This window comes from Staurois parvus, unplaced genomic scaffold, assembly GCF_062004578.1.
Source record: "Staurois parvus isolate SC_StPar_1 unplaced genomic scaffold, SC_StPar_1.0 ptg000682l, whole genome shotgun sequence".
In the NCBI taxonomy this organism is placed as follows: Eukaryota; Metazoa; Chordata; class Amphibia; order Anura; family Ranidae; genus Staurois; species Staurois parvus.
The window spans coordinates 12,912,326-13,200,683 of NW_028318478.1; positions in this window are offsets into that span (position 1 = coordinate 12,912,326).

Genomic DNA, 288,358 nt, shown 5'->3' on the forward strand with positions numbered 1-288,358 from the left:
TCAGGGACAGACACAGAATTGTTACTCAGGGACAGACACAGAATTGTTACTGAGGGACACAGAATTGTTACTGAGGGACACAGAATTGTTACAGAGGGACACAGAATTGTTACTCAGGGACACAGAATTGTTACTGAGGGACACAGAATTGTTACTGAGGGACACAGAATTGTTACTGAGGGACACAGAATTGTTACTCAGGGACAGACACAGAATTGTTACTGAGGGACACAGAATTGTTACTGAGGGACACAGAATTGTTACTCAGGGACAGACACAGAATTGTTACTCAGGGACAGACACAGAATTGTTACTCAGGGACAGACACAGAATTGTTACTGAGGGACACAGAATTGTTACTCAGGGACACAGAATTGTTACTGAGGGACACAGAATTGTTACTGAGGGACACAGAATTGTTACTCAGTGACAGACACAGAATTGTTACTGAGGGACACAGAATTGGTACTGAGGGACACAGAATTGTTACTGAGGGACACAGAATTGTTACTCAGGGACACAGAATTGTTACTCAGGGACAGACACAGAATTGTTACTCAGGGACAGACACAGAATTGTTACTGAGGGACACAGAATTGTTACTGAGGGACACAGAATTGTTACAGAGGGACACAGAATTGTTACTCAGGGACACAGAATTGTTACTGAGGGACACAGAATTGTTACTGAGGGACACAGAATTGTTACTGAGGGACACAGAATTGTTACTCAGGGACAGACACAGAATTGTTACAGAGGGACACAGAATTGTTACTGAGGGACACAGAATTGTTACTGAGGGACACAGAATTGTTACTCAGGGACAGACACAGAATTGTTACTGAGGGACACAGAATTGTTACTGAGGGACACAGAATTGCTACTCAGGGACACAGAATTGTTACAGAGGGACACAGAATTGTTACTGAGGGACACAGAATTGTTACTCAGGGACAGACACAGAATTGTTACTGAGGGACACAGAATTGTTACTGAGGGACACAGAATTGTTACTCAGGGACAGACACAGAATTGTTACTCAGGGACAGACACAGAATTGTTACTGAGGGACACAGAATTGTTACTCAGGGACACAGAATTGTTACTCAGGGACAGACACAGAATTGTTACTGAGGGACACAGAATTGTTACTGAGGGACACAGAATTGTTACTCAGGGACACAGAATTGTTACTCAGGGACACAGAATTGTTACTCAGGGACAGACACAGAATTGTTACTCGGGGACACAGAATTGTTACTCAGGGACACAGAATTGTTACTCAGGGACAGACACAGAATTGTTACTCAGGGACAGACACAGAATTGTTACTGAGGGACACAGAATTGTTACTGAGGGACACAGAATTGTTACTCAGGGACACAGAATTGTTACTCAGGGACAGACACAGAATTGTTACTGAGGGACACAGAATTGTTACTGAGGGACACAGAATTGTTACTGAGGGACACAGAATTGTTACTCAGGGACACAGAATTGTTACTCAGGGACAGACACAGAATTGTTACTCAGGGACACAGAATTGTTACTCAGGGACACAGAATTGTTACTAAGGGACACAGAATTGTTACTCAGGGACACAGAATTGTTACTCAGGGACACAGAATTGTTACTGAGGGACAGACACAGAATTGTTACTCAGGGACACAGAATTGTTACTGAGGGACACATAATTGTTACTCAGGGACACAGAATTGTTACTCAGGGACACAGAATTGTTACTCAGGGACAGACACAGAATTGTTACTGAGGGACACAGAATTGTTACTGAGGGACACAGAATTGTTACTCAGGGACAGACACAGAATTGTTACTCAGGGACACAGAATTGTTACTCAGGGACACAGAATTGTTACTCAGGGACACAGAATTGTTACTCAGGGACAGACACAGAATTGTTACTGAGGGACACAGAATTGTTACTGAGGGACACAGAATTGTTACTGAGGGACACAGAATTGTTACTCAGGGACACAGAATTGTTACTCAGGCACAGACACAGAATTGTTACTGAGGGACACAGAATTGTTACTGAGGGACACAGAATTGCTACTCAGGGACACAGAATTGTTACAGAGGGACACAGAATTGTTACTGAGGGACACAGAATTGTTACTCAGGGACAGACACAGAATTGTTACTGAGGGACACAGAATTGTTACTGAGGGACACAGAATTGTTACTCAGGGACAGACACAGAATTGTTACTCAGGGACAGACACAGAATTGTTACTGAGGGACACAGAATTGTTACTCAGGGACACAGAATTGTTACTCAGGGACAGACACAGAATTGTTACTGAGGGACACAGAATTGTTACTGAGGGACACAGAATTGTTACTCAGGGACACAGAATTGTTACTCAGGGACACAGAATTGTTACTCAGGGACAGACACAGAATTGTTACTCGGGGACACAGAATTGTTACTCAGGGACACAGAATTGTTACTCAGGGACAGACACAGAATTGTTACTCAGGGACAGACACAGAATTGTTACTGAGGGACACAGAATTGTTACTGAGGGACACAGAATTGTTACTCAGGGACACAGAATTGTTACTCAGGGACAGACACAGAATTGTTACTGAGGGACACAGAATTGTTACTGAGGGACACAGAATTGTTACTGAGGGACACAGAATTGTTACTCAGGGACACAGAATTGTTACTCAGGGACAGACACAGAATTGTTACTCAGGGACACAGAATTGTTACTCAGGGACACAGAATTGTTACTAAGGGACACAGAATTGTTACTCAGGGACACAGAATTGTTACTCAGGGACACAGAATTGTTACTGAGGGACAGACACAGAATTGTTACTCAGGGACACAGAATTGTTACTGAGGGACACATAATTGTTACTCAGGGACACAGAATTGTTACTCAGGGACACAGAATTGTTACTCAGGGACAGACACAGAATTGTTACTGAGGGACACAGAATTGTTACTGAGGGACACAGAATTGTTACTCAGGGACAGACACAGAATTGTTACTCAGGGACACAGAATTGTTACTCAGGGACACAGAATTGTTACTCAGGGACACAGAATTGTTACTCAGGGACAGACACAGAATTGTTACTGAGGGACACAGAATTGTTACTGAGGGACACAGAATTGTTACTGAGGGACACAGAATTGTTACTCAGGGACACAGAATTGTTACTCAGGCACAGACACAGAATTGTTACTGAGGGACACAGAATTGTTACTCAGGGACACAGAATTGTTACTCAGGGACACAGAATTGTTACTCAGGGACAGACACAGAATTGTTACTGAGGGAAAGACACAGAATTTTTACTGAGGGACACAGAATTGTTACTCAGGGACACAGAATTGTTACTCAGGGACACAGAATTGTTACTGAGGGACAGACACAGAATTGTTACTGAGGGACACAGAATTGTTACTGAGGGACACAGAATTGTTACTCAGGGACACAGAATTGTTACTCAGGGACACAGAATTGTTACTCAGGGACAGACACAGAATTGTTACTGAGGGACACAGAATTGTTACTGAGGGACACAGAATTATTACTCAGGGACACAGAATTGTTACTGAGGGACACAGAATTGTTACTCAGGGACACAGAATTGTTACTCAGGGACACAGAATTGTTACTCAGGGACAGACACAGAATTGTTACTGAGGGACACAGAATTGTTACTGAGGGACACAGAATTGTTACTCAGGGACAGACACAGAATTGTTACTGAGGGACACAGAATTGTTACTGAGGGACACAGAATTGTTACTGAGGGACACAGAATTGTTACTCAGGGACACAGAATTGTTACACAGGGACAGACACAGAATTGTTACTGAGGGACAAACACAGAATTGTTACTGAGGGACACAGAATTGTTACTCAGGGACACAGAATTGTTACTCAGGGACACAGAATTGTTACTCAGGGACAGACACAGAATTGTTACTGAGGGACACAGAATTGTTACTGATGGACACAGAATTGTCACTCAGGGACACAGAATTGTTACTCAGGGACACAGAATTGTAACTGAGGGAAACAGAATTATTACTGAGGGACACAGAATTGTTACTGAGGGACACAGAATTGTTACTGAGGGACACAGAATTGTTACTCAGGGACACAGAATTGTTAATCAGGGACACAGAATTGTTACTGAGGGACACAGAATTGTTACTCAGGGACACAGAATTGTTACTCAGGGACAGACACAGAATTGTTACTTAGGGACACAGAATTGTTACTCAGGGACACAGAATTGTTACTCAGGGACAGACACAGAATTGTTACTGAGGGACACAGAATTGTTACTCAGGGACACAGAATTGTTACTCTGGGACACAGAATTGTTACTCAGGGACAGACACAGAATTGTTACTCAGGGACACAGAATTGTTACTCAGGGACACAGAATTGTTACTGAGGGACACAGAATCGTTACTGAGGGACACAGAATTGTTACTCAGGGACACAGAATTGTTACTCAGGGACACAGAATTGTTACTGAGGGACACAGAATCGTTACTAAGGGACACAGAATTGTTACTCAGGGACACAGAATTGTTACTCAGGGACACAGAATCGTTGAATTAAAGAGTATGTCAGACAACACGCAGAGGAGTGGCAGAGGAGGCAATGTTTCAGGAGCGAGCAGACGTGGCAGCAGAGGAAGGGGTCAAGGCAGCACTAGTCGCAGCCAGAGGCCAGTGCTCCCGGTGACAGACACAGAATTGTTACTCAGGGACACAGAATTGTTACTCAGGGACACAGAATTGTTACTCAGGGACAGACACAGAATTGTTACTCAGGGACACAGAATTGTTACTCAGGGACACAGAATTGTTACTCAGGGACAGACACAGAATTGTTACTCAGGGACACAGAATTGTTACTCAGGGACACAGAATTGTTACTCAGGGACACAGAATTGTTACTCTGGGACACAGAATTGTTACTCAGGGACAGACACAGAATTGTTACTCAGGGACACAGAATTGTTACTCAGGGACACAGAATTGTTACTCAGGGACACAGAATTGTTACTCAGGGACAGACACAGAATTGTTACTCAGGGACACAGAATTGTTACTCAGGGACACAGAATTGTTACTCAGGGACACAGAATTGTTACTCTGGGACACAGAATTGTTACTCAGGGACAGACACAGAATTGTTACTCAGGGACACAGAATTGTTACTCAGGGACACAGAATTGTTACTGAGGGACACAGAATCGTTTCTGAGGGACACAGAATTGTTACTCAGGGACACAGAATTGTTACTGAGGGACACAGAATCGTTTCTGAGGGACACAGAATTGTTACTCAGGGACACAGAATATTTACTCAGGGACACAGAATCGTTGAATTAAAGAGTATGTCAGACAACACGCAGAGGAGTGGCAGAGGAGGCAATGTTTCAGGAGCGAGCAGACGTGGCAGCAGAGGAAGGGGTCGAGGCAGCACTAGTCGCAGCCAGAGGCCAGTGCTCCCGGTGTCATCCAGCGGTCGTGTCTCCACCGACAACCCTGCCGTCATCGATTGGTTGGCTCGGTCATCTTCCTCTTCCCAGGTCACCGCTGACACCTACAGCCAATGGTCGGTGGGTACGTCAGACACAACCGTTAGTTTGCATGGCCCGGGAGCAAGCCCACTGAAATCACGTGTCCTCTACCTGCCCCTGTCCTTTGGTGTTCCCTCACCAAGCGAAGTATCGCATGCTGTGGGCTCAGCCCCACTGTACAGTGAGGAAGAGCTAACAGAGGGCGGTCAGGAACGGGGGGAGACATCCGCCTCTTCAGCAGCCAGGCGAAGAAGTACTGGCGAGGAGAGTGGCTCGGTAGCCGGTCTAGAGACAGGTCTGTCTCCTGACCCACACGCAGCCGAGGGGGCTAGTAGTGACGCGGAGACCCTAATTGATGATGATGAGGCTGATCGCACTTGGCAGCCTCGTCATCATCAGGCTATTGCTTCCGCATCATCAGGAGAAGAGGGTGGCAGCTTGGCAGCGAGCAAAACAGTCGGTGGGTTGCCCAGGAGGCAGCAGGGTCGCAGCAGTGTCAGTGGAGGCAAACGGCCACGGAGTAGAGCACCAGCTCCACTGCAGCCTACCACCACGGCCAGTAGTGGTGCCGGTGTGCACGGAGGAAGTAGCAGTCAGCCAGTGAGGAGTAGCGGGGGCAAAGTTTCCTACTCGGCGGTGTGGCAATTTTTCGTCAAGCCGCCCGAGGAAGTCAACGTAGCCGTATGTTGACTATGTGGCCAGAAAGTCAAGCGTGGCCAGGGGGCCCATGTTGGGACTACAGCGTTGCGTCAGCATATGCAGCGTCGCCATTCGGTGGCCTGGGAAAACCGTGATAAAGATATGGCGGTTCTGCCTGCCCCAGCCCCCGCTCCATCACCCGCTCCGTTACTTGCTCCGTCACCCGACGTCAATCGCCCTCTATCAGCCAGTCAAGGCTCCAACACCTCTGCTGAGGGGAGTTGTCGCTCGTTGGCATCTTCCGCTCGTTCAGATGCTCCTTCTCCTGCTACTCCTCTTCACGGATTCCGTCAGCAGTCTTTCTTGGAATCCGTTTCCAAGAGACAACAGTTTGCGAGCACGCACCCGACGGTGCAAAAGCTGAACGTCCTCCTGTCCAAGTTGCTAGTGCTGCAGTCCCTCCCTTTCCAAGTGGTGGACTCAGCACCTTTCTGAGAAATGATGGCTTGTGCCGAGCCGCGGTGGAGAGTGCCAAGCCGTCATTTCTTCGCCAAAAAGGCAGTGCCAGCCCTGCATTCACATCTAGAACAGATGGTGGGCCAGTCTTTGAGCATGTCGGTCTCTGCCAAAGTGCACGGCAGCGCCGAAGTGTGGAGCTGTAACTACGGTCAGGGACAGTACATGTCATTTACGGCCCACTGGGTGAACGTGGTGCCGGCACAGCCGCACCAGCAACTTGGACAGGTCACACCGCTTTTGCCTCCACGTTTGCACGTCCTTGGTCCACAAAAGATGTCCGCCTCTACCACCTGGTATGCCTTGGCGAACGTAGTCACACAGGGGAGGAACTTCTGAGTGTAATGAACAGAGAAATCGACAGATGGCTGTCTCCGCGCAAACTGAAAATCGGAACCATGTTGACCGACAACGGAAAGAACATGGTGTCTGCTCTGCGTCAAGTAAGGTTGTGCCATGCGCCATGCATGGCTCACGTGTTTAATCTGGTTGTCAAGCGGTTCCTAAAATCCACCATCCCACTGCAAGACATCCTTAAAATGTCACGTAAACTTTGCATGCATTTCAGCCATTCCTACACCGCAAAGCACACCCTCCTTGAGCTGCAGCGGCAGAACGGAATTGCACAGCATCGCCTGATCTGCGACGTTGCAACAAGGTGGAATTCAACCCTACACATGTTAGACCGCCTTTACGAACAGCGAAAGGCCATCACCGATTTCCTGATGTTACAAGCGGATAAAGGTACTCCCCTGTGTAACTTCGATGTCAGCCATTGGCAGCTCATGCGTGACACCTGCCGCTTGCTCAGGCCCTTTGAGGAGGCCACGCTATTCGTGAGTCGGCAGGACTATGGGATGAACGACGTCATTCCTCTGTTGCACGTCCTGGAACAAATGCTGTTAACAATGGCTGGTCAGGGTGCGGTAGACGTGGCGCACAGATCTCAACGCCACATGACCCCTGTGGGGGCAGGACAGGAAGAAGAGGAGGAGGTAGAGGAGGACATTGGTGCTCAGGAATTATTGAGTGAAATGGGTGGTTTTTCCACTCAGCGGACAGGAGTGGAGGAGCAGGAGCATCTGGTAGAGGAGGAGGAGGAGGAGACAGAGGACCCAGACGCACCGTGGCAGTATGCTGTGGAGATGGAGGCAGGGAGTCCCTCGCATTCCTTGGCACAAATGGCCCATAGCATGCTCGGTTGCTTGCGTAGCGACAGCCGAATAATAACCATCAGACAGAGGGATGACTTTTGGCTGTCCACCTTGTTGGACCCTCGCTACCGTTCAAAAATGGTGGCCTTTTTCACACCTGCTGAGAGGGAGGCCAAAATAACGTACTATAAAAACCACCTATGTAGTCAGTTGGTCTCTGCCTTTCTGCGCCAATGTCCATCCTCAGACACTGTGGGCCCTGTGCACTCGCGTTCCGCTGCCATGGCAGCAGGGGAGGGGTGGGGTGGTAGGAGCAGTGGCAGCTCCATCAGCAGCGGCTGCCTCAGTCTGCAGTCGATGATGAGTAGCTTTCTTCACCAGCGCAGTGAGGAAACTACTAACCAGCAGCAGCAGCAGCATCAGGTGGACCTGGAGCAGGAGCTCAAACAACAGGCTTGGGCCTACTTGGACAGCACCCTGCCAACCGAGGTAGACAATCCCCTTGACTACTGGGCAACGAAACTTGACCTTTGGCCCCAACTAGCTGAATTTGCCCTTGAAAGGCTGTCATGCCCGGCCAGTAGCGTGGCATCGGAGCCCGTTTTTAGTGCGGCAGGAGGTATTGTAACTCCGCGGAGGACACGACTGTCCACCCAAAGTGTGGAGAGACTCACGTTTGTGAAAATGAATCAGGCGTGGATTAGTCTGGATTTCAAACCACCAGTTCCTGACACAACTGACTAAATCCGCCATGAATCATGCCCCAAACATGTGCCACTTTCAGGTCTCCTCACACTGCTGGTGTGTTGAATTTTTTGACATAGGGTGCTGGCAGATTACGGGCCTCCCATAGCTGCTGCCAGGCCCCTAATCTGCCATGGGCCCCTATATACCGCCTCCTCATGCTGCTGCAAGGTCCAGAGTCTGTCATGCGTCCCTGTACGGCCTCCCATTGCTGCTGTCTCCATCGCCACACTCTGCCATGTGCCACTTTCAGGTCTCCTCACACACTGCTGGTGTGTTGAATTTTTTGACATAGGGTGCTGGCAGATTACGGGCCTCCCATAGCTGCTGCCAGGCCCCTAATCTGCCATGGGCCCCTATATACCGCCTCCTCATGCTGCTGCCAGGTCCAGAGTCTGTCATGGGTCCCTGTACGGCCTCCCATTGCTGCTGTCTCCATCGCCACACTCTGCCATGTGCCACTTTCAGGTCTCCTCACACACTGCTGGTGTGTTGAATTTTTTGACATAGGGTGCTGGCAGATTACGGGCCTCCTATAGCTGCTGCCAGGCCCCTAATCTGCCATAGGCCCCTATATACCGCCTCCTCATGCTGCTGCCAGGTCCAGAGTCTCTCATGGGTCCCTGTACGGCCTCCCATTGCTGCTGTCTCCATCGCCACACTCTGCCATGTGCCACTTTCAGGTCTCCTCACACACTGCTGGTGTGTTGAATTTTTTGACATAGGGTGCTGGCAGATTACGGGCCTCCCATAGCTGCTGCCAGGCCCCTAATCTGCCATGGGCCCCTATATACCGCCTCCTCATGCTGCTGCCAAGTCCAGAGTCTGTCATGGGTCCCTGTACGGCCTCCCATTGCTGCTGTCTCCATCGCCACACTCTGCCATGTGCCACTTTCAGGTCTCCTCACACTGCTGGTGTGTTGAATTTTTTGACATAGGGTGCTGGCAGATTACGGGCCTCTTATAGCTGCTGCCAGGCCCCTAATCTGCCATAGGCCCCTGTACCGCCTCTTCATGCTGCTGCCAGGTCCAGAGTGTGTCATGGGTCCCTGTACGGCCTCCCATTGCTGCTGCCAGGAGGCAGCAGGGTCGCAGCAGTGTCAGTGGAGGCAAACGGCCACGGATTAGAGCACCAGCTCCACTGCAGCCTACCACCACGGCCAGTAGTGGTGCCGGTGTGCACGGAGGAAGTAGCAGTCAGCCAGTGAGGAGTAGCGGGGGCAAAGTTTCCTACTCGGCGGTGTGGCAATTTTTCGTCAAGCCGCCCGAGGAAGTAAACGTAGCCGTATGTCGACTATGTGGCCAGAAAGTCAAGCGTGGCCAGGGGGCCCATGTTGGGACTACAGCGTTGCGTCAGCATATGCAGCGTCGCCATTCGGTGGCCTGGGAAAACCGTGATAAAGATACGGCGGTTCTGCCTGCCCCAGCCCAGGGTTCCATTTTGTCATAGGGTGCTGGCAGATTACGGGCATCCCATTGCTGCTGCCAGGCCTTAATCTGCCATGGGCCCCTGTACCGCCTCCTCATGCTGCTGCAAGGTCCAGAGTCTGTCATGGGTCCCTGTACGGCCTCCCATTGCTGCTGTCTCCATTGCCACACTCTGCCATGTGCCACTTTCAGGTCTCCTCACACACTGCTGGTGTGTTGAATTTTTTGACATAGGGTGCTGGCAGATTACGGGCCTCCCATAGCTGCTGCCAGGCCCCTAATCTGCCATGGGCCCCTATATACCGCCTCCTCATGCTGCTGCCAAGTCCAGAGTCTGTCATGGGTCCCTGTACGGCCTCCCATTGCTGCTGTCTCCATCGCCACACTCTGCCATGTGCCACTTTCAGGTCTCCTCACACTGCTGGTGTGTTGAATTTTTTGACATAGGGTGCTGGCAGATTACGGGCCTCCTATAGCTGCTGCCAGGCCCCTAATCTGCCATAGGCCCCTATATACCGCCTCCTCATGCTGCTGCCAGGTCCAGAGTCTTTCATGGGTCCCTGTACGGCCTCCCATTGCTGCTGTCTCCATCGCCACACTCTGCCATGTGCCACTTTCAGGTCTCCTCACACACTGCTGGTGTGTTGAATTTTTTGACATAGGGTGCTGGCAGATTACGGGCCTCTCATAGCTGCTGCCAGGCCCCTAATCTGCCATGGGCCCCTATATCCCGCCTCCTCATGCTGCTGCCAAGTCCAGAGTCTGTCATGGGTCCCTGTACGGCCTCCCATTGCTGCTGTCTCCATCGCCACACTCTGCCATGTGCCACTTTCAGGTCTCCTCACACTGCTGGTGTGTTGAATTTTTTGACATAGGGTGCTGGCAGATTACGGGCCTCCTATAGCTGCTGCCAGGCCCCTAATCTGCCATAGGCCCCTATATACCGCCTCCTCATGCTGCTGCCAGGTCCAGAGTCTCTCATGGGTCCCTGTACGGCCTCCCATTGCTGCTGTCTCCATCGCCACACTCTGCCATGTGCCACTTTCAGGTCTCCTCACACACTGCTGGTGTGTTGAATTTTTTGACATAGGGTGCTGGCAGATTACGGGCCTCCCATAGCTGCTGCCAGGCCCCTAATCTGCCATGGGCCCCTATATACCGCCTCCTCATGCTGCTGCCAAGTCCAGAGTCTGTCATGGGTCCCTGTACGGCCTCCCATTGCTGCTGTCTCCATCGCCACACTCTGCCATGTGCCACTTTCAGGTCTCCTCACACTGCTGGTGTGTTGACTTTTTTGACATAGGGTGCTGGCAGATTACGGGCCTCCTATAGCTGCTGCCAGGCCCCTAATCTGCCATAGGCCCCTATATACCGCCTCCTCATGCTGCTGCCAGGTCCAGAGTCTCTCATGGGTCCCTGTACGGCCTCCCATTGCTGCTGTCTCCATCGCCACACTCTGCCATGTGCCACTTTCAGGTCTCCTCACACACTGCTGGTGTGTTGAATTTTTTGACATAGGGTGCTGGCAGATTACGGGCCTCCCATTGCTGCTGCCAGGCTCGTAATCTGCCATGGGCCCCCGTACCGCCTCCTCATGTTGCTGCCAGGTCCAGAGTTTCTCATGGGTCCCTGTACGGCCTCCCATTGCTGCTGTCTCCATCGCCACACTCTGCCATGTGCCACTTTCAGGTCTCCTCACACACTGCTGGTGTGTTCCATTTTTTGTCATAGGGTGCTGGCAGATTACGGGCCTCCCATTGCTGCTGCCAGGCCTGTAATCTGCCATGGGCCCCCGTACCGCCTGGTCACGCTGCTGCTGGGTCCACAGTGTGACATGGGTCCCTGTACCGCCTCCCATTGCTCCCACTCTGCCATGTGCCACTTTCAGGTCTCCTCACACTCCTGCTGGTTTCCATTTTGTCATAGGTTGCTGGCAGATTACAGGCCTCCCATAGGTGCTGCCAGGCCCCAAATCTGCCATGGGCCCCCGTACCGCCTCGTCACGCTGCTGCTGGGTCCACAGTGTGACATGGGTCCCTGTACCGCCTCCCATTGCTCCCACTCTGCCATGTGCCACTTTGAGGTCTCCTCACACTCCTGCTGGTTTCCATTTTGTCATAGGTTGCTGTATGGCCTCCCATTGCTGCTGCCTCCACCGCCACACTGTGGCTCCACACTCTGGTTTTGGCCCCGTGACTGCCCAAATGAGTGAAGTGTGCGGTGATTCTAAGATCGACGGCACTCATCTGCATGTCATACTGACTGACAGTATTATTTCTCTTCCCCAGCAGACTCCAAGGGCATTTAAATTAAAGGTACAGTGTTCTGCACTAATATTAAGTCTCTCTGAAGCCTAGAAACACCCTTTTTTAAGTTAAATTCACAGCGAATATATTCGACTCGAATCGAATATTGTCCACGAATTCGCCGAATCAGTCGAATCGAATTTTTGAATACTTCGCTCATCTCTAATAATAAAGTACAAATGATTTTACTACTATGTGTTTGAAATTTCTTTGCCTCTAAAGTCCATTTGCAGCTTCTCCCTCGTTTCCTTCCCTTCAATTTCTTAGACAAAGTTGTCACCTATATTATATATTGTTCATACATGGGTATATGTGGAATAACACCCCAAAACACATTTTGCTACTTCTCCTGAGTATGGGGATACAACATGATTTTGGCAGATTAGCCACATACAGGCCCCCAAAATCCAATGATCACCTTCAGGCTTTCAAGGGGCATATTTCCTCATGTCACTTCTCACTACCTATCACATAAATATCATTTTACACACAGTTTCAGAGGCCCTAAAATGCCAGGAAAGTACAACCCCTTGTGCTTTGACCCCTTTTTGGAAAATAGACACGCCAAGGAATTTGATAAGAGGCATGGTTAGTATTTTGCAGATATCATTTTTTGTCACAAGGTTTTGAAAAAGAAAAAGTAAATTTTCATTTTCTTTCTTCATTTTCCAAAAACTTGTGGCAACAAATGAAATCTGAAAAATACTAACCATGCCCCTTAGGGAATGCCTTGGAGTGTCTACTTTCCAAAAAACGGTCATTTGGGGCGTGGGGGGGGGGGGTGCTTCTGCTATCCTGGCATTTCAGGGCCAACATTAGAAGCTTATGCCACACATCACCCACTCTTCTAACCACTTGAAGGCCAAGCCTTTTCTGACACTTTTTGTTTAACCACTTGCCGCCCAGCCACCGCATATAAACAGCGGCAGGGCGGCACTCGAAGGCAAAAGCACGTTTTAAAACAGCTGCCTTCAAAACGTGCCCGCCCTACCTGTCCCACGGGTGTCAGCAGCGGGTGTCAGCCGCTGGGTCACGGTCGGTTTTTACTGGCCGTTTTCCCGCGATTGACAGTGATCGCTGACACAGAGCAGGGCTGCATTGTTTACACACAGCCCTGTTCTGTGTCAGTTCTCTGACAGCTTGTGAGAAGCTGCAGAGTTTCTCTCCCTCGATCAGCTCCCCCCTCCCTCCCCCCGTCCAGTACACACCCCCGCCCCCTAGTAAAACACTCCCCTTACACAGCAAATTCTAAAAATGTTAACCCCTTCCTCCCCAGTGACATTAGTACAGTTTCAGTGTTTTTTTTTCACTGATCACTGTATTGGTGTCACTGGGGATGTCAGTGACCCCAAGTCAGTTCCCCCCCAGTGTCAAAATGTCCATCGCAGTCCAGCAGTCCTGCCATAAGTCGCCGTCATATGTCGCTGATTGCCGCCATATGTTGCTGATCGGCGCCATTATTAGTATAAATAAAAATTTAAAATTCCATTATCTTTCCTGCCATTTGTAAACGCTATAACTTTCACGTAAACCAATTAATTTATTGAGATTTTTTTTAGCAAAGACATGTCGCAGAATGCATTTTGGCAGAAATTTATGACTAAATTTGATTTTTGCATTTTTTTTTACTGGACATGTTTTATAGCAAAAAGTCCAAAATATTGTTTTTTTTTCCTCAAAATTGTCAGCCTTTTTTTTTATAGCGCAAAAAATAAAAACCGCACAGGCGATCAAATACCACCGAAAGAAAGCTCAATTTGTGGGGAAAAAAAGGATGTAAATTTCATTTATGTACCGTATTGCATGACCGCACAATTGTCCGTTAAACTAGCGCAGTGCTGTATAGCAGAAAAATGGCGTAAATTGCAGTATTTATACCATAGTTTGTAGACGCTATAACTTCCACACAAAGCAATCAATATACACTTATTGGGATTTTTTTTACCAAAAACATGGAGCAGAATACATTTTGGCTTAAATTTATAACCAACTTTGAGTTTACTATATATTTTTTATAGCTGAAAGTAAAAAATATTGTTTTTCTTCAAAATTTTTGGCCTTTTTTTGTTTATAGCTTGAAAAATAAAAAGCGCACAGGTGATCAAATTACACTGAAAGAAAGCTCTTTTTGTGTGAAAAAGAGGACGTAAATTTTGTTTGGGTGCAGCACTGCATGACCGCGCAATTATCAGTTGAATTAGTGCAGCGCCGAGTAGCAAAAAGAGGCCTGGTCATTAAGGGGGTTAAATCCTCAGGAGCTCAAGTGGTTAAGTGTAAAAAAAAATTTTTTGCTAGAAAATTACTTTGACCCTCCAAACATTATAAATTATTTAAAGTAGAGGCCCTACAGAATAAAACAGAGGGTGTTGCAATTGTTTATGTCACACAGTATTTGTGCAGTGATTTTTCAAATGCAAATTTTTTGGAACAAATATATTTGTTTGCATTTTAATGCACAAAAACACAATATATTGCCCAATTGTTTCATAAAATGTAAAAGATGATGTTATGTCGAGTAAGTAGAAACCAAACATAACATGCTTTAAAATTGCGCACACCCGTATAACAGCGTCAAACTACGTAAATTTTTAATATCCATAGGTGACGCTTTAAAAGCCTTTAGAGGTTACTACTTTAGATTTATACAGGTCTTGTACTAGAATTACTGCCCATGATCTAGCGTTCGTGTTGATACCTCACATGCATGATGCAATCTCTGCTGACTTACCGACATGGGACTGACGCTTGTGTTTGTTTGATTGTGAGCATGGGAATGGTGATTTTGTAAAAAAAAAAATTATTTAGCTTTTATTGTTATCGCAGGGAATGTAAATATCCCCTGTGATAGCAATAAGCAGTAACAGGTACTCTTTTCTGAGAAATCTTCGGTTTATTAGACACTAGATCTCTCCTCTGCCCTTAAAGCATCTGATTACACCAAGATCAGATGATTTCCCAGTTTAAAAATGTTACTTTTTATATCCTGTGAAACTGCTCATTGCTTCCAGTTTCTTAAACTATAGAGATGATTGGAGCCATTACTGTTTCCAATCAGTTCTATGGTCACCTGGCAGAACCATTATATTTATTCTCGGGTTCCCCGGTGGGGTGGGAGAGCCTGAAAAAACCATGGAAGGTGGTGGTGAGGGGGCATTCCTTCCTGCTGCTTGTAAAAGCAATCCAGCGTCTAATTAGCTGCTAGGATTGCTTTTACATAAAAGCTGACTTCCAGCTGAAAAAAATTATACTAGAACTATGCCTGCCGCTGCAGGTATCATTCTGGTACGACCAATAAAATCCAGCAACGTACCAGTATGTTGCTGGTCCTTGTTGGGCATACTGTATATGTAATGTTCTTTTTTTTTTTTTGAGAGTGTTATCACTGAAATGCATGAAGTGCATTATCGTCTCATATCTATGCCTGGCCATGGCAGCAGAGAACATGGGCATATGATGAATCGGGTCTGTGGACCAATATGACTGCAATGCATTCTTTTTTGCACTGCCCATGTTGAGGGTTCAGCCCAAAAAAATTTTAATTTTGGAAATCGTGATAGGTTTCCATACAAATTGTCTGGCAAGAGCTGAATTTGGGTGGGCAACGATATATTGTTGTGTGTATAAATTGCTTTGGCCCACAATCAATTGCTACAAATCTTCCATGAGAAACAGCAGAGGGGCTAAACGCTAGTGCTGGCAAAGAACAGGGCTGATTCTGCTAACACTGCATTTTTGGGGACACTATACAAAGGAGACACTTGTATAGTTCTGTTTGTGATCAATATATTGATCCATACAAACGCTATGCTAGTAATGGTGGTGATCAGCGACCTATAGCATGACTGCAATAGTATGTGGGCAGTCTAACACTAGCTGACCCTGGCTACGAAGGGCGCTAACTGACCCTGACACTATCTGATATCGCTAGTGACAATAATGCAGTGATCAGTGAAAAATGATATATACTGACACTGTACTAACTGTACTGGCTGGGTGACAGGGTTGATGAAAGGGTTAATAGGGGTGATCAAAATGATTAAATGTGCTAATCTAACGTGTGTGTGTGTAAAATGTAGTCCTTTTACTCACAGTGTGGTGTTCTCTCTTCTCTTCCTGAAACGACCGGGGGGCAGCGGGAGGTGCGCACACGCACTCACACCCAGAAATAGAAAGCGACAAAAGGGTATATCGCTTTGCTCAGAGACGCTGCTTGCCCGCACATGGCCGGTGGGTGGTCGGCAAGTAGTTAAATTGATTAAAAAAATGTTAATAATGAAAAAAAAAGTCTCTATTTAATTTTTACATTGATTTATATTATCTAAATATAAATTACATTTGTTTATATTAACATTATTTTGTATTTATGTAACTATTTAAAGAAAAAATATTTTCATCAGAGTAGTTCAATGTTACCATAGTATCATTGAACTACTCTGGGGGGGGGAAGTGATAGGGGATTTTTTTCTCTTTTACACTTTACATTGCAGGTGCAATAAAGATCATTACACCTGTATGCAATGCTTGCTTTGAACTGTCATGAATGGGTTCAATTCATGACAGTTCAAAATACTAGTGATCTGTGATTAGCTACAGCTAATCCCATGTTATAGCATGCTGTGATTGGCCCATGTGCTATGTGACAGCTGTGGGACAATCACAGCTCACTAGAAAGGGAAGCAAAGCTGTTATGAAAGCTGATACTGATTACACTGTTCAACAGGTAAGAAGTTTTGGGCATAAAATTAGCTAATCTTACATAATTTTGGGGTGCTGAAAACGAAAATGACCCTAAAAAATGTTGATTGGCTCTAGTTTCCATGATATATTCACCCATCTAATGATGTAAGCCATTCAAAATTATGATGCAACTTCAGCTGCATATTGCGCAATTGATACTGGTGACCAATAGAAAATTGCATGTATACTGAGATGATGCAATATTAGCCTTTAATTGCATCACTTCACTGCATAAAAGCTGCAGTATCTGTAGCTGATTGTAGTTCGACAGCGTCTTTACATTTCGTTTTATGCTTATATAGGCTACTCAGTAATGCCTCGAACTTGTGTGAATAAAGCAGATAATTTCTGCTATATCTGCGGTGAAATAACTTTTATCTCACAAAAAAGGAGGATAACAGGAATGATTAAGAAAGCCTACAACTTGTATTTTGGCTGCAAGATAGGAGATCAGGACAAGAGCTGGGCACCACATATATGCTGCAATTCTTGTGGGACGGCACTGGAGCAATGGTTGAATGGAAAAAAGGCATCTATGCCTTTTGCTGTGCCAATGATTTGGAGAGAGCCAACAGATCATGTTAGTAATTGTTACTTTTGTATGATGCCTCCAATTGTAAAAGGGCTAAATAAGAAGAAAAAGTTATCTGTGCACTATCCAAATATTCCATCGGCAATACGTCCAGTTCCTCATGGAGAGGGGCTACCAATTCCTAAAGCACCAGAATCCTTCGTGGTTGAGTCAAGTGAGGAAGAACCTGAAGCGTGTAGTCACGTGCAGTTGTAAGAGATAGCCCTTTCCTCGAATACAAGAGAAAAGCCAAGAGAAGCAAAACCGACACAAACTGAAGACAAAACTAGTGAGAATCCTAAGTATTAAAATGATTCAACTTAGCTTATGGCTATAATTTTTCTTGGTAATCCTATGCAATATATTATGCCATTTAGGCTTTGTTATGTAGTCAATATCACTTGCTTTATATTTGTGGAAAGACATCTATCTATATAATTATTGTGCATTATGTAGTCATTACGCCTATAGTAGAAAACTTTCCGTTTACAGAAAAACTAGAGCCAATTGACAAATTTCATTGTTATATTTGAACTCAGAATGTGAAATTCATTAAGAAATGGATCCTTTTGTTTCCAAAACTGGAAAAAAATAAAAATTTGTTGAACAGTGTTATCTGACAGAAATGCAGGGGTGGAAATATTTTTGGCCATGATTGTACCTTAGGTGATCTCACACTGCATATACACAACTATGAAGCTATAGAAAGAACAGTATCAGGAAGTGCACTCATAATTTTTCAAAAGGAATTCAAGGCTGTGTTTGGCAACATTTAATGTTTCTACATGTTACCTATAGACAGCAAATCTTTATTTCTTGAGTATAGGTCTACTTTAAGGAGAAGTGGGGCCAAATCCCTGTTGGACCTACTTCTCCTGTAGGCTAAAGCCCTCTGTTGGCTGATATCAGTGAGCCAGTCCAGGCTCTTGAGAGATCCTTTTTAAAATTGGGATCCACCTAGATTCCTGACTGACAGTTGGCTCAGCTTCTCAGCGCACCACTGAGAGCCTGAGCCAGCCGCTACAACCAGAGCCAGAGCAGAGAACAGGTGGCTGACAGTACTGGCTCTCTGTTCACTGAAGACCAAGAACTGATCGATTAGTGGTCTTTCATTGCTTGGTTCCCAGTCTTAGAGACAGTGGGAGACAGATGTAGCATTGGACTGATGCTGCATACACCTAGGTGAGTATATAAGGTTATTTTTTTTTATTCCTGCACTTTTAAAGTGATTGAATCCAGTAAATCTAGCCCTCTTTGCAACAATCTGTAATACTTAGTGGTACAACCCCTATTTAAATAAATTACTTTTATTATGCTAAGAAAAATTTTATCATACTCTTCCTCCCTGCCATCTAATGCCTATCTATCATCCTATGATCAGTTAATAGGATTTCATACATAACAGATAATTGTATCTTCTTAGTGGATAAAAAGGCACATTATGGGATCTCTGACATTTGGCGCCCCCATAATATCATGCAGTAATTACCCGGAACCAAAAGGTATGCGTTTGTGAATATTTCTACTGATAGAATATGAAATTGAAAATATTTTGTTCTCATTAGGTTTACATTTAGCAGTCAGCATGACAGTCAGCTATGCTCTGGTGCCTTAGAGTGGTAAGACTTCTTGTAAGTGGTAAAGAAACCTTTTTAGGGAACTGTAATTCACCCTCTCCAGTCATCATTTCAGTTCACAGTATTTTTTTTCTTGTAGCTGAAACTGACTTAATATGAATTGAACAGGTAAATATTTTGGATACATGCTTTTTCTGCATAGAGCATAACACTTATTCAGCTAATACCTTGAATGCAAATGTGACTTGCTGGGAGTTAAACTGAGCCAGTATAACATGCCTGAGCTGTAAATGTTGATAATGTAGTATATTTTGAAGCATTTCTCAGCTCCTAAAACTATCTAAGTGTCCTTTTAATATTTGGCAAACCAGCTGATTTTAGCTGGGTCGGAATATACTTTTACCAAGTCAAGCCAAATGCATTCCATCTAGCAGTTGCAGTATTTCTAATCTACAGGTGAAACTCGAAAAATTAGAATATCGTGCAAAAGTTCATTTATTTCAGTAATGCAACTTAAAAGGTGAAACTAATATATGAGATAGACTCATTACATGCAAAGCAAGATAGTTCAAGCCGTGATTTGTCATAATTGTGATGATTATGGCTTACAGCTCATGAAAGCCCCAAATTCACAATCTCAGAAAATTAGAATATCACATGCAATCAATAAAACAAGGATTGTACATAGAACAATATCGGACCTCTGAAAAGTATAACAATGTATATGTACTCAGTATTTTGTTTGGGCCCCTTTTGCAGCAATTACTGCCTCAGTGCGGCGTGGCATGGAAGCTATCAGCCTGTGGCACTGCTGAGGTGTTATGGAAGACCAGGATGCTTCAATAGCGGCCTTCAGCTTGTCTGCATTGTTCGGTCTCATGTCTCTAATCTTTCTCTTGGCAATGCCCCATAGATTCTCTATGAGGTTCAGGTCAGGCGAGTTTGCTGGCCAATCAAGCACAATAATCCCACGGTCATTGAACCAGGTTTTGGTGCTTTTGGCAGTGTGGGCAGGTGCCAAGCCCTGCTGAAAAATTAAGTCAGCATCCCCATAAAGCTCATCTGCAGAAGGAAGCATGAAGTGCTCCAAAATCTCCTGGTAGACAGCTGCATTGACCCTGGACTTAATGAAGCACAGTGGACCAACACCAGCAGATGACATGGCTACCCAAATCAACACAGACTGTGGAAACTTCACACTGGACTTCAAGCATCTTGCAGTGTGTGCCTCTCCATTCTTCCTCCATACTCTGGGTCCTTGGTTTCTAAATGAGATGCAAAAGTTGCTCTAATCAGAAAAGAGGACTTTGGACCACTGAGCAACAGACCAGGTCTGTTTTTCTTTAGCTCAAGTAAGACACTTCTGACGTTGTTTGTTGTTCAGGAGCGGCTTCACAAGAGGAATATGACATTTGAAGCCCATGTCCAGGATTCGTCTATGTGTGGTGGCTCTTGATGCACTGACTCCAGCCTCAGTCCACTCCTTGTGAAAGTTTCCAACACTTTTGAATGGCCTTTTCCTGACAGTCCTCTCCAGGCTGCGGTCATCCCTGCTGCTTGTGCACCTTTTTCTTCCACACTTTTCCCTTCCACATAACTTTCTATTAATGTGCTTTGATATAGCACTTTGGGAACATCCAACTTCTTTTGCAATTACCTTTTGAGGCTTTCCCTCCTTATGGAGGGTGTCAATGATGGTTTTCTGCACAACTGTCAGGTCAGCAGTCTTTCCCATGATTGTGATTCCTACTGAACCAGAGTGAGAGACCATTTAAAGGCTCAGGAACCCTTTGCAGGTGTTATGGCTTAATTAGCTGATTAGAGTGGGACACTTTGAGCTGAGAATATTGCACCTTTTTGCAATATTCTAATTTTCTGAGATTGTGGATTTGGGGGTTTCATGAGCTGTAAGCCATAATCATCACAATTATGACAAATCACGGCTTGAACTATCTTGCTTTGCATGTAATGAGTCTATCTCATATATTAGTTTCACCTTTTAAGTTGCATTACTGAAATGAATTAACTTTTGCACAATATTCTAATTTTTTGAGTTTCACCTGTATCTTTACCAGCCTTAGAAAACAATGTTTACACATGTAATGAACATTACACAATTTTTAAAACTTTTTTATCCAGAACTCTACCATAACTCACCATTTTGAAAGAAACAGCAGACATAGTTTTCTAATTTATTTAATACAGGCATTTATAAAGCACCAGCAATTCACATAATGCTTCACATACATTCATATCAGTCCCTGCCAGCTTAGAGCTTACAATCGAAGGTTCCTATCTTGCATGCATACTAGGGCCAATTAAACTACTGGCATGTCTTTGGAGTGTGGAAGGAAGCTGCAAGCACAGGTAGAATATGCAAACTCCATGCATTTAGTGTCCTGGCCAGGATTCAAACTGAAGACAACAGTGCTGCAAGGCAGAGATGCTAACAACTAAGCAACTGTGTTGCGTTATTGAGTTATTAAAAATGTTCTGCTTTAACTTTTCATTAACTTTTTGATTAGCTTCTGTTTTTTCTGGTATGATGTATTATCCCTGCACTTTAACATACATTTATATTTTACTGAAAAAATTAAAGTGGTATTAAACCCAAAACCAAAAATGTAATATATTGCAGCATACCAGTCATTATATGTGGTGGCTGCATTAAGTTTCTTTTTTTAATTATTTTTTTTCCCTGTTTTCTTCTTGTGATTTGGCCAGTAAAATACTGTACGTCCATTATTAGTGTCCCCACTCTGGATGAGGGAGCACAGGCGAACATTTGGACAGCAGCATTGTCAGTCTGGAGGGAAGTTTTAAATGTACTAGCAGATTTATATATGCTAACAGATTGAAGCTAAATGCCAGCTAACACTCTACCATCAGTTACAGCACACAGTTTTTTTCCTTTTTCCATAAATAAATAAAAATCGATCATTGTAAACAGCCCTGCTAGTGAGGAATGGTTAGTCCCATCCCTGTAAACTGATAAATCTGGAAGAAAGCTTGTCCTTTTGAAAACAACGGACTTACTGATTGGATCACTAGATGAATAGAAGAAAGAAAGCCTTAAAAAGAAAACTAATGCAGATATTACATCTAAGAATTAGTAAGCTGCAAAATAGTAAATTTTGGGAATAATAACACGTTAAATTACATCTAAATCCTAATTCAATAGCATGCACTTTGTAAAAACATGTAACATAAATAATTCCCATGTTTTCAATACTGCTTTACCAACTTTTATCAGTTTTTGCCAATTTTTATTTGCAGCTCAATGCTGCTGATCATCTGGATTTTTTTAAGCCATATTTTGTTGACATGTACCTGCCTCAGTGTCACCTGCACATCATTTCTCTGTGCCAGCTTCTTAATCCTAATAGTGACAATGGTGAACAATGTCTGCCTGATGCATGTCCGCACAACGGTGTAGTCTATACTGAGATGCCATCCCAGGAGCAATTCAGGAGACAGTAGTCACTTTATAACTGTAAGTTGTGAACAAAAACCTTCAAGACAGGATCACCAAGTAGAAAATAATCTTCTTAAATCTGCAGCTTTCATTAAAATAAATTAAAGCTGCAAATTTAAGAGAAAGATTGCAAACAAATGTTGAAATTACATTACCATGTTATAGCTTATATTAGATGTTAGTAACTGGGTTTAGATCTTATTTAACTGCAAGGAAAACAAATACAATATTTTTCAGTCATTTTGTATTCGAAAATGATCATGTTTAGTTCTTTTAGTACAAAATTGGCCATGACAGCTGGCAATTTATTCTTTTCTAAATATAACCAAACAATTACATTGCTTTGGATATACAGTTCTTTAACACTTCTTAATTCTTTGTTAAATACTTACAAAGTGGTAGATGGCAATGTGCAGCAAATCTCCAAGCAGATGAAGAATAATTATGATGTTATGTTCTGCAGCAAGGATATTTTATCAAGATTTTATTTTGTGTAGGTGATAGATTACTTATTCAAATATTGAAATGTGCAAGAATAAGATCTCGATTTAAGCCATAATATATCAGTTTTCAATTGTTCTGTTGGAGCCTGATTGTTTCTGAGTATTCTGGACTACAACCTACCCATGCCACTAATAGAAGATTTTCTTGGCTTTTTCATTATGGAATGCCTTAGTGACCTTCTACAAAGAATCATTATCCTAGTTTCTCTCACAGGCTCTGCTCAGCCAAAAATCATACTGCACACACTCTTGGGTATAGAGGATTGCTTTCAATTTACCCCTCTATGTGACATTGTGGGATACTCTCTTTCTCATACTCCTTCTTCCCATGTTCTTCCATAGTACCTTCCATTTTTCTAGGTGGGTTTTTTCCCTTATCCCTTATGGATGTACCCATCCCCCTGCTACTAAGTTCATCATCACAATCAGTTTCTTGTGTCTGAGAACTTTCTTGGTTGGTTAATTGCTTTGGTCTTCACTGAAGGTTACAAAAATGTTCTTCCTCAGAACAATTGTGAGCACTCCTCTTGCAATTGGCTGAATGACTGACTCCCTACATTTTACAGTGCTAGGCATGTATTTTGTGTCAACACTGTGTTTCTTTTTCTACCTTCACTTGTTGCTATCAGATCATAACATCCATTGTCCCATGCATACAAACATAGAGGTGATGAACTTAAGTGTTTCTTCTTCTACCACACAAGGAAATATTCTTCTATTATTAGTCCTGTACCTTTTGTAAGATCTGCAGACAGGGCTCTATTTTTCCTGACTACAGGGTTTTCCTCAGTTGCATAGTGTACAGTGAGTACAAACCAAATGTAATTGTGTATGTACAGAAATGTTGAGAGACCTGATCCTCTATCTTATCCTGAAAGTTAATTGCCCCAGGTACCAGCACATGGATTCTTCTAACGGTTCCTACTGGAAATAAATCTATTTGCCTATTGTAATGCCTTGCTTTATGATTTCTTGAATAATGTATTTACTCCACAGTCAGGCTGTCTAGTCTGTGGTACATCCCTGACCCACTTCTTTACATGAGCTAAAAGGTCTCCTTCTCACCTTTCTGTTTGGAATTCCTACTACCTTTTAATTCCAATTTTGTTTCTCTCCTATTCTACATATGCATTCTTATTCAGAGAATTGTTATATTTATCTCTGTCTCTCGCTCTCTCCCTCTCTCTCTCTCTTTCCCTTCTGTCATGTTCACCCTGTATAATATGGACATTCTTCTCCTAGAACCATTCTTCTCCTAGTCAAGAATGTTCTGCTTAATGCTTTTGCTGTTTACTCATTTATTTATTTTTTTTAATTTGGATATACTCTGTCTATTCATCCTCCCTCTTCCTTAAAGTGGTTGTAAAGGCATAAGGTTTTTACTTTAATGCATTTTTGGCATTAAGGCAGAAAAACCTTTCATGATCAGCTCCCCTAAATACTTACCTGAGTCCTACCTTGAACCTCCGCTGTGCCCAAGAGTAGCAGCACTGTAATCTCTCTGTCTACTCACAGGACTCAGAGGCCGCAGCGGGAGCCATTGGCTCCTGCTGCTGTCAATCAAATCCTGTGGGGAGGGAACAGGGGGAAGGGCCAAGACAGTTCCACAAAACCTTCAGTTTTGCTGGTTTGGTGGTTAATCTCTGTGTTTGGACAGTTAGGACCCATTATCCCATCAAGAAGAAAATATCCTAATTGTTCTAATCCATTTTTAGTAACAATAAGTTGATCCTCTTTTTTCCTTGTTCATGGCAATTTACATATTTTAACTCGTCCCATTTTTCATCAAACCTTCTTTGGGCATAAACAGATTCAGATCTTCATGTACTCAATTCCAAATCAACTGGATTGTTATGTGACTGGCCATACATTATTCAATTTTCTTGCTCAACTGCCATTAGATTTACCTTTGATTATATAGTGCAAGGGCCTGACTGACTGCATACAAATTGAAGGTGTTTAGGTCTGACCTGTTATGGTTTTGGTAAATCCAAAGGAAAAGTGTACAAAAAAATTTAATAATGTATGGCTAACTCTACTCACCCAATTAATGAGATCTTGTGGCCAGAATACGTACTTCTACAAAAGGTTTTCCATAAGATTATACACGCATTCAAAATATTTATTGCAGGTTATTTATTGTGAAAACCTTCCTTGTGTAGACATCAAAAAGCCAACCATCTTCGATGTGATATTAGCAGCCTCAGCAAGCTCAGAGTCGGTACTTAAGATTCTATACTTTTCCCCTTCATTTCTCCACTGTATGCTACATAAATGGATATGTAGGAAGGTGAAGGGACGAGCAGAAGATTTGGGCCAGCACAGAGAATAATTACACATTCCCTTTAGGATAGAGGGCTAAAGTGTGCAAGGAGGGAAGGGTCAGTGCTAGTGAATATACTCTTGCATAACTCTTACCTTTCCCTTAACCCTTAAAGCCAAATTCCAATTTAATAAAAAAAATAATATAGTTAATTATAAAGTGATTTTTACCAGTGTAAGATGGAACAACTTTACGTACCTGAATTTGACTTGGTATTGGCTTTTTTGTAATTCTTTCTATTGAAGAGTTTAGACAGTAAAGAAATGGCAGGTCTCCAACTTTGTTGTCTGATGTAAATATCAGTCTTCAGGAAAAAGAAATAGAAATCCCATAACAGGTAAAACAGTTACCATAGATGTATTTTAGCAGCATATTTAGCCAGTGAGGCTACAGTTATCTTTGTTAGATGGAAAACCCCTTTTGGTTTGAAGTCTGATTTTCTAGGGCCTGAATTTCCATGACATCATGGCTAAACTCCACCAAATGCTCTTTTCCTTAGTATAAGAGTGGTCTCCACCAACAAGGCTTTTGAACAGTGGATGCCGATGAGTGACATACCTGCTGAATTTAGAAGCATTGTCAGCCCTCCATATTTACATAGATAAACAAGAGCTTTGCGGTCAGTTAATTACATAGAAAAATGTTAAAAAAGGCATTTACATTGCAATTTATTGTGGAGCGATGGGGAGGCAGCCTTTAAAGCTAGTTTATAGTTTAGCCTTTCTCTACTTTAACCCCTTAAAATCTAAACTTAATTGTAAAACTTAACCTTAATTAATATGAAATTAAAAAAATATTGGCGCAGCTATCATGTCTATGGGTACTTTACAAATATAATTTATTACCTCTAACTTTTCTTATGTGTTGATATCACAAGCACATGTCTATGTACACTGTGCTCTCTTTGCATTCAACTAGTGTTCTGCAATGTAACAGTAGAAAAAGTGAAAGCAAGGAAGACATGTGCCCTACATACAGTACATGTGTATTTAAACTTCTATTGGCTGCATGCACAAGCAAGGCTGATTATATATTTCCATAATCATATGCTTTTACATAAACTGTTGTATTAGATGTAGTGTGTATTCAATGTAATAAAATGGTTTTGCAAAGAGTAATTCTTTGAATGCATTTAAGAGGCTAGCACTCATGGGCCTATAATTAGCTTTGGTATTTCTCAGAGTTACTAGGACAGATTATATTTGCCATAGTTATATTTATAGAGGGCTTTGTAGTACAAGAAAAAATAACATCATGGTCATAAGCGCAGTATAATACTTAGGAAAAACTCACCACAATTATGAAGCATAAGTAATCAAAAGGATATTTTTTTAGAATGTTTGCAAAACTGACGGATTCTCAATAAATTAAATTAAAGCCAGCAGGTTAGGAGAACATTTTCTTCTTGATAGCATTCATGTAATATATGTAGGGCAGTATTAAACAGAAGATTAGCTTATAATAATGTACATTATATGCATATTTTTCAGCTTTCCCTTGTTACAACAATCACAGTTTTGTGCCTTTTATTTAATATGTTGCTAATATTAGACTAAAAAAAAAATATGAAATAGTGAAGATAAGTTTTAGTTTTCAGGATCTATATATTAGGTATTATTAGCAACAGTCAATGACACTGGTTCTTTGATAGAACATAGCCATGATCAATTGTAGAATGTTACAGATGGCATAACTGAAAATTATCCATTTAGATACTTGAATGGTATTTCTAAATTTCAAGTTCCATACACACCTTCTACTTGTACATAATCACACAAAAATGTCTGATTATCATAGCAGAGGGTAGTGGCCAGTACTGCTACAGTATGATCAAGGCTTCACAATGACATCTGTGGGCTCGTGCCTAGGGCAGCAGGATTACAAAATCAGCACCAGGCCTTAAAATCTACAAATTACAAACACTATTTCGTTTTGTTTGCCACTGTCCATCTTTAGGTATTGTTAGCACAATCTGCCTATTATAGTGCATTCTAGTTGCAGTTCTTAATTAAATAGTCGAATGAAGGGAGAGCGATTGCACAAAAGGAAAAATCACTAAAGTATACATAGGGCAACATAATATATGCATACTGCCCTAAGTGTTATCACATGTGGGTAACAGAGAAGATAAATTAAATATTGCTTGTACCCATCTCTGTAACCTCATTCACTGCGGCTCACCGTGCAAGCTTGGAATCCCCATTATTAAGCTTCGTGGACATATTGTGAAATGAGTTGGGGATGCGGTCTGGTTTGAGCCCAGGCTCAGGCTGTTTTTGCAGAGATGTGCAACTTCCAGGACTTCTCCCTTTTCCAATAGATGTGCAGATTAAGGCTGCTGATTAATAAGGAAATACTTATACAAATCAATCATTCAGAGAGAGTATATGCAATAATTTGATCTGTGTATTTCATTTTACACTGCATTGGTTATAACTCTTAGAACAAATAGTAAATCACAGAACTTTGGTATAACTAGTTTTAAATCACAACCCCACTTGTTCTTTTAATCTTTGTCATTTGTTTAGTGTACAATATTTTTTCAGAATTCTCTAGCTTATATTTATTTTTGATGGATCTGCAGTGGTGCAGCTAATTGAAGAAAACCATAGGCTTTGTGTTTCAATAATTAAAGGCTTGATTGGTTTGGCAAAATGTTATTCTGCCTTTTCTGCTAGATTGACTTTACTACTTTCCATCTGTTCTGTACCTTGCTAGTGACTGCCATGTAGCACTGAGCTTAGAGACAGAAGTTTATCTTCTAAATACACCGCCACACTCTGAAGTACAATCTACACTACCTATAAAGATTACATCTAGCATAAAAAAACTAAATTTCTTATAAAAAAATGCATTTGTAAAACAATTATCTCATGTTTACCAACTATTCCAGATGTGCTTAGGCGTCCCTCATTTTGTAAAATTTTCCAGCCAAAACTATTTCCCAAAATATTCATATGCAAATCTTGCTGCTCATTTACTATTCATTATAGGCATTTATTCACATGGTTATGAATGCTGGAGGAGGAGGACAGTAGGGGTGAAGCTGAGTAGTTGTCTGGCCTTTGAGAGGAAGCAATGAAAGAGCTGGTGAGAGAAAAAGAGATGAGATGCTGCTCATCCATATTGCTCACCCACATTATCCATACTGTGCATGCACACAGACTTCCAAGCACTTATGGTCCTCTGCGGGGGGAAGGAGCAAAGAGGCTATCCATTTTAGGATGGGGGTGAAGGTTATGTCTATCACTCCATGAAAAGGAGTACAATATAACTGTCAACTGCACTCTGTAAACAATGCTGTATTCTACATAGTCCTGACCCCTGAACAGCTTTTGCTATTTTATATATTATATTCATGAATTGTGTACTGTATTCAATTTGTTCTACAATATACTCCTAACCTGTGCACTGTATACCCCATTTTGTAAATTTTACTCCTGAACCCTGTTCTGTATACACTATGTTGTATATTATACTGCACTGTATACCTTATGTTGTATGTTATACTACTAACCCTTGCACTATATGTGTTATACTATATTTCTACACCTGCCCCCTGCACTGCATTAACAAACAAATTCAGAGGTCCCCCAATAAATCCATACCAAACCCTTAATCCAAGCATGAGTGTCTCCGAAATTCCATGCAAGACTTATCAGACCAAGCACCCTGGAAAGGGTGATGAGTGTGTGCCCCGTCTCTTCAGAACCATACCAGGCCACATGTCCTCAACATGGGGAGCTACCTTGCCAGGGAGCACTGCCCTGGCAAAGCATCTTGTCATCACGCAGATGTTGATGAGGATAAGGGCCTCTTCTCCACCACCCTATCCTGGTGGTTGTGGTGGTCCTATCTGAATGTGAAAGCACTCTTTAACAATAAGGAGACTCCCTGATACCTCCCTTTATGTGAATGAGTAAGGGGTACAAAAATGTCACAAAAAATGTAAACAGTAAATAAACACAGACCACTTTTTGACAAGTCATTTGCTAAAAAAAAGCCCCCCCCCCCCCCAAAAAAAGACCTACTATGTAAATCTATTATCAGTTACATCACATTGATCCCGCTGCTGACCTGCCAAAAGAGAAAACCCACTTACTGAAGGGTATGATCCATTCCTGTCACTCACTCATTGCTGATGATGTCTCCCGATCCATGACAAAAAAAAGAAAAAAAAAACAACAAAGAAGCGGGGTCTCCTGGGTGAAGTCATTGACCAAATATGAATATGACTATAATTTGTCAGTGACATCATGGGGATTCCCATTAATTTCAGTGGCTCCCCAGCTAACAGCTGAATGAGGGCTTTCTAACAACCAGCCTGAGGGGAAGCTTTCACATTTAGCAGTGCTAGTAATACTGCTGCTATTATCCATTCCCACTGTCACTTGAGGTTCAACTCAAATGGACACCAATTTTGTTTTGCCATTTTCCAAACTTCAAAGCAAGCAAAATTCAGTAAATCATCAGCTTATTTCTAATTAACATAACAACTGGTTATCCTATCATGCAAGCCATTCTTCAGGCACTTTCTGTTATATTGTGGCACATTCTGTTCTTGTCTCGATCTCTCTCCTGCTTTTTCACCCTTTCATTTTAGCCTTAAAGTAATATTAAAGGCAATTTTTTTAAAAATAACAATCATGCCATAATTACCTTCTCTGTACAGTGGTTTTGCACAGTGAAATCCCAATCCTCCTCTTCTGCGGTCATCCGCCAGCACTCCTGGCCACTCCCTCCTGCCTAGTGCCTCCAGAACAAGCAGTTTGCTCTGGGGGCACCCAAACAGGGTCGCTCCCAAGCCAAGTGAATGGACACACAGAGCAGCGGCTTGGCCCCACCCCCTTTCTCTCCTCACTGGCTCACTGGCTGTGATTGACAGCAGCAGGATCCAATGGCTCTCACTGCTGTATCAGCCAATGAGGAGGGAGAGCCAAGGCTCTTGTGTACATCACTGGATCGCGATGGGGCTCAGAGAAGTATAAGGGGGGCTAGGGGAGCTGCGGCACACAGAAAGTTTTTTACCTTCATGCATAGAATACATGAAGGTAAAAACCTTGAACCTTTACAACCACTTTAAGAGGAGACTATCACCGGCTATCCAAATGCTTATTGCAAAAGCATGGCCTTGTCACCTTCGGAAGCCCACCCTGATCAGTATCATGCATGTGCTGCTGGAGGTCATACATGGAGAACAAAAATGGTTGTAAAGAAGCTGCAAGAAATCAGCAATGCTGAGGTACAAAAAAAAAGATGGAAAAAAGTGAAAATCGTCATTTTAAAAAATAAAAAACTTCCAGTTATTTATGATGCATAGCACTTTAACAAACTATCAGGTTTATTTATGTTTATTTATATTTATATATTGTATTTACATTATCATTATTTCAGGATATTTGCTAAAACTATAGAGTTTACTTATATCAGCAATGCTAGTGAAGAACTAGTTAAATCCGCACTCACCAATAACTAGGCCATCAACAGATTCTAGCCAATATATACTAGAGACATTTGTATACCCTGCCTAATCAAAGGGCTGTGTATGTAATAAAGTCAGAAGAAGCATTTCAAGTGTGAGGTCCCACCATGAGTTGATGTTGGTCTCCACATGAGCATGATTGTCTATATTGTTGCTTTTTTTTCAGAAATTTTTGTAGAAAGCGCACACTTAGGAAAAGGGAACACTAAATCTGACATCCTATAAACAACACATCAGATTTTTCTACACAGTTTAAAGCTCAATCAATATCCTAAATGACAGGGCATAAAAAAGTGGCAATCCTTTTATAGTAAAGTATAAAACATAATCTATTTTCACTGCTATGTAGTTGTATCCAAGCTATTGTGTTTCCCAGGTTTTGAGATATACAGTAGTATATTATTGCTTTCTCTCCGTACAATGCTCAGAGCTATCAGTACTCTGGTTTATGTCATTCGTTCACTTGCAGCTCTTATCATGAGCTCCAGATCCCCATTGGAATCCTGTTCTCCTCAGTGTATTGTCCGCAAAAAGCATTTTCTGTAATTTAAAATCCATCAGGAAATGTGTCTGTTCTTTAAACAGATGAAATAGCCCCGTATAAGTCCACCAAAAAGACAGGATAAAAGAACACTTTATCACAATACATGCAGACATGCAGTTATATGGAGATACATAACAATTTTCATTGAATATGATAAAATAGAGCCTTTAGCATCATAAATAGCTGCTTAGAACTTTAGAACTTGTTAAGGAGAAAATTACTATTCATGTTTATACTCCTATTCACCTGCTAATGGAGCTTCAGAAGAAATGCCTTTTTTTGTTCATTGTGTGGTCTGGCATATCTTATACGTGTCATGTTATTAGACACCAGCTTCACATTCTCTTTGCTTACTCATATAATCAACGTCAGATTCTCAGTTTCCAATAAATCTCCCAGGATTGTCAATTACTAGTTTAGTACTGTAGTAAAAGCCCATCTTTAGGCTCAGTGTGAGAGTGATATTCTTCTCATAAATTCTGATTGCAGTAATTTTCAGCAGGCACATAGCGCAATAAGCAGTGGCAGAGTGTCTTGTGGGTGGGGGGAGGGAAGGGGTGATAAAAAAAAGTTGTGCACATCAGCACTTTTTAAAGTAAGTCAGTTTTAGCTTTTCAAGGCTTTGTAGCATGTCTAGTACAGCTAAACCCAGTGGCCAAAATCTCATATAAACTTTAAAAAAGGCATCCACCTATCTAACCATGTTACACCATTATAGTACACCTCCAAAATGGTGAATTTGGTCATATTTTCCCCCTAAAATACACACAAATAGGCACATAGCACTTTCAGAATTCTTCCTCTTGCTCAAAAATATGTCTAGGGTGTTCCTTTATTGGGGAATGATGAACTTGGATAGGGATGGGGAGCATGGGATCAACCATTACTGTAGAACTCTTGAGGACTGCTAAGCTTCTGGCTGCTCTGTATAAAATTGCAGGCTGTATTATACAACCTCTGGCTGCACTGTACCCTCTTAGCTGTATTGAACAAATCCTGGCTTTCTTGCACAACTCCTGGCTGTATTGGGCCCAACATTTAAGCAGTATTGCATGCTCCTGGCTGTTTTGCACAACTCTTGGCTGCACTGCACCTGCAGGGGGAAGGTGTGTGGTGTGGAGTGGGAGGGTTTAGGCCACCCCATAATCACTTTTCCTCTGTATAGCAGGACCAGTTACTCAGTCCGAGAATGGTTGGAGTTCCACCGACTCCCTTCTGGATCTGCTCATTCTCTGGATACAGCTATTTTTGGTAGGCCCCCCAGCTAAGCCTCAGTGTCTTAAAATGCTCCTCTGGCTTCCTCTCTTTCTCTTGCTCTGCCCCAGGATCAGAGCCCCTGCACAGGGGTCCCCTTCTACAGGACTGGACCCAGGAACTCTGCACCTGCTGTTCAAGCCCCAGACTACTTAGGGGCTCTCCCTCCACCTTCTGGGCACACCTCCCCTTCGATTGGCTGGAGCCCCATAAATAATCAGGCTGCCTGTTCTGCTCCCAGCCTGTGAAACACTGAGCAGCTCTAAGCAATCAACCCTTGCTCCACTGTTTATAGAAGAGTCAAACCCAAACTAAGTTTACGTAGAAGCCTACTCTGAACTAGTAGGGTGCTACAACCTTATTTAGGGTGAAACGTGACAGTCTTCAGCCCCCCATCCCCAAAGTGACCCCACCTTACATTATTACATTACATTATTATTATTCTTTCCATTCTGTCATCGTTGTTCTTAATGGACCTTCTGGAAGTTTCTCCAGTTATCTACAGCTATTAAAAGTTTCAGGCCAGATTTGGAATGTTCTTCAGTGGGCCAAACAGCACATATACCCAGTTCATTATTTATGCTGATATTCTATCTGTCCTGCAGACAGTAGTAACTACTTGTCTGTGTTCCAGATTACTCAGGACTCTGCTATTCAGGTCAGGTCAGTATGTCTGAGGATTCTTTATCGCGTTATCGATCCAACGCTGAGGTACTTTTTCAAGACAGAATTGGATTTGTCTTTACTTTTCCATCCCCTGCTTCTCCCTGGCTATTGATGCAGTTCTAATTCAGGAGCACTGTTGCATCCTATTTGGTGCCTAATTGAATGTTTTTTAGTATCATCTGGCCTAAAATCTGAAGTTTATCATGCAACTTGGTCTTCACTGGAACTGATTCATCATTTGGAATATCTGGGTTCTGTCCCAGAGACAGATTAGGCCAAAGTATTTCTTCCACAGGAGAAACTTCAAAATTTCCAGTATCTGGCTCATACTTTTCAATCTAGGATTTGATTGATCTCCCACTTTTGCATTAGAATACTTTATGATGGTAGCCTCCTTCAAGACAATTCAATTTGTCAGTTTCGCTCCAGGCCTTGATAACACTATGTTCTGTCATTTTGGGAAAAGTCAGTAAGAAAATTGTCCCTGGTATAGTGGCTCAGGAACCTAGCTGTTGAATTGGGTAATTCTATTATTGCCATCATTTGGAAGATCCTGACAATGGATCCCAGCCTGTCTTCTGGGAAGGAGTCTTGGTGATGTAGGGGACTTGGGCATTAGAGGAATTCTATGTCTGGATCAACATCCTGCAACTGCAGGTGATTTGGCTGTCTATGCATTGTTTTGCCATCTTGTTAGAAGGTCATCTGATTTGGAAAATACCATGGCAGTTGCATACATCAGCCATTAGGGATTAATCAGAAGCCTTGCCACAACAAGACATGCAATTTGGATCCTATCCTATTCAGAACTTCATGACCCCAATTTTTGCCCAGAAGTCCAAATGTGGACAATTGCAGGTGGACTTCCTCAGCCAGCAGCACTTGGACCCAGAGGAGTGGTTCCTACACCTAGAGGTGTTCAAGGACTTGTGTCAAGGGACTCTAATTGTGGACCTCCTGACCTCCAGGTTCAACAACAAACTGATCAGGTTTGTCTTCAGGTTCAGGAATCCTCCCTCGGAAGCTCTGCTCTAGTGAAACTGTGGGAACAGTGTGCCCTTATCTATGCTTTTCCTCCCATGAAACGTCTTCCTTATCTGTTTCTCAGGATCAGGATTGGGGGTATTCTTGTGCTCCTCACTGCTTTAGGCCGATGTATTACAAAGACCTAGTGACACTCCTGGAATAAGCTCCATGGACTTTGTTAGATCCTCAGGATCTTCAAGAACCAAAAACCATCCTACTTCATGGTCACTGGCTTTATCTGACTTGTACATCAGGGGTATGTCTGAATTTGTATCTCCAATGAAGTCTGCCTTCAGACATGGAAGACATACTTTACTTGCTGTGAGTTTTGGGCTTTTCACCCTAGGAGTTTCCTCAAGAATTGAATCCTCTCTTTTGTGCAGCTGGTTATAGACCTGTGTTTGGCTCTCAGCACTCTCAATGTATTCTGCCTGGTCTATTTGTTTCAGGTATGACAATTTACTTCTTAAATTGTACCTTTTAGCAGAGTGTTTCCAATGTGGTTTCTCTGTCTGTTCCTCTATGACTCTTAATCTAGTTCTCTAGTGCTTCAAATACCACTGTGTAAACTCTGTGTACTCTCTACTCTTCCCCACAAGGTTGTGTTCCTTGTAACCATCACCTCTCTGACGTGAGTTTCAGAACTGGTTTCTTGGTCTATCATCTCTAGGTGAATCAAGCAGATCATTATCCAAACTTATGGTCTTAGGTATTAGGTTTCACCTTTTCTTGTAAAAATGAATTCTGCTAAATCTGCTTCTTTCTCTTTTGCATCATATGACATTTTCCAGTTTGCAGGCTACCATGTAGTCTTTTCTTTTTTATCTCTATGTTATACCAGGGAGATATTAAGGTCTCATCTGATTCCAGTGTTAGGTTTTATTTTTTTTTTATAACCTATTAGCCTTTGTATCTATGACCATCCCTCCCTTGAATTGCTTTCGGGCATTCTGACAGTCTAAGAGTTCATATGTCTCCTAATGAATGAGAAAGATAAGTAAATTTTTTTACTTACCATAAAATCCTTTTATTTGAGTCCATTTAGGGACATGTGTACAATCCAAATGCACATGTTCCTGCATTACAAATGGCTGTGTGTATATAGTCACATGCCAGATGAATAGGGTCTGCAAGACTCCGAAACGTTGCCTTGCTGTAACTATGTGATCGTTCATTAAAACTTTTGGACTCATATTGGTGATCCTTGGTGTGCTGGTGACATTCTACCTTGCTCATTTAGGGACACAGGTGCCTCCTCTGTGTGTTTATTTTCATGCTCATGAAACTGAGGCATGATGGTTGCGGGTGGGGTTATTGGCTGTACTGGCTATTGGGTTTTTGTAGGCAGTGTCCATTTCCCTTGTAGGAAGCAGTATAATCGACAGTCTAAGAATTAACCTATCCATCAATAGACCTCAGAAAAAGGATATTATGGTGAGTACAACAATTATATATTCTTAGTCATAAAGTACAGGGCACAGGATCTTTAGTTTTTAACAATGGATTGTAAACAACTATCTTTAGGTGACTGAAAAATGACAAAATAGAAAGCTGCAGGGACAGCACTGTAAGAGTGAAATCTTATTTATGTGGAGGTTTTTGCTTTCAAAGATTCTTATATCAAGATAACTAGCTATCTGCATAATAGCCACATCAGCTTTTTTCTGCAGCATCTGGATTGGCAGATTCCTTGGTTGAGCCTTGGGGTACTGTACCCAGGGATGGACTGACCATTTGGAAATTTGGGCACTGCCCAAGGGCCCGGGGTCAGTAGGGGGCCCCATGAGATGCCCCTGGTACATTTTCCATAGGCTTTTTTGAGTTTGGGCAAGGACACAGGGGCCCCATGATCCCCTATTGCCCGGGGGCCCCATGAGTTGTCAGTCCGCCCTTGACTGTACCTGTACCCCTTCTGCAGAAGATACAGATGAAGTTGCTACTGTAGCTCAGACTTAGCACATGGTTCCGTGATGAGGGTTGGTAGCCTTTCTACACAGAGCCTCAGTACTTTTTTCAGACAGCTGCCCTCAGTCTGACTCCCTACCTCCTTGGGCACTCCATTGGTCTTTCAGCTGCACAACCATTCTCCTAGTTATCTAGGGAAGAACTTTCTGCCACAATGTCTGATTTCATGGGCAGAAGCTTAGTCCTTTTAAAGGTTAACAGAGATCACAAGTGAGCCCCTACAGTCTCCCCATCCAAGGTTTCTGACTTTGTGTTTGCTACAGACATGTTGATATACTGTAGCAGAAGGTGAATGAAGAAGATCCCTCTCTCCTTCTGATGAATAAGATAAAGCCATGCAACTTGTGGTTGCTTTCCTGGCAGTCTTCCATCTCTTTCTATCTGGGTTTAGTGCCTGGCCCAAGACCTTAGCTCCATATTAATGGATCTGTTCATCACCAACTAGAGCTTTTACCTATAGCCTTATGCTATTGCATAAAAATCATGGTAGATACTTTGCTATCTCCAGGATGAGTCTACTCTCCATCTATATGCAGAATATTCTTTTAATAAAATGCTGGTTAGAGAAACTGGCATTCAAGAAGTGCCTTGAAAGCCTGTCCTTTAAGGGAAAACATCTGTGTGTTCCCTCCTTGGACAAATATATCAAGGAGATCACAGATGGTAAGAGTACTGTTTTCCCCCAGAAAAAAGGCTTGTGAGTCCTTTTCTAGATCTTCCACTCTTAAGGCTAGGAACAGCTCCTTTTGATCCTAAGTCTTTAACAAACTTTCATTGGAATATGTAGTCCTCTATGTCAGCCATGTCTGGCTGCAAGCCCTCTTTCCAGTGACGGGGTGCCCCCCACTTGTCAGAGTAGGGATATTTTAGGGGGTATGTTAGTCCTTTTGGCCTTCTGGTCCCAGGAAATCTCAGATATTTGGGTCCAGAGTATCATTTCCTGGGGCTACAAACTTGAGTTTGAGAGGGGACCAGGGGCGGACTGACAATTTATGGGGCCCCCAGGCAATAGGGGATCATGGGGCCCCTGTGTCCTTGCCCAAACTCAAAAAAGCCTATGAAGAAGGTATCAGGGGCATCTCATGGGGCCCCCTACTGACCCCGGGCCCTCAGGCAGTGCCCAAGTTTCCAAATGGTCAGTCCACCCCTGCAGGGGACCTTCTTGCTTCTAATCAGCAGCTTCCCCCACAGGGTGTGATTGTTAGTGGACTAGTGGACAGTAAAGATTCTGCATTGGTTTGGTTGGACCCTCAACCTTTGGAAGTTGTCACTAAAATTGACCCACTACTTTAAGTACCTGGGGGTTGACATTAGATATGACCATGTCCAGTATCTTCCTGCACTGAGACAAGCTTCTGTCCCTCTGTTTTCACATTTAAGGTTTGGTAAGCTGCAATATATGCAACTTTTATTTTTGTGTGTGTTAATACCACTTCTAAGCATTTCTGCAGGATGTTGCACGTGTCTCCTGGTACATTCCCCTGTGACTCCATAAGACCTTAACCTAGTTCTTTTGGCTCTTCAAAGACCCCTTTGAACCCATTAGGCTTCTTTTCTTATCTAACCTTACTCTCAAGGTGATCTTACTCTTTGCTATTGCCTATGCACAGAATCCTGTAAAGAACCTTTCCTAGTGTTACACAAGGACATGGTTGTACTGAGGCCTAAAGTTTCTGTTCTTCCTAGGGTAGTTTCCTCCCTCCACCAAAACCTGGACATTGTCTTTCTCACCTTAGAGTTGTGCTCAAAAATTTGCATACCCTGGCAGAAATCGCCAAACAACTATGTTATAATAAATGGCTTCATATGATCGCTATCCTTAAATAAAAGACAGTTTTTTGGCATGAATAGTCATATTTTCAATATCAATGCCAAAATTTCACGATTTTCTGCCAGGGTATGCAAACTTTTGAGCACAACTGTATATCCTGCTCCAACATATCCCAAGGAAATATTTCTCCACTGTCATGATGTGGTATGCACTTTGAGAGTCTACCTCTTGGTTACAGCTTCTTTCAGGTAATTAGATTCCTTCTTTGGTCTTCCTGAGGATTGCCACAGGGTGATCCCTTTTTTCTTACTGCAACATTGCTAACTAGATGAGACTAGCCTATGGTCTAAATGATATGGTTTCTCCTGTCCTTGATAAGGTGCACTCCACTGGATTTCTAAATGCTCCATGGGCTTTTCATCATCAGACTTGCAAGGCTGCCACTTAGTCTTCTGTTTTGTTAAGTTTTGCCAGGTGGATGTTCAGACCGTTGACTTAAATGGTGTTCGGATTTAGCATCCAAACTTTTAATCTGTTCAGCCGAACCTCACCAAACTGAAACCAGGTGTGTTTAGCTCATCCCTATCAAAGGCTAAAGATCCTGTATCCTGTAAACAACTAAAAAAATTAGAATTTTTGACTTACCAGTAAAATCTGTTTTTGGAGTATAGTACAGGACACAAGCCCCTCCCCTCTATTCTTTTTTAACTTCCTACAAAAATGAGGCTAGTAGCTGGGTGTGGGAGGGTTTATACTGTATAAGGGATGTCCCTGCAGTTTTATTATTTTTTCAGTGTCCAATGACCTGAAGGTAACTGCATATAACCATGGTTAGGGATTAAAGAGCCAGTGTCCTGTATTGTACTAGAAGAAACACGTTTCACTAGTAAGTCAAGAATACTATCTTTTCAAGTGTAAGCATTCTAGCAAGATTAGTACAGGAGCACTCCATATGCTCCTAAAACAGGCAACAAAAAATCCTTGCTTATATGATTTTCCAGTATCTGTGGCTCTAAGTCTGCCATGGGAAAATAATTGGACTAGAGTAACAGTGTTCATCCAGAAGCAAACATTGCTGCCCATCCTATAACCACCTTGATATACCACAGGACAAGGATAATGTCCCAACCCGAAATATGGTGAAGGAAGCTTTGCTAACTGAAAGTTGAGATGGTCTGCAGTTACTGAGACATCAATGAATTCAATCTATTATAAAATAGTTTAAAACAGAAAGTTTTGGACTTTTGGCTCATAAAATGCGATGCCCAATATTATTTAACCTGGAAGACTGAGTGCATCGTGAAAGAACAAGGTGCCATGTTCTGCTCTGTAATGGGACATCACTACAATACCTTGCACTCATTCACAATAATGAAGAGAGTGGCAATGATATCATCATTTCAGCTCCGCTCTCTACATCATTAAGGGTGCCCATCATCAGAAAATAGGCAAAAAGGAGGACCCTGCACATCACATGACCAGCCTAAAGACATCTGGAAATGTAAGTACAACAAAAAACATAAAATGCAGGCTGGGGGAGGGAAACCTCTGGATGGGAAACTGGGGGGCAGGAGAGGGGCCTGTTATGCTCTTGAATATGCAAATGTATTGACAAATATTTGTGAAAAAAACCTTTTTAAATATTATTTAATGTGTACATGTTTCACCTATAATTTTAATCTATATACTTTATTTTAAATTACACACAACAGAGGCAGCATGTTCATGGATTTCTTTTATTATTTTTATTATTATTATGCTTTGTGTGATCATATTTTTAGCAGTTTTCAATTTTCTCTCAATCCCAGTAAGATTACTGGTCAATGTTCATAGAAATCTGCTCAGAAAGAAACTGGAAAACATGACCTTAGCTTTATAAATCACAATCACTAGGATTAAGCTGAAATGCAACAGACTTTGGTGTTCTTCTTAAGTACTTTATGATGGCATTCATTTGTACATCCTGGTATAACTGAAAACTTTGATTGCTGCAATACTTTGTAAAACAGTTTTATCAATACAGTGACAAAGTTAAAAAGTCTATAAAGCATAAAATATAGTAAACATACAGTATATTTGTAATTGATGCTCTCTTTTCACTTTTTGGTATTTTTTTTTTCTAAAAAAGCACTGGCTGGCAGCCCCTTTAAATTAAATAGCATCGTCTTTACAGCCATGTTTCCTCCTTGGTGGTAGATAGGCCATCATGATAGAATGAGCTAAGAAACTGGAGGAGCCTGAGGAAAGAAGCAGACCTTCAGGGACCTGGAGAGAGGGAAGGCAGTGTTGTGGTGAGGAGCCAAAGGACCTACAGGGGCATAATATACAGGAGTAGCTTTTTTTTTTTCACATTAATGTTTATTGAAACCAAAACCATAAACAGAAGCAAAGCATACATACAGAGTCATTTTATATATTTAAGAAATTACAATCTGCATAGATCATGTCATAATGTTAACGTCCAGTTATAATATAAACCAAATGATATACATCATAAAACCAAATGTTTCACAGTGTCTATCATGTATGTTCAGAGTTGTAGTATTCTAAGTTATGTTTGTAGCATCAGAACATCATATCCCTGTAAATTGTTTATACAGCCTAGTTACTGAAATATCACCTCTCACCATTAAGATACCTATTTATACAATCTGGTGGGAATAGCAAAATCTGCAAGTTGCATCAAGACTAGTAATCATAAACCATAGAGAAAATATCAGAATAAAAGGTCCACTATTTAAATTCAGGTACCCAAACCTGTAAGTCTGGTATAAGTGTCAGGAAGAGTAAACAAGAACCATTCTTTCCAAAAAATTTTAAAACATCTGGCATCATCAGAAGCCATGGCTACAGTTTCCTCCACCTCATACATCAAATCCATTCTATGGATCCACTTTCTAATGGTGGGAAATGAGGTGGACTTCCAGTGAATGGGAATCAACGATTTGGCCATATTGAGTAAATGCATATTCAGTCTTTTGTATTTGTTTAAAGAGGCCGAGCAAATATGCAATAAACAACAAGTAGCTGAAAGTTCCAAGGATGTGCCTGTAATCTGTTTTGCTTTAGACAGTGTTATTAAATGAAAGCCTATTCTAGGCTTCTTGTGGGACCATAAGAACTGAATTTGAAGTGATTGAAGGCGTTTGAAAAAGCTGTGTGGTATTTTTATCAGTAAGGCATGCATAACATAAAGAACCCTAGGTAGAATGGACATTTTCAAAATGGCCACCCTACCAAACCAAGAAAAAAACTTGGTATTCCAGCGTTTAAGATCTTGTTCAATGGAGGTGAGCAGTGGGACAAAGTTGTCAGCAAAAAATGAGGTAGCATTAGGTGTAAGTCCAATTCCTAAGTACTTTAAGGCTTTGTGTACCAATGTGTTTTGCCTCAAAACAAAGTGTTTTTAACACTACTACAATCGCTCACTAATACACGGATTAGGCTTAATAAATATTAAAGCAAAACATGATTTATTGAATAAGTTCTGTTAGTTAAATAACATAAGAATTGTCAGAATTGCAATTTATATTTAGATCATATTATAGCAAGAATAAAGCATCAATACATCTCCAGATATTGTAGCACCACCCATTGCCCAACGATCGGGGGACTTCAGCAACCAGCAAAGGGGAATCCGGGAAATCACTGCAAGGTACTTCTGCCGCGTCTTCAATAAGTCCCAAATTCCCCTAGAATCCCCCGTCTTTTATATACACAATTTGCAGTGTCCTTGTTTACTGCCATGTGCAGTAGACTATTTATGTAACTATTGTGACTATTAACCTTGACTTGTTCTACTATATATCTTATAACTATATATCCTTGACTGATTGCAACTGCACATCTGGTAACTATGAATCATAGATCTAGCCTTGATACATTTTAACAATGTCCTTGTCTTATTATTCTAAACTCTAGTTACCCCTCCACTGATATATCCTACTAAAATTATGGCAATTGAGTGTCAATCATCCTTCACACATACATTCTATACACCCATGTCACATATGTATCACACCATGTAAAGGGGTAGTTCTGTTGTGTCTTAGCGACTGTCTCAGGTAACAGGGTTAAGTTCAAGGCTTCTGATTTGTTGAAATTAATTTTCATATTAATAAGAAACCCAAATGTGGTGAATTCCTGAATTAAATTAAGGATTGAGATATGCGGTTGGGTGATAAAGAAAAGTAAGTTATCCGCGTATGTAGCTATTTTAAACTCCTTACCAATGACATAGAATCCTGTAACAGAAGGGCTTAAGTTAATCGTTCTGATAAAGGGTTCCAACGTTAAAATGAATAATAATGGTGAGAAAGGGCAGCCTTGTCTGGTACCATTCGATATGTGTATGGTATGAGAAAGAATTTTGATCCATAAGAGCATATTAGGCTGCAGAGCTACATGTTCACATGTCACCCACATGAACTCCCAGGCCACCCGGTCAAAAGCTTTCTCAGCATCTGTGGAGAACAGAAGTCCCTCTAGTCTATAATGTTTAGCTAGGTGAATTAGATTTATGGCTTTGACCACATTCTCTCTGGTCTCCCTACCAGGCATGAAACCAGACTGTTTGGGGCCTACGATGAGGTTAAGAAGAGGCCTAAGTCTGTTAGCAAGAATCTTTGCAAAAGTTTAAGATCTAATTTTAACAAAGAGATAGGTCTATAATTTGCGCAATCCAAAGTGTCTTTTCTGGGCTTAGGGAGAACAGTTACGTGAGCAATAAGAAAAGAAGTAGGAGCGGGTTGGTTTTGCGTCAAGGAGTTTAAGACTAACAAAAATGGTGTTTTGAGTATTTCAACGTATGTCTTATAATAAATAGCCATGTATCTGTCCGAACCAGGACTTTTCCCAGGTTTTAGATCTCTAATGGCCTGCAATAGTTCCTCTTCTCTAATTGGTCTCTCGAGGTCATCAGTATCTATCTTCCTCAAGGATGGTAACCCACTATTCTCCAAGTATTCTCCCATAGCATGCACTCTATCTCCCGTTATTCCTGGGGGTTTGTGCTGCTTAGGTAGATTGTATAATTTAGAATAATATGCATGGAATTGTGAGGCAATCTTATCAAACTCATTCTAGTTTACCTTCTTTATTCTTAATGGAGAAAATATTGGATGTTGTAGTGGCATCTTTCAAAGCCCTAGCCAGGAATTTACCGCCTTTGTCCCCCTGTTCGTAATGAATAATTTTTTTGAAAAAAAGAATTATTTTCGCTTTGAGGTCCAGCAAACGTCATAAAGCATTGCGTGCTTCCAGAAGTTCACTATTGACTCTACAAGCCTTAGATTGTTTACTTGTCTGTTCTAGAGTGGAGATAGTTTGGGAGAGTGTCTTGAGTTTAAACTCATGTTCTTTTTTACGTTTAGAGCCAATTTTTATAAGTTCCCTCCATATAGTGCATTTATATGCTTCCCATGTGATTAATGGGGACGTTTCACTCATTGGGTTGAGTTTGAAAAACAGTTTAATTTGTTCAGCTAAATGTTGGCTGATAACATTGTCAGTAAACAGGGAAGAGTTGAATCTCCAATTAAAATGTTTAGGCTTAGGTGAGGGTATGTCCAGCGTCATGGCTATGGGGGTCCAAAAGTGATTGAATACCGACAGCGACGTGTTTGAGAAAAGTCAAGTCTCTCTGGGAAACAAATAAATAATCAATTCTTGAATATATATTATGCGGTATTGAATGGAAAGTGTAATCTTTGCCCTCCGGAAACAAAGTTATCCAAGTGTCTACTAAAAGCAGAGATGGTAAAAGGGTTTTGATCCTCTTAAGAATCTTATACATTACACAAGATTTTCCATTAGATGTGTCCACCAGTGGGTTCAGTGGGATATTAAAATTGCCCTCAAATACTAGGCACCCCGAAGCAAAACCTTTCAATTCCTGAATTACATTATTACAAAAGGTAATATGAGCTGTATTTGGAAAGTATACATTTGCCAAAGTCAAAGTCTGGCCACCGCAATCACCTTTCAAAAATATGTACCGTCCATCAGGGTCAATTAATTGTTGTTGCAAGGTAAAGTGGGCCTCCTTGCTCACTATTACGGACACACCTTTAGATTTTGTGATTGGGCTAGGAGAGTGGTAGGCCAAAGAAAATATTTTGTCAGTCATACGTGGAATTTTAGAGTTTGTAAAATGGGTCTCCTGCAGAAATACAAATAGCAGGTGAGGCTTTTTAAGTTGCCTCAGTAAGGATACTATTTTTTCAGGGATATTTAAACCTTGTACATTATGTGAGATCACTGTTGGTCTTGAGCCGAGCTGCTGATAGGCCATTTTTTATAGCAAAAGGAGAGGCCTCTCCTAAGCTAAAATATATGCAATTAATGTAGGGATGTTCTGTACTAGTCGTTGTAACTAGTGAAGTTAACTATATAATGTTTGTTATATATAAAGGAACTTGTTATATAGATAACAAGAAACAGGTATAATACCTTCCGATATCTATGTATCTAAAAGGTCCAAAATTTTATTATGAAACCTAATAGAATATTTGTGGAGATGAAGGAGTCAAAACCACTTGTGGGGAGTCGTGGAAGGAACGTTTGGAAATATGTAACAAGTACAGCTATAAGTGATTTAGGACTGAGAGAGAGGGGATCTGAGCTTTAACAAAAACCTGTTTCTAATGCTGTACATTCACTCATGATACCTCATGGTTAATTAATGTGTCAATATTTCAAACCAATTGACCATATCAAAAGGTATCTTATTGTATACCATCCCCCTTAGCAGTGCCATTGCACCGGTCGGCAAAGCAAGTCCCTAGCACCCAAATCAATTGGGTTCAAGCCCATTTAATGAGATAATATTACTTTAGGTCTAAAGCATCCGAGAGCCAAGTGGCAGTTATGATGATCAATCGAAGGGCACTGTATATAGGAGGCAGGCAAAACAACAATGGATTGTCAAAGTTAAGGGGGAACCACCTCCCCTTACTCGGCAGCAACTGTCCCCCTCATCCCTCAAAAAAAGAGAGGAGAGGGAAGCTCAGGAAAAGTAAAAATAAAAACAAGTATAGCAACCATAAGTGTTCCTTAAAGTCCGTGAAACAGTCCACCTAAGAATAACCTAGATGGCATCATTCAGGCAAGTGGCAAAGGGGTTCTTTAGCCCCTAACCCGGGGGTTGAACCTCCAGTAGTGTCAAAGATATAACAGACATCTACATCCAACTGTACAGTGGATCATATGGGAGCTTTTCATCTATGGGTTCTGCCACAGGATAATGGTGTATCCAGCCGAGCTGTTGTGTGACGCCCATCTTTACTCTTTTTGGAGATGTGTATATCTGGAGTATTAAGCGGTGATTTTTGAGAGTTGCAGACTTGTGATAGATTTCTAAATTCTTGATACCATTCCAGAAGATTAGGTTGCTGTTATTGCAGCCCATCAACGAAATCTGAAAGGTCATCAGGAGTGCGTAACAAAAGGTGTTTGCTTTTAAAGGTCACGCTGAGAGCAAAGGGAAATCATCCACCCTTCTCACAAATTTTCTCAAGTAATGGCCTCAGCGCTCTCCTATTTTTGAGAGTAATAGGCAATAAGTCCTGATACAGGGAAATAGAATCACCATTAAAAGTTATCATTCGTTTTGTCTTGCTTTCTGCAGGATTTCCTCTTCTAGTGAGAAACTGAGGAGGCAGCAAATTATGTCTCTGGGAGATGTCAAGTCTGGGCCTTTAGCCCTTAGTGCCCTATGGGCTCTCACAAACTCACTTTCTGTATCTGCAGGTTTTTCAACAATACTATTAAATACTTTTTGAAGTGCAGAGGGTATTTGATCCGATAGGACTGTTTCAGATATTCCCCTCACTGTGATAATATTTTGTTTGCATCTGTTGTCAAGATCTTCTAAATGTCTGTTCATTTCAATAAGGTGTTTAGCGTGAGAATCAGTAATGAGGTCTAATCTCTGGATGGCATTTTCCATGGTAGTCATTTGTTCAGTAAGCACTAAGATGTCTGCTTTCAGGCCAGTGATAGCAGCCGACAATGTGTTCTTAATGTCGGCCGCAATAGCTGTCATGTCAGCATAGGTCAGTGGGTGTTCTGTCAAGGTTGCTGCTCTCACCCCATCCTCCCAGGCTGGCTGCGAGTCATCGCTGTGATCCTTGTCTTGTCGTGCCGGCTTCATCTTGCCTGCTGCCATGCTGCTCCTGGCCGAGGACTGTGAGCGGAAAATCTCCATGATGTCTCTAACTGGAGCAGGGTTCGCAGAGGCTGATCGGCGTGAGCGTTGCTACGGGGTGTGCTGAGTAAGTTTCCCCATGCTTTGGCAAATAGGGAATCAGAGTGAGCTGGAAGAAGCCAGCGAGATCCGGGAGCTCCTCAATGTGCGGCCATCTTCCTTGGGCTCCAAGCCACTGCCCCAGGAGTAGTTTCTATTGTATCCATCCTTATCCAATATGCAAAGACAGTTATCAGGTTAGTGACTGCTGATGGAAAGTCATCCAAGGGTCACCTGAGTGATTATCTTTCTGAACCTGTTTGTTCTTGCTAAATCCTGTTTCCTCTCATTGAAACTCTTTTTATTGAAGACTTCTCATTAGATGTTAAAAAGGCTTGTCAAATCCCCCAGGGTGCAGAGTGCACATAACCCTTGTTCTCAATATAATCTGTGCAAGGGTTGACAAGCTGTGTGGTTGGACCCCTCCGAATGAGGGTTTCTGAGCACCACTTCCCACCATACTAGAGCAAGGGGGTGTACTTCTGAGTAACAGTGCACAGAGGAGGAGGGGGCTGCAGAGACACAGAGCATACACAGCCCACACAGACCCACCTCCTCTGTACATATGCTGGACTCTTTGCTGTTTAGCCCTGTGCCTACTCTGCTCCCTTTGTACTGTGAAAAGACAGAGCCCACAGTCTCTTACATCTCTCCGCTAGTTTAGAGATTACAAGAGTAGTAGCTGACAGCTTATGTTATGAAAAAACAAAACACATAAGCTGACAACACACGACAGAAACTATTCCATTATTGTCCAAGTGAGAATAGTGTTATTACTGCTGGATTGTGCTGCTGTCAGCTTGTGTTTCATCAATGACAACCCAAGCCACCACTACTACTACTGTAGCAATCTCCAAACTAGCTGGGGGCTGTGGAAGATTGCGGGTGCAGTCTTTTTACATTGCACAGGGAGCATATGAGGAACAAGTCTGAATTGCAAGGGGGTGGCTGCAGAAGAGAGAGGGGGTTGTGACTTCATTGCTGCCTGTACCTCCCCCCATAGAAACACCCATAATTTGAGCTTTTGCTTGGAATAGAATTGCAGAAAATAATGACAGAAATAAAAAATACAATCTGTTTATAAACCACAGCACAAATTTTACTGGGAGGAGTGCTATGTGTGCTGGGTCCCCTGAGGGATCTACCAAGCCTTTAAAATTCTGACTAATTAAATCCCCTAGGGGACCCAGAGCACATGGCATTTATTTAAATGCAATACCCTCATTTTGAAGGTGAGTGCTCCAGTGCCAGGTTAAAGGTTGATAACTTGTTGACTTGTTCCTTTGCCACAGAGCTTATTTCTATTTTAATAAAATCTTTTTATTGCCACTGGTGCGTTGATGAGTTGGGAACACAGGGGCTTTTTTGTGGGCCCCATGCTATGTACATTATGGCACAAATTCACTTCAACAATGACTGGTTGCAGAGGAGAGTAAAAAAGGATCCCATGAAATTTTTAAATTATTAAATTATTAATTTTAAATATATTAATAGTAAAAAAAGAAGGTCTGAAAATAATGGCCCCCTAAGATATGCTGGTTACAAATGACAAAGAAAAGGCAACTGTAATTAACACATTCTTCCCCTCAGTTTTTACAAAGGAAAAGGAGGGATATAGTAAACAGGACTGCATCATTCGTAACACACCACAGAATGTGGCTAACAGAAGACAATGTTTGAAAAAGACTAAAAAATCTAAAAAAAAATAAATCACCAGGACTGGATAGCTTACAGCCAAGAGTCCTCAAAGAACTCAGGTTATAGCCAGACTGCTATACCTAATTTTTATGGACAGCATACTGAACTAGTACCAACTGATTGGTGAAGGGCCAATGTGATATCACTATTCAAAAAAGGACAGAAACGTATACCGTATTTTTCGCTCCATAAGACGCACTTTTTTCCCCAGAAAATATGGGGGAAAATGTCTGTGCGTCTTATGGAGCGAATACTGACAGTCCTCCACCTGTCACCGCCGCCGTGTTAGGACCAGCGGCTGTCCCCTCCCACTGCAGCCTGTCCCCTCCCACTGCAGCCTGTCACCGATGCTTTCCCTGCCTTATCCCTTCTCTCTCTGGATACTGACAGTCCTCCATCTGTCACCGCCGCCGTGTTAGGGCCAGCGGCTGTCCCCTCCCACTGCAGCCTGTCACTGATGTTCTCCCTACCTTATCCCGTCTCTCAGCGGGCTGTCCCCGCAGCTCTTCATAGTAGGCAGTCCCCCGCCAAACCCAGCTCTGCCGGTCCGCCCTGCAGGTGTGGCCTGTCCTCAGAGCTCCTCCCCGCTCCTGGCATGTCTGTGTACTGCTCTCTGTGCTCTGCAGTCCGGTCTGCAGGTGTGGCCTGTCCTTACAGCTCCTCCCCTTTCCTGGCATGTGTCCAGAGTGCGATCCCTGCTCTGCAGTCCGGTCCTGTCTGCTGGTGTGGCCTGTCCTCGGAGCTCAGTGCGCCCCCTGCTTTCTGTAAGTTAAAAATGACATGCTGGGAGTTGTAGTCCTTTTCCTTGATGTATGGTGTCAGATCATTTGATATTCTGGGTGGAGGGGCCCTGTGTCTATGGTCATCTCCTATAGTACGTCTGCAGTCTCTGGTCATCTCCTGTAGTATGTCCGCAGTCTCTGGACTATGTCTGCAGTCTCTGGACTATGTCTGCAGTCTCTGGTCATCTCCTGTGCTGTGTTCGCAGTCTCTGGTCATCTTCTGTACTGTGTCTGCAGTCTCTGGTCATCCCCTGTGCTGTGTCCGCAGTCTCTGGTCATCTCCTGTACTATGTCTGCAGTCTCTGGTCATCTCCTGTACTGTGTCCACAGTCTCTGGTCATCTCCTGTACTGTGTCCGCAGTCTCTGGTCATTTCCTGTACTGTGTCCGCAGTCTCTGGTCATTTCCTGTAATGTGTCTGCAGTCTATTGGTTCAGAATATTTTTTTTCTTGTTTTCCGCCTCTAAAACCTAGGTGCGTCTTATGGTCAGGTGAGTCTTATGGAGCGAAAAATACGGTACCTGGGAACTACAGACCAGTCAGTCTAACATCAATAGTATGTAAACTAATTGAGGAGCTGACAAGGGACTATATCCAAGAATTTGCTGCAGTAAACTGTACCATTAGTAGTAATCAGCAGGGCTTTAGGAAAGGTCGTTCTTGGCAAACCAATCTGTTAAAATTCTATGAGGAAGTGAGAAGCCATCTAGATAAAGGAAGGGCAGTGGATGTGGTTTTTACAAAAGCTTTTGATACAGTTCCACATAAATGTTTAATTTACATACTAAGATCTATAGGCATGGACCACAGGGTTTGCTCATGGATAGAAAACTGGTTACAGGGATGAGTCCAATGGGTGGTGATAAATAGTGAGTACTTAAACTGGACTGAAGTGGTAAGTGGGGTACCACAAGGCTCTGTCCTGGGGCCAATTCTGTTTAATGTTTTCATAAATTATATAAAGGTTGGTATAAAGAACTCAATCTCAGTATTTGCTGATGATACAAAGCTAGGTAGGGCAATAATTTCATAACAAGATATAGAAACTTTACAAGAAGACCTCATTAAAATAATGGGGTAGGCACAAGGGCGGACTGACAACTCATGGGGCCCCCGGGCAATAGGGGATCAAGGGGCCCCTGTGTCCTTGCCCAAACTCAAAAAAGTCTATGAAAAAGGTACCAGGGGCATCTCATGAGTCCCCCTACTGACCCCGGGCCCTTGGGCAGTGCCTGAGTTTCCAAATGGTCAGTCCGCCCCTGGGTGGGCAAATATATGGCAAATTAAGTCTAAAGATGAAACATGTAAAGTAATGCACTTGGGGGCTAAAAATATGAATTCAAATTACTCGCTAGAAGGAAAACCTCTGAGGGAATCAAGGATGGAAAAAGATCTGGGGGTCCTAGTAGATGACAGGCTCAGCAATGGCATACAATGCCAAGCTGCAGCAAGCAAAGAAAACAAAATATTAGCATGCATTAAAAAGGAAATTTACTCAAGAGATAAAACTATATTCCTGCCACTTTACAAAACTCTGGTTCGGCCACATCTGGAGTATGCTGTCCAGTGGTCACCAATCCTCAGGAGGGAGGTGCTGGAACTGGAGAGAGTACAGAAAAGGGCAACAAATTTAATCAGGGGTACTGTTGGACCTCAGTTATGAGGAACGATTACAAACACTAAGCTTTTTCCCCCTGGAGAAGAGACACTTGAGAGGGGATATGATAGCGAAATACAAGTATCGTAGTGGTGATTCTAGTATAGGGAATAAACTATTCAGTCTCAGGGAGTGTACATGGGGTCACTCAATGAGATTGTAAGAAAAGATTTTTATCTTAAATTGCATAGGGGTTTTTCACTGTCAGGGAGATAAGGATGTGGAACTCACTTCCACAATTGACGGTGTCAGCAGGAAGCATTGATAGTTTCAAAAAACCTCCCAGACAGGTATCTTGATGAACACAATATACAGGGATACAGGCAATTTTTGTTTGTACATGAACACACACAGACACACAGACACACACACCCACACACACAGGTTGAACTGGATGGACTGGTGTCTTTATTCAACCTTACCTACTATGTAACTATGACACCAATTTCATTGTTGATTGGCAAAAGAAAGTACAGAATTTGGATGAAGGAAATAAATTAAACTTATCTTCCCTGGTATAAAAAAAAATACAGTGTATATATACAGTATATATATATATATATATATATATATATATATATATATATATATATATATGTGTGTATATTCATTTGGATGTGTTATCCTTCCCCTCCTCCTTTTTATTATAGAAAGTAAATAGTTTAAATAATCCATAAAATTCTTTGTCTACTTTGATCTTCCAAGTTTAGTCTTTGAAAAATCTCAATTGTACACTCTGGCTTTCAGTCTCAAGATTAATGAATCAAATTAGGAATTTTCAGAGTAACTAAGGGATTCTGGCAGATTACTTCATTAATTCATATTACAGTGTTTTCCTAACTAATTAATCTGTTAAATATGCCTGAATGTTAAAGTTTTTTTCTGCACAGAAGTAATTTGCTTGTTAAATGTTTTTACATTTTCTGTTACATTCTTTTTATTATTTATAGAGATGAGCGAATCGAACTTGGCGAAGTGGAAATCGTTTCGAATATTAGGAAAAATTCGATTCGCACCGAATCTGAAAATTAGCAAACTTCGGATGCACGAATCGAATTTTTCCCGATCGGCCGATTTTCATCCCTTCTACAGCCGGCAAAAAGTGTCCCTGCAGAGAGCTCCGCTATTTCTGACAGTTCTCTGACAGTTCCTTCACATTTACAGCGGTTGAAACATTGTATCTATTTGTTTCCATTTAGGATACAGATGTTTTTATTCGGAAACAAATAGATACAATGTTTCAACCGCTGTAAATGTGAAGGAACTGTCAGAGAACTGTCAGAAATAGCGGAGCTCTCTGCAGATACACTTTTTGCTGTACTGGAATTCTTCTTATTTTCATCCTACTTCTTCTTCTTCTTCTTCTTCTTCATCCTCATCCTCTTCTTCTTCTTCTTCTTCTTCATCCTCATCCTCTTCTTCTTCTTCTTCTTCTTCATCCTCATCCTCTTCTTCTTCTTCTTCTTCTTCTTCATCCTCATCCTCTTCCTCTTCTTCTTCTTCTTCTTCATCCTCATCCTCTTCTTCATCTTCATTCTCTTCTTCTTCTTCATCCTCATCTTCTTCTTCTTCATCCTCATCTTCTTCTTCTTCTTCTTCTTCTTCATCCTCATCTTCTTCTTCTTCATCCTCATCTTCTTCTTCTTCTTCTTCATCCTCATCTTCTTCTTCTTCATCCTCATCCTCTTCTTCTTCTTCTTCCTCATCTTCTTCTTCTTCTTCTTCATCCTCATCCTCTTCTTCTTCTTCTTCCTCATCTTCTTCTTCTTCCTCTTCTTCTTCTTCTTCCTCTTCTTCTTCTTCTTCTTCTTCTTCTTCTTCTTCTTCTTCATCTTCTTCTTCATCTTCTTCTTCTTCATCTTCTTCTTCATCTTCTTCTTCTTCATCTTCTTCTTCTTCCTCTTCATCTTCTTCTTCATCATCTTCTTCTTCTTCATCTTCATCTTCTTCTTCTTCTTCATCCTCATCTTCTTCTTCATCCTCATCTTCTTCTTCTTCTTCATCCTCATCCTCTTCTTCTTCTTCTTCCTCATCCTCTTCTTCTTCTTCTTCTTCTTCTTCTTCTTCTTCTTCTTCCTCATCCTCATCTTCTTCTTCATCTTCTTCTTCTTCTTCATCTTCTTCTTCATCTTCTTCTTCTTCTTCATCTTCTTCTTCTTCATCTTCTTCTTCTTCATCTTCTTCTTCATCATCTTCTTCTTCATCATCTTCTTCATCATCATCTTCTTCATCACCTTCTTCTTCATCTTCTTCTTCTTCTTCATCCTCATCTTCTTCTTCTTCTTCTTCTTCTTCATCCTCATCCTCTTCTTCTTCTTCCTCATCCTCTTCTTCTTCTTCATCTTCTTCATCTTCTTCTTCTTCATCTTCTTCTTCTTCATCATCTTCTTCGTCATCATCTTCTTCTTCATCATCTTCTTCATCATCATCTTCTTCATCATCTTCTTCTTCATCTTCTTCTACTTCATCTTCTTCTTCTTCTTCATCTTCTTCTTCATCTTCTTCATCTTCTTCTTCTTCTTCTTCATCTTCTTCTTCTTCTTCATCTTCTTCTTCTTCTTCATCTTCTTCTTCATCTTCTTCTTCTTCTTCATCTTCTTCTTCATCTTCTTCTTCATCTTCTTCATCTTCTTCTTCTTCTTCATCTTCTTCTTCTTCTTCATCTTCTTCTTCTTCATCTTCTTCTTCATCTTCTTCTTCTTCTTCATCTTCTTCTTCATCTTCTTCTTCATCTTCTTCGTTGTGCCCCGTGACTGCCCAAATGAGTGAAGTGTGCGGTGATTCAAAGATCGACGGCACTCATCTGCATGTCATACTGACTGACAGTATTATTTCTCTTCCCCAGCAGACTCCAAGGGCATTTAAATTCACGGTACAGTGTTCTGCACTAATATAAAGGCTCTCTGAAGCCTAGAAACCCTTTTAATAAGTTAAATTCGCAGCGAATAAATTCGCATCGAATCGAATTTATTCCGCAAATTCGCCGAATCAGCCGAATCGAATTTTTGAATAATTCGCTCATCTCTAATTATTTATTAAAACACACACACATAAACACTTGGGTTTTTCAAAAGAGAAAACACAGCATTAGCTGGTTGCCTTTAGACTTCTTCTCTGCTATTGAAACTTTGTTTATGTGCCCTATATACACAACAGGAGGGTGGGGAAGAGAGGAACAGGAGAGGGGTGAGTCAACAGCTCTGATTCTGATTTATTTGCATGCTTGAGCTATTGATCTCTGTACAGAGTTTTACCTGCTGACTAAAGATAACAGTGCAATATAATCCAATGGTTGCCACTGCACACATATCAGAGATACAAAATAGGTCCGGGTGCAAAGCAAAGTCTGCAGTACATATAGACCAAAAGAGAGAGCGGCACTCATGGGTTTTAAGAGGTGAACAAACAGTGAATATTTTTTTTTTTTTCGAAAAGGCACAAGCCTTGTCTTCCTCAGGATCAAATACCAGTACAATATAAATTTACCTTAAAATATTTTCTTATCTTTTATTTTTTGAAAAAATAAATAATGAAATCTGAATCATTATGTACAAGTTGTCTTTTATTTCCCACATGTTCATATTTTCTTTAAAGTGAAACTCCACCCAAAAGAGAAAGTTCTGCTTGTCTGCTTCCCCCCTCCCCCCCTCCACTGCCACATTGTTGTACTTTTGGGGGGGGGGGAACTGGTCTTGACAGGCACCCGCTCCCACTTCTAGGTACAGTATATGTAGCTGCTGACTTTTAATTTTTGGGGGGGAGCTCGGAGCCCCAGCTTTAATATGCTCTTGTACAAATTTGTTGCTATGTATAAATCGGTGTCACAATAACTTTTGTTTTCTTTTAAACCATACACAATTTTGAAATGGTATATTATAAGGCACTTCTTAGATAGTTAGCTGTTTGATTTATACATTGATAGAGACATAAATAATAATATAAAATATCAGTTTCTGCTTTGGGATAGAGCTCATTTCCATTCACTTGTAATACAGAGCAAAGCAGGCATGCTATACACATATCAAAGCACCAATACTGATGAAAAATGTCTTGCTCGTCTGTGGCTATTATAGGTCTCTAATATAATTATCTTGTTACACAAAGTGAAAACAAATATAAATATGTTTGTCAGTGCACAATGGAAGCTGCTTTACATCATGTATGGCTGTCATATCCAAAAGTTAATGTGCTCTGGGAAGAACTTTATTCCCTAATCAAGTCTGTAGCATGAATTATAATGGATTCAAACAACTAAAAACAGGGAAAATATATATGTATCCAACTTAGGATTGCTGTTTTGGTTTGTACAGAACATCCTGCTTCTATAAAGGCTTAAAGGTTATCTACCATTCTCCAATTTATTAGATGAAAACATAAAATCACCAAAAATCAACTTAATGAGAAATAGACTTGTCTGATCGCAGGCCAATCGTAGTACATTTCTACATCTTTGAAAAACCTGCCTCTACTTTAGTTTTCCCTTTTGAATTAATGGACCTGATTATGTCTACATGGCACGACAAATGTATTGGCATTAATTATGACTTTTCTGTATTTCTAGACCCCTTTGATTTAAAAATGTTTTCATTTAGATGTATGACTTTATGCCTACTGTAAGCAAAACTTGATTAAAAAAAATAACATTCTAATCAGTGTTGCTTCCTCATCTGTGTAAAGAGACAGTTTTCTTTCTTATCCTTAGAGGGACAGGAATTTTTTTAATTCTTAGACTGTTAGTATTGTACTTCTTTTCTACAGAATAAATGGACACTGGCCACAAAAAAAAGCCATTGGCCAGTACAAGGAAACACCACACATAACCATCATGTCTCAGGTTTTTGCTAGTATCCTCAGGGGAGTGGACATGTTTTCGTCAGCTCTGCTATTCTCTGTTCTTTTGGAAGATTTTTCTGGAAGGTTTTTCTACTAATCGAAAACTGCTGATAGATTCATGCCAAATATATGAAATATTAGAAGTGTTTCCAGTCGGCCAACAATGCTGGTAGATTCATGTCAAATATATTGAAATCCTGGGAGTCTCTCCAGTTACCTAAAAAGAAATGGTAGATTCATGCCAGATATTTTAAATCCAGTTACCACAGGACTCTGCTTTTCAGGTCAGGTCAGGTCAGTATTGTTTTCTGAGTATGGGGACCAGAGATGCAACAGTTTATCTGACCCCTTTTCAGAAAGGCTGCATATTTACAGCTGGGTATTGTGTGTTTTGCTCCCTGTTACTACAGAAATTTTAGCCATGTCCCTTTGCTTTTATACTAAGTTGGTAAAAACCTCATTTCATTGCTCTTTGAGAGAGTTAATGGCCATTTTCTACTGTACTATGCCTTAGTGAAAGGCTGTAACATACTGTTTGTTTTTGTGCTCTGGTACACTGTAACAGATATTGATGAGACACCGCTGCGCTGATAGATATTTTTGTGCACTGGTACAATGTGACAGATGTTGATGGGACACTGGTACACTGACAGATGTTTTTGTGTACTGGTACACTGTGATAGATTTTGATGGCCCACTGGGGACACTGATGGATGTTGATGGTCCACTAGGGACCCTGACAGATGCTGATGGTCCACTAGGGACACTAACAGATGTTGATGGTCCACTAGGGACACTGACAGATGTTGATGTTGCAGTGTAACATTATTGCAGTGGCCGGGTGGGAAGCTGTTAAAGGGTAGAATGTAAAGATCAATGCAGCAAAAAAATAGATTAATAGCATATTGGGCTACATGCACAGGAAAATCAGATGACATATAAATCAGCATGGTGATAATAAATCATATCATTATTATACACATAACACACCAAGTAAGAGGAGAAACAATTAAGAAAATATTAATAAATAATAAATAAACCACATTCAACCTAATGGGTTATATTATGTAAACACAAGTCAAAGTACATCATATATCTAAGTCACCCTACATAGGGCGGGCTGTGTGTGACCAGAAACAAAGAGCATAATATTTATATGTGTACTAATAAAATACAATGAAGTATAAGCCTAGTGGGCATCAGGTTAAACTCATGCACATAGGGCAATATAACTAAAGAGCATGCCAGTTGGGATAAAACACCAGTGCATAGCAGTATACTTATCACACTGATTATATAGCAGCCATCCCTACTATGAACTATAGATGGTAAGGTATATGGGTTGTCACTGCTTACAGTACCTCCCAAAGAAGAAGTGAGTAATGAAGCTTTTGAACAAGATCAAAATGAAAAATTTAAACCAGAAACCAAGTACTGCATATTATTTGCATGAACAGATGTGCAGAAGGATATAATGACATATATAGTTCTTAAATAAAAGTATTAAAGTGATTCTAAAGGTTGTTTTTTTATGTTTTCAATAAAAACATCTCGTACTTCCCTGCTCTGTGCAATGGTTTTGCTCAAAACAGCCCTAATCCTCTTCTTCTCATGTCCCTTGCCAGCTGATTCAGGCTCCTCCCCCTTGACCAGTGCCACAATAGCAACCAGCACGCTATGGGGGCACTTGTGCGTGCTCGCTCCTGAGCCCCTGTCTATGCATCCATAAGACACATAGGGGTTCATTTACTAAAGGCAAATAGACACTGCAATTTGCAAAGTGCAGTTGCACTCTGCAAGTGCAGTTGCTCCAGAGCTTAGTAAATGAGGTAAATCTTCACTGTGCAAAGAATACCCAATCATATGCAAGGAAAAGAAAAAAAAACTGCATTTTGCTTGCACATGATTGGATGATGCAAGTCAGCAAAGCTTTTGCTCATTTACTAAGCTCTGGAGCAACTGCTCTTGCAGAGTGCAACTGCACTTTGCAAAGTGCACCATTTATTTGCCTTTATTAAATCAACCCCACAGAGTTGCGGCTCAGTCTGCTCCCCACTCCCCCCTCCTTGCTTCACTTGCTGTGGTTGACAACAGTGGGAGCCAATGACTCCAACTGCTGTGTCTGAGGCAATGAGGAGAGAAAAACCCGGGATGGCTGAGGCTCCCATGAACATCGCTAGATCGAGAGGGGGCTCAGGTGAGTATAAGGGAGGATCTGTGGGTCAGCAGAGTGTCAAGAGAAAAAATCCAGTATTTTTCCTGTTTACATAATTGTTGGAAACATTCAGCTGGTAAAAAATGAACTGGTATGGCTTTGATGACCCATACCTTGAGAACCAATGAAGATTTGTTATGATACTCAGAAAAGTGTAGTTTTATATGAGGTTCTGATAGTTTGACCTACATAGAGCAATCTACATGGGCACCAGAGGCAATACACTACTTACATAGATGAACAACTGAAGAAGGCACTGATGAAATAGTCCTCCCATTGTCCAGAAAAGACTTAACAAAGGGATCAAGGTAAGTTGTCTAATTGTTCTTGTTTTGGTACTGGGTTTGATCTTACTAGACGCTATTTTGCTCTTGACACTGGGTGCTTTCCTATAAGCAAATTTGGGTACCTGACAACTTATATGTTGTGATTGTGTGTACTGAGGATAGACCAGTGCTTCCTGAACACATTCTGCATCCTATGTTAATGAGCATGATATTGCATGATAAAACTGGGTGTAGTCATTGTTGGTTAGGGGTTTGGTTTTAATTTCATCAGTCAAGTAGAGGGAGTAGGCCTCATCAATTATATTAGGAAGGGTACCCCTTGTCCTTGGTTTTAAAAAGACGAGTTCAGACTTAGACATATGAATGATATTTTAGATTTTTAGAACCATTGATCACATGACCCATTCTATTCCTAATTGACATTAGAGGAGAGTAAATGTCATAGTTTGGTGACAGACTGAATATGGCACTACCAAAAGGGCATGATATGGTGAAAAAGAATGCCATACATAAATCTGATTTTAATAAGTATCGCTGTGCAGCAAAGCAGTAAAACCCTAACCTATAGCAAGCTAACACACCCTGTAGAAACACACACACAGATAAGATTAATGCAATGTATATAAAATATTCAGTGCTTCTACAAAAAACCTTCTGTTATATACCTGTACCAAGTACAAAATTTTTTTTATATATATGTACAGTACTGTGCAAATGTTATAGGCAGGAATGAAGAAATGCTGTAAAGTAAGAATGCTTTCAAAAATATATATTTTTACAGTTTATTTTTATCAATTTACAAAATGCAAAGTGAGCGAATTGATGAAAAATCTAAATCAAATCAATATTTGGTATGATTATCCTTTGGCTTCAAACCAGCATCAATTTTTCTGGGTACTCACAGTGCTTGTGCACACAGATAACTTTTCATCATGCCATACCACCAGGGAGGCGTGTGTTTGTCCCCAAATATATTCTGCAACAGGACAACGACCCCAAACAATCAGTCAATGTCAATAAGAACTACTGTATCTTCAGTGTAAAGAAGAACAATGAGTCCTGGAAATAAAGGTTTGGCCACCACAAAGCCCTGATTTCAACATCATGGAGTTTGTCTCAGATTGCATGAAGAGAATAAAGGATTGGGGCAGCCAATATCCACCTCTGTGGTTAGTTCTCTGAGATGTTTGGAACAACCTACTGTACCGGCTGAGTTCCTTCAAAAACTGTGTGCAAGTCTACCTAGAAGAATTGATGTTGTTTTGAAGGGTGGTCACACCAAATATCGATTTTATTTGGATTTATCTTCTGTTCATTTCCTTTCTATTTTGTTAAGGGGTACAAAATAAACTTCTAACACTTCTATTTCTGAAAGCATTCCTAATTTACATAATTTTTTCACAACTGCCTATAATTTTTACATGGTACTGTATATATTGTTTTTCTCCTATAATTACTGTGCAAAACTGTTAATGACATTTTTGGGTCAATATATCAAATAAACCCTGTGCAAATAATATAATAATAATAAAACTACTTATAATAATAATAATAAAGTCCAGTGAAACTTGTGTTAGTTTGTGAATGAAGTGAAAAAAATGGTACACTAATATTCTTATAAACTTCCTCTGTGACTGGCGAACACCTCCTCTAAATAATTAAATAAACAATACATAACATTGGTTTTGGGTTTGAGTTTTTCCTACTTATTCATCTTTTTTTCTTTAAAACTAAAAAGTAAGACAAAGGTAATATTCTAGTAATACAGTTTTAGTGTTGGAAATTGAAGGAAGGATATCCTTTAAAGCTATACTAAAGGTTAATTTTTTTATTTGTAAAATAACAAACATGTTATACTTACCTGCTGTGGGCATTCATTTTGCATTGAGCAGCCTGGATCCTCCTCTTCTCAGGTCCCCCACAGGCTCTCCTGGCTCGTCCTTTCTGTCGGGTGCCCCCACAGCAAACAGCTTGCTCTGCGGGCACTCGCTTCTCTGTGTGTCCATTCACACACGGAGCCGTGGCTTGGCCCAACCCCATCTCTTTCCTCATTGGCTGACTGGCTGTGATTGATAGGAGCAGGAGCCAATGGCTCCCACATGCTGTCTCAAATAATGAGTAGGCAGAGACCAGGGACAGCCAAGGCTGTTGTACATATCACTGGATCGCCATGGGGCTCAGGTAAATATGAGGGGGCTGGAGGCACTGCTGCACATAGAAGGCTTTTTACCTTCATGAATGCATGAAGGTAAAACACTTTGAGCCTTTACAACCGCTTTAACATGCTGTATTTGCTAACTGCCATTGTTCTATCATTGTTCATGAAAAAGTTCTATCCCGCATGAGAGGGATGCAGACACATTAATAAGGCATTAATAGGTATGGTTTGAATAGCTCAAACAAAAATGTTCACGCTGTTGCCTGCATGCTATCTCCTATCACTTATCTTTTATTAGATGTGGAAATGACCTTTATTTATAACAGAAAATGAAAGAACCATTGTGACAATAGTTTTAAAAGATCTACAGCAGCCTTTCTCTATGAAATATGCATCAGTTTGGTAATTTACAGTATATCATGCTGGGGTTTGAATAGTCTTTATTCTCATATAATCTTTATATCCGAATTTGACAAGTGCAGAATCCTAAATATCTTTCAAAGAGAAGAGATCATCAGAAAGTAGTTTATGTAACCCACTTTAGACTCTTCAATGCAGTGCCACCATTGGGCCTGATAGCTTTCCACATAGAAGTCAGAAAATGTAAGGAACCATGACTGTTGGCAATTCATCATAATTTACAAATGGTTATTTGGTTAAAATGATATCATTCCTCCTGGAATAACAAACACATAGCTGCCTTTTGAGTTACACATGTCACCCCTTTTTTGACTCTAACATATTATTTAAACCAAATCAAAGTTTTAAAGGGAAACTGTGACCTATAAGAAGACTTGGAGCACTGTTCAAAGCATAAAGAGAACCAAACTCAGGGACAGGGGTGCCAGCATAGCCATGCATTCATCCAGCAGTGATATATTCTTGTGTGATAAGACAGCCACACTCCCATTCCAACCAGGATGTAAGTATAAATGTGAAACTTCCTCAGACAGTTCTCCTTTACAGGCCATGCCCCCATGATGTGTTTCACTAGGGAAATATTTGTTTTGCTAAGGGCATTGTTTTGTGATCTTTTGCTTTTTTAATGAGTATTGTTTTGGGAACATTTGGAATGGAGAGCATATAAAAAGTTTGAAACAGCAGAATGGATCACCACCAAAATGGAAGCCAGAACTATTTGTACAATGAGTGGTGGTCTCATACCCATGCCTCTTTCATCATACACTGCTTAATTGCTGCCAGGAAGACAATTGCAGCAGCATGGCAACAAAAAGACCTGCCCGATCCCTACACAACTTGAACTCACAAACCCAATTCGAATTTATATTTGCCATCAAATATGGCAAATTTTACACTTGGTACGATACAGTCAGGTAAGTACCGTTCTCCTGGAAATCGCCAAACCCAGACACGTCATCTGGATTGCCAGACAGAGAAGCATGATTCGTCACTCCAGAGAGTCCAGTGGCAGCACATCCCTACATCTGATGCCTTGCATTGCACTTGGTGACATAAGGCTTGGATGCAGCTGCTCAACCATGGAAACCCATCCTATGAAGCTCTCTATGTACTGTTGTGTTAATCTGAAGGCCACAAGTAGTTTGGAGGTCTTTAGCTTTTGACTCTGCACAGTGCGCTTCAGCATGCGCTGACCCCGCTCTGTCATTTTATGAGGCCTACCACTTCGTGGCTGAGTTGCTGTTGTTCCCAGTTGCTTCCACTTTGTTATAATACCACTAAAAGTTGACCGTGGAATATTTTATATCCAGGAAATTTTATGGATGGACTAAATGCACAGGTGGCAACCTATCACGGTACCATGCTTGAATTCACTGAGCTCCTGAGAGCGACCCATTGTTTCACAAATGTTGGTAGAAGCAGTCTGCATGCCTAGGTGCTTGATTTTATACACCTGTGGTCATGGAGATGATTGGAACACCTGAAGCCAATGATTTGGAGGGGTGTGCAAATACATTTGGCAATATAGTGTATGTCTCACTGCAAAACAGTATACTATATTGCATTTGTAAGGAAACCTCACTCAACAAAAAAGAAAGTTTAAAAAAGAAAAAGGAACTTTTTTTTTAAAGAGGTAGTAAACTGCAGCTTGAGAGAAAAAAATTAAAAAATCCCCTGGAAGGTAATGTCATAATGTGCTAGTATGCATCGCATACTGGCACATTATGGAGGACTTACCTTAAAACGAAGCCCTCAAGTGGTGCTCTGTTCCCTCTGCAGAGACTTCTGTCTTCACCCGGTCTTCTTTCCAGGTTTGTGAGCTTCAAACGCCTGACTGGTTGAGCTGTGATGACATCACTCCCATGTGGGAGTCTCGGCACGGCAAAGTGCTCTGAAGGAACTGCACAGGTTTCTCATTCCTTCAGAGAGCATGTGTAGGCTGTCAAAAAGAGTGAAAATTATAATTTTAAGAGTGTTAATTTTACCTACAGGTAAGCTTTATTGTAAGCTTATCTGTAGGTAAAAGATACAAAAGCGGGTTTACTTCCACTTTAAAAAAAATAATCCTTAATTGGAAAGCAAGTTACACAAACAGTAAACTGGACAGGAAGCTGCATGACAATAATTTGATTAAATATATATTTACATATATTTTTGTGTATTGGTAGTGGTGTTTCATTGAAGACAAGCACAGATGGTTACATTTCCATTGCCATGGAGCCCTGTTATTCTGGGAGGGCATCATATGACGCCCTCCCAGAATTGTGCCTGATGTGCACCCCACAGGCCACACTCAGTGGCACAATCTGTCCACCTGACACAGCCGATGACAGATCACTGTACCGGCCCACTGCAGATCCAATCACAGCAGATCACATGACAATTGTACACAATGAAATGCCCTAAAATGCCCTGTGATTGGTCACAGTAATCACATGGTACAGATAGGGCCAATCACAGCTCATCTGTACCATGTGATTGGATGTGGCCAATCACAACAGTAAACACTGAATGAATAGTTTTCATTCAGAATAAAATGGTTGCTCATAACTGTAAAAATCCCAGTTATAAGCAATCATAGTGTGTGAAAAAAAAACCTGGATCACCTTCCCAGAGAAGTACAGTGTAACTATGGCAACACTGTATTGCTCTGGTCACTGTATGTAAAAAAAAATGGACAAAAAAAGAAAAAAATGTAATGAAAAAAATTATTTTTTTTATATATGCTGTCACCAGTCAGTGTCCCTGATCACCGCCACAATTAAAAATTGTGAAAAAATGTCTTCATTTTTCAAAAAATTGTGACAAAAAATTACAACTTCAAAATGTAAGCGGAAGTGGCCATGAGCTTATAGCAGAGGAGGAAGGCAAGTCCATATGGTGTACGGACCTGGCCAGGTAGAAGCAGTGCTGTAGGTACATACGCGTATGGATCTGGAAGTGAAAGGATTAACTGATAACTCTAAGGATAGCTTTAAATAAAAAAACATTTCTAAATTGTTGACTCCCTTGCCTTACTGTGTAGACCACAAATACAGACTTGGCCATTTTCATACTGTTGGGGTCTGAACAGGGCTCATTAGTTTTTATATAGCAAGCATTCAACCTTCTCTCAGACAACTCATAAATGTGCCTGCCTGGCCCAAGAGAATAACAGACATCAAAGCCCGACTGAACATTTAGTTTAAATCAGGTAAATGTATTCTAGATGCTTCAAAAGAGTAGAAAATTCTATCTTCTGCCAAAATGCTGCAGAGAAGGATCTTTGCGCGCCGTGTAGAGACAGTAGTCACTCTGCAGAGGTCTGAAATGTTTCTTCTGACTCAGAACTAGAGCTCTCCAATTAGCAGGAAGCATGAGATTTACTGATTGATCACTATGATGACAGCCACAGTTGCTACTTACATGTACACATACTGAATACTGTTTGTACACTATTTGACTGTTCCTTATACTGGCAATGCACAATTTTCAAGCATTTGCAATCACTGTTATCCACAGGTAACCGGACCCACTGTGTAAGAGTGGAAAGCAGCAGCATAAATAGCCGTCCGCAACAAACATGGCATCCACTGGGAAGAAGCAAAGGGGGCATGTACTAACGTTTCAGAGGCCCTGGCTCCTTTTTCAAGCTGTAGCCAGTCTTTAAAAATGATGAAGCAAATTCTTTGGCTTGTGGGAATTCCAATACCTGGGCAAGCCCCACACCTGTCCAAACAGTTTAGGAGTCTCCCTTGAACTGGCGTAAAAGTAATTTGGCAGTGGTGACATTAGCTACTGAGAGTGGAAAACAAGCTCTTGGTGCAGTGAAAGAGCCAATGGCTGTGCAAAAACATAAACTGAATCCTGTTGCCCATAGCAACACTATTGAATTTAGGCCAGCTGACCACTTTCAAAAGATGTTGCCTACAAATGATGCTAAAGACTTTGGAGCTGTCTCTTGAGGGTTGCTTGGCCTAAAAAACCCTGGTCAGAAATACTACATCCCCTTCGTCTGGTGAACTTTAGATGATAAGTTTAAAGATTAAATTGTTCTACACGTAAAGATCCAGCGTGGCTGGGCACACCAACAAACCTCAGTTAAGGAAAATCTGGGTCCACTAGCAACAGATGGACATGTGTCTCAAGGAAATGAAAACTCTAGAAAAGGAGCAGCTTAGTGGTCCCAGAAAGATGGGGGTGTATCTCAGCACACAGGTAGGTACCATACTGCTAATGTGGCCATGATGTTGTGACTTGCCCAGGGGCGGACTGACAACTCATGGGGCCCCCGGGCAATAGGGGATCATGGGGCCCCTGTGCCCTTGCCCAAACTCAAAAAAGCCTATGAAAAAGGTACCAGGGGCATCTCATGGGGCCCCCTACTAACCCCCGGCCCTCAGACAGTGCCCGAATTTCCAAATGGTCAGTCTGCCCCTGGACTTGCCCTTTGTTTTGGAATACCACAGGATTTCAAGCTGCTGGTTTTTAACTATCTGCAAGCTCAGTCTTGCATACAAAAGTGTATGCAAATCACCTGACAGTAATGTCAACGTTCCAGTTAAGCCTGCAGTGGGTGACAAGTAACATGTTGCATCTGTTGTTGCTCCGTCATCACTTCCAACCCCAGTGCTTCTAAATAAAGAAGGAAAAACCTCTAGCAGAGAGTGATCATTAGAGAGACTGGCAATGAAACTGTATGCTTTGAAGTGGCAGTGCATCCTTTTGGGGGCCAGCTGTGTATTAGGAGAAAGGCTTCTCTCTCCTCTATGCAGTTCTCTCTATAGAGGGGAGACAAGGGTTAAAAGGGAATCTAACAAAGGTTTAATGAGGTAAAATATGCTGTTTATACACCTGAATTATTTTGCAAAGTGCTGATCCAAATGTCCTGGACAAAGGTATCCCTAGAAACCTCTGAGGGGCCCGGATTGCCAAAGCTAGAAGTTTCTCAGGACAACTTTGGTGCTGCACTTGCTGGCAAGAGTTTTCCCTCAAAGACTGAAGAAAATATATATGTGTTAAATTAAGTGCTACAGGCTTACAATGATAAAATGATGTGGTACACCAAACTGACATTGTGCCCAGAGACATTGTATGCGGCTCCCTGCTTCTGAGTCAAAGGGCATTGTAGTGGATACGGCACATAGCAATGTGCTGGAAGAGCACCAGGCTATTGTGTTCGTTATAAACAAGATTACCTCCGAGGAGGTCCTTTTAATAAACATATCCTTTAAAAAGTAAGTTGGGTACACATGTATCAAAAATCGGCTTGTTCAGCAGGGACTGGACAAATCCCAATCTGTATGTAGCCCTCCTGCTTTGACAGAAGCCGATCGTTAGACCAGTTTTTTTTCAAACAGTCCTGCTGGAAAACCTCCTTCATTCAGCGTATTCTGAAGTGAAAGAGTCCCCACTGTCAGAATATAGTAGCACAGTCGGGGGGAAAGTCTTCCACCTACCTTTCTTGTGTGGATGAAGGAATATATATGTTTGTTTTTTATGCATCCCACCAAATAAAATGGGAAAAAATACTATCTGTGTGTGCGCAGCTTTAGGCAAGGCCACCACGAAGCACTGTTAGATGGTACTAAGGAAAGCCAGTATAGCATGTGGCAAGGAACAAAAAATTCAACTTGCTGGCTACAAAGTGAACTAAATTACCTTTTGCATTGTTGCATGCTTACATGATTAAATTTGTTTTTTTTTGTGAATGTTATAAAGACACCATTTGGAAAATCAGTAAGGCGCAGATCTGAAAGAACCTGTGTCCATTGCTTGCTGGGCTTGTAGGGCTCTGTAAAATACTTTATCAGTGGTACACTGAGCTCTACAAAGACTAGAAAAATGCTATGTTAATGAGAAGTGGGATTGCATACTAGCAAATTCCCGCCATCCCAGCCCATATGAGATAAGTGTTCTCGTGCTTTAAGCCTTAATGTGTTCTTTTTTTTATTTCATTTTAAAACTAAGAAGACAGAATTACACCACACGGTACAAGATCTTCCCTAACACAGAATTCATGAAAGTTCTATGTACTACACTGTCCTTAATGAGTTAGTCAAGTTAAATGAATTTCTTTCCTTTCTAGCTCTTTGTCTACAGGGAGGAAAGCTAAAAGAACAGACCTTTCCTATGACTCATTAAATTATACTGCTGTGGCTGTGATTCCAATTCAAGCAGAACGGTCAAGTCAAATTACAGAACAGCCGTGACATGCTGACTCTCTGGAATAGATTCATTAGAGATGTTTGTCATTTGCACACATTCAATACAAATCTACACATAAAAGGATTTTATTCTGCACTCACTATAGTATTAATAGCATATAGCAATAATGCAACCACTAATTGACAGAAGTAAGATTTCAAATGCATCAAATTGAAAACCTCTAAGCAACTGTAAAATGTAACACATATAACCAGATTGGTTAGGCTATGGGTTAATGATTCGCATGTAGTTCTTCAAGACCAGACTTAGCATTCTGTTCCCAGAACTTGTATTATTTTAGCCTAAGTTCTAAGCCTTATTAGGAGCTGTAAATCTGAACAAATGTTGCTTTCCCACTGATGTATGAATGAATGAATGAATGAATTAAAGAATATAGAATTCTTCTTGGTGTTTAAGTTAACAATCACAGAACTGTAATGGTGCCTGAAGTTATGGAGGAGGCTTTTGGCAGGGGAGGTGGATTCTACATGGGTCAATGTAGCAACCTTATATATTGGTATGACATACGTTGTGACATTAAAGAAGGTACACTGTGCAATGTCTGTGTAGTCTTTGAGGTTTCATTGGCATACTGCATTGTATCACTTATAAAGCAAAGGGTAGTGTGCAAAATGCAATAACCTGTATTATTTGTTCTCTTGCACTGTTTGATTTTTAAAAACATTACTTTCTTCTAGTAAGATAGATACAACATATGAAATACTGTATATAATTTGAATAAAGAAACATAGAGTGCCGCATTTCCTTTAAATGCCCCAAATCACATGTGAATGCAAACAAATATAATGAAATATAGTGAACAATCCTAATTGCAAAGTCTCTTAATAGTGTTGCTTCTTCAGCTTCAAACTCCATAGCTCTATATCTTCTTAAAACTTAATCCACCACCACAAACACCAGATGTGCACTCACCTGGAGTTTTTGACCTCACATAAAGTTAGGTCAAAAAATGCATGTGTCCCTTGAAGTGGACATATAATAGCAGGTATTGGTTAGGCCCCCCAGTTGGTCCAGGGAGAGAAGAGAGAACACGGCACTGAGTAAAAGCACTACATTTTACACGCACACATTAAATTAGCTCATTTAACTCTTTGAGCACCCCTATTAACCCTTTGATCGCCCCGTCACCCAGCCAGTGCCATTAGTACAGTGTCAGTATATAGAATTTTCACTGATCACTGTATTCCTGCCACTAACGACATCAGATAGCGTCAGGGTCAGTATGCGTCCCTCCTAGCCAGAGTCAGCTAGCGTTAGATTGCCCGCACACTATCGCTGTAGGTCGTTGATCATCCCCATTACTAGTATAGTGTTTGTACAGATCAAAATATTGATCATAAAGAGAACTATACTAGTGCCTGCTTTGTATAGTGTCCCCATAAATGCAGCGTTGGCAGGATCAGCCCTGTTCGCTGCCAGCACTAGCCTTTAGCCACTCTGCTGTTTTTCATGGAAGATTTGTACCATTTGATTGTGGGCCAAAGCCATTTATACACACAATACATCACCACCCACCCAAATTCAGCTCTTGCCAGGAAACTCTCATGGAAACCTAGCACGGTTTATGGTTTCTGAAACTTTTTTGTGCCTAACCCTCAACATGGACATTGAAAAAAAGAATGAATTGCGGTCATATTAGTCCACAGACCTGATTCTTCATATGTCCATGTTCTCTGATGTTACATATATGCCCAACATGGACCAGCAATGTACTGGTACTTTGAGTGGTTATACCGGGATGATGCCTGCAGTTACAGGCATCATCCTGGTATCGTTTTTTTCAGCTGGTGGTTGGCTTTCATGTAAAAGAAATCTTAGTGGCCAATTAGCTGCTGAATTGTTTTTACAAGCAGTGGGAAGGGACATCCCCCTCTTTCTGCCTTCCACAGTGTTCTTGAGCTCTCCTGCCCCACAGGGGAATCCAAGAATGTAGCAGGCATTTCCTCTGGCTGACTATAGAGCTGATCAGAGACCAGAATGGCTCCAATCATCTCCATGGTCCAAGAGACCGGAAGCTATGAGCATTTCATAATTTCAGTTTCATCAGACTTTAACAGCTCCATATGTAAATTGGGAAAGCATCTGATCACACGGATCTTGGTGACATGATGTAAGGGCAGATTAGATATCTAGAGTCTAATAGACCCCAGATTGCTCAAAAAAGAATACCTGTCAATGCCTATTGTTGTCACAGAGGATATTTACATTCCCTGTGATAGCAATAAAAGTGATAAAAAAAATGAAAGGAAAAGTGTAAAAATAATAGACAAAAATCAAAATAACTAAAAAGGAAAAATAAGCACTCTCTCCCCCCCGCACTGTGTGCATCTGCATGCGCAAGCGTTGACCACATGTCAGTATGTAAACAGAGGTTTCATCGTGTATGTGAGGTATCACCGCGAATGTCAGATCAAGGGCAGTAATTCTAGCACTAGACCTCCTGTGTAAATATAAATTGGTGACCTGTAAAGGCTTTTAAATCATTGCCTATCGATATTAAAAATGTATGCACTTTGTCACCACTGCACGGCACAGGCATGCACAATTTTAACGCATGTCATGTTTGGTATCTATTTACTTGGCTTAACATCATCTTTTATATTTTATCAAACAATTGGGCAATGTATTGTGTTTTTGCGCATTAAAATTCTAAAAAGTGTATTTTTCCCAAAAGATTTGCGTTTGAAAAATTGCTGCACAAATACTGTGTGATGTAAAAAATTTCAATACCCACCGTTTTATTCTCTAGGGCCTCTGATTTAAAAAAATATATAATGTTTGGAGGTTCAAAGTAATTTTTTAGCAAAACAATGTTTTCATGTGAACAAAAAGTGTTAGAAAAGGCTTGGTCTTCAAGAGTGGTGATGTGTGGCATAAGCTTCTAATGTTGGCCCTGAAATGCCAGGATAGTAGAAGCAATCCCTCCAAATGACCCCCTTTTGGAATGTAGACACTCCACAGTATTTTCTAAGAGGCATGGTGAGTATTTTGCAAATCTCATTTGTTGCCACATGTTTCTAGAAAACAAAGAAAGAAAACAAAAATTTATTTTTTCTTTTCTTTTTTCTTTTTCAAAACTTTGTGACATTCCTTGGAGTGTCTACTTTCCAAAAAGAGGTCACTGTATGTTTATTTATTTAGATTATGAAAATGTTATGAGTATGTGTAAGTGTAAACTGCTTTTTGGTTTGTAGCTATTTAGTTATACTCACTGAATAAGTCAATATAGTATGTTATAATATTTTTTGGCTGCTCGTGAGTATCAATTGGTTATAACTGTATATAATTTGACTTTTGATGTAAACAATACTCTTTATCTCAACCCTACCCACTATTACTTTTACATTCACTTGTAACCACATACCAACTCAACTTTTACACTTTGTTCTAGCAACTTTACCCAAATCCTGCTCTACTACTGCCACTATTGCTTAAATACAATGGGGTGAAGCTTTGCTGAACTTCGTCACCCGACCATGTGCAAGAAAAAAAGTGCTATTTTGCTATGTAGGTGCCTATGTTTTCTTGTATATTCATTATGGTGTTCTACAGCCTACGGTCTGGCCTTTGGGCATTATGTGTGAGATATTCCTATTTAAGCAGGCATGTAAGGGAAACAATATGGTGATAGATGGGCTGATAACTATGAATATTAAGTAGTTTTAAACAGGTACTGTGACATTACAAAAAAGATTAAAGCCTGCATTTGGCCAAAAATGACCACTGATATTAGTGAGGTGTGACTTCCTCAACTACCAGAAACCTCATTTCAGTTGGTCTGCAGACTTCATAAACCATAACAGAAATATCAGAGGGAGCTGTATGGATCATTACCCAAAACTGGTGAATATATATGCTTTTAGATCAAAAACAGTTCTCCAAACATATCTTAACTGTATGCTCATACATGCATACCATTTACAAGCACATAGATATACATGAGACTATATTGAATAAACTGTCACCTTATGACCTTTTCCAATTTCCTGTCTATTGATTAAACCCTGCAATCTATTGCATAATTGCTGAAGGCACCAAGTCTTGAATAAAATTGTCCTTTTGGATATAGTGCTTTTAAGCCTCTGATGTGAATAAGCCTTGTATGCTTATGACTAGAGATGAGCGAATTATTCAAAAATTTGATTCGGCTGATTCGGCGAATTCGCGGAATAAATTTGATTCGAGTCGAATATATTCGCTGCGAATTTAACTTATAAAAAGGGTGTTTCTAGGCTTCAGAGAGCCTTTATATTAGTGCAGAACACTGTACCTTTAATTTAAATGCCCTTGGAGTCTGCTGGGGAAGAGAAATAATACTGTCAGTCAGTATGACATGCAGATGAGTGCCGTCGATCTTAGAATCACCGCACACTTCACTCATTTGGGCAGTCACGGGGCCAAAACCAAAGTGTGGAGCCACAGTGTGGCGGTGGAGGCAGCAGCAATGGGAGGCCATACAGCACCCTATGACAAAATGGAACCCACCAGCAGTGTGAGGAGACCTGAAAGTGGCACATGGCAGAGTGTGGCGATGGAGACAGCAGCAATGGGAGGCCGTACAGGGACCCATAACACACTCTGGACCTGGCAGCAGCATGAGGAGGCGGTACAGGGGCCCATGACAGATTACGGGCCTGGCAGCAGCATGAGGAGTCGGTACGGGGGCCCTTGGCAGATTACGGGCCTGGCAGCAGCAATGGGAGGCCATACAGCACCCTATGACAAAATGGAACCCACCAGCAGTGTGAGGAGACCTGAAAGTGGCACATGGCAGAGTGTGGCGATAGAGACAGCAGCAATGGGAGGCCGTACAGGGACCCATGACACACTCTGGACCTGGCAGCAGCATGAGGAGGCGGTACAGGGGCCCATGACAGATTACGGGCCTGGCAGCAGCATGAGGAGTCGGTACGGGGGCCCATGGCAGATTACGGGCCTGGCAGCAGCAATGGGAGGCCGTACAGGGACCCATGACACACTCTGGACCTGGCAGCAGCATGAGGAGGCGGTACAGGGGCCCATGACAGATTACGGGCCTGGCAGCAGCAATGGGAGGCCCGTAATCTGCCAGCACCCTATGACAAAACGGAACCCACCAGCAGTGTGAGGAGACCTGAAAGTGGCACATGGCAGAGTGTGGCGATGGAGACAGTAGCAATGGGAGGCCGTACAGGGACCCATGACACACTCTGGACCTGGCAGCAGCATGAGGAGGCGGTAAAGGGGCCCATGACAGATTACGGGCCTGGCAGCAGCATGAGGAGTCGGTACGGGGTCCCATGGCAGATTACGGGCCTGGCAGCAGCAATGGGAGGCCATACAGCACCCTATGACAAAATGGAACCCACCAGCAGTGTGAGGAGACCTGAAAGTGGCACATGGCAGAGTGTGGCGATGGAGACAGCAGCAATGGGAGGCCGTACAGGGACCCATGACACACTCTGGACCTGGCAGCAGCATGAGGAGGCGGTACAGGGGCCCATGACAGATTACGGGCCTGGCAGCAGCATGAGGAGTCGGTACGGGGGCCCATGGCAGATTACGGGCCTGGCAGCAGCAATGGGAGGCCGTACAGGGACCCATGACACACTCTGGACCTGGCAGCAGCATGAGGAGGCGGTACAGGGGCCCATGACAGATTACGGGCCTGGCAGCAGCATGAGGAGTCGGTACAGGGGCCCATGGCAGATTACGGGCCTGGCAGCAGCAATGGGAGGCTCGTAATCTGCCAGCACCCTATGACAAAATGGAACCCACCAGCAGTGTGAGGAGACCTGAAAGTGGCACATGGCAGAGTGTGGCGATGGAGACAGCAGCAATGGGAGGCCGTACAGGGACCCATGACACACTCTGGACCTGGCAGCAGCATGAGGAGGCGGTACAGGGGCCCATGACAGATTACGGGCCTGGCAGCAGCATGAGGAGTCGGTACGGGGGCCCATGGCAGATTACGGGCCTGGCAGCAGCAATGGGAGGCCGTACAGGAACCCATGACACACTCTGGACCTGGCAGCAGCATGAGGAGGCGGTACAGGGGCCCATGACAGATTACGGGCCTGGCAGAAGCATGAGGAGTCGGTACGGGGGCCCATGGCAGATTACGGGCCTGGCAGCAGCAATGGGAGGCCCGTAATCTGCTAGCACCCTATGACAAAATGGAACCCACCAGCAGTGTGAGGAGACCTGAAAGTGGCACATGGCAGAGTGTGGCGATGGAGACAGCAGCAATGGGAGGCCGTACAGGGACCCATGACACACTCTGGACCTGGCAGCAGCATGAGGAGGCGGTACAGGGGCCCATGACAGATTACGGGCCTGGCAGCAGCATGAGGAGTCGGTACGGGGGCCCATGGCAGATTACGGGCCTGGGAGCAGCAATGGGAGGCCATACAGCACCCTATGACAAAATGGAACCCACCAGCAGTGTGAGGAGACCTGAACGTGGCACATGGCAGAGTGTGGCGATGGAGACAGCAGCAATGGGAGGCCGTACAGGGACCCATGACACACTCTGGACCTGGCAGCAGCATGAGGAGGCGGTACAGGGGCCCATGACAGATTACGGGCCTGGCAGCAGCATGAGGAGTCGGTACGGGGGCCCATGGCAGATTACGGGCCTGGCAGCAGCAATGGGAGGCCGTACAGGGACCCATGACACACTCTGGACCTGGCAGCAGCATGAGGAGGCGGTACAGGGGCCCATGACAGATTACGGGCCTGGCAGCAGCATGAGGAGTCGGTACGGGGTCCCATGGCAGATTACGGGCCTGGCAGCAGCAATGGGAGGCCCGTAATCTGCCAGCACCCTATGACAAAATGGAACCCACCAGCAGTGTGAGGAGACCTGAAAGTGGCACATGGCAGAGTGTGGCGATGGAGACAGCAGCAATGGGAGGCCATACAGGGACCCATGACACACTCTGGACCTGGCAGCAGCATGAGGAGGCGGTACAGGGGCCCATGACAGATTACGGGCCTGGCAGATGCATGAGGAGTCGGTACGGGGGCCCATGGCAGATTACGGGCCTGGCAGCAGCAATGGGAGGCCCGTAATCTGCCAGCACCCTATGACAAAATGGAACCCACCAGCAGTGTGAGGAGACCTGAAAGTGGCACATGGCAGAGTGTGGCGATGGAGACAGCAGCAATGGAAGGCCGTACAGGGACCCATGACACACTCTGGACCTGGCAGCAGCAAGAGGAGGTGGTACAGGGGCCCATGACAGATTACGGGCCTGGCAGCAGCATGAGGAGTCGGTACGGGGGCCCATGGCAGATTACGGGCCTGGCAGCAGCAATGGGAGGCCATACAGCACCCTATGACAAAATGGAACCCACCAGCAGTGTGAGGAGACCTGAAAGTGGCACATGGCAGAGTGTGGCGATGGAGACAGCAGCAATGGTAGGCCGTACAGGGACCCATGACACACTCTGGACCTGGCAGCAGCATGAGGAGGCGGTACAGGGGCCCATGACAGATTACGGGCCTGGCAGCAGCATGAGGAGTCGGTACGGGGGCCCATGGCAGATTACGGGCCTGGCAGCAGCAATGGGAGGCCCGTAATCTGCCAGCACCCTATGACAAAATGGAACCCACCAGCAGTGTGAGGAGACCTGAAAGTGGCACATGGTAGAGTGTGGCAATGGAGACAGCAGCAATGGGAGGCCGTACAGGGACCCATGACACACTCTGGACCTGGCAGCAGCATGAGAAGGCGGTACAGGGGCCCATGACAGATTACGGGCCTGGCAGCAGCATGAGGAGTCGGTACGAGGGCCCATGGCAGATTACGGGCCTGGCAGCAGCAATGGGAGGCCATACAGCACCCTATGACAAAATGGAACCCACCAGCAGTGTGAGGAGACCTGAAAGTGGCACATGGCAGAGTGTGGCGATGGAGACAGCAGCAATGGGAGGCCGTACAGGGACCCATGACACACTCTGGACCTGGCAGCAGCATGAGGAGGCGGTACAGGGGCCCATGACAGATTACGGGCCTGGCAGCAGCATGAGGAGTCGGTACGGGGGCCGATGGCAGATTACGGGCCTGGCAGCAGCAATGGGAGGCCCGTAATCTGCCAGCACCCTATGACAAAATGGAACCCACCAGCAGTGTGAGGAGACCTGAAAGTGGCACATGGCAGAGTGTGGCGATGGAGACAGCAGCAATGGGAGGCCGTACAGGGACCCATGACACACTCTGGACCTGGCAGCAGCATGAGGAGGCGGTACAGGGGCCCATGACAGATTACGGGCCTGGCAGCAGCATGAGGAGTCGGTACGGGGGCCCATGGCAGATTACGGGCCTGGCAGCAGCAATGGGAGGCCATACAGCACCCTATGACAAAATGGAACCCACCAGCAGTGTGAGGAGACCTGAAAGTGGCACATGGCAGAGTGTGGCGATGGAGACAGCAGCAATGGGAGGCCGTACAGGGACCCATGACACACTCTGGACCTGGCAGCAGCATGAGGAGGCGGTACAGGGGCCCATGACAGATTACGGGCCTGGCAGCAGCATGAGGAGTCGGTACGGGGGCCCATGGCAGATTACGGGCCTGGCAGCAGCAATGGGAGGCCGTACAGGGACCCATGACACACTCTGGACCTGGCAGCAGCATGAGGAGGCGGTACAGGGGCCCATGACAGATTACGGGCCTGGCAGCAGCATGAGGAGTCGGTACGGGGGCCCATGGCAGATTACGGGCCTGACAGCAGCAATGGGAGGCCCGTAATCTGCCAGCACCCTATGACAAAATGGAACCCACCAGCAGTGTGAGGAGACCTGAAAGTGGCACATGGCAGAGTGTGGCGATGGAGACAGCAGCAATGGGAGGCCGTACAGGGACCCATGACACACTCTGGACCTGGCAGCAGCATGAGGAGGCGGTACAGGGGCCCATGACAGATTACGGGCCTGGCAGCAGCATGAGGAGTCGGTACGGGGGCCCATGGCAGATTATGGGCCTGGCAGCAGCAATGGGAGGCCATACAGCACCCTATGACAAAATGGAACCCACCAGCAGTGTGAGGAGACCTGAAAGTGGCACATGGCAGAGTGTGGCGATGGAGACAGCAGCAATGGGAGGCCGTACAGGGACCCATGACACACTCTGGACCTGGCAGCAGCATGAGGAGGCGGTACAGGGGCCCATGACAGATTACGGGCCTGGCAGCAGCATGAGGAGTCGGTACGGGGGCCCATGGCAGATTACGGGCCTGGCAGCAGCAATGGGAGGCCATACAGCACCCTATGAAAAAATGGAACCCACCAGCAGTGTGAGGAGACCTGAAAGTGGCACATGGCAGAGTGTGGCGATGGAGACAGCAGCAATGGGAGGCCGTACAGGGACCCATGACACACTCTGGACCTGGCAGCAGCATGAGGAGGCGGTACAGGGGCCCATGACAGATTACGGGCCTGGCAGCAGCATGAGGAGTCGGTACGGGGGCCCATGGCAGATTACGGGCCTGGCAGCAGCAATGGGAGGCCGTACAGGGACCCATGACACACTCTGGACCTGGCAGCAGCATGAGGAGGCGGTACAGGGGCCCATGACAGATTACGGGCCTGGCAGCAGCATGAGGAGTCGGTACGGGGGCCCATGGCAGATTACGGGCCTGGCAGCAGCGATGGGAGGCCCGTAATCTGCCAGCACCCTATGACAAAATGGAACCCACCAGCAGTGTGAGGAGACCTGAAAGTGGCACATGGCAGAGTGTGGCGATGGAGACAGCAGCAATGGGAGGCCGTACAGGGACCCATGACACACTCTGGACCTGGCAGCAGCATGAGGAGGTGGTACAGGGGCCCATGACAGATTACGGGCCTGGCAGCAGCATGAGGAGTCGGTACGGGGGCCCATGGCAGATTACGGGCCTGGCAGCAGCAATGGGAGGCCGTACAGGGACCCATGACACACTCTGGACCTGGCAGCAGCATGAGGAGGCGGTACAGGGGCCCATGACAGATTACGGGCCTGGCAGCAGCATGAGGAGTCGGTACGGGGGCCCATGGCAGATTACGGGCCTGGCAGCAGCAATGGGAGGCCATACAGCACCCTATGACAAAATGGAACCCACCAGCAGTGTGAGGAGACCTGAAAGTGGCACATGGCAGAGTGTGGCGATGGAGACAGCAGCAATGGGAGGCCGTACAGGGACCCATGACACACTCTGGATCTGGCAGCAGCATGAGGAGGCGGTACAGGGGCCCATGACAGATTACGGGCCTGGCAGAAGCATGAGGAGTCGGTACGGGGGCCCATGGCAGATTACGGGCCTGGCAGCAGCAATGGGAGGCCGTACAGGGACCCATGACACACTCTGGACCTGGCAGCAGCATGAGGAGGCGGTACAGGGGCCCATGACAGATTACGGGCCTGGCAGCAGCATGAGGAGTCGGTACGGGGGCCCATGGCAGATTACGGGCCTGGCAGCAGCAATGGGAGGCCCGTAATCTGCCAGCACCCTATGAAAAAATGGAACCCACCAGCAGTGTGAGGAGACCTGAAAGTGGCACATGGCAGAGTGTGGCGATGGAGACAGCAGCAATGGGAGGCCGTACAGGGACCCATGACACACTCTGGACCTGGCAGCAGCATGAGAAGGCGGTACAGGGGCCCATGACAGATTACGGGCCTGGCAGCAGCATGAGGAGTCGGTACGGGGGCCCATGGCAGATTACGGGCCTGGCAGCAGCAATGGGAGGCCATACAGCACCCTATGACAAAATGGAACCCACCAGCAGTGTGAGGAGACCTGAAAGTGGCACATGGCAGAGTGTGGCGATGGAGACAGCAGCAATGGGAGGCCGTACAGGGACCCATGACACACTCTGGACCTGGCAGCAGCATGAGGAGGCGGTACAGGGGCCCATGACAGATTACGGGCCTGGCAGCAGCATGAGGAGTCGGTACGGGGGCCCATGGCAGATTACGGGCCTGGCAGCAGCAATGGGAGGCCGTACAGGGACCCATGACACACTCTGGACCTGGCAGCAGCATGAGGAGGCGGTACAGGGGCCCATGACAGATTACGGGCCTGGCAGCAGCATGAGGAGTCGGTACGGGGGCCCATGGCAGATTACGGGCCTGGCAGCAGCAATGGGAGGCCCGTAATCTGCCAGCACCCTATGACAAAATGGAACCCACCAGCAGTGTGAGGAGACCTGAAAGTGGCACATGGCAGAGTGTGGCGATGGAGACAGCAGCAATGGGAGGCCGTACAGGGACCCATGACACACTCTGGACCTGGCAGCAGCATGAGGAGGCGGTACAGGGGCCCATGACAGATTACGGGCCTGGCAGCAGCATGAGGAGTCGGTACGGGGGCCCATGGCAGATTATGGGCCTGGCAGCAGCAATGGGAGGCCATACAGCACCCTATGACAAAATGGAACCCACCAGCAGTGTGAGGAGACCTGAAAGTGGCACATGGCAGAGTGTGGCGATGGAGACAGCAGCAATGGGAGGCCGTACAGGGACCCATGACACACTCTGGACCTGGCAGCAGCATGAGGAGGCGGTACAGGGGCCCATGACAGATTACGGGCCTTGAAGCAGCATGAGGAGTCGGTACGGGGGCCCATGGCAGATTACGGGCCTGGCAGCAGCAATGGGAGGCCGTACAGGGACCCATGATACACTCTGGACCTGGCAGCAGCATGAGGAGGCGGTACAGGGGCCCATGACAGATTACGGGCCTGGCAGCAGCATGAGGAGTCGGTACAGGGGCCCATGGCAGATTACGGGCCTGGCAGCAGCAATGGGAGGCCCGTAATCTGCCAGCACCCTATGACAAAATGGAACCCACCAGCAGTGTGAGGAGACCTGAAAGTGGCACATGGCAGAGTGTGGCGATGGAGACAGCAACAATGGGAGGCCATACAGGGACCCATGACACACTCTGGACCTGGCAGCAGCATGAGGAGGTGGTACAGGGGCCCATGACAGATTACGGGCCTGGCAGCAGCATGAGGAGTCGGTACGGGGGCCCATGGCAGATTACGGGCCTGGCAGCAGCAATGGGAGGCCGTACAGGGACCCATGACACACTCTGGACCTGGCAGCAGCATGAGGAGGCGGTACAGGGGCCCATGACAGATTACGGGCCTGGCAGCAGCATGAGGAGTCGGTACGGGGGCCCATGGCAGATTACGGGCCTGGCAGCAGCAATGGGAGGCCCGTAATCTGCCAGCACCCTATGACAAAATGGAACCCACCAGCAGTGTGAGGAGACCTGAAAGTGGCACATGGCAGAGTGTGGCGATGGAGACAGCAGCAATGGGAGGCCGTACAGGGACCCATGACACACTCTGGACCTGGCAGCAGCATGAGGAGGCGGTACAGGGGCCCATGACAGATTACGGGCCTGGCAGCAGCATGAGGAGTCGGTACGGGGGCCCATGGCAGATTACGGGCCTGGCAGCAGCAATGGGAGGCCCGTAATCTGCCAGCACCCTATGACATAATGGAACCCACCAGCAGTGTGAGGAGACCTGAAAGTGGCACATGGTAGAGTGTGGCGATGGAGACAGCAGCAATGGGAGGACGTACAGGGACCCATGACACACTCTGGACCTGGCAGCAGCAGCAAGAGGAGGCGGTACAGGGGCCCATGGCAGAGTGGCGAAACGTAAGCAGCTTAAATTGAAGGCCATACAGAGGCCTATGTTAAAAATAATAACATGTTTGGGGCATGATTCATGGCGGATTTAGTCAGTTGTGTCAGGAACTGGTGGTTTGAAATCCAGACTAATCCATTTTCACAAACGTGAGTCTCTCCACACTTTGGATGGACAGTCGTGTCCTCCGCAGGGGGTACAATACCTCCTGCCGCACTAAACACGCGCTCCGATGCCACGCTACTGGCCGGGCATGACAGCCTTTCAAGGGCAAATTCAGCTAGTTGGGGCCAAAGGTCAAGTTTCGTTGCCCAGTAGTAAAGGGGATTGTCTACCTCGTTTGGCAGGGTGCTGTCCAAGTAGGCCCAAGCCTTTTGTTTGAGCTCCTGCTCCAGGTCCACCTGATGCTGCTGCTGCTGCGGCTGGTTAGTAGTTTCCTCACTGCGCTGGTGAAGAAAGCTACTCATCATCGACTGCAGACTGAGGCAGCCGCTGCTGGTGGAGCTGCCACTGCTCCTACCACCCCACCCCTCCCCTGCTGCCATGGCAGCGGAACGCGAGTGCACAGGGCCCACAGTGTCTGAGGATGGACGTTGGCGCAGAAAGGCAGAGACCAACTAACTACATAGGTGGTTTTTATAGTACGTTATTTTGGCCTCCCTCTCAGCAGGTGTGAAAAAGGCCACCATTTTTGAACGGTAGCGAGGGTCCAACAAGGTGGACAGCCAAAAGTCATCCCTCTGTCTGATGGTTATTATTCGGCTGTCGCTACGCAAGCAAGCGAGCATGCTATGGGCCATTTGTGCCAAGGAATGCGAGGGACTCCCTGCCTCCATCTCCACAGCATACTGCCACGGTGCGTCTGGGTCCTCTGTCTCCTCCTCCTCCTCTACCAGATGCTCCTGCTCCTCCACTCCTGTCCGCTGAGTGGAAAAACCACCCATTTCACTCAATAATTCCTGAGCACCAATGTCCTCCTCTACCTCCTCCTCTTCTTCCTGTCCTGCCCCCACAGGGGTCATGTGGCGTTGAGATCTGTGCACCACGTCTACCGCACCCTGACCAGCCATTGTTAACAGCATTTGTTCCAGGACGTGCAACAGAGGAATGACGTCGTTCATCCCATAGTCCTGCCGACTCACGAATAGCGTGGCCTCCTCAAAGGGCCTGAGCAAGCGGCAGGTGTCACGCATGAGCTGCCAATGGCTGACATCTAAGTTACACAGGGGAGTACCTTTATCCGCTTGTAACATCAGGAAATCGGTGATGGCCTTTCGCTGTTCGTAAAGGCGGTCTAACATATGTAGGGTTGAATTCCACCTTGTTGCAACGTCGCAGATCAGGCAATGCTGTGGAATTCCGTTCTGCCGCTGCAGCTCAAGGAGGGTGTGCTTTGCGGTGTAGGAATGGCTGAAATGCATGCAAAGTTTACGTGACATTTTAAGGATGTCTTGCAGTGGGATGCTGGATTTTAGGAACCGCTTGACAACCAGATTGAACACGTGAGCCATGCATGGCGCATGGCACATGGCACAACCTTCCTTGACGCAGAGCAGACACCATGTTCTTTCCGTTGTCGGTCAACATGGTTCCGATTTTCAGTTTGCGCGGAGACAGCCATCTGTCGATTTCTCTGTTCATTACACTCAGAAGTTCCTCCCCTGTGTGACTACGTTCGCCAAGGCATACCAGGTGCAGCACAGCGTGACACCGTTGCGCCCTGCACATGTGATATGCCGGTCGGGTAATGGGACTTGGCACGGGGGTGGCGGCTGAGGACACGGCGGAAGAAGAGGTGGTAGAGGCGGACATCTTTGCTGGACCAAGGACGTGCAAACGTGGAGGCAAAAGCGGCGTGACCTGTCCAAGTTGCTGGTGCGGCTGTGCCGGCACCACGTTCACCCAGTGGGCCGTAAATGACATGTACTGTCCCTGACCGTAGTTACAGCTCCACACGTCGGCGCTGCCGTGCACTTTGGCAGAGACCGACATGCTCAAAGACTGGCCCACCATCTCTTCTGCATGTGAATGCAGGGCTGGCACTGCCTTTTTGGCGAAGAAATGCCGGCTTGGCACTCTCCACCGCGGCTCGGCACAAGCCATCATTTCTCGGAAAGGTGCTGAGTCCACCACTTGGAAAGGGAGGGACTGCAGCACCAGCAACTTGGACAGGAGGACGTTCAGCTTCTGCACCGTCGGGTGCGTGCTCGCAAACTGTTGTCTCTTGGAAACGGATTCCAAGAAAGACTGCTGACGGAATCCATGAAGAGGAGTAGCAGGAGAAGGAGCATCTGAACGAGCGGAAGATGCCAACGAGCGACAACTCCCCTCAGCAGAGGTGTTGGAGCCTTGACTGGCTGATAGAGGGCGATTGACGTCGGGTGACGGAGCAAGTAACGGAGCGGGTGATGGAGCGGGGGCTGGAGCAGGCAGAACCGCCGTATCTTTATCACGGTTTTCCCAGGCCACCGAATGGCGATGCTGCATATGCTGCCGCAACGCTGTAGTCCCAACATGGGCCCCCTGGCCACGCTTGACTTTCTGGCCACATAGTCGACATACGGCTACGTTTACTTCCTCGGGCGGCTTGACGAAAAATTGCCACACCGCCGAGTAGGAAACTTTGCCCCCGCTACGCCTCACTGGCTGACTGCTACTTCCTCCGTGCACACCGGCACCACTACTGGCCGTGGTGGTAGGCTGCAGTGGAGCTGGTGCTCTACTCCGTGGCCGTTTGGCTCCACTGACACTGCTGCGACCCTGCTGCCTCCTGGGCAACCCACCGACTGTTTTGCTCGCTGCCAAGCTGGCACCCTCTTCTCCTGATGATGCGGAAGCAATAGCCTGATGACGACGAGGCTGCCAAGTGCGATCAGCCTCATCATCATCAATTAGGGTCTCCGCCTCACTACTAGCCCCCTCGGCTGCGTGTGGGTCAGGAGACAGACCTGTGTCTAGACCGGCTACCGAGCCACTCTCCTCGCCAGTACTTCTTTGCCTGGCTGCTGAAGAGGCGGATGTCTCCCCCCGTTCCTTACCGCCCTCTGTTAGCTCTTCCTCACTGTACAGTGGGGCTGAGCCCACAGCATGCGATACTTCGCTTGGTGAGGGAACACCAAAGGACAGGGGCAGGTAGAGGACACGTGATTTCAGTGGGCTTGCTCCCGGGCCATGCCAACTAACGGTTGTGTCTGACGTACCCACCGACCGTTGGCTGTAGGTGTCAGAGGTGACCTGGGAAGAGGAAGACGACCGAGCCAACCAATCGATGACGGCAGGGTTGTCGGTGGAGACACGACCGCTGGATGACACCGGGAGCACTGGCCTCTGGCTGCGACTAGTGCTGCCTCGACCCCTTCCTCTGCTGCCACGTCTGCTCGCTCCTGAAACATTGCCTCCTCTGCCACTCCTCTGCGTGTTGTCTGACATACTCTTTAATTCAACAATTCTGTGTCCCTGAGTAACGATTCTGTGTCCCTGAGTAACGATTCTGTGTCCCTGAGTAACGATTCTGTGTCCCTCAGTAACGATTCTGTGTCCCTGAGTAACAATTCTGTGTCCCTGAGTAACAATTCTGTGTCCCTCAGTAACGATTCTGTGTCCCTGAGTAACAATTCTGTGTCCCTGAGTAACAATTATGTGTCCCTGAGTAACAATTATGTGTCCCTGAGTAACAATTCTGTGTCCCTGAGTAACGATTCTGTGTCCCTCAGTAACGATTCTGTGTCCCTCAATAACAATTCTGTGTCCCTGAGTAACAATTCTGTGTCCCTGAGTAACAATTCTGTGTCCCTGAGTAACGATTCTGTGTCCCTGAGTAACGATTCTGTGTCCCTCAGTAACGATTCCGTGTCCCTCAGTAACGATTCCGTGTCCCTGAGTAACAATTCTGTGTCCCTGAGTAACAATTCTGTGTCCCTGAGTAACAATTCTGTGTCTGTCCCTGAGTAACAATTCTGTGTCCCTGAGTAACAATTCTGTGTCCCTGAATAACGATTCTGTGTCCCTGAGTAACGATTCTGTGTCCCTCAGTAACAATTCTGTGTCCCTGAGTAACAATTCTGTGTCCCTGAGTAACAATTCTGTGTCCCTGAGTAACAATTCTGTGTCCCTCAGTAACGATTCTGTGTCCCTCAGTAACAATTCTGTGTCCCTGAGAAACAATTCTGTGTCCCTGAGTAACAATTCTGTGTCTGTCCCTGAGTAACAATTCTGTGTCCCTGAGTAACAATTCTGTGTCCCTGAGTAACAATTCTGAGTCCCTGAGTAACGATTCTGTGTCCCTCAGTAACGATTCTGTGTCCCTGAGTAACAATTCTGTGTCCCTGAGTAACAATTCTGTGTCTGTCCCTGAGTAACAACTCTGTGTCCCTGAGTAACAATTCTGTGTCACTGAGTAACAATTCTGTGTCCCTCAGTAATGATTCTGTGTCCCTGAGTAACAATTCTGTGTCCCTGAGTAACAATTCTGTGTCTGTCCCTGAGTAACAATTCTGTGTCCCTGAGTAACAATTCTGTGTCCTTGAGTAACGATTCTGTGTCCCTCAGTAACAATTCTGTGTCCCTGAGTAACAATTCTGTGTCCCTGAGTAACAATTCTGTGTCTGTCCCTGAGTAACAATTCTGTGTCCCTGAGTAACAATTCTGTGTCCCTGAGTAACAATTCTGTGTCCCTGAGTAACGATTCTGTGTCCCTCAGTAATGATTCTGTGTCCCTGAGTAACAATTCTGTGTCCCTGAGTAACGATTCTGTGTCCCTGAGTAACAATTTTGTGTCCCTGAGTAACAATTCTGTGTCCCTGAGTAACGATTCTGTGTCCCTGAGTAACGATTCTGTGTCCATCAGTAACAATTCTGTGTCCCTGAGTAACGATTCTGTGTCCCTGAGTAACGATTCTGTGTCCCTGAGTAACAATTCTGTGTCCCTGAGTAACGATTCTGTTTCCCTCAGTAACAATTCTGTGTCCCTCAGTAACAATTCTGTGTCCCTGAGTAATGATTCTGTGTCCCTGAGTAACGATTCTGTGTCCCTGAGTAACGATTCTGTGTCCCTCAGTAACAATTCTGTGTCCCTGAGTAACAATTCTGTGTCCCTGAGTAACAATTCTGTGTCTGTCCCTGAGTAACAATTCTGTGTCCCTGAGTAAAAATTCTGTGTCCCTGAGTAACAATTCTGTGTCCCTCAGTAACAATTCTGTGTCCCTGAGTAACAATTCTGTGTTCCTGAGTAACAATTCTGTGTCTGTCCCTGAGTAACAATTCTGTGTCCCTGAGTAACAATTCTGTGTCCCTCAGTAACGATTCTGTGTCCCTCAGTAACAATTCTGTGTCCCTGAGTAACAATTCTGTGTCCCTGAGTAACAATTCTGTGTCTGTCCCTGAGTAACAATTCTGTGTCCCTGAGTAACAATTCTGTGTCCCTAAGTAACGATTCTGTGTCCCTAAGTAACGATTCTGTGGCCCTAAAGTCTCTCTGGCCCTAACTCTGTCCCTAATACAGACAGGTCTGTCTCTCTTGAATGATCGGAGGCTAATGGAGAATTGTAAGATGGCCGCAATTTATAGCTCCACCATTACACAGTGCTGGCTGGCTGGCTGCTGATTGGCTAATGCGATCACATGTCATGAATGAATGCATTATGGGTCCGCGCGCCTTGTCTGCGCGCCTTCCCAGAGATCCCCGCTCCGTCGCCACACATGTCGCCGCCATTTTTGGGAAAATTCGATTCGTGCATCCGAAGTTTGCTAATTTTCGGATTCGGCGCGAATCAAATTTTTCCTGATCTTCGAAACGAATTCCACTTCGCCATGTTCGATTCGCTCATCTCTACTTATGACACGTCAACACATTTGGGAAGATTTACTAAAACTGAATTGCACAAAATCTGGTGCAGCTCTGCACAGAAACCAATCAATTTCAAGGATTTATTATCAAAACTTACCTGAATAAACTGAAATTAGAAGTTGATTGGCTACCAGGCACAGCTGCACCAGATTTTGCACTCTCCAATTTTAGTAAATCAACCTCCATGTTTTCCTAATTTATGCGTTTAGTGAAGTTAAAGTGCTTCTAAAGTCAAAACGTTTTATACCTTAATGCATTCTTTATAATAAGGTCAAAAATGCTCCAAATGTGAGATGCGATCTGGATCTACATTTGCATTAGCGTTTTCTCTGGCATTTTGTGGTTATATATCTTGGTTATAGTTTAAGATTTTTTTCTTTTCTCTCCCTCTCTGCCCTCTGAGTTACATATATAATGTAATATTTTCATTTTTTAAATGTATTGATATGTATGAACTTGTTAGTTCAGTGTTTGCTTATTATGGTGGCTAAGACATGATATGGGCTGTCGATCTCTATTTGCTTAATCGCCAATTAATGGGTGGAGCTTGTCCTACCCACCATATATATATATGCATTCTCATGTTCCATGTCACTGTATAGGTTATGACTAAGGCTTGTTAAGCTGAAACGCATCAACCTTTGTACCTGTGATATTTTTACTGTGGTCAATTTAATAAAATGACGATTTTAGAGCAGTGGGGGTAGTATGGATTGATTTCATTCATTTCTGTAACAGATAAGCTACTGTGGATCAGACACCTGCCCAGCTCTTGGAATGAACATCAGATGGGTAGTAGCAGCTTTTTAGATAAAAATGCCCCAATAGCTGTCCTAGTCCCCCTGCCCCTAAAAACTTTCCTGGCTCACCAATCCAGCACTGTCTCCAGTTGCAGCACCACTGCTCCACTTCCTAGTTTCAAAAGAGACACAAGCAGGAGTGGAAACCAGGGATGGACTGACCATTTGGAAACTTGGGCACTGCCCGAAGGCCCGGGGTCAGTAGGGGGCCCCATGAGATGCCCCTGGTACCTTTTTCATAGGCTTTTTTGAGTTTGGGCAAGGACACAGGGGCCCCATGATCCCCTATTGCCTGGGGGCCCCATGAGTTGTCAGTCCGCCCCTGGTTGGAACCTTAGGCTTCTGCTGCTGTCAGTCAAATACCTGTGAGGAGGGAGGCGGGGCTGGGCTTACTGGTGATATCTATAGCTTCACACAGCCCAGAACAGAAGCGCACTCACACGGGTGCCCTCTTAACACCTGCAGGAAGGAGGAATGGGCAGCGCTGGTGGGGGACTCCAGAAAAAGAGGTAAGTGACCGTTCTGTGAAATATCATTGCACAGAGCAGGTAAGCAGGACATCTTTTTTATTTTAAAGCAAACAAAAATCCTTTGCTATCACTTTAAGTATCCATGTTCAAGCCAATACAGTATATCATTTAAGGCTGCTTTTTCCAGCTCAGTAATTTTAACTTGCAAGCAGCAGAGACTGCTAATGGAGGAATTTCCTTCCACCTGTTCCCTTTCAGGAGCGAGACAGCCTGTAATGAACACCTTCCAGGAAACCAGAATCATACACAAGGACACGAATGCATATATAGATTAGACATCTATACAGTATAGTGGTAATAATTATAAAACAAACTGAAATACTCTGTTCTACATGTTCTTATCTCTGTATCACATAGTGTATAGCAAAATGCCACTTATTTTTTTGTGGCAGAAAAAAAAAATTCCTGTCCTCAGACACAGTTGGCAGTCTCGACTTTATAAAAATGCACCACTCCTGGAAAAGTGGAACTTCTTCCTTTGTTCTGCTCTATTATTTTTAAGTATCCTTGGTTATTCATTAATGCAGAAGTTCGAAAGTTATCTTTAGGAAGACCACTGTTCATCAATGCTCATCCATGGAGTGTCTCCTGGGCAGCGGGCAGTCATCTTGGCTTGGTCTGGGTCAATCCTGAAAGGACAGTGATTGGCTGCTGGAACAAAGCAAGGATCGGCAAGCTGCTTAGAAGGAGAGAGGAAGATGAAATTAGAAAAAGAGATGGAACCCTGCCATAGCTGGGCCTCAGAAAGACAAAGGACCTAGCCTCAAAAATGGGAACTTTCATCCAAGGTATGATTTGGATGCCTGATGAGATAAGACTGTACTACAGAGCACTCCCACCACTTGTAAGAAAAGAAAGGTGGGACTGTAGCAGAGCATGTCTTAAGACCCAGAAGAGGGTAACCTGAGTGTGGTAAGAGACAAACATTGCAGAAAGTTGTTCTCTTATCTGTTGGGAATTGTTGTGCTCTCTTCAAGGGCCTCAACATTTTTTTTTCTTTTTCATCATTCACCAGCCAGTGGGATAAAACATGGACTTATACTGCAAGTTAGGACTGTCTTTATACAGTATACTGTTGCTAGGTAAAAGGTAAAATTCAGTTCTGTTAATTACTGATAGTCGGAATGTTGCAGGTGTTTAACCACATCTTTCAGAGTAACGTTATTGTCTTATTGGTTATTTGTATAATTACACTTGCTAATCCTCTGCTCAATTAGGCTAAGCTTGGCCTAATCATTTGTTTGAAATATATTAAGCTGTGTTGGTAAGTGCTGGTTGAGCGAGGTGTGTAATTTTTCAGGTGAGCAGAGAAATCACAAGATAATTCAATTGCTCCTCCAGGGGTAGCACTATACAATCTACTAAAAAAGACTTACATGATACGCAGCTTGTCTGTACAATAATTCTTCCTCTTGTCTAATTTTTAATTCACGTTAACACCTGCCTCATCTCTCTCTCTTCAAACGCAGTAGACTAAAAATGGTTTACATAATGTGCAGTATGTCTGTGCTATTTTTCTGTCTTTTGCCCTGGGCATAATTCACAAAAATATTTATTTCACATTAACCTGCCTTGTCTCTTACTCTTGATAAGTGGCCTTCAGCATGTCTTTATAATTTTCTGGTTCCTGCCACTGATATAATAAATTGGGGCTGATTTGCAAAAACAGAAGAGTGCAAAATCTGGTGCAGCTGTGAATGCCAATCAGCTTCTAACTTTGACTCATTAAATTAAGCATTGACAAAACTGGAAGCTGATTGATTTCTTTGCAGAGCTGCACAAGATTTTGCACTCTCCCATTGTTGTAAATCAGCCCCATTGTCATTTTTATTTCAGTGTTTTTTAAGCTTACATTTAAGCTTTCCTGTCTTTCTCTTACTTTGCTGCCCAACTAAGCTGTTTACATACTCTACTGCCATCATGCTTTATGTAGGGCTATTGTTTCTGAAATATGGCTTTGTCATTTCTATTTCTTCATAACAACTTTCTCGTCTCAGGAATGTGGGGTTTTTGGTTATAAGTGTTTCCGTGAACTCTGTGTTGACATTATATTAAACTCTGTAGACACAGTGTGGCACTGCAGTAAAAGAAGGCTTTTAAGCTATGCCATGAAAATTGTTCTGCCATTGCTTAGCAAATCATACAAAGTTGAGGGATTTATATTTACCTTACTATGATCTATACTGTCTACTACTTCAACAGCTCAATTCCAGTCTATTCCAGCTAGGTAAAAAAATGTCTCATAGCTAAACTACTTTAAAAATATATTTTTTTAGAAGTTAAAGTGGTTGTAAAGGCCAAACGTGTTTTTACCCTAATGCATTTTCTGCATAAAGGTTAAACAGGTTTCATGTTCAGCCCCCCCAGCCCCTCAAAATATTTACCTGGGCCCATTCTTGATCAAGCACTCTGCCAGAGAGCAGCAGTACTGCTCTCTCTCTCTCTCTCTCTCTCTCTCTCTCTCCCTCTCCTCACAAGACTAAGTAAGAGCAGTGGGAACCATTGGCTCCTGTTGCTGGTAATCAAATCCTGTGATGAGGGAGTGGGGGTGGGCTTAGCCATACCGCGTGTGTCAATAGATGAACACAGCCCAGCAGATGGAATACACACGTGTGCCACCATAGTAAGTAGCTTTGTATGGTGGCACATGGAAGGGAGGACGAGCTGAGAGCATTAGCAGGGGAACCACAGTTTCAAGGCCACTTTGTGCAAAACCATTTCACAGAGCAGTTAAGCATAACATATTTTTTGTTATTTAAAAAAAAAACCTTTACAATCACTTTCAAATAAAACAGATGGAGTGCTGCCACTTCTTTAAATTACATTTTTTTTTTATTCTAATAAAATGAAAGGATAAGTTCACTTTTGGGAACATGTTACATATTCCACCCATTTGTAGGGTGAAACATGTAACATGTTCCCAATGCTGCAGCCGCTGACTGATCCCCGCCCCCTCTTCCTGTGACAGAAGTATGGGGAGAAGTTACCCGTACTAGCTGTCCCTTTTTAAAAACAGCACAGCTCCGTCATTCATTCACAGTGTTCTGTGAATTAATGAACTGCAATTCCCAACAGCCTTAGCAGTGTGGTGTGCCTTAGTAGTTCATCGAATCTTCCTGTCAGTATATCTTGGTGTTGGTCCTGTCAAGAAGCCGCTCGTTGGAAGGTTTCTGGCTGGAGTGAATGGTGGCGGTTTGAAGTAAGGGGAAAGGGAAAGATATCAGTGGCACGGAATGTCAAAATCCTTGGTGATAATCCACAGCGAGAAGTACTCTTTACTGAGTGATCTGGGGTTAAAGGAAACGTTCACCTTAAAAGAAAATATATAATACCTGGTGGCATATTTGAGCTACTTAAGGTGGATCTCACTTTGATGCTGAACTTACCTGATGCCGGGTGTAAGTGAAACCTGTAAGCAGTTCCTACTACCAAAGAGGGTCCACTGAGAGGTCCGGAGTACATTCCCTGGGTATACCAAGTGCCGTCGGAGTGCCACATCCCCACCGGGTTCCATTTGACCACCAGTGCCCCATATACTACATGCGTAAAAATATTTTTTATCTGGTGAGTGCAAGCACACCCCTTTTTTGCCTATCATGGAAGTCGCGAGCACCTTATTATGTAATGGAAGTTGAATGGGAATGATTGATATCTTCCTATTTGGGAATACTGACGCACCTTTCTGAAAACCTTAATGGACTTTTTTATTTTTATTTATGCAGTATATTTATGCGATGTAATGTGTTTACATAATACCATTGTCACTTTATAATATTTACTGTCTTAATTAAGACATCACTTTTTGTATCACTTACTAGCGCATAATTTTGCGCATTTATCACTTCTTCACTTTAATAATATTTGAGCGCTGCATTTTATGATTATATAACTGTCAGTATATCTGCTTGCCCAAATATCCCATACGGACAAGCAGATATACTGACAGGTCTGCAGGAGACCTGTATGTCATCAGAGATCTGCTGATTCCTAGTGCAATGCTTTACAGGATCCTGCAACCAAAAATAATAATTGCACATTTTTTGTATCTTCAAAAAAATGTGCATTTATTATTTTTGGTCAAAAAGTGAACTTATAATTTTAAAAAAATATTATACAATTTATATGATGACAGCATAGTATTGCAGACTCTGTCCGGAGAATAGTACTGTTCTGTACAACTAGATATGGCTCAAAGGCAACTTCCAAGCATATAATTGGAATATGTAGAGTTTTTCCCATTTCACCCTCAATTTTACATAAAATTCAGGGCCTTCTTCCCACTGAACAGTACTGTTTAAAGATTGTTTTTGCATTGGTACATGTCCCACCTGCAGTGTACAGCCCCCTTATGCCCTTTTACAATCCCTTTGCTATTAGATTTAAAAATGGCTTGAATTGATTTTCAATTTTCACCTCTATTGACTTCTATGGAGTTCTCAATTTGCTTTTTCTGATGAGTTTGCTCAAGCAGATGTCGAACTAGTGTCATATGATGAACCTCCATATGTGTTCTACACAAACCAGATTTATGCGATATATTGTTTGCCACGCAGTATATGTTTTCCAATCCAATTAATTCTGAGAAAGATGAAAGAAATATGGTAGCCACACCTATACAATTGCCTTTATACAGTTGCAAGAAAAAGTATGTGAACCCCTTGGGATTACGTGGAGTTTTGCATGAATTGGGCATAAAATGTGCTCTGAACGTCATCTAAGTCACAACAATAGAAGAACACAGTCTGCTGAACATAATACTACACAAACATTAGATGTTGCCATGGTTTAATTGCATATAACATGTAAACATTCACAGTGCAGGGGGGAAAAAGTATGTGCGGCCCTAGCTTAATGACTTCTCCCAGAGCTAATTGGAGCCAGGAGTGAGCCAACCTTGACTCTAATCAGTGTGATGATATTGGATGTGTTGCTGACAGCTGTCCTGCCCTTAAAAAACACACACCTGTTTTGGGTTTACTGGTTTCAAGAAGCACTGTCTGATGTGAACCATGCCTCGCAGAAAAGAGCTCTTAGAAGACCTACGATCAAGAATTGTTGACTTGCATGAAGCTGGAAAGGGTTACAAAAGTATCTCCAAAAGCGTTGATGTTCATGTGTCCACAGTAAGACAGACTGTCTACAAATGGAGAAAGTTTAGCACTGTTGCTACTCTCCCTAGGCGTGGTCGTCCTGTAAAAATGACTGCAAGAGCACAGCGCAGAATGCTGCATGAGGTAAAGAAGAATCCCAGAGTGTCAGCTAAAGACCTGCAGAAATCTCTGGCACATGCTAACATTTTTGTTGACACATCTACAATAAGGAAAACATTAAACAAGAATGGAGTACATGGGAGGACACCACGGAGGAAGCCATTGCTGTCCAAAAAGAATATTGCAGCACGTTTGAAGTTTGCAAAAGAGCACCTGGATGTTCCACAGCACTACTGGCAAAATATACTGTGGACAGATGAAACCAAGATTGAGTTGTTTGGGAAGAACACACAACACTATGTGTGGAGAAAAAAAGGCACAGCACACCAACATCAAAACCTCATCCCCACTGTAAAACATGGCGGAGGGAGCATCATGGTTTGGGGCTGCTTTGCTGCCTCAGGGCCTGGACAGATTGTTGTCATTGATGGGAAAATGAATTCCAGAGTTTATCAAGACATTTTGCAGGAAAACGTACGACCATCTGTCCACCAACTGAAGCTCCGCAGAGGATGGGTGATGCAAAAGGACAATGACCCAAAGCATACAAGTAATTCAACAAAACAATGGCTGCAACAGCACAGAATACGCCTTCTGGAGTGGCCCAGTCAGAGTCCTGAGCTCAACCCGATTGAAATGCTGTGGCATGACCTTAAGAGAGCGATTCACACCAGACATCCCAAGAATATTGCTACACTGAAACAGTTTTGTGAAGAGGAGTGGTCCAAAATTACTCCAGATCGTTGTGCAGGTGTTCTGCAACTACAGGAAATGTTTGGTTGAGGTTATTGCTGCCAAAGGAGGGTCAACCAGTTATTAAGTCCAAAGGTTCACATACTTTTTCCTCCCTGCACTGTGAATGTTTACATGTTATGTGCAATTAAACCATGTCAACATCTAATGTTTGTGTAGTATTATGTTCAGCAGACTGTGTTCTTCTATTGTTGTGACTTAGATGAAGTTCAGAGCACATTTTATGCCCAATTCATGCAAAACTCCACGTAATCCCAAGGGGTTCACATACTTTTTCTTGCAACTGTACACTTCATACATTAGGACATGACATATATGCATTCTAGCAGTCATGCACAATATGTATATCTTCTTATTTATTGTCCAGTACATAGCCAATGGTAATTTACAAATGGATGAAGCCAGAAAATATTGAATGTCACCACTAACATTAATCTAAAAACATGGTGAAAAATAAAAATTGTCCCCTGCATTCTATCCGCACTGGTGAATTATTACATTAGAAATGTATTGACTGAAATTTCGAACATGGATAAGTATTAGATATAATCTGGCATTTTCCATATTGTATACAATCTGATTACATGCAATCTTAGTGCAATAGAACATTAGTGCAATATATGAGTTCAGTTCACTTTGCACCATGTTTAGCTCAGAAGGCTTTGTATTTGCGTGCAACAACCCAGAAGAGAGCTGTATGTAATGGGTTCACTCAGTTTTGTTGTTTCTGACTTAAATGTACATGGTAGATATGTGTGATATATTTTGTTACGAATCAAAATGTGAACAAAATTTTTGTTATTCAGAGAATCGGATGTATCCAAATCTTTGAATCACAATAGTAATGAACTTCAACATATCTGAAATAAATAATAATGAAAACAAATTAATTTGTAATCGATTGCGAACTCAGTAAGTTCATTAATATGTGTCATACTCTATATTGTTATGATTGGCCAAACATAATGACATGAATGAATCCAAATCTTCCAAAATAACGTCCCACAATACGAATCAGTTTGGAACAACTAATATATGAAACAAATCCAAATATATGAAATGAATTCCGAAAATGAATCATTCTAACATAATGTATTAGACGAAACAAAATGAATGACTGTATCTGAAAAGAAACAATATTTTTCATTGTGCACATATCTTGTACATGGCCCCAGCTTCATTATATGTGGGGCTTTATTCAGTTGAGCAGTTACTTACCTCTGTGTAGTGTGAAGTGTAGGGGCAACATATTGTAATGGGAATAAAGAATAAGGATCTGAAATATAGGCATCAGCTCACTTTCTCTCATTTTTGTTATATTTTAATACGTTTGTTTATTATTGTGTTAAGTTTGTTCTGTAGTAGTCTCTCAAACAGGTTGGCTGCTTTTTCTTTTTCACATTGAAGCTTTACTCATTCTTTTAGCAGGTACTGAGGTGAGGGAGTCTGTTTGGGAACTGCTATTATGTTGAGTCACACCTTAAAAAAATATCTAGAGAGCTTGGAAGACATAAATTACCTTTTGTAACAAACCTAATTTTGAAAGAAGGCAATGTTGTGACTTTTTAAGCAGTATTTTTACCTCTTTTGTTATATTATGACCATGTTAGTTTTTGGATTCTCATTTCTATCTCATCTGAAATGTTTACATATTTGTTAAGTAGTTTGTCTTTAGCTGTACATGAGTATGCATATATTTGAGTATGTGATTGCCTATAATTGCATTTTAATATCCCCACTGTGCACATATTTTATCCTAAAGCATAGCAAATAAGATATTTTTTTACAAATGTGATAAGGTTACCAGAAAAAAGTAACTTTATTCTTTATACTCTAGTGCTTGACCAGCTCAGTAATGTAGCTTCCTTTATCATCTATTAAATATTCCAATTTATGGGCAAATGCATTGCACTTGTTTCACTATAGTACTGGCTCACTAGGCTTTCACTAGACTGCCTGATCATACACTGTTCATATTTTGGCTGGTTCCTAATGAACCAGATGGGTGGATTTGTCAGCTGCCTCTCACCCGACCTCCCACGGTTGAAAAATCAAAGACGTCTGGCTGGAGATTGTCACCCAAATAGTACCTGCATCTAATCAGATGCAGCCACTGTTCAGATATTTTGACAACTGGCAGGGCTAGCTGTAAAAATACAGTAGAAGTACTAGTAGTAGTAGACTCTTTACGTCTGGAGGAAAAGAAATGTAATCTCCAAACACAGAAAGGTTTCTTCACAGTGAGATCTGTGAAAATGTGGAATAGACTCCCTCAAGAGTTGGTTCTAGCTAGCTCCGTGGACTGCTTTAAAAAAGTCGTGGATTCTTTCTTAAATACACAGAATATAACTGGATACTAACATTAATAGGTAAAGTTGATCCAGAGAATATCCGATTGCCTCTCAGGGGATCAGGAAGGAATGTTTTTCCCTGCAGGAGCAAATTGGATCATGCTTTGCTGGCGTTTTTTTGCCTTCCTCTGGATCTGTGGGTATAGGATTATAACTTTTTTTTTTTAATGGTTCAACTGGATGGACTTTTGTCTTTTTTCAGCCAGACTAACTATGTAACCGCTGTGGGAGGTTCATCACTCTGAGCGGTGTAGTGTGGATGGAGGAATCTAATTGTCCACCTACAACCTTTCAAACTACAGGCTGAAATTTAAATCTAGGTGCTCAGCTTTAGGCCCACATTTATCCATTATGTTTAATTCACTTGAGCAAAGCAATGAATGATCCACAATCCAGGGCTGTCCATCCAGTACATTGGTTTATAATGCACGGGATTTAAAATAGATAATATGTGTAAAAAGTAAAGATACGTATATATTATGAACAAACGTCCTTTGCCTTTCTGGAATGAAATAGCTGCTTGTAGTTATTTATGCACAAAAGAAATTGAAGCATCACTACAGGAAGGACACCAATCCATAATTTTAGCGCACAGATAAAGTTTTCACTGATTCAGCATGAATTATGGTTTCTGACTTCTGCTGAGCAAAACTTGGACAGTTATCAAACAGCGCAGCTAATAAGGGGTTGGCATTCGTTTGACAGTGACCATTTCTCCAACAATAAACTTGATCATTTCTAATTTAAAAGTACAGATGAACTAACAGAATAGATATTTATGTTAATATTTGCAGCATGCACCAAGTTCAATGACATAACTTTCTATGGGAAATTGATTAAGATGATTAAAATACTGAATTTATTTTTGGGCATACCTCAAATTAACAATTAAAACATACAGTTAGGTACATATATACAGTATTTGGACACAGGAACAATTTTAGTTTATTTCAGGTATTTACCAAAACATATTCAAGTTATAGTTATATAATGGATATGGGCTGAAAGTGCACACTCAGGTTTAATTTGAGGGTATGTACATACATATTGGAGGAAGGGTTTAGGAATTACAGCTCTTAAGAGTAGCCATCCTCCCTTTTTCAAGGGACCAAAAGTAATTAGAAAATTGAATCAAAAGCTGTTTCATAGCCAGGTGTGGGCTACTCCTTCGTTGTTTCTTCATCAATGAAGCAGATAAAAGGTCTGGAGTTGATTTTAAGTGTGGTATTTGCATTTGGCATCTATTGCTGTGAATTGCAGGGGTCCTGCTGTATACTTGGCTGTGGGGTCTCTATACAGAAATCGCTTTATACAAAAGAAAGATCATTTTTATGAAAGAAAGATCGTTTTGCTTCAATAAAATGTGGTTTAATATCTGCTAAAATTAGAGTGGTCTGGAAAAATTATTTTAAGATTGGAAATCATTATGGTATCACACTATGTTTTTTTTTTCTTCCTGATTTTCTCTGGGGGATTCGGTGAGAGGAGCAACCAGAGGAGGTTCCATATCCTAGAGGAGGCAATATTTGGAGGTCATATACAAAGTAAAGGGGGTCCAGGAGCCCTTAATATCCCTGAAAGGCGTCTGACTCACCATTATCTGGTGAGTGCGGTTAATGTTGGTTTTGCACTGGTGGATGGTGGAGGTATCACTGGCACGGAAGAATCCAATGAAAATATAATATAATTAATTTTTTCACGGGACTGGTTTTTTTTTTGGGATTTTGTCACTGGGCTTATTATTTTTTAAACTTTAAATTATATATTTTTTTTATATTTTAATTTATATTTTTGTGTCACAGTGTATTTTTAATTTAGTAATTATTATTTATGGGTTGGGTGATGCAATTTATTGTTTTGTGGGTTTTGCGCTGGTATAAGTTGATATAAATCTATTGCTGTGAACCTGTAGTCCATCCAGAAAGTATTTACAGCACTTAACTTTTGCCACATTTTGTTATGTTACAGCCTTATTCCAAAATGGATTACATTTTTTTTTCCTCAACATTCTACAAACAATACCCCATAATGACAACATGAAAGAAGTTTGTTTTGAAATCTTGAAATCTTTGCAGTTTATTAAAAATAAAAATTTGAAAAAAAAAACAAATGTACATAAGTATTCACAGCCTTTGCTCAATACTTTGTTGAAGCACCTTTAGCACAAATTACAGCCTCAAGTCATTTTGAGTATGATGCTACAAGTTTGGCACACCTATTTTTGGACAATTTCTATCATTATTTTTTGTAGTACCGCTCAAGCTCCATCAGGTTGGATGGGGAGCATCAGTGCACAGCCATTTTCAGATCTCTCCAGAGATGTTCAATCGGGTTCAAGTCTGGGCTCTAGCTGGGACATTCACAGACTTGACCTGTAGCCACTCCTTTGTTATGTAGGTTGTGTGCTTAGGGTCGTTGTCCTGTTGAAATGTCAACCATTGCCCCAGTCTAAGGTCCAGAGCGCACCGGAACAGGTTTTCATCAAGGATGTCTCTTTACATTTCTGCATTCATCTTTCCTTCGATCGTGACTAGTCTCCCAGTTCCTGCCGCTGAAAAACATCCCCACAGCATGATGCTGCCACCCCCATTCTACACTGTAGGAATGGTATTGGCTAGGTGATGAACAGTGCCTGGTTTCTGAAGGAATTAGCCTTTCAGCATTACCATACCGCCATTTTGTCTCTTGACCTGAGATCTGCCATTTTAAGATAAGAATCCATTTTGAGATTTATGTCAGTACTTAAAGATGAATTTGTGTTTTAAGACTGTTTCTTACTTTCGATAAGAGTCTGAGGTTCCTCTTTTCCCTTTGAGATGTAACTTCCTTTTTTCCTCTACCTAGCATAAGACTGAAAGTCTGCGGTGGGCTTTTTTCCTGTTGCAAGAGTATTAATAAACTATAGCCAGCGCTAAAAGGGAAGTTGTCTACTTTCTATATTAATGCTTGACGCATATAATAATAATTAACATAAATGCTAAATGATTGGGCATTACTGACGTATATAATATTCTGATTGGTCAATGCATACCTGTCAATTGATTGGTTCTTATATTTCCATGTATTGTTTTAAGTTTCATATATAAGTTTGAACACGGAAGAATAAATTCAGTTCCTTCTGAGATACCACCTTGTGTCTGTGTGCAATTTCCTGTATCTCAAAGGGGACTCCAGGCCTGCGGACAGACATTGATCAGGGCCAGGGGACTGATGGGAGTCGGTAGCTACAGGAAGGAACGAGAGGAGCCAATTCCTTTCAATTGGGGGCTCGTGTCCGGGATGAGATAATCATCCTTTTCGGTAGGTAAGATTTTTTGTCATTCTGTCAATTAGTCTGTCTTGCCGGAAGGGCTCTGATTAAAATCTCATGCCCTTAGGTAGCACCGGGCTTCGCGTCTTAAGACGCCAGTGGCCAGGCGCAAAGTGCTGTGGGGAGCACAAGGTCTTTTGGAAAAGACCAGGAGCAGTTTTGGGAACTGCACAGTCTCTTATGAGAAGGGGCTGAAAAGAGTTTCTCTGAGAAGAAACCAGGAAAAGTCCGGGGCTGATCAATTCTGTCCTGCAACTCTTTGCTTTTCTTCCTATCGCATAGAAGTATAAGATAATTTGTTTGTGTGACACAAGTGCCCAGTTGGTAAGTGTATGGGCCAGAGGTCACTGAAGGTATTGTCAACTTCCGTTGTAAGACGCACCACCCCTTTAGCTAGGCCTTATTGGCTGATGACCTAGAGAAGGTGATAGCATGGTGACACGGAGTTGGGTGCCTATGTAAATGTCTTGTTCAAATTGTGTTGTAGGCTTATTGTTAGAAAAGTGGGAGTTAGTCAGAGTCAGGATATTATTAGAAGTATTGTATATCCAGGTTATAATCTCCACTTTTGGTCAACCACTAGAGAAAGACCCAATAAATATCTTAAGTCCAGACATTTTTATAAAGTAAATTGTCATTTGGAAGTTGACCCCTGTTTTTTGGGACAGCCTATAGGACAGATTTGTAACACAGACCTTTGTAAGTGTAAAAATGGGAAGTGGTCAAAGTAAGGATAAACTCCCTCCCCCAAATGTTGGTGAGACATGTAAAGATTATGTAGCCCGTATCTGTGGGACAGATTACTATCTAGTTAACCCCTGGGTGGATAAATTAGCAGACTGGAGTGAATTCATGGGAAGTGTTGACCCGTTCCCCCGTGATGGGAGTAATGATATTTTTCATATGGATATGATTAGAGGTCTCTGTCTGGGGGATAAACAGGCTTTCCCATGGTATAAGGGAGATCCTGTGTGGGATCAGAAATACATGACCAAAGGTGGACAAAATTGGTTAGAATTTGCCCCTCTCTGGTTTCATAGACAAACTGGGAAACAAAATAAAGCCAAAGCTAGAAATGTAGATGCCACTAAAATACATGCATTAGAGTCAGAAATAGACAGACCCACACACCCTCTCATGCCATTCCCTCCCCCATATGCCCCACCTGTCCCACAGCCCACAAAACTTTATCCATCTCTTACTGAAGAAGATATTGATTTTTTAGCCGGACATTATGCAGTCCAACACCCCACTGCACCTCCAGCACCACCAGCACCAACACTTCCACAGACCCCTCAAATACCTAGTGCTGTTCACATTTCTACCACACAGCCTAGTACAGTTCAAACTCCCGCGCCCTCCCAGGGTGTGGTTCAAAGTCCTACCACACAGGGAGCGACAGGGGGAATAGCTGTTTCTTCAACTACTGAAGCAGATGACTCACTTGTTGATGAATCCGCTAGTTCAGGCTCTCTGCTGTTCAGAGCAGCTAATAGTCTAGGTATAGTGGACATGCTAAGTCCATCACACACACGCCATAATACCCAATATGGTATTGATTCCAATACACAACAGATGCCCTTCATGACAATAGGAGACAATCTATTAAAGAAACCCATTGAGATAGAAGACATAAATAGGATTGTCAAACATTGTCCAAGACCCACTGTTTCTTCAACGGCTACTGTGAGCTATTTGAAGAAAGCATGTAAAGGTAGAAACTACACACAAGAGGATATGCGCCTTATCCTCGATGGAATATTGGGACAAACTTCCCCTTGGAATTGGGGTAATGTTGGGACCATATCCATCCTAGAAGCAGGCGACATTACTGCCACAAATTATAAATTAAACACAGAAGATGGTAGGGACAATATGTGGAGAGAGGTCTCAGAAGAAATGGAACGAGCTTTCCAATCTAGATCCTCCCTCCCTACCGCAGTAGCCTGCAAGCAAAAGTCAGGAGAAACTGTGTTAGATTTTTGGAAAAGATTTAATGAGACATGGACACAAGAGGCAGGACTGACATTGCAAGACACCATGCATAGTCTACTGATTCAGACTTTCCTGTCCAATCTAAAACCCAGTGTCATGTTAACTGTAAAACAGATGATTTCTGAATGGCCCACTTGTACCAGAGAACAATTTCAATTGAAATTGACTGAGAAAGATGCTGCCGGATGTCTAGAGATACCCAAGGCGGTGGCCACTCATTTTCAGGAAGATCCCTTTCCCCACACAAAGCCCACCGTACAAGAGAAGGGGGGGTTTCAATAACCGAGGCAGAGGCCGGTCTAGGGGAAAAGGGAGGAATAATAGGGGACGGGACACGGGTTGTTTTAACTGTGGGGCTGAGGATCATTGGAGAAATCAATGTCCATATGAAACTCAGGACCACGTCCAGCATAGCCCCTCCCCAGGCCAACCACAAAGGGACCTCCCACAGCAGAATGTGAGGTTTCCTATCTCTTGGCAGACACAATCACAAAATAAATGAAGGTGCCCAGAAGGTGGTATCCCAGCATTCCCGCTTGTCTCTCACTCTTATAAGGAACAACCCCTTGTATCCTTGCATATACAGGGCAAATTAACCCCATTCTTGTTGGACTCAGGCGCGACTCGTTCGAGTCTGAGTGAGGATTATTATAAGGGAGAGGTAATGAATGCTGAACCTTCTATGGGAATAAATGGGATACTGACCAAGACTTATAAAACACCGCCTCTTCCAATTTTTGACCCCATACAGGGAATCACTCTGCTAGATCACTCATTTAGAATAATACCCAATTGTCCAGTTAATTTGTTAGGGAGAGACCTCATGGGAGAGTTGAACATCAACTTGAAATCCACAAGGAGAGGTGGTATAGTGGCTCATTCTGCCAAAATGCCAATCATCCCTGCCATGACAATGATTACTAAAGAAGACCCCTCATTTCCTGCTGGAACAATTAATGACAAAGTTTGGGCAAAAAGTGCCTTGGATGTGGGATTCATTTCCTGCACTCCATATAAGGCCACACTGAAGCCATGGGCTCAACCTGTGTTTCACAAACAATACCCTTTGTCAAAAGAAAAGGAGGAAGGAATAGCGCCCATGGTGGAACACTTTCTCAAGGAAGGAGTCCTTGAAGAGGTGATTTCACCATACAACAGCCCAATAAATCCAGTTAAGAAGCCGGACGGCTCTTACAGATTTGTGCAGGACCTGAGGGCCATTAATGATCTTGTGATTCCCATTGCCCCAATAGTGCCTGATGTACCAACACTCATTTCCTCCATCCCAGCTGATGCTGAGTTTTTCACAGTGATTGATCTGACAAATGCATTTTTTTCAATCCCTGTTGCCAAGGAGACACGCCCAATTTTTGCGTTTCATTACAGGAGAAAGACCCTTACTTGGTGTAAATTACCGCAAGGGTATGTAGATTCGCCTGTGGTCTACTCTGTTGTCCTCCAGGCTACCTTAAAGCCATGGACTCCTTGCCATGGTTCAGTTTTGGTTCAATACGCAGATGATTTGCTTCTCTGTAGTGTTAATCGGGCAGCCAGCCAAGGGGATAGTGTAGATCTCATGAACTGGTTATGTGAATGTGGTCATAAAGTGTCTAAGAAAAAGCTACAATGGTGTCAGAAAACTGTTGAATACCTTGGTTTTGTTCTCACAAAAGGTGAAAGGAAAGTCAGCCACAAAAGAGCTGCGGCTCTTATGGGTCTGCCCCGCCCATTGACCAAGAAAGACATGCTCACCTTTCTTGGTATGATTGGTTACTGCCGCCAATGGATACCTGACTGTTCCTACTATGACAACATTTTGAGACAAGCCACAGGTTCAGAAATGTCAGATCTTGTGAAATGGTCAGATGATATGTACAATGCTTTTGTGTATCTGAAAAATGCTATGGTAATAGCCCCTGGTCTTGGTCTGCCCGCATATAATCAAATGTTTCATCTGTATGCTAGGGAAAATTGTAAAACTATGGCAGGGGTCCTGGCCCAGGAGCATGGAGGAAAACTCCGCCCTGTTGCTTTTTTCTCAAAAATGGTTCCAGTACAGGTCCAAGGCATGCCTGCGTGTCTCAGAGCACTAGCATCAAGCGCTATGGTGGTCCAAATGGCTACGTCACTCACTCTGGGACATGAGACCACCTTACATACCACCCACAATGTGTCTATTCTACTCAAGAATATACATACCCAACACATGTCAGCCCAGAGACTTAGTGGATATGAGGTTATACTGTTGTCAAACCCTAAGTTGAGAATAAAATATACCTCTCCCACTTCAGGTCCAGCTCCAATTTTAAATGCCTTATTAGGCTTAAAGGGAGAGCAGGATGAAGTTGTTCCACAGCATGATTGCCTGGAATTGATTCATCAGGACACCTCCCCAAGACAGGATATGTCTTCTGTGGCTCTTCCAGAGGCACAGAATGTTTTTGTAGATGGCTCTTGCTCGAGACCCACTGACACTGTTTACCATGCAGGATATGCGGTGGTGCAGTTGCCAGATAAAGTACTTGAAGCAAAACCCATCCCATACCAGTCAGCTCAGGCCGCTGAGCTGATAGCCCTTACAAGAGCATGTCAGCTTTTTGAGGGTCAGGATGTAAATATTTACACAGATTCCAGATATGCGTTTGGCGTGTGCCACGATTTTGGAATAATTTGGGAAAAGAGAGGATTTATTGCAGCAGATGGAAAATCCATCTCACATTCATCTCTGGTGAAGGCTTTACTTAAAGCCATACAACTGCCAAGATCCCTTGCTATCCTACACTGTAGGGCACACACAAATGAACAAACTGATATTGCAAAGGGAAATGCTTTAGCTGACAAAGTAGCAAAAGAGGCGGCCCTTACCCAGCCTGCCATGATCCAAATGCCAATGCTCACCCCTGAAATGCCACTGTTGGATCAAACATTGCAGGATTTACAGACATATGCTACCTCAGAAGATATTAAGCAGTGGAATGCAGCTGGTGTGACAAAAGATCCACAAACTGGACTTTGTGTCACAGAGGGGAGACCATGCATTCCAAAGGCCAGTGCACCTCTGTTCATCTCACAGTATCATGGAGTAGGTCACAGGGGATGGCAGGTTACATGTGAACTGCTGGATAATGATTTTTTCATTCCTGGCCTTCCCTCTTTGGTAAAATCATATGTGTCTAGATGCATTACATGCATAAGGAATAACCCAAACAATCCTCACAAGGCAAGACATGAACACCTGACATACCCATCAACACCTTTTACTCACCTACAGGTAGACTTTACACACATGCCAAAGGAAGGAAAAAGACAAGAATATCTTTTGGTAATTGTGGACATGTTTAGCCGCTGGGTAGAAAGCTTTGTAACCACAAAAGAAGATGCCCAAACTGTAGTGAGGATCCTTACACGGGAAATTATTCCCAGGTGGGGATGTCCACTCCAGATTAATTCTGACAACGGTCCAGCATTTGTGGCCAAGGTATGTCAGGATTTGGTGAAAACACTCAAAATTGAGTGGAAGTTTCACATTCCTTACCACCCTCAGAGCTCAGGTATAGTGGAAAGGATGAATAGGACCCTCAAGGATAAAATTAGGAAAGCTACTGGAGGTACCTTTGCAAACTGGAAGAAAATACTGCCTGCAGTTTTGGCAGAGGTAAGGATGACTCCTTCTAAAAAGACAGGTTACTCCCCCTTTGAGGTTCTAATGGGTAGGCCCTTTCCCACTCCCTGGGCCAGACAGCCACTCATGGTAGAAAGAGGGGATTTGGAATTGATTCAGGAGGAATATGTGAGAAAACTTATTGAAACTTTGGACAAGGTTGAAAGAAATGTTGCTCGCACTTTTCCTCTTTCTTCACAGGAACCAACTCACTCTTTCCAAGTCGGGGACCGTGTGGTGATACAAGCCCTCCATAGGAATCGGAAGCAAGAGTATCCCTTTGGGCCCCCCACTTCTGTGATCGCTGTCACCAGGACCACTGTCCTGACTGAGGATTCCAAGGCCTGGATCCATGCCAGCCGTGTAAAAAGGGTGAACCAAGCCCCTAAGAAGCAAGACAAAGGCAAAAACACAGATACAGAAGAAGAAAAAGGCAGTGAAGCCGGTGTAAAAGTCTTTGAAGAAGATGACCTTTCTGATGCTCTCACAGAACTCTGGGCAGACATTTTGCTTCCTCATACTAGCAGCCCTGACTGTGTTCCTCCCAGTATGGACAATAACTAACTGTATTTATCACCCAGATGATTATGGAGTGATTAAGAGTATATGTAATACCTCCATCCAAGCTAGTGACCCAGATAATGCAGAACCAGTGCACACACAAAACCATAGTACACAACATTCTAGTGTCAGAAAGAAACGAAGTCTAACCCGCACTAAGAGAAGGATGAGAAGAATGTCCTTTGTACAAGATAAGGGATGGGGGTTACAGGAAACACCAGTCTTGACTACTGAGGATGTAAATCAGACCATAGTGTTTACTCTGACTAAAAACCAGGTGTTTGACCCGACTAAAGTTACTTATGATATTGGACCTTATAATGTGTACATGTGTGGGAGGAATAAGCCCTGTGGTTACTGGGAGAATATATGGTGGACAACAGACCCTCATAAATGGGAGACCCAATCAGCTAGAATTCCCCTAGAGGACATAGGCACCTATCAAAGAATCTCTATAGCAAAAGGCCAAGGGAATATCATTTTCACAATAAGGAACCCACAGGTCAGAGATAGTGGGGAATATAGGTTGGGAATAACTGTGTCAGGAACAGACCCCTGGGCCAACCTCATATTACAGGTAAAACCCTCCCCAAGAGTCCATGTCAATACCATAGACAATTCCTTCCCCAAAGTTAGGAATCGACTGGATAATGAGGTGACAGGAGTAGTGATGCAATCAGAAGACAGATTAAGCATTGAAACTGGTTACTCTGACAAAAATGAATGGATTGAATGGGTGAGATGGACCACTAAAAGTAAGGGACAGGGAGACTGTGTTTCATGTGCCAATCCCCGCCCCCTACTTGCCACAGTTCCTTTGTTAGAAGAAGAAACTAATATGTCCTGCCTAATTAGAATGTATAAAGATAACATCACTGAGAAGGAATGTTCTGATTTTGTTAAGAAGTTCCCTGTTACCGGATTACGAAATTTACCTTTGGCCTCTAAACCGGTACCAGGAAATTTTACCTGCTTTGAACATGATGATGCTAAGGGTAAAGATTTAGGTACATTCCCACCTAATTACTGTGTTAAGACCATCCGCACCTCCGCAGAAGGCTACCGGAAGGAATGGTTTCAGGACCACCGGCAGCAACTGTCAGATGTGTGGTGGCTGTGTGGAGATATGAGACTCAGAGCCAGACTCCCCAGCAGATGGAAGGGAAGCTGCGCTCTGACCCATCTTCTCATGCCTTTCTTTATGATCAAAGTAGAAGATGGGATAAGAAGCTTGCCCATCTTGGAAAAATCCAGATCTAGAAGGTATAAAAGAAATGCACCCCGTGGTTCCTTTGATAATAGAGTTTACATAGATGCTATAGGTGTACCAAGAGGAGTCCCTGATGAGTTTAAAGCTCAGGACCAGATTGCTGCAGGGTTTGCCTCTATTGCTATATGGGTACAGCCTAACAAAAATGTGGATTGGATTAATTACATTTATTATAATCAACAAAGGTTTGTTAACTATACTAGAGATGCTCTAAAGGGGGTCTCTGCCCAACTTGATGCAACATCCCTTACTGCTTGGCAAAACCGCATTGCTCTTGATATGTTATTAGCTGAGAAAGAAGGAGTATGTAAAATGTTTGGTTCCTACTGCTGTACTTTTATCCCCAATAACACCGCTCCTGATGGAAGCATTACTAGAGCCCTTCAAGGCCTCCAAATGTTGTCTGAAGAATTGGCTGAAAACTCAGGAGTAGAAAATCCACTAGCTGGTTTTTTTGAAAATTGGTTTGGTAGATGGGGAACTCTGATGAAAACTATGCTGATTTCTATAGTAATGGCTGCTGCAGTATTAACTCTGTGTGGTTGCTGTTGTATCCCCTGCATCCGAGGTTTAATGCAGAAACTTATTGACGCCACCATTACTAGAACCATGTGGAATCAGTGTCTTGATAAAGGACCTACTAAGGGCCCCAGGTACCAACCTGTAAAAAAGGTGTAAGGTCATGTGCGTGACCTAAGAGGGGGTTTGAAGGAATTAGCCTTTCAGCATTACCATACCGCCATTTTGTCTCTTGACCTGAGATCTGCCATTTTAAGATAAGAATCCATTTTGAGATTTATGTCAGTACTTAAAGATGAATTTGTGTTTTAAGACTGTTTCTTACTTTCGATAAGAGTCTGAGGTTCCTCTTTTCCCTTTGAGATGTAACTTCCTTTTTTCCTCTACCTAGCATAAGACTGAAAGTCTGCGGTGGGCTTTTTTCCTGTTGCAAGAGTATTAATAAACTATAGCCAGCGCTAAAAGGGAAGTTGTCTACTTTCTATATTAATGCTTGACGCATATAATAATAATTAACATAAATGCTAAATGATTGGGCATTACTGACATATATAATATTCTGATTGGTCAATGCATACCTGTCAATTGATTGGTTCTTATATTTCCATGTATTGTTTTAAGTTTCATATATAAGTTTGAACACGGAAGAATAAATTCAGTTCCTTCTGAAATACCACCTTGTGTCTGTGTGCAATTTCCTGTATCTCAAAGGGGACTCCAGGCCTGCGGACAGACATTGATCAGGGCCAGGGGACTGATGGGAGTCGGTAGCTACAGGAAGGAACGAGAGGAGCCAATTCCTTTCAGTTTCCTCCAGACATGACGCTTGGCATTCAGGCCAAAGAGTTCAATCTTTGTTTCATCAGACCAGTGGGTTTTGTTTCCCATAGTCTGAGAGTCCCTCAGGTGCCTTTTGGCCAACTCCAGGTGGGCTGCCATTTGCCTTTTACTGAGAATTGACTTTCGTCTGGCCACTCTACCATACAGGCCTGATTGGTGGAGTGCTGCAGAGATGGTTGTTCTTCTGGAAGGTTCTCCTCTCTCCACAGAGAAATGCTGGAGCTCTTTCAGAGTGACCATCGGGTGCTTGGTTACCTCCCTGGCTAAGGCCTTTCTCCCTGGATCGCTCATTTTGGCCGGGTGGCCCACTCTAGGAAGATTCCTGGTGGTTCCAAACTTCTTCCATTTATGGATGATGGAGGCCACTGTGCTCATTAGGACCTTTAATGCTGCAGAAATTTTTCTGTACCCTTCCCCAGATCTGTCTGTAGGTACCCTTCCCTCCTGTCTCAGAGGTCTACGGACAATTTCTTGGACTTCATGGCTTGGTTTGTGCTCTGACATGCACTGTTAACTGTGGAACCTTATATAGACAGGTTTATGCCTTCTCTAATCATGTCCAATCAACTGAATTTCCCACAGGTGTACTCCAATCAAGTTGTGGAAACATCTCAAGGATGATCAGTGGGAACAGGATACACTAGAGCTCAATTTTGAGTGCCATGGCAAAGGTTGTGAATAGAGATGAGCGAATCGAACATGGCGAAGTGGAATTCGTTTCGAAGATCAGGAAAAATTCGATTCGCGCCGAAACCGAAAATTAGCAAACTTCGGATGCACGAATCGAATTTTCCCAAAAATGGCGGCGACATGTGTGGCGACGGAGCGGGGATCTCTGGGAAGGCGCGCAGACAAGGTGCGCTGACCCATAATGCATTCATTCATGACACGTGATCGCATTAGCCAATCAGCAGCCAGCCAGCCAGCACTGTGTAATGGTGGAGCTATAAATTGCGGCCATCTTACAATTCTCCATTAGCCTCCGGTCATTCAAGAGAGACAGACCTGTGTGTATTAGGGACAGAGTTAGGGCCAGAGAGACTTTAGGGCCACAGAATCGTTACTTAGGGACACAGAATCGTTACTCAGGGACACAGAATTGTTACTCAGGGACACAGAATTGTTACTCAGGGACAGACACAGAATTGTTACTCAGGGACAGAATTGTTACTCGGGGACACAGAATTGATACTGAGGGACACAGAATCATTACTGAGGGACACAGAATTGTTACTCAGGGACACAGAATTGTTACTCACGGACACAGAATTGTTACTCACGGACACAGAATTGTTACTCAGGGACAGACACAGAATTGTTACTCAGGGACACAGAATTGTTACTCAGGGACACAGAATTGTTACTGAGGGACACAGAATTGTTACTCAGGGACACAGAATTGTTACTCAGGGACAGACACAGAATTGTTACTCAGGGACACAGAATTGTTACTCAGGGACACAGAATTGTTACTCAGGGACACAGAATTGTTACTGAGGGACACAGAATCGTTACTGAGGGACACAGAATCGTTACTCAGGGACACAGAATCGTTACTCAGGGACACAGAATTGTTACTCAGGGACACAGAATTGTTACTGAGGGACACAGAATCGTTACTCAGGGACACAGAATTGTTACTCAGGGACACAGAATTGTTACTCAGGGACACAGAATTGTTACTGAGGGACACAGAATCGTTACAGAGGGACACAGAATTGTTACTCAGGGACACAGAATTGTTACTCAGGGACAGACACAGAATTGTTACTCAGGGACACAGAATTGTTACTCAGGGACACAGAATTGTTACTGAGGGACACAGAATCGTTACTGAGGGACACAGAATTGTTACTCAGGGACACAGAATTGTTACTCAGGGACACCGAATTGTTACTCAGGGACAGACACAGAATTGTTACTCAGGGACACAGAATTGTTACTGAGGGACACAGAATCGTTACTCAGGGACACAGAATTGTTACACAGGGACACAGAATTGTTACACAGGGACAGACACAGAATTGTTACTCAGGGACACAGAATTGTTACTCAGGGACACAGAATTGTTACTCAGAGACACAGAATTGTTACTCAGGGACACAGAATCGTTACTGAGGGACACAGAATCGTTACTGAGGGACACAGAATTGTTACTCAGGGACACAGAATTGTTACTCAGGGACACAGAATTGTTACTCAGGGACACAGAATCGTTACTGAGGGACACAGAATCGTTACTGAAGGACACAGAATCGTTACTCAGGGACACAGAATTGTTACTCAGGGACACAGAATTGTTACTCAGGGACAGACACAGAATTGTTACTCAGGGACACAGAATTGTTACTCAGGGACACAGAATCGTTACTGAGGGACACAGAATCGTTACTCAGGGACACAGAATTGTTACTCAGGGACACAGAATTGTTACTCAGGGACACAGAATCGTTACTGAGGGACACAGAATCGTTACTCAGGGACACAGAATCGTTACTCAGGGACACAGAATTGTTACTCAGGGACACAGAATCGTTACTGAGGGACACAGAATCGTTACTCAGGGACACAGAATTGTTACTCAGGGACACAGAATTGTTACTCAGGGACAGACACAGAATTGTTACTCAGGGACACAGAATTGTTACTCAGGGACACAGAATCGTTACTGAGGGACACAGAATCGTTACTCAGGGACACAGAATTGTTACTCAGGGACACAGAATTGTTACTCAGGGACAAAGAATTGTTACTGAGGGACACAGAATCGTTACTCAGGGACACAGAATCGTTACTCAGGGACACAGAATTGTTACTCAGGGACACAGAATCGTTACTGAGGGACACAGAATTGTTACTCAGGGACACAGAATCGTTACTCAGGGACACAGAATCGTTACTCAGGGACACAGAATTGTTACTCAGGGACACAGAATCGTTACTCAGGGACACAGAATCGTTGAATTAAAGAGTATGTCAGACAACACGCAGAGGAGTGGCAGAGGAGGCAATGTTTCAGGAGCGAGCAGACGTGGCAGCAGAGGAAGGGGTCGAGGCAGCACTAGTCGCAGCCAGAGGCCAGTGCTCCCGGTGTCATCCAGCGGTCGTGTCTCCACCGACAACCCTGCCGTCATCGATTGGTTGGCTCGGTCGTCTTCCTCTTCCCAGGTCACCTCTGACACCTACAGCCAACGGTCGGTGGGTACGTCAGACACAACCGTTAGTTGGCATGGCCCGGGAGCAAGCCCACTGAAATCACGTGTCCTCTACCTGCCCCTGTCCTTTGGTGTTCCCTCACCAAGCGAAGTATCGCATGCTGTGGGCTCAGCCCCACTGTACAGTGAGGAAGAGCTAACAGAGGGTGGTCAGGAACGGGGGGAGACATCCGCCTCTTCAGCAGCCAGGCAAAGAAGTACTGGCGAGGAGAGTGGCTCGGTAGCTGGTCTAGAGACAGGTCTGTCTCCTGACCCACACGCAGCCGAGGGGGCTAGTAGTGAGGCGGAGACCCTAATTGATGATGATGAGGCTGATCGCACTTGGCAGCCTCGTCGTCATCAGGCTATTGCTTCCGCATCATCAGGAGAAGAGGGTGCCAGCTTGGCAGCGAGCAAAACAGTCGGTGGGTTGCCCAGGAGGCAGCAGGGTCGCAGCAGTGTCAGTGGAGCCAAACGGCCACGGAGTAGAGCACCAGCTCCACTGCAGCCTACCACCACGGCCAGTAGTGGTGCCGGTGTGCACGGAGGAAGCAGCAGTCAGCCAGTGAGGAGTAGCGGGGGCAAAGTTTCCTACTCGGCGGTGTGGCAATTTTTCGTCAAGCCGCCCGAGGAAGTCAACGTAGCCGTATGTCGACTATGTGGCCAGAAAGTCAAGCGTGGCCAGGGGGCCCATGTTGGGACTACAGCGTTGCGTCAGCATATGCAGCGTCGCCATTCGGTGGCCTGGGAAAACCGTGATAAAGATACGGCGGTTCTGCCTGCCCCAGCCCCCGCTCCATCACCCGCTCCGTTACTTGCTCCGTCACCCGACGTCAATCGCCCTCTATCAGCCAGTCAAGGCTCCAACACCTCTGCTGAGGGGAGTTGTCGCTCGTTGGCATCTTCCGCTCGTTCAAATGCTCCTTCTCCTGCTACTCCTCTTCACGGATTCCGTCAGCAGTCTTTCTTGGAATCCGTTTCCAAGAGACAACAGTTTGCGAGCACGCACCCGACGGTGCAGAAGCTGAACGTCCTCCTGTCCAAGTTGCTGGTGCTGCAGTCCCTCCCTTTCCAAGTGGTGGACTCAGCACCTTTCCGAGAAATGATGGCTTGTGCCGAGCCGCGGTGGAGAGTGCCAAGCCGGCATTTCTTCGCCAAAAAGGCAGTGCCAGCCCTGCATTCACATGTAGAAGAGATGGTGGGCCAGTCTTTGCAGGTGCAGGGCGCAACGGTGTCACGCTGTGCTGCACCTGGTATGCCTTGGCGAACGTAGTCACACAGGGGAGGAACTTCTGAGTGTAATGAACAGAGAAATCGACAGATGGCTGTCTCCGCGCAAACTGAAAATCGGAACCATGTTGACCGACAACGGAAAGAACATGGTGTCTGCTCTGCGTCAAGGAAGGTTGTGCCATGCGCCATGCATGGCTCACGTGTTCAATCTGGTTGTCAAGCGGTTCCTAAAATCCACCATCCCACTGCAAGACATCCTTAAAATGTCACGTAAACTTTGCATGCATTTCAGCCATTCCTACACCGCAAAGCACACCCTCCTTGAGCTGCAGCGGCAGAACGGAATTCCACAGCATCGCCTGATCTGCGACGTTGCAACAAGGTGGAATTCAACCCTACATATGTTAGACCGCCTTTACGAACAGCGAAAGGCCATCACCGATTTCCTGATGTTACAAGCGGATAAAGGTACTCCCCTGTGTAACTTAGATGTCAGCCATTGGCAGCTCATGCGTGACACCTGCCGCTTGCTCAGGCCCTTTGAGGAGGCCACGCTATTCGTGAGTCGGCAGGACTATGGGATGAACGACGTCATTCCTCTGTTGCACGTCCTGGAACAAATGCTGTTAACAATGGCTGGTCAGGGTGCGGTAGACGTGGCGCACAGATCTCAACGCCACATGACCCCTGTGGGGGCAGGACAGGAAGAAGAGGAGGAGGTAGAGGAGGACATTGGTGCTCAGGAATTATTGAGTGAAATGGGTGGTTTTTCCACTCAGCGGACAGGAGTGGAGGAGCAGGAGCATCTGGTAGAGGAGGAGGAGGAGACAGAGGACCCAGACGCACCGTGGCAGTATGCTGTGGAGATGGAGGCAGGGAGTCCCTCGCATTCCTTGGCACAAATGGCCCATAGCATGCTCGCTTGCTTGCGTAGCGACAGCCGAATAATAACCATCAGACAGAGGGATGACTTTTGGCTGTCCACCTTGTTGGACCCTCGCTACCGTTCAAAAATGGTGGCCTTTTTCACACCTGCTGAGAGGGAGGCCAAAATAACGTACTATAAAAACCACCTATGTAGTCAGTTGGTCTCTGCCTTTCTGCGCCAACGTCCATCCTCAGACACTGTGGGCCCTGTGCGCTCGCGTTCCGCTGCCATGGCAGCAGGGGAGGGGTGGGGTGGTAGGAGCAGTGGCAGCTCCACCAGCAGCGGCTGCCTCAGTCTGCAGTCGATGATGAGTAGCTTTCTTCACCAGCGCAGTGAGGAAACTACTAACCAGCCGCAGCAGCAGCAGCATCAGGTGGACCTGGAGCAGGACCTCAAACAACAGGCTTGGGCCTACTTGGACAGCACCCTGCCAACCGAGGTAGACAATCCCCTTGACTACTGGGCAACGAAACTTGACCTTTGGCCCCAACTAGCTGAATTTGCCCTTGAAAGGCTGTCATGCCCGGCCAGTAGCGTGGCATCGGAGCGCGTGTTTAGTGCGGCAGGAGGTATTGTAACTCCGCGGAGGACACGACTGTCCACCCAAAGTGTGGAGAGACTCACGTTTGTGAAAATGAATCAGGCGTGGATTAGTCTGGATTTCAAACCACCAGTTCCTGACACAACTGACTAAATCCGCCATGAATCATGCCCCAAACATGTTATTATTTTTAACATAGGCCTCTGTATGGCCTTCAATTTAAGCTGCTTACGCTTCGCCACTCTGCCATGGGCCCCTGTACCGCCTCCTCTTGCTGCTGCCAGGTCCAGAGTGTGTCATGGGTCCCTGTACGGCCTCCCATTGCTGCTGTCTCCATCGCCACACTCTGCCATGTGCCACTTTCAGGTCTCCTCACACTGCTGGTGGGTTCCATTTTGTCATAGGGTGCTGGCAGATTACGGGCCTCCCATTGCTGCTGCCAGGCCCGTAATCTGCCATGGGCCCCTGTACCGCCTCCTCATGCTGCTGCCAGGTCCAGAGTGTCTCATGGGTCCCTGTACGGCCTCCCATTGCTGCTGTCTCCATCGCCACACTCTGCCATGTGCCACTTTCAGGTCTCCTCACACTGCTGGTGGGTTCCATTTTGTCATAGGGTGCTGGCAGATTACGGGCCTCCCATTGCTGCTGCCAGGCCCGTAATCTGCCATGGGCCCCCGTACCGACTCCTCATGCTGCTGCCAGGCCCGTAATCTGTCATGGGCCCCTGTACCGCCTCCTCATGCTGCTGCCAGGTCCAGAGTGTGTCATGGGTCCCTGTACGGCCTCCCATTGCTGCTGCCAGGCCCGTAATCTGCCATGGGCCCCTGTACCGACTCCTCATGCTGCTGCCAGGCCCGTAATCTGTCATGGGCTCCTGTACCGCCTCCTCATGCTGCTGCCAGGTCCAGAGTGTGTCATGGGTCCCTGTACGGCCTCCCATTGCTGCTGTCTCCATCGCCACACTCTGCCATGTGCCACTTTCAGGTCTCCTCACACTGCTGGTGGTTTCCATTTTGTCATAGGGTGCTGGCAGATTACGGGCCTCCCATTGCTGCTGCCAGGCCCGTAATCTGCCATGGGCCCCCGTACCGACTCCTCATGCTGCTGCCAGGCCCGTAATCTGTCATGGGCCCCTTTACCGCCTCCTCATGCTGCTGCCAGGTCCAGAGTGTGTCATGGGTCCCTGTACGGCCTCCCATTGCTGCTGCCAGGCCCGTAATCTGCCATGGGCCCCCGTACCGACTCCTCATGCTGCTGCCAGGCCCGTAATCTGTCATGGGCCCCTGTGCCGCCTCCTCATGCTGCTGCCAGGTCCAGAGTGTGTCATGGGTCCCTGTACGGCCTCCCATTGCTGCTGTCTCCATCGCCACACTCTGCCATGTGCCACTTTCAGGTCTCCTCACACTGCTGGTGGGTTCCATTTTGTCATAGGGTGCTGGCAGATTACGGGCCTCCCATTGCTGCTGCCAGGCCCGTAATCTGCCATGGGCCCCCGTACCGACTCCTCATGCTGCTGCCAGGCCCGTAATCTGTCATGGGCCCCTGTACCGCCTCCTCATGCTGCTGCCAGGTCCAGAGTGTGTCATGGGTCCCTGTACGGCCTCCCATTGCTGCTGTCTCCATCGCCACACTCTGCCATGTGCCACTTTCAGGTCTCCTCACACTGCTGGTGGGTTCCATTTTTTCATAGGGTGCTGTATGGCCTCCCATTGCTGCTGCCTCCACCGCCACACTGTGGCTCCACACTCTGGTTTTGGCCCCGTGACTGCCCAAATGAGTGAAGTGTGCGGTGATTCTAAGATCGACGGCACTCATCTGCATGTCATACAGACTGACAGTATTATTTCTCTTCCCCAGCAGACTCCAAGGGCATTTAAATTAAAGGTACAGTGTTCTGCACTAATATAAATGCTCTCTGAAGCCTTGAAACACCCTTTTTATAAGTTAAATTCGCAGCGAATATATTCGACTCGAATCGAATTTATTCTGCGAATTCGCCGAATCAGCCGAATCGAATTTTTGAATAATTCGCTCATCTCTAGTTGTGAATACTTATGTACATGTGTTTTTTTTATTTTTTATTTTTAATAAATTGCAAAGATTTCAAAACAAACTTCTTTCACGTTGAAAGAAGTTCGTTTTGAACTTCTTTTCACATCTTTCACAAGAAGATGTATGTTTATAGGGTATCTTCAATGTAAAATGACACCAAATAATCTCTCGTTTCCATAATCACAAAATAAGATCTACCCAAATATCCCCATATAGCTGTGAATGGGCATATATTTAACCATCTCTCCCACAAGGAACGTGCAAGCATGTGCCAGTGTGCATGCATATACGTTATGCACAAATGTGAGGGCAGTAAATTAACACATATTTACTCAAGTCTTCTACCAAGAAAAATCAAACATTTGCCAACTTGCATACATGTCCGCTATGTCAGGGCAATGGTTAAATAGGTTCCAAACATAATTGTCAGGAAAACAGTCAATCCATCCCAAGCCATGAATTCAAAATTGTCAGGGAATAAGGACCCAGGGAAAAATACATCAGTATTCACCATTTATTTAATTTCAGTAGGGCCTATAATCCTTACACAACTTCAACTAAGCCACATTAGCAAAAACTTTTACAAAAACTTACATATCACATAAGCCTCGCACATATTGAGCCCTTGGTGTAGCTGCAAAGATGTCTCTGGAGCTTTCACTAAGCTTCCCGCCAAAGTAGTATATCACCATCCAAATAGCCACACTTGCATAAAGTACACCAACAGGGTTTAAATATGGTCAGACATTGAGGTAAAACCTCTAGACCTGTGCCTCCCTTATATAAGCCGCTGAGTTGGTGCACCTGTGCACCTTGAAGTCGACCATTTTGGACATGTTTATGCGTACTTTGCTTGGAGGCTTTGTTGGCCATTTTGGTCTCTCACAGGAACACATTACTAAATGTTATAGTAAGCTTTATAACCTTGACATTTGTCATGCCTTGTCTCATAGGTCATTCATCCCACTAGCCATCTGCTTCTCCCAAAAAAAAAAAAAATCTCAAATGTATTCCTGAATTTGTTTTGAATGAAGAATACATTCAGAAATGTAAGTATTAGCAGGAGAAACTATTACATTATTAGTCACGTTAAAATTTTAAGAAATGACACCAGAATAAATAGGGTTAGTACCAGACAAAAGTGAGAAGGTCGAGTATCACAGCCACAAACCAAAGAGGTAGTTGAAACAGACTGGAACACTGGTGACCAAGAATTATTAATTATAGATAGTATGTTGGCTAAAGAACCAGTTACTTCACCCAGCTCACCCAGAGGATCAGAAGATTAAACGGTAGCAGATTTCTCTCCCACAGGAGAAGCCACAGAACATCATCATACCTGAAGGTCGATATCACAAGTAGAGGGAGCAATTTAGACCACATCTAAGATGAGGACATTACAGTTCCATGCAGCGAAATGTTGCTCCTTCAGCTGACACTATATGTGGGTTATGGATGTTATATTCAAAAAGGAGAACTGCAAAACATGCTGACTAAACAACAAGGAGTTTCAAATCACAAGTTGATTAATTGTATTATTTTTATGCAGGATTTATATTGCAACCACTGTTTGCACAGTGCTTCATTAAATAAAGGGAGACAATACAGTTTTAAGACAAGAAGTTAGGAGGGTCCTGCTCATAATATAAAAGGTAATAGTGGTGAGGGATTTTATTATTATTATTGATAAGGATTTATATAGTGTCAACAGGTTGCATATCACTTATACACATATAAAGGGAATCATGACATACTTAGCTGCTCATGGCAGACAGATGCTGTTAGGGTTTTTCCTTCCCAAAAGTAATTTTTTATTCACTTGCAATGTGCCTTTGAACTTTGAACTACTCCAGAGGAGTCTATTACCTAGCACAGCCCTCTTTCTATTTTCATGTTAAAGCCCTCTCTTCTTGTGGGAGTGTCTAATTATGCTTTGTGCTGGCCCAGCATATTCAGAGCTCTTCTCTCTATAAAACCTTCATGTAGCTGCTGGAGGAGGAGCAAATGCTAATAATATAGTTCTTACGCTACTTGGGCAGCTGACATCACATCCAAGGTAACTCTTCCTACCTCTTTTGGATGCCCACATAAGGGAGGCTTTTACAGGTAAATATTATGCATAGAATACATAAAATAAAAATAATATTTAATCCAATGGGAAGATTTTTGTTGAAACAATTAGTTTTATGACAGGGTCTCTTTAAAATGGATCTTCACCCTCTAAATTGACTTGCCTTCTCTCCATCCCACTCCCCTTCCCCCTCTGCTGCACAGATATTTTGGGTTTTTTTTCTTCTTTTGTTTACTTGTATTTTTTAGTAATTCGTTTTGGCCCATCGCCCCATTCTTTATCAATGGCCTAGGCCAATTACGTCAGTGTCCCTGGTTCCTCCTGGTATACGTGATGTTCATATCCCAAGAGGCACCAGGAACCCTGCACATCACCACCATTCACTAACAGAGGAGGGGGGGGCAAGCCGCAAGTCATCAGAAGGCTGTGCAAGAGTCAGCGCAGGTTTCTGATGATGAGAGAAACATTGTTGCGCAGGACCTGGCAGTGGCTGCTGAGACGAAGATCTCAGCAGGATGACGCTGGATTTGCTGTGTGGGTGAGTAGCTGAAATGTGCACAGCTGAGCACCAGGTAAAAGGGGGAGGAACAAAACTTCCTCTTTAAAGTGTATCTAGACCCAAGAATATAGAGTAATACTGTATATTGCAACTTACCAGTCTTAAGATTTAGTGGCTACATTAGTTTCATTTTTGCAGGCACACTCACTATACTTCATCTATTGAGAAGCAGCATATTCACCCTAGGATAAGAAGTGTGTTAAGACTACAGAACACCCACCTCTCCTCCTATCTATAACATGGGGGGGGTTCTGCAATCCACAGACAGAATGGGGGGGGGGAATAACATTATTTTGGATTTTAGCATAGCATAGGCAAGAGTTTACAAGAGGACTTGGTTCTGGTAGCATCAACAGGCATTGTTTTGCATTAATGAAATAGCTATAACAAAACACTTTCAATAGCATATTTAACAGAGCAAAATAGAGCAAATGAGAGAAATTAATTATTAGGGTGTACATACACTTTAAAAGAGAAGTAGGAGTGTCAAACACTGCTTCCTGCTCCAGTGAGGTGAAGAACTGAGCAATCATATGGTTGCTCAGTTCTCGGGCTGACATGGGACAGCTGCAGCATAGAGGTGAGTATGGAAGTTTATTTTTTTTATGATTTTTTTATGAATTCCATATATCTCCTTTAATGTTGCTCATAAGAACCAGTGAACCATAATATTTGTATAGTGTTCATTACTTAAGTTTTAAAGCTCAAATGCTATTGATTCCTACTATAATGGTACACATATATGTTTTAAGTCCCATTCTATTAGTATTGTATTTTTTATTACTTATGCACATCTAATGAAATAAAGTTACAAGTTAGAAGACATATTGACTACATAACCTGACCTAGAGTTAACTTTTTACATTTGAGCTTGACTTTGTAATGAAATGTTCTAAACTATGGCATTACAGGGCCATCTCAATCTTCCCCAAGTTTGAAAGACATCTGTCAAGACCGGGCTGCCTACAATCACTTCTAAAGTCATGATTTTCAAATTGAAAATCCCCAGATGAATTGTGAGATTGAAAGGGGGAAGAAGAGGACAAAGCCCTCTAGACATAACACCATAATGAATGCAAGTGATATATCCACTTGTCTGTCTTTGAGCTCCTTGTCTCCATTACAAGAAAACCGTTCAGCCTGACTTCAAACTGGGTGTTTCACATGCTGCCTGGTATGTCTATAGTTGAATAATGTAGACAGCTTTGCCTGGAGCTTGTGATGCTAGCTGACTGTTCAAGTATTGGGAAGCATCACAGAACTAGGTCACAAGTGAAATACCAAAGTTAATCTAATGAGATCCTACAAGTGGACATTAGAAGACATGTTACTTTGTGCCTGAGAACTCTAACTTTTCTCTGTTTTATTATAACATTTTTAGTACCTGTCGCATAACTAGGTGTTGTGTTTTATGCTTTTATATATTATTGGATTTGCAGTTGTCTTTTATTGTACTTTAATATATTTTCTTTGGATAGGGTTTCTAAAATTGTCTTTATTGTTCCTTTTTTATAGATGTATAAAAATTGAATTCAAGAATACAAAAACATTGCAAACCTTTAACAATTAATTATATTGCAAGCAAAATATATTGTGTAGATAAGAAACTATTTCTATCATAAAAATAAATTGTATGGGCAGTAAAGGCTTTGGTTTTTGGTATGATTATACTGAGCAAACATTTTACATACCATCTGTGGGGATTGTGGAAAATATATTTGATTAAAGTGTTACTAAACCCAGGACCGTGCATTCACTATATCTGGTCCCCCACAGTACACAGAACATGGAAGTGCAATTATTTTAGTAAATATAAATTGCTAAATACCTTTTCTCATCAGCAGTTAGATCAGTCTTGTGACTTCAGCAGAGCACTGGTTAAAGCTTGTAGGAGTTTTCTTTCTGCTCTAGGGGGATGTGAAACCCTTGAACCTCTGTTTTGACAGTGCTGATTGGCCCTGTGCTGATCACATGCACTCTCCCAAGAAAAAAAAAAAACCTTTATAGAAATACACACCAAACTGAGCATGTGCATATGACTATGGATTCTGTCTGTATCAGGTGGTCATTTGAACAAGAGGAGGGGCAGAGAAGACAAGATCAAACATCCTTTTTACACAATGCAGAGGATTAACCTTTTAGTTTCCACAGTGAGTATAACAAGCATGCTTTACTGTATATACAGACTGATTTTACTGTTGTGGGTTTAGTAACACTTTAATACAGTAAAGAAAAAAAAAGTATCTTTAAAGATGCAAAAGAACATTTTGAAGAACACTGAGCAGAGGTGTGGATCAATTTAGAATAAATATTTAAGTTAAAGTGGTATTAACCACTTGTGATTTGTCACAGCAGAAGCCGATCAGCACGTGCCGGCCAATGGATGACTGCCAGCACATGCTGTAAACAAGACAGAACTGTGTCCTGTCAGCAGCAGAGCAGGGAATAAAATCCAGCACATCCTCTAGTAAAAACACAGTATACACATCAAGCACTGTTAGGCACACATTTACCCTTTGATCACCCTAGATGTTAACCCCTTCCAACCAGTGTCATTAGCACAGTGCCATTGTATATTTTTAGGACTGATCACTGTATTAGTGTCACTGGTTCCCACAAAGTGTAAGTTACTGTCAGTTTGTCTGCTGCAATATTGCAGTCCAACTATAAGTTGCTGATGACCACCATTACTAGTATAAAAGAGATAATAAATACAAATTCCAGTATATATACAGTACACCATAGTTTGTAGATGCTATAACGTTTGTGCAAACCAATCAATATACACTTATTGGGACTTATCTTACCAAAAATATGTATCAAAATACATATTGGCGTCCATTTTTAAGGAATTTGATTTTTAAAAATCTTGTATTGGATGTGTTTTATAGCAAAATGCTAAAATCCAGAGATGGTCAAATACCAGAAAAAAAAGGCTCTATTTGTGGGAAAAAATTACATAGATTTCATGTACAGCATTGCATGACCACGCAATTGTTAGTATAAATAATGCAGTACAAAAAAATGGCCTAGTCATAAAGGGGGGTAAATCTTTCGGAGGTCTGTGTCTAATCACGTGAGCGCCCTGTACCCGGAAGAGGCCAGCGATATACAGGAACATCGCTGCGCCTGTAGGAGACGCCCGCCCACAGTACAAGCCGGCAGTTTTGAAGTGGTTAAGATCAACTCCCTTTAGATTTCAAAGGCGTTACTTTTTAAGTTCAGATTTTTGGGACTTCACGCAGGATTTGGAGTGAGGGGGCAAATCAAATATGGGCATATTTCTTGCTTATCCCTAATTCTCATTACAAAGCTTTTCCCAGCATTCATTGCAGCTTGCCAGCACAAAAACAACTATTACGTGTTTGTAACATTCAGATTAAAAACTTAGGTTGTTTTTGGAATACATTTGAAAATACATGTAAATGAACACAAGGCACCACTGCTCTGTGTCATCCTTAACTCCAAACTATGGATCACAAATTAAACACTAGAATGTAGTAATTCCAGTTTGCATAGGAATGATACAACATATGAACATGAACATTTGGAATATGCAGTTTTATTTCATGTGTAGCAAGGTTTGCATTTAATCAATGTGCCTTATCTTCATTATTATTGCTCTGCAGCCAGCATTCTTAATATATGAGACATTAATTCTTTGTTCCAATCTGGGCACTAAGTTTTCAGGGCTGTAGTGGTGCCTATACCATAAAATGTGGATGATTCTGTCATGACTAGTACCACTAAGGCTGGAGATACTTCGCTATTTGACTGTCTACCCCACCCACCAGGGTTGATTGACAGCACAGTGTGACGTACTGAGAATGGCTGTGAACAGTGGAAAGAGGCTACTGAACAGAACTGAAACAAGTGCATTAGGACAAGGAAATACTTGGATAATGGAAAGAATAATATTACTATCTTCTAATAAGAAGATTGAAGTCAATATCCAGCATGTCTATTGGGTGTTTTGCAGAGGAACCTCCACCCGGTGTAACGAGAATTAGAGTGTAATAATATACTATATATATATATATATATATATATATATATATATATACACATATATACTATATTGCCAAAAGTATTGGGACGCCTGCGTTTACACGTACATGAACTTTAATGGCATCTTAGTCTTTGTCCGTAAGGTTCAATATTGAGTTGGCTCATCCAGTGCAACTATAACAGCTTCAGCTTTGTGAGGTCAGGCACTGATGTCTGACGAGAAGACCTGGTTTGCAGTCTCTACTCTAATTCATCCCAAAGATGTTCTATCGCATTGAGGTCAGGACTCTGCACAGGCCAGTCAAGATCCACCACCGCAAACCTGCTCATCCATGTCTTTATGTACCTTGCTTTGTGCACTGGTATGCAGTCATGTTGGAACAGGAAGGGGCCATCTCCAAACTCTTCCCACAAAGTTGGGAGCATAAAATTGTCCAAAATGTCTTGGTATGATGACGCCTTAAGAGTTCCCTTCACTGAAATTAAGGGGCCAAGCCCAACCCCTGAAAAACAACCATAATCCCCCCTCCACCAAACTTTACACCTGGGACAATGCAGTCAGGCAAGTACCTTTCTCCTGGTAACCACCACATCCAGACATGTCCATCAGATTGCTAGACAGGGAAACAGGGAATCATGATTCATCACTCAAGAGAACATGTCTCCACTGCTCTAAAGTCCAGTGGCGATGTGCTTTACACCACTGCATTCAACACTTTTCTGCACAGGTGGTAACCTATCACAGTACCACGCTTGAATTCACTGAGCACCTGAGAGCAACTCATTCTTTCACAGATGTTTGTAGAAGCAGTCTGCATACCTATGCGCTTGATTTTATACACCTGTGGCCATGGAGGTGATTGACACACCTGAATCCAATGATTTGGAGGGCTGGCCCAATACTTTTGGCAATATAGTGTATATATAAAATATTTCGATTTTTTAAATCTAGTAGTATAGGTAAACAATGAGAGGTATATACCTCTATCTCTTACATGTAGCAGTGATTTGTTCTTTTCCTTATAGCTCCTTCTAAGAATCACACAATGGAAACATGTTAAAAAAAATAACCTCTGCTCTGTTATGTAGAATAGGAGACACCAGTACAGTATAAACCAAGCCCACATAATTTCCAGGAACCCTTTACCCTGTTCTACCTTCTTTCTTAATGTCAGGATACAACCGCACTCTGCTCTGAGAATAGTATGTGCAATTATTAAACTCACATCAATGTAGCTTTCATCCCTTTCAGCTGCCAAAAGGAAAGTTTAACTGAGCAGTGAAAGTGCAATCTCCTACAAGATTTATTTATTGCAGGTATTTGAAAAGCACTGAGAAATTAAGCAATGCTTTACATGACAGACATTCATGTCAGTCCCTATTGACAAGGAGCTTACAATCTAAGGTCCCTATCTCCTATTTATACACACACACACACACACACACAGGACAATTTTCAGACAGGAGCCCATTAGTCTAGCAGAATGTTTCTGGAGTTTGGCAGGAAAACCACTTAAACAAATGGAGAGCATGCAAACTCTATACAGATAATGTCCTAGATTGGATACAAACCAAGGATCCCAATGCTGCAAAGCAGGAGTGCTGACCACTAAGCCACTGTGCTTTAACATGTTGATTTCATGCTACATGGTGTTTTTCATAATTTGTTTTCCTGCCATAAAGCTCCAGAACCTTTTGTTAGAGGGTGACGCCTGTCTACCTAATGTGCTTCGGCATTGTTATTTTGTTAATCATACACCTGAAGGAGAATACAAGCAGCTGAGCCAACACATATTGGACAGGCTTTGTCACTACAACAGGTCCCAGTCAATGATTCATGACCGGGACCTGCTTATCAGCTGTGTCCAATCACAGCCCAGTTCCCTGTGTTGACAAACAACACAGGGCTCTGTACAGAAGGAACAATCTCTTAATTTCTTCTCCCTACAAAGCAGGAAGAAGAATCCAGTACATAATGCACACAAACATGTGTTAGGCACACACTTAACCCTTTGATTACTCTGAGATGTTAATCCATTCCCAGCCAGTGTAATTAGTACAGTGACAGTGTATAGTATTATCACTGATCATTATATTAGTGTTCCTGATGATGCCAGTGAAAGTCAGTTCCCCTGTATCAATTAGTGTCAGATTGCCCGTTGAAGTATCACAGTCCCACTACAAGTATATATACCATAGTTTGTAGATGCTTTAACTTTCACACAAACCAATAAATATACATATATTTGGATTTTTATTTACCAAAGACATGTAGCAGAATACATTTTGGCCTACATTTGTGTTGAAATTAAATTTTTTTAAATTTTGTATTGTTTTATAGCAGAAAGAAAAACATTTAAAAAAAAAACCAAAAAAAAAAACAAAGCTCTATTTGTGTGAAAAAAAAATTATATAATTTTTTCTGGGTACAGCATTGCATGACTGCACGATTATCAGTTAAAGTAGCACAGTGCTAAATAGCAAAAAAAGATCTGATCATGAGGGGGGTAAAACCTTCCAGAGCTGAAGTGGTTAAGCCTGCCCAATTTTCAAAGATAATAAGCTACTGGCAAAAAGGAACATAGGTAGCGGGACACTGCCATAGGGGACATTTAACAAGGTATATACAGCACCAACAAGTACTACACAGCAGGGACAGGGTCCTCCTTTTAATGTGACTTCAAGGGTGACATAGCAAAACCACCAATACTTTGGATTAAATCTTTGGGAGATGCCTTTAAACTGTATATGGAGCTACAGAACAGTATGATTTTCACAGACACCCTCAGCAACATCATGATTTGGCATCACATATATTTTTTTACTTGTACTTTATTTTTTAAAGCATTATAAAGATTTTTGTTGTATTAAAATAACACACATATTCTACTTACCACCTCTGTTCAATGGCTTTGCACAGAGTGGCCTTCCACCTCCTCTTCTGGGGTCTCCTGCTGGTACTCTTGGCTCCTCCCCTTCTCCAAGTGCCCCCATAGCAAGATGTTTACCATAGGGGCAATCATGAAGGCTTAATCTTGAGCCAGGCTGTGCGAGTCTACTGACATACAGTGATCAGCTCAGCCCCACTCCTCAATCTCCGATCATAGAATTTGATTGAAAACAACAGGAGCCAATGGTTCTCACTGCTGCCTCTGTAAGCAGAGAGAGAGTGGAGAGTTTCTGCACATGGGCACAGTGCTGGATCCACATAGGACTCAGGTAAGTATAAAGGGGGGAGAGGGGGTGATATATGCATGGAATGCATAAAGGTAAAAAATGTCCAGGCTTTAGAACCACTTTACCTTTTATATTGAGCTTGGTTCAAATACAGCAATAGCACCTTAATCTGATTCATTTCAACCTGAAAAAAAGGTTTTATTCAAGGAGTGAGTGGTCAGCCATATATGAACCAGACAGGAAGGGCAGAAACATGATATGTAATAATGCTGAGAGCCAGACCCAGTCATTTTTTTCTACCCACCATCACTAATTTTGTTTATGTTTTAAGTTTTTTAATTATTTACTTTTTTATACTTTTCTTTTCCATTTTTTTTACATATTTTTTTTATTTTTCCTCATAAGACTGCTCTTGACCTGGTCAAGGAAATGTGGGCAGGGATGAAAAGGCTAACATATACAAGTGTCATAACCATCGACTAATAGGTGTCAGTACGGTACTACTGGCTGGAGTTGGCCTAATATGGGCTTGAGGTACAACCCTGCCCTGTTGCACATGTCATATCATAGAAAGCCTTCAGCACAGTGAGGGAAATTTGTGACTGAAAAACTGAATTTTAATATACTGGGGTGGGGATGTGCTGTGTTTGGGGTGAACTGAGTTTTTACAATTTTTCTTTCAAAGGATATAGTGACGTGGTGTTAACCACTTCCCGACCAGCCGTTGTATATAAACGGCTGGACGGTGGCACTGCAGGGTCGGGTGGCCGTCTATAAACGGCCTCCCCGCACCCTGCTTGTGCGCGCTCCCTGGGAGCGTGCAGCACCGCGATCCGGTGCCCGCTGTGTCCTCCGGACACAGTGAAACACCGATCGTCGGACGGGACCTCTGTACGAGGTCCCGATCATGTGATCACTGATTGGCCAATCAGTGATCACATGCAAAGTAGTAAGCAAGATGTCACTTCTGACATCATTGCTTACTATGTGTGAAATCTGTGAATGATCACAGAGGTCACATGGTACAAGGCTATTCACAAAAGACTTGTACCATGTGACAAACTGTGACCAATCACAGCTCACTCTGTATTTCTCAATGAGTGCAGGAATGCACACAGAGAGAAAGAGAAATGATTGCTTTTACATCCTATATGGGTGTAACAGCAATCAGTGTAAAAAAAAAAAAAAAATCTTTATCACCCCTCACAAGTAGTACAGTGTCACCATGGTGACACTGTACTGCTAGGGTGACAGTATGTAAAAAAAAAATAAATAAATAAAAAATAATATAAAAAAATAAAATAAAAATGTAAAAAAAAATGTTTAAAAATTATAATTTTTGCTTATAAATAGAGATGAGCGAATTATTCAAAAATTCGATTCGGCTGATTCGCCGAATTTGAGGAAGAAATTCGATTCGATGCGAATTTAACTTATAAAAAGGGTTTCTAGGCTTCAGAGAGCCTTTATATTAGTGCAGAACACTGTACCTTTAATTTAAATGCCCTTGGAGATGAGGAAGGAGAAGGAGAAGGAGAAGGATGAGAAGAAGGAGAAGGAGAAGGATGAGAAGAAGGAGAAGGATGAGAAGAAGGAGAAGGAGAAGGAGAAGGAAAAGGATGAGAAGAAGGAGAAGGATGAGAAGAAGGAGAAGGAGAAGGATGAGAAGAAGGAGAAGGATGAGAAGAAGGATGAGAAGAAGGAGAAGGATGAGAAGAAGGATGAGAAGAAGGAGAAGGATGAGAAGAAGAAGGATGAGAAGAAGAAGAAGGATGAGAAGAAGGAGAAGGATGAGAAGAAGAAGAAGGATGAGAAGAAGAAGAAGGATGAGAAGAAGAAGAAGGATGAGAAGAAGGAGAAGGATGAGAAGAAGAAGAAGGATGAGAAGAAGAAGAAGGATGAGAAGAAGGAGAAGGATGAGAAGAAGAAGAAGGATGAGAAGAAGAAGAAGGATGAGAAGAAGGAGAATTCCAAGCCGGCAAAAAGTGTATCTGCAGAGCTCCGCTATTTCTTAGCGGAGCTCTGCAGATACACTTAGCGGAGCTCTGCAGATACACTTTTTGCCGGCTTGGAATTCTTCTTATTTTCATCCTACTTCTTCTTCTTCTTCATCCTCATCCTCATCCTCAGAAGAAGAAGAAGAGGATGAGGATGAAGAAGAAGAAGAAGAAGTAGAATGAAAATAAGAAGAATTCCAAGCCGGCAAAAAGTGTATCTGCAGAGCTCCTCTATTTCTGACAGTTCTCTGACATTCACAATTAAAGCGGTTGAAACATTGTATCTATTTGTTTCCATAAATGGAAACAAATAGATACAATGTTTCAACCGCTGTAAATGTGAATGTCAGAGAACTGTCAGAAATAGCGGAGCTCTGCAGATACACTTAGCGGAGCTCTGCAGATACACTTTTTGCCGGCTTGGAATTCTTCTTATTTTCATCCTACTTCTTCTTCTTCTTCTTCCTCTTCTTCATCCTCATCCTCATCCTCAGAAGAAGAAGAAGAGGAAATGAAAATAAGAAGAATTCCAAGCCGGGAAAAAGTGTATCTGTCAGAAATAGAGGAGCTCTGCAGATACACTTTTTGCCGGCTTGGAATTCTTCTTATTTTCATCCTACTTCTTCTTCTTCTTCATCCTCATCCTCATCCTCAGAAGAAGAAGAAGAATGAAAAGAAGAAGAATGAAAAGAAGAAGAAGAATGAAAAGAAGAAGAAGAAGAATGAGAAGAATGAAAAGATTCTTCTTCTTTTCATTCTTCTTTTCATTCTTCTTCTTCTTCTTTTCATTCTTCTTCTTCTTCTTTTCATTCTTCTTTTCATTCTTCTCATTCTTCTTTTCATTCTTCTCATTCTTCTTTTCATTCTGCTTCTCATTCTTCTTTTCATTCTTCTTCTTCTTTTCATTCTTCTTTTCATTCTTCTCATTCTTCTTTTCATTCTTCTTTTCATTCTTCTTTTCATTCCTCTTCTCATTCTTCTTTTCATTCTTCTTCTTTTCATTCTTCTTCTTCTTCTTTTCATTCTTCTTTTCATTCTTCTCATTCTTCTTTTCATTCTTCTCATTCTTCTTCTCATTCTTCTTTTCATTCTTCTTCTTCTTTTCATTCTTCTTCTTCTTTTCATTCTTCTTTTCATTCTTCTCATTCTTCTTTTCATTCTTATTTTCATTCTTCTTATTATTCCTATTTTCATGAAGAAGAAAAGAAGAATGAGAAGAATGAAAAGAAGAATGAAAAGAAGAAGAAGAAGAATGAAAAGAAGAATGAGAAAAAGAATGAAAAGAAGAATGAAAAGAAGAATGAGAAGAATGAAAAGAAGAAGGAAAAGAAGAATGAAAAGAAGAAGGAAAAGAAGAATGAAAAGAAGAAGAAGAAGAATGAAAAGAAGAAGAAGAATGAAAAGAAGAATGAAAATAAGAAGAAGAATGAAAAGAAGAAGAAGAATGAAAAGAAAAAGAAGAAGAATGAAAAGAAGAAGAAGAATGAAAAGAAGAAGAAGAAGAATGAAAAGAAGAAGAAGAAGAATGAAAAGAAAAAGAAGAAGAATGAAAAGAAGAAGAAGAATGAAAAGAAGAAGAAGAAGAATGAAAAGAAGAATGAGAAGAATGAAAAGAAGAAGAATGAAAAGAAGAATGAAAAGAAGAAGAAGAATGAAAAGAAGAAGAAGAAGAATGAAAAGAAGAATGAAAAGAAGCAGAAGAATGAAAAGAAGAAGAAGAAGAATGAAAAGAAGAATGAAAAGAAGAATGAGAAGAATGAAAAGATTCTTCTTCTTCTTTTCATTCTTCTTTTCATTCTTCTTCTTCTTCTTTTCATTCTTCTTCTTCTTTTCATTCTTCTTTTCATTCTTCTCATTCTTCTTTTCATTCTTCTCATTCTTCTTCTCATTCTTCTTTTCATTCTTCTTCTTCTTTTCATTCTTCTTTTCATTCTTCTCATTCTTCTTTTCATTCTTCTTTTCATTCTTCTTCTCATTCTTCTTTTCATTCTTCTTCTTTTCATTCTTCTTTTCATTCTTCTTCTTCTTCTTTTCATTCTTCTTTTCATTCTTCTCATTCTTCTTTTCATTCTTCTCATTCTTCTTCTCATTCTTCTTTTCATTCTTCTTCTTCTTTTCATTCTTCTTTTCATTCTTCTCATTCTTCTTTTCATTCTTCTTTTCATTCTTCTTTTCATTCTTCTTCTTTTCATTCTTTTTTTCATTCTTCTTCTTCTTCTTTTCATTCTTCTTCTTCTTCTTTTCATTCTTCTTTTCATTCTTCTCATTCTTCTTTTCATTCTTCTCATTCTTCTTCTCATTCTTCTTCTCATTCTTCTTTTCATTCTTCTTCTTCTTTTCATTCTTCTTTTCATTCTTCTCATTCTTCTTTTCATTCTTCTTTTCATTCTTCTTCTCATTCTTCTTTTCATTCTTCTTCTTTTCATTCTTCTTTTCATTCTTCTTCTTCTTCTTTTCATTCTTCTTCTTCTTCTTTTCATTCTTCTTTTCATTCTTCTCATTCTTCTTTTCATTCTTCTCATTCTTCTTCTCATTCTTCTTTTCATTCTTCTTCTCATTCTTCTTTTCATTCTTCTTCTTCTTTTCATTCTTATTTTCATTCTTCTCATTCTTCTTTTCATTCTTATTTTCATTCTTCTTCTTATTCTTCTTTTCATGAAGAAGAAAAGAAGAATGAGAAGAATGAAAAGAAGAATGAAAAGAAGAGGAAGAAGAATGAAAAGAAGAATGAGAAGAAGAATGAAAAGAAGAATGAAAAGAAGAATGAGAAGAATGAAAAGAAGAAGGAAAAGAAGAATGAAAAGAAGAAGAAGAAGAATGAAAAGAAGAAGAAGAATGAAAAGAAGAATGAAAAGAAGAAGAAGAATGAAAAGAAGAATGAAAAGAAGAAGAAGAATGAAAAGAAGAAGAAGAAGAAGGAAAAAAAAGAAGAAGAATGAAAAGAAGAATGAAAAGAAGAAGAAGAATGAAAAGAAGAAGAAGAAGAATGAAAAGAAGAAGAAGAAGAATGAAAAGAAGAATGAGAAGAATGAAAAGAAGAAGAATGAAAAGAAGAATGAAAAGAAGAAGAAGAATGAAAAGAAGAAGAAGAAGAATGAAAAGAAGAATGAAAAGAAGAAGAAGAATGAAAAGAAGAAGAAGAAGAATGAAAAGAAGAATGAAAAGAAGAATGAGAAGAATGAAAAGATTCTTCTTCTTCTTCTTCTTCTTCTTCTTCTTCTTCTTCTTCTTCTTCTTCTTTTCATTCTTCTTTTCATTCTTCTTCTTCTTTTCATTCTTCTTCTTCTTCTTTTCATTCTTCTTTTCATTCTTCTCATTCTTCTTTTCATTCTTCTCATTCTTCTTCTCATTCTTCTTTTCATTCTTCTTCTTCTTTTCATTCTTCTTTTCATTCTTCTCATTCTTCTTTTCATTCTTCTTTTCATTCTTCTTCTCATTCTTCTTTTCATTCTTCTTCTTTTCATTCTTCTTCTTCTTCTTTTCATTCTTCTTCTTCTTCTTTTCATTCTTCTTTTCATTCTTCTCATTCTTCTTTTCATTCTTCTCATTCTTCTTCTCATTCTTCTTTTCATTCTTCTTCTCATTCTTCTTTTCATTCTTCTTCTTCTTTTCATTCTTCTTTTCATTCTTCTCATTCTTCTTTTCATTCTTCTTTTCATTCTTCTTCTCATTCTTCTTTTCATGAAAAAGAAAAGAAGAATTAGAAGAATGAAAAGAAGAATGAAAAGAAGAATGAGAAGAAGAATGAAAAGAAGAATGAGAAGAATGAAAAGAAGAATGAAAAGAAGAAAAATTCCAGTACAGCAAAAAGTGTATCTGCAGAGAGCTCCGCTATTTCTGACAGTTCTCTGACAGTTCCTTCACATTTACAGCGGTTGAAACATTGTATCTGTTTCCGAATAAAAACATCTGTATCCTAAATGGAAACAAATAGATACAATGTTTCAACCGCTGTACATGTGAAGGAACTGTCAGAGAACTGTCAGAAATAGCGGAGCTCTCTGTAGGGACACTTTTGCCGGCTGATCGGGAAAAATCCGATTCGCGCACCCGAAGTATGCTAATATTCGGATTCGCCGCGAATCAAATTTTTCCTGAAATTCGAAACGAATTCCACTTCGCCTGGTTCGATTCGCTCATCTCTACTTATAAACTAATTTGGATTTTTTTTTTTTTACTAAAAAGATAACGGAATACATTTTGGCTAAGATTTATGATGAAATATTATTTATTTGCAAAATTTTATTAAAAAAACACTTTTTTAAAAATTTTTTGGACATTTCATTTACATAGCAAAAAAAATACAAATCCCAGTGGTGAATAAATACCACCAAAATAAAGCTTTATCTATCTAAAAAAAATGGTAAAAAATTAATTTGGGTACAGTGTTGCATGACCGCGCAATTGTCATTCAAAGTGTGATAGCGCTAAAAGCTGAAAATTGCCCTGGTCAGGAAGGGGGTAAAAGTGTCCGGACTGGAAGTGGTTAAGAAGAAGACATCTCTTGAATGGACAGTCAGTACAAACTGCTTAATCTGATGTGCTCTAACCACCCCAAGTTAAAAGTGATAATTAAATAAAAAATGTCCAGCAGCAGGAAATGTTTATTAAGGGAGATTTGTTGCAAAAGTAAAAGAGGATATAGTACAAGTGTTTTACTACAAGAATTTAGAGAGTCTGATGACACTGCAGTGACCAACAGCAGGACAATTTTAAATACAAAGGCTAGGCTCAATGAAATAGAGACAAAGAGGACAGGCTGGAGCTTGACTACGGGAATTAAGATAGCATAATAGGTACAGAAGTGTAAAAGCAAAACAGTTTTTATCAGGAAACACTGTCTGAAATGTCCTAAGGCTACAAAAACTACAGGCAGATGTTTTACTACAAGAATTAAAAGACCTTGGGCTTCATATAGCTTTGGATGGTTGCAGAATCTCCTTTCAGCTATATTGGATTTGTTCTTTCACCAAAAATCATATTTATGTATCACCCTCCTAGATAGGTGCTAGGATTAGTTCGATTCAGTGCTGGCTCAACTGTGTTCAATGGAGCTGTATGTGTTTTTGGTTAAGTACATTTAGCTTGCCTTACTGTAACCAATGTGGCTGTAATTAGTGTGTTAGACAAATCTAGTTGTGCTCACTGTATTCAGTACTGCTGAATTATTAAGTCAGATCAGTGTTCTCAGCTGCTGCTAGTCTGATAGCTCCTTCTGCTTCCAGAGATTGGTAGAATTCTCTGGAACATAGGTGTGGAGCTATGCAGATTGCAGTATGAATATTTTTGCAGCCCTGGTCAATCCCAAGGAGCAGAGCTCTGAAGAATTCTGGGTAACTGCATAAATGCTCTGAGAATCTGGGCTTCTGGGTCTTTTCCTGCTGAAGATCAGTCCAGCCTGGAGGGCAGCTGCAACATTGCCATGTGCTTGCTGTTTTTGAGGCCTCGGGTAGGCGGCGTGAGGGCCTGGAAGCTGAAGATACAGAGAGCTGACTGAAGGGCTGTCTGCTGAAGATCTAGTCTGGTATCAATGGAGAAAGGTGTTGCTTGGAGGTTGAAAGGAGGCAACCAACTGTCACTGGACATTTTGTGAGTACACACTGCTGTGAGAGATCTTAGAGACGTTTGGCCTACTCCATCCCTGTTGTGCTAGAGAGTCAGCTGTGTGTTGTTTAAAGGGGACATCAGCTGGTGTCCTGAAGAGCTCATTCTATCTATTTTTCTGTGAATGGACTCTGCTCTTGTATTTAACTTCTTCTATTACAAAAAGTCTACAGTTTGCTTCTGCTTCAGTTCTACATGTAACTATTTCCACAACAAAGCCAAGTCCACAGTTTGCTATATGCAAAGACTTTTTCTTTAGCTTTACAGAAAGGAGATCACTGTCCTCAACTTGTTTATAGTTTCTGTTTTTTTAGTATTCCACTCAATTCTCTAAACCCTATCTAGGTTCTCCAAAAATTAAAAACAATACTCCTAGACTGGTTTTTAAGGAATAGAGTGATTGTGTTCATGTGCCTGGCTGTGGGGCAATCCACTAAGGAAAAACCTGGGCAAATTTCCAGCGGCTCCTGCGGGAGTGAGCGCTACATTTATAAATTGTTTTAACTTAGTGAACTGAGCCTTGTGCCATAAATTGTACTCTATTAAATATGTACGGATTAGGCACACTCACTCAGCAGCGGCGCTTCTAATATAATTCCTTTTTTATATCAATGCATACAGCAAGCTCTGTGAATCTGAAATGTAAATACATTTGTATCAATACAATTACAAAATGTACACAGGGTAGAGAGAACAAACTGTGCTGTAATTTTTTATCTACATACAGTATTTTATCAGAGGGACACAGGGATTCTAAATGAGTTGCAGAAATAAAAATAACTCAAAATGTCCACACCTGAAAAGACAACATGCATGAACTATTGGTATGCATACAGTTTGCCATTAATATTATATTTTAGGTATATAACATACAGTATATATATATATATATATATATATATATTTCATATATAGATAGATAGATAGATAGATAGATAGATAGATAGATAGATAGATAGATAGAGTGATTTTGAGGTAGTCTGAATCACCAGCTAGCTGTGTAAAAACAGACTTTTATTTTTGAAAACAAGCAAAACAAAGTGGCTTTCTTCAGCATCTATCAACTGGTGGAAATCTTTTAGCTCGCCTCCACCAAAATCTCTCGGAACCTCCAAATTCTGGCTCCTATATCAACAATCATGGAAAAAATATAAATCGGGTTTCCCACCTTATTGGATCACCCCAGAACCCCTCACTCTACCTGGGTGAAAATCCCTGAGTACTCCACAATGTTTTTTTTCATCCCCCTTAAAGTGGTGACAACATCTCAAATAATGGGACACGTACCTCCCATCCAGTGCCCATCCCTGGCATCCTGTACAATATATATATATATTCCAGTTAATTTAATAGTGTATCCCACAGTCTCAGGCACAGAAATTACATATGATCGTACCTATTTGACTATTTACTCAGCAGCTCAGAGAAGTCACATCTCATGAAGCAGCAGTAGAAATGTCTATGTTTGTGAAGCTTTCATATATTTGTGTGGCTTTAGGTTTTCCAGTGTATGCATTTTTTTTACTATCCTAAACACATATTTGCCTTATTGCTTCTGACTGAACCTAAATTGTGAACTCTAAGTTACTTTTACTTTCTGTCAAATCATTTAGGCATTTTCCCCTTTTGTTAAAATACTTTGCAGAGAGGTTTATTGCATAGAGCACTGTCATTTAACCAGATTAAAGGCAGTTGCTTTGGTAAAATAGTTGTTTGGTGGACCAGCAGACAGCTAGCCTAAGAGGGAAGTACAAGTCTGGGACTGGTCTTGTGGCTTACACTTACACTTTATGGTGTGATTTTACCTAGATGGAGATGAAGTAAGTCCCAGTTAAGACCCATTGCCATTGGGAGTATTGTAGTCTCTCTGAGAATTAAAAAATATATATGTGTTATCTAAAAGGAATATATTCAGCACAACTCTCTAAAACAAGGACAATTTCTAGTGTTAAGTAGCAGTGGGGGACGGAACAGCAGTTTGTATGTAAAGTAGAGTGTACTAAGCATGTACTGTAATTAAGGAGGAGTTATGAAGAGGAGTAGTGCATAGTGCAGCAGAGAAGAACTGACACAGGACTGGCAATGCTCTTTGGGATTTCAGTGCCACACAACTGCTAAGAGGTCCAGATATAACAATAAAAGAAGGTGGGTGATACAAAAATAAGTCAGTGCATTTCATGGGTCCAAGAGCGCCCCTTCATCAGGGCTTGGTTGAAAACAATGTAAATAGACTAGAAGTGAACCGGACCTTTAATGTTATTTTTTTCCAGTGTGATTGTGAGCACAGGTCTTGTCAGCAGCTGGTTTGACAGCCAATATACAGTATCAGGAACTCTTAGCAATGGTGTGGCACTTTAATTTCCATTTTTGTTACATTACGCTATAAGACCAAGAAACCGCGGGAAGCAGAATTTGCCTGCTTGGGAACTAGATCATTTACATCAACAACAATACTTTAAGATAGCAGTAGCAGTGAAAAACTCAATGGATCCAGCACTATTTTCCACATTCCTCAATTGAGATTTCAGTGCAGCAGTGACAGTGATGTCAGCCAAGCGCAGCAAATTAGGAGCTGACTGTATAAATTGAGGTGATGTGTTGAATATGTTTTTTACATTTGCCCACACATATCCTTTAAGATGGAAAAAAAATCCAATACCAGATCCACTTAAAATATAGACAATGCAAGCCACGCATTGTTTATTATGGCTGCTGTAGATGGTGAAAACATTCTATAAAAAGTAGACAACATACTTTATCAATAGGCAGCACTATATTTCTCTCTTACAAGTAATTTTTGCTAGTTACTGATCACCCATGGCCTATTAGGACTGACATTAGGTTTGTTCTTTGAACAAGTGTTGATGCCTTTGTAATATTACAGCATAGCTACACCACAATCAAGTTTTCTGTGTGTTACAGTCACAGTTGCATCTAATAAACATGTGACCCTAGCAGAGCTCTGACAGCCTTATTACATGAATCTATGAAAACCATAGCTCAGTTGTTAAATCTCAGTGACTTTTTGCTGAATCCCAAGTGGTGTGTTCAGCGTTATGAGCTACGTGCATGAAATGCATTGTCACTATTAATTTCCATGCTTGCCAATCTCAACATTCCCCACAGAAGAACATGTTTTATATTTTCAATAATTGTGATCTGTTTAAACTAAGCAGCTTTCTAAATTGCTTTTGCTAGAGGTAAAAGTAATACCATTTTCCTGATCAATACTAGGTCAATTAATTTAGATCATTAATTTTTTTTTAAATATGAACATTCATATTTTAAAAAGTAACATAAAAATACTGTTCTTTTTATGTTTTCCTTGTCACTAAAATAAAAAAAAAGACCAAGGTGAGTATAACTTGATTGTTTTACTGTTCCAAAAGAATATTTCAAAGACCTTTGCTTTACCTGTTGATAGGACATTACATAGTAAGTGCAGAGGAAGTGTATGGTACTTAGTATCATTAAAAGAAAACTATGGGGGTTTGAAAAAAACAAATCCACATACTCACTTAGGTGGATGCAGCATCGATCCACCCCTAAGACAGAGAACCAAGTGATTGAAGACTGCTGATTGCTTGAGTCTCGGTCTTCAGTGAGCAGTCACCAGCTCTCTGCTTTGACTCTCCAGCACATATTGGAGTGCTGGGCTGTGGAGGGGATGCAAGTGATCAGCTTAGGCTCTCAGTGGTGCACTGAGAGGCTGGGCCAGCTGTTCGTCAAGCATCTGGGTGGATCCTGACATTAAAGTCAAGATCCCTTCAGGGTCTTGACTGGCTGAGGGCTGTCAGCTGACAGTGGACTTTAGTCTACTGTTGGCCTAATCTGGGTCACAGGAGTGCAGAAACGGTGTACATGCCACAGGAGTGCTTTAAAGTTGAGATCCCTCCAGAGTCTGGACCAGCTTAATGCCGGGTCACAAAAAGAAATGCAGTCCTGTGATCTACAGGAGAAGTAGGGCAAAAGAGCTTTGGCCCTATTTCTCAGAAGAGACAACATCGTCATGAGGAGGGATGAAGTTTGGGTTTACCGCTACCATGAGTACAAGTTAAAACCGGTATGTTCAAGATTTGTGGTCCTGGTGAATTAAAGTGGTTGTAAACCTCAGACATGAAATATGAACAAAGCATATCCCTCTATAGTGTGCACTTGTCTCAATTAAGAGCACTAAGTGTCATTTCTGTCTGTTGCTTTGTTCCTCTGCTATCTGCTTGAGTCACTTCTAGCAAGTTTTCCTGACATCAAGAAAAAAAAGGTGACAGGGGAAAGCACAGCTTGTGATTGACAGCCTCAACTTTGCCCTGTGTGAAGGAGGGTGTGTCCCTTTCCTCCAAACAGATCTTGGAGCTCTCATTTATTTAACTTCAGATCCCCAGCCTCTGCTTTCCAGAGCTGAGCGATCCCATGTAAATTCTGCACTTTGAGAAAGACAGACTTAGATAAACAGATTTATGTAGGAGGATTTGTTTCACCTATGTATCCATTCCATGCTGCAGCAAATTCTAGCAGGTTCCATGTATGCAAGCAAAAAGTGTATTAAGCCTATCTGTTAGGCTTGTAAGGAGGTGAGCGCACATCTTTAATGATTTAAGGATTCACGAAAAATCACAATTGGTGTGTTTGAATCACGTCATCACAAATCCCTTTTTTTGGACTATTATTTGATTAATGGGACTGTTTTTTTTATTTGATTCACATCACATATAACTTGATATTCATTTTATTTATATATGGTATATTGTTTGTTTTCATGGATATATAATTTAAAGTCACTAATTTATAAGTTTGTTAGAGATTGGGAGCGCAACATTTTTTAGTTATATGGCCAAAGATGATACATACTCTCCAAAAATATCTCATTAGGGTCACAAAATAAAGCTGATAATCATAGAAAATCACTGTACTAAGTAAAATTTGATCAGAATTCATCAAGGATGTTCAAAAGCTTGTCACAGTCATCCAATGAATGTTTTGTAAATAGACCCATGGGCAGGGGCGGACTGACCATTTGGAAACTCGGGCACTGCCCGAGGGCCCGGGGTCAGTAGGGGGCCCCATGAGATGCCCCTTGTACCTTTTCATAGGCTTTTTTGAGTTTGGGCAAAGACACAGGGGCCCCATGATCCCCTATTGCCTGGGGGCCCCATGAGTTGTCAGTCCGCCCCTGCCCATGGGGTTAATTTTTTAAAACTGGAGGGTGCGAAAACTGGTGCAGCTCTAAATAGAAAACAATCAGCTTCCAGGTTTTTTTGTCGAAGCTTAACTGAACAGGCTGAAGTTAGAAACTGATTGGCTACAATGCACCAGATTTTGCACTCTCCAGTTTTAGTAAATCAACACCGTAGTGTCCTCAGGAGAATGGATATCTTTTTCCTCTCTGCTGAATTTTTCACTTAAATTGGAAGAATTTCTACTATCAACAGTTGATTGTAGATCCATGACATATATTAGTTCCTGGAAATCTCCCGTCAGCCAACAAATGCTAGTAAGTACAATCCTGGAAGTCTCTCCAAGTAGGCAACAAGTGCAGGTTTTCCTATTTTGTATACTAGTGTTCTCTCTCCAACAGCACTGTGCTTCAATAGCTTTTATTGCCGTCTTTAGGAAATTGTACAATAGAACAGAAAAGGAATCCAACAGCACTGTGGTTGGCAGTGACATTTTTGCTGTATTCCAGTGAGAACAGCAATCTGTTATTTAGGTCTGGTCAGCAGTTATGTGAATTCCTTGCAGAGTTTCAGAGTAAAACCCGTCTTTGTTTCAGTTAGCACAAGACTATGCTTTTCAGGTCAGACTGATATATCTGGGGTTTCCTTGCTGAGTATTGAGACCAGAACTGTGGACAGTTCCCCTGTCCCTGTCTCTGCCTCTCCGCTGTTGTAAGTGGTTAGCAAACTAATGGCCACAGGATATGTGGCATTTCTTACAGACACTGTTGTATTTGGTGGACAGTATGACAGGGAAGGTAAAATATCTCTATTCCTTACTGAGGTTTCCAAATTTGGAGTTTCCCTAAAAGGATTACATACTAGCATTGTGCTTTACTATTTTCTAATGATCCAGCAGATGAATCCCTCCTTTTGTATAGGGGTTTGGGCTGTTCAACTCTAAGGCAGCCAAGCACTGTTAAGACCAGGGGCGGACTGACCATTTGGAAGCTCTGGCACTGCCCAAGGGCCCAGGGTCAGTAGGTCAGTAGTAGATGCCCCTGGTACCTTTTTCATTGGCTTTTTTGAGTTTGGACAAGGACACAGGGGCCCCATGATCCCCTATTGCCCAGGGGCCCCATGAGTTGTCAGTCCGCCCCTGGTTAAGACTTAACCACCACTTTCAATCTCCTGCCTATTTTCTCTGCTGAGACAGTTAATTACTTAGTACTTGTGGGACTGCAAGCATATGTTCATACACCTGCCATTGGGTGTGCCTGTTGCTTCTTCTTTTATGTTGCTTCTACTATGAGGAAAGTTGTCTGACTCTCTCTCTTTTAGATGCCTTCATAGTATGTCTGTGATTGATTGATTGATTGATTGATTGAGTGATTGATTGAGTGATGTAATGGATCCCTGAGAACTGTGAGTGTAGCAGCACTGGTCTATGGCACGCAAGCAAGAGATGGCTAAGCAATATACCCTATCAGTGGGCATACCTGCAGATCAACTGAAAAACAACTCCAGCAGCCTTAGCTTGAGGAATCTATTTGCTCTCCCCTTATGGTTAATTGGCATGTAGCTCAGGGAAGTATGTACAAAACACAAACAGTGAGTGTGCAAATGCCAAGCACATTATCTTTGACACTTTATTGAAAGTATCAGGAAGACAAATATCATATTCACAAGCCAAGTGAGCTAAAGGCATGTAAATGCATAAAGCACACAATGTAAGAGTCCACTCTCCACCTCCAATTGGAGACAGGATGACAATGACAGCTGATGTGTTTCGGGGATCCAATCCCCTTCCTCAGAGCTATGGCTAATATCTCCCAAACCTCAACCTCCTTAAATAAATTACATGGATTAGTTTACTTGGACAGCCCACTTACCATCAGGGGGGACCGTCCTCTGACTATACTCTATGAGCAAAAAATCAGCATCGTAATAGCAACACATGATATACAATATAAACAAATTCACCACAAACAATAAATGTATGCAAGAAATAAATAAATAATGATGATAGTAAACATAATGATAATGTTGATGTTATTGCATTATAAAAAGAGATATAAAAAGCACCATTATTTAAACACAACTGCGCACTGCCACTTGAGTCACTCATCAATCCGCTCCTCCATACAACACAAATATGTCTGGTGACATGGGATTACCCTCAATGAGGAGTACATAATTGTGCTATTAAATAAATATCTCCCCCAAGCCGGCATCCAGTATAAAAATATTTGCAACTGATCCAGTATCCTTGCATGTGAGCCATCTCTTATACCAAGTGGGGAGGGAGGTAGTGTAAAAAGATCACTAACTCTAGTTTTATTTTCACTAATGGTATAAAAACACAGAATGCACAGTCCGTGTTACTGCCAATTCCCCAATAAACAACTAACGTGATAAAGGTGTAAGCAAAAAGTCACCAGTAGTCTCAAAAATCAAGAAAGTGCCCATTGAGGTAATGAATGTTCACGAGGCATTGATTCCAAAACATACAGAGTTAATGAGGCATCCTCCACACTCATACACCGCAGCTCCTCTAAGGGCTCATTCACAGCATGCCCAGAGACATCAGGTTTTCTGCACACGTTCTGCAAGGGCACACCAAACTCAGTTGTTCTTTATGTGCCCTGTTCACACTACAACACCAGTATCATGTGCAGATTTGTTGCTGCACAGGAATCTGCAAGGTATATAAAACTCATTGAAGCATGCATGAAAACTGAGGTAAACTGTTGTCTCTGCAAGTGAAATCTATGCATCAGTTTCCATCAGTTTTCTTATACACATATGATGTGAATGAGCTAAATGAGATTTTGGGAAAACCTCTAACTGGCAAAAGATAAAACAAAGCAGAGGGTGTAGATTCAAGTGCAGTGTAAAAAGACTAATATTAAAAGCAGACAATTGGTCACTGATGTTAAATGGTACATTTAACCTCCCTGGCAGTATTCCTGAGTGTAGCTCGGGGTAAATTTTCAGTACCACAAGCATTAACCCCGAGCTACACTCAGGTTTACCATGCAGCGCTGCTCCGCAATCCCTGTATCACTTACCTTGTCCTGCGCTCCTGCGATTCCCTCCTGTAGTGTCCCCGGCAATGTAATCCGGCGGATGCCGGCATCTGTCATCTGGGTTCCATCCCTTGCGAGCGTACGGGGGACGGAACGGCGGGAAACTTGAAAATGACAAAAAGTGACATTCACTAAAATCACTAAAATCACATAGTAAAACATTACTGTATCAAACCATTTCACATACATTTTGTCTCTAGTGCTTTGTCCTGTGCCCTGCCTGCATTTTTACTGTTCTTTCTGCCTGGAAACTGAGAAATGTCCATGGCGTCCAAAAAGCATCCCTTTAGGTCAAAAGCGGTTTTAGACCAGCTGGAGAACAGCGATAGTAAATCAGAACCACTTGCAGAATTGAGTGATAATGATTCGTGGGGAAATTCATCATCAGACACTGAAAACGATTCTGCGACTTTGCTCAGTGATGTGCGAACTTGGCGCTATATTTCAAATTTCAGTGTTTTTGGTTTGATTATATTATTGAATTAAATTTATTATTATTATATTATTATTTTTTATGATTATTTATTAAATTATAATTTATGATTTTGCGTTTCAAGTTTTATCCTACCCGGGGTGTTTACTAGACTCTTGTTCGGACAGATTTCAGTGAGTAATGCAGGCCATAAATGGGTCGTTAATTGTCCGATTTTTCGGCCAAAAGAAAAATCGGTCGATTTTCGTACCGTTGGTGGATTAGTTCGTCGACTGTTATTCCTGTATTTTGCACTTTCAGATTATCGGTTATGTTGGGAAATTTGCGGCCGATTTGGACAATCGGACAATTTTCCCGGCAATGATGGCCAAATCGGACGATTGTTTTACCAATAAAAAATCTGCGCATGAGCTGTGACCTGAAAGGGGCAGAAGTTATGGGGTGAACTTTATGATTTAGTCGGACGATTTTTTTTTATTCGTTGGTGGTAACGTCGGCCGAACGAACGAACGACCGACTTTTTGTTTATCTTTCGAAAAATCGGCCGATGTTCGACCCGTCTATGGCCTGCATTATTCCTAAAAATTACAGGCCTACAATAAAAATTTCTGACAAGTTTTCCTGACACCAATAGAAAAAAGGTGACAGGGGAGGGACCTCCAGCAGATTGTCAGTCTCATCTCTGTTCCTATGTGCTGTGTCAAAGGGGTGTGTCTCTTCCCTCCAATCAACTTTTAGAGCTTTCCTCACTGAGCTCTGCAGTGTGTACTTTAAACTCTCTGCCCCCTTTTTCCCAAACTCTCAGACAAGCTTTAGGGCTCATGTACACTGCAGCTGATAAACTCACGTTCAGGAGCTTTTCTGCATTTTTTTTAGCAGCCCCTGAACTCTCCCTAATGTTTTCCTATATGTCCATGTACACTATGTCGTTTACAGTGGTTTACAGTTGAGTTTACAGTCGTTTTTTTGAACGCACCAATCTTGCGTTCAGGAGTATATTTTATCAGCATTTCAATTGCCAAATGCTTGTAAAAGCTTGTAAACGCGTGTAAACGTGGCTAACCGCGTTTATAAGCATTTGCATTTAGAAGCGTTTTTTTAACTGTTCCATATCCAGATGCTGTCCACAGCCTTTTTTCATCATCAGAAATGCATGCAAAGTGTTTTCCATGTGTTCAAATGGACCTAGTACACCAGCACAGACAGTTTCAGGTTTTGCATGAAGGAAAAAATGGTAGAACGTGCTGCTGCATTATGCTCATGATGGGATCCATAGTGAATACAACCAGAAAAGACAGGTCATCTCAACACATACTGCTCTCTTTGCTTCTGCTCTCTCTATTTCTCTCAAAATGTCTGAAATAGTTTTTTTAGTGTTTTTCAGTGCATTCTGGGCATTTTGGAAGGTCTCCTGAGGTTATCTTAAAAAAAAGCTTCTAAACGCAAACGCTCATAAACGTGCAGAAACGTGGTATGCAAACGAGGCTAAATAGACGTTTTTTAACCTACATTTTCCAGCAGTCAGTTTCCATCATTCAGAAGTGTTTTCCAAATGTCCCGTGTACATGGAGCCTTAGAATTTCAGGTGAATGAATGTAGGGAAGAGAAGACAGCAGATAAAAAAGTACAACTTATATAGGAGGATTTTTTTTTTTCCATCTCTTTGTATCACCTAAGTTCAGTCACATCACTGGGTATATTTAAGAGTTTTTAATCTCTTTAGGCTTGTCAGCCAAAAGCTCAGAGAAACCATCTGTTCACCCTGTTAGTAGCAGCCTCACAGTTCTGTGTGCTGAAGGGGAGCTGGGCTGCTGAGTACACAGGTACCGCCGACAAGCTCAGGCAAGGAGAATGACAGCGTGGGAACCCAGAGAGAGATTTTCACAGTAGGAAGGTGTAGGCATGTCAGGGGGTCTGGCAACATGTATCAAAGCCACTGGCCTCTTTCTCAAGCCTGTCCCTGTCTTCCAGTGCTTAGTTTAAATAGCTGCAGACCCTGGGAACAACAAGGCTCAGCAGAAAAATAAGCATCCCAAAGATTAAGAGTAACTTGGGCTATTTGACATTAAGTGAGGCCTTAAAGGCACAATAAATAATATTTAATTTAAAAAATGTGACAATAAGGACATGTAAACAGTAAGCAGCAATGGCAATAAGATGATATTGTAAGGGATACCGAGTGCAGGTATCCAGCAGCAACAGCTGTATTTAGAAAACTGGAAACAGTATAATTAAAGTAAGATGTATATCAAAACAAAACCAAAAAGTTTTGGTTTAGAAGGAAGGGCTGAGTAAAAATGAGGGTCCTGCAATAATATGGGACCACTGTCTAGATACAAATTTTCCATATGAAGATATTTGTAGTGGATTTATGGTTTAAATCTGATATTGTTCGAACTATCTCCACTGATATTTTTTGTTTTTTGTAGGCAGGACTAAGTAGGTGAGATAATACCAACTAGTTTACAAGGGTAACCATTTTCAAGAAACTTAGAGGTTTATTTACTAAAGCTGGAGAGTGCAAAGTCAGGCTCACTTCTGCATAGAAACCAATCAGCTTCCAGGTTTTGTTGCCAAAGCTTAATTGAACAAGCTGAGGTTAGAAGTTGATTGATTTCTATGCAAAAGTGAGCCTGATTTTGCACTCTCCAGCTTTAGTAAATAAACTCCTACATTTCTTAAGGGGTCTTAAGTTTCTTAATCCAGCTGACCTACCTGGCACCCCTGCATGGAATAAAAAGGGTAACATAGACCTGTGAGTAGCATTCATGCTACTCACAGATGATATTCTGAATTTTACATCTGATCCTCTTTCTGACATGCACATCATTAAACAAGTGTTTGATAACTTTCGATTATATGTGGGCCTATGGATACATTTCAGTAAAAGTGAAGTACTTCCTTTAAGTGTTTCTAAGTCTTTTTATGGTTCTCATTCTCCCCTTCCCCATGGTTAGAGACATTATCACTTATCTAGGCATTAGCATAGGAAGACTGCTTTTACCGTAATGGATGGTGTGACGGGCGCGGCGTCAGACCCCCAGCCCTTCTCACCAACTCGTGACCGAAGGGCTAGCCAATCTAAAACCGCGCTGTCACGTGCGTTACAATGCCACGCTCAGCTGCACCCTGCACAAAGATTTTCCAGCTAATGGACCACAATCTATGTACCGCAGCCTGAGAGCGATTGTTACTGGGTCAGGTTAATTATGCAATTAACCCTTCACACTGCCACCACCACCTTTTTGTACAGAGTAGGAGGAAATTCGCCAATCTTAGCAGTAACACTATGATGTTTGAATAAGCGTCTGTATATACACTGTCACTGCAGGCAGATGAATCCAGAGGTTTTAAAACACACAGTAGCGCTCTTCAGAGACAGGGATTCTTAGTTTGCATTAAAGAGCTTTAGAAACAGTTCAACACTTTTCAGATAATAGGATTTATTACTAAAAAGGTCAAAATGGTGCAATAAAAATATTTACAGAAAAAGATGTAGCCAATATATATATATATATATATATATATAAATATATATATATATATATACATACAGAGAGCAATAACACAGCAAAGAGATAACAGAAAGAAGTTTAGAGAGGTAGAATACTTGCCGTCAGCCTTGGTTTAAGCAGATTCAAGGGTCCTGAACAAAAGGGTGCCTTTTCTCCCAAAGTTGGTTCCTGATGTTAAAAAAGGAGAATTCTTCAACTTATCTCTCTCAGGCCTGACAGCCTATTTTCTAGTCCACCAGCAGGGTGTCTCCTCAAAGCAGTTAACCAATCACCTCATTTGGGGAGGGGAACTCTGCTATGACCAAATCCCTCACGTGTTTATACCATGGTCAATAATCTTCCATAGGTACATGGAGCATCCTATCCACTGGTAAGATAATATGCAGAATCATCTGCTGAACATCTAGATATCAGATATGACATATCTACCTGTGACGGTTAAAGAGATATCACTTTCTGCTCTCGAGTAGACGTAATCTAGGGGTGTAAGATATCAGGCAACTCGCATTAAATTGAGCTATCCGAATATATGCTTTGTTCGATCGTATGTATTCCATATTTTAGGTTATTAAAAGTGGTTTTTAAATAGGATGTATGTTTTACGGTTATTCTGGAATGTCTTTCATGTCCAGTGAAGGACTGGTTTATAGCTTTACGATCATCTCAGATCAAGAAGCTAACAGACACCCGAGCACCAGCTAATTGGGATTACAACCATGAAGTGTATCCAGCTGTGCCTGATGCCTTTATGAACCCAGCACACACACCACATTCCTGAGAGAGGGGAATTGAGGGAGAGAGAATGATACAAGATGGGGAATCTTGAGTAAGATGGATGACCGCATCCATATCTGTACGTGCAATTGCTACAGATGGACCTACCCATTTCACTTTTTGGGAGATGTAATTTCTTTAAAATGGTTAGCTTTGCCCGCTTTTTGTACCTACTTCAAACTATTCCACTCTTGTTGAAGCATAAGAATATACTGAAATTAAACAAAGTAATTTTTTTCATTTCTATGATGAAACAAATGGCCACATATTGCTATGTCAAAACTGTATCTCCCGGGGCATGGCCGGAGCAGAGGTTGAATGGCTGCATAACCACACAGCTCTGCTGTACTCACAGTGCCAGCACATAGCAGCTGCGGACCTGACACTCCAAAAGCGATCGGAGGAGAAGCAACAGCCCGGTGACCCTCAGGAAGATGACAAACAACAGGAAAGCTGAGAGGAAACTCCTGAAATTAACAGAGCTTCCCCCCTAGACCGGATCACAGCAATCCCCGACATGGATGCAGCAGCTCAGGATCCTCCTCCTCTCACTCAGCACACAGGCAAGTCTCTGCAGCTTCTCCTGTGACACCTGTTAAGCAGAAAAACAGCTCTACCTTAATGGAGCCAGTCTCCCCTGCTTTCTCTACTTCCTCTATTGAGAGCCCAGCAAAATCTAAACCTAGCATGACAGATATTAACCCACAGCATGCTGCAACAGATTCGCATACTAATACTTCACATTCTGCAAATAATTTCTCAGATCCAATGGCTAATTTTCCTACTACTAGTCAGCCTATTTCTGATATATTAATGAGGGAGATGCTCCTTTCATTAAGATCATTCGTACAGTCAGATATCATTAACTCTATGCAACAAATCAAATCAGAGATTAATGATCTTAGCAACAGAGTTGACCATGTTGAAACAAAAATGGGAGAATACTTTTTAATATATTTATAAACGATATATGGTCTGAGATTAAAATGCCCATTTCAGTCTTTGCAGATGACACCAAGCTGTGCAGTGGAATAACATCCTTACAGGATGTCTCCAACTTACAAGCCGACCTCAATGCACTGTGTAATTGGGGCACTATGTGGAAATTGAGGTTTAATACTGATAAATGTAAGGTTATGCACTTGGGGGCTAAGAATATGCATGCATCATACATACACAAGAGTTGGTTCTGGCCAGCTCAGTGGATTGCTTTAAAAAAGGCCTGGATTCTTTCTTGGATACACAGAATATAACTGGATACTAATATTTATAGGTAAGGTTGATTCAGGGAATATCCAATTGCCTCTCGGGGGATCAGGAAGGAATTTTTTCCCCTGCAGGATCAAATTGGATCATGCTTTGCTGGGTTTTTTCCTTCCTCTGGATCAACTCTGGGTGTCGGATTATAACTTTTTTTTTTTTTATGGTTGAACTGGATGGACTTTTGTCTTTTTTTTCAGCCAGACTAACTATGTAACTTACAGGAAGTTACGTGAAGATTCATTGGACAGTTTTATAGTGGAGATTAAATCTTTGGTCAATTAGGCCTTAGGTCAATTAGGTTTTTGTTAAGTAAAAAAGAGTTTACCTTCATGATTTGAGGCCTTTTTACATTTACATCGTTTTTTTGGTGTGTTTCTTCATCATTCTGCATCCCCATTCTTACATTTGAAAGGACTGTTATGATTTTGTGTTATTTTTTCTATCTTATACATTTTTTAATGAATATATTATACCCTTGCTTGAAAACTAACTTTTCTTTATTAAAACCTGTCACACTTTTTGGTAGGTCCGCACAAATAAAAACCCTGAAAAAGCAGGAGAGATATGAAAAGCAAATGCTGTAAATGAAATCTTCAAAGCTGTTGTACCTGTTTGCTTATCTCATTTATCAATATGTTAACAGTATTTTTCTAACGTGAATCATTGTAGCAAGCACAAGCTAAGCTGACAAAAAAACTAGACCTTGACTTTGAAATTCACAGTGGGTCCCAGCATTTAAAATGTGTAGGTACGTGCCCAGTGGTAAATTACTCTAGAACATGTAATGTACATCCTAGGTCATAAACTGCTCATCTCGGATCTGATTGGCATTTTGCATGGGCTTTAGTAGCCATCTTTATACATAGCAGAACTGATGCAGTTCTGTCCTATCACTTTCTGCAACACTTATGATAGTGATCCATTGCCTAATGATAGCAGTGACCAATAAAACACTACTGTAAGTAAACGTTTGCTGTCAACAAAATGAAATATCAATAACCAACAATCAAATAAATCAATTAAAACATTTTAAATAATTAAATAATTTCTTCATTTACTGTATGAGCATCAACCACGTAAGCATTTATATGTAAGGTCATTAAAAATTTCTGTGATTGCAATCCCATGAAAATCACACTGTCATGCTAATTATTGTACATTCAAGCATGACTTATTCATATATTACTGTTACAGTTGCAATGTAATAAACAAATTTTTTTTCTTCCTTTAAAAAAGCTTTCCTAAGTTAAAAATTTGAATAATATGAAAAATGTTTAGTCGGAAGACTTTGATCATATTTTGCTGTAAATTTGAGGCTATGAGAATCTCATAAATATAATCTATGGGGCAAAAACCAGCTCCAAAATGAAAAATAATGCTATTGGAACTTAGAGTGCATCTAAAGCCAACATTTTTTTTTTAACTTTAGGTAGAGTGGGTAGGAATTAGATCCCCTGTCAGGTTTTTATGGCTATCTTTGTCCCTGTTAACAACATTCACTGTCTTCGATTGTCCTATTGATCATTGCCACTGGGACTCAAAGTGAGAAAGAAACTAGAATTTTGAGATGTCACTAGAACAGTAATAGAGGGAATATTTTACAATGGGGATAATTGTTTACAACTAAAGACAATACTTTTTTTGTTTTGGTTAGAGTGGAGAGGGATTAGAACACTTGTCAATTTATATTGCTATCTGTGCCCTCGTTAGGGAGAGTCACCCTCTCTATTTGTCCTATTTACCCTCTCTATTTGTCCTATTTTCATTGAAAGTGAGAGAAAATTCCATATTCTGAGCTGTCCCCAGGAAAGTAATAGACGTGAAATATTCAAATGGGGACACTAGTTCTGGTGACCTAGGGGTCCCCAAAGATTCCCTTAATTTGCAGGGATTTGCTCTCACTTCCTGTTTGGCTATTGGAGAGGAAGTGAAGACAAATCTCCCCAATGGGACAAAGATGGCAAAAATAACCCTCACAGTAGTTATAACCCTCCCTTACTCTAGCCAAATGAAAAAAGTTTTGCCTATAGTTCTACTTTAAGTAGCAACTGTCTAACTGTATAACAAGTGGTTTTGTTAAATGGTGGTAAATAATTTATTATTTGCAGTGAATGTATTGAATAAAGATCAGCTGGTAGTTATACATTAAAAAGGTATTTTACTACCCATATAAAATAAAAAAAATTTGACTTCCATTTCGTCCACGGATACTGCCTGCTGGCTAAGAATCTAACAATGCTAAGCTTACTAAAAAAAAGTCTGCAAAAAAACAAAGATATCCAAGGCACTTTAGAACCGCTGTGCGAGACTTTGTGGTCTCAACCAAACAGTGGGGAGCCTAAAACCACACAGTAGCAAAACAATGGGGGGGGGGGCAGGATTTACTAGAACTGGAGCATGCAAAATCTGGTGCACCTCTGCATAGAAACCAATAAGCTTCCAGGTTTTCTTGTTCAAACATTTAATTGTTATCAAAACATAGGGATAAAGACATTAACAGTAGGCATTAGAATGTATATTGACAACAAAATATAGGGGAAAATATGCACAGTAGCAATGTCTTTAAATAGAGGGGGATAGAAAGAATCAAGAAAACAATGTAGCATTGTTGGTGCCAAGTATCTAAAAAAAAATTGTAGCAAAAGGTAATAACATGCCAAAGAGAATTTGTTCAGTGGGGATAAAGACTCTCCAGAGCTACGTGGGGGGGGGGTTAGGGATAGAAAGGGGACGGCCAAGGAAGAGAGGGGTGGGGGAGGAAGAAGGGTGGTGAGGATGACTCTATAATTGGTGGGGAAGGATGTAATTAAATTGCATGCCCGGTTAGAAGTGGTACTTGGATAGTGCGGAAAATATATAGTTTGCATATCAGGGAAGAAGGAGGGATTCATCAAAATTTTGCGGGAGGAAACACTCTACCCAGGGATTCCAGACATTCAGGAACTTAGGGATTGTATCAAGAATTGTAGCTTCAACCTTTGCGTGTACCATGGCTTGCGTTACTCTAATTTTGACAGCAGCAATGCTTAAGGCGAAGGTTTTCCAGGGTTTTGCTATGACCTGTTTGGCTGCTGTGGTTACTTGCAGGATGAGTGTGAATTGTGACGAAGTTATGCCAGGAGGGCGTAGATTGAGAAGAGCTGTTGTCGGAGTAGGTTGAAGCGAGTTTGCACTAAGTTTGGATATCATAGTGAAAACATCAGTCCAAAAAATTTGGGCTACAGGGCAGTTCCACCAGATATGATAATGTGTTCCCGGATCTGCACAGCCTCTAGAGCAGTTGGGGGAGTAGTTAGGGGTATATTTTGCGATTCTCGCTGGGACCAAGTACCAAACAAGTCAGAACTTTATAGTTGGTTTCCAAGGCTACAACATTCTGTGAAGACGATTTTGTGTTGGCCCAGATGTGGTCCCAATCAGATGGATCTAATTGCCTGTTCAGGTCTGTTTCCCATCTGTGGGTGTATGAAGGGGGGGATGCGGAGGCCGAATTTGTGATGAGGGAGTATAGGCTTGAAATGAGGCTGCGCCTGTGGGGATCTTTATAACAAGCCCGTTCAAAAGGAGACATGGTATTAGTTTGGTTGGGTATTTTAGTGTAGGGGCCATAAAAGTGTTGTAATTGTAAATATCTGAATATTTCAGAAGCTGGGAGGCTATACTCCTCTTGTAATGAAGCGAAGGATTTGAATTTGTTCCTCTGTAGGAAATGATGAGTGCGGAGTAGGTTAGCAGAGGTCCATAGGTTGAATGAGAGTGGCGATGACCATGCTGGGGGGAAAGCTGGGTTCTTGAGAAACGAGAGTAAGGGGTTATGTAACGATTGGAGAAGGTAGCGAGTCTTTAGTTTGTCCCAAAGTGATAGAAAGTGAGAGGTGATGGGGTTCGTTATCGAGCAGCGATCAATTGGTCTAAGCCAAAGTAAAATAGCCGTGGACAGGGGCCGCAATCTATAGATTCCAGAACGACCCATTGAGGAATTTCATAGGTCGCATGGTATTTTGGCAACTGAGCTAAGTGTGCCGCCTGATAATATTTACCAACATTGGGAAGGCCAAGACCACCGTTGAGTTTGGGGCGAAAGAGGGTGGAGCGGGGTATGCGGGGGCGGATAGTGCCCCATATGTAAGAGAAAATGCGACGTTGTAGTGCGCTAAGATAATGGGGAGGTACTGGAATTGGGAGAACTCTGAATAGATATAAAATTTTTGGAAGTATTGACATCTTTATGACTGCTATTCTGCCTAGCCATGCGAGTGGTAAGGAGGACCATTTAGTCATTAGAGCAGTAAGGTGAGTTAGCATAGGAGTATAATTAGCTGCATAAAGATATGATATATTGGGGGTCAGATTGATTCCCAGGTAAGGAATATGAGTCTGCAACCAAGGAAATGGAAGAATCTGTTTCAAGTGGGCCAGTTCTGTAGAGGGGAGGGAAATATTAAGAGCCATGGATTTGTGGGGATTTATTATAAGGCCAGAGAGTGATCCAAACCTCTCGAGAAGCCGGAGGAGGCAAGGAGAGGAGGTCAAGGGAGAAGTGATAAATAGTAGAACGTCATCCGCAAATAGGCATAACTGATGAGAGCCCCCTATCTCAAGCCCTCGGACATCCGCGGTAGCTCTAATTAGGAGGGCAAGCGGTTCTATGGCCAAAGCAAAGAGTAAGGGGGAAAGAGGGCAGCCCTGCCTTGTGCCACGGGAGATTGGAAAGCGAGCAGACCTATGTCCTAGTATCTAATTCTGGCCGATGGCTCTCGATACAGTGAGAAAATCCAGGTTAAAAAGTGTGGGCCAAAGCCCCAGCGGCTCAGAATGTAGCGTAGATATGGCCATGAAACCGTATCAAATGCCTTCCTGATGTCCAAGGACAGGAAACAGGTAGGAATGTTGCGGGATTTGGCAATATGTGCCAAGAGAGTTGCGCGTCTGACATTTTCTCCGGCCTGTCGAGTTGGAATGAATCCCACCTGGTCATTATGGATTAAAGAACCTATACATATATTAAGACGTGTGGAAAGAATTTTGGCTAGTAGTTTAATATCAATGTTGAGGAGGGAGATCAGCCTATAGTTGGACCATTGCGTGTCATCCAAGTTAAGCTTTGGGATCATTGTTAGCTTGTACTGTTTCTAGGTTAAAGGTATGGCCCGATAAAATGGCATTAAAAGCATTGGTAAGGATGGGCGTTAGAAGATGGGCAAATTTTTTTGTAATACGTGGCGGAAAAACCATCTGGTCCTGGGCGTTTACAAAGCTTTAAATTTTTAATTGCGTTTAAGGTTTTGGTTGGGGTGATGGGTTGTTCTAATGCTGCTAATTGGTGTTCAGAAAGTGTCGGGAAGGAGATGGGAGCCAGAAGGGTGTCGCCCTGGGTGGGGTCAAAAGGTGTGGAGGGAGAGTAAGGTCATGAAAGATGTTTGTGAAAGATTTGCAGGATGTGTTCCAGATTACTAGTAAGGTTGCCAGAAGAGGTGCGTATGCGGATAGGTCTAGTAATCTGATCAAGCCTACGAAGCAAAAGAGCTAGAAAGGTATTAGGTTTATTTACTTTTGTATAGTATTTGTGTCGAGATCTACGAAGTGAGAGCTCCGCCTGGTCTGTGAGAAATAGATCAAGAGCCAATCGAGCTCGCTCCAGAGCTTCACGATTGGCTGGTGTAGGGTTCGCTTGGAAGGCTTGATGGGATTGGTTGTAGGTTCTTTCGAGGGAGAGACGTCGTTGCCTTTTTGCTTTGTTTAAAAAGGACGCTTTACTACTGCAGAATCCCCGTAGAACCGGTTTATGTGCTTCCCAGAGGAGAAGAGGAGAAATATTGGGTGTTTGGTTTAGAGATAATAATCTTTGAGAGCAGCTTCAATTTCTGAGCAGTGAGTTGGATTTGCTAGTAAATTGTCATTAATGATCCAGGAGGGGTCAGAAGGGGATGGGGATAGGGAGGCCATGGAAGCTATGATCTGACCAAGGGATTGGAAGTATTTCAGAGGTCAAGAGCTGGGAGGAGGAGCTGGCAGTTATGAGAATGTGATCTATCCTAGAGAAGGACTTATGGGGGTGTGAATAGAAAGTGTATTGACGCTAGGTTGGATTAAGTTCCCTCCAGGTATCTATCATGGAATGACGCAGTAACACGGCTTGAAGGGTTTGTTTGGGGGTAGGGAGGGGAGAAGGTTGGGGAGATTTGTAAAGGAAGGGATATAAGGTACAGTTTGAGTCTCCACAGACAAACAAAGTACCTCGCGTATGGTGGTCTATAACCGATAATAGGTGGGAGAGGAATGGTAAGGGACCTTGGTTCGGGGCATAATATATACAGTAGCTATGCTAACGTCAACATCTAGGAGTTGTCCTGTTAACAGGAGATAACGGCCCTCAGGGTCTTTGATTTCATTGCATAATGTAAAGGGTGTTGTGCGATGGAAGGGCGATGAGTACCCCTCTGCATTTTGTTGTGGCTGAGGCTGTGTAGACCTGTGGGTAACAGGGGCCAAAAAACTTGGGAGTGGAGTTCGGAGTGTAGTGTGTTTCTTGCAGGCAGACTACATGGGCCTTGAGTGATGCAAAAGAGCAGAAGGCTTTGTTGCGCTTCTGTGTTGAGGCCCTGAACGTTCAGGGTGAGAATATTTAATGGGCCCATAGGGAGAGTGTGTGATGTATTGGATGATAAAGTGTTGCTAGCCGTGAGTGAGGCTGGTAGTCACTATGTAAGATAGTCTGAATGCATAGAATGCTGGGTGAGGTCATGGAGCCATATGAAGGAAAAGGTGAGGGAACATGAATAGGGAAAGGTATTCTAGGCCCAAGAAGCAGTCCCCGGGGCCACCTAAAATCAGGGTGGTTCGGGGAGCTGTAGTAGCCCAAGTGCTATTAAGTAAGCAATAGCACAGGGGCTAAAGGAGAGTGCACAGGTACGCGGACCGTGGGGATGACAGTGTTTTAAATAAATGTATAATAATGAGATCCCAGAAAAGAGTAGGTAGATCTATTCTCAAACAACTCAAGAGGTCCTGAGCTCAGGCGGCATCGGGTGTGAAAGCAGACCAACAGGAATGAGGAGAAGTAGCATCCTATGCCGCCAGAGCTGGGGTTCCCGCATACAATCCAAGACACAACCAAGATGTAGCAATGTCAACAACGGTGTACAAAGATCAATAGGCTCTCAAGGATATATGAGAGACAATAAGTCATACTGACCATCAACTTACGAGGAAAGCCCAAAATAAGGGTTTTTTCAAAATCAAATGCCAAAAAGGGAGGAACAAGGAGGCCAAACTAGCCCCGGGGACCAACATAAGGATACACAATGCCTGCGTCAGAGCGTGAGGCAGGGAAAGTGGGTACCATGGGTGGTAACCTTATCGCTGACCGAGTGATGTGGTGTGGTTAAAGGTGAAGGACGCGGCTCAGTCTATGGTATCTTCTGGAGAAGGGCCCGGTGATGAGAAGTGCCCACGTTTGTGAACACTGAGTTGACCATCGGCGGAGCATGGAGGATAGGATTTCCGTGGCGAGCAAGATGTAGATCTGCGTTTGGTACTCTCTGATGGAGTTGTAGGGGAGTGTAGCTGAAGGTTCCGCAGGGTGTCCTGTAGATCTTCTGGGGTTTTGCAAGAGTAGTCCCGGGTTTGATATCGGAAGCGTACTGCGAAGGGGAAGCTCCATTTATATGGTATCGCATGCTGCTGAAGCGCTTGTAGGTGGGGTTTCATAGCTCTACGTTTAGCGATGGTTGTCGGGCAAAGGTCTTGGAACAATTGGTAGGTGTGACCTTGGAATTGCAGGGATTCCGCATTTGCGGGCTGCTTGCAGGAGCTGCTCTTTAGTGCAAAAAAGTGAAGCTTGGCTATGATGTCACATGGTGGGCCATAAGAGCGCCGTGGGGCTAATGCCCTATGGACCCTGTCCATTTCCAATCGTTCAACGGATTCGTAAATTTGAGAGCCTTGCCCTATTTTCAAAGTCCTCGAGGCGTGTTAGCAACATTGCGTTTTCATCACACAGGAGATCAAGATTGTCAGCATGTGTCTGAAACGAGGCGTCAAGATCGTCTACTCTCTGTTCGAGGTCGGCAGTGCATTGTCCTAGTTCGTGGATTTCTCTGGACAATGTAGCGGTAATACGGTCAGAGGTTTGTTTCAGAGCTTTATGTAGCATCTTCTCAAATCATGCTAGAAGATCGGGGGATGCAAGGTCAGGTGCTGGAGTGTGTGTGGTGGTGTCTTGATCAATATCGAACTCACCCTGTGACGCGCTGGGATGGCTGGGCTGTGCGTCCTGCAGGGCTGCATACGAATTTGTAGCCTGTTTGTTATCTTGCGTTGAAGCATTGGCCATCTTGGATGAGGCCTTTGCAAGTGCCTCCTTTATAGGCTTATGCTGCGGTGGAGCCTGGTGTCGGGGTGCCCCTTTAACCATGGTGTGATCTGTCAAGGGGGGTTGCCTCTTAGAATGGAGCCCCCCTGATTTATTTATGCTGCTGTGCGGGCTTAGATCCGTGGTCAGTGGGCGGGCCCTTGCTTGGCCTGCAGAGGAGACGGAGCTGAAGTTCCCTGCACCTGTCCCGCCGGCCGCCGACCGAGCCGGATAGCGTCTGGGGGGCGTTGCCATGGGGACCTGTTCCTCCTGAGATGCCGTGCTGGCCGGGATCTGTGGGCGCACTGCTGTGTCACCCGACGGGGAGACGGAGCTCTAGCTCTGCATGTCCGTCCCTCCGGCCGGGCATGCCCCAATAAGCTTCCAGGTTTTATTGTCAAAGCCTAATTGAACAAAGTGAAGTTAAAAGCTGATTGGCTACCATGCAAAGCTGCACCAGATTCCAGTTTTGGTAAATCTCCCCCAATGTCTTTGCCCCCCCCAACCCCACCTTGGACTGCTACACATTATGGGAGAGAGGAAGCCACTGGAATCTGTCACAGATCAACAGCAAAGTTGATCTGGAACTCTGTGTAGGTGTCACGATTTGGAGTTAGGCTCACAGACTAGTAGCTATAGCACCTACATACCAGTAGGATAAGTACAGAAGCAGGTCACTCCAGCAAAAGACATGGACTCATCTGAGGCATGGAGTCTAAGTATCTGGTATTTACCAGAGCTCCTCATGCTGGAGATGCTGCACATCCTGCGTGTTAGTACCAGGTCACGGTCCTCAACCAGAAGGTGAGGAAGCCAGGGTCCAGTATCAGATATAGCAGGTAGAGATAAGCAGAAAACTTAGTCAATAAACAAGCCAACGGTCTTAACAAGTGGTTGCAGGTTGGGATCAAACAAAAGCTTAGTTGAGGAAGCAGCCAAAAGTCAGTAACGAGTGATAGCAAAGATACGGACAGCAGGAGGTCTGACAAGAGGGATATATTGGCTGGAGGGAGCACAATAATCTGGCAAACAGGAAGTAAAAAGGCATGGCTTTAATAGGAAGTTCATGAGAGGAGCAAAGGGTTCAAGGTTCAAGGCAGGATCATTCAAGGGATTGTCCAGGGAACTGTCCAGCATTTCAGGTGGCTCAGCAAGATGCGCTATTGCCAGACACAACAGAGTTCACAGATTCATATCCAGGGCCTGACAGTAGGTCTATCTCCATGTAATCTCTCTTGTTTTATGATTACAGCCTGCTCTGATCCTCAGGACTGGAATGTATAGATATGGCCAGATTTCACTGAATAATATGGCAACTATGCAGCCAGCCCCTTCCCAGCCTCTCAATCAGCCTCACTATTTAGCTTTGCTCAGACCAACACCCATTGTTTGAGCTATAGGTTTATTTCCTAGCCCAGGGCTCCCATGGGTCAGCATTACTATATCTCTGATTACCATATTCAGCTTGCATATGAGTAGGTTTTTATGCTGCCTACCCTGATCTTTGGCCTGTCCATCTTTCTTAGTCTGCCTGTCAGCTTTGTGCAATGCTCTGGTTTCAACTCTAGGTAAGCTGTCATATCGACATGTGAGACTGAGGGCTGCAACCTAGCACACCCTCTTGTAAAGTCCTCCACCCCTTGCAGGCTCAGGCAAAGTTATGGTGGCATTGTGACGGTGCGCGGCGTCAGACCCCATCCCTTCTCACCAACTTGTGACCGAAGGACCAGCCGATCTCAAACAGCGCTGTCACTTGCATAACAATGCCCCTCTCAGCTGCGCCCTGCACAAAGATTTTCCAGCTCGCGGGATCACAATCTATGTGCCAGAAGCCTGAGAGCAATTGTTACTGGGTCAGGTTAATTATGCAATTAACCCTTCTCACTGCCACCACCTTTTTACACAGAAAGGAGGAAACTCACAAATCTTAGCAGTAACACTATGATATTAGTATAAGCATCTGTAACACACTGTCACCACAGACAGATGTATTCAGAGGATTATCACATACAGTAGCACTCTTCAGAGACAGGGACTCTTTAGTTTGCATTAAAAGCTTTAGAAACAGTTCAGCACTTTTCAGAAAATAGGATTTATTGCTAAAAAGGTCAAAATGGTGCAATAAAAATATTTACAGAAAAAGATGTAACAAATATATATATAAAGAGAGTAATAAAACAACAGAGAAATAAAAGAAAGAAGTTTCAGAAGGCAGAATACTTGCGAAAGTACTTGGTTTGAGCAGAGTCCAATCGTCCGAACAAAAGGTTGCCTTTGCTCTCAAAAGATGGCTCATGATGTTAAAAGGGAGAGCTCACTTTTCTCCAGGCTGTCAGTCTTTTTTTATTATCTCAAGGGGGTGTCTCCTGAGAACAAATAGCCAATCACCTCATTTGGGGATGGGTGTTAGGCGGTGACCAAGGTGAGGACCAAATCCCTTACAAGTTCATACTACGGTCAATAACCTTCAAAAGGTACAGGTAGCATCCTAGTAACTGGCAGATTAATATTTAGAATCATATTTCAAACACACAGATACCAAACTGTAGCATATCCTGCCGCTCCCTATAAAAGATATTGCTTTCTACCCTCTTGTAGGCGCTACATAAGGATGTAAGGTGTCATGTGACTCATATTAAAATGACCTATCCGCATATATACTTCATATCAATGTGCCCAGTTCCTGCTGAAGTTTATGAATTTGTATGAAAAATCAGGTCATGACCGATTGAGTTACGACTGGGCAGAGGAAAGTGGTTGTCAAGCAGACATTCAGGAACCAGGCTAATTGGGGATTTACAGCCCTGGAGTACGATATGCACTTTTGACCTCAGTTCACTTACAGACTCACATTCCATTCAAAAGGGAGGGGGAAGGAGGAAGAATCATGAGAGATAAAATGGTTGCCAGCGTCCATGTCTCTATGCGCACAATTGTCACAGGCATGTACTAAGACTCTGCCTCAGCCCTTTTAAGGGCTCACACTCTCTCGAACATGCCTATAGCATATATGGCCCACTATTCATTATTCTACATAACAGAATCATTCTCTCTCTCTGTCTCTTTCTTATCCTTGAACCATGGTCAAAGTGGTTTGCTATCATTGCTGCTGATGCAAGGGTAAACAGAGAAAGAACATCACTAAACTTAGACTGGACCCTTCTGCTATCTCAAGGTGGAAATTCTAATATCGGACTATTAGTTAATACTTTTTATAACATCCCATTTGCTATTGCAATCCCACATAAAACCGTTTGCAAGCCACAGTAGAGGCTTTGTGTTTTTTATTTACTATCACTTTGTTGTGGGAATATAGGTTCAGAGAAAAGTATATCATTATATATATAGTTAAAAACAAAAATAACAATGGAAGGAAAAAGAAAAAGAAACTCTGTTGTACTTAATAGCTCTCATCTATTACCTACTACCCAATAGTTACAATTTATCTGGAACTGGGGGGGAGGGGGGGGGTTATAATTATGAGTTGTGTATGTAGTACAATACTGGAAACTTGTTAAAAATGTGCTGATGATACACTATACTTTGTGTATTCTGTTCTGTATTTGGTACAAAAAACCACTGACCTTTACTGATACAATGCTGTAACAGGCTGCACTGCCTGAAGTGTCTTGAAAACAGAATAGTTCTGTAACAATCCAATTCTATACTTTGGTGAAAAAAAAAGAAAGAATTCTCTCCATAGACATAAAGCAAAAAATGTAATTAAAGCTCAGGAATTGTAAAAACTTTGGAACAGATGCATTTACATTCAAAATAAAGTTGTCTACTATGAATACATTTTTTCCTCTAAAGCAATGACCTCCCCATATCATCTGCTGACACCAACAGCCAGGGCATGAGAGCAAAGAAGAATGTAAGAAAGCAAGAAGAACAAAGACCATAGTTTTGACAGTAAAAAAAGAAATATGGCAGAGGTCTGGGCTACATAACAATCTGTTCTAAATGTCTACTGCTATAAAAACTCCTAATTCATAAGGTTATAGGAAAATTGCAGATATAGCTGCAAAACATTTGATTCTTTTTTCCCAAAAATTATTATATATATATATATATATATATATTTCCAAGGTCACAGGTGGGAGTAGGAGGAGATATCAGAGTAAGCTGAGCTGCCAAAGATAGTGTTTCTGCTGTGAAGTTTGAGGATAATTAATACATAGTGCCTGGAGCTACAGTGGTCAGTAAGGATTTGTTTTAAAGCTTGCTTACTCCTTCCTAAGAATATGTAGAAACTTCAATATCCAGAGTCTGTACACAGGTTCACTTTAAATATGTCAGAATTTCTGAATCACTACTAATAATCTCTTGGACTTGGGGGAGACCAAGATTCCTTTGCAGCTTGGTTTTGACCCATGTTTCTTGCTGTTTCTATAACAAAAAATGTTACTATAGCTCAAATTTTAGTTTGAATCCCTCAGGTGCTCTGAGACAGAGCACCTAATTGAGAAAGGACCCAAAATAATGAAAACCCTTACATCAGTCCAATCCAACAATGTGGAATCTTTAACAGTAGGATATTTGATTATTTCCCTAGGAATGAATTGTTGGTCTACATCAGAGGTCTCCAAACTGTGGCCCGGGGGCAAGATGAAGCCCTTTGCCAGCCTTTAACTGTCCCTTGGGGCACTATTCCCCTGAATGATACAAGGCACTATGCCTCCCACTGACACCAACAATATTTCACTATTTCTTCCACTGATACCAATGATGGGGCACTATTCCTTCCAATGATATAAGGCACTATTTCTTCCACTGATACCAATGATGGGTTACTATTCCTTCCACTAATAAGAATGATGGGGCAATACTCTTCCCTTTTGCTGACCACCAACCCTGAGGCCATGTTTATTCTCACTGATGCTGGGCCAGGGACATTTTCTACCTCTACTGACAACAATCCAGCAAGTTTGGAGATCCCTGGTCTACATAAAAGTAGATCATTGTTTAGTAATTGCTTAGCTCTACTTTAAGGAGTACCAAATATAACATATTATAACCAGTAATCTTGTGAGCATTTACAGAGAGCTAAGGCCTAATATATTATACAATACAAATTTTGTGAGTTGAAAACAAATTATAGTTATAAGTGCAGGATAATACTAAATATGCTATTCAAATTGATATTTGTATGGAACCAAGCATGATATAGTACAATGCATGGCTTACTATTCGCTGTAGAAGTTTGTGAAATTTTCATATTTTTTTCATATTGTCATCCTTATTATTTGTATTTTACTTTACTTTACTCACAGAGATGAGATTGCTGTTTTGTTAGGACAAGTAACAAAAGACCAAACTGAAAAGGTCTTGGGTCAGAAACTGGTTCTACTCTCAAGAAGCTTGAGTTTGGTGTTTATTGACTCCATTTCAGAACAGAATTTAGATACATTCTGATTATAATTGGGATTGTCAAGTGGATACGCACTTTAGAAAAAAGCAAACGCCAAATTTCAGAAGGAAAGCTTTTTTCCCTCATTGACACAAATAATAGGTAGCTCCATACTAGATTCAACTTTTTAGGAGGGGATATAATTAATGGGCCATGCATTGGGATAGATTCCTAATAGTAATAAAAAGGTCTCTAATAGTGAATTTGAAACTATAGTGTAATGAACTGAATCCAGCCAGCTTTTAGTGATTATTTAATCCAACTGAGAAAAAATAACTTTTTTCTAATTCCTGTCTTCTTTTCTCTTAATAAAAAGCGCAAATATCTCTACACTCTGATTACTTTTTAGTTTTAACAAAAACAATATTTGCTCTTAAAAAAGATCAGAAGAAGAGATGGAAATTCAGGAACATTTCTTCAAGTGCCCTCATTTTATTGGTATCATAAAGGATATATAGATGGTTGTCACTGAGTTTAAAAACTCAGGTGCTGTGCCCACTAGATTATGGGCTCACAGACCATATAGTGATTATGTTATTATTACAAAAAGAGTTATATGAAATATATTAAAGACCATTCAGCAGTGAAAAAACGTTTTCCACTCTAAAGATGATAGGTTAGACTTACTAAAACTAGAGCACTCAGTATTTGGTGCAGCTTCTAACTTCAGTTTGTTCAGTTACTCTCTAGCAATAAAACCTGGAAGCTGATTGGTTTCTATGCAGAGCTGCACGAGCATGTGCACTTTCCAGTTTTAGTAAATAACCCCCACTGCTTTATGTAAATATAGTATTTTAGAGATTTTGCATCACTTGAATAGAGCAAGAAACTTGCTGACGTATTTAAAATTGAGCTGGGTAGAGAGAACACTATCAGATTTGATTAATTAATGACACAAGTGTTCAAGAATCACTTCTCTGAGCTCTAGGGAAAAAATACACCTGATCTTTTCCAAATATTATAATATTAGCGAAATTAAACCTTATATATTGTCTGCAAAATATTTAAAATTACTGTATAGAACAGTAAACATGAAGGATGTTTTTAAAGTTTAAAAAAGATTGAATCCCAACAAGGCTTTGGCCCAGACTGTTAAAGAGCTATATTTTAACAAATTATGAATATTAGTAATTTAATTATGTTTTTGAAATAGTTTTTTTCCTTTACAAATTTACCCGTATACATACCTTATTGCTAAAAATATAAAGACAGTTTATTCCAAAGTCCTTTCAGCCTAATGCTCTTTTAAATAAGGACATTCAAATAAAGACTTGCTTTATTGTACAGAATATTTAAACATATTATTTGTACCTGAGAAAGCACTCTTTTATATTTCTTCCTGAAAAAATAGCAGTTCACTTCCTGGTGTGTGAGTGTTTTGCTTTTGTGTCTGTTAAGGTCACTTTGCGGTAAAAGCAAGGAAGCATAAAAGACCTCTGTAGAGTATAAATGTGCTTTTCTGAACAAAAATGTTGTACATGCAAACTAGTTACAATTGTAGAAAACAATAAACATAGAGAGTATTACAAAATATGCATGCAATATACACATGCAAATGCTATCTATCTTTCCTAGCAAATGTGCATAGATGATGTATGCAATAGGTATTTACTAAACAGTTACTTAACTTGGGTAGTAGATTTAGTGTTATCTCCAGGTTGAAGTTCCCTCCTTGCACAGATTTTCTTTGTTGTTAATGGAGCCACCTTCCTTCTTCATTATGGCGTCAGCTTCCTTCTATCCATGATCTCTTCCAGACTGCTCCTTGCTTCTTGGAGTCCTCCAAATTACTTATGCTACGTTGTGTTCAGCACATGACTGTGTTCAAGCCCCCTGTTCCTTCCCCCTACTTCCTGCCAACATCACTTCCTGCTGCCTGAGCTTTATTAACCAGTAAAATGAGTTTATTATCTATGAATATAGGAAGCCCAGCTGCTAAAAACAATACATGGTCACCAAAATTCATTATTCCATATATTTCCTAGACTGTCCTAGACTGTAAGCTGGAAAGAGCAGGGCCCTCAAACCCCTCGTGTATTGTATTGTTACTGTCCTGTCTCATGTTCTGTCCCCCTTGCTATTGTACAGCGCTGAGCATACCCTTTGGCGCTATATAAATACTGTATAATAATAATAAATATACTGTGCGGGCAGCACAGTGGCTAAGTGGTTAGCACTTCCACCTGGCAGTACTAGTGTCGTTGGTTCGAATCCCAACCACAGCGCCACCTGCCTGGAGTTTGCATGTTCTCCCTGTGCCTGCGCGGGCCTCCCCTGGCTTCCTCCCATGCTTCAAAGACATGCTGGTAGGTTAATTGGATCCTGTCTAAAATTGGCCCTAGTATGTGTATGAATGAATGTGAGTTAGGGACCTTAGATTGTATGCCCCTTGTGGGCTAGGGACTGATGTGAATGTACAATATATGTGTGTAAAGTGCTGAGTAAATTGATGGTGCTATATATGTACCTGAAATAAATAAATAATAAATAAAAATCAATAAACTAGCTATAGCAACAAAGTGAACGTGAATACCGGTCACGGCACCAATATGTTGTCATATATCAAGGAGGAGGAATGATAATTATTGTTATAATAATTGTTGAGACAAAAGATCACTAGCCGATATGGAATGCAAAACTCCTCTATCCAAGAAATGAATTTTCCCACAGCAACTCAGTTCATCCAGAGAGAAGCATTTATTAAGTTTTGGCCCAAGACAAGGCAGAGGTACAGAGAAGGCAGATGACAGGGTACTTAGAATATTCATACAACTATCAGACACCCTCAAAGAACCCACTTTCTCCTGTCATAGAAAGCATAGAGGCACTACACCATCCAGAATTTATATAAAACCTATAGAGATGAGCGAATCGAACCTGGCGAAGTGGAATTCGTTTCGAATTTCAGGAAAAATTCGATTCGCATCGAATCCAAATTTTAGCAAACTTCGGGTGCACGAATCAAATTTTTCCCGATCAGCCGGCAAAAGTGTCACTGCAGAGAGCTCCGCTATTTCTGACAGTTCTGACAGTTCATTTACAGCGGTTGAAACATTGTATCTATTTGTTTCCATTTAGGATACAGATGTTTTTATTCGGAAATAAATAGATACAATGTTTCAACCGCTGTAAATGTGAAGGAACTGTCAGAGAACTGTCAGAAATAGTGGAGCTCTCTGCAGATACACTTTTTGCTGTACTGGAATACTTCTTCTTTTCATTCTTCTTCTTTTCATTCTTCTTCTTCTTCTTCTTTTCATTCTTCTTTTCATTCTTCTTCTTCTTCTTTTCATTCTTCTTCTACTTCTTTTCATTCTTCTTTTCATTCTTCTTCTTCTTCTTTTCATTCTTCTTCTTCTTCTTTTCATTCTTCTTCTTCTTCTTTTCATTCTTCTTCTTCTTCTATTCATTCTTCTTCTTCTTCTTTTCATTCTTCTTCTTCTTCTTTTCATTCTTCTTTTCATTCTTCTTCTTCTTCTTTTCATTCTTCTTCTTCTTCTTTTCATTCTTCTTTTCATTCTTCTTCTTCTTCTTTTCATTCTTCTTCTTCTTTTCATTCTTCTTTTCATTCTTCTTCTTCTTCTTTTCATTCTTCTTCTTTTCATTCTTCTTTTCATTCTTCTTCTCCTTCTTTTCATTCTTCTACTTCTTCTTTTCATTCTTCTTTTCATTCTTCTTCTTCCTCTTCTTTTCATTCTTCTTCTTCTTCTTGTCATTCTTCTTCTTCTTGTCATTCTTCTTTTCATTCTTCTTCTTCTTCTTCTTTTCATTCTTCTTCTTTTCATTCTTCTTTTCATTCTTCTACTTCTTCTTTTCATTCTTCTTCTTTTCATTCTTCTTTTCATTCTTCTTCTTCTTCTTTTCATTCTTCTTCTTCTTCTTTTCATTCTTCTTCTTCTTTTCATTCTTCTTTTCATTCTTCTTCTTCTTCTTCTTTTCATTCTTCTTCTTCTTCTTTTCATTCTTCTTTTCATTCTTCTCATTGTTCTTTTCATTCTTCTCATTCTTCTTTTAATTCTTCTTTTCATTCTTCTTCTCATTCTTCTTTTCATTCTTCTCATTCTTCTTTTCATTCTTCTTCTTCTTTTCATTCTTCTTCTTCTTCTTTTCATTCTTCTTTTCATTCTTCTTCTTCTTCTTTTCATTCTTCTTCTTCTTTTCATTCTTCTTCTTCTTCTTTTCATTCTTCTTTTCATTCTTCTTCTTCTTTTCATTCTTCTTCTTCTTTTCATTCTTCTTTTCATTCTTCTTCTCATTCTTCTTTTCATTCTTCTTCTTCTTTTCATTCTTCTTTTCATTCTTCTTCTTCTTCTTTTCATTCTTCTTCTTATTCTTTTCATTCTTCTTTTCATTCTTCTTCTTCTTCTTTTCATTCTTCTTCTTCTTTTCATTCTTCTTTTCATTCTTCTTCTTCTTCTTTTCATTCTTCTTCTTCTTTTCATTCTTCTTCTTTTCATTCTTCTTCTTCTTCTTCTTTTCATTCTTCTACTTCTTCTTTTCATTCTTCTTTTCATTCTTCTCATTCTTCTTTTAATTCTTCTTTTCATTCTTCTTTTAATTCTTCTTTTCATTCTTCTTCTCATTCTTCTTTTCATTCTTCTTCTTTTCATTCTTCTTCTTCTTCTTTTCATTCTTCTTTTCATTCTTCTTCTTTTCATTCTTCTTCTTCTTTTCATTCTTCTTCTTCTTCTTTTCATTCTTCTTTTCATTCTTCTTCTTCTTCTTTTCATTCTTCTTCTTCTTTTCATTCTTTTTTTTATTCTTCTTCTTCTTCTTTTCATTCGTCTTCTTCTTCTTTTCATTCTTCTTTTCATTATTCTTCTGCTTCTTCTTCTTCTTCTTCTTCGTCGTGCCCCGTGACTGCCCAAATGAGTGAAGTGTGCGGTGATTCTAAGATCGACGGCACTCATCTGCATGTCATACTGACTGACAGTATTATTTCTCTTCCCCAGCAGACTCCAAGGGCATTTAAATTAAAGGTACAGTGTTCTGCACTAATATAAAGGCTCTCTGAAGCCTAGAAACCCTTTAAATAAGTTAAATTTGCGGCGAATAAATTCGCATCGAATCGAATTTCTCCCGCAAATTCGGCGAATCAGCCGAATCGAATTTTTGAATAATTCGCTCATCTCTAACAACCTATAATATGCACCTGGGTAGCTTCTATAATGAATATAAATAAAGAATGAATGAATCTAGTCTTAACAGCTAAAACTTCCCTTCATATACAGTTACTACCAGTAAGCAGAGTTGGAAGAATTCGGATTGGCCGACAAAACCATTTTGATCTTAACATGAAAAGACTTCACTTGTCATTACTGTAAATAGTAAATAAAGTCACTATAGTGTTTACCAGGTAAACAAGTCACCTTTTCCCATGATTGCCCTCTGAAGTCTAATTAACCTCAATAAATACTTCTTGTATGGTCAAATCACATTCTTTATCATCCTTAAATATGTACTGTAAACAATGTACCCTTTGAAATGCTCATCCATACAAATCTGCATTTTACAATCCCTTGTAGGTAATCTTGCAAATAACCTGCCTTGAAAAGTAACCTCCTTTGAAAAGTTTAATTGGATAGCAGAGAGCCATTAGCTATCCTTTAGTTGTGTTGGCATGGCAGACATGGCCTGCATCAGCATGTGTGTATATATCGGAATATATTTGTATAATATATATATTATTATTATACAGGATTTATATAGCGCCAACAGTTTGCTCAGCACTTTACAATATATACTTTGTGTTAAAAATATATATATAAATTTTAACACAAAGTATACTACACTGGGCACTCCTGTACTTGCAGCCTCATAGCTGTATTTCTGCAGTGTGAGAAGCACTGTTGCCTATGACTGCTAGCCTCAGGAGATTTGGTGTGAGATTTAGTGGTATTACTACTGCGTTGCTTACTATAGAAGAATTTGTATCTGGGGACATACATATCCCTTTGCTTCATTCATTTTATGGGGCTGTGCTTTCTCCACCTCTCCTAATTCTCTTGGCAGTACTAATAATAAGATCACTAATCATGGGATTGAGGGAGGGGGGAGTAGAGACATAAGGAGGCAAAGTCCTGCTTCTCTGCCAAGATGGCTGCCTCCACACAGAGACAGTGTTGAAATAGTCATGATAAATCTATAACAGGAAAAAGATCAGCTGCAGGGAGCCTATAGTATAGCCAAATATGGTAGTTAGTCTTTTGTCTTCTGCTTGCCCTTTTGGACATAGCTTCCGTATTTTATTTTTTTTTAATCCTGCTACAACTAAATATTAATCTAATTTCCAAGGATAACATTTTTCAAAGGTCATTTGAGCACTAAAAATGTTTGACAAGCAGTTGTTATTACAGTAAAATAATTGGACCAGGTTTAGCAGTGGAGCAGTGTTTGAAGAATACTTTATGAGACTGAGACTATGTTCACAATATTTTTCTTCAGTAACCACAACGTGCTAAAACATGCTATTTGAGTATTGGTGCACTGTGGTGCCATTCATTTATAAAGTATCATGATATGAACCTTGCCAAACGATATGTGTCCAAGTGCACCACAATGCACTGTAAAGCACCACCTTGCTTTTCAAAGTGCTTCATTAAAAATTCCACATTAACCTTTTTAGTGCCATTTTGTGTATTAGTCTATTCATTGGTCATTCATGTTAATGTGTGATGTAATGCACCACAAATGTGCAAACCCAGCCTTAGGGCCTCACCTCTCCAAAAAAAATGATTAAACGAGCTTCTGTAGGAGTTTCTCTTTCTCCATATACCTACATGATTTAGGCTTGGGACCCCCAATATTAACTTGAAATACTGCTGCTCTTCCAGTTCTGGGCAATAGCATGTGCCATACAGCCATACATAACATTATGCAGTTGACATACTTCTGACCAGAAACATTTTAAAGTTTCTCAGGATAACAACCTAAATACAATGCCAAAGGGCAAATATAAGGTTAGTTTGATGATAGATATGTGACCATTTTTTGAGATACAGCGCTCCATTACTTTAACTGACAATTGCGCGGTCGTACAACGCTGCATCCAAATTAAATTTATGTCCTTTTTTCCACAAAACAGAGATTTATTTTGGTGGTATTTGTTCACCTCTGCGGTTTATAAACAAACTTGCGTTATAAACAAAAAAAGACTGACAATTTTGAAAAAAAACAATATTTTTTATTTCTACTTTAAAATATAGCCAATTAAAAAAAATTAAAAATAAAATTTCTTCATAAATTTAGGCCAAAATGTATTCTGCTACATATTTTTGGTTAAAAAAATCCCAATAAGGGTATATTGCTTAGTTGGCGCAAAAAGTTATAGTGTCTGCAAACTATGGGACATATACTAGAATTTTATTAAAATTTTTGTTTATACTATTAATGGTGACAATCAACAATTTATAGCGAAACTACGATATTGCGGTGGACATTTTTACGCTGACACTTTTTTGGAGCCAATGACACTAATACAGTGATCAGTGCTAAAAATATACACTGATCACTGAACTAATGACACTGGTTGGGAAGGGGTTAACATCTAGGACAATCAAAGGGTTAAATGTGCACCTAGCTATGTTCTTTGTTGTACACTAGATCGTACAAGGGAAAGTGATAGATCGTGTTCCCAGCTCTGCTCTGACACACGATCCATCACTTCCCCTGTCAGAACAGAGCTATGGCTATGCAAACATGGCAACAGCTTTGTTGTTCTTCCCTGCCAGAAGATCTGCAGGTGACAATTCAAAGCAGAAGCGATCCACCGGCGGCGCACCTGCTCCCCCATGTGGCTTAAGTGCAAAACACAAATATATACAGTTGCAAGAAAAAGTATGTGAGCCCCTTGGGATTACGTGGAGTTTTGCATGAATTGGGCATAAAATGTACTCTTAACGTCATCTAAGTCACAACAATAGAAGAACACAGTCTGCTGAACATAATACTACACAAACATTAGATGTTGCCATGGTTTAATTGCACATAACATGTAAACAGTGATCAGTGTAAAAAAAACACTGACACTGTACTAATGGCACTGGGCAGGAAGGGGTTAATGTGAGGGGCGATCAAAGGGTTTACTGTGTGCTGTGTGTGTTTTACAAGGGGATGGGGGAGGTGTTCTTCACTGTAAGACTTCTCCAGGTCCTCCCCCATCCTCTGGAACTCACTACCCCAATCCATCAGACTGTCACCTTCCCTCCTCACCTTCAGGCGCTCCCTGAAAACCCACCTCTTCAGGGAAGCCTACCCCACCCTCACCTAACTGCTGCTCTCCTTCATTCCTCCTACCACTCCATCCCCCACAGCCACTTCCTCCTGTACCACTACCCCCTCCCTCCTAGATTGTAAGCGCGAAAGAGTAGGGCCCTATAACCCCTCGTGTGCTGTTTGTAGTTGCTGTAATGTTTCATGTATTGTCCCCCCCTCTATTGTACAGCGCTGAGCAAACCCTTTGGCGCTATATAAACTCAATGTAATGTAATGTAATGTAATGTAAGCACACTGATTGGTATGGCTGTACTGGGCACAGCCATCCCGAGCAGTGTGCTTGAGCTGACAGGGAGGAAGATTGTTTGTAAACAAAACAATCTTCCTCCCCATCAGAGATGCTCGGTAATCACCGGGCGCCGGTGGGTAATTACTGGCTAGTACCCGATGATTAACATTGAGCTCGCTCGCGTGCACCCCTTACCCGAAAATGCGAAATCACGTATATATACGTGATTTTGTGCACAGGTGCCGCCCTGTAGAAGTATATCCTCTATAGGGCGGTCCTTAAGTGGTTAAAGAGGAAAATACCACTTTGTGAGTGGAGCCCATTATTCCTTGTAGCTCTTTTTGCCAGAAAGTTGATTTCCCTAGGTTAATTTATTTGTAATATAGATAGCAAAAAAGATGGCAAAGTTCCCTTAAATATTTCTAGGGCAGAGTCATGTTGATTAAAACTACTTTAAATATTTCATATCCTATACAAATGAAAGATTCAAAACTAACCTGACACCCTTATACACATGTTATGCACTGGGTGTTTGATATATTTTTATACTTGTGTCCAAACCGTGAAGCATTGTATTTTACCATCTTTATTTACCAATCACAAGGTCCTTATGAAATCTATAGAGGCAAACCTAGTTATATTTAAAGAGCCTAGAGAATGTTTAGTATTGGACTACTACCAAAAAAAACATCTCTGAGGTAGTTCTACTACTTTAGTATTCTCTTCAGCTTCTATAAATTATTTTAATAATGTATACTTCAAAAATAAAAATATTTTGTAGTGATTATTCTATGTGGACACAGTGGCAAAGATGGGAGGGATACAACATATAACAGTATCTTCCATTGAATACATTTAATTGTGTTACTATATCATGTTTTGAGGAGGGTGTTACTAGATAATGTTTTGCTTGTGTAAAGTCTTCATTAGGTATTCTGATACATGGGAATATATTTAAACTCTTGATTGTGTTTACCCACATATTATGCAACTTTCAGTTTTTGATTGTGCTACTCTGAGGGGCAATAACTAAAATTGGAGCAGCCAGAATCTGCAGCAGCTGTGCCTGGCAAACAATCAGCTTCTGTCTTTGATTTCCAAAGCTTAACTGAACAACCTGAAGATAGAAGCTGATTGGTTACTATGAACAGCAGCTCCAGATTCTGGCTTCCCCAGTTTTAGCAAATTCCCCCAGTGAATTCTTTGTAATTCATAGGTCTAGCCTTTGCTTTTCATATCGCTTATGAGTTGTAACCTTATTTAGATCTTCCAATCAGGTTGCACCCCATGGACATTTTTTAAGTGTAGTGACCGATTGGTGTGCCTTATATTAGCCACTGTATAGAAAGGAAAGGGTTTATAATTTATTGTTAACAAGCCACGCTCTCTCTTTTTTCTGGAACACAAAAACAATCAATATAACCATGAGGGAAGCTGAAATGTAAGATAACACCATGGGCCCAATCACATGAGCTCTCGGCCCCATATAGTGTGAAGAGACCCTGTGGTTACATTTTTGTACTTTCAGTGAATTACATACAGGGAGCACATATTAGTGAGCAAAGGGCATTGGCTATACAAATTCACCTGCATAGGTATGGATGCACAGACCCTAAAGCAGAGCCTGTACATCCAGATCTGTGCTCCCATCCCTGTATAGCTGTCAAACTCAACTATGCAGATAAGTCTGTACACCTGATGCATGGAATGGAAATCCACTTATATTTTCTTCCTGAACACAGCTTGCCACAATTTAAAAAAAGTGTTCTTCACTTTATACAGGACCAAGCACTGGTGTGAATGAGTCCTATATCTGTACCGAACATAATCTTTTAAACATTGTTTTGTGCATTATTTTTTCTGTGACATTTGTCAATATGATATAACCAGGGGCGTACTGACCATTTGGGCACTTGGGCACTGCCCGAGGTCAGTAGGGGGCCCCATGAGATGCCCTTGGTAGCTTTCATAGGCTTTTTTGGGCGTGATTTGAGTGTGGGCGAGGACACAGGGGCCCCATGATCCCCTATTGCCCGGGGGCACCATGAGTTGTCAGTCCGCCCCTGGATATAACCCTACCAATAAATGATTGATTGTTGAATGAACTACTTCTTTTTCCTAGTAATCATCAGATGTAGGTTAATTTATGTAAATACCCTCATAGTAATTGCAGTGTATTTACACTTGAGGAGCTAGTTGACATGGTTGACAATAATTGAGGATGATCTCAAATGCGAGCATTAAAAATGTTATTTTCCTCTAGTATCTTGATAGAGCAATTTTTAAATAGTTAAAATATTGCTATTTCTACAAAATAATAAACATTTTGTGGCCCAGAGTAACCAGCACAGAATGTAAAGCTAATCTTTTCTATATTTTTTTGCCATTTTTAGTAGGAAATCAGCAGCTCATGTCTCATATTTTAAGTTATCAATTTCAATTAACTCCTACCATGACTATTTGGTTATCTTTTCATAATTCATAGAGGAAGCAAGTCAACCTACTCTCATTGATACATTTATGACAGGCATGGGCAATTTTTCCTGATTACCATACCCTTACAGTTACAGATATATATCACTTAGTTAGGATTTTAAATATCTATGAAGCAGCAGCAATGTAGGTTTACTACAGCCATCAATGAAAACAACATTCATGGATGGCTCCATTTCTTTAGTCAACAGAAAAACAAACAATCGACTTTTGAGTAAAGTTGTGAGACACTTACTAATATTTATGCAGTATAATGTAAGAAGTAGTACTGGTCTTTAGTCTTTGTTTTCCCTTTTTTTCTTTACTTTCTAGTTCAACTATAATGTGAGACAACTATTCAGCCATTATATGTTGAATACGTTCTATTTTAATATTTTCTTATTAATTACTGTTAGTTAATTAGGGAAAAAAAATAGAATGGTTCCCTGCACAATGTCATTTTAAAATACCTTATCTCTGAATTACCCACTATTAGTTCATTTCACACTAAAACAGTTTTTGAAAATGGTATTGGCAATGTACCCTCTCCAAGGGTTTGTTTTAACCCTTATATGTTTATCTATATAGTGAAAAAATATTCTCATCAAGTCGCAACAATGGGTACGAGATTTGTGAAGAGCTATTGTTTGGATTAAGAATGTCTTACAAAATAGAAAAAGTTTGTAAAGGGTTTTTCATAAGGTTTTCTCTAAAAGAATGCACATTTTACAAACTTTTTTGTAGCATTAGACTTGACCCCACTATGGTTACCTGACACTGGAAGAAGCATTTTTCCTACTATTATAAATGTTGCCTGCAAATAGGTTACTCCCTTTCATGCAATTTGAATGGGCTTTCAATTCATCGCAATGGACAAAATACATACACGCATCATTTTTATACCTCCACAATGCTTAAGCCTATCACAATATACATATACATCATGGTGCTCTACCATGCATGTAGATTGTTATCTACTGTACATTTCCACTGGGTTGGGATGCTAAGTAAATGGCACTGCAATGTATGACCAATGTACTGTGAAAGATACCTTTTAGGGCCTATCTATACCAGGGTGCTGGAGTAACTTGTCTTAATGCAACAAATAGGTGTAAAGTCTGCCTAAAGTATTTTTTGTGCAAAAAGCCCTGTATAAATCAGCTGAACATAGCAGGGTTAAAATGGATATTGTACAAGAAGAGTAACAGTTGATGATGGCTATAAGGCAGTGAATGAAACTGAAAACTTAAATTAGATGTATGTATTAAACAGTGAATTAACTAAAATGTCATTTCTAAATAGAATACGTAACAATTTGTTTGACATTTTCTTTTAGGTAAAATTGTTAGTCAGTTCTCATACATTTAAGTCCTATAAGGTAAAAAAAAACCTGAAACATGTAGCCTTCTAAAAATACTAGATATTATTTTAGACAGATAAAAGTGATACATCTCCCTTGGTTCTTGTTAAGATTTGACTTCAAATAAGATATCTGAGAACAAAGTCCAGAAAAAATTACTGTCATCCACCCGAGACTGGCAAAGTCCTTCAGTTTCTCTTTGATCTGCTAAGAGCATGCCCTACAATCTAAATTCAAACAATTTTTCTATGTTGTGGTGCATTAGTGGACATGTCATTGATGTCATATCATCTTAGAAAAAGATGTTACTTATTCCTGCTGAACAGATAAGAAAAGGTATGTTCTTTTTGTATGGGACATTCTTTGCTGTTTGTTTACATTAAATACAAGATAAGGATGAGCTTCAGGTTTGGGTCAACCATGTGTTTGACCTGAACCCGAGCTGTTCAAGATTTGCTGAACATGTAAACTAGATAGCTAGATCTGGCAAGCTCACCTTCCTAAACCTTCTACTATTTCACTCGGAAGTCATTCATTTAGTGGTGGTATGACTTCCAGCCCGCCAGCTTGTTTCACATTGTAAACAAGATGAGAGGGAAACAGGAGATGTCAGTAAACATATGTGGTTAATGATGTAGGCCAGGGTCTCTGCAACTGCTGTTTACATTCCAGTAGCACTAGGGAAAATGGAATTTGTGACGAGTCCAGTGGGGGAGGTTCATCTGCATTGGTCATCATGGTTCTGTCCACGTGTTTTTGTGGCATCATTCATCATGATTGATGATGGATCTACATCACTGGATGACATGATTAAAATTGTATTTAAATTGTGGGATCTTTTTTTAATAAAATACTTCATCTTCGTGTCTCTTTGTATAGTTTGTAGCTTTTTTGTGAGTAACGAGTACCCTTTACTCATTCACATAATGGGGCTGTATTTCTGGGGCCCCCTTTTTTAAAGGTGGCTTCCAGATTTCATTAATTCCTCCCATAGGCCCCGTAGCCCCCTTGGGCCAGGGATTGGTAATAAGGCCCTTGTCCCTATTAACATGGTGCCCCCCTGGCAAGGTACCCAAACCGTGTGGCCTGGTATGGTTTAACCACTTCAATACTGGGCACTTTTACCCCCTTCCTGCCCAGGCCAATTTGCAGCTTTCAGCACTGTCGCAATTTTAATGACAATTGTGTGGTCATGCAACACTGTACCCATATGCAATTTTTATAACTTTTTTTCACAAAAATAAAGTTTCTTTTAGTGGTATTTAATCAACACTGAGGTTTTTTTTATTTTTTTGCTAAATAAAACAAAAAAACATGAAACTTTTGAAATAAATGCATTTTTCTTTGTTTCTGTTATAAAATTTTGCAAATAAATAACATTTATTCATAAATTTAGGTCAAAATGTATTCCGCTACATTTCTTTGGTGAAAATACCCCAAATTAGTGTATATTATTTAGTCTGTAGGAAAGTTATAGAGTCTACAAACCATGGTATATACAGTATATCTGACAATTGATCAATCCTGATGTACTGACGGCCCATCTCATTTCTTGAGACCTGAAAACACCAGAATAGTACAAATACCCCCCAAATCACCCATTTTTGGAAAATATACAGTTCAAGGTATTTAGTAAGAGGCATGGTGAGTTTTTGGAGGTTGAAATTTTTTGTTACAATTATTTGGAAAATGTGGAAATTAAAAAAAAAAATCACAATTTTGTTTTTAACATATTATCACCAGTCCAGCTATTATATAACTGGTGTGGCAGTGATCAGAAACACTGACTGGTGACAGTATGCAAAAAAAATAAAAACAATAATAATAATAATTTAATTTTTTTTTTTTAATTTTTCTATTTTATTTATTTTTTATTACATTCTTTTTTCTACTATTTTTTTTCAACACACTGTGACCAAAGCAATACAATGTTACCATAGTAACATTGAACTACTCTGGGCAAGTGATCAGGATTTTTTTTAACACATTATGATTGCTAATACCAATGTATTTCATTGACATTTGCAATCATTGTTACTGAATGAAACTTTTGTTGTGATTAGCTGTGATTGGGCAAAGCTCATCACATGATACAGATGGGCTGTGATGGCCCTGTATGTACCATGTGACTGCTTTGACCAATCACAGCTAACAACATAATTGTATAAAATGGATGGCAGGACAGGAAGCCATCCATTGTATACAATTGACATGTGATCTGCTGTGATTGGTTACAGTGGTCACACAACACTGGCAACGTGTAGTGATATGTCATTTTGTCTTCCGTTTAACAAGCGGAATGGATAAAAAACATATGTAAATGGACAAAAATAGATGTAAACAGACAAAAGCAGATGTAAACGGATGTAATCAGACAAACAACTGATGAAAACAGACAAAAATGGATGTAAACGGATGAAAAAAAGATTTAAATGGATGAAAACAGATGTAAACTGATGTGAACTGATGAAAAACTGATGTAAACTGATGAAAAACTGTAATGGAAAAAGCTTTACTGAACTGATAAAAAAACGGAACGACCATGTGAAAGGGGCCTAACAAAGTACTTTGTGACAGTGTATGTGTATCTATTACTTTGTCATTGTTTAGTGAATGAGTAACAAGTGCTAGAATGTGGGATGAGGCCCATATCCCCATCAACATAAGGACAAGTTGCCTTGATGGGGGGATCTGTGTTCTGGCAGTATGATGGGAGCTTCCCTTCCAACACCCAGAACAAAATGGAGTCAAGCTGAGCACTGCTCATCCATTCATAGGCATTCTCTGAAAAAAATACAAGGCTTCTTCTGATTGACTGAGTCAGAGATTGTGATATCATCCACCCGCCTTTCCACCTCAGTGAAGAGGATGAAGTTGATGCTACCTACAGTTTATACAGTGTGTCCATCAGGTGCATCTGTTTGTGTAGCAGCTTGGCCCAAACAAATTAAACGACCAGTAAACCTGGATATCAGTTTTAATGTATCCAGTGCACCTTTCTCAAGCTGAGGGTTAAATCCCCCCTAGTACCGACATTTTCTATGATACATTATAATAAATGTAAATACGGTAATATAAAGCATTGTCCTAACATCAAACATAAAAAAAAGTAAATTTGAATACAATATTGAATTTGTAATGAAATGTATTGTTCACAGGAACAAGGTAATGGAGCTTTATAAAGATGGAAAAGGACATTAAAAGATGTTCAAAGCCTTGAATATGCCAGTCATCACTTCCACTAAGAAGTAGAAAATTCAGGGACCTCTTGATACCAAGCCAAGGTCAGGTAGACCAAGAAAGATTGCAGCCACAATTGCCAGAAGAATTGTTGGATACAAAGGGAAACCCATAGGTAACCACAAGAAAAATACAGGCTGCTCTGGAAAAAGACAGTGTGAATGTTTTGAAGGAGCACAATATGATGACACTTGAACAAAAATGAGCTGTATGGTCGAGGTGCCAGAAAGAAGCCTTTACTGCATCAGTGACACAAAAAGGCCTGGTTAGGCATGTCAAGGTGTTGTCAGGCATATTGTAACTGTGCTTTTTTGTGGCATTGGTGCAGTAAAAGCTTCTTTCTGGCACCTTGACCAAACAGCTCATTTTTGTTCAAGTATCACCGTATTGTACTCCTTAAATACAACCACACCATCTTTTTCCAGAGCAGCCTGTATTTCTTTTGAGGTTGCCTGTGGGTTTTTCTTTGAAACCCGGACAATTCTTCTGTCAGTTATGGCTGCAATTTTTCTTGGTCTACCTGACCTTGGCTTGGTATCAAGAGATCCCCGAACTTTCCATTTCTTAATAGGTGATTTAACAGTACTGATTGGCATATTCAAGGCTTTGGACATCTTTTTATGTTCTTTTCCATCTTTATGAAGTTCCATTACCTTGTTTCTCTGGACTTTTGACAGTTCTTTTCTGATCCCCATAGCTCAGTATCTAGCCTAGTCAGTGCTTCCACGTATGAGCTAACAAACTCATTGACTATTTATACACCGACACTAACTGCAATGTAAAAAGTCAAAGATGTGGAACATTAACCTCTAATTGGCATTTTAACCTGTGTGTGTCACCTTGTGTGTCTGTACCAAGGCTAAATATTCCAGGGTATGTAAACCTTTGATCATTGCCATTTGGGTGATTTCTGTTATCATTATGATTTAAAAAGGAGCCAAACAACTATTTGATAATAAATGGCTTCATATGATCATTATCCTTCAATAAAAGAGTATTTTTTGGCATGATCAGTCATATTTTCAATATCAATGCCAAAATTTCACAATTTCTGCCAGGGTATATATATATATATATATATATATATATATATATTATACATACACACCTTGACAATTGTCCATAACTGTCTGTTCAGTGGATAAGCCCCATTTGTGGCTAAAGGCTAGGCAGGGCCATATGTTGCAGTGATAACACCTGCACTACATCTGTAGGGACTTAAATACAGTTTGGAACAACTTGGAGGGGAAAGTAGTGTTAAAAGGTCTAAGATTCACACCCCATCATCATTTTCTTACCTCTGCAGAAGTCCAATGATACTGGCTTTCCAACCAATCAGGGAGCTTGGCGTATGGTCACACGAGCTCCTGCCAGGCATCCTGATTGGTTGTAAAGCCAGTACCACTCTTCCTTGTGGCACTCTGCCAGTTTCTGATCTCCCCACCAGCTCATTATCTACTCGCCTGCAAATTCAGAGTGAAAGATAAATGCTTCCACACTTGCAGAGCCGCTCAACGGAAGATCTTTCTCATCTCCCCGCTGACACACAGAGCAATAATGCTAATGCACATGCCCGGAGCTCATCTCTACTTATAATTGGATAGTTTGCTACACTGATTGACAAGGTTTACACTGACCTCTTCAATATACGTCCAATGCTTAGCAATATCAGTAATGGTTTTAATAAACTAAGACTACCAGTAAGCATGATTCTGTAATAACATTTTCTGGAGTCCTTGCGGTATAACTTTAGCAGACTTTTTTATATGAGAGTCACTTCAAATTAAAAAAGAAAAAATCTGTCTGGCAAAAGTGTGTGCATATTTTCAATATTTTTTCCCCCAAGCTACACTGGGACTAAATCAGAGTATCTTTAAACACGGTTTGATTTATGTCACATAACAGTGCTATTTCATCTCTGATTCAGTCAACTTGTTTTTGTGCCACCAGCTGACCTTCAAGAGCCTGGCATGCTGTGAAAAACATTAACCACAGCAGTGGATATTAAAAATATATTTTATTGCAAACATCAAAATTCTAATCATGATAGATGCCAGAGGGAAAAGGGTAACTTGTCTAGTTTATGTAAATTTATAAAGCAGTGTCATTTTCCTTTTTTTTTTTCTATTTATGTTTCTTGCCCCTGTACTGAATCCTAGCTTCAGCTGTGATATCTGAACAGATACTATAAATATAGAAAGTCTGCACGTTTTTAAATTCCACTTGTTGTATGATGTCCTTTTATGCCTTTCTATTTTATTTCTGTACTACACTGCACTACTTCAATGGATGTCCTATGGTAGATTCTGCACAATACATCCTAAATTAATGTACAATCAAAGAAATGCTGTTTCTATAGTAAATAAAAATAGCTATGCACAATATTTGAACAACCCAGTATCTTTTTTTTGCTAATCTTTACCGAGAGAAAAAACAAAGATGGGAATCATGAAATAAGTCTCTGAAAGCACCAGAACAGCTTCAGATACTGCCCTCTTACATTTCCACATCCCTAATGAATCCCCATAGAAGAGAGATCCATGTTTACTTTAATGCAATATCTACAATAGTCTACCTCAAAGTTATAGATCCAAGAGACAAAGTAAGTGCGAGTTTTGTCCTTGGAAATGCCACGCTGACCCTAAAAACAGCACATTGCATTCCAAGACTTGAACTCAGTGCAGGCCTTATTAGCTATTGAAACTGATGAGCTTATAAAATGTGAAATAGACCCCTTGCACTTTTGCACAGACAGCAAGATAGCATTGTGATATGTACATAACTAAACAAAATAGTTCTATATGTATGTCAGTAACCAAGTAGAATGCATCAGAAGGATCTCCAGCCCTAGTCAATGGCATTATGTGCCTACGAACCTCAACGCAGCTGATTACGGCATCCGTTCAGTACCAGTACCTGCATTTCTGGATGTTTTATGGTCGCCTCTACCTAATTTCTTGCCTGCTTCCCTGCTCTTCTCCCCCTGCCAGCTGCTGAGGGGGATGTTTCAGGATGGAGAGAGGAGGAAGGGCCCAGTAAATATGTAACTTGCTATCCCCTTCCTTTTCTATATGAATATAATGCGTGTTCAGTTAAAACTAAAGCATAGTAAACAGCGTTTACTATAGTTCGGTTTGTGAACGAATGGGAAGCTCTGTACAGAGCTATTCCTGTTCATTCATTCTGTTCTGCTGAGGCTGCAAAGACTGTGACTTCAATTTTCTTTCTCTGTCTCAAAAGTGAAATATCAGGGGTCTGTTTAGACCCCTGATATTTCACCAAAGCCCCCCAAATGGGCTGTAAAAAAATATTAACAATATTAAAAAAAATTTTAAAAATTCAGTTTGTGTTTCTTGATAACGTTACAAAACGTATAGGAAACGCATAAGGCACTTGCGGTGGCATTATTATTAATGGCACCCTAAACATGGTTAGCTGATGCTCATTTAGCCATGCGTTTTTCACACAGAAAACATGCCACAAACATACATTAAAATGTGCAACACACTCTGCCCCTGAAAAGGTGCAGTGCCTCTTCTGTGCGTTTGTCACATGTAGGGCAGCCCATTCAAGTGGAATGCAGAAACACATGAAAGATGTGCAACAAAACATGAGTGGGAATGTGCATTCCTGCTATGCAAAGTGTGAATGGGATCTTAATGTTTGGACTTGACTTTCAAATGTTTAAGATTTGAAATCATAGATTTTGATGGGGAGTATCCTGTTACACATGCATTGTCTGTTTGTTTGTCTCTAATAATTTTGTCCATACCTCACTTTGTAGCTAGGAGATGCTCTATGTAGTTAGACCCAACCTTCTTCTTCATGCTTTAGCCTCTATTTACCACATGCACTCTATGTAATGATTGTGTGCAATAGGGACATGGAACCTGTACATGACAGCCATATTTGTTTCTCGTGAACAGTGTTCCTACTCCCCCCCTTTGCAAACTATGTAGCTGTAACTAGCTGTAGCTGGAACTTTGTAGCTGGAACGTCAAAGGAACCTCCTATCTTAATTAAAACACAAATAGATGTGGTGTTTAGATCTGGCCAAGGCTGTAAACATCTAATCAGTCTTGGCAGGTTGTCTGTTTCCACAAACCATGAAAAACACTTCCCTCTGGCCTATCGTAATATAATAATAACTCAGTCAAGTTGTCACACATGACCTTTAAGACTATTAAGGCTCTAGGAAAGCAGAGCGTGCCATAAAACATCTATTCCACATACAATTCATAATATTCACAAGGAACAGGACACATTATTATTAGGTATATATTTGAATGGGAAATATCGTACTGAACAAATCAAGGTCATATATGACTACCCTAGCACATACGAACTGGGAGTAAGCAGTCTCCTCCCGCCTGGGTCACAAAGGTATGTTGTGTTTGATATCCCTGGGTTCGAAATATAATTCTGAATAATATTCTGCCATTTTCTAGAATACCACCTGCATGTTTTGGAAGGTAATAATATTAGTGTAAAACTGTATTTGGGAATTGGTCGTAAACATGGTGGTCTCCCAGCATCGATCCCTTAAACCAGATTATTGGACAGTTTGTCTCTGACGACACCCCTTTGATATCACAGAAAAGGGACTGACCGGATCTAGCAAGCCAAGCTCTCAATTACCATCAACCAAGGAACAGCTTAATGGACTTGAGAACCACGGTCACATTTTTGCTCAGACAATTGGACTCTGCTAAAACCAAGACTTTGCAAGTATTCTGCCTTCTTAACTCCTTTCTTTTATTTCTCTGTTGCATTATTCTTCTCTTTATTTCTTTGTAACATCCCTTTCTGTAAATAATTTAATTGCACCATTTGATGTCTTAATTAATAAACCCTATTTTGAAAAGTGTTAAAACTATCTCTAATCCCTGTCTCTTGAAGAGTGCTACTGTATATAATAATCCTCTCAATATACCTGTCTTAGGTGACAGTGTGTGTTACAGGTCTTTATTATTCACATTTGCTCTTATGAAGGGTTGATAGTCCCAAAGCTATCTGGAGGCAATTTGGAGTCTGAAGGGTTAATTGTGTAGTTAACCTAACCCAGTAACAATCGCTCTCAGGCTGCTGGCACCTAGATTGTGGTCCAACAAGCTGGAAAATCTTTGTGCACGGTGCAGCTGAGAGTGCTTTGTTACGCAAATGATGGTGTGAGATTGGCTGGCTCTTTGTTATGAGTTGGTGAAAAGGGTAGGTTTTGGGCACTGCTCTATCCTGCTGGAGCTAGACACACTATGATATTTTGATTTTCATCTGGGAAAATCTGCACAAATTTTCAATTAAAGCTTTCTACAATCTGCAAGATGTCATCTGGACTGAGCAACTGTCTGCCAATTCCACTGAGACCATACGTTACAGTTATCTTTCCAGAACCAATATCCCAAAAAGAGGGTAGTGTTACACACATACTTCCAATATATATATGTAGATTGAATGATCCCAAACCCAAACAAACCCAACCCAACCATTATATTTGACCTTTTACCAATTTCATGAAAGTATACATAAAGCTGATTGTTTCCTATAGTCTGCTAATATTTGCTCTGCCAGATGACATGTAGCCACATTTTTACAAAAATATTTGCATTTTTTGCTGTCTATTGAAGCACATTTGTTAAAGAATTGACATCTGCTCTGCCAAAACACTCATTAGCCCGAAGCTCTATTTTTGATATGTGATGTACAGTAGTTGCTGATATCTTTTGTGGTTGACAGTGTTAAGCTATATAAATATGAATTGTTACTACCACATGTAGCTTTTTACCATTCTTTGGCAAGTCTCAAAAAAAACAATAATAGTGGCTCAGGGAAGTGTTAAGCCTAGTACACACATTCAGAAAATCGTACAAAAATACCACTTTCGAAGAGATTGTACGGTAATCTGATTGTTATTACATAGCTTTCGGCCGAAATTATTAGAAGGGACAAGCGTGAAAATTATTCTCGTTTGATACTTGAGTAACCTCTTCATTTTCGATATGAGACTAGCATGCAAAAAAAAAAAAAAAAAAAAAATCATTCGTCCGATATTCTCATCGTGTGTACGGGGCTTTAGACCAAGACCACAGAATGTCTGAAGCAGAGATAACATTTATCCACCTGATAACCTATTTTTATCCACTAGGTTGCCAAGATCACACCAGTCTCACTGTCTTTTTAACCAGAGCGCATATCTCTGCTTCCAACAAATGTAGCCAAGGAGTCTGCAATCTCTGCAAAGCAGAAATCATGAAGTGAAGAGGAAATGCAGTTGAATACTGACAGCTGCCATTCTTCACTTTCAGATGAATAGATTGCACTGACCTCAACTAGTGATGATTTTAACAAGAGAATCCCTAATTTGCTACTGTTTAATTCCAGTGCATATTTTTATGTAATACTGCGGAGAAGCACACTGTATAGGCAAGCTGTAATTCATGGATTTGTTTATTTGCCTGGTGTGAATCCCTACTCATTTCTAAAACGGATTTCCTAGTCATGTTTGTACACAGGTATGCTTCTTCAAGAGGACAGAGGGAAGACAATGAATTATATGAGGCCATTGAAGAGATCAATAGCCAATCAGAGTGATAGGAGAGGCAAGGTGAGTGTTCCCAGAGAGCCCCATAGGAAACAGTCAGCTTTCACTGGTGATTGTTATGTACTTTATGTAGGATTAGACAAAAACTGTAGGATGTGTCTAGCCTCCTTAGCTGGAGAGCTGGAAGGTTGACGAAAGAACTTGTAAGCCTTGTTCTATAAAAAGATTTTTTTTTTTTTGAGAAATGTTCTAATACCTCCTCTACCCACATTTATCTTTTCAAACCTGCAGTGGATAGTCTGAGAGAAAGATAACGGAATTCCTAGTTTTGGACAGATAAATACTTGTACAGTATATGATATATATACAGTTGTGTTCAAAATAATAGCAGTGTGTTGAAAAAAGTGAATAAAGCTAAAAATCCTTCTAATAGCTTTTATTTCCATACACACAAATGCATTGGGAACACTACACATTCTATTCCAAATCAAAACATGAAGAAAAATATATCACATTTGTGTTGTTCCTCTAAAAAAAAATTGAAGAAAAGTGAATATTAGACTGTTCAAAAAATAGCAGTGTTTGTATTCTTTACAAACTCAAACATTCACTATATAAACTGAAAAATGTTTGAAGATTTTGCTTTCCTTTGAATCACTTAATGAATATTTAGTTGTATAAGCACTGTTTCTGAGAACTGCTGTACATCTGTGTTGCATGGAGTCAACCAACGTCTTGCACCTGTGAACAGGTGTTCCAGCCCAGGATGATTGGACTACATTCCACAGTTCTTCTCTATTTCTTTGTTTTGCCTCAGAAACTGCATTTTTGATGTCACCCCACAAGTTTTCTATTGGATTAAGATCCGGGGATTGGGCTGGCCACTCCATAACATCAATCTTGTTGGTCTGGAACCAAGATGTTGCACATTTACTGGTGTGTTTGGGGTCGTTGTCTTGTTGGAACACTCATTTCAAGGGCATTTCCTCTTCAGCATAAGGCAGCATGACCTCTTCAAGTATTCTGATGTATTCAAACTGATCCATGATCCCTGGTATGCGATAAATAGGCCCAACACTGTAGTATGAGAAACATCCCCATATCATGATGCTTGTGCAACCATGCTTCACTGTCTTCACAGTGTACTGTGGCTTGAATTCAGTGTTTGGGGGTCGTCTGACAAACTGTCTCCGGCCACTAGACCCAAAAAGAACAATCTTACTTTCATCAGTCCACAAAATGTTGCGCCATTTCTCTTTAGGCCAGTCAATGTGCTCTTTGGCAAATTGTAACCTCTTCAGCACGTCTTTTTTTTCAACAGTGGGACTTTGCGGGGGCTTCTTGCAGATAGCTTGGCTTCACATAGGCATCTTCTAATTGTAACAGTACTCACAGGTAACTTTAGACCTTCTTTGATCTTCCTGGAGCTGTTTGTTGGCTGAGTCCTTGCCATTTTGGCTATTCTTCTATTCATTCGAATGGTAGTTTTTCGCTTTCTTCCACGTCTTTCAGGTTTTGGTTGCCATTTTAAAGCATTTGTGGTCATTTTAGCTGAGCAGCCTATCATTTTCTGCACTTTTTTATATGTTTTCCCCTCTCCAATCAACTTTTTAATCAAGGCACGCTGTTCTTCTGAACAATGTCTGGAACGACCCATTTTCCTCAGAATTTCAGAGAGAAATGCACTGTAACCAGCATGCAGGGGCAGACTGACCATTTGGAAACTCGGGCACTGCCCGAGGGCCCGGGGTCAGTAGGGGGCCCCATGAGATGCCCCTGGTACCTTTTTCATAGGCTTTATTGAGTTTGGGCAAGGACACAGGGGCCCCATGATCCCCTATTGCCCGGGGGCCCCATGAGTTGTCAGTCCGCCCCTGCCAGCATGTACAACATTTGCTGCCTTCCTTCCTTAAATAAGGGCAATAATTGCCACCTGTTTTTCAAAGAATGAATGACCTCACTAATAGAACTCCACACTGCTATTATTTTGAACATGCCCCTTTCAATTAGTGATTCAATTACACAGAATCAGCAGCATGCATGTCATGACTGTTGGGTCTGTTGGATTTCTATTACTCTACTACACCTGCTAGTAAATTATTTGCCATGTAGAAATATCACTTCTACCAAAAACAGTGATTGATCAGGTTAGTGATGTCTGACTGCTATTATTTTGAACACAACTGTATATACACACACTGCTCAAAAAATTAAAGAAACACTTTTTAATCAGTGTATAGCATCAAGTCAATTAAACTCCTGGGATATTGATCTGGTCAGTTAAGTATCAGCGGGGGTTGTTAATCAGTTTCAGCTGCTTTGGTGTTAATGAAATTAACAACAGGTGCACTAGATGGGCAACAATGAGATGACCCCCAAAACAGGAGTGGTTTTACAGGTGGAAGCCACTGACATTTTTTTCCCTACTCATTGTTTATGATTGCTTTTCACTAGTTTTGCATTTGGTTAGGGTCAGTGTCACTACTGGTAGCATGAGGCAATACCAGGAATGTACAGAGGTTGCACAGGTAGTCCAACTCCTCCAGGATGGCACATCAATATGTGCCATTGCGAGAAGGTTTGCTGTGTCTCCCAGCACAGCCTCAACAGCATGGTGGAGATTCCAGGAGACTGTAGGAGAGATGGACAGGGGCCGTAGAATGTCCTTAACCAATCAGCAGGACCGGTATCTGCTCCTTTGTGCAAAGAGGAACAGGAGGAGCACTGCCAGAGCCCTACAAAATGACCTCCGGCAGGCCACTGGTGTGAATGTCTCTGACGAAACAATCAGAAACATACTTCATGAGGGTGGCCTGAGGGCCCAACATCCTCTAGTGGGCTCTGTGCTCACTGCCTGGCAACATAAAGCTAGATTGGCATTTGCCATTGAACACCAGAATTGGCAGGTCCACCACTGGCACCCTGTGCTTTTCACAGATGAGAACAGGTTTACCCTGAGCACATGTGACAAACATGAAAGGGTCTGGAGAAGCTATGGTCAGTTCACTTACCACCCAAGCCATAGGTGATACTTTCACAGAGTTTCCTTCATCTGGATTACCAGGCATAGTCCCGGAGGCAGCTGCCACCATCGGGACTGTATCCGGCAGGCTCTGTTCTCCCCTTGGTGCTTGTGCAGCCTTGCGCAGCCTTGCATGACTCATGGCCAGCAAATATGGCTACAGTTGTGACCAAAATTATTCAACCCCCACTGAAATTGAGTGTTTTGGCCAGTTTGACATTGCTTTTGATCATTCAGTCATCTTGCTTACATTTACATTAAAGAGGCACTTGTAGGTCAGACAAATATAACATAACAGTTATAATGAAATAACCACAAATGTCTTTTCTGTGCTCACAGCATTATCAGTTTTATTCAACCCCCAAGTGACATTCAATCTTAGTACTTAGTACAGCATCCTTTTACAGTTATAACAGCTTTTAAACGTGAAGCATAGCTTGACACAAGTGTCTTGCAGCGATCTACGGGTATCTTCGCCCATTCTTCATGGGCAAAGGCCTCCAGTTCAGTCACATTCTTAGGCTTGCGCACTGCAACTGCTTTCTTTAAGTCCCACCAGAGGTTCTCAATCGGATTTAAGTCTGGTGACTGCGATGGCCACTCCAAAATGTTCCAGCCTTTCCTCTGCAACCATGCTCTAGTGGACTTGGAGGTATGCTTGGGATCATTGTCCTGTTGAAAGGTCCAACGTCTCCCAAGCCTCAGGTGTGTGACGGACTGCATCACGTTTCCATCCAATATCTCCTGGTACTGAAGAGAATTCATGGTACCTTGCACACGCTGAAGCTTCCCTGTACCTGCAGAAGCAAAACAGCCCCAAAGCATGATTGACCCTCCACCATGCTTCACAGTAGGCAAGGTGTTCTTTTCATCATAGGCCTTGTTCTTCCTCCTCCAAACATAGCGTTGATCCATGGGCCCAAACAGTTCTAATTTTGTTTCATCAGTCCACAGAACACTATCCCACAACTTTTGTGGTTTGTCCACATGGCTTTTGGCATACTGCAGTCGACTCTTCTTATTCTTTGGAGACAGCAAGGGGGTACGCCTGGGAGTTCTGGCACGGAGGCCTTCATTACGCAGTGTGCGTCTTATTGTCTGGGCTGAAACTTCTGTACCCACATCTGACAAATCTTTTCTCAGTTCCTCAGCAGTCACACGGGGACTTCTCTCCACTCTACGCTTCAGGTAGCGCACAGCAGTCGAAGTCAGCATCTTCTTTCTGCCACGACCAGGTAGCGTTTCAACAGTGCCCTTTGCCTTGAATTTGCGAATGATGCTTCCTAAGGTGTCTCTTGGTATGTTTAACATCTTTGCAATCTTCTTATAGCCATTGCCCTTCCTGTGAAGAGAAATCACCTCTTCTCTTGTCTTCCTGGACCATTCTCTTGCCTTCACCATGTTTGTAACCACACCAGTAAATGTCTAGAAGGAGCTGAGTATCACAGTCATTTTAAAGCTGCCTAATTGGTGCTTATTATGCTTGATTGCTGCTCGGTGACATCCACAGGTGTTTTCAATACCTGATGGAAAGCACCTGTATGAACCTCTGTTCTTCAGAGTGGTAGTCTTTAAGGGGTTGAATAATTGTGGCAATGAAGAAACCACATAAGAACCATTTACTACTGTATTACATAAACAATTGATGTCATTTTAGTTGCATTTGGGTAGTTACAACGTCCTTGTAGGATTTGATTCTGAATACAATTCCAAATGTACACTATAGTCCCTAAACCCCTTTACAGCATTGGGGGTTGAATAATTTTGGTCACAACTGTACTTCCCTTCTGGTCAGCGTGTATGGCGCCAATGCGTATGACCAGAAGTGACGTGTCTGACATATAACGTCAACGCGTTTTGCCGATGGGAGTATCTCACTCGGCTTCGTCAGGACCAAGCCTGACGATCTGTGAGAGTATCACCTATGGCTTGGGTGGTAGGTGAACTGTCACACAGCTACACGGAATAAGGCATTTGATCGCTAATGTATACATTAATACACCATATATATATTGATTGACTGTCCATTTGTCATCAATTCATTACAGGATGGGGACAGAATGATTTACCATTCAGGTGCTAGGCACCCTTCATATATTACAAGAAACGGAGGACCCAGCAGGTTTAACACTTTCATCAATATTAAGGTGGTTAATAGCCCGCATGTTGAGGTGAAGAAACCCCTTGAAGCAGGGCCCTGCCACCTTTATTACATTAAGGATATCATTGGTGATCCTTCCACTACTGACTCTGCATCCATACAAAATGGAATTGTTCATTGTGAATCAATATATGTTCACCACCTACACATGCCCTCAAAAATGATGTTTTCTTGCCATTACCTGGTTATTATAGGGGCATAGTATCCCCACATTTATCTACAATGTTTCACCCACATTGCCTTATGGGTCTATGGGTAATTATGTTACTGTCATTTGGTGCTTGATATCAGCCATTATTGCATAGGATTGCATAGCATTGCATAGTATATAATACCTTATGGTACAATTTTTTGACACCCCCCCCCCACCTGTTGGTGTAACCAATGTTCTGGTGCTGCAAGTGTATTAGACAATTATCGGTCACTATATATGCGGCACTCTATCACTAAGACCGATCTTGATGTTGTTTTTATGTGATTTTAGGTCTTTTTGTATTATCTCCTACTGAGGTGATGGTGAACCAGGGTATTTACCCTAATTGTCTATTTATATTGTGTAATAAAGCATAATTTTTGGAACTACTTTTAGTATCGCACTCTGTCCATTATGTAACCACTTTTTTGTGAATCTCTTTTCACGGTCCCCCTTTTTGCATCAATGTTTTTTGGTTACTGGGCAGAAACCATATGTTGGGTGATACAGACACACACACGCCTTAGTATTACACAATACACACTACTGTACATTATGCAAACCTGAGTTGTGTGACTGGCCCCAAATTTATACTGCAGCAGGACAACGGCCCAAAACATACAGCCAATGTCATTAAGAACTATCTTCAACATCAAGGAAGAACAAGGTGTCCTGGAAGTGATGGTTTGGCCACCACAGAGCCCTGACACCTTGATTATTATTATTATTATACAAGATTTATATAGTGCCAACAGTTTTCACTGCACTTTACAAAATGAAGGTAGACATTACAGTTACAATATAATTTGGTAAGGGGAAACAGAGGGCCCTGCTCGTTAGAACTTACAATCAAAGTGGAAGGGTTGAGTGATACATAAGGTAATAGATGTGGGGAATGAGCTGATGGAGGAAATAAAAGGTAGTTTACTAGTTAGAAACAGGATAGGCTTCTTTAAAAAGAAAGGTTTTCAGGGATCTTCTAAAGGTGGATATATTAGGAGATAGCCAAACAGATTGGGGTAGGGAATTCCATAGAATGGGAGAAGCTAGGGAGAAGTCCTGGAGGTGAGCATGGGAGGAGGTGACATGGGAACTAGAGAGAAGACGGTCTTGATTCAATTACTCACCTTCCTATGATAATTGCCTATTACCATGTTATTTGAATCAAAGTTTCCATGTTTGTGTATATATATATATATATATATATATATATATATATATATACAGTATATATATAGATATACAGTATACATATAGATACTGTATATAAATTGTCCCTATAACTAACTTGGTGCAAAATTATTCACGTTAAGGTAATTGTGAAGGACAAGAGGAAATTTCTTGGCTCTGTGGAACAGACTTCCTCTGGTTCTAGCCAGCTAAGTTGATGAAGCAGAATGCATTCTTAAATGCACATATCATAACTGTCTATTAAGATTTATAATAAATAACGTGAGATAATTGATCCAGCCTGTCTGATCCTTTGGACAATCCTGACATGTGCCTTGTTTCTAGTGAACCTTGAACTTCTTGCTCCTCCTGTGAACTTCCTATTTAAGCCATGCCTTTGCACTTCCTGTTTGCCACTTTATTGTGCTCTTTCCCCGTCAATATCTTGCTCTTGTCTCTCCTGTTTCTGTCTGTATCCACACTGCTACTTGTCACTGACTATGACTTGGTCCTAGACTATGTTTCTGTTTGATCCTAACATACAACCATTAATTACTGTCCTTTGGCTTATTCCTTCAACATTTGGCTTCTTTACTGACAATGCTTCTCCTTGATCCCTACCTGCTCTATCTGCTACTGGACCATGGCTTGCTCACCTCCTGGAAGGGCAGTCCTGAGGATTCTGAACTGGTACTTGCACGCTGTAAAACCCTTCTCCACTCTCAGGAGCTCTGGTGAAAAGCGATTAGTGCTTACACCCTGTGGGTGAGACTGCTTCAGTGTGACCTACTTTGGTACTTATCCAGCTGGTCGATGGGAGCATCACTACTGCTATAGCTACTGGTCTCCAACCCTGACACTGATTGCCTTATAGGATCGGGAGGGAACTTTTTCCCCCACATTGGAGCAAACATGAACATGCTTTATGCCATCCTCTAGATAGATTGTGGGCATAGGGTTCTGTATATTAGGTTTTTAAATTTTATATATATATATATATATATATATATATATATTATTACTTGAACTCGTTGGGTTTAATGTGTCTTTTTCAAACTGACTATAATACCTTCCATTGTTACTCCCCCCCCCCCACACACACACACACACCTTTCCCCCTTCGATCAACATACATCGTTTTGAGACCAAGTGATGTAATCATGTCTTGCACTTTGATCCAAATTTGGTGGAAGTAGCCAGCTGGCTCCTGTAAACCACACTGCACCCTCAGAACTTCTTTGATATGCTCCTTTTATGGTGCAGAACTTAGCTGTATAATCAGCTGATCAGTTGCTAGATATGTAAATCCTTTTTCTGTTTGCATGGCTGTATTTGCTTGTTTGTAATCAAACAACTGATGAGCAGATTGCACAGCTAAAGCCTGCATCACCATGAATCTAAAGGGAGCAAGGGATGTGTTCTTTCCTATAATACTCGAAAACAATATAATTGATGGTAGAGAAAGCTAATAGCTATGAGAGATGAGCAATGACAGTATGAATCAGGAGAGATGTGTGATGATAGTTAAAGTCATTCAGACAGAAAATCAGTGGGCTCAGGATAGCTGTTGCTAATTCAAATGGTTATATTTTGGAGATGCAAGTTTGCAGGGAATTGAGAGCAGTCAATTTCAGCACAGAAGAAGACTTGCTACAAGTGTGAGAAAAATGGTAAAGCTGGAGTTCAGCCTTAACATTTCTTTTTATAGTCACTGCCTGTAAAAAAAAGCATCCTTTTATAGTAATCCAGCAGAAGGAGATATGTCACACCTGAGAGCTTCATGGATTATTATGGGTCTTACTCAAAGCCTTTCTTCCAGTTTTTGCTTTTCTCATCCCTGAAAACTATCTATATACAGAAAACAACAGACACACAGTGCAGGTGCACAGGATGCTCTGCAGAGATACTTATGACAAAGTGCCCAATAAATCTTCAAAACATGCATTCCATAGGCAGGAGTTCTGTAAAACTGCCCAATTAAAAAACCATTGTCATTCTTGATTTTGGGTTGCGAAGTTAAGAGGACAGACCACAGCTGGAAAATTCTTTTGTCTTTTTTTGAGCATCTGCTTTTGATTATCCTTTGTTCAGTGATGTGCAGTATATTAATTTTTTAAATTACAGAATGCAGGCAGTACTGGAACATGATGCTGAAATCAATCTCACACAAAACTCCTTTCGGAGATGCGCTTATGTCATAATCTCTTTCCATCAGTGTTGTTGTTTACTCTTCTGTTACATACAGTATAACCCAAAGCTTTTTTCATTTTTAGCTATTTTGAATCCACAGAAACTGATCTATGAAACAAAATATATTATTATCCTATTCTGTATTATAGATTCACTTGAAAAAAGAACTTAAATTTACTGTATAAGCAGGGATATATCGATAGGTATCAACAGAATGCCGTGCAATAAGTGAAAAATGAATGAATACATAAATGTAAACATACAACAATAATATGTGCACATGTAAAAAATTTGATCACATTAAAGTGCAAAAATAAAGAGTCCATTCATTCAAAAAAAGTCAATGTATAGATAAATAAAAGTCCAACACCAGCAAATCCCTAATTCCAAGAACAGGATCTCCATGCTCACAATTTAACTTCTTACAACACCACCTTGTGTGCACTGTACCAGGTACACATAAAGACTTACCAGAGCATGTGTGACCCTTTGTTAATGAGAGGTAAGAAAGTGCTTATGCATGTGAGGTGTCACTAGGGTCACCACCTAATGCATTTAAAACCGAACACATATTAATTACACATGTTTTAAAGCTAATTTAATGCATATAAGGCACTAGGTGAGTTTAATTACCACTTTAATCAGCCACAGAACCTGTGTAAATAATATGTGATTGGTTTTAAAGGGACGAGGTGGCAACCCTAGGTGTCACTGCTGTGATGTGTGATCGACCATCAGACTTCCGCTCATAGATTTTCCACCACTGTAAGTCTCCAGGAATGTAGAAAAGCAGATCACCAGGCTCGCATAGTGTAAAATCCTTAGTAAGGTTCTTTATTGAAATGAAAAGCATTAAAAACAATGCATAAGATCAGCATCCACAAAACTATACATCCCACAATCCAACTTAGGATCGCGCATCCGTGGTGACGCCATGTCCGGTTCAGCGCATATATATACAGTGAAGGAAATAAGTATTTGATCCCCTGATGATTTTGAATGTTTTCCCACTCACAAAGAAATGATCAGTCTAAAAATTGAATGGTAGGTGTATTGTAACACTGAGAGACAGAATAGCAACACAAAATTCAAAAGAAATGCATGTCTAACAAATTATGCACTGATTTGCATGTTCATGAGGGAAATAAGTATTTGATCCCCTATCATTCAGCAGGATTTCTAGCTACCAGCTGTCTTTCATACAGGTAACAAGCTGAGATTAGAAGCAGTATCTTAAAGGGGGTGCTGCTAATCTCATTTTGTTACCTGTATAAAAGACACCTATCCACAGGATCAGATTCCAAATTCTCCACCATGGCAAAGACCAAAGACCAAACATACAAAATTAGCAGGGGATCAAATACTTATTTCCTTCACTATATATATATAATTTATTTTTATTTCTTTTTTAAGTAAAACCATTTTCTAAGCAATTTGTGGTATTTATGTTTAGAATTACTTTTGTTCAAAATTCTATGCTTAATGACTAATATTTGTTTTAGGTCACATAGAAATACAATACTGCAAATGCCCATATTAAAAATCCTGAAAAAGTTTTCTGTGATTGAAAGGGATCCACATTTGTTTGAAACATTTTTATACAGTTTGCTTTTCTCTTCAGTGCTATGTCTCTTCAGTGTTATGTCAGTGTACTGGCTATGGATTTTCAATTTCTCTTTATATGTTTATTCATTTTTCCAAGTATAGACTTGCATCTAGAGGAGAAAAACAATGAGCTCATGCTAAGGCATATTTTTCAGGGGAGATGAGTCAAATGAGCATGCATGATGTATGATATACATCAGAAATGGCATTTCTTATATATCCATGGATCTAATCATCGCATGCATTCAAAATAGAAAGAATAATTTTGATACCATTTGACTTCACAAGTAATACACATGATGTTTAAAAGGGGTATTTTGAGGTTAAAATGTAATAGGATCCTTTAGGATTGCTATAACATTCCAATTAAACCAAAACAGATATTTAAGACTCCTGGCAGTACATGTTTCAAAGATATTTAACACACTTGGAAATGCCATTGATTTTGTGACCTTACGTCAAAAGGACAGGATGCTAGAGGAAATCTCCCCTATAGGGATGCAACCAGCAGCAAATTCTGGTAGAGGTTCTAATCCGGGCAGCACAGTGGCTAAATGGTTATCACTTCCTCCTGGCAGCAATAGGGTCCTTGGTTTGAATCTCAACCATGGCACCACCTTCCTGGAGTTTACATGTTCTCCCTGTGCCTGTGTAGGTTTCCTCCCACACTTCAACGACATGTTGGTAGGTTATTTGGTTCCATTCTAAATTGGCCCTAGTATGTGCATGAATGTGAGTTAGGGACCTTAGATTGTGCTCACCTTGAGGGCTAGGAACTGATGTGAATGTACAATATATATATATGTAAAGCACTGTGTAAATTGACGGGGCTATATAAGTACCTGTAATAAATAAATCTTACCAATCTATGCAAAACCAAATAAAAAAAAACTACTTTGGATTGTAGTTGAGCTTTAAAGTTACCATTTCCTTTGCCCATGCAGAGCAAAGTAAAAGTAAAAGAGTCACTTTCCTTACCTACCTCCTCTGTAATATAACATCATCTTTACTTGCTCCTACACCAATGGGGGAAAGAAAGTCTGTTGTTAAGCTCCAAACCAACTTGTTAAAACTTACACAAGGCTATGGACTGCATCCTTGTCCCATGAAACAGTGCTGGACAAATCATCAGGCAAAAACACTGTCATTTGACAGAAGGGAACTAACTCACATGCTCATTCTGATGTGCTGGGTATTCTACCTCACTCCCGCTAACTGAATGGAGCAGTAAAGTAGTGAGCAAAAGTATATGCTGTTTAGGAAAGGGGAGTGTAGCATAGCGATGCTTTTACTTTGGGCAGGGCCAAATTAAGCATGGCCTTCTTAATATTTCATTTGTTTCAGTTATGCTTACTTATATTAAGATGAAATGGGCTATTTTAAATACATTAGTAATTATATTTAGGACATAATCTAGCACATGCCTGCTTCATAAATAATGGGAAAACTCACACTTCTGTTTCATGTTATCTTTAAAATGTGCTCTTTTAAATAATCTCTTATACCTTTTTCTGTGTAGCTTCAAAGGGAATTTTTTACTTGCATTGTAACACATGGGAGCATTGTGCTGCAGGCATGAAATTCCAGATGGGGAAGAAGAGAACATTTTGATTTCCAAAATCTTTGTCTTATGGCATGTATTTCTTGAAATAAAGCATCATATCCAATGAATGTTAAAATTATAAGTGAATTATGCAACATTTAAGAAGCGTGCAGGGGAAGACAATATCCAACAATACTTGCTACCCTTTTCTAAATATATAGGATCATTACAAAGCATATATATTCAATTTTTTTTATAAAATAAAATAATTCATTTAGCTGATTTGCAGACCTACAATTGATTTGTTCACCCAGATCGTTTCACATTTCAGATGTTTAGTCCAAATATAAAATGCTTTAAAGCATCTAAACTTCTACAAAAGTAAAAGTCCCAGAAAGATCAGCCACTGAAGTAGAAGTGCAAAAAAGTCTAAATGGTCCACAACTGACTCTTAATAATAAATTCTGTATGAAAAAAAAAATTTTGCTTATGAGTAGGTTTGCTCAACTAGGTGCCAAGAACATGATACTAACAACCATGTAAAATGTAACTATTTTATTGTATGATAACATGTAAAACCAAACACCAAAATATGGTGTTACTAAAATCAGCAGTTAGTTACAATGGAGATCACTGTGACTTTTTAGTGAATTACAGGTGAAACTCAAACAATTTGAATTTGGTGCAAACGTTCATTTATTTCAGTAATACAACTTAAAAGGTGAAGCTAATATATGAGATAGACTCATTACATGCAAAGCAAGATAGTTCAAGCCGTGATTTGTCATAATTGTGATGATTATGGCCTACAGCTCATGAAAATCCTAAATCCACAATCTCAGAAAATTTGAATATTGTGAAAAGGTGCAATATTCTAGGCTCAAAGTGTCCCACTCTAATCAGCTAATTAAGGCATAACACCTGCAAAGGGTTCCTGAGCCTTTAAATGGTCTCTCAGTCTGGTTCAGTAGGAATCACAATCATGGGAAAGACTGCTGACCTGACAGTTGTGCAGAAAACCATCATTGACACCCTCCATAAGGAGGGAAAGCCTCAAAAGGTAATTGCAAAAGAAGTTGGATGTTCCCAAAGTGCTGTATCAAAGCACACTAATAGAAAGTTATGTGGAAGGGAAAAGTGTGGAAGAAAAAGCTGCACAAGCAGCAGGGATGACCGCAGCCTGGAGAGGATTGTCAGGAAAAGGCCATTCAAATGTGTTGGGGACTTTCACAAGGAGTGGACTGAGGCTGGAGTCAGTGCATCAAGAGCCACCACACACAGACAGATCCTGGACATGGGCTTCAAATGTTGTATTCCTCTTGTCAAGCCTCTACTGAACAACAAACAACATCAGAAGCGTGTTAGCTGGGTTAAAGAAAAACAGACCTGGTCTGTTGCTCAATGGTCCAAAGTCCTCTTCTCTGATGAGAGCAACTTTTGAATCTCATTTGGAAACCAAGGACCCAGAGTATGGAGGAAGAATGGAGAGGCACACACTGCAAGATGCTTGAAGTCCAGTGTGAAGTTTCCATAGTCTTTGTTGATTTGGGAAGCCATGTCATCAGCTGGTGTTGGTCCACTGTGCTTCATTAAGTCCAGGGTCAACGCAGCTGTCTACCAGGAGATTTTGGAGCACTTCATGCTTCCTTCCGCAGACGAGCTTTATGGGGATGCTGACTTAATTTTCCAGCGGGACTTGGCACCTGCCCACACTGCCAAAAGCACCAAAACCTGGTTCAATGACCGTGGGATTACTGTGCTTGATTGGCCAGCAAACTCGCCTAACCTGAACCCCATAGAGAATCTATGGGGCATTGCCAAGAGAAAGATGAGAGACATGAGACCGAACAATGCAGAAGAGCTGAAGGCCGCTATTGAAGCATCCTGGTCTTCCATAACACCTCAGCAGTGCCACAGGCTGATAGCTTCCATGCAACGCCTCATTGAGGCATTAATTGCTGCAAAAGGGGCCCAAACCAAGTACTGAGTACATATGCATGCTTATACTTTTTAGAGGTCCGATATTGTTCTATGTACAATCCTTGTTTTATTGATTGCATGTAATATTCTAATTTTCTGAGATTGTGGATTTGGGGTTTTCATGAGCTGTAAGTCATAATCCTCACAATTATGACAAATCACGGCTTGAATTATCTTGCTTTGCATGTAATGAGTCTATCTCATATATTACTTTCACCTTTTAAGTTTCATTACTGAAATAAATGAACTTTCGCACGATATTCTAATTTTTCGAGCTTCACCTGTATTGCAGCAGCTTCCACTCAACATGTTTTCACCATAGACTGGCTTCTTCAGGAGTCTTATGAGTACTGCAATTCTTGTCACAAAGGGCCTTGAGCAGGTCCAACCATGAACAGAACAATTATCTTGAGCCATACTTTGAAAATTCCAGGCATGCAAGATGATGATATATGTGGCCACAGGGGGGAGAGAAAACATCAGCCCCTAATAGATACCTCATGGGAGATGGGAAATGGCATACACCTGATTGGTTCATGAACATCCCTTAATTGGCATGAATATATGGAAGAAATTCCCTTAAAGGGCCCTGGAGCTGGTCAGTTGGTAGAAGATCCCTCACTTATATAGATATATGGAAAAAATTCCCAGGGGGACACATTTGCAGTAAATGTCCAAAAAACATTTAGGGATATACTGTACCTTCCCCTGATCAAAGACCAACTGGCTCATACAACCAACAAAAACAGCTTTGCATTAGGGAAATATTGCCCTTTGGAGGATGCCTTAAATTCAAAGATGGTGGATAGAGCACTCCCAAGTCACAGATGCTGCCACGGTCAGTCAGCGTCCTCCACACTGAGGCTTCATTTGAAAGAAGACAAAATGGCTTAGGAAGCTTAGTATGGGTGTTGTAAGTTTAGGTTATCATCAAGTTTGCTAATAGGAAGTGGCTGCATTAAAAAGATTCAAAAGGGGTTGATTTACTAAAACTGGAGAGTGCAAAATCTGGTACAGCTGGCCATGATGACCAATCAGCTTCTAACTTCAGCTTGCTCAATTAACCTCCCTGAAGGTATTCCCTAGTGTTGCTCGGGGTAAAGTTTCAGCGCCACTAGCAGTAACCCCGAGCTACACTCGGGAATACCCTGAAGCGTTGCTCCGGGATCCCTTCTGCACTACCTGATCCTGCGCTCCTGCGATGTCCCTCCTGCAGCATCCCTGGCAATGTCCTCCGGCTGATGCCGGCATGTCTTCCGGGTTCCATTCCCTGCGATGCCAGGACATACAGGGACGGAACTGGCGGGAAATTTTAACATTTTAAAAGTGACATTCACTAAATTCATTAAAATCACATAGTAAAACATTACTGTCCCTAGTGCTTTGTCTTGTGCCCTGCCTACAATTTTACTGTTCTTTCTGCCTGGAAACTGAGAAATGTCCATGGCGTCCAAAAAGCGTCCCGTTAGGTCAAAAGCGGTTTTAGACCAGCTAGAGAACAGTGATAGTAAATTAGACCTTTTTGCAGAATTGAGTGATAATGATTCGTGGGGAAATTCGTCATCAGACACTGAAAACGATTTTGCGACTTTGCTCAGTGATATGCGAACTGGCGTTCTATTTTAAATTTCAGTGTTTTTGGTTTGATTATATTATTGAATTAAATTTATTATTATTATATTATTATTTTTTATGATTATTTATTAAATTATAATTTATGATTTTGTGTTTCAAATTTTAACATACCCGGGATGTTTACTAGACACTTGTTTGGACAGATTTCAGTGAGTTATTCCTAAAAATTACAGGCCTACAATAAAAAAACTACATATTTCCATGCAAAAAAATGTACTGCTTTGAGCACAGAAATATGGACATAATCAGACCGCTAGGGGGCTACGCTTTGACAAAAACACTGGAAGCTGATGGTTTCTATACAGTGCTGCACCAACTTTTGCACTCTCTAGTTTTAGTAAATCATCCTCAAAGTGGATCTACATCAAACAACAAAAATTACATATATATATATGGCAGTCTACAAGTTCTTATAAGGGGGCATTTTTTTCACTTTTGTTTCTTTATTTCCACCTGGAGATCCTGCCAACAGCACAGCTGCTGTCCTGGGTTACATATGGTGGGTGTTCTGTGATCTACAGAGAGTGCTAGGAACAATCCTAACTGATAACAGCAGAAACAAAGAGCACGGGAAATTATAAGCTAGCTGGATTTCAGGCAAGATCAAAAAGTATTTTATTTGCATCTACCAGGCAGATAAAACACAACTCTTTTGATGGTATTTTTAACAAACCAAAATAGAGCAGATAAAAAAAAAATAATTGGTAGGGATTTGATACATTTTAATTTGCTATAGTTTTACATAATACCTGTTCCTTTCCTGATCTCTATAACCTGAAGAGAGTGAAGGTTCTGTAGTCCACAGAGAGTGCTGATAACAGTCAGCCAAGACAGGGAGGACAGGAAGTTCACTAGAAGCTCACACGATTTCTGGGAGGATCAAAAGCTATTTTATTTGAATAGCTCTGATGGGGGGCACAGTCTCTGATGGGGGTGCTGCTTATGATGGAGTGCGGCTTTGAATGAGTGCAGAGCAGTTAAACACAGCACTTTAATTATGCCTTCTCTACTTCCACAGGTAACTGCATTTATCTGCTACCTCCACTCTTAACCAGACAAACGCATTGACTCCTGCTGTTCTTCTCTGGGTAACTGCATTTATCTGCTACCTCCACTCTTAACCAGACAAACGCATTGACTCCTGCTGTTCTTCTCTGGGTAACTGCATTTATCTGCTACCTCCACTCTTAACCAGACAAACGCATTGACTCCTGTTAAATTCTCACCAAATGTTGTAATTATATCTGTGTATCTGTTGACTTGTCGTCACCTCTAGGTGCACTCAGGTTTATGACTGTGGCCTGGTTCCTAAGAATCATCCCCCCCTATTCATGTGAGCCTTATCAGATTCTAATTGGGGCGGAGTTGAATGCTCATTTGAGCATCTCCCTATAAATTTAGTTCAGCTCATGGGGGAGATCTCTGATGGGGGGCACAGTCTCTGATGGGGGTGCTGCTTATGATGGAGTGCGGCTTTGAATGAGTGCAGAGCAGTTAAACACAGCACTTTAATTATGCCTTCTCTACTTCCACAGGTAACTGCATTTATCTGCTACCTCCACTCTTAACCAGACAAACGCATTGACTCCTGCTGTTCTTCTCTGGGTAACTGCATTTATCTGCTACCTCCACTCTTAACCAGACAAACGCATTGACTCCTGCTGTTCTTCTCTGGGTAACTGCATTTATCTGCTACCTCCACTCTTAACCAGACAAACGCATTGACTCCTGTTAAATTCTCACCAAATGTTGTAATTATATCTGTGTATCTGTTGACTTGTCGTCACCTCTAGGTGCACTCAGGTTTATGACTGTGGCCTGGTTCCTAAGAATCATCCCCCCCTATTCATGTGAGCCTTATCAGCTTCTAATTGGGGCGGAGTTGAATGCTCATTTGAGCATCTCCCTATAAATTTAGTTCAGCTCATGGGGGAGATCTCTGATGGGGGGCACAGTCTCTGATGGGGGTGCTGCTTATGATGGAGTGCGGCTTTGAATGAGTGCAGAGCAGTTAAACACAGCACTTTAATTATGCCTTCTCTACTTCCACAGGTAACTGCATTTATCTGCTACCTCCACTCTTAACCAGACAAACGCATTGACTCCTGCTGTTCTTCTCTGGGTAACTGCATTTATCTGCTACCTCCACTCTTAACCAGACAAACGCATTGACTCCTGCTGTTCTTCTCTGGGTAACTGCATTTATCTGCTACCTCCACTCTTAACCAGACAAACGCATTGACTCCTGTTAAATTCTCACCAAATGTTGTAATTATATCTGTGTATCTGTTGACTTGTCGTCACCTCTAGGTGCACTCAGGTTTATGACTGTGGCCTGGTTCCTAAGAATCATCCCCCCCTATTCATGTGAGCCTTATCAGCTTCTAATTGGGGCGGAGTTGAATGCTCATTTGAGCATCTCCCTATAAATTTAGTTCAGCTCATGGGGGAGATCTCTGATGGGGGGCACAGTCTCTGATGGGGGTGCTGCTTATGATGGAGTGCGGCTTTGAATGAGTGCAGAGCAGTTAAACACAGCACTTTAATTATGCCTTCTCTACTTCCACAGGTAACTGCATTTATCTGCTACCTCCACTCTTAACCAGACAAACGCATTGACTCCTGCTGTTCTTCTCTGGGTAACTGCATTTATCTGCTACCTCCACTCTTAACCAGACAAACGCATTGACTCCTGCTGTTCTTCTCTGGGTAACTGCATTTATCTGCTACCTCCACTCTTAACCAGACAAACGCATTGACTCCTGTTAAATTCTCACCAAATGTTGTAATTATATCTGTGTATCTGTTGACTTGTCGTCACCTCTAGGTGCACTCAGGTTTATGACTGTGGCCTGGTTCCTAAGAATCATCCCCCCCTATTCATGTGAGCCTTATCAGCTTCTAATTGGGGCGGAGTTGAATGCTCATTTGAGCATCTCCCTATAAATTTAGTTCAGCTCATGGGGGAGATCTCTGATGGGGGGCACAGTCTCTGATGGGGGTGCTGCTTATGATGGAGTGCGGCTTTGAATGAGTGCAGAGCAGTTAAACACAGCACTTTAATTATGCCTTCTCTACTTCCACAGGTAACTGCATTTATCTGCTACCTCCACTCTTAACCAGACAAACGCATTGACTCCTGCTGTTCTTCTCTGGGTAACTGCATTTATCTGCTACCTCCACTCTTAACCAGACAAACGCATTGACTCCTGCTGTTCTTCTCTGGGTAACTGCATTTATCTGCTACCTCCACTCTTAACCAGACAAACGCATTGACTCCTGTTAAATTCTCACCAAATGTTGTAATTATATCTGTGTATCTGTTGACTTGTCGTCACCTCTAGGTGCACTCAGGTTTATGACTGTGGCCTGGTTCCTAAGAATCATCCCCCCCTATTCATGTGAGCCTTATCAGCTTCTAATTGGGGCGGAGTTGAATGCTCATTTGAGCATCTCCCTATAAATTTAGTTCAGCTCATGGGGGAGATCTCTGATGGGGGGCACAGTCTCTGATGGGGGTGCTGCTTATGATGGAGTGCGGCTTTGAATGAGTGCAGAGCAGTTAAACACAGCACTTTAATTATGCCTTCTCTACTTCCACAGGTAACTGCATTTATCTGCTACCTCCACTCTTAACCAGACAAACGCATTGACTCCTGCTGTTCTTCTCTGGGTAACTGCATTTATCTGCTACCTCCACTCTTAACCAGACAAACGCATTGACTCCTGCTGTTCTTCTCTGGGTAACTGCATTTATCTGCTACCTCCACTCTTAACCAGACAAACGCATTGACTCCTGTTAAATTCTCACCAAATGTTGTAATTATATCTGTGTATCTGTTGACTTGTCGTCACCTCTAGGTGCACTCAGGTTTATGACTGTGGCCTGGTTCCTAAGAATCATCCCCCCCTATTCATGTGAGCCTTATCAGCTTCTAATTGGGGCGGAGTTGAATGCTCATTTGAGCATCTCCCTATAAATTTAGTTCAGCTCATGGGGGAGATCTCTGATGGGGGGCACAGTCTCTGATGGGGGTGCTGCTTATGATGGAGTGCGGCTTTGAATGAGTGCAGAGCAGTTAAACACAGCACTTTAATTATGCCTTCTCTACTTCCACAGGTAACTGCATTTATCTGCTACCTCCACTCTTAACCAGACAAACGCATTGACTCCTGCTGTTCTTCTCTGGGTAACTGCATTTATCTGCTACCTCCACTCTTAACCAGACAAACGCATTGACTCCTGCTGTTCTTCTCTGGGTAACTGCATTTATCTGCTACCTCCACTCTTAACCAGACAAACGCATTGACTCCTGTTAAATTCTCACCAAATGTTGTAATTATATCTGTGTATCTGTTGACTTGTCGTCACCTCTAGGTGCACTCAGGTTTATGACTGTGGCCTGGTTCCTAAGAATCATCCCCCCCTATTCATGTGAGCCTTATCAGCTTCTAATTGGGGCGGAGTTGAATGCTCATTTGAGCATCTCCCTATAAATTTAGTTCAGCTCATGGGGGAGATCTCTGATGGGGGGCACAGTCTCTGATGGGGGTGCTGCTTATGATGGAGTGCGGCTTTGAATGAGTGCAGAGCAGTTAAACACAGCACTTTAATTATGCCTTCTCTACTTCCACAGGTAACTGCATTTATCTGCTACCTCCACTCTTAACCAGACAAACGCATTGACTCCTGCTGTTCTTCTCTGGGTAACTGCATTTATCTGCTACCTCCACTCTTAACCAGACAAACGCATTGACTCCTGCTGTTCTTCTCTGGGTAACTGCATTTATCTGCTACCTCCACTCTTAACCAGACAAACGCATTGACTCCTGTTAAATTCTCACCAAATGTTGTAATTATATCTGTGTATCTGTTGACTTGTCGTCACCTCTAGGTGCACTCAGGTTTATGACTGTGGCCTGGTTCCTAAGAATCATCCCCCCCTATTCATGTGAGCCTTATCAGCTTCTAATTGGGGCGGAGTTGAATGCTCATTTGAGCATCTCCCTATAAATTTAGTTCAGCTCATGGGGGAGATCTCTGATGGGGGGCACAGTCTCTGATGGGGGTGCTGCTTATGATGGAGTGCGGCTTTGAATGAGTGCAGAGCAGTTAAACACAGCACTTTAATTATGCCTTCTCTACTTCCACAGGTAACTGCATTTATCTGCTACCTCCACTCTTAACCAGACAAACGCATTGACTCCTGCTGTTCTTCTCTGGGTAACTGCATTTATCTGCTACCTCCACTCTTAACCAGACAAACGCATTGACTCCTGCTGTTCTTCTCTGGGTAACTGCATTTATCTGCTACCTCCACTCTTAACCAGACAAACGCATTGACTCCTGTTAAATTCTCACCAAATGTTGTAATTATATCTGTGTATCTGTTGACTTGTCGTCACCTCTAGGTGCACTCAGGTTTATGACTGTGGCCTGGTTCCTAAGAATCATCCCCCCCTATTCATGTGAGCCTTATCAGCTTCTAATTGGGGCGGAGTTGAATGCTCATTTGAGCATCTCCCTATAAATTTAGTTCAGCTCATGGGGGAGATCTCTGATGGGGGGCACAGTCTCTGATGGGGGTGCTGCTTATGATGGAGTGCGGCTTTGAATGAGTGCAGAGCAGTTAAACACAGCACTTTAATTATGCCTTCTCTACTTCCACAGGTAACTGCATTTATCTGCTACCTCCACTCTTAACCAGACAAACGCATTGACTCCTGCTGTTCTTCTCTGGGTAACTGCATTTATCTGCTACCTCCACTCTTAACCAGACAAACGCATTGACTCCTGCTGTTCTTCTCTGGGTAACTGCATTTATCTGCTACCTCCACTCTTAACCAGACAAACGCATTGACTCCTGTTAAATTCTCACCAAATGTTGTAATTATATCTGTGTATCTGTTGACTTGTCGTCACCTCTAGGTGCACTCAGGTTTATGACTGTGGCCTGGTTCCTAAGAATCATCCCCCCCTATTCATGTGAGCCTTATCAGCTTCTAATTGGGGCGGAGTTGAATGCTCATTTGAGCATCTCCCTATAAATTTAGTTCAGCTCATGGGGGAGATCTCTGATGGGGGGCACAGTCTCTGATGGGGGTGCTGCTTATGATGGAGTGCGGCTTTGAATGAGTGCAGAGCAGTTAAACACAGCACTTTAATTATGCCTTCTCTACTTCCACAGGTAACTGCATTTATCTGCTACCTCCACTCTTAACCAGACAAACGCATTGACTCCTGCTGTTCTTCTCTGGGTAACTGCATTTATCTGCTACCTCCACTCTTAACCAGACAAACGCATTGACTCCTGCTGTTCTTCTCTGGGTAACTGCATTTATCTGCTACCTCCACTCTTAACCAGACAAACGCATTGACTCCTGTTAAATTCTCACCAAATGTTGTAATTATATCTGTGTATCTGTTGACTTGTCGTCACCTCTAGGTGCACTCAGGTTTATGACTGTGGCCTGGTTCCTAAGAATCATCCCCCCCTATTCATGTGAGCCTTATCAGCTTCTAATTGGGGCGGAGTTGAATGCTCATTTGAGCATCTCCCTATAAATTTAGTTCAGCTCATGGGGGAGATCTCTGATGGGGGGCACAGTCTCTGATGGGGGTGCTGCTTATGATGGAGTGCGGCTTTGAATGAGTGCAGAGCAGTTAAACACAGCACTTTAATTATGCCTTCTCTACTTCCACAGGTAACTGCATTTATCTGCTACCTCCACTCTTAACCAGACAAACGCATTGACTCCTGCTGTTCTTCTCTGGGTAACTGCATTTATCTGCTACCTCCACTCTTAACCAGACAAACGCATTGACTCCTGCTGTTCTTCTCTGGGTAACTGCATTTATCTGCTACCTCCACTCTTAACCAGACAAACGCATTGACTCCTGTTAAATTCTCACCAAATGTTGTAATTATATCTGTGTATCTGTTGACTTGTCGTCACCTCTAGGTGCACTCAGGTTTATGACTGTGGCCTGGTTCCTAAGAATCATCCCCCCCTATTCATGTGAGCCTTATCAGCTTCTAATTGGGGCGGAGTTGAATGCTCATTTGAGCATCTCCCTATAAATTTAGTTCAGCTCATGGGGGAGATCTCTGATGGGGGGCACAGTCTCTGATGGGGGTGCTGCTTATGATGGAGTGCGGCTTTGAATGAGTGCAGAGCAGTTAAACACAGCACTTTAATTATGCCTTCTCTACTTCCACAGGTAACTGCATTTATCTGCTACCTCCACTCTTAACCAGACAAACGCATTGACTCCTGCTGTTCTTCTCTGGGTAACTGCATTTATCTGCTACCTCCACTCTTAACCAGACAAACGCATTGACTCCTGCTGTTCTTCTCTGGGTAACTGCATTTATCTGCTACCTCCACTCTTAACCAGACAAACGCATTGACTCCTGTTAAATTCTCACCAAATGTTGTAATTATATCTGTGTATCTGTTGACTTGTCGTCACCTCTAGGTGCACTCAGGTTTATGACTGTGGCCTGGTTCCTAAGAATCATCCCCCCCTATTCATGTGAGCCTTATCAGCTTCTAATTGGGGCGGAGTTGAATGCTCATTTGAGCATCTCCCTATAAATTTAGTTCAGCTCATGGGGGAGATCTCTGATGGGGGGCACAGTCTCTGATGGGGGTGCTGCTTATGATGGAGTGCGGCTTTGAATGAGTGCAGAGCAGTTAAACACAGCACTTTAATTATGCCTTCTCTACTTCCACAGGTAACTGCATTTATCTGCTACCTCCACTCTTAACCAGACAAACGCATTGACTCCTGCTGTTCTTCTCTGGGTAACTGCATTTATCTGCTACCTCCACTCTTAACCAGACAAACGCATTGACTCCTGCTGTTCTTCTCTGGGTAACTGCATTTATCTGCTACCTCCACTCTTAACCAGACAAACGCATTGACTCCTGTTAAATTCTCACCAAATGTTGTAATTATATCTGTGTATCTGTTGACTTGTCGTCACCTCTAGGTGCACTCAGGTTTATGACTGTGGCCTGGTTCCTAAGAATCATCCCCCCCTATTCATGTGAGCCTTATCAGCTTCTAATTGGGGCGGAGTTGAATGCTCATTTGAGCATCTCCCTATAAATTTAGTTCAGCTCATGGGGGAGATCTCTGATGGGGGGCACAGTCTCTGATGGGGGTGCTGCTTATGATGGAGTGCGGCTTTGAATGAGTGCAGAGCAGTTAAACACAGCACTTTAATTATGCCTTCTCTACTTCCACAGGTAACTGCATTTATCTGCTACCTCCACTCTTAACCAGACAAACGCATTGACTCCTGCTGTTCTTCTCTGGGTAACTGCATTTATCTGCTACCTCCACTCTTAACCAGACAAACGCATTGACTCCTGCTGTTCTTCTCTGGGTAACTGCATTTATCTGCTACCTCCACTCTTAACCAGACAAACGCATTGACTCCTGTTAAATTCTCACCAAATGTTGTAATTATATCTGTGTATCTGTTGACTTGTCGTCACCTCTAGGTGCACTCAGGTTTATGACTGTGGCCTGGTTCCTAAGAATCATCCCCCCCTATTCATGTGAGCCTTATCAGCTTCTAATTGGGGCGGAGTTGAATGCTCATTTGAGCATCTCCCTATAAATTTAGTTCAGCTCATGGGGGAGATCTCTGATGGGGGGCACAGTCTCTGATGGGGGTGCTGCTTATGATGGAGTGCGGCTTTGAATGAGTGCAGAGCAGTTAAACACAGCACTTTAATTATGCCTTCTCTACTTCCACAGGTAACTGCATTTATCTGCTACCTCCACTCTTAACCAGACAAACGCATTGACTCCTGCTGTTCTTCTCTGGGTAACTGCATTTATCTGCTACCTCCACTCTTAACCAGACAAACGCATTGACTCCTGCTGTTCTTCTCTGGGTAACTGCATTTATCTGCTACCTCCACTCTTAACCAGACAAACGCATTGACTCCTGTTAAATTCTCACCAAATGTTGTAATTATATCTGTGTATCTGTTGACTTGTCGTCACCTCTAGGTGCACTCAGGTTTATGACTGTGGCCTGGTTCCTAAGAATCATCCCCCCCTATTCATGTGAGCCTTATCAGCTTCTAATTGGGGCGGAGTTGAATGCTCATTTGAGCATCTCCCTATAAATTTAGTTCAGCTCATGGGGGAGATCTCTGATGGGGGGCACAGTCTCTGATGGGGGTGCTGCTTATGATGGAGTGCGGCTTTGAATGAGTGCAGAGCAGTTAAACACAGCACTTTAATTATGCCTTCTCTACTTCCACAGGTAACTGCATTTATCTGCTACCTCCACTCTTAACCAGACAAACGCATTGACTCCTGCTGTTCTTCTCTGGGTAACTGCATTTATCTGCTACCTCCACTCTTAACCAGACAAACGCATTGACTCCTGCTGTTCTTCTCTGGGTAACTGCATTTATCTGCTACCTCCACTCTTAACCAGACAAACGCATTGACTCCTGTTAAATTCTCACCAAATGTTGTAATTATATCTGTGTATCTGTTGACTTGTCGTCACCTCTAGGTGCACTCAGGTTTATGACTGTGGCCTGGTTCCTAAGAATCATCCCCCCCTATTCATGTGAGCCTTATCAGCTTCTAATTGGGGCGGAGTTGAATGCTCATTTGAGCATCTCCCTATAAATTTAGTTCAGCTCATGGGGGAGATCTCTGATGGGGGGCACAGTCTCTGATGGGGGTGCTGCTTATGATGGAGTGCGGCTTTGAATGAGTGCAGAGCAGTTAAACACAGCACTTTAATTATGCCTTCTCTACTTCCACAGGTAACTGCATTTATCTGCTACCTCCACTCTTAACCAGACAAACGCATTGACTCCTGCTGTTCTTCTCTGGGTAACTGCATTTATCTGCTACCTCCACTCTTAACCAGACAAACGCATTGACTCCTGCTGTTCTTCTCTGGGTAACTGCATTTATCTGCTACCTCCACTCTTAACCAGACAAACGCATTGACTCCTGTTAAATTCTCACCAAATGTTGTAATTATATCTGTGTATCTGTTGACTTGTCGTCACCTCTAGGTGCACTCAGGTTTATGACTGTGGCCTGGTTCCTAAGAATCATCCCCCCCTATTCATGTGAGCCTTATCAGCTTCTAATTGGGGCGGAGTTGAATGCTCATTTGAGCATCTCCCTATAAATTTAGTTCAGCTCATGGGGGAGATCTCTGATGGGGGGCACAGTCTCTGATGGGGGTGCTGCTTATGATGGAGTGCGGCTTTGAATGAGTGCAGAGCAGTTAAACACAGCACTTTAATTATGCCTTCTCTACTTCCACAGGTAACTGCATTTATCTGCTACCTCCACTCTTAACCAGACAAACGCATTGACTCCTGCTGTTCTTCTCTGGGTAACTGCATTTATCTGCTACCTCCACTCTTAACCAGACAAACGCATTGACTCCTGCTGTTCTTCTCTGGGTAACTGCATTTATCTGCTACCTCCACTCTTAACCAGACAAACGCATTGACTCCTGTTAAATTCTCACCAAATGTTGTAATTATATCTGTGTATCTGTTGACTTGTCGTCACCTCTAGGTGCACTCAGGTTTATGACTGTGGCCTGGTTCCTAAGAATCATCCCCCCCTATTCATGTGAGCCTTATCAGCTTCTAATTGGGGCGGAGTTGAATGCTCATTTGAGCATCTCCCTATAAATTTAGTTCAGCTCATGGGGGAGATCTCTGATGGGGGGCACAGTCTCTGATGGGGGTGCTGCTTATGATGGAGTGCGGCTTTGAATGAGTGCAGAGCAGTTAAACACAGCACTTTAATTATGCCTTCTCTACTTCCACAGGTAACTGCATTTATCTGCTACCTCCACTCTTAACCAGACAAACGCATTGACTCCTGCTGTTCTTCTCTGGGTAACTGCATTTATCTGCTACCTCCACTCTTAACCAGACAAACGCATTGACTCCTGCTGTTCTTCTCTGGGTAACTGCATTTATCTGCTACCTCCACTCTTAACCAGACAAACGCATTGACTCCTGTTAAATTCTCACCAAATGTTGTAATTATATCTGTGTATCTGTTGACTTGTCGTCACCTCTAGGTGCACTCAGGTTTATGACTGTGGCCTGGTTCCTAAGAATCATCCCCCCCTATTCATGTGAGCCTTATCAGCTTCTAATTGGGGCGGAGTTGAATGCTCATTTGAGCATCTCCCTATAAATTTAGTTCAGCTCATGGGGGAGATCTCTGATGGGGGGCACAGTCTCTGATGGGGGTGCTGCTTATGATGGAGTGCGGCTTTGAATGAGTGCAGAGCAGTTAAACACAGCACTTTAATTATGCCTTCTCTACTTCCACAGGTAACTGCATTTATCTGCTACCTCCACTCTTAACCAGACAAACGCATTGACTCCTGCTGTTCTTCTCTGGGTAACTGCATTTATCTGCTACCTCCACTCTTAACCAGACAAACGCATTGACTCCTGCTGTTCTTCTCTGGGTAACTGCATTTATCTGCTACCTCCACTCTTAACCAGACAAACGCATTGACTCCTGTTAAATTCTCACCAAATGTTGTAATTATATCTGTGTATCTGTTGACTTGTCGTCACCTCTAGGTGCACTCAGGTTTATGACTGTGGCCTGGTTCCTAAGAATCATCCCCCCCTATTCATGTGAGCCTTATCAGCTTCTAATTGGGGCGGAGTTGAATGCTCATTTGAGCATCTCCCTATAAATTTAGTTCAGCTCATGGGGGAGATCTCTGATGGGGGGCACAGTCTCTGATGGGGGTGCTGCTTATGATGGAGTGCGGCTTTGAATGAGTGCAGAGCAGTTAAACACAGCACTTTAATTATGCCTTCTCTACTTCCACAGGTAACTGCATTTATCTGCTACCTCCACTCTTAACCAGACAAACGCATTGACTCCTGCTGTTCTTCTCTGGGTAACTGCATTTATCTGCTACCTCCACTCTTAACCAGACAAACGCATTGACTCCTGCTGTTCTTCTCTGGGTAACTGCATTTATCTGCTACCTCCACTCTTAACCAGACAAACGCATTGACTCCTGTTAAATTCTCACCAAATGTTGTAATTATATCTGTGTATCTGTTGACTTGTCGTCACCTCTAGGTGCACTCAGGTTTATGACTGTGGCCTGGTTCCTAAGAATCATCCCCCCCTATTCATGTGAGCCTTATCAGCTTCTAATTGGGGCGGAGTTGAATGCTCATTTGAGCATCTCCCTATAAATTTAGTTCAGCTCATGGGGGAGATCTCTGATGGGGGGCACAGTCTCTGATGGGGGTGCTGCTTATGATGGAGTGCGGCTTTGAATGAGTGCAGAGCAGTTAAACACAGCACTTTAATTATGCCTTCTCTACTTCCACAGGTAACTGCATTTATCTGCTACCTCCACTCTTAACCAGACAAACGCATTGACTCCTGCTGTTCTTCTCTGGGTAACTGCATTTATCTGCTACCTCCACTCTTAACCAGACAAACGCATTGACTCCTGCTGTTCTTCTCTGGGTAACTGCATTTATCTGCTACCTCCACTCTTAACCAGACAAACGCATTGACTCCTGTTAAATTCTCACCAAATGTTGTAATTATATCTGTGTATCTGTTGACTTGTCGTCACCTCTAGGTGCACTCAGGTTTATGACTGTGGCCTGGTTCCTAAGAATCATCCCCCCCTATTCATGTGAGCCTTATCAGCTTCTAATTGGGGCGGAGTTGAATGCTCATTTGAGCATCTCCCTATAAATTTAGTTCAGCTCATGGGGGAGATCTCTGATGGGGGGCACAGTCTCTGATGGGGGTGCTGCTTATGATGGAGTGCGGCTTTGAATGAGTGCAGAGCAGTTAAACACAGCACTTTAATTATGCCTTCTCTACTTCCACAGGTAACTGCATTTATCTGCTACCTCCACTCTTAACCAGACAAACGCATTGACTCCTGCTGTTCTTCTCTGGGTAACTGCATTTATCTGCTACCTCCACTCTTAACCAGACAAACGCATTGACTCCTGCTGTTCTTCTCTGGGTAACTGCATTTATCTGCTACCTCCACTCTTAACCAGACAAACGCATTGACTCCTGTTAAATTCTCACCAAATGTTGTAATTATATCTGTGTATCTGTTGACTTGTCGTCACCTCTAGGTGCACTCAGGTTTATGACTGTGGCCTGGTTCCTAAGAATCATCCCCCCCTATTCATGTGAGCCTTATCAGCTTCTAATTGGGGCGGAGTTGAATGCTCATTTGAGCATCTCCCTATAAATTTAGTTCAGCTCATGGGGGAGATCTCTGATGGGGGGCACAGTCTCTGATGGGGGTGCTGCTTATGATGGAGTGCGGCTTTGAATGAGTGCAGAGCAGTTAAACACAGCACTTTAATTATGCCTTCTCTACTTCCACAGGTAACTGCATTTATCTGCTACCTCCACTCTTAACCAGACAAACGCATTGACTCCTGCTGTTCTTCTCTGGGTAACTGCATTTATCTGCTACCTCCACTCTTAACCAGACAAACGCATTGACTCCTGCTGTTCTTCTCTGGGTAACTGCATTTATCTGCTACCTCCACTCTTAACCAGACAAACGCATTGACTCCTGTTAAATTCTCACCAAATGTTGTAATTATATCTGTGTATCTGTTGACTTGTCGTCACCTCTAGGTGCACTCAGGTTTATGACTGTGGCCTGGTTCCTAAGAATCATCCCCCCCTATTCATGTGAGCCTTATCAGCTTCTAATTGGGGCGGAGTTGAATGCTCATTTGAGCATCTCCCTATAAATTTAGTTCAGCTCATGGGGGAGATCTCTGATGGGGGGCACAGTCTCTGATGGGGGTGCTGCTTATGATGGAGTGCGGCTTTGAATGAGTGCAGAGCAGTTAAACACAGCACTTTAATTATGCCTTCTCTACTTCCACAGGTAACTGCATTTATCTGCTACCTCCACTCTTAACCAGACAAACGCATTGACTCCTGCTGTTCTTCTCTGGGTAACTGCATTTATCTGCTACCTCCACTCTTAACCAGACAAACGCATTGACTCCTGCTGTTCTTCTCTGGGTAACTGCATTTATCTGCTACCTCCACTCTTAACCAGACAAACGCATTGACTCCTGTTAAATTCTCACCAAATGTTGTAATTATATCTGTGTATCTGTTGACTTGTCGTCACCTCTAGGTGCACTCAGGTTTATGACTGTGGCCTGGTTCCTAAGAATCATCCCCCCCTATTCATGTGAGCCTTATCAGCTTCTAATTGGGGCGGAGTTGAATGCTCATTTGAGCATCTCCCTATAAATTTAGTTCAGCTCATGGGGGAGATCTCTGATGGGGGGCACAGTCTCTGATGGGGGTGCTGCTTATGATGGAGTGCGGCTTTGAATGAGTGCAGAGCAGTTAAACACAGCACTTTAATTATGCCTTCTCTACTTCCACAGGTAACTGCATTTATCTGCTACCTCCACTCTTAACCAGACAAACGCATTGACTCCTGCTGTTCTTCTCTGGGTAACTGCATTTATCTGCTACCTCCACTCTTAACCAGACAAACGCATTGACTCCTGCTGTTCTTCTCTGGGTAACTGCATTTATCTGCTACCTCCACTCTTAACCAGACAAACGCATTGACTCCTGTTAAATTCTCACCAAATGTTGTAATTATATCTGTGTATCTGTTGACTTGTCGTCACCTCTAGGTGCACTCAGGTTTATGACTGTGGCCTGGTTCCTAAGAATCATCCCCCCCTATTCATGTGAGCCTTATCAGCTTCTAATTGGGGCGGAGTTGAATGCTCATTTGAGCATCTCCCTATAAATTTAGTTCAGCTCATGGGGGAGATCTCTGATGGGGGGCACAGTCTCTGATGGGGGTGCTGCTTATGATGGAGTGCGGCTTTGAATGAGTGCAGAGCAGTTAAACACAGCAGTTGAACTAAAGCAGGAGAGCTTAAGCAGCAGGAAGACACATCAACAGCAAGAAACTCTACTGCATGCTGGACAGACTGCAAGGAAACACCCTGGGAAACATCTCTTGCATACCTGAGTCCCACTCCGTGTACCTTTTTATATAATACACCCCTCTTCTGCTCTTCATTTTACTATCCTCTGTTCACAAATCTCATTTCTTTACCCCTCTGCTCCACCCCAAAACTTGTACATCTCCCCCTCATTGCTATCATCTCCCTACTATTGCTTTCATCACCTCCCCAAAATGCCTCTTCCACTCCTCCTTCTCATTTTCCTCTCCTCTGTTCCCAAAATCCATTCACTATATCCCTCTGCTCCTCCCAAACATTTGTATATTGTGCCCTCACTGCTTCCCTCACCCCTCTATGGCACCCACCACCTCCTCCTATTACTCCGCTCTCCCACTGACCCCAACACCTCCACTAGTAGTTTCTCACGCTCCTGCACATCCCACTCCCATGCCACCTTTCTCACCCTTCTCCTCCTCATAACCGCGGGGGACATCTCCCCGAATCCTGGCCCTCCACCACCTTCCGCACAAAACCCTCCCGCCTCCACGTCCTGCCGCAACCCCCGCAACTTAGTATCTGTCCCCCTGCTCCCTAAAATCTCCCCCCCGTTTTCATGTGCACTCCTGAACACCCGATCGGTGTGCAACAAGCTTACCGCCATCCACGACCTCTTTGTTTCCCGCTCCCTCGATCTTCTGGCGATTACGGAAACCTGGATCCAGCCCACTGACTCTACCTCCCCTGCTGCACTCTCCTACGGCGGTCTCACCTGGACCCACTCACCCAGGCCCAACGGTCGTAAAGGTGGTGGGGTTGGCCTGCTCCTGTCACCGCTGAGCACCTTCCGAGTCCTCCCAAACCCCCCCTCCCTATCCTTCTCCTCCTTCGAGGCCCACTGTGTCCGACTATTCTCCCCAACCCCCCTGAAGATTGCTGTGATATACCGGCCTCCTGGATCCATACCCCGCTTCCTGGAAGACTTCTCCTCCTGGCTACCCTTCTTCCTCTCCTCTGAGCTACCCACTATCATCCTTGGGGATTTCAACATCCCTGTCAACCTCGACAACCCGGACACAGCCCGTCTCCTCCACTTAACCTCCTCCTTTGCACTTGCACAGTGCATACAATCCACCACCCACTCCGACGGTAATATCCTTGATCTTGTCTTCTCCAACCGCTGCGCTCCCCACAACCTCACTAACACCCCCTTCCCTCTCTCTGACCACAACCTGATTACTTTCTCTATCTCCTCATCCTCCAATGCCTACCCTTCCAAATGTCACACTACTACCAGCCGTAACCTCCGCAACCTTAACCCTGCCTCCCTCCAATCCGCAGTTGATCAACTCCATGACCGCATCCTCCCCCTGTCCTGCCCCGACTTGGCTATGACCGCCTACAACAATGCGCTGTCAACAGCCCTTGACTCACTAGCGCCTTTAACCACACGCAACATCAGACCCCGACCGCTCCAGCCCTGGCAGACTGATCACACCAAAACCCTCAAACAACACAGTCGTGCCCTGGAGCGACTATGGCGCAAAACCAAATCCCAACAAGCCTTCACCCGATACAAATCTGCCTTCCACACCTACACCTCCTCCCTCCATACTGCCAAACAAGCCTACTTCCTGACCCTCATCAAGGCCCTCTCCTCCAATCCTCGCCGACTCTTCTCCGCCTTCAACTCTCTACTCTCGCCACCCCCACCTCCACCCAGCACCTCACTCACTGCCCTTGAGATTGCCAATCACTTCAAAAACAAGATTGACAAAATTCGCAAGGACATTGCCGCAACTCACACGCCGTCTCAACTCGTCCCCTCTCACACAGCTACCCCCTCATCCCCCCTCCCCCTCGACATAACCCACAGGGACTTTGTCGCTGCTCAAACTCCCTCCAACCCCCTTCCCCCTCACTCAGCTACCCCCTCTACACCCCTCTCCCACGGCCCCACCACTGCTCTAACCTCCTCTCCCACCCCACCCTACATTCCTCATACTGAAGCTCCCCCAACACTCCGCACCTTTGACCTTACTACCATCGAAGAAGTCTCCAGGATCCTCTCTGATGCCCACCTCACCACCTGCCCCCTTGACCCTATCCCCACACAACTCCTACGACCTCCCTCCCCCTCCATCCTACGCTCCCTCACCCACATCTTCAATCTCTCCCTCTCCTCCGGCACTTTCCCTTCCCCTCTGAAACATGCACACATCACCCCCATACTTAAAAAGCCCTCCCTGGACCCCAATGACCCGAACAACCTCAGACCCATCTCCCTGCTCCCATTTACATCTAAACTCCTTGAGCGCCTAGTCTACGCCCGCCTATGCTCTCACCTCAACGACAACAACCTCCTCGATCCCCTACAGTCCGGCTTCCGTCCCCTACACTCCACCGAAACTGCCTTACTCAAACTCTCCAACGACCTGCTAACCGCCAAAGCTAATGGCCACTATTCAGTGCTCCTACTCCTTGACCTCTCTGCGGCCTTTGACACAGTCGACCACCCCCTCCTCCTCAAAAAACTACACTCCCTCGGCCTCAGAGATTCTGCTCTCTCCTGGCTCTCATCCTACCTGTCACAACGCTCTTTCAGCGTTACCTATAATGCCACCACCTCCCTCTCACTCCCCCTCTCTGTTGGGGTCCCTCAAGGCTCTGTCCTCGGGCCCCTTCTCTTCTCCATCTACACCTCCTCCCTTGGCCGACTCATACACTCTCACGGCTTCAACTACCACCTCTATGCCGACGACACAAATCTATCTCTCAACCCCCCACCTCACCCCCTCGGTCTCCGCCCGAATCACACACCTGTTGAGCGACATATCAGACTGGATGTCGCTCCACTTCCTTAAACTGAACCTCTCCAAAACCGAGTTTCTTGTCTTCCCTCCAGCCCGGACACCACCCCCCATTGACTTCTCCATCATGTCCAACAACGCCACCATCAAACCCGCCCCGCAGGCCAGAGTACTTGGTGTTATTTTGGACTCCAACCTATCCTTCCAGCCCCAAGTCCACTCTTTAACAAACTCGTGCAGACTCCACCTCCGCAACATCGCCAAAATCCGCACGTTCCTAACTCCAGAAACCACTAAACAGCTCATCCACTCCCTCATCATATCGCGACTCGACTACTGCAACTCCCTCCTCACTGGCCTGCCTCGCCGCTGGCTATCCCCGCTTCAGTCCATCCTGAATACGGCTGCCAGACTCATTCACCTTTCCAACCGCTCCGTTTCCGCCACCCCCCTCTGCCAATCCCTCCACTGGCTTCCGATTGCGCAACGGATCAAATTCAAAATCCTAACGCTGACATACAAAGCTGTCCACCATACTGCCCCGAACTACATCACTGACCTAATATCCAAGTACCGCCCAGCACGCACACTCCGCTCCTCACAAGACCTCCTTCTCTCTAGTTCCCTGGTCTCCTCCTCCCATGCCCGCCTCCAGGACTTCTCCAGGGTGTCACCCATCCTCTGGAACTCCCTGCCCCAACCCATCAGATTATCACCTACTCTCCTCTCCTTTAGGCGCACCCTGAAAACCCATCTCTTCAGGGAAGCCTACCCCGCCCCCTGCTAACTTGCCGACCTCCTCCACTCTTCCTACCACTCCATCCCCCACAGCTATCTCCTCCTGTGCCACCATCCCCTCCCTCCTAGATTGTAAGCTTGAAAGAGCAGGGCCCTCGATCCCCTCATGTTTTGCATTGTATTGGTATTGTTCTGTCACATGTTCTGTCCCCTTTGTAATGTACAGCGCTGAGTGAACTATTGGCGCTTTATAAATACTGTATAATAATAATAATAATAATAATAATATTTGCACTTAACAAGCAGATAAAATTAATGCTTTAAATGGTATGTTTAACAGACCAAAATAAATTCATAGTTTAGGGTTCACATACACTCAATTTTGCAATCGTTGACCACTGACAGTCTGGGTATGCTAGTACTACTGATCACATTTCTCATAACTCCACTGAAGCAATGGTAAAATAAATTTACAACTTTAGGAAAACAAATGATTATGACATGCTGCAATGAATATTCACACTTTTTCACAGGCCTCTCTTAAGCTATTTATTTTCTGAAATCTTTAACTGTCTCATCTTTTATTCCATGTCATTGAGTTATCTTCTTTCGCTGTCACTCTACATCCGAGTAATGTATTTCCTTCAGCCATTCCATGGCTTGGTCATAAATGGCAATTTCTTGATTTAGGTCTGTATGTATTTGTTCTGTAGTATAATAGGTAGGAGAAGTTTCGAAGCAACAGTGAATTATAAATTCACATTTCTAAATGAATGAAGTAGTTTGAAAAAAGGCACTTAACCATTTTACTACCAAAGGCCAATCATAGTATTTTACAGAAATTAAAGCAGTTATTATTATTGGGTATTGGTAGAGAAAAAACAGCTTTCATTCGGAGAATAATAACTGAAAACATGTTCAGTATTAATAATTTTTAAAGAAGCACTACACTTACCAAAATAATTTTGTTTGTGGTATTTATGCACCTCACCTTTATTATGTTTATAAAACATCTCATTATGCACCATAGAAAGTCTATAATACCAGAAGACATGTTTTTGACCACTACATGTTGTATTGATATTTTTTTTCAATCATTGCAATGCCCCCACGAACTCACCTTCCAAGAGACTGCCTTCTCCAAGTGGAGAGATTTAGGGGTTAAGTGTAAAGGCTAATTTCCTAGACTGAGGTCTTACCTGATTGAAAGATTCCTGTCAGGTGGTAGGGATTAGCCACAGAGGTAAGAACTGAGAAACTACTAGGTATGTCGTTTTTAGAAGGTCAACATAAAGATAGGTTGTCCCACTCCCCCAACCACTTTTACTTTAATAAATAGGTTTGGGTAAATATGATAGTCATGATAGCTTTGTGGGGTAGGGGATCTGTGGAACAGATGGGTTGGCTATAAAACAGATGCCCATTGTGTGGTATGGAACTTACTTTTTGCTGGTGATGTTTTTACTGTGAGCTCGTTACCTTGGAGGAAGTATGAATATTTAGGTTTGGGACTGTCCTCAAGCTGATGGTGATTGACTAGGGATGAGGTGGATCATAGTCAAGTCTTAAGGCTGGTGCACATCCAAAGACCCCTGGAAACATTTGCTGACAGCTTGTATATTTATATGTATTTATATGTAGTTTTTGTTAAAGCTCCAGTTTTGGCCATGTAGGTATGTAAGTGCCGTATCTGTGGGATTCCCATGGAAGCTGGGAAACTGTAGTTGGTACCGCTACTACAGTTATCTCCACTAACTTCCAGGTCCTGTGCTGAGAGGTTGCTCTGCTGCATTGTGGACAGTGGAGTTCACTTGCTCAGCATGATCACCATTCAGAGAACTGAACTTTCTCAAAGGATGCAAAGCATTGTCTGATTGGACAAGGTAGGGAGGTGGAGTGGTGATGTCACACTCTTTACCTCAGACAATGCAAAGTGTTCTCTGAATGGTGCCCATGACCTCCTATCTTTACTAAGCAGCAGGACAGCCACTTGGTATGGGATGTGGACACTAACAGCGATCACTGTAATAGTGTTGCCTATTGTGGGACTCCACAGGTATGGCACCTCCATACCTAAACTTCAGCCTTAATTGCTGTGAATAAAGGGCTACTGTGGACAATTTTTAACAATTTTGTGCAGTCCTAGTTATGATTTATTATTATTACAGGTACTAACTGTTTATAGCGCCATCAATGTACGCAGAGCTTTATAGATATATATTGTACATTCACATTAGTTCCTGCCCTCAAGGAGCTTTCAATTTAAGGTCCCTAACTCACATTCAGTAACATACAGTACACATATTAGGACCTTTTTAGATAGGATCCAATTAAACTACCAGCATGTCTTTGGAGGAAAAAACAATGGAATAAACAAAAGCTAAGCAATCCATTAGTCATATTTTGTGACTTAGCAGTGATTGATGGGCTAGGGTGATAATTTGACAGTAGGGCTAAGTTAAATTTCCTTTGAAGATTAAGTGCATCAATAATTTCTCTAAAATGCTTTGCTTTTCCTGTGGATTGCAGGTACAGGTAAAATACCAAGCCAAGTATTTTGAAATAGTATTTACTTTTGGGATTCAGTAATTTATTGATATTAGAACTGCTAATAACTGTACATTTATTACTTTGAGGTAAAATTGGAAATATGCTTCCAGACCCTCATTATAAGCAATTGCAGACTCTTGTCATGCTGTATAAATGAATAAATAAATAAATACTTAGAGTGGCCTTTATCTCTAGAGTTCCTCCTAAAGGTTGTTGGGGTTTTCCTAAATAAACAGTCATGGTTAAATTAACCACTTACACTGATCACCAATGCAAGGGGGCAATTTTCTACTAACCACTAATGTAAGGAGGCATTTGCACTCTGACTACAAAGGTAAGCAGACAATTTAAAAGCTGTTTCTGAAAATGAGCAAGGAAGTAGAAAATGTCACCTGCCGTGGGTGTCAAATACATTGGGTATGCCTCATTCTTTTGTTTAAAGTTCTACAGCTTAGTGGTCTTTTTAATGTAGCCGGAACTATAGGTTTGATATCTCTTAGTAGGAGTTATCCTAAAAATTATTTCAAAGGTAAAGATCTTGAGAAAGGCTGACATAGAGGGTCTAAAGCAGGGGTGTCAAACTGGCGGCCCTCCAGCTTTTGCCAAACTACAAGTCCCATGAGGCATTGCAAGGCTGACACTTACAAGCATGACTCCCAAAAGCAGAGACATGATGGGACTTGTAGTTTTGCAACACCTGGAGGGCCGCTAGTTTGACACCCCTGGTCTAAAGTCTTATTTGTCCTGGTTTGGGTCTTCCATTCAGTGAAAAATATAGAAGGCAAATTTCTCTTACATCTGAAATTTGGGAATTTTTCAGATTTGCTAACTATTGTTTATGGTTTATGGTTTCTAAACCATAAACCGTATGGTTTTTCATTTAGTAGAAAATATATTAACAAAGCAAATGAAATAGAACTCTCTTACTTCAGACTTGGGGAAGGTTTTTAAATTCAAGTTATGTTGATAGCAAGCTTATAGGAACAAAATGAAAACAAAATAAAAATAGTTGAGCATTGGATGAAACCTTGGTAAAGAGAGCATAGGAACATATTAGGCAAATTGCCTGTAGAAGTGATTCTATGTTTACAATCTCTTGCACTATAATAACTAATCTCATATTTCAAGTGAAATGATTTTCCTATCACATTGTCAATGTTCTCATTGAATCTTGTTTTAATATAAACTTGGTTGCTGTTTTGCTGATAACTAGCCCACTGGAATGTTGTAAGCAATGATAGCTCAGTTTGTAATGTATGATAATCAGCTATCATATTGCAAGCCATTATAATTAACATAGGCATCAGGGGAGAAAGGGAATGTTGGCTTGAAATTAGTACAGGCTGTAGCATTTTCCAGCCAGAATGAGGAGTGTTGGCTAATAAATTTCACCACTAGAGATCTGCAGAAAGGAATCACTACCATCTACCATTGAATTAAAATACTTTTGAAATGTTCTAGGAGGGTTAAAACAAAAATAAAAAGGTGTGAATACTTCTTTTCAGTTGAGCATACTATTAGAGACAGCCCTGATACCTCATAAACTAAGCTAAAATCTGCATAATGTTGCATTAACTTTGCCATTTACTCTAGATGTATATTAAATGTTTCTTTTATTTCCTTTGATTAGTCTCTACTTTGGGTGGTTATAAGCTTACACAGTGTTTTGAAAACATAAAATATTTCATGAATCAAAAAATAATATTGTGGCGCCTGTGAAACCCTGTGTGGGTAACTTTGCTGGGAGAAAACTTTAAATTCTGCCAGAAGGCAGTAGTGCCAGCTGCCCCTATTAAGTGAAAATACACTCTGAATACCAAAACCAAAAATAGTCAGGTGCTTACTCAGTATGGTTTCAGCATAAACATAAATAACATATAACATAAAAGATATACCCTATATAGGGTAACATCTTAGTCCAAATGACAGGCGCTTGCTCAATAGTTAAATTTATACATTACTCACAAGTGGCGAAGAAGATCTTTCTGGATCAAAGTGGCACCCCACTATATGACTCATTCAAATACATATTTGGACTAATATGTTACCCTATATAGGACTTCTATTATTGAATGTAGTGTTGGGATAGCACTTTACACATGTTTATGTAATATCTTTTATGTCACATGTTATTTATGTTTATGGTGAAACCATACTGAGCAAGCACCTATTTATTTATGGTTTTGATAAAATATTTAATTAGAATTAACATCCTGTTTAGCTGAGTGCATCCTATCACTTTACAATATTGCCTAGTGATGTTGAGGAAAGTTCATAACAGCATCTGTCAATGGATTACTGGAAGGCAATTAAATCATAGGTAATATCTTCAAAGAAAGCTTTGCAGATATCCTCAGCTTCTATTTTTTATTAATTATGTTTTTATAGAACAAAGGAGGTTTACACTTTAAAATTTAGCTTTATATCCATGTCTCATTATTTGTAACTAAAAACAGTGGTCATGTTTATCTCTTACAAAATTAAGGAGTAGTAAGGCTTTGTTCATACAGGGTGTTTTAGTCCATGCCCCATTCAGGGTTGTGTTTGCCAACACAGGGATGCACAGGTGTTGCTGCATCCCCATAGCTGTCAGTTGCAGTGCATGGCAATACCTGTGCATCCTTGTGATGGTAATTACAACCCTGCACAGGGTACGGATTAAAATGCCCCATGTGAATGAGTACTTATGTTGTGCCAAGCTGTCTCTCAAACACTATATTTACTGAAAGAAAAATTTAGGAAACCATAAAGTGTACCTAAAGCCAAGATTTTTTCCAACATTTCAGTCCAGATGTAGTTACTGCAATAATTTTCATTTTTGTTCTTTTGCTCCTTTACTTTTACTGGTACTAATCAGCTCACTAGGGTTCTGTTAGGATAAATGGGTATTTTTTTGACTTATCAAACAGATAATACAAAATGCTTTTGGTATATTTAACGTACCAAAATGGGACATTAAGTGAACTTCTTTTTAGTTGAACATACTCATTATTAGGGTTAACACATACACTTTCATTTTCAAAAATTTCTCAGGTACAGTCTGTTCATGCCAGTATTGCTGATCACAATTCTCAGAACTTCACTCAAGCAATATTAACAAATATAAAGTAAATTTACAACTTAAATAAACATATGATGTGCTGCAATGAAAATGTCACACATATTCAAAGCTATTCACGTTTAACCTATTTATTGTCTGAAATCTATAACTGTCTCATCTTTCATTCCATGTCATTGAGTTATCTCCTCTCACTGTCACCCTACATCATACAGGGTTCCTGGATCAATGATTTATTGCTTCCTAAGAAACCTTGCATGTTAAATATAAAGGTACCAACTTTGAAAAATACTTTAGCCCCCAGTGTTGTCGAACCCCCTTTAAGTGGACTTCCCTTTTTTTAAACGAAAAATGTTTCTTTAGGTGTGGGTGATGAGTGGAATGTAGAAATTGTCACACACCAAAGATTACTAAGTTCACTGCTAATGCCAATGGGAAAAGATTTAGGATAGACAAAATGTATTTATTGTAAGAGTACATTTGCCACTTACCTTATGGAATGCAAAAATGCTGTTTTTTATTTTTCTTGCTTGGGTATTTATTAAACTCAGGGGAAAAGTCCCTTGCTAAGTGCAACTTAAAGTGGAGTTCCACCCAAAAGGGGAAGTTCCGCTTTAAACGTTGGTCCCCCGCTCCACATTAAGGATTGGCACCTTTGAGGAGCAGGGGGGGATGGGTACTCGAATTTGACAGGTACCCGCTCCCACTTCTGCTGCAATCACTTAGGCCATTGAAAACGGAAGTTGTCCTCCTACCCTCCCTCCCTCCCCGAAGTCTTGTGGGACACGTGACAGGTCCCAGAAGACAACAGGGCCATACAGGAAGCGCAGCGCTACTTGAGCATGCGCAGTGGGCACCCGGCTGTGAAGCTGTCACAGCCGGGTGCCCACACTGAAGATGAGGGCCTCCTGGAATACAGGACGGCCTGTAAAACAGGCTGCGGCTGAGGCAACGCGGGATCGTGGGACAGGTGAGTGGCTGTTTTTTAAAAGTCAGCAGCTACAGTTTCTGTAGCTGCTGACTTTTATTATTTAACAGAGTGAGTGGAACTCCATTTTAACTTGCAATGTGAAATGCCATTTTGCCTTTTGGAACAACAACCCTACAGTCTATCATTACCTTTGCCAGGGTATTTCTGATATGAAAATTATCAATACTATGAATATCAATAGGATCTGCAGTTTGAGAGGCTGTGGAGGTCCCTGTATCTCAGAATGCACTGGAAAATAATAGAGAACTAGGACAGAGCAGCTCTGTGCATGCTTCTATGTGCATGCTAAAACATCAAGCCAGCTAGCAATACTACCAATGTCAGGCAGGAGCAGAGGCATTGAGAATTATTGCCATTGGCAAAGTTTTTTTGTTTCAGCACACTTGAGCTGGACTGAGCCAAGTATTAAAGGGATCAAAGTATACAAATCCATCTTGCAGAGAATAAAAAATATGTCTGCTATCACACCACAACATAACCATGCCTCAAAGTTGATAATTTCCTCAACATCACTTTCCCTTTAAACACTTCCCACTGGAAAAGCAACACTTTCATTGGCATTTACCAAGAATTTTCAAATGAGTATTGCTATATTCTTCATAATCAATAGAAATGTGAAAAAGTCCTTAAAGAAGCTTTTTCTGCTCTGCAAACAAACCAAGATGTCCCTCACCCTTTAGTGAACAATGAGTTAGATTTGCTATTCAAACACCCGACTAAAAAAAAATCCTCTCTAAACTGATACTTGTTCAAACATACGAACAATGTTAAAGGAAAGACAATTACAAATCATCTTCTGTAGACTGTTCTCAACCTACAGAACTGGAAACAAACTGAGTTTGCACCTCACAAATCATTAACAGAATGAAACTTCAGTATAACTTCTCTGCAAATGGAAAAACCTAGAGAGAGGTCAAATTAGGGTGAACTGATTTTATTCCACTTTCTGATTGACTAAAAACAATTTCAGAATAAACGGAACAAAGACTTCCTTAATCCCATACCGTATGAAAGATTGAATCATGATAAGAATCATTTTATCAAATAAATGTATTTTTGTAACACTCAAAAATGGGAAACAATTATGATTTATTGGTATGAATGATTCAGAAATGAGAGGGAAAGTTATGATTCAATGTTTACCAAGATGTCCTTTGAGGCTCGATATTTATTACTTCAAAATTAATATCTTCAGGGGTCATGCATCATTTGCAAATATTTAATGATTAAAATAAGAAAACGATAGCAATATAAGACCATGGGTAATATTATCCACACTGGGAACCTCATTCATACTATTATGAGGGTAATATATCTGGAATTAACACATGAAAAAGAATATAATGTCCCAGATGATTGATCCATTAGAGTAAATCTAAATTTATTTCCAGAGACCCAAAATAGGAATTCCTAGTTTTAGAGCACCATCTGATAGACAGGTACAATCACCACCTAAATAAATATTAGGGTAATCAATATCCTTCCAATCAGATGTGGACACATATTCTAAACTACACCTTTTTCACTAGTTAAGGAGATTTTGGACATATAAAAGGGAAGAGAAAAGGGGGGCTCAGGCACTCACTGACACTTGACACTTGACATGGATCATTACATAGACATTCATCTGATCTTCATCTCAACTCTCCATCATGAATCCAGACTCTCCATACCAGATCAGATTCTATTTTGAGCTGCCATTGCAAATCCTCAGATGCAGTCCTATAATCCACCACAGTTATCTTTGCGTGGTCAAGTATAAATTAATCTCTCCACTGATGAAAGGAGTTATATGGAACTGAACATGTGGCACTCAGTGACTGTACTGGAGTTTGCATGCCAACAAGCACGGAAATACACACATTTTTTAGCACACATGCTATTTATTCATAGTGTTGTGTGTACTTTTCAATTGCGAGCATACTTTGTGGTTGATTGATTTTTTTAGTATATATATATATATATATATATATATATATATATATAAAATAAAAGTAGTAAAAATGCACTAGATTGCCACTATTAGATTGATTGATTTATATTGCATGCATCTCTGCCATTGATGAAAGTTTGTGAAAGGAGTGTGATAGATTTGTATACAGCAGATTTGCCCAGAATTTTCAGTGCATTAAGCACAATATGACCTTTATAATTTGAGGTCCAACATAACTGGTGAGTAAGCCTTTGTGATGGTGTTGGGGGATTATCACAAAGGTAATTTTTAGTTTAGAGAGATTCACTTTGGATGATTATCATGGTGAAATTTCACTTTACTGTGAGAAGTATCAAGAAGTACATTTGTGATATTGGACTTTGAAAGACTTTTTGTTTGATATTCACATGCACTACCCAATAAATGATACTTCATAGACATAGAGCTGCTTATGTGTAGTTATTGTAATATTTCAATATTCGTTTTGCTGCTTTGATTTATTCACATAGTTTTGTGTGTTGCTAGCATGGTAGTTTGCATATAGCATTACATTAAGAGGCTTTTTCAGCTTTGATTGTTAAGAATGCTTAGTACATGCTGCTAGCATGACATAATAGTGTCAATGCCCATGTCATCTCTAGCTTCTCTCCAGAATTAGTATTTGCAGGACATTTCGGAAGTCATCGATACCAAGTACACTCCTCAGTGCATAGAAGTCTCAATTACAGCGAAGACAATTTTTTTTTGTAACTGGTTTTCTTTCCACAGGTAATACTGTTAAAAAATGTAAAAATGTTTCCATTATGTCAGAGTCTATCCTTTTTTTTTCAAACACAGATAAGAGTATGAATCTATACATAATATTACACAGGCCCTTAGCAGTGTGTATGTATTATATACTGTACATACTCAGGATGTTTACACAGTATGACTGGCTAATTTGCATGTATATAATTATTAATTCGCTACTTAGGTCAATTTGTATCTTGGAACCCTAACAAACTTCCAACATATGTAGAAGTTCGTATTTCTGTCCTATGCAGTATTGTCTACTTGCTTTTCCACGTCTCCTGGCTTCTCCACTTGTTTCTAATTATCTACAGTACACATAGTTCTTTTGCTAATGAAGATATTTTTCACTCACTTGTGCTCGTATTACATAGCCACATAGTATACAATTTGAATGGAGATCGTTCAGATAGTCTCTACTGCAATAGATTTTTTTCCTTTTATTTTTGGAGAGCTGAGTAACGTGTTGTTGGTATTCTGGCTAAATATTTGGAATGCTGATTCTATGCTTGACATTTTTATATACTGTAGGTAAAGGACACAAAAAAATAGCATTTGCATGTTTTCTCTTTTTTTGGACAAGATTAGCTGTTGATATAGAGATAAAGAATATTATCAAATTCTTTTATGACACAGCAACATATTTTCACACTCCAGAAGGTCTTTCATGTAATTAATCTGTATTTGTCTGGCATCAGATATGACTCCATGGGAAACAAAACATTAGCTACAGCATAATTAACTTTAGCACCTTTCTGTGAGTGAGGTGACAGGGACGCTATTTCCTATTTTCGTTTATAAGGTCTTAAAATATAAACTACATAATATTCAAGTCATACTAATCACTTTGTTGAAATTTGAAGATCTTACATGCAGACCTAGTTTCTCTATAAGAAAACCTAATACAAATAAAACTTGCGTGGAGGGAAGTGAAATATAGTCAAGAACATCAGTGATAGAGCATAATACAACAACAGGGATGAGCTCAACGTACCTGGGTTTGGTTGAGTACAGATTCTGCAACCATGTTTATAGTTCGGATCCTGAATCTGAACCACAATAAAGTCAATGTAAGTAGTTAATTAGAACGCTATCGACTTCATATTAAGTAGATTTAAAAACAGTGTCAAAATAAGTCATGTAGCGCACTTTGTGATTTTGTTTTCAATACCACACTGCATTGTGTGCAAAGTGTAATGAACTTCCAGCCTAGAGTGCACCAAAACACCTCAAAACCACCTCAAAAGCACAAACCCACATTCCGGAGATGAGGCAGTTGTAAAAAAAATTTGCATGACATGTTTCAGAGACAACAGAAGATGAAATAACAGGCTTGCACAGCTATCACTGATCCCTCCCCCTAACACAGGAGCCAACTGTAACAAATGTGATTCACATACCTAGAAAAACAAAAAGTCAAGCAATGAATAGTGCAGCACTCCAATTCACTGTAGAGATATTATTATCAGTACATACGCCCAATCCTCCTTATTTATATAAATACTAAGTAATAATCAAACTCTCAAAAACAGAGGCATATGCTATTCTGACAAAACATTTTAAATTATTACAGTATATCAAAGTAAAGAGCCAGAAATATTTCACAGACTTGCTGCACTCAGAGACAGAAATACTTAGGAGGTGTTATATGTAACTAAATTACAGTGGCATTTTCAGGGCCCTAGCATGAAAGTAACAGAACTGATTTGTTGGGTTGTATGTATTCTCCTTAGCTATGTCTGAGGGAGCGAGCATGCAGATTTTATCTTGATTAAACAAATAAGTCAATTTTTTTTCCGATTGAAATCCCCCAAAAAATTACACATTTGCAGCAGATTTTTTAAATCCTTTTTATTAGTGTGCTGTTTCAGAGGGAGAGAGCAGGCAGATATAACTTTTAAGAAATTAAAAGATTGTCTGATTAATATTATTTTAACACAGAATTTACATAGCACCAACAGTTTGCACAGCGCTTTACAACATGAAATTACTATGACTGAATACTATAAAGTTGTACAGATTTGCAACACACTTTTAAGCCTTTCTAGGTAGGCCACAGATTCTGAGGGAGAGAGCAAGAACATTGCAATCAGTAAAAAATATTTTTTTGAAGACTGAAGAACATTTTGAAAGATTTTTCACTATAGACAATAAGTCTATATGCACAAGCCTCAGTTTCAGAGTAATTGAGCAGGCATATTGCATCTGGAAATAAAAAAAATTAGAGTCTTAATTTAGAGACTGACAAAGCCAAAAGCTTAGTTTAGCACCACAGATATTGTCTGAACAGGCTACTATATGTTAGCCATACAACAAGCAGAGTGCATCTTCCAAACAAAGGGGATTCTTTTTTCCCTGGACAGAAGAGAGAAACAATATAAAAAAATGCAGGTCAACTTTTTGACAGCCCACTAGTGTTGAAGAAGAGAGCAGGCAGATTGCATCTGGAAAAAAATACATTCTATTTTTATTTAAATTTATAACAGGAAAATATGGATTATTTCAAGAGCAGGTAGATTTCAGAATTTTAAAATCAGACAGAAGATTTGCATAGACATAATATATTGTAAATATTGTACAGGTTGTCTGCAGAGAATCACATCCCTTATTAAAGGGAGAATAATTTTGAGGTAGAGATTATTTCAGTCAGAAGTTTTACCAGTTGATTTATGTGCGCAGCCTCATGGATATCTGTGCAAGCAGGTGAATAGGCATGTATGCCAGACTACAGCCTGTTTAAAGAAAGGTGATGAACCACATGATTGCTGAATAATCTTCAGCTTTTCTTTGTGAACTGTGTTTGTTCCTGTTTCCCTGTTGTGACCCTGGCTTGTTTTCTAAAGAAGATCCAATATCTAAGCATTGCTGACCTCAGCTTGCTAACTGATCATGACCTTGCTGATTACCCACTGCCTGCCCTTTGCCTGCTTCCAGAACACCTTCCTGCTTATTACCTGTTGTTGTCCTTGGCTTGTTTCCTGATCATGATCCTGCTGATTATCCATTGCCGACATCATCTGCAATGCATCAACATTTCAGAAGCAGAGAAAAGTCATATTTCAGCCAGTAATAAGCAATGAGGCTGTTCTTTTTCAAAGAAACTATACTGTAATTGTACAGATGCGCTTTTTTCAAAAGGATACAGTATTCCTAATAATTTCCATAACTTATAAATTGTACAAAGCAGCTACACAAAATCTATTCATTTTCCATATGAGGCAATTGAAGAGGAAGAGAACAAGCAGATTCTATCTTTCTTTAAAAAAATAATAATAAATAAACAGATAGATTGTTTTCCTCCTGTGCAAAAGGGGGGGGGGGGCATACAAATTACCTGACAAATAATTTTGGCCAATAAATACAGCATTAATTTTCTTAGTTAATTCAAGAGTCACACATTAAATACCCACTCAAAAATATATAAAAAGAATTGTCTTTGGGAAACAGCTGTCTGAAAACAAGTCTTTTATCAACACTGGTGCCAGCACACCATAAAGAAACACAATATTTGTTTAGATCACAGGATGTTACTTGGAAACAAATGTAAATTCATTGCAACTGTGAAACAGATGCAAAAAATTATATAACCCTACAAAATATTCAAATGAGCACAGGATGTTACCAGGCACAGAAAAAAAAATCTTTTAAACTGAAACAGCTGTAAAAAAAAGTGGGTTTGGGGTGTAGTGGTGCTAAAACACCAAATCCTACATAAATATTAATGCAGAGCACAAGATGTTACCTGTCCAAAAAAAGTTAAATTCTGTGTGCCAAATTAAAAGAGTCGTTCCAACAATGAACAGCAATGGGCTCAGTATGAGAAACAATAGTGACAGACCTACAGTGGTGGCAGTAGATGTTAACAGTGCCAGGCCAGCAGTGGTAGAATAAGGTGTTAATGGTGGTCAGATGTGTTCATTGGGACAGGGGTTGGCAATGGTGGGAGGAGTAGCGGTTTATTTCAGGCCTGTAGTGATGAAAGGAGATGCTTAGGCTGTACAGAAAATAAACACTTTGGGTGGCAGAATCCCCCAAAAATGTATTCTGCAGCATCTGAAGCAGAGGCTTGGTAGTTCTGATCCAGGACTGGTTTAATAGGTGTCCTCTGGTAAACTGTGTCTGGGGACAGAAGGACTCATTTGTCTATCACAAAGCCCCTCAGAGCCCTAAATGTTTGTTCAAAAAGTGACTGTGTGGCATTCAAGCAGCTTGATTGCATACTGAGCAAGCTCTAGTCCAGTACGCAATAATCAAGTGGGCAGTCCATTGGAGGGATGTCAATATCTGCCCTTAACCCCATATACTCCCACACCATATAATGCAGCCACTGTTGATTGCTGCCTGCAGCAGTCAGCCCTGTGTGCTGGGTAGAGAAAATTGTTTTGAGTTATTGTGATTTGTCGTGAACAAGCCACAATTTGGTGAAAGTAGCAGAACCTGAAATGAAATGGCCAAAAACTCCTCTGGCTTGCCTCAGAAGTTCATATAAGCCAGGATACCTATTCATGAAGTACTGCACCAGCAGGTTGAGGGCATGTTGCAGGCAAACCAATGCATGTGAACTTTCTTTGCAGAAGGGCAGAGAACAGGTTGGTACTGATGTCTGACATGAATCTTACTGGCACAAGATTGAATTTGGTTATCCACCTTTGACCCTGCCCTTGCAGAGTTGACAGAACTGCCCCAGTGTGGCTCCTGTCCCAGCTGCAACACTGCAGTGCCTCTTGAATGCTTGTGGTGTACTGGTGGCCTAGAAGACAACTCACCGGAAGAGGGCAATAACAGGAGATATTGGAGGTGACTGTAAATGTCATTATGACAGCATTCCAGCTGTGTGTCATTTCCTCTATCCTTCCCAGATGACAGCAGATTTACCCAGTGAGCTGTGAAATATCTAAAATGTCCCAGCTCATACTTGCTGGACAGCAAGACTGTGATCAGGTGGACACTCCTGCTGACCGCATGATCCAGCTACATGGAAACATTACCTACTACATCATGGTGGATGGTATGAATAGCCCTCCCAAGCAAGATGTAGGTAATGTAGGACTTACTCTACTTTTAAAACAACTATGGCAAGAGCTGTACATGGGGGGACATCGCTGATTAAAGAGCACCATAATAAGGCACAGTTCTCCACTGCAAACAAAGGGCAGTTTTTGTGGTGTCACCAACAACTTCATATTGATGCTGCCCCCATCAAAAAATTAAAAACAAAATTAGATAAAATGAATCACCAAAAAATAGAGCTGAAGGACAAAAGGGTGCTAACACACAAAATCCTAAAAGGGACTGTTGGGTTCTATGAAAGCACAATGGATGCAGATAGGCTTACACTCTACTCTCCTTAGCTAAACAAACTGCAAAAGTATCAGTAGCAATATACATCAGTGAATATAGTGATGTGTATCGCACTATACAGTTGTAGTAGCACACTACACTGCCAATCATCTCTCCTTGAAGTATTGTCAGCTGTCCCTCACACTAAACTCCCACACACTGACAAATGGCTGTTGGGACAATAAATTATCTGCTGGTTCAAACCAGGTAGGCTTTATGGGTAGTTAACCTCCCTAGCAGTCTGACTATGTCAGTATTTCTGTGCTCAAAGTGGTACATTGTTTTCAATGGAAATATGTTGTTTTTTTATTGTAGGCCTGTAATTTTTAGGAATAACTCACTGAAATCTGTCCGAACAAGAGTCTAGTAAACATCCCAGGTATGATAAAATCTGAAACACGGAATCATAAATTATAATATAATAAATAATCATAAAAAACAATAATATAATAATAGTAAATTTAATTCAATAATGTAATCAAACCAAAAACACTGAAATTTGAAATAGAGTGCCAAGTTCGCACATCACTTAGCTCAGTCGGAAAATCGTTTTCAGTGTCTGATGACGAATTTCCCCACGAATCATTATCACTCAATTCTGCAAGTGGTTCTAATTTACTATCGCTGTTCTCTAGCTGGTCTAAAACTGCTTTTGACCTAAAGGGACGCTTTTTGGACGCCATGAACATTTCTCAGTTTCAAGGCAGAAAGAACAGTAAAAATGCAGGCAGGGCACAGGACAAAGCACTCGGGACAAAATGTATGTGAAATGGTTTGATATAGTAATGTAATACTAAGAGATTACAGTGTATTGAGTGAATTTCAAATTTTTAAATTTTTGAAATTCCTGCTGGTTCCATCCCCCGTACGTCCTGTATGTCCCGAAGCTCGCAGGGAATGGAACCCGGAAGACGGATGCCAGCATCGGCCGGAGGACATGGTAGGGGATGCTGCAGGGGGGACATCGCGGGACCGCAGGACAAGGTAAGTGCTCAAGGGATCCCAGAACAATGCTGCAGTGTAATCCCGAGTGTAGCTCCGGGTTACCGCTTCTGGTACTGAAAGTTAACCCCGAGCTACACTCGGGAATACCGCCAGGGGGATTAATATAGAGCAGTCAACACAGTGGTTGATATTTTCATTGCAAGTGGAGTCTTATGAGCCACATCACCTGCAGGTTTCTAACAGTTCTTAGAATATTTGGAAACAAATCTCACTACCACCGAAATCTTGTTCCTGTCCTTGCATCTTCACTACTTGGTATTTTGGGGGCAGGGGCGGACTGACCATTTGGAAACTCGGGCACTGCCCGAGGGCCCAGGGTCAGTAGGGGGCCCCATGAGATGCCCCTGGTACCTTTTGCATAGGCTTTTTTGAGTTTGGGCAAGGACATAGGGGCCCCATGATCCACTATTGCCCAGGGGCTCCATGAGTTGTCAGTCTGCCCCTGTTTGGGGGTCTCTTGTGTTGGGTAATTGCAAATTTCCGTTGCAGTTGTTGACATAGACATCGACATAGAATACAGCAGATGCACAGCCCTGGAAAAAAAAAATAGTAATTAGTACATCCATTTCTGCCCTGCAGCCAAGTCTATCCCTCCCACTTGCCAACAATTCCCAGCTATCAAAATGAAGATGGGACTTTATCTGTACAAACAGCAGCTCTAGTAGTTTCTGCTGTCAAAAAAGACTGTTTGACTCAATGTTGTTTGACTCAACATTGTCTGATGAGAAATAGAGAAGTACAAAGTAACATCATTACTGGACTTTCGGTGCTTATACCAGGATGATGCCTGCAGGCATCACCCCAGTACTTTTTTTTAAAGTTGGTGGTCGGCTTTCTTGTAATAGCAATCGGAGCTGCTACCTTGCTGCTCGCTAATTATTACAAGCACCCCCTCCTGGTGCCTTCCACAGCTTGCTCGGGCTCTCCCATCCCACCAAGAGACAACAAGCGACCAGCCAGCACATCCACCGGGTGGCTGGACAGCCGAAAAAAGGCGGGATCAGCTTTTGTCGGCTCTCTGTTATAGTAAGCCAGAAGTGATGACCTGACATCACTTCCGGTTTAATTGAAAGTAAACGCCGAAATTTTAAAAAAAATAAAAGCATTCAAAAACACCGATCTTGATGTTTTGAATGCTTTTAAGTCTTATAGACCCCAGATCTCTCCCTAAGAGCATCTGTCATGTGCCCATGGCTGTCACAAGGGATGTTTACATTCCTTGTGACAGCAATAAAAGAGATTAAAAAAAAAAAAAATTTAAGCAACCGTGTAAAAAATAAAATGAATAATTAAAAATAGAATTATAGTTCCCCTGTCCTCCTGTGTTCATGTGCAAAGGCAAATGCACGTGCTGGTCATACGACGAAACACGCATGATGTCATATGACGAAATGCGTAGGGCGGGGCTTGACAGCACCACACTTGTCTCTTGTGAGGGTCTACAGACAATTGCAGTGTCCTAGGATTTTAAAGTGCCTGACACATGTTATACATGTAAGTGTAATTTTAACAGGAATATTACGCTACGGAAGCTCTTTTTTTATGTTTTTCACGACGCTGGAGGAGTAGTGTGGATGGTCTGGAGTTTTTTCACATTTGGAGTCCGTAACCAGAGGATAGGAGCATCAAGATCACACAGACAGCAGCTGATTGCTGTAGTGGTGTGCTGAGGCACCAAACATGCATTTTTTATTATTATTATTATTATTATTATTATTATTATTATTATACAGGATTTATATAGTACCAACAGTTTGCTCAGCGCTGTACATTATAATGGGAGACAGTACACGAGACAGTACAGTAACAATACAATTCAATACACGAGGGGTTCAAGGTCCCTGCTCCTTGGAGCTTACAATCTAGGAGGGAGGGGATAGTGGTACAGGAGGAGATATCTGTGGGGGATGGAGTGGTAGGAAGAGTGGAGGAGATTGGCAATTAGCTGAGGGCAGGGTAGGCTTCCCTGAAGAGATGGGTTTTCAGAGTGCGCCTAAAGGTGAGGAGAGTAGGTGATAGTCTGATGGATTTGGGTAGGGAGTTCCAGAAGATAGGGGAAGCCCTGGAGAAGTCCTGGAGGTGGGCATGGGAGGAGGAGACCAGAGAACTAGAGAGTAGGAGGTCTTGTGAGGAGCGGAGAGTACGTTTTGGGTGGTATTTGGATACCAGATCGGTATTTTATCCGTTGGGCAATCGGAAGCCAGTGGAGGGATTGGCAGAGGGGGGTGGCGGATATGGAGCAGTTAGTAAGGTGGATGAGTCTGGCTGCAGTATTCAGGATAGACTGAAGTGGGGATAGCCTGCGGTGAGGTAAGCCAGTGAGGAGGGAGTTACAGTAGTCAAGTCGTGAAATAATATGGGAGTGAATGAGTTGATTACTGGTTTCCGGGGTTAGGAACGGACGTATTTTGGAGATGTTGCGGAGGTGAAGTCTACATGAGTTTGTCAGCGATTGGACCTGGGGCTGGAAAGACAGATTGGAGTCAAGGATGACACCTAGTACTCTGGCTTGCGGGGTGGGACTGATGGTGGCGTTGGTGGTCGTGATGGAGAAGTCGGGGGGGGCGCGAGCTGGGGGGAAAACTAGGAGCTCGGTTTTGGAAAGATTTAGTTTGAGGAAGTGGAGTGACATCCAATCCGATATGTCGTTCAGTAGGCTAGTGATACGGGCGGAGACTGAAGGGGTGAGGTGAGGGGTAGAGAGATAGATTTGCGTGTCGTCGGCATAGAGATGGTAGTTGAAGCCATGAGAGTGTATCAGCTGGCCAAGGGAGGAGGTGTAGATGGAGAAGAGAAGGGGCCCAAGGACAGAACCTTGAGGGACCCCAACAGAGAGGGAGTGAAGAGGAGGTGGCAGTGTTATAGGTAACACTGAAGGAGCGCTGTGATAGATAGGAAGAGAGATAGGAGAGAGCAGAGTCTCTGAGGCCAAGAGAGTGTGGTTTTTTAAGCTATTTTGACCTATCTATGCAGGTGGTCAACATTTTGTGGTGAGTAGGGCTCTAGAGGGGGAGCACCATGTGGAGCACTTAACACAAAGATCTTTATGGATAATAAGATTGATCACTGAATCACCTTGTTTCACATGTGTGGATGTAGAAAGTGTTTTCATATTGGAACTTTAAATATTTATATATGGAAAGTGGTGCACTGGGAATTTTTCAGATTTGCGTATTTGCACTGTATTTATGTATATTTACAGTATTATGTTTTGATTCAATTTGGGTACATTGGTGTCTTTGATTAGTACATCAAATGCACATTTTCTCACTAATATAGTACAAGTTATTAGCATTGGATTAAGCAAGCATGTTATATAGGAATGTCATTTTTTCCCCACTATAGGGACACATGGAGGCGCACTTTTTAAGGTTATATGTCTATATGATGTAATATAGAGATCACATTCTATTGTGGGTCACCATCACGAATGGGTGGCTAATTTAATCACTAGTGGCAGCGCAGCATTTATTTATACGTTTGGTATTTACTTGTTTACTTGTTAACATCATCTTTTATATTTTACAAACAATTTGGTTATGTATTGTGCTTTTTTTGTGTTAAAAAAAATCCAAAAATTGCTTTTGAAAAACCACTGCACAAATACCATCTGAAATAAAAAAAATTACAAAACACATTATTTTTTTCTCTTGGGCCTCTGTTTTAAAAAAAAAGATATAATGTTTCAGGGTTCTAAGCAGGGGCAGACTGACCATTCGAGAACTTGGGCACTGCCCGAGGGCCCGGGGTCAGTAGGGGGCCCCATGAAATGCCCCTGGTACCTTTTTATAGGCTTTTTTTGAGTGTGGACAAGGACAAAGGGGCCCCATGATCCCCTATTGCCCGAGAGCCCCATAAGTTGTCAGTCCGCCCCTCATTCTAAGTAATTTTATAGCAAAAAATACTGATTGTTACATGTGAACAAAACATGCCAGAAATGTCCTGGACTGGAGGTGGTTAAACATTACAAATTATAGAATAAAATTGTACTTTTTAACTACTGCAACACTGTTTTTAACCTGTTGCTGTCCAGCCGCAATGTTTTTACTGTGGCAGGGCGGCACTGCTGCGCAGAATCACGTTTTAAAACGTCATTCTGCAAAACAGTTATGGGGCACGCGCTAGGCACGCGACCGCCCTACCCACACCGCCGATCGCAGCCGCGGGTGTCAATCACCGGGTCCCAGCCGGTCATTAGTCATTACCCGCCAGGTCCTGGCAATTACTGGCAATCACTGACAGGGAGCTCCCTGTCAGTTCCGAGCACACTGATCCCGAGAGAGGAGTTTATCTCTCGGGATCAGTGTGTTCCTGTGAAGCACATACCCCCGCCCCCTAGTAAAACACTCCCCTCACACAGTTAACCCTTTGATTGCCTAAAAAAAGTTAACCCCTTCCTCCACAGTTCCATTAGTACAGTGTCAGTGGGTTTTTTTTTGCACTGATCATTGTATTGGTGTCACTGGGGATGTCAATGACCCCAAGTCAGTTCCCCCCCAGTGTCAGAATGTCTGCCACAGTCCCCCCATAAGTTGCTGATCGCCGCCATAAGTCGCTGATCGCCACCATAAGTCGCTGATTGCCGCCATTATTAGTATAAAAAAAATTAAAAATCCAGTATATATACTGCCATTTGTATACGCTATAACTTTCACGCAAACCAATTAATTTACACGTATTGGGATTTTTTTTAGCAAAGACATGTTGCAGAATACATTTTGGCCGAAATTTATGATGAAATTTTATTTTTATTTTTTTTTCTGGACATGCTTTATAGCAAAAACTCCAAAATATTGTTTTTTTTCTCAAAATTGTCAGCCTTTTTTTTATAGCGCAAAAAATAAAAACCGCACAGGCGATCAAACACCACCGAAAGAAAGCTCAATTTGTGGGAAAAAAGGACATAAAATTAATTTGGGTGCAGTGTTACATGACCGCGCAATTATCAGTTAAAGTAACGCAGCGAAGTAACACAAACCGTTTCTGTAACCGCTTCTTGACCGCCCTATAGCAGAATTACTGCTACAGGGTGGCATGGGTGCACAAAATCACATATACAGTGGGGATCGAAAGTTTGGGCACCCCAGCTAAAAATTTGTAAGAATGTGCATAAAGAAGCCAAGGAAAGATGGAAAAACCTCCAAAAGGCATCAAATTACAGATTAGACATTCTTATAATATGTCAACAAAAGTTAGATTTTATTTCCATCATTTACACTTTCAAAATAACAGAAAACAAAAAATGGCGTCTGCAAACGTTTGGGCACCCTACAGAATTTATAGCATGCACTGCCCCCTTTGCAAAGCTGAGACCTGCCAGTGTCATGGATTGTTCTCAATCATCGTCTGGGAGGACCAGGTGATGTCAATCTCAAAGGTTTTAAATGCCCAGACTCATCTGACCTTGCCCCAACAATCAGCACCATGGGTTCTTCTAAGCAGTTGTCTAGAAAACTGAAACTGAAAATAGTTGATGCTCACAAAGCTGGAGAAGGCTATAAGAAGATAGCAAAGCATTTTCAGATGTCAATATCCTCTGTTCGGAATGTAATTAAGAAATGGCAGTCATCAGGAACAGTGGAAGTTAAAGCAACATCTGGAAGACCAAGAAAATTATCAGACAGAACAGCTCACAGGATTGTGAGAAAAACAATTCAAAACCCACGTTTGACTGCACGATCCCTCCAGAAAGATCTGGCAGACACTGGAGTTGTGGTACACTATTCCACTATAAAGAGATACTTGTACAAATATGGTCTTCATGGAAGAGTCATCAGAAGAAAACCTCTTCTACGTCCTCACCACAAAAATCATTGTTTGAACTTTGCAAATGAACATATAGACAAGTGCATTTTGGAAACAAGTTCTGTGGACCGATGAGGTTAAAATTGAACTTTTTGGCCGGAATGAGCAAAGGTACGTTTGGAGAAGAAGGGGCACAGAATTTAATGAAAAGAACCTCTGTCCAACTGTTAAGCATGGGGTTGGATCAATCATGCTTTGGGGTTGTGTTGCAGCCAGTGGCACAGGGAACATCTCACAAGTAGAAGGAAAAATGGATTCAATAAAATGTCTGCAAATTTTGGATGGTAACTTGATGCCACCTGTGAAAAAGCTGAAGTTAAAGAGAGGATGGCTTCTACAAATGGATAATGATCCTTAAAACACCTGGAAATCCACGGGGGAGTACATCAAGAGGCGTAAACTGAAGGTTTTGCCATGGCCTTCACAATCTCCTGACCTCAACATAATTGAAAATCTATGGATAGACCTTAAAAGAGCAGTGCGTGACAGACAGCCCAGAAATCTCAAAGAACTGGAAGACTTTTGTAAGGAAGAATGGGCAAAGATACCTCAAACAAGAATTGAAAGACTCTTGGCTGGCTACAAAAAGCGTTTACAAGCTGTGATACTTGCCAAAGGGGGCAGTAAAATAAATTAACTCTGCAGGGTGCCCAAACTTTTGCAGACGCCATTATTTTTGTTTTCTGTTATTTTGAATGTAAATGATGGAAATAAAATCTAACTTTTGTTGACATATTATAAGAATGTCTAATCTGTAATTTGATGCCTTTTGGAGATTTTTCCATCTTTCCTTGGCTTCTTTATGCACATTAATACAAATTTTTAGCTGGGGTGCCCAAACTTTCGATCTCCACTGTATATATATATATATATATATATATATATATATATATATATACGTGATTCGCGCTCCCGCAGTGTTTACGCCCCTCCCAGATAGCGTCAGATTTCCCGTCAGTACACCAGTCATCACATTTAACCCCTTGATTACCAAGAACACGCTCATGCACAATAAACCTCCATTGCTAGTATAGTCAATATCAACATACTCGGTAGAAGTAGCAGAATGGATTTTGGGGTGTAATTCCACATATACCCATGGCTTGTGTGAGAAATAAATGACAACTTTTGTTTAAAAAAAAAAATGTTTTTGTAATTTTCCAGAAACTTTTGGAAAATAATAAATCTTCCATGGACTCAATATGCTCCTCAGCAGATAGCTTAGGGTGTCTACTTTCCGAAAAGGGGTCATTTGAGGGTGTTTGTACTATCCTGGTATTTTAGCACCTCAAGAAATGTGATGGGCAGTCAGAAAGTAAAAGCTGTGTAAATTCCATTATCTATACCATAGTTTGTAGACGCTATAACTTTCACACAAAGCAATCAATATACACTTATTGGGATTTTTTTTTACCAAAAATATGTAGCAGAATACATTTTGGCCTTAATTAGTTAACTAACTTTGAGTTTACTATATATTTTATATAGCTGAAAGTAAAAAATATTGTTTTTCTTCAAAATTTTTCTTTTTGTTTATAGAGCAAAAAATAAAAAGCGCACAGGTGATCAAATACCACCAAAAGAAAGCTCTATTTGTGTGAACAAAAGGACGTAAATTTCATTTGGGTACAGCATTGCATGACTGCGCAATTATCAGTTGAATTAGTGCAGCGCCGAGTAGCAAAATGAGGCCTGGTCAGGAAGGGGGGTAAATCCTCAGGAGGGCAAGTGGTTAAACTAACATTGCTCAAAATAGAAAAAAAAGTGTTGACGGGCATTGCATTAAAAATATTTTTTGCAAGAAAATATCATGGAAAGAGAGCCTTGTTTGTCCTTTAAATATATATATATATATATATATATATATATTTATTATCTTAAGAAATGACTAAGTTTTTTCTAGAAAACCCCTTTATAGCAGAAATCTAAAAATTGCTCTGGTCCATAGGCGGTGTGCAGGTGTGAGAGGTGAAAAGGTTAAAATGTGTGGAAGGATGCAAGAAGGAAGCATTTTATATACTATATATCTTTGGATAGTACTACATTTATTGCTTATAGTTTAATTTTATCCTTGGCAGGTATGGCATCACTGATGTACTGCAAGTGAAGAGACGAGAAAACAAAATGACTGGAAAGTACTATAAAGTGCTGGAAATTTGATTCTGTGTATCTAGTGTAACCTTTCAGACCTCAATAAAACTGTAACAAATAGAGATATTAAAGTAAATATTTGTGTAAACTACAACTATAAAAGTATCGTAATAGGTATCTTAAGACATAAGCTCTCAGCATCTATGTCTTGTAGCTGAGGTTTCTACTGCAGTGCTGCCTAAAATAAATATCAATCACCTCATCTAAGGACTGGCAATTTTCAATATTATTATATTTTTGGTTTGGGGTTTATTTAAACTTTAATTCACAAAGGGCAAGTAACAGTTGTCCCCAAATATGTGTCCTAAAATCGAATTGTCTGTTGCCTACGTTAACAGCTGGATTTACATTTTGCAGGTTCCAGCTGGTACAATATTTTTGTTGTGTTTTCTGCACCTTATTGCTGAAGTATACTTCTAAAAGTTCTACCCATGCACTTAGCTGAAAATGTCTGTAGGACAAGCTCTCTGTTCTGTGCCAAATAGCCAGATTTTCCACTGTATATTTCTAGGGCAGATAAAATAGAAAATTGAAAAAGTTTTAGCAATGCATAATAATTTCAACCAATATCTGTTATAATCTGAAGAATATACTGATCTTTATAACAGAATTAGGACATCTGTAACTCACTAGCTGACCCAGCAGTTCCACAAAATAACAGATTGACATAGACCATGGGGCTTCTAATTTCACAACAGCTGGTGTATGGTAACTAGGGGGCATGTTGTTTTTCATTGTAAACATATTCCTGGTGTTGGTATACTACATAATAATTAAATTTAACATTATCTGTAGCTGCACATTAACAGGATGCCCTGCCTCAATAATTGCAGGGCTTAGCTGTTTTTTGTATTAAGTGCATATATTTATTTTTTTAAAATACAGCATTTTTGCACGATTGGATGATGGAAATTCATAGAGCTTTACAACATTCACTAAGCTCTAGGGAAAATGAGTGCAAAGTGCACAGTGTTTCTGCCTGCAGTATATCAACCCCATAGACATGTTAAACCCTATATGAGATTTTAGAGATTGGGTTTACCTATGCTTTAAATTTCTGCATTTAAGTAGTACATTTGAAAGCTATGTTCGAGATTTTATTTTTGGACTATCACATCATACATTTTACATAATACAACAAATCTAATGTACATTTACACCAGAAAAGTCTACATTATTTATTGCCTTTTTGCTGTAATGCATATTTTATAAATCATAAGAACATTTCACATGCCAAAAATAGAATGTTTTTACAAATGTACATATGTGGGAAAACGTATCATAATAAAAAATGATGGTTATATGATTTCATGACATTTTACAATGTTGTCTGTTTTAGCACAAATTTAAAATCAGGTCAATGATGAAAAACCATTCCAACTATTATGTTTTTAAAAAAAAAAGAATACATTTTATAGCTACTGATTACATCACACCGCAGTTAGAAGTCACTCTGGTCCATATGTTATCCAGTCTATCTTGTATAAACCTATCTAGTATAAACACTCACTGGCCACTTTATTAGGTACACCTTGCTAGTGCCAAGAAAATATCCCTCACATCATTACACCACCACTATCAGCCTGAACCGTTGATACAAGGCAGGATGGATTCATGCTTTCATGTTGTGTATGCCAAATTCTGACCCCTCCATCTGAATGTTGCAACCAGTCTGACCATTCTTCTGACTTCAACAAGGCATTTTCCTCCACACAACTGCCGCTCACTTGATATTTTCTATATTTCGGACCATTCTCTGTAAACCCTACAAATGGTTGTGCATGAAAATCCCAGTAGATCAGCAGTTTTTGAAATACTCAGACCAGCCAGTTTGGCACCAACCACCATGCCACATTCAAAGTCACTTAAATCCTTTTTGTTCCCTATTCTAATGCTTAGTTTGAACTTCAGAAATGTCATCTTCATCACGTCTAGATGCCTAAATGCTTTGAGTTGCTGCCATATGATTGGCTGATTAGCAATTTGTGTTAGCAAGCAATTGAACAGGTATACCTAATACAGTGGCGAGTGTATATGTGACAAATACTTCACCATTGTATATTATTTCAAAATATCTTTGGGGATTCAAAAAGCTTTTTTTATGCTAATATCTGCCAAAATTATTAAATTTTTATGTATTATAAAGCTCTTTTTTTTAAACACATAGCATTATTGTAGCTGCAAAGTACATTTTTGTGATGTGTCCTGTGTAGAATAATATTAAAATTATGTTTCTGGTACATGGTTAACACACACTTGTCATAATAATAATAGTAATAATAATAATATAATATAACCCACCTCAACAGCACTATTTCCTTACCATTAGCACTCTCTGCTTTAGCCCAGTCAAAATCCCGGGTATGGGTAAACACATTATATACCCCTTCCTTTCTACAGTGCAGTTCCTGCAGCCTAGAGAGCCAATTACCAGACCCAAGTGAGATCATATGGGTAGTGTTCCTAACAGTATTTGAACACCTAGGGGAGCAGTAATCAGAGCAAATGGGCTGCAATAATAAGGGTAATTTTAAATACGAGAGGATTCCTAGCATACATTGTGTACCACGTTTTTTTGACAGGTTTATTTAAAAACCACTTTGTCACATAAAGTGTATTTTCACTTTTGAAGCCAAATTAGGATAACACCTAATTTATATGTATTACCTGTTCTCCTTTACATAGCATAAGCTGAAAAAATGTAAATACATTTGCCACTTACATTCTTACTTGCTGTTATCTGAAACCAGATGTTTTTCTCTGCTATAAAATGTTAAAAATGGGGATTGGTTCCTTCCTGGACTCCTTTGTCACTATCGTGTCCTATAATGTTGAGAGTTGGTGTATTCCCTACACATATTGTAGTCAACCAATCTAGAATGTTCTTATACTTACCAAGGTCTTCAAATGGTTAATGTTGTTAGACAAATTTAACATAATTCTAAAATATAATTAATAGCCTGTATCTGAGAACTTTATTGCCCAAGAACATCCATCAATGGGCAATTATTAATGTTCCCTTTGCAGTGTCCCAATACTCCCAATACAATAGTATATAATGCATAATTTACACGTAAAGTATTGTGTTCATATAAATCCAAGACATTTCAGGACTTAACTATGTAAAGTATTGTAAAGTCCTTATGATCAATGACACTTCAAATATATTTTAAAGCCTTCAGAGCTATAAGAGTGCTAGAAACACTAGAAACACTCACACGATATACATTTTTTTTATCCTCCATGTGCGTGGAGGAATCTTATTAAAGTTTAATTTGTCATTTAGAAACAATTGCAGTTGATCATGATCTGCCAAGAATCAATCACCCTAATCAAGTTTATTGTAAAAATCCCTAGACTGTAATAAGACTTAAACATGGATAATCAATAATCAGCTTCATGACTCATGGCCAGCTGGAAAACATAAGCAATAGTATCCTCCATAAACTCACTTCATTGTGTGATACACACAGCAGTCCTCAATGACGTCTTTTGGTCCACTGCTGTATAATATTTTCATGTATATTTTTGAATGCTTGCTGCTAAAACTTTCTTGAGATGACACCAAAGCAATGACTAAGAATATTACTCTAATGTGGCCATTCCAAATGCCAGAACTGATTTGTGAGAGCTGCTCCTGTGACTGACCATTGTTTTGTTGCATAACCAAACTTTTTTATGATTTAAATTTCAGACACCAAAAAAATCTGCTTTAGGATTTTGTGATACATTATTATATTTTTGTAAGCCATGCTTCAAATTGGGGATAAGGATTGGTGGTTGGTTGTCAGTGTTTTGGGTTTTTCATTCATAACTGTATACATTTACAGCAATTTGTGGCTTTTATATTAGCTGTTTTTGGAGCATTGTACCAGCACTGCTCAAAAATTAGCAAATTTTAAAGCTGATATGGACAACAACTGTTTGCAGAGCAGTAGATTTCTGCGTGCTAACCTTTTTCAGTGGTGCATAGTAATCTCACACACACATAGATTATTAAAGTGACATTAAGGGCAATTAAAAACAAAAAAAACAAACATGTCATACTTACCTGCTCTGTGCAGTGGTTTTGCACAGAGCAGCCCCAATCCTCCTATTCTTGGGTCCCCCGCTGGTGCTCCTGGCCCCTCCCTCCTGCCAAGTGCCCCAGGGCAAGAAGTTTGCTATCGGGGCACCCAAGTAGACTCACTTCTGAGCTGCTGATCTGCATATCCATAGACACAGAGTTGAGACTTGGTTCCATCTCCTCTCTCTCCTCATTGGCTCGCTGACTCTGACTGACAGTAGTGGGAACCAATGACTCCCGCTGATGTCTCAGCCAATGAGGAGAGAGAGTCCCTGGAGAGCCAAGGCTCTCGTGCACATCACTGGATAGTGATGGAGCTGCAGTAAGTATGGGGGGGGGGGGGCTGCTGCACACAGAAGGTTGAACCTTGAGCCTTTACAACCACTTACAACTACGTATACATGTAGAATCTCAGCTGTCAGCTAAGCTTCTTTGTCACTTGTTTAACCACTTGCCTACCGGGCACTTATACCCCCTTCCTTACCAGGCCAATTTTCAGCTTTCAGTGCTGCCGCACTTTGATTGACAATTGCGCGGTCATGCAACATTGTACCCATATGAAATTTTGATCATTTTTTCCTCACAAATAGAGATTTCTTTTGGTGGTATTTACTCCCCGCTGGGTGCTTTACTTTTTGCGCTATAAATAAAAAAGTGCAAAAAATTTGAAAAAAAAAAAAGTTTCTTTGTTTCTATTATAAAATTTTTCAAACAGGCATTTTTTCTCCTTCACTGATGTGCGTTGATGAGGCAGCACTGATGGGCACTGATAGGCGGCACTGATGGGCACTGATAGGCAGCACTAAAGGGCACTAATAGGCAGTACTAATGAGGTGTCACGGATAGGCGGCACTGATAGACAGCACTAATGAGGTGTCACTGATGATGGGTACTGATAGACGGCACTGACTGGAATCACTGCTGGGCACTGACTGGCGGCACTGACTGGCACAACCCCTGGGCACTGACTGGTGGCACTGACTGGCAGCACTGCTGGGCTGCACTGGTGGGTGGCACTGGTGGGCAGCACTGGTGGGTGGGCACAGGTGTGTGGCACTGGTGGGCACAGGTGGGTGGGCACATGTGGGTGGCACTGCTGGGCACATGTAGGTGGCACTTCTGGGCATGGGTAGGTGGCACTGCAGAGTGGCACAGGTGGGTGCACTGCTGGGCACAGGTGGGTGCACTGCTGGGCACAGGTGGGCGGTACTGCTGGGCACGGGTGGGCGGAGCTAGTGGGCGCACTGCTGGGCGGAGCTTGCGGATGGCACTGCTGGGCACCGATCATCAGGGCACTGATCATCAGTGCCCTGATGATCGGTGCCGATCCCCGCTCTGACAACTGCCGGTTCTCGGCAGTACTTTCCTCACGATCTGACAGTGTGAGGAAAGTGCAGCCGAGAACCGGCACTTGCATTTCCCTCTGATCAGCGTGTCATTGGACACCGCTGATCAGGTGGTAAAAGGCCGCTGTGATTGGCCTTTTACCACATCACGTGATCAGCTGTGTCCGTAGGACACAGCGATCACGGAGATCGCCGGGTGCGCGCCCCCTGGGGCGCGCAGGAGAGCGCGTTCTGGGAGGACCTCATATGACGTCCACCCAGAACTGGCCGGCCACGGTGAAGCCGTCATTCGGCTATGCGCGGTCGGCAAGAGGTTAAGTAGTATACAATGTACCCTTGCAATGATCTTTGTGATAAGAGTAGCGATAGTATGGAAAGCCATCTTGATGCTGAATTTCATTCATTTTCAAAATAATGTTTCTGATTGTGGTCTGCTCAAGGTTGAAATCTTTAAAAATGTATTTTTATTTGACAGCATTGCAATATAGTCGAATTAAAGAGCAGATATTCAAAATGTTTTTGGTTACAGAAAGAAATGTAGTTGGAAAGTGCAGTTATACCTGACCCCAAACATAATTACATAATATAGGAAACAATTAATGGTTAAGTGGGTGGCAAAGGCCTTACTGGGTACTGTAGCAAACGTGCACACAGAGATGGATGCAAAGGATCTTCCATCTTGTATCATTTCTACTCCCAAATCAGCTTTCCTCATCCCCCCTCCCTCTCTGTTGAGTGACATGTGGTCTGTTTGATGCAGATCACAGGCAGCAAACTCATTGGGAGGGCGTCATGGTTTTAAATCCCACACTAGCTGGTGCCCCTATGTCTGCGAGACTCTTGCTGGAGAAGAGATCGTAAAACCATAAACAGAGCCCTCACTGAGCTTCAAAGACATTCCAGGTAGTCGTAAAAACAGACTTACATTTAAAAACTCACTTTTGCATGTAATTTTATATCTTCAAATAGGACATAATTACATAAACATGGAGCACATATTCGGACAGCTCACTTTAATACAAGTTGCCTGATATATTACACCCCCTAGCTGGCATATACAGGAGAGCAAAAAATTATATCTCCTTAACCATCCAAGCAGGTATGTCATATTTCATATCTAACCGTTCAGCAGATGTGTCTGAATATTACTCTACTAATGGCCAGGCTGCTAAATGCACCGAGAATAAGTTATGAACCATGACATCAACTGGGAGAGTTTTTGGTCATAGCTTGGGTCTCCGCCTGCAACACCCGCCCAAATGAGGCGATTGATTCTCTGCTTCAGGGAGACACCCTGCTGAGTTCCTAGAAAAAGCTAACCTAAGCTGAGTTAAAAAAAAGTTGAAGATTCTCCCTTTTACCATTGGAACTGACATCAGACATGGGCTTCAAATTTCGTATTCCTCTTGTCAAGCCGCTCCTGAACAACAAACAACGTCAGAAGCATCTTACCTGGGCTAAAGAAAAACAGACCTGGTCTGTTGCTCAGTTGTCCAAAGTCCTCTTTTCTGATGAGAGAAACTTTTGCATCTCATTTGGAAACCAAGGACCCAGAGTATGGAGGAAGAATGGAGAGGCACACACTGCAAGATGCTTGAAGTCCAGTGTGAAGTTTCCACAGTCTGTGTTGATTTGGGGAGCCAAGTCATCTGCTGGTGTTGGTCCACTGTGCTTCATTAAGACCAGGGTCAACGCAGCCATCTACCAGGAGATTTTGGAGCACTGCATGCTTCCTTCCGCAGATGAGTTTTAGGCAGTGTGGGCACCTTCCCACACTGCCAAAAGCACCAAAACCTGGTTCAATGGCCGTGGGATTATGGTGCTTGATTAGCCAGCAAACTCGCCTGACCTGAACCCCATAGAGAATCTATGGGGCATTGCCAAGAGAAAGATGAGAGACATGAGACCGAACAATGCAGAAGAGTTGAAGGCCGCTATTGAATCATCCTGGTCTTCCATAACACCTCAGCAGTGCCACAGGCTGATAGCTTCCATTCCACGCCGCATTGAGGCAGTAATTGCTGCAAAAGGGGCCCAAACCAAGTACTGAGTACATATGCATGCTTATACTTTTTAGAGGTCCGATATTGTTCTATGTACAATCCTTGTTTTATTGATTGTATGTAATATTCTAATTTTCTGAGATTGTGGATCTAGGGTTTTCATGAGCTGTAAACTATAATCATCACAATTATGACAAATCACGGCTTGAAATATCTTGCTTTGCATGTAATGAGTCTATCTCATATATTAGTTTCACCTTTTAAGTTGCATTACTGAAATAAATGAACTTTTGCACGATATTCTAATTTTTCGAGTTTCATCTGTATAAGTACCTGAAATAAATAAATAATTATTAACCTTACTTTCATGTAATGAGCTAAATAAATGTTCTAGAAAACTCAATTTTGTCAAAAGTTTGAAAATTGTTCTTCTGGTCATTGAGGTATTGCTTAAAGTCTTACTTTTCAAAAGGGGTGCACTCATTTATGCTGAGCACTGTGTGTGTATATATATATATATATATATATATATATATATATGAGAGAGAGAGAGAGAGAGAGAGTGTATATTCCAATAGCACCATATATTTTCCAGATCTAATTTTAGGAGTTATTTATGCAGAAATCAAGAAAATTACTGTGAGTGCTCAAAATTTTTGTCACATCTCTTGCTTGAAACAAATGTGAGGGTCTAAAAACATTTAAGTATAACAATTTTCATATTGATTAAATGTTCAAATACCCAGAAAATGTATTGCTGGTGCACCAAATATCTGGTGCACAGAAACCTGTATTTTTAATACACCAAATAATAATTTAATTTGAGGGATTTGAATGATGCGACTTGGGCAGCAATTGGAAAAAAAAAACATCCTGAGTAACTACTTTTTACACTTTTACAAAAGTCTCATATTCTGCACGATTTTTTGCAATTTGTGCAAAAAATCAGCTCATCGATATTTGGAGCAATGAAAGAATGCAATAGTGATCTATAACTAAGACAGAGCAAGACAGATACACAATCTACTATGCACCTAATAATCTATATGTATTGCACCGTAATAGTTTATTTGACAAACCAGGCTCCAAAATAAGATGTCACATGTGATCATTTGCACCCTCAACAACCACCAATCTTAGTTTACCTGTCTTGTTCAAGTGCAACAACATTGTTTACAGGCACATTTATTTGAAAGAAGGGTAATCAGCCAGTGATAGGAAATTAACAAGGGCTAACAAACAAACACAGCGAAAATAATGAAGCTTGCAGAATGATAAGTACTGTCGTAACACCAAGGTGGTCATGCATTTTCTTTGAAAGACATTTATTTAATGATCCAATTAATTATTGCTGCAGTTGATTAATATTATCATCAATCAATTTGCAGCTTATTTCTCATGCTGCAGTGTTCTGCATTGGCATAACTGAGATAATTCTTGACTGGAATTAAATTCTATTCATTTAACATGTGACTTATTGACTCTGTGGCCTGATTTTGATTTGGAACCACGGGGCTCTGTATCATAATACCAACACGTTTTGTTCATGGGGCACATTTATTAAAGTAATTATCATTTATCTGATTAACTGTGAGATGGCAGCAGGAATATACATTATAGTAATTGTCCACTGCACAGCGTAATTAAAATTTACTTACAGAATGTAATTGCCTGATGGGCCTGGGAACATCTCAAGCAATTATTTTATTTTCCCCGAGACATATATTCCTGTACATTAAACTTAATTTTTCTGTAATATAATTATTCATCGATGTAAAAAGCTACATGTTTGCCATCTCTTCACCAAACACCACAAACCACTTTGCACATGTAGCTATAAAATACAACCTGTAAAATGCTTTTCATTTCTGCAATAAATGCTGTTTTTACAATTTTGTTAGATAAGGGAAAAAAGAGAAAGACCTCCATTTAAGGACATAATAATGGGGCATTGTTAGTGGTAGGAAATTGGAGCACATGACACGCATCTCATGTCAAGTGCCCTGGGCCCAACGACACCACCCCCAACCTCCCAATTCCACACTTTCCTCATTGTTGCAGCAGCCTACGTGTCTTCCCATGCTGACTGTCAGTGCAATTTAATTCAGAGCCAAGGGAATGACCATTAATGACCAATAATATTAAGCTCTGCATGGTTTCAGATTATAAGGCCTGGCAAAGCATCATTTCTAGGTGGGACTTCCAGAAACTTGTATAAAAAAATGCCCAGTGTCATTACTCCAGGCAATTGTTGTTGTTACTCCAGTCATGGTTGTGTAGAAAAAGATATCCTTTAGTACACAATCAGAATCAGATCAGAACGGGACCAAATGGTTCAAAAACTAGGTCACCTTGTGGATTCCATAGGGAATACTCACTCCTTCTTTGAAAAAGAATTGAAGCTTATGTACATCCACTCACTCAAAACAGAGCTATCATAGAGCCGAAAGGTATCTGATTGGGGAGCTAATATGCTCAGGAGAGCCTAAAGCAGCATATGTCATTAAAGGATAAATGCATTTCTACAAATATAAAGTCAGAAAAGTAATGTTATTTAGAACATAGTGTAGCAAATACATTTTTTTACCTTTGCCTTTCTTTCATCCATTACAGCATGAGCAATACTGAGTTTAGAAAAAAGGAATGTAGCTTTAGTAATATTGTATAATGTAGTTCTGCTGCTAGGTATTTCAACACCTATCAGACCAAGCTTCAGGGCTGAGACAAAAGGGAGAGGGGAGAGTTTCAGAAGGGGCAACTGTCCCAGATACAGTGGGTTCATGGATGGGAATGGTTTCTCTGTGATTCCAATCTCTCACATGATGCCTGGATGCCAGTCCCCCCTTCCTTGGATGATCCTGCAGCTGTGGCTGATGTGTGAGAAACAAATCCATTGCCACATAAGGTCCTAGAGCCAGACCAGCTGCTGAGAGGTGTTTGTGCAGGGGTAAGCATGTGGAAGACGATGGAGCTTTGAAGTGGGATGCAAAGATGAGGGCAGTGGAGAGGGGTGTGTGCAAAGGTGAGGGATGTAGTGGAATGGTGAGTGCAGAGGTCAGAACTGAGGAGGGGGTGCAAAAGTGAGATGTGGATAGGGGGTGCAAAGGTAAGAAGCTGTGGAAGAGAGCTGCAGACCCTACTCATTAAAAAAAAAAACAGGCACAATTTGACAAAAAAAAACTGTTCAACAATATAAATCTATCAATACCATGTTGTCCAGAGATGTACAGGTCCATAGTATTTATTTATTTCAGGTACTTATATAGCGCTGTCAATTTACGCAGCGCTTTTACATATATATTGTACATTCACATCAGTCCCAACCCTCAAGGGGCGTACAATCTAAGGTCCCTAACTCACATTCATACATACACATACTAGGGCCAATTTAGACAGGGGCCAATTAACCTACCAGTATGTCTTTGGAGTGTGGGAGGAAACCGGAGTACCCACAGGAAACCCACACAGGCACAGGGAGAATATGCAAACTCCAGGCACGTGGGGCCGTGGCTGGGATTCGAACCAATGACCCAAGTACTGCCAGGCGGAAGTGCTAACCATTTAGCAACTGTGCTGCCCGTATGAAACAATGAGTTACAGCTGCTGACCCCTGGGATCCCCATTGACATTTATACAAGTATCTCATCTAGAATAAGGGTCTGGTATAAATGAAGAGAATCCCTGGTTGTTTGTCCACAAACACAAGGAAGTGGCCTGGAGCTGCCATTTATTGGCCATTTAAACTACATAAATTTCTAAATGTCCTTTTGCTATAGTGTAATGCCCTCCAGGTTTACTGGTTAGCAGCCTGAGGATGAGCTTTGCTCGGGACAGGCTGGGAGGCTCTAAAAGGTCAGGGCTTCTGGAGCCCTCCCACCTCTCCAGAAACCTTTCCAGAGAGCTTTGTGGAGGAGGAAAGGAGGCCCAGATCTGCATGTTTGAGGGACCCTTGCCAATCCCCTGGTGATTAGGGCCACCCTCAAATGTGGCAGAGCCTGGGAAGAGGTGTGCAGTGTCAGTTGGAAAATGGACCCCAGGGAGGGGAGCCCACCTGCAGGCAGGATTCTGGAAGGGAGGATCTCCTCTGTCCCATCGTCTCCTTGGGAGGATGTCCTGTGAAGCAGGAAAGAAGCCAGCCCAGCATAAGGCTTGAAGGCACCCACCAACCTACCAAGCAAACAGGGAAAGGCAGGGAGTGAGTACTCCTACACCCCTCTGGCCCAGATAAGGGGAGAGGGTGGTCAGGTGCAATACCTAACTAGTATTTATCCAGGACTATTCTGAATCTACAGTTCTTGGCCTCTCTTTCCCGGGAAATACCCTCAGGCAGCTTGGTGAAGAAGAGGATTCATCTGGGATCTGAGGAGGTACAGTACAACAAATAGCTTTTGGATGCACTTAGAGGAAAAACACATTTTTTGTACATAGCTGCTCTGAGTTGTCAGTTTACAGCTTCTTTAGGCATCCTGTATAGCCCTAGACCCCATCCAAGTTGTTAACCCTTTAATAAAATGACAAAACCAAGCTCAAGGAATATTTACTGTCTCAAGTGTGGAAAAAAATGCATGTTGCCTGGCTGTGCAGAGCTTTAAGGGGACCCAAAACTCAGCTACTCCTAAGGGGGTAGTGCTACAATAGTAGGCTGTATTCATTGTATAGATGTGCTACTTCAGAGACTGGTTTAGGTAATCCCCCAAACTGTTGTGCTAATATCATTTTACATAAATTGCAACTACCAGTATTCTCCAGGGTCTCTGCTTTCATAAAATAGTTTTAGAAGTTTTACATAATCTTCAGGCCTTAAGAGTGCATTTTACCATGTGTAGGCCTGTTGGCCTAGAAAATGTTGACTACTGATTTCTAACATTCAGTTTCCATTGATTTCAATAGTGTATAAGTCTAGTACATTATTCCCTCAGTTGATATATATCTGTTGCAGTTATTGTTTCTTTAACCGCCTCCCGTCCACTATTTAGTACAATGACAAGCGCAAGGCGGTTCTCTCGTTCTGGGAGGACGTCATATGACGTCCTCCTATTCTAACCGCGCATGCGCGGCTTCGGGAGCGCGCAGTGAGACGATCCCGCGGACACAGCGGATCACCGATCAACGGAAAGAGCCGAAGATGTCGGCTCGGTCACGTGATCAGCTGTGTCCAATCACAGCTGATCACATGTAAATAGGGAACTGCCGGTTATCAGCATTTCTCTCTTCACGAGATGTCACGCTGACAGCTCGAGAGTAGAGCTGGTAATCAGCATTCCTCAGAGGGGACATGTACACTGATCATCAGAGCACTGATGATCAGTGTGCAATGATGATCTGTGTAGCCCCAGCAGTGCCACTTGTTAGAGTCCATCAGTGCCAGCTGTCAGTGCTCATCCATGCCACCTGCCAGTGCCCATCAGTGCCACATTTTAGTGCCTACCAAAGCTCTATCAGTCACATAAAAATTTCATATGAGTACAGTGTTCCATGACCGTGCAATTGTCATTCAAAGTGTGACAGCGCTGAAAGCTGGAAATTGGCCTGGGCAGGAAGGGGGTATAAGTGCCATGTAGGCTAGTGGTTAAAGTGGTCCCAAAGCATCCACAATAAGAGAACAGTGGCACCAGATAGCTAAACAGATTATTCTGTTTGAAGCTCAAAGGGAAGGAAAGTGAGAACTTCTTGTGAAGTCATTGACCAAATATGATCATGTACACATATGGCTAAGGACATCACTTGGGAAAGTCCTGCCTCTTTGTTTATACTTGGCTGTCATCCAGCAGAGCTGTCTTTCACAGGTGGGTAGTCCTCAGGATCACATTGTGTTGGCAATCAACAGGTTCTTTTGTTGGAGGACATCATTCCTCATGTTTGATGTGACTCTGCATTGGTGGTCGATGTGACTGATGTTGGATGTACATTGTGAGGCATGTAAGATTTAGTGAACCTACCTCAAACAGAAGGCAGGCACATTTGGCTCAACTTTAGTAAGTATTATAATTTTGAGTTTTATCTTAAAAGAATACGGAGTCAGGCACTTATGCTGACTTCTGAGTTGATGTTCACAGTCCAATCATATTGTGAACTTAAAAGTGCTCCTGATGCAATGACATGTCTCTCAACCAAAGTCCACTGCAGGATGCCATTGCAGTCCTGCTCAGCCACAATCAGTAGTCTGTATACTTCAGGATGGAGAGAGGGCTACTCAGATTAACTAGCCAGGAGTCTAAAGGATCCAATTACTTCACACGGTGAATTGACCACCAACAGTGACTATGGACTAACCCTTAATTGGCTAAATCCAGTTCATATTCTGGTTTATGCAAATTATTCCACGTATCACTAGCTAGAGGCATAAATGAATACTAATAAAACTATACTTTTAACTGCAGATCACTTTATCGGGGATGCACAATGCAGTTAGGCCTTCATGTGTTTTAAAGAACCATTAGATTAAAAAAATACCATTTAAACATAATGGAATAATCACCAAGGCGCCTTTTTAACAAACACCTCCATTAACAGTAATTGTCTAAATAAATGGATAATATAATTGTGATAATTGCTCAGTTTTACACTATAAAAGTTTATGGCTCATTCAAAGCGACTCTGGAATCTTTTCACCACTGCTCAATGTTTAGAATGCTTTAGAGGAAAAAAAAATACCCTAATCACTTATGTATTTAATTAACTACTAATCGAAAAAAAGGAATTTGAGTTTTTGCCATAGAACCTTACCTGTGTCCAAATGACCTCCCCCTCCTTCTGTTTATTTAAACTTTGTACAAATCGTAGCTTTTTTAGATTAGAAAAAAGCATGCCAGTAATGGGACAATTAATCATTCTTGAGAGATAATGTAGAAGTTGTGCTTTTCAGCCGAAAAAGGGAGATCTTAAGAAATTATTTTCAATAAAACTACAGGGAGGCAATAAATTAAAAAAAAAATCAATGGCACTTAATTCCTAGGGTTGCCTTTCTTGGCCAAAAATGTTTTCAGATTTTCAAAGAAAACAGAATAATAGGTGAGGCAGTAGAAGTAATTTCTAAATCAAAAGTTCTAAGAAAAGAAAAGAAAAATCTAACCTCTGCTGCTAAACATATATCTAGGACAAAACTAGCACTGTTTTTGTCTATGTGTACTTTCTGCAAGTAAATCTGAATCTTCTCTTTCATGCACATCATGGTTTCCCTCCCCAAAGAGCCTTTGTTTTTTGTAGCACTACAAAATGATCATTAATATGTACTGTATGTAGAGGTGACTGTGTTTATGTGTAAGTTTGGGCTTAATACTTGCTGATCGGATGTTCATGCAAACGTAGACCATTTAGGGCATTCAGTGCGGATAAACATGACAGCTTCCTGTGACATTGTTTGCTAGGAAAGCATTGGGTGCTTGCATTGTAGAACTTTTTTTTCTTGTTCAATCTTTTTATTGAGCAAAATAAACGTTTTTATGGTTTTACACTATGGGATGTCCGCATTTGTCTCTGTTTTCATGCTGACATTTGCTATACTGCCTGTGGAGGAAATTTTACACAGCCCCTGTTGAGTAACACCGTTACCATTAGCAATGCTGTTTAAAATGCTGTCATAGAAAATTGGTTACCACCAGAAACAATGTATATCCCCCCCCGAGAGGGATTATTGGCACTATTACTATGCAGTACCCTGGGATAGTCCCAAACAAAGCGCATTATACCATCCTAGAGATAGGTGGTCAAGGGATGACCGTGAGTGCACATCCATGTGGGGCTCCGGTTTGAGCACAGTGGAGCACCTGTCATTTTTAACGAAGTTCACCATTAAGCTTACAGCACTTCAGCACTTTATTTTCATGAATCGGGGCTGTTTAATATTAATATGTTTTATGTGTGTAGTTTTATATGTGTAGCAATTATCACAAGTATATATTTATTTCATTGCACTAAGATTCATTTATGCGCGGTCCATATGGTATTTTGTTAACTTCAGTTTGTGCAAATAATCTTTGACAAAAAAAAACTTGGAAGCTGATTGCTTTCTATGCAGAGCTGCAGCAGATTTTTCACTTTCCAGTTTTAGTAAATCAACCCCTTTGTATTGGAATTTAGGACGGGTATGTGATCTGCTCTATGGTGTCAAAATTGTTAACATGTAATGTGAGATTCCACACTGGAACCTTTGTAAAGGCTAGTTGTACTACCTAAGACGAGGGCCTGACAGACTATTTGACATGAGCGGAGTGATTTCTATGAAACGTATTTAGCCATAGTCATATTTCACTGAAGTGGAAACTCTCATATTCAATCACTGAACTGCTTTGGTGAAATTTGCTTAACAATATTTTGTTTATGTTGTGTGTTTCCTTTTGCGAATTAAAAAATAATGTGGCAATTTTTATGCAGAAATGTCCAGGATATTCGACAACTGTTTCTATAAGTTTTAACGGCCAACTGAAGCTAACTTCACCAGCCCAAAGAAAACACCAAAACAGACTAAATTACTATAATAAATAATATTAGCAAGTAAGGCTAAGTAGGGTGCAAAAGTGACCAGCAAAGTATAACTTAAAGTGCAGGGTATCTAACATATCTCAAGTAAGCAGGGTGGAGAGGAGAATTCCACCCTAAGTGCTGATTCACACATGTGCGGGGCAGATTGAAGCTCGGGTTTCAATGCCAAATGATACAGTTGTTGTTCAGCAGTTCAGGTCAGGTTTAGATCAGGTTCAGGACAGGATTAGATCAGGTTCAGGTCAGGATTTCATCCTGTTCACAACTCATGTGAGGTTTAGAAACTTTCCCAAAGAAGTCAATAGCCTGTAATCTGCACATGAACCAGACCGCACTGCTCAGAAATCGGACAGCAATCTTTTTCAATCTGCACTGAATCAGCACTGCCAGTGCACCGGACATACTGTATGTGAACAGGCACCATAGAAAGCAATGTTATTTCACATGTCATGCAGATTGGATGTGGTTCAAACCACATCCAATCTGCATGTATGTGAAGCGGCACTAAAGCATGCTGTATTAAGAATTTCTGGGGAAGGGTGACTGGTTTTTCTTTTAAATATGCAGAATGATATCACCTAACATAACCTTAGGATACCACAAAAAAAAAAAAAGCTGACAACTGTTCAAAATAGCTATTTTCTGCACCATAAAGCAAATGGAATGTCATACATTTTCATGGTATCTATGTCCACTGAAGAATTAAAGAACAGAAATGTTAACCGTAGCATAATCATCCATACTAAAATAATTTTGATGTCATTATTTTTCCCTTTCAGATGGAATGCTTATTATCTCTAATTCCCTTCCCAGCAATATGCCAACCAAGAAAGAACTGAAGCTCTAATTAGAATATCATGGCACAGCATGTTGCGTTCACAAGCCATGTACATCAAGGGCACATTGTAAGGGGAATGAAAAGGGAAAAGACTGTCATTTAAAAAATGCAAAAAAAAAACCCCACAAATATTTTGGGATATTACATTTATATTATGTGTTTTCTTTTTAACACATTAAGGTATATTTTAAATGAGCAGAAACTGTCTTGCCCTTAATCTATATTAAATGAATAAGGCCCACATTGGTTGGCATAAGTTTTCTTAACATAATGGGAGATTTGAAGAGGAACTCCAGAAATAATCTTTTTTTGCAAATGTGGCTGGCCAGTTTGACTCAATGTTAGTATCCAAAGGGCTGCTTCGGGATGATGAATATAGTTGTAATAGTGATTGCAATTTTTTTTTAAAATAAATACAAGGAGTTCTCTGATTGAACTAGATGGAGAGGAGGAGGCAGATGATGTCAGAATCTCTAGCTCATCCAATCCAATTTATTGAACAAATACAACGCATTTTCTGAATGGCAGCAATGCTGCTGGGGTTGAGAACAACCCCTTTTGTTCAGTGTACTGGGGGTACGTCACTGGTGCAGCACCCAGAAAATCATGGTTTTCAATGTATGTAGCACAGATTACTTAGGTATTTCAATATCTCCAGCAGCCATCTGGATATCAGATTTGGAAACTGTCTGGAGTTTGCTTTAACCTCCCTGGCGGTATGATTATGTCAGTTTTTCTGTGCTCAAAGCGGGACATTGTTTTCAATGGAAATATGTCGTTTTGTTACTGTAGGCCTGTAATTCCTAGGAATAACTCACTGAAATCTGTCCGAATAAGAGTCTAGTAAACATCCCGGGTATGATAAAATTTGAAACACAAAATCATAAATTATAATATAATAAATAATCATAAAAAATAAATAATAATAAATTTAATTCAATAATGTAATCAAACCAAAAACACTGAAATTTTAAATGTAGCGCCAAGTTTGCATATCACTGAGCTTAGCCGCAAAATTGTTTTCAGTGTCTGATGACGAATTTCCCCACGAATCATTATCACTCAATTCTGCAAGTGGTTCTAATTTACTATCACTGTTCTCTAGCTGGTCTAAAACTGCTTTTGACTTGAAGGGACGCTTTTTGGACGCCATGGACGTTTCTCAGTTTCCAGGCAGAAAGAACAGTAAAAATGCAGGCAGGGCACAGGACAAAGCACTCGGGACAAAATGTATGTGAAATGGTTTGATACAGTAATGTAATACTATCAGATTTTAATGTATTGAGTGAATGTCAAATTTTTACATTTTTGAATTTCCTGCCGGTTCTGGCCCCCGTATGTTCCAACGCTCTCAGGGAACGGAACCCAGAAGACAGATGCTGGCATCGGCCAGAGGACATGGCCAGGGACGCTGCAGGGGGGGCATCGCAGGAACGCAGGACAAGGTAAGTGCTGGAGGGATCCCAGAGCAATTCTGCAGGGTAATCCCGAGTGTAGCTTGGGGTTACCACTTCTTGTACTGAAAGTTAACCCCGAGCTACACTCAGGAATACCGCCAGGGGGGTTAAATCAAACTCCAGCTAAAACTGTTTTATTAGCTTTTGACAGAATCCGTCTCTTTCTCCATTGTGGAGGCTTCTCTTCAACTCCTGTCTTCCAATAGGCGTCTGACAGAACAGGAAGTGAAGACATTTTTCTACCTTCCATTCTATTTGATGGGTGTTAGAGAGAACAGGATACAATCTCCCCTTCACGGCAAAAAAACATTTTTTCTAACAAAATAGCGAAGGATGTTTTTAGGAAGAATTCTAGAAGATCGGTGTAGGACAGAATAGGAAATTAACAGAAATCTTTTCCCCAGCATATACATTCTAGTAGAATAATAACATATCCAAAGCAGCATTATAACATCTCATGTAATCATCAGTAGAACAAAAATATATCTAATTGAGAGAATACTCTATTGTGCGGTTGTCTCCTCCAGGCCAGGTATAGAGAGGGGGACTTTCAGGGCAGATGTGCAGTAAGGTTTTGCAGACAATCTGGGTGAAAACCAAGATATATTACTTCTCAGTGTACTCTGCAGTACCTCAGTATACTTAGCACACTGAAACATGCATCAAGAATACACTTAGCATACCCCAAAAATGCACCATCCCGCCGGTTAAACTCAACACAACATGTACCCCAACAAACTTTGCACACCTCACCATGTACATTGCTCCTCGGCCATCAGTACTATACACATTGTACATTTAGTATTCCCAATATGCATCTCTGTACACTAAAAACACCAGAGTATGGTATATTCACCATGCACCACAATACATCTAGCACACTTCATAATGCACCCTGTTACACTCTGCCCCATATACCCCAATACAATTAACACATCTGCAACCAGTTTACATGTAGCACATGGCACCCCAAATTCACTAAGCGTTCCATACTATGCTCTCAAAGCAGATTCAGCACTTCTCAATGAGCACCCCAAATACACCCCAAATAAACCATAGTATGCATCCATAAAATTCACATGTCAGCCTGCTGGCAGATCTGTAGCTGGTAGTCACCAGTCTTTGATTTTACCAGGCTCAACTCTTCTTGTGCACACGGTTTTTCTTATGTATCTTGTGCCATGTGCTGGAATAAAGGGCATTCCTTTTCTGCAACCAATTGCCGCTTTGCAGAACTACAGATGGAAGACTCCTCCACTCAATTACACTTTAAACGAATATGTTGCAAGAGTCAGTTATAGTTGCTTCTACCAAAACATTTTGTTGCAGGGTCACTTTAAGAAAAATGTGCAGAACAAACTGTCATTGTTATGCTGGGTATAGAATGAACGCATTACAATTAGCTGTCTGCAGAAATAATGGTGATCAGAGAGAGATGTTTGCTGGCCAGTTGGAGAAAACAGAAAAGGCCACACATCATACAAACGTTCTCACAAGCATCATAACTATCTGCCAGCTTCCACAAAGAATAACAAGAATAGTTAGGAACAGGACAGGAATAGGATGAATCTTTCATTCTCAGATCTTGAAGCAAGCTTTACCTCTACCAAACTCTGCTAAATTTTTATTCATGTTGGTTAGTGTCTGTAAATTCTGCCACAATCTAATGTAGCATGTTACATAAATTATATACCTATCTTCACTAAGCCATGTGTACTATCTTTTAATTAAACTATGCATTTGCAAGCTTATGTGTGCCATTTAGATTCCTCCTGCTAGGTCTTTTAGTACTCAGTTCATGGTATATAAAAGCAATGGTAATTTTACATATGTATAGAAAGTGCACCACTGCTTCACAAATTGGTTTGGAAAATTGAGCAGGCAGAAACCCCAATGCACATCTATTAAATAGCTGTTCTTCAGGAATATGTCTGACTGTGTGCGCAGTGGCAGAATCTTGGAAGATGGCCCACACAATGGCTCATTAGCCATATATAAGTGTTCCGCAGCTGCCCCAAACTCACATGAATTGGGATGAGAGCAAACATTTAAAATACCTCTGTGGGTATTCATTCTGTTTTCTTGAAGTCATTCCCAGCTTGAAGAGAGATTGGGATATTATCTAAGAATATATCAATAATGCTCAGTGTGCGGAAATGCCAGATACTGTGAATTATCTACAATAAAGATGTTTCATTGTTTCATATTGGCTGATATAGAAGACTTTTAAAACATATCAATCCACGGTTGACACTGAGGAGTGTAGCAAATTAATGCAAAACATTTGTAACAAGATTGGCTTAATTAACCTTATGCACGAGGATCTTAGCAGATAACCATTTAGTACAGAGTTAATTTTATTTAAAAATATTGAATAATGCCCATATGAAGTATATAAATACTAAATATATGTGATTACCACATGTTCATTTAGTACAGCAAAACATAATCTGGATTTTATGTGACATTTAGCAAAACTACTATAGTGTATTTATAATACTAATTTAAAATTACTACTCTTCATGACTCATTCTCCAGATGGTCTAAGATTGTGAGTGGTGTGCCCCAAGGCTCTATCTTGAGGCCAGCACGGTTTAACGTGTTTATTAATGATATTGAGGTTGAAATTAGGAGTTTGATTTCAATATTTGCTGATGATACCAAATGGCACAGAGAAGTAAATTCAAAACAGAATACAACAACACTATAGGGTAACTTTGATGAAATAAGGGGTTAGGCAGCTACATGGCATATGGGGGTCAGAATTGAAAAATATGCACTTGGAAGCCTGAGAATAAGCATGAATTGTCAGTCGGGAAGGGATCTTTTTTTCTTTTCTGAAGATCTGACCTTCTCTACCCTTAGTGCTCTTACACTTCTTCCAGCACTTTCTTATTTTTTCCAGTGGCATCCCCACACTAAAGCACCAGATGCCAGTATTTCGAATGCCATTAAACATATTAAACAATGGGGGGGAATTTATCAAAACTGAAGCAGAAGGAATCTGAAGCAGCTGTGTATGGCAACCAATCAGATTATGTCTCAACTTGTTCAGTTGAGCTTTAAAAATGAAGGGAAGCTGACTGGCTGCTATGCACAGCTACTCCAGATTTTGTCTGTACCAGTCCTAGAAAATTCCCCCCAGTGACTTCATTGATTACTGAGTCTGCAGACTTCATCAGTGGCTTAAAGCATAAGTTCACCTTTTGATAAAAAATAAAAAATGCACATTTTTTTTGCAGGTAATATTTTGTGCTGCAGGAGCCTGGAAAGCATTGCACCAGCGATCAGCAGACAGCTGGTACCATGCAGATCTGTCAGTATACCTGCTTGCCCGTACAGGATGTACAAGCAAGCAGATATACTGACAGGAAGACTGAATAAAATTCCTCAGCGCTCCACAGTGCCATGTTAATTAATTGAGAACTACAAGCCAACAGGCACTAAGGCTGTCGGGACTTGTAGTTTCTCATTCACAGGAATGAGTGATACGGCCATGTGGGCAAAGCTCTACACAGCCACAGTTTAAAAAAAAAATTGACAGCTAGAGGGGAGGGGACCGTCAGGGAGCGGGGGCGGTGCTTTCATAACATGTTACATGTTACACCCTGAATATGGGTGTAACATGTTATGAAGGGTGAACTTATCCTTTAAACCAGCCCATCTTGCAGTGCAGGTATACCTTTACCACCCTTCAGCATGGATCAAGAGAAATTAAATTGGTCAATGCAGATGGATATATATATATATATATATTGGCAGTATCAGCACTCACTCCTAAAAATGAGACAGAGAGAGAGAGAGAGAGAGAGAGGTAATTTATTACTCAAAAAGTAAAACACGCTACAAATGTAAAATTTTGGCTTTTCCATCACTTTTTATCCTGGTGACAATGGCCATCATGGGAAATAGAGAGGTGAATCTCTTCAACAGGGAAACAAGAACCATAAAATCCTGACAGGGCTTACAACCTTTCCTTACTGTATCCAGGATGACAAAAAAGGTTTTCTGCAGACACATTTTCAGCTCCCCTGATTTTTGGGTAGGCTAGGGCACCAGGGCTATCTGTGGTGACACCCAGCCACTCACTAATTTTTCCACTGATGTACATTGCCTCATTTCAGCCTACCTAGGTGTATCTGACATGTACTTAGAATTTACAGGAGGAGGAGGGCATACTAGGTTCCCTTCTCTCCTGAGGTTATGGTGTGCTTTTACAAGTAGCTGCTGATTACTCAGTATGCTTTCCACCATTTATCACATACCTCTCCACAGGACCACTGCCATGTGCTATTATCAGTGGCAAACCTCCTTTTGGTGCAAAAATTAGCCTATGGCTCCTGATTGCCGATTATTACTGCATATTTAAGAAATGCTGAGGGGGTGTGGCTTGGCATTTGAGCCACATGGCAGCACACTGCTAGAGCTCAAGGGAGAGATCGGCTCTACAACCATTTCAGCAATACACAGCAGGGAGATCATGGGCAGGATTGTTAAGCCCACTTCACACAATCGCCCATATCGATCGCAATCCGGGTCCTTGGGACGCCAGATCCAGGATATTTTCCACAGTAGAGGGACACAGAGGAGCTGCCCTGTTGTGGGTAAGATGGCGCCTTTGCACCATGAGGACATTCACAGCGAGGAGTCCCTGCCAGCTTCTGAGGATATGGTAAAAGAGGACATTCGCTCCGATTCACCACTCACATACTCTGAGATGACACAGATTGCTGTTTACATCTGCAATTACTGATTTAAAGGAAGCTCTCCTATCTCTCTCTGAGCAATTAACAACAGTGCAGAAGGCTGGTGCTTACAGGGATAGGGCGATATCTAGGCTGGAAAAAGTTTCTGAAACACATGCCACACACTTGATTAATGTGAATTGCCACCTTGAAGACTTAGATAAAAGAGGGAGATGGAATAACATCAGAGTGAGAGGCGTCCCTGAATCTGTGTCTGCTGAACAACTTCTGTCTGCCGTATAATCTATCTTTAACAATCTTTTAGAGAGACCTGCGGACACTGTCATTGATTTTAAGAGAGCACACAGAGCTCTTAGGCCAAGAGAGGCAGATGGTCCCCGCCCCAGGGACATTATTTGCTGTAATGCCAATTTCCCATTGAAGCAAGAAATACTCAAAAAAGCCAGACAAAATGATCTCATTACTTTCAACCGTGATGAATTTGCACTATTTCCCCTATTACTTTGGGGGAAGGGGATTCCTTATAGATGGCAGTTTCCTTTTGCCTTGCAAGCTACCCAGAATGGCAAACACTATCTGTTGAGACTACTTGCAGATATCCGGGGTTTCTGTGATGACCTCCAACTTCCGTACGTGGAACTACCAGAATGGTATGAGGAATTTCGACTTCCATCAGCAGTTCCCGTCATTGAATCTACACCTCCACAAAACCCTTCTAAATCACAGTATAGGAAAACCAGGCACCAGAAACAGGCCGGATAGGGTTCAAGATTGTCCTCACCGAAATCAAAGCAGTTCAGAGCTAGAGGGGATTTAGATGATACATGACTGTGATTGATTGATTTTGTCTTTTTTCCTCTTTGACAGTCCTTATTGCTCTTTTCAGTCCATGGTTATTTATTGATGAGGAGGGCATTGGGAGTACACATATTGATGGAGGTCTTTCCTGTGACTAACCACCCTGGGCTCACTTCCCTTGCTGTGTGTCTGTCCTGGCTCTTTGTATATATGTCTGATATAGCTTGCCTAATTGATGGTTAGGTATTCAATTAGCCAGGTGATACTATTTTATTCTGCTTATGGCCTGACCACGGGAATGTTCACTATTGTTGGCTCTCAGGGCTCACATGGTCTAAAAGTTATATGTCCATTGGCACCTTGTTTAAAAATGTTGCACCTGTGTAAGATACGTTTTCTATAATTGCAAATGCTCTCTGGATCCTATCTAACCTCTATGATACTGCCCCTGCTGTTTCCTGAATCCTGCAATTATTACATGTGTTGTTAGCTTTGAGTTCAGATCTCCCTATATGTATTTGCCATCTGTTTAATATTACTTTTGCTGTTCCTGCAGTAAGCTTTACCATAAGCACTATCTTTCATTTTTGACAGATGGCTCTGTATGCTCAATAGTCCCTCCCATTAGCCCCGCACTTTGAGTTTGATATTATACCCTCTAATACCTCTAATACCCTCTAATACCCATGCCTACTTCTGCTGATGCTTTTTTAACCTTAAGATACGGTATTTTTTCCTGTACCACTCACCAGTTGCTCCTACCGGTCTGCAGTATCATAAAGGTTAGCAATAAATGAGATTTTCTCTACACACGTTTGATTTGAACAGATCTGCTCATGTATTCTTTGTGACTTCTCTTCCTATATTCTCCCCTTATTTCAAATCTAGGGGAAAAAAACCCTGATCGTTTTCAATAATGTTAGGAGTTTAAATGTTCCTGAGAAGCGCTCTCAATTGTTACGCGAGCTAGATAAAACCAGGCCTTCTATAGTGTTCCTGAAAGAAGTGCATTTTAAAACTAGACAGTTTCTGAAATTGTTGATCAAATAGTTTACGAAAGCATACCATTCCATTAATGCTTTAGCCAAGACTAAGGGGGTCACCATACTGCTCAGCAAGGGATGCACAGATTTTGATCACAGAACAATCAATTGACCCGGAGGGTAGATACGTCTTCTTAAATGGCTCATTGGCGGGTACACCGATCACCCTGGCCAATGTCTATTTCCCCAACTCGGCTCCTTTTGTCAGCATATTGTGGATGAGCTCAAAGGGTTTGCAGCTGGCTGTCTGATCCTAGGGGGGGATTTTAATGTCCCACTTAACCCTGCGGTTGACATGTCTATTGGGACAACCTGTATCACATATAAAAATCTTAAAAGGGTTTAGCTACTTCTGAGATCTTTACTACTGATTGACGCTTGGAGATCACTTAATCCCACTGGCCGTAAATACACATGTTATTCCCCACCACACAACCGATATGCCAGGATTGATTACCTGTTTATTTCTCAAAGAGATCTCCCTCTGTTGACTGTTGCTAAGATTGGGATCCAATCCTTTTCAGATCATGCCCCTATATCGCTTAGTTTGACTCTCCCGAGTAAGACAGCTAAGACGTATAACTGGAGACTTAACCCAGCTTTGTTGACTGATATTGAAAATCTGACTGATATCACCAGTATGATTAAAAAATATTTTGAGCTCAATAAGGGTACAGAAACTTCTCCTATAAGTTTGTGGGAGGTCCACAAATGTGTTGTTCGCGGAGTGTTTATTAAGTGGGGGGGCCAGACGGAAAAGGGAGCAGTGTAGGAGAATTGTGGATATTTAGGCAAACATAGCGAAACTTGAATCTCAGCATAAACTATCTCTTGCCAATGCCACGGCGGTCGAACCTCAGCAGGTGCAGTTGGAATTACAGGCTATCCTAGACACCAACTATAGGCAATCCCTATTTTAAAAAAAAACTAGTCTACTATGAGGGAGCAAATAAAAGTCGGCGCTTTTTGGCCAGGGCCTTGCGAGAGGCTAAACTAAATGAAAATATAGATGGAGTCAGAAACTCAAAAGGTACCTTGGAACATGACAGTAAAGTGATTGCCTCCCTATTTCATCAATATTACATCACCTTGATTAACCTGCCCCTCACTCACACCCCCAAAGATCTTAAGAGAGAGAAATTTGATTTAATCACTGATTTTCTTAGGAAAAGTAAATTGCCTTCCCTGAAATGTTCAGATGTAAAACTGCTAGAATGCCCTATTGGGGGGATGGAGTTGGCTAGTGCTATCAAAAGTTTAAAATTGAGGAAATGCCCAGGTCCAGACTGATTGACGTCACAATACTATAAGAAGTTTAGCTCCCTATTTTCTACGCCTCTACTGCAGACACTCAACTCATTGGGCAAGCCACTGCCTATACCTCCATCTTTCTCTCTTGCACATATCACTGTCATCCCCAAAAAGGATAAAGACCCTGCCAAATGTACAAGCTACCAACCTATTTCCTTACTTAACCTTGATATAAAGTTGCTTGTGAAAATATTGGCCAACAAGCTTAGACCTTATCTATCTGACATCATTGGACCAGAACAAGTCAGTTTTATGCCTGGTAGGGAAGCACATGACAATGTTGTCAAATTCCTTAACTTGATCCATAAGGCGGGGGCGGAGGGCTTCGAGGGCCTTCTCCTCTCTACCGATGCAGAGAAGGCCTTCGATCGCTTATCTTGGGACTTTATGTTTGCTATGTGTGCTCATACTAGGCTGGAAACCCATATGTTGAATTGGATCTCTGCTCTATACCAGAACCCAAGGGCTAAGATTAAGGTTAATGGCATGCTTTCTGAAACAATAACTATTAAGAAAGGAATGAAGCAGGGTTGTCCCCTTCTGTTCATTCTCACTCTCGAACCCTGCATACGGCTGGTTTAGCAAAAGGAGGCGATTCGTAGATTCCAGATCAACGATGAGACTTTCAAAACTGCGGCATATGCGGATGACTTGTTATTTTTCATATCTCAACCTCATATTTCTATGCCTAACCTTCTGAGCTTATTCAACCACTATCATTTTCTCTCTAATTTGAAAATAAATTACACTAAATCAGAGGCATTGAATTTAACGGTGCACTTCTACTCCCTAGCCTTCACTAAGCGAAACTGCACTTTCAGGTGGGTTCCTACAGCCCTTAAATATTTGGGCATCTGGCTCACTCCCAATCTTTGTCCTTGTACTACGCAATATTCAGAAAGATCTCGATACTTGGCAGGCAAAAACTTTCTCTTGGTTTGGTAGGGCTGCCATAATTAAAATTAAAATTTTTCCTCAGATACTTTACTGCATGAATGCTCTCCCATCAACCTTTTTTAAGAAATTGCAACAGGCTCAAAGAGCCTTTGTATGGGCCAATAAAAAACCATGTATTCAATTTCAGCTCATCACGTGTACTAAGAGTTCTGGAGATGTGGGGTTACCGGACTTTAAAAAATATTATTTCGCTACTCACATTACCAGAATCATAGACTGGAATTGTCATGTCAAGCATAAACACTGAGTTTCCCTGGAAAGCTCTTATATTTCAGCTCTTTTAATATTTTTGGCATGGTTGTCAGTCTGCTTATCCAAACTGTTTGATAGCACATCCCTTAATTGGCGCAAATTTAGATGCATTTCATGACCTTGCTAGGGTTGTGGACTTTGCTGATTCTCCTGGTCCTCTCACCCCCATAGCTGATAGTCCAGAGTTTCCCACTGAGTTAGAGATTGGAGTGATTCCAGTGCATGAGTCAGGCTGCTTATCTCTGCTGGCAACTCATTGCCTCAAACGTGGGGGAGTTAAGTCCAAAGGAGAGCTCCAGGAGTTATGCGGAAAGGTTTCTATCCCATACTGGACTTATTTTCAAATACACAATTACTTGACTAATGGAAGGAAGCTTTTTCCAGGCCCCTCACAAATCTATTAACGCTCTGTTTAAAGGGGGAACCAGTTGACAAAACCACCTCTCTGGCCTATTCATGGCTTCAAAACAATCTGAACCCCCTGACAATTTTTGGACTGGTTGGTAATCAACCCTTCAGGTAGAGTTCTCTGAGGAGCAATGGAGAAAAGCCTGTATTTTTGCTCACAAATGCTCCACCAGTACTCAAGAAACCTCCTATAAACTGTTCATAGATGCTATGCTACACCGGATAGGCTAGAGAGGTGGTTCCCTCAGACATCAGGCTTATGCTGGTGCTGTGAATCAGCCGAGGGCTCCCTGTTATATGTTTGGTGGCAATGCCCATGACTTATGCCATTTTGTGACAAAGTGCATGAGTTAACATACTCTATCACTGAGACTGCTCTACCCTTAACCCCTGAATGTTGTCTCCTCCATATCTCCAAGTGCTCATTGAAATCGTACAAACAATCTTTGGTCCGGCACCTTTTGAATGTGGCTAAATTCTTAATCCCCAGACATTGGACGACCACTTATGTCCCCTCGATTCAAGATTGGATAAGAGAGGTTAACGTCATTCAGGAGTTAGAAAGGACATCGACTATGAACGATGACATGGTTGCCAGATTTCACAAATTATGGTTCAGTTGGTATGTTTTCACTTTTTCAGAAACGTATAGAGAGCTGGTGAGCGAATAGCACTTTTTTTGCTTCTCGATGTGCGAAGCATGCTGGTGGATATTTGACACTGCTTGCGGAATTGGATCTGTTCTTACGATTGCTGTTCCCTTTCTTTTCCTACTAAAATTCATACTTCTGTTCATGCACTCTCCTGTCAAACTTCATGTTTGTATTTGCATCTTGTAAACATTTTAATATGTGATTGCCTCATGTAGACTACTGATTTGATTGTACTACTGAGTTTTTCCAGAAGCCAACTTTTGTTATCATGTACTACATGCCTTTATAACATGCACAGCTTTTTTGTAGTACCTTGCTGTTTATATGTTCTGCCTCTCTGAATAAACGTCAATTGCTTAAAAAAAAATGCTGCTGCTGGAGATGACCATCTGACTCTCACCTGGTCATTAGCAAAGGCAGACTGCATGAAATGTGGAACCAGTTGGTGTATATTAGTTCACTGCCTCTCTTTGGCTAATAAAATAAAACTAGAAAAAGGCAGAATAGAAGGAAAAGGATGTCTGTGTGAGACACAAGTTATCATCATTTGGCATATTAAGAATTTTAAATGTGCTGACTCCTGCATGTCTGCTGATGTGATTCTTCTGCCAGTAACAAGCAGAAAGGAATCCTAACCTATTCTGGCTCAGAACAGGTTAGGATCCTAACCTATTTCCTATTTTATTTGTACCCCTGCTATCAGTTTCAAATTTGTAAACGCAAAGGATTTTGTAATGGTGCCATCCTGACATTTATAGGCCATGTCACACATGTAATGAAAACCAAGACTTTATTTGCATCATTGTGTTAAAATCCTCATTACATTTTCTTTGGTGTGTAATACTTGCCAGCTGTTTGTTTATTATAAGAAACAGCCCCAGGTTTTCAAATTTGTAGTGGATTTTTTCCCTAGCTTCTAGTTTAGTAATTTAACCAAAGCGGTATTGAAGCTCTGCTGTTCTACAATAAAAATTTAAAAACAAAATACTTTGTAAAGTAACATTTGTTTAGTGTACGGCCCCAGAACCAAACCACTAGCAAGGTAAGACAAGGGGCCAATCAGATCAGAACTGATGACAGATACAAGGTAGCATACAACAGTCAACTTAAAGTGAATCTAAAGGTTTGTTTGTTTTTTTAAGGATAAGTTCACCTTTTAACAAAAATTGTAAAATGCAAATTTTTTGCTGGCAACAAAATGTGCATTTATTATTTTTTGTTTGCGGAGCCTCTAAATCATTGCACCAGTGATCAGCAGATCGCTGCTGCCATGCAGATCTCCCCCTGGCCTGTCAGTATACCTGCTTGCTTATACATCCCATACGGGCAAGCAGATACTTACTGATAAGAAGGCTCAATGAACTACCACGGCACTGTTGAACACTGTGGTAGTTCATTGAAAACTAAAAGCAGACAGCTGCAAAGGCTGCCAGGACTTGTAGTTTTCCCATTCACAGAATACTTTGAATGAGTGATGGGGCTGGGTAGGCGGAGCCCCGTATGATCGCATTTTTACAAAACAGCAAGTGGGGAGGAGAAGATCCCACAATGGGTATTGGGGGGTGAGGGGGGGTAGTTGGTCCAGCCATAACATGTTACATGTTACACCCTGAATATTAGTGTGACATGGAAAATGTTACAAAATGTATTGGATCAAAAAGGAGAGGGGCCAATTAACGGACTTTAACGGCACTTCAACAATAGTTTGTGACCTGTTGTGGTGGGACCCCCTGCTGACTTGCTTGAGACGTGGATGCTCTGTGCGCCCAAATCCCCTCACACAATCCCTGCATAGTAGCTGATACTCCAAGGTACCTACAGAATTTGCACAATTAGTAATAACTAATTTTACAATGTTATATGTCATATTTATATCCAACTTTCTTTCATGAAGTAACTCCTGAAGAAGCGAAATTCTCGCAAAACATGTTGAATAACTACTATCATTTGCATCTAATTTAGGTTCCTTGATAACCTTACTGGGACACGGTATATCTGTATCAATTTTTAATCACTATATGTATTCTCGAGTTTTGTAACTGCATAGAATGCATCACCTTGAGGAGAGAGAGAGCCGCTGTTCTCAGGCACAGTGCCGTATCGAGATCAGACTTTTTTTTACTTTACTGCATTCTTAGCAGAGTATTTTTATGTATTGCTATGTAATGTCTTATATTCCAATAATAACAAACTATTGTTGCAGTGCTTTAAAGACCGTTAATTGTCCTCTCTCCTTTTTGATCCAATACATTAGTTATGACAGGACGTGGCACTTAGGAGCCCACTTTATACCACTTTACACCCCCACAGTGGTCACAGTGGTCACTCTGTGTTGGGTATTTCTTTATATTTCCGTTAACATGTTACAAAAGGTGAACTTATCCTTTAAATAATAAGCATTTTATACTTACCTGCTCTATGAAATGGTTTTGCACAAAGCAGCCCTGATCCTCCTTTTCTGGGATCCTCGCTGGTACTCCTGGCTCCTCTCTCCTTCAGAGTGCCCATATAGAAAGCAGCTTGCACTCATGCAGGCTTGATTGCACTATGGGTACACTCATGCAGGCATGCTCTCTCCTTGCATGCTCTGACTGACAGCAGCAGGAGCCAATGGCAAATCTCCAGTGAGGAGAGAGAGAGCCGCTGTTCTCAGGCACAGTGCCGTATCGAGATCAGACTTTTTTTTACTTTACTGCAGAGACTGCATTAAACCTTGATGCTTTAGAACAGTGTTTCTCAACATTTTTTCAGTCAAGGCACCCTTTAAAATTATGGATAATCTCAAGGTACCACAATCTAAAATGTAAAAAACTATTTTACACACATCCAGTACAACCAAAGTCAGAGGTGATTTATTCTTCCAAACCAAATACACCTTTTCACACTGGTACTGACCAGCATTCCAGTGTGTCGCTCTCATTTTCTCTCCCTCCAGTGCTGACGGAGAGGGGCAGGGGAGGGACAAACAAGGATGTTTTGCATGCACCCAATGTCCTCCTTATCAACTGATGATGTCATTGCTTGTTAGGTCAAATGGCAAGATAGATCCACTTGCTGGCTTGTATACATTTTTTGGGCATTTTGCCAAGGCACCTCTGAAGGAGCCTGGAGGCACCCTGCTTCAGAAAGGATGCTTTAGAACCGCTGTAATGGCAAAATGTATAAATCCAACTCTACCAGCAATGTCATTTTCAGTTAAAGCTAGAGAAAATTAAAAAGCAAACAATATGCAATACATCTCTGCGATGCATGCACATTTCCCAGGTTTGATCCCTTTAAAAACCCTGCAAAAATGTACACAAAAATACCTGTTAACCACTTGCCCTCCTGATGATTCACCCCCTTCCTGACCAGGCCATTTTTTGCGTTACGGCGCTGCGTTACTTTAACTGACAATTGCGCGGTCATGCAACGCTGCATCCAAATGAAATGTATGTCCTTTTTTCCCATTAATTGAGCTTTCTTTCTTTTGGTGGTATTTGATTCCCTGTGCATTTTTAATTTTTTGTGCTATAAAACAAAAAAGACAATTTTGAGAAAAAACTATATTTTTTACTTTTTGCTATTAAACATGTCATAAATTTAGGCCAAAATGTATTCTGCTACATGTCTTTGCTAAACAAAATCCCAATACGTGTAAATTAATTGGTTTACGTGAAAGTTATAGTGTTTACAAATGGTAGTATAGATACTGGAATTCTTAATTTTTTTTGCTGGTAATTGCAGTGATCAGCGACTTATAGCGGGACTATGGGACTGTGGTGGGCATACTGACACTGGGGGGAACTTACTTGGTGTCACTGACATCCCCAGTGACACCACTACAGTGATCAGTGCTAAAAAAAAAGCACTGACACTGTTCTAATGGCACTGGGCAGGTAGGGGTTAACATGAGGGGTGATCAAAGGGTTAATTGTGTGCTGTTTTACTATGTGCTGTGTCCTTGTGCTTTACTGTAAGCACAATGCTTTGCATGGCTGTGCTGTGCACAGCCATCCAAAGTAGTGTGCACGAGCTGACAGGGAGAACTGTTTTGTTTACTAACAGTTCTCCTCCTTGTCGGAGATGCTTGGCAATCATCAGGCGCCAGCGAGTAATCACCGGACCCGATGATTGACCTCATGCGCACGCCCCCTACCGGCAGATGCAAAATCATTTATATGTACGTGATTTTGCACACCCTTGCCATCCTGTAGCAGTATTTTTGTTATAGGGTGGTTGGGAAACAGTTTATCTGACAGCAAAGTACTCAGCTCCTATTTTTCTGTTGTAGCTGACAACCCTGTGCCCTTACTCAACTGAAATCCAAATAAATGGCGTCGGCCCTGCCCATTGATCTCTTAATAAACTACAGAATCTCTCCCAGTCTCCTCTTTTGCTCTGCGACATAAGCAGTAATTGTTTTGTAGTTCAAGATAAGACCAATTACACTCCTTGAGATAACACAGGCAGACTGATCAGCTATACAATTTTGACAAGGTCAGCAAGTATTTTTTGAACTTGTTTGGCAATAGCCAGGGTTTATATACCCTTTAACCCTTTCACTGCCTGAGCTAGTTTTGCGCTTATTGTATAAACGTTTAAAAAAATTATTTTAGGCCTAAAGATCAGATAAAAAAAATGAACAGGAGAATAAAATGGGTCATGCATTTTTATGTAACATGATATTACCCCAAAAATACACTAAAGTTAATTTTAGGGCACAGAAACACAGTATATTACAAACACAAATGTAATAATGGAGTGTGATGTGCACTCCTTTAGCTTCTCCCTTGGCCATAGTTAGGACAGATGAATCCAAAGTGATGTAATGCATATTGCATCTGTGTTGATCCTAGCCTGGGGAGATCCGCTATTGGAATTTTCCTTATTCCCCTCCTTTTACACGGAGTCACCCACTATAGGGGTCCAGGGCCCACAGGTATAATGGCGGAGCTTAGGAAACATGGTGAGTGGGTCACATGGAGGGCACATTACTAAGGGTTCATGGAAGCGATTAGGCATCTATATAGCAGCCAGATCACCTTCACCTGACAGATGATAGTAAGCCTGTCACAATGTGTAAACCCCCCACTGCTTCTGATGTTTGACATGTGTTAGTGGCCCCAGAAGGGTTAAAGGCAGCTCAAGCTCTAGTAGAGTATCAAATAAAATAAATGAAAAAGAAATGAATAAAAGGAAAAGGACCAAAGCTGACTTGTATGAACATTTATACAAACATCCTCAGTATATTTGTTTACTTGCTTGTTCTCATTTGCTTTTAAGTAACATTTGATTTTGGAATGAATCAACTTTCCTGAACGAAAACAACATACACTGTTAGGAATGTGTTTGTTGGTGAAATGTTGTCCATCCTGCTTCTTCGAATTTTCTCATCACTGCTTTTCAAAATAAACACTGGTTTGACCCCACTAACGATTACACAATCAAATGAACATTTTAAAAAGTAGACATTTGGAAGAAATTCTACTAGTGTACAGCCAGCTTAATCTCTTTCCGACCCACTCACAGTAGATTTACTGTGAATGGGCGGCACAGACAGGCATGTCGCTGTGTACTTCCTGGTTTGGTGGAAGGCATATGCGTGCCCCTGCTAGAATGTTCTGTGATTGGCTAGAGCCTTGGTTTGTCAGCAGGTTTCAGGAATGCATGGTTATCTTACTAGTAATGCATGATTATGCTCATATGCAGCAAGGCGCAAATACTAGAGCTGCACTACCATTTGGTGATCTGGCAAGCACTAGTAGATGCTGACCTTTTAGACAGCAGCACTAGAATATTTCAGTGGCGAACAAGTTGGTGAGGTGACTAGCTCTAGTAGTGTAATGCAACTGCAGCCAAGTTTTTGGAAAACGAAGAAAGAAAACGAAAATGTATTTTTTATTTAGTTTTTTCATTTTTCAAAAATGTGTGACAAAAAATAAGCCCCAAGACCTCATTCATACACGGAGCTTTATTTATTAACTCAGTACAGCTTTATCTTTTAGATTTAGCAGGAATTTTGTAAATTAGTTAGTGTTTGTGTCCAATAATAATGATTTTAGTGTATATTTAACCAACATATCATTTTAATATTTTAGTGGGGTTCCTGGCAGTTAGGCTGTACAGAGCCCTGTCATTTCTAACAGCAGCCCTAGCTGTGGTATTAAGGTTTTTATATTTGACACATAGCACGGAGTTGGGTTTATTTAGTTATCCTATTTGGCTTCAAAAGTGGAAATATACTTTGAACTGGACTGTTTTTTTGTCAAATGTATTGCCTTCCATGGAAGCCTAGTTCAGAAATGACACTTAAATCTGACCATTTGTATTGCCTCACAGAGGGGAAACTAAAACTTTGAGTTGTCATAGGAACAGGAATAGAGAAGAAATATTCCATGGGGACACCTTTTGCCATGATAACATCTAAGATTATCTTTAACCCCCTCTATATTCATATGTTATGGAGCTTTCTGAAATATGTCAAGTTGAGTAACCATAAATGCATAGACAGTTGTATTCAGAGATTTGTCATATACAGTAGCACTCTTCAAGAGACAGAGATCCTTTAGTTTGCATTAAAGCCTTAGAGACAGTTTTAACACTTTTTAAAATAGGGTTTAAAATGAAAAGGTCAAAATGGTGCAAATAAAATATTTACAAAAAAAGAAACCATAAAGCAACAGATAATTAAAAAAGTTAAAAAAGAATACTTGTGAAGTTCTTGGTTTTAGCAGAGTCCAATTGTCCAAGCAAAAATGGCGCAACTGCTTTCTCATGTCAGGTTAGGTGTTCCTTGGTTGATGTGAAAACAACAGCCGTCAGAGGGGCTTGACACTTCCTTTTTCTGTTGTATCAAAGGGGTGTTGACAGAGACCATCTGACCAATTGCCTGGTTGGGTGGTGGCTGGGAGGTCACTATGTTTATGACTGTATTGGGCCCTCCCATATACACAGTCTTATACTAATAATAATATTTTCTAATATGTGCAGGTTGTATTCCGGAAACTAGTAGATTATTGTTCAACATTATATTTTGTGTCCAGGGTTACCAAACACAAAGTATTTTGGATGAGTCTGTCACCAAGGAGGGAGGAGACTGCTTTCTCCCCTTTCATATGTGCTAGCTTAGTTATGTATGACCTTGATTTGTCCAGTATGATATTCCCCTTTCAAATATATACACTATAATGCCAAAAGTATTGGGACTCCTGCCTTTACACGCATATGAACTTTAATGACATCCCAGTCTTAGTCAGTAGAGTTCAATATTGGGTTGGCCCACCCTTTTCAGCTGTAACGGCTTCAAATCTTCTGGGTAGGCTGTCCACAAGGTTTAGGAGTGTGTCTATGGGAATGTTTGACCATTCTTCCAGAAGCACATTTGTGGGGTCAGGCACTGATGTTGGACGAGAAGGCCTGGCTCACAGTCTCCACTCTAATTCATCCCAAAGGTGTTCTATCGGGTTGAGGTCAAAATGTCTTGGTATGCTGATGCTAAGTTCCCTAAGGGGCCAGCCCAACCCCTGAAAAACAGCCCCACACTATAATCCCCCCTCCACCAAACTTTATACTTGGCACAATGCAGTCAGGAAAGTACTGTTGTCCTGGAAACCTGCCCAACTCAGACATGTCCATCGGATTGCCAGACAGAGAAGCATTATTCGTCACTCCAGAGAACACGTCTCCACTGCTCTGAAGTCCAGTGGCAACGTGTTTTACGCCACTGCATCTGATGCTTTGCATTGCACTTGGTGTACATCAAGCCTTACATAGGCTTGGATGCAGCTGTTTGGCCATGAAAACCCATTTCATGAAGCTCTCTACACATTGTTGTGCTAATCTGAAGGCCACATGAAGTTTGGAAGTATTTAGCTATCGACAGTTGGTGACTTCTGCTGACTGTGTGCATGAGCATGTGCTGGCTCTGTTATTTTACATGGTCTACCACGTAAAAACACCTACCTTTGTGGCTGAGTTGCTGTTGTTCCCAGTTGCTTCCACTTTGTTTTAATACCACCAACAGTTGACCGTAGAATATTTAGTAGCAAGGAAATTTCACGGATGGGCTTATTGCACAGGTGGCAATCTATTAAGGTACTACTGTTGAATTCACTGAGCTCCTGAGAGTGACCCATTATTTCACAAATATTTGTAGAAGCAGTCTGCATGCCTAGGTGGTTAGCTTTATACACATGTGGCCATGGAGGTGTATAAAACAATGATTTGGAGGGGTGTCCTAATATTTTTGGCAATATAGTGTGCTTAATATTGATACAGTCAGGTGCCTAAATATTGGGACCTCAACACAATTCTAAAATTTTTGGCTCTATACACCACCACAATGGATTTGAAATGAAACGAACAAGATGTGCTTTAACTGCAGACTGTCAGCTTTAATTTTAGGATATAGAGCCAAAAATGTTAGAATTGTGTCGATGTCCCAATATTTATGGACCTGACTGTATGTCTTGGTCCTCTTGGTTTTTATGAATTGTGTGTGGATTTTGTTAAGTTGCGAATTGGGCAGAGGTCTCAGAGAAGTGCTTTCTGTGTAGACATTTTATGGTATGCTACATGTTTCTAGTAATTAAATTGCTCTACACATTATGTGTGACAAAACGGATGGATTTTGTCATTGTTTTACGACAGGTCTGAGGGAAGTGTTAATCTGTAGAGAGTTTTATGTTCCATAGCAACAGGCATCCTGCAAGGCCTCAATTAATGGTTTACAGCTCTGACAAAGGCCTGTGTGCTGGTGTCTGATGTCCCTAAGTTGAAATAACAGGCTCTTTTGAAGTGTGTTAAAAGTTAAGACTATGAATTCTATAGTTTGCAGGAGGAGGGAGAGGGTAAGATCACTGGGCTCATGGAAAAAAAATGGCTAAGACCTGACAAGATGGCTGTCACCTACAGCGTTCATGTGCTTAATGCGCATAACCATTACACGTATGGTATGGGGCTTTATAAAATATGTCGAGTTGAGTAACCATAAATGCTATCTAAGTCTTCTAAATATATGGTTGCATTGAGACAAAGCCCATTTTACCATGATCTCAGCATGGTTCAGAAATGTTACTGATACTTTGCAAAAAATATAGACGATGACAGGTATAAGACCCACCCTTTCAGATTTCCTGAACACTTTTTGAAGAATAGTGATGGGTGAATGTGCTAGCTGTTCAGTGAAATCATTGAAAAGTCTGCAAATTTCAAACTTTAATGTAAATGTCATTGAAGTCAATGGGAGGTGATCCATCGAAGACAGGATCTCAAAGTTTTGTATTTAGATATACTTTTGTTGTTGCTTGAAGCCGTCTTTCCCCAATAACCCTTTCACTCTAATTTTAGTTCCAGGTATTTATTAATTAAATTTTTGGGCCTTCAAAAATTGAAAATAGTGGATGATACTTATTTCTGTTTATGTGAATTAATTGATGTGGGTACACATTGTTTGATGAAGAAAGACAAATACTCATGTGCTAAATGGAGTGCTTGGAGTTTGCATGTTCTCCCTGTGCCTGCGTGGGTTTCCTCCAGGTACTCCGGTTTCCTCCCACACTCCAAAGACATGCTAATAGGTTAATTGGATCCTGTCTAAATTGTCCTAGTATGTGTACGTATGAATGTGAGTTAGGGACCTTAGATTGTACGCTCCTTGAGGGTTAGGGACTGATGTGAATGTACAATATATATATGTAAAAGCGCTGCGTAAATTGACGGCACTATATAAGTACCTGAAATAAATTAATGACTGCAGCTAAAACAGTTTTAATTACAACATTAAAGGATATACAGTATATACACACATATATATACAGACACACACACACACACATACCCTCACCGGCCACTTTATTAGGTACCTTGTTAGTGCCAATTAAAAATCCCCCACATCATTACACCACCACCAGTTTGAACCATTGATACAAGGCAGGATGGATCCATACTTTAATGGTGTTTACGCCAAATTCTGACTCTACCATCTGAATGTCGCAGCAGCCAGTTTGTCCATTCTCCTCTGACCTCTGACATCAACAAGGCATTTTCGTCCACACAACTGCCGCTCACTGGATATTTTCTCTTTTTCAGACCATTCTCTGTAAACCCTAGAGATGGTTGTGCGTGAAAATCCCAGTAGATCAGCAGTTTTTTAAATACTCAGACCAGCCTGTCTGGCACCGACAACCATTCCACATTCATAGTCACTTAATACCTAATAAAGTGGCCGGTGAGTGTATATTTTGTTATAGTAATACAAAGTGCAGAGCTAAAGAGAATATTAGTGAATGTAAAAAGACATGAATAATACACGTACAGACGATGTGTAATTATAAAAGGTCCACAGTCAGGAGAAAGGTAATGATAACCCAAATATGTAATATGATCAACCAAAGATTATATATGTCAATAACTACTGTGACTTGCATGTTAAAATAAAGCATATGAATGATGAACATTCACTATTTATTTTATCACCGTATATTATTATTATTATACAGGATTTATATAGTACCAACAGTTTGCGCAGTGCTTTACAATATAAGGGAGACAGTACAATTACAATACATTTCAGTACAGGAGGAATATGAGGACCAAGCTCGTTATGGTCAGGATGAAAATGATTTTTAAATAAGATAAATAATAAATATTGCATATTAATAGGGTGCATTCTCATTTTCAGCCAACAGGTGGAGCTTTAGTCCTTTTTCACATAAATCAACATTTTCCTTACCTCTTGTAAAAAAACTCTTTTTAGAGCTTTGCAATTTTCTAAACTGGAATGAACACAGATGTGCCCCTCTCTACCTCTTCCTCCATTCAATGTTCTCCAAGTTTTCAATCACAGACATCCTATCTGAAAGGAAGGAAACAAAAAGCAGGGAACATGCCTCTAAGTGTGATATGGACCAGATTTATTAAAGGGAATTCCAAAGGGATAATCACAATTAAAAGCAGTAAAACAGGCTCATCTCAATCTGCTGCTTGCAGCAGTGGGACTCATCACCGCATGGTCCACTCTGTAGGTCTTCGGAACAGTGGCTCGCATGGGTGTCTTTCTCTCTGGTATCACCATGGAACACCTGTGAAAACGCTTAGCAGCAGGGAGATTTCTTTGGCATAGCTTCAGTTATCCAGACACTGGGTGGATTTATTGTGGTATTCCACGAAATGATGGGAAACACTCTGCTTTTCTTTACCCTCCTCAATAAAACAGCAATGTTTGTCAAATCTTTTTCTAAGTGGTCTAATTGTTCTGCCCACATAATGTAACCCACGGGGACAGACTGGACAATAGATCACAAGTCAGATGAACAGTTATCAAACTCATTAATGTTATATGCCTTCCCTTTAACAGAAAATTCCTTGTGTCCATGATGCACAAAAGTACAGGTCTTACAGAGTGGTTTCCGATGCTGATACATACCCTTCAGTGGAAAAAGGAACAGGGATCATCCGCGGTGTATCAAAAACATTCCTAAAAGCCAGTTCTGTCACTTAAGACAGAACTGCACGGACAGGCCAGATCATGTAAGTCATCTGGCCTGCTCCGGCTAGGGTTACACAGTCTGCTGCTTCTGTTGCTTCCTAGTGAATGCTAGCTGTCACATTTTACCTAGGCCACTCACAGCACCCTGTACCATGTGATCAGCTGTAGCCAATCACAGATCACTAGTGATAACAGCTGTCATGAATGTAACCCATTCAGGACAGTTAAAATCTTGATCTTCATTGTAACAGCAAACAAACTGGCAAAACAATTAAATTCCTGATCACCCGCTCAGAGGAGTACAGTGTTATTATGATGAAAGTAAAAAAAAAAAAACAGTAAAAAATAAAAAAATAAAATTAATATGAAAAAAAAATGGAATACCATTATTATTGTTATTATTATTTTTGTTTAAATATTGTCACCAGTCAGTGTCCCTGATCAACACCACTTCAGTCAAATGATGATGTTGTACTGAACTGGTGATGGTATTGACGGTATGTAAAAAGACATTTTGAAAAAAAATTTTAGGGCAGCAAGAAATTAACTAGACAGCCAGTATATCAGAACTGATCAATTTTCAAATATATTCCATAGGTTGTAGAAGCTATAACTTTCATTCAAACCAATTAATATTCACTTATTGGGATTTTTCTTACCAGAGACATGTAGCAAAATACATTTTGGCCTAAATTTTTGATAAAATGTGATTTTATTGAATACGTTTTATTTAAAAAACAGTAGAAAATATTGTTATTTCTTTCACATTTTTCTGTGTTTTTTAAATTTCTGTCGCAGAAAATAAAAATTCCAGTGGTGATCAAATACCACCAAAAGAAAGCTATATTTGTGTGAATAAAACTTAATTTATGTACAGTATTGCATGACCACGCAATTGCCAGTTAAAGTAGCACAGTGCTGAATAGCAAAATATGACCTGGTCATGAAAGGGGTAAAATCTTCCAATGTTCAAGTAGTTAAAGTGTTTTTTGAATAAGGAGTACCCCAACTCCTTAGTGGACCAGGCTTACTCCCTATATTATACCGGTAGACTTAAAAAAGAACTGAGGCAGTCAGTTAAGTTTATTACAGCAACTCTTCACTATATATATATATATATATATATATATATATATATATACAGTGGAGATCGAAAGTTTGGGCACCCCAGCTAAAAATTTGTATTACTGTGCATAAAGAAGCCAAGGAAAGATGGAAAAATCTCCAAAAGGCATCAAATTACAGATTAAACATTCTTATAATATGTCAACAAAAGTTAGATTTTATTTCCATCATTTACACTTTCAAAATAACAGAAAACAAAAAAATGGCGTCTACAAAAGTTTGGGCACCCTGCAGAGTTAATATCTTGTACTGCCCCCTTTGGCAAGTATCACAGCTTGTAAACGCTTTTTGTAGCCAGCCAAGAGTCTTTCAATTCTTGTTTGAGGTATCTTTGCCCATTCTTCCTTACAAAAGTCTTCCAGTTCTTTGAGATTTCTGGGCTGTCTGTCACGCACTGCTCTTTTAAGGTCTATCCATAGATTTTCAATTATGTTGAGGTCAGGAGATTGTGAAGGCCATGGCAAAACCTTCAGTTTACGCCTCTTGATGTAATCCCCCGTGGATTTTGAGGTGTGTTTAACTTCAGATTTTTCACAGATGGCATCAAGTTACCATCCCAAATGTGCTGAAATTTTATTGAATCCATTTTTCCTTCTACTCGTGAGATGTTCCCTGTGCCACTGGCTGCAACACAACCCCAAAGCATGATTGATCCAACCCCATGCTTAACAGTTGGACAGAGGTTCTTTTCATTAAATTCTGTGCCCCTTCTTCTCCAAACGTACCTTTGTTCAATTTTAACCTCATCGGTCCACAGAACTTGTTTCCAAAATGCATTAGGCTTGTCTATATGTTCATTTGCAAAGTTCAAACGATGATTTTTGTGGTGAGGATGAAGAAGAGGTTTTCTTCTGATGACTCTTCCATGAAGACCATATTTGTACAAGTATCTCTTTATAGTGGAATAGTGTACCACAACTCCAGTGTCTGCCAGATCTTTCTGGAGGGATCGTGCAGTCAAACGTGGGTTTTGAATTGTTTTTCTCACAATCCTAGAATGTCTAATCTGTAATTTGATGCCTTTTGGAGATTTTTCCATCTTTCCTTGGCTTCTTTATGCACATTAATACAAATTTTTAGCTGGGGTGCCCAAACTTTCGATCCCCACTGTATATATATATATATATATATATATATATATATATATAAAACAAATCTGAATATTAATATTATTATTATTATTATTATAATACAGGATTTATATAGCGCCAACAGTTTGCTCAGCGCTTTACAAACGCTTTCCGAAAACGAAAATTCAAACATAACAAATTTGGCAAAACAAAATGATTGACTTAACAAATGAATCCATAAGTAAACAATTTTTTTTTTTCATTGTGAACGTATCTATTCACTATCCTAAAATGAAGAATAAATTCTCTATTTTTTGGATCTGTGATAAATGAGAAACATACAGATACATTATGTTTTAAGAGTCTGTACAAGATTTGATTATTTAAAGCTGCTATTAAAATACATATTACTAAAGCAAGAACAACTAGTTCAGGTACAACCAATATTAGTTTTCTTAGCTGAAAAACACAAGGAAGCTCAGACAGGAATCCCTCTTGCGAGAACAGATGTATCTGATGTAATCCAATAAGATGTGGCCGCTAGAGCAGCACAAGGCACGATTACAACTGCTAACTTATCAGATTTCAGTCTCCAACAATAATTAGACAGGCACTGCGCGAAAACTTACTGTAGACCAAAATATATGGATGCGGTTTTATTAATAGCATCTGCTGCATTTCCTTTACTGTTTGCAACAGATGTTGTTAGAGCAATAACCATTCCCATCTGATTTGGAGCTTTCTAAAGTAGATGAAGAAAAATAAACAACTCTCTAGTATCTGTGACACTTTTACAGCATCATATTGCTTAAACCTCTGTTAAATAAACACATTATAAAAAGACAGATTCCTCCCCCACCCTTTCCCAACACATATACTGTATGTATAAATGAAAGTTATCATTTAAATATATTTTTATTCTATTGATTATTTAGTGGCATTTATCAAATCTTCATGTAAGCAAAATGTCCTAATGTTAACAAATAAAATCTATATTTATATAAGTCTAGATTTAAAACATGTTGTTTGTATTGCTATATATATAACTCTATATTTAAAAGGAAAAAAGAACCGCTAAAAAGACTAGAGGGTATGGGAGCAGACTTTACTAGGCACCACACATAGTTATAGTCCACAGGTATAACATTGGACACATATAAATATCTGACCTATTTAAAAGGACTGTGAGGAGTACCCCCAGATATATGACCTCCTCATGACATTACATAAATAAATTGAACGTGTTCATATCTTATCCATCTTCAACGACGCATTTCTCACTCAGCTTCTTCAGGACTATATATTTGGGAAGGTAAGACACTAATACTGTAGAAGACATGACATATATTAACCACTTGCCCTCCAGAGGATTTACCTCCTCCTTTTCCTACAAATAGAGCTTACTTTCTGTGGTATTTGATCACCTGTGCATTTTTATTTTTTGTGCTATAAACAAAAGATGACCGACAATTTGTAACAAAAACAATATTTTTGACTTTTTGCTATAAAACGTATCCAGTAAAGAAATGAAAAAAAATCAAATTTCTTCATAAATTTAGACCAAAATGCATTCTGCTATATGTCTTTGCTAAAAAAAAAAAAATCCCACTACATGTAAATAAATTCTTTTACATGAAAGTTATAGCGTCTACAAATGGCGTTATATATACTGGAATTTGTATTTTCATTTTTTTTATACTAGTAATGGCAGCGATCAGCAACATATAGTGGGACTGCGGCTGGCATTCTGACACTGGGTGGGAACTGACTAACTACCACTGACATCCCAATGACACTAATACAGTGATCAGTGCTAATAAAAAGCACTGACACTATACTAATAACACTGGGCAGGAAGGGGATAACATCTGGAGCGATCAAAGGGTTAACTGTGTTTTACATAATGTGCTGTGTGTGTTTTACTATGGAAATATGCTGCTGTGTATTTCTCTGCTGTGCAGAGAAATACACAGCAGCATGTTCTTGCTGGCAGGAGAGAGAACTGTGTTGTTTACACACAGGTCTCTTACCTGCCAGTGTTATGCGGTGATCCATGTGCATCCGTAGCTGCCAATGGCAGCATGGGCAGGGAGAAATGCGCATGCGCGCCTACCCGGAAATACAAAATACGTACAGTTTTAGCACTATATAAATACTGTATAATAATAATAATACAGTATATACATGTGGCTTTGCTCAGCCCTGCCTCCCTGTAGCAGTATTTCTGCTATAGTGTGGAGAGAAAGAGGTTAATCTCCAATACATGATGAATAATATAAACGTGTTGATAAACAAAAAAAGAGAAGAAAGGCTCACATGGGTGGGGCAGATTGCTGAGGGATCCAACTATAAGGTCTTACAGACAAACATAGGGAAACACCAGTCTCAAGACAAACATGCGATGATAGTGAGGTCAATCATTATTGCTAAAAGATAAATCAATAATGCTATAGTCTTTCTAACGGTTCTTTTTTTTCTAATACATATTTTTCGGATGTGGCAAATCGAAAACTTCTATGGTCTATATCTAAATTTAAAACATGTTGGTTTTATTGCTATAGATTTAAAACATGTTGGTTATATTGCTATAGATTTTATTTATTTCAGGTACTTATATAGCGACATCAATTTACGCAGCGCTTTACATATATATTGTACATTCACATCAGTTCCTAACCCTCAAGGGGTGTACAATCTAAGGTATAAATTAAGCTGGGATACCCAATACTGCATTGCAGAATAGGGTGTGGTTCTGATTACCTCTATTCTATTCTATTTTCATTCCCCACAATATAAAATAAATAAAAACAAATCCAACAGACATGGCTCTCCATTGCAAAGGCCTTGCAAGATATGGACATTTACAGACATACGTGCATAGATTTCTTTATTGCAGTCCCAAAAAGTCAAAAGAAGCTGCCAAATCATTTATCTCTCCAGCGTTTACTAAAGTTGAAATATGACACAGAGGAAAACTAATTTTAGGTACTAATGGCCTTATGAAATAAAGCACTGCAAAGAGCAATTAGGTTATGCACACAAGGTCAAATTTAATGTATGTGTGACTTTTTTTGTTGTTTTTCTTACAGGGTTTCTAACTCAACCTTTTAATTAATAACCCATCAACCTTTCACAGATTCCATAGTTAATTAAATTCAGCCAGTGCCTTTCTTAGCTTTTACTCATGAAGGAAACTTGTACAATTAATATGTGTAAGTAATTAGAGATGCATTGCAACTGTGCAACAAATTTGTATCATCTAACAGGTACTGTAGAAAACAAATATGTTTATAGTGTATGAACTTGAAAGTAAAATATCCTTGCTTAATATATACAAAATGACATAGAGCTGAAGTGAGGTAAGATAGAGAAATGAAGGAAAACCGATACTGATTTACAGTTGCAAGAAAAAGTATGTGAACCCCTTGGGATTACGTGGAGTTTTGCATGAATTGGGCATAAAATGTACTCTGAACGTCATCTAAGTCACAACAATAGAAGAACACAGTCTGCTGAACATAATACTACACAAACATTAGATGTTGCCATGGTTTAATTGCACATAACATGTAAACACTCACAGTGCAGGGAGGAAAAAGTATGTGAACCTTTGGACTTAATAACTGGTTGACCCTCCTTTGGCAGCAATAACCTCAACCAAACGTTTCCTGTAGTTGCAGATCAGACCGGCACAACGATCTGGAGTAATTTTGGACCACTCCTCTTCACAAAACTGTTTCAGTGTAGCAATATTCTTGGGATGTCTGGTGTGAATCGCTCTCTTAAGGTCATGCCACAGCATTTCAATCGGGTTGAGGTCAGGATTCTGACTGGGCAACTCCAGAAGGCGTATTCTGTGCTGTTGCAGCCATTGTTTTGTTGAATTACTTGTATGCTTTGGGTCATTGTCCTGTTGCATCACCCATCCTCTGCGGAGCTTCAGTTGGCGGACAGATGGTCGTACTTCTTCCTGCAAAATGTCTTGGTAAACTCTGGAATTCATTTTCCCATCAATGACAACAATCCGTCCAGGCCCTGAGGCAGCAAAGCAGCCCCAAACCATGATGCTCCCTCCGCCATGTTTTACAGTGGGGAGGAGGTTTTGATGTTGGTGTGCTGTGCCTTTTTTTCTCCACACATAGTGTTGTGTGTTCTTCCCAAACAACTCAATCTTGGTTTCATCTGTCCACAGTATATTTTGCCAGTAGTGCTGTGGAACATCCAGGTGCTCTTTTTCAAATTTCAAACGTGCTGCAATATTCTTTTTGGACAGCAATGGCTTCCTCTGTGGTGTCCTCCCATGTGCTCCATTTTTGTTTAATGTTTTCCTTATTGTAGATGTGTCAACAAAAATGTTAGCATGTGCCAGAGATTTCTGTAGGTCTTTAGCTGACACTCTGGGATTCTTCTTTACCTCATGCAGCATTCTGCGCTGTGCTCTTGCAGTCATTTTTACAGGACGACCATGCCTAGGGACAGTAGCAACAGTGCTAAACTTTTTCCATTTGTAGACAGTCGGTCTTACCATGGACACATGAACATCAAGGCTTTTGGAGATACTTTTGTAACCCTTTCCAGCTTCATGCAAGTCAACAATTCTTGATCGTAGGTCTTCTGAGAGCTCTTTTCTGCGAGGCATGGTTCACATCAGACAGTGCTTCTTGAAACCAGTAAGCCCAAAACAGGTGTGTGTTTTTTAAGGGCAGGACAGCTGTCAGCAACACATCCAATATCATCACACTGATTGGAGTTAAGGTTGGCTCACTCCTGGCTCCAATTAGCTATGGGAGAAGTCATTAAGCTAGGGCCTCACATGCTTTTTCCTCCCTGCACTGTGAATGTTTACATGTTATGTGCAATTAAACCATGGCAACATCTAATGTTTGTGTAGTATTATGTTCAGCAGACTGTGTTCTTCTATTGTTGTAACTTAGATGACGTTCAGAGCACAGTTTATGCCCAATTCATGCAAAACTCCACGTAATCCCAAGGGGTTCACATACTTTTTCTTGCAACTGTAAGTATATATTGCTGATACATAGTCAAATACTCCAACTTCTAAAAAAAGCTATTCATTTTTATCCATGCACAAAATACCTAAAATAGTTGTAAACATCAGATATATAAAAATGAACAAAGCACATCCCTCTATAGTGTGTGCTATCCTATATCCAAAGCATCAAGTGTAGCTCCTCTCTGGTCTCTCCTCTATCTGCATGAGTCACTTCTGACAGTTTTTCCAGACAAAACAGCTTAGAAGGAGACTGCCCTCCCCCTCCAGCATAAAGCAGGTGACTCATAGGAGTTGATTTACTAAAGGCAAATAGACTGTGCACTGCAAGCGCACTCCAAGTGCAGTTGCTCTAGATCTAAGGGGAGCATACAAGGAAAATAAAAAAACAACATGTTTGCTTGCACTTGATTGGATGAATGAAATCAGCAGAGCTTTGGCTCATTTCAGAGCTTCCCCTCGAATATAAAGCAACTGCACTTGTAGTGCACACGCAGTGCACAGTATATTTACCTTTAGTAAATCAACCCCACAATGTCAGCTTCATGTGGTTTGTCAGTGTGTAGTGGGGGGTGTGTCCCTTGTCTTAACTCAACTATCAGATATCAGGAAACTCTGTGCTCTAGCACTGCAATGTGTGTGATGTCAGATCCCCGCCCTCTGCTGCTAGAGCTGAGAAAAATACGTAGTTCTGCGTGTCTTTAGAATGATCTACAGAGGAAATGGCTGCAAATAAACAGGTGCAGCTGAAATAGGAGGATTATCTTCATCTCTGTTATCACCGGAGGCTTTTCACATATACAGTATATAAGAGTTTACAACCACTTTGATGCATCTTCAGTATCTTATTATTTTATATTTGGTCAGTTATATTCATCTTCTGCTTTGGATGTTCTGCAACTGATTATTAGGTTTTACTAAAATGTGACTCAAACTTAAAACTGACCAATACAATCCAAAAAATCCCCAGAAAAAAAAAACAGAGTCAAACTGTTTAAACTATTTAAATTAAAAGCAAGGGTTTTTGATGCAAACATTTGCAAGTATATGCAAAGTCACAGTACGGAATCAAGTCTCTTCTACAAAGTGTGGTAATAACTCTAGTTTACTGAGCTCCAAAATTGGCAAATATACAGCAATAACTAAACCAAGTTTAGGTATGTCCTGTATCCCTGTTAGAGGGGCAGGG